This window comes from Polyergus mexicanus, unplaced genomic scaffold (genome assembly GCF_030449975.1).
Source record: "Polyergus mexicanus isolate NDT 795.1 unplaced genomic scaffold, iyPolMexi1.0 SCAF_20, whole genome shotgun sequence".
Taxonomy (NCBI): domain Eukaryota; kingdom Metazoa; phylum Arthropoda; class Insecta; order Hymenoptera; family Formicidae; genus Polyergus; species Polyergus mexicanus.
Genome location: NW_027223340.1, coordinates 1,780 through 245,741, shown reverse-complemented (window position 1 = coordinate 245,741; position 243,962 = coordinate 1,780). Strand labels below are relative to the sequence as shown.

The following is a 243,962-nucleotide window of genomic DNA, read 5'->3' as shown; positions in this document are numbered from 1 at the left end:
AGTTATATTTATATTTTTGCGTAAATACAATAAACAATTTGATATTTAGATAAAGGTAAAAATGAAAAATTTATAAGAGAAGATAAATAAAGTCAGAGGATAAAAAGAGAGAGAGAGAGAGCGCCATGGACATTTTTTATATAACAATTCTTACCTTCTTTGACGATGGCGGCCTTGATCGTGCGTTTCGTGAAGCAAATATCGACGAGAATCGCGATTTCGCTTCTTCAAACTCCTGCCCTCGCTGCCATAGATCGGTCCGCCTCGCGTTAAGGTCCCAAGGTCGCCCGATATGGATTTCTCGCGATAGTTCATGCTATTCGATCGTGGTCGATTGTAACCCTGAGACTTCGTGAAATTACCATGGTTGATCTTTCGGCCGCTATTGTGTATATAGCGGCCGTGCTCTCTCGGTAGACTACAATATAGATTCTGCGATGTATAAATAGTCTTGCCCAAGGATTTATCGCTTCCGCCGTTAGTGTTTGCATTTTCCTTTGAGACAAACGTAGTGTTAATGTCGTGACTTCCTTTGGAACCGCCACCTAAATGTTCCCGCAACCACTTTCCTATGCCACCTCCACCGCTTCCAGTATGATTGTCTTGAATACCGTAGGAGTCGCCAGTCTTGTTTCTACGACAGAAAAGACAAGAATAATGTATATATTGATTTAAATTATGCTCGATTAGTTCCTTTAGCGAACACTCTACTCTCTCTCTCTCTCTCCATCTGCTCGCAAGTAAAACGCGAGATGGAAGAATGCAGCACGTGATGAGAAAAAAGACAGAACGGAATATAATATCTCAAAGGAGAAAAAGAAAGATGAAATCAAGAAATGAAGCGATTGCGTTCACGGTGTTCGAAGAGAGCGCGATACAATAGACCATAACATAAACTCGGTTGAGCAGTTTCGATTTCAGTATCCAGACAGATCGATAAAGAAAGACCATGCATGTAACGAGGCAAAAACTAAAAAGGTACGTAGCTGAGAAAGAAAGGACCTTGCGGGGGAAGAGAAAGATGAGGAGGGAGAAACACGGGACCAGAAGACGAACGAGTGAAGGCGAATGAATGGCACCCCGCCTTCGAGAAATCAGGGCGAATGCTTTATAATAATAATGTGGAACATGTGGAACAAAATACAGAGACGCGATTGGCGGACGGGTGGAAGGGCCGGTAGTAGTTAGGACGCAATGACCTTGACAAGGTCATCGATACTTCTGGTCATCGCCACGAGGAACCGCCACCACATGGTAGCATTTCGTCTCGTATACATATAGTTCACAAACTAAGAGTTCCTCTTTATCGATCATTCCGCCCTTTTCGACCGGCGCTTTCCCTATGCTAATTAATCCCTATTTCACGTACTAAACTTGTTACGAGTCGCGACAGATCGTTTATATTGACGTAATAAACTAAAGAATTTTACATCGCGATATACGATATATTTTCAAATAGGTACCCGGTTTGACCCTATCGGTAGGACAAAATCGGGTACTTTGACTTTTCCAAAATCTTGTTATTCTTGATATCCAAAATTTTTTTTTTCAGCAATTAGCTTTATTTTTTTCATATTTTAAGGTTCACTAAAGACTACTGACTTGCCTCGGCAAATTCTTTTTAACTCTCAGATTTTTAGCAAGACCAATCCAAGCTAAGGTACCCGATTTTATCTTATTCTCCCCTATATTACGGGTAGCATGGCGAATGGTGTGTGAGAAGAATTAATGATCGATATTTAAATCAACAATTTATATTTATTGGTGGCAGATCAAAGAAGATGTTTAAAGATTCAATATACGAGCGAGCGTACTTTGTGATTTGCTTAGATGCGCTTAATTAATTGCAGCAAAATTAATTAACCGCGTAACGCAGGTTACTTAATTGATCGAGCAAAGAACGAGTCTTAGGTTTCTCGATAAGAGGACAGTCTACCTCGTCGAAAGTCTAATCGCGGATACTTGAGATCTCAAAATCAACATTAAGGAGAAGGTAGACGCTGGTACGGGAAGCCAAGTAGCAATCTCGATTCGGTTTCGTGATTCTCAGCACATTATCCGGCGTGTTACGCCACTGTATGAAATTCCGGTTTTACCGCTCCCTCCGGCTGTTTGGGTACCCGCTCGGGTACCCCCCTCCCCTTCTGTTATCTTTTCGGCTTTTTTTTCCCAATGTTCGTTTTTGCCTGCCGCTTCATGAACCGCGCCCGAACCAAAAGCAAACGCATTATCACGGAGCAATCGTGGAACTTCTTCTCGGTCAATCAACGACTTCTTTAGAAATTGCACTTTTGATGGTAACTGGTTGTGCACTCCCGAATCCAATAAAAATACCTCGCATTTTTTCGCTTAAATGGAAAATAGTATTAGAAAGAATATATTATGTGTTGTTTTAAACTGAGTTTATAAATATTACATAATTTTAATCAAAACAGATATACGTATACATATAAATAATTAAGAAAAATCATTGATATTTCAGTTTAGAATAAAGATATTGATCTTCTTATTGTAGAATTATAAAATCTGATTTTGCAAAAATTTACCGTAGATATAAGATACAACAACCGAGGTAATAAGGTAACGAGATTAACGTAAATCGACTTAGGATAACGTCATTAAATTATAATCCATGTTAAATTAATCCCACTTGTCAACTTGTAGCAAAATCCGATCATACTTTGTATAAGCGCGATACTTTCGGCCTGATTGCTGTTAAATGTTATTTTTCTACCTTCTTTCTCCTTCTGTCCGTTTAACATAGTTAATTCGAGCTTAAGCTTCATGATTCATGGCATCGGCGTCACGCTCGTATTCGCTGAAATCTGAATCCAACGTACTAAGCAATGCATTTGTATGCATTTTGCTTGCTTCGCGGATTCAATTCTCTTATCGTCACGTTTCGCTCCACCAGTAGTCTCGTTCCATTTTATTTGACCGACCTTGTCGATTTTGACGCAAATATGAGAAGACGATAGCGCAGCCGCAATAAATTATATGCTAAATTATTTTTTGCGTATAGTTCATTGTGTATAAGTCATTATTTATTTTCATCTTTCATTGTGTAAAACACTCAAATTCAAAAACATTAGCCAATATTAAGTAAATGGCAAGTGCCATGATAAAAAACAGCATTATTTGATCTTTCATTAGTGAAGATGATAATGAAATTATTTCAAAGTTATTTACGATTATTAAAAAAAAAAAAAAAAAAAAAAAAAAAAAAAAAAAAAAAAAAAAACCTATTCAATATAAGAAAATTTAACGTAACATTTATAAATACATTTGTTATTAATTACATAGATTTGTGACCCAGTTAATTAATTGAAAAAATATATATTTCGCGCATAATTGAAAAAAGTATATTTTGCAGAAAAATCAGAAATAACGATACGCGTGTCGATTGTAAAACGATTGATTACACGAAATATCCTTCAAAGATTACCCTGCACCCTTTGGTACTCGGATGATTCGAACTTGGGCTCCTCTTTTTCCTTTTATTCGCCAGCTCTTCGGCTTTTGTACGGCTCGTTTCGCGAGTCTTTTGCGTTTTCTTCTTATTTTCCCAGCCTGCCTGCTCGCCCTTTCCGACCGCCTCGCCGCTATTTCGTTTCTTCTTCTCCTACGCCTTCCTCCTTCCACTAGCTTTTCATCCTCGCTCGATGTTAGTCAATACAAACTTTTATCTTTTTTTTTAACCGTATTTCTATTCTAACTATTGCTCCACGTCCTTCTTGGCGAAGGATTCACCTTCTATTCATTGAGACTCGATAGTATTGGTGTCTTCTCTAAGATAGCGAATGAATAATTTATCATGCGATAATTAGCAAACCCACGCACAGCGTAGACGCTGTATATATTGCATACTATTATTGTACTTTCTTGTAACTAAGAATATTTTAACTGTAAAATTTTTTTGTAACGGCAAGAAAAATGACATCCGTCAAATTTTTTGACTTAATAATACAAAATATAAAAATGTATGTAAAAATGTTTATTAAAATTTTTATTTTCATAAAATTATTTCTCACCCATATCGTTATTGAATGTGTGAGAAAATACTGATATCTTAAGTTACTTACCATCTTAGAGATTTGCAGATGCGTATAATCTCAAGTCGAATTTACGCAGGAACGCTACGTAATGGGAAAAAAAAATGGCATATTTCTGAAGATTGCTCATTAAAATATGTACGACTTGTTGTTTTTATCTTATATACATATAACAGAAAAGATACATATTGATTACCACTAGATGATGCTGCGGTACTTGCGATATAGATAGGAATGAGCGTTGCAGTACATGGGATTAACATTTAGATGAGAGGCATGCGTCGAGACTTACGTCGCATCGCTGCTCTTTGAAGTACAAAGGATTAACATCCTTACAACCGTCCACATGTATTTTTACGTCGCGTATCCAACTGAATCATTCTTATATCCATAAACGTCATCCCGACATTTTTGCTAATGAGAGATCGACGGAAGTCGGCTCTTCTTTACCGAATCCCGAAACGCATCGACCGACTCGTTTCGGCGAAGCGATAGCAAAAAAGTTCCCGTTTCTTGTCAATATTGATCCTTGTCTCAAAGAGTCAAAGGTTCTCCGAGACAAAACGAGCCCTGGAAACGACGCGCGTCGCTTCTCACCAATCTTTTGCGCGCGTCACGAATAAGCAAACGCGCCGGCATCGTGAGGGTGCTCAAGTATAAGCCGTTCTGAACATAATACGATGGTATATTATGTAGCAACATATATTTTGACGTTGGGTTACGGTTTCCAAAAATCGACGTCGGCATCTTTGAGCCTCCCGCGGAAGGGGAGATCTCTGCTTGTGTATGTGCGTAGGATACGTACATTATACTGAGAATTTCGAGTTTCGAGCTTAAATGTCAATTATCATATTATATTTCTCATAGAATATCATTTGTTATATAAAATAGATAGCTTTGACAAAAATACAGCTTGCTGTTTTGCTTTACAACGCGTTGAAACAATTTAATGTGCCATTCACTCTACAGTCCCGATTTAACATCGTGTGACTTCTTTTTGTTCCCGGTAATCAAAGATAAAATGCATAGATTGACTTTTGACATAGCAGATGCTGCATTTAAACAACTGATACAAACAACTGATGTCAGAGGTATCCTCAAAGTAATGAATTCGATGCTTCCAAAATTATTGAATGCAAAAGTGTATAGATTGTAAAGGAGAATATTTTGAAAAATGATAAATAAGAATTTACAAAAAAAAAAAACTCTCTTTTTCTTCATGTTGGAGTTGAAATTTTTAATATAATCTACGTATTCCGTTACAAAGCTATATTCTTTTTCCGCGTACGAGATACTAGACCTAGTCGATCGATCGATCGTGATTTGACGGCGTATACCTTTATGACTTGGGCTTTCATACGTAGCTATATATATATGCAATGGTTATGTCAAAAGTAGAAGCGATAGAAAGAATAAGAAATTCCCTCTATCTTCTCTAAGGTGGGGTCGAGGTCGTATCGGCGTTACTAATGTCGTGCCCGTTGTGACAGTCACCGTACGATGAAACGACAATTTCAAGCACGCCGGAATGCCGCACGATAATAAAGTACTCTCCAGATTCGTAATTACTGTGGGACGGGTCACGAGCTGTCGCTGGTCGGGAACGATTCCGATGTCTCTCCGCTGATTATCTCCGACGGTTTCGCCAAGCCGTCTCTCTCTCTCTCTCTCGCGATAGCTTAGTTTATTGTATGTACAGGAGCGTTTATTCAATATCGCCGAACGGTACATTACGATGTCTTTGAGTCGATTGCGTGTGTAGCCGATCCGGGATTGCAAAGAATTGACATTATTAACCCATTACCGTCCGGACGATTACCGTGGTTGCGGTATATAATTCACTCGACGAATCGTATTCGACATATTTAATTTATTAATTACTAATATATTTATGACGTATAAAGTTATGCGATGCGCAACATTTAGCAACATTTATATAAATATTAAATATATATTTAAATATTTCTATAAAGTTATAAATTGATATTTAAGGCTTTGCGAATTATATAAAATATTGTATGATCATAAAATATTAAAGAACCAGACGTGTCCTTCAAATTTAAAACGTTCGAGTCATTCCGTCGCTCCAGCGACTATGTCTCAACCAGTAATGTCCATTCTCTCATCGTAAGAGCGTTCTAAAGAACGACGCAGGATTACGATGATTGCGTTCAGTACCTACCTTGCCGGCGTACCTACATTTCTTGCGCTCGCCAAGTCAAAGGTCATCAGACTGGCTCCATAAGCGACCCGTTGTTCTCTGGTCCGTGCTTGCCTACCTTCTAGACGAGGTCTAGATAGAAGAACGTATCGCGCGCGACGACGTCGCAAAAAACACGTACGATCCGGATGGAAGACGGTTGTGTGACTCGACGAGATCATCCTCGTCATGAACCGAGTCTCCTGCGCGATTCTTTCGGGCAAAGATCACGAGGCAAGGTTTTGTTTAACGGTATCATCACCGTCGGTCCACGATGCTAATACCTTTCGCTACACGATCATTACTCTGGTGGAACACTGATTGGCTCGTTACGTCACACGATCTCACGCTAATGATCCCAACAAGGCACCGGATATCTTCGATCGACCAGATCGTTTCGGTGGAATGTGAACGGACTGTGGCTGCCGATCGCGCTCTCGGCCGTGGATCATACGAGAATATCGTTTCGTTTCTTCGATAGATCATCTCTCGATGCACTTGGCACGAAAAACGAGGCCGCGTCACGTTAAGGCGTCGTCTTAAGGTCGCCGTATTATTTATGACTAGGAGAGCGGAGGATGATCGGTGGAGATATAATTTCGCCTCGAGTGAATCTAATATAAATCTCGAAATTGATTATAAGGCAGGTTTGCGTAGTGAGTAACTAGTGGCGTCGATATATCGGCCGTCTAGTCTTTCGCTTTGTACGCGCAGGATTTGCGAGCATCTTAAGAACGTTAAATAAGTTGCTCCCATTTGTCGATCGTAATGCACTTACGAAGGGCTGCTTATTTCCCTTTGGAAAAATCAAGTGGCGTGGGTCTACATTACGAGGGCAGCGCTTTAAGCGAAATATTTACATGTATCGCTTGCGGTGTAAGCGAGGCGAGGAATTCTACAGACCGGTTTGATTGAAAACGAAGACTTTCAAGAAAGATAAACTCTTATTGCTTGTATAATTACAATAAAGTCTGATTTGTTCCGTAATCGAGAGAAGTGACGATTTAAAGAGGCTAATAATTATTTTCCGGCAATATCCTATTAGTTAATCAAGCATCCATTTCTTTTCCTTTTTTCGTTTGATCATTAATCATAAAGATTCCTGAATTTCATGATGGATAAGCGCGAATCGCTAGAAGAGATTTTTATGTGTCAACGATAAAGCATCTCTTTAAAAGGCTGCAAAACATTTAAAATAATCTTCCAGGCTGTCGTTGCGGTTTTGTACTCGCGGTATAAGTGCGACCCGCGAATCTCATTTAAGAATCGAGCGAGGAGTCCGTCACGAGAATTCGCCCGCATGTCACTGTGCTACTATATTTTATAACAATGAGTAATAAACCTCGGTATGATATACGGCCACAAAGCGACCCTTTTTACGCGCAAAAGTCGGTCCGCGCAAGGAGGACAACGGTGTCGGCAACGAAACGAGAACGAAGGAGGCGGTGGTGCAAGAAAGAGGAGGGCTAATGCGGAGAAAGGGATGGGGTACTTGCGCGCCTACGAAGATGGAAAAAAATTACGGTTGTCCCGCAGCCATGGTAGTCTGCAAAAATGTTTCACCCGTGCAGGCAGAGCAGCGGCAGCGGCGACGATCGCATTTGAATACCGCCTGTCCTTGGCGAGTATTGTCCGCCTTCCTTCTTCTTCTCCACTTCTTCCATCGTCTCCTCGTTTTCTAGCTGCGCCCTTCGCGCACTTCCTTACCCTTCACTCTCCTTTTTCTTACCTCATTATACATATTCATCGGATAATACGTGCACCGATAGCGCTCCGTGTCACCTTTACCACGTGCTCGCGATCCCCTAAATTGCCAGTTAAGTTACCTTTGTTTTTCGCACATTAGATCGCATATATCAGCCGCGTAATAAAAAATCGGACAACGAAATTTAATACAGGAAGAATGAAACTCGTCGAGACTTATTAGATCGATTGGTCTGGATTACTTTTCAACGCAACGTATTAATATGTAAAGATTGTGAGATTGTACGATGTGTTGCAAAGAGATAATAAAATATCTTAGAATTAGACATATATTTTTCTCATGAGAATCGACGTCAAAAACATTAATGTAATGTACAAGTTATACTTCATATTAAAAAGAAAAAAGTAATACAAAAGAATATTAAAAATTAATTAAAATTTGACTGAGAAAAATTCACTTCATACATATATTATAAAAAAAATTTATTATCGAAAAAAAAGGAAAACTATATTCCGATATATTCTATTAAAAATAGAAGAATAATGCCTAACGTTTATAAGTTCAGATTTCTTGCACGCTCGACACTTTGTCGTGATGGGGGTTAGTCGTGGGACCCGCCAAGAGAGACCGCATGATAATTTATGGACGTGTCCGCGATGACAAAAGCCGCGGCGAGAGAGCGTCACCGCGAGACGGCAACGTGCAATTAGCGCAAATGTAAATAAGAGAACCACAATTTAGCACACGCCCGGCGCGGATCATCGCGAGCATGTGCGTTCGGACTATGGTGCTCCTCCTCCTCCTTAACAACTTGGCGCTCGCGAACTTTATGCGGCATCGCAAACGCGAGTTTTTACGTCCCTTGGTAGAGTAGGAGGGACACGCGAGATGTGACAAGGGATGGGCGTACATATATTTACTGTCAAACTATGAATCCGCGAGGGACCGCTCTTCTCTTCTCCCTTATCGCCGCGTCCTGTAATTACACAGGCGAGGTCGCACTACTATAAAGCACGAACTTAACGCTTCCGATCTTTCGCGCGTGAACGCCGAGTACTTTTTCAACGATACGACGGGCGTACAAAGCTAGTGAGATTATAGGTACGTGACGTTTCGAGAACCGGCTCTCGCGAGCCTTCCAAGATTACGGTCCCTTCTTATGTATGCGCCAGAGGTTGCGACAATCTCGCACATAGAAAGAGGTCCATCGGAGGGAAACGAACAATGTTCGCTCGCGGCGGCGGTGTGAGATTACGCCGACAGGCAAAAATCGTATATTAAATGGACCATCGTAACAATATACGTACGTTCTTACGTTTACGATTCGTGCAATCAGATTTCGCAAAATCGAATCGTCTCGCTAATTTTACATGGGACATGAACTGTATTATTTAATGAACTAGCATGCAGCGCGCGCTACACGAGTCATTCGTGTATTTTAAGCAAAAGCAAAGAAATACATCTACGAATATAAAACATTCTTTTTTTTTTTTTTTTTTTTTTTTTTTTTTTTTTTTTTGTTGTTGTCCCTTTCCCACAAGAAATAAATATATTTCCGAGATAAAATATATATATACGCTTATATACACGGACCAGATAAGTAAATACTTACAACGACAGTCTAGGTGCAACTATGCGTATGCGAAGTACTCTTTTAAGAGAGGTCTAGCCATAACGCGACATTGGATTATAAACATAAGTATTTTATAGCGCTGTGTAATTTATCGACAGTGCGTAAGTATACATACATACACGCACGCGCATAACGTAACCATGTATAAATGTTTATATTTACAATATATGTACGCAGCACGTATACGTGTGCATGTATACATATATTGTATATGCGTATTATATATATACGATCGCGAATCCACGCACATAGCTTGGCTATTGCTGATTGCTAGCCATGTTGCTCCAGGGTAACCGTAGGCAACTCTATGGGCTCGTTATGGTTTCTCCGGCTCGATAATGTTCGATTGAAATGATCCCGCCGTAAACCGTGAAATACGTACCAATCATACTCGTCGGGCACATACAGCGGCGTATATATGGCGTGGAAGGCCCTAGGAACGCGCGTACGATCACATCGATGGGTCGTCTTACGACGAGGAATTGAGACTTCGGGCAGTCTACGACGAGGTGGAGATATCTTCGCGATGATCGCTCCACCGGGCATACAATTTGACGTTTCAGCCACGCTTACTGGGGATATAACGCGGCCCTTTCGATCGAGCTTCACGGAAAGATAAGCCCTTCGTACAGCTGCTACGAGGGAGTAAAGTCTCCCCTCTCTCCGTCTTTGGCCAATCGTCTTCGTGACTCGATATACGATGCTTATCTCTCCCTTATGCGATATGCGCGATAGTAATGTTTAATAACTCACGTTTGCAATTGTAAAAATGCGCTCCTCTAGGCGCGAATGAAACTTGCTATCTTGGCTTATCAACTAGCAAACGTAATTGCACCAGCAATAATGACCGCTGGTTACAATACTTCTCGCAAATTTGCGAAATAATAAACATAATAAAATAAATAGAAATGGAAAGAATTTATTGAAATTATTTACTCATTGTTACTCTTTATTAGATATCTCTCTTTCTTTTCTTTCTCTTTCTCACTTTCATTGCAACGTTATATTTTACTCTAATAAATTTATAAATAACATATATTTCAATTTTCATTGTCACTTGAAAAAATGTTATTCACATTTTTTATGACATTAAATATATCTTTATTACATATCAAGTTTTTCTTGTTTTCCGTAATTTAAATTTAAAAAATCCAAGAATAACAGTTTAAATTCAGATGTAAATTATTGAAGGGAGAACAGGGAGAAACGGCTGTTATATTTTAATCCACCCTAGCGGAGCGGGCAAATTGAAATCGCAAATAAAGGAGCTTCGCGTTGCAAGTCGAGCAATTCCCGTTCAACAGAGGGACCAGTTCTTGTTGCTTATAAAATATTCATTACGTAGCTTCGCTTCCAGGTCACTAGCGTTTAGAATCTAAGATGTGAGTTACGTCGCGCTTCGCGGTTCTCTCGCGGATTTCGACCTGGCAGTGGCAGGTTGATTAAGTATACGACAAGCAAGACGTAAAGAAACACGAAGACTCACGCCCGGCGCTATCTTGCTCGGGCCTAGTCGTGATTTCGCATAGATTCCGCAAACACGATTCAGGAAGTGTCAGATTTGGTGTCGGCAAAAACGTTGGAAGGCACGACACGAGCGCAGAAGTGAAATTGCGGTTTACGTATAGAAGCACAAGAGACTCTGCGCCCGACAAATCAATCGCTATACAACTCCTTCGCTGATTCTTCACGATTCTAAACTGTCACGTGATGCGCATCTCGCGTAACTAAAAATACGTGTGAAAGTAAAACGATGGAACGCGACCGCGAGATTTCAGCGATTCGGAATACATCGTGACTGCGCATCTGCTTGAAAAGTGACAGGAAGTAACCGATTTAACAGCAACGAGAGAGATATTAAAGGAGACAAGACCGTGACCAGGAAGTAAAACTCTGCGATCAAATAAACACAATGTATGGAATAATAATCCATATACTTTGTTGAGGCATTAAACCAGAGATGAACTTTGCATGCAAGTGTGTCAGAAGTGCGCGAGGACGCGTATACATTAAAAATATAAAGATACAAAAGAAAATGTATAATAGATAAAAGGAAGATGAAAGAAAAAAAGAATATAAAACGATCTGAGATTACGAAGCGATCATTTATTTAGATGAAATTGCACTTCAGACGCAAATTATACATATATAATGTTCATTGCAGGTTTGATTAGTTTCGCTCATCTGCGCATTTTTAATATTAAACGAGCCGCAAAAGGCATTTCATGATGCGAACCGTATCGATAATCGCGCTTGTGTGAAGAGACCAACAGCGTTACGGAAAATTTAGGCTGGACGGAAAGGTTGGGGGAGGGGAGGGGAGGGGAATGTCATCGAATATCTCTTCCAAGAACAGGAGCGAGCGAGTTTTTTGCGAGAAAAAAATCGTGCGCCAAAAAACCTTCGCGATACGAACAAGGATAAGATAACGAAGCTCGAGCGATACTTTTGCAATCTCGCGATTATTTTCTGGCGAAATTATACATATAATTGAAAAAGAATCATATATTTTAAAAGAATATTAAAGTATATTGAAATACGAAACGTGTGAAAAACGCGACGCGAAGCTTCACCAATTGTAAAATTTCTCATTTAGCTGTTGGTACTCGTGGTTTCTCGCGGCATTTCAGAGACATTGATTAACGTTGACACGTCACCCTTAATTGGATTTCAGTAACATCCATAGTTTTAAAACTAACCAATCACCAATCAAGAATCGAATGACCGTGATTGGTCAATTTTACAACCATGAACTGTCGACTAACCGAACACATTTTTTTTTCTCTTAAATAAGAATATTTTATTAGGAATGTTCATATGTGGTGTGTAAGCTGCTTTTCAGATATATTCCTCCTTGAATCTTACGCATTCTATTCAACGATTATTCTCGTATGTATTATCGTTTCGCCATGAAAATTGATCGAGATTTTGTAATATAAGCTCTCTCTCTCTCTCTTTCTCTCGAGCCGCGCTTCTTTGTTTATATCTGAATGTTTACATCCAACTTTTTTGAACGCTTCTGTACCGAGACGTTCGGCGACGCGGTCCTCCCCTCTCCTCACGTACCACCCGTCCAGCCTAAATTTTCCGTAATCGTGTCAGTCCCTTCCCACAAGCGCGAGTCTCAAGACGAATTACGGTCGCGCTCCGTGTTTCTCGCGTCTTTTTATCCGTCGAAAGTGAGATTCGCGTACGAACGAGTGTCGGGGGGGGTCTTGTATCGAATAACAGGCGATTATCCGAGTGTAATATATTAACCCGTGTAATCGTGATTAAGGCATCTTTCGATATATATATATATATACTCGCAAACGACAAGATTTTTCCCACGCATCTTTTATCTATCGAAAATGAATTTCGCATCCGAACGAATATTCGAAATATCCGAATCGAGAGTAATTTGTAGTTTTGATATATCGACTTTATAATACGATACAACGATCGATGAATACATTATTTAACAAACAATTTTTAGGCGCTAAAATAATTTACTCGCTGTCGTATATAATAATATTGCGTTGAAAATATAAGCGCGTCGCGTTCCACACGTTTCTGCTTTAATATTCTTTAATATTGTTTTCCAATGTAATCCTTTTTTCAGAGTTATATTCACAATTTCATAAATCGAGATAGCAAAAGAGCGTCGCTCGAGCTAGTTTGATTTATCTCGCGCAGGATTTTTCGCGTACGGTTTATTTCTCGGAAGAGACGCGCTCGCTCCTTTTCCTGGAACGGATATTCGACGACGCGTTCCCCCCTCCCCATCTACTACTACTCAACCTGCCTAAATTTTCCGTAACCGTTACAGTAACCGTCGTATTGCATTAGCGTGCGAGATTGAAATATTCTTTCCGTATTTCTCGCCTTTTTTTATCCATCACAAGTTTATCCCGTGTATAAAGTGGATGTCGTGAGTATCGGGAATGTCGATTAGAATCACGGAAAATCGTCTCCGTCCATTTATTAATACGCGATTATATGTTCTTTCGTGTTTATAATCGGCATGGAAATAATTTTACCGCCTCATTGCATATGGCGGATTTTGGACTACGAGTGAAATAGTGATTATGAGAATAGTGATTGTGCACGAGTGGACAAATTGATAGACTGTCTCGTCTCAATTTGAAGCGAAGGGAAGCAACCGGAAACGGAAGGCGTCTCGCGATGACCAGATGCAGAAAGAAGTGAGACATGCAAGGGCGGTGCATCGGTGAGTAGAATTTATTATTAAACATTTAAAATTGTCAATATAATTTTTAGTTTATGGAAACAATAGTATTGAAAAATCGGGGTTTCTTTTTTTTATTAATGATTTATAGCTCATGTATAAATATTTAGAATTATAACTGACCATATTATCTTTGCTTTGATTATTTCTGTTATTCGTCATTAATGATTATTGATGATTTCATAATTATAATCGTTGAGCGCATTAATTTTACTATTTTATTAGCATTCGAACTCGATCATTGATACGATTACATTTTATTTAACTCTGATCACTCTGTAATCTTAATATCCTTAACGCGTCATTTTTAGAGAATGAAAATTATCCAACATGTGCATTAACGAAATTAACAATATGCATGTCAATTTATTTTTTAATTTACGGAAACGATGGTATTGAAAAATCGAGTTGTTTTTGATTAATTATATATAATCTGATAATCATATAAATATTTAGAATTAAAACTGACCATATTATCTTTGCCTTGATTATTTCTATTATTCATCATTGATGATTATTAATGATTTCATAATTATAATCGTTGAGCGCATTAATTTTACTATTTTATTAGCATTCGAAATCATCATTAATACGATTACATTTTATTTAACTCTGATCACTCTGTAATCTTAACATCTTTAACGCGTCATTTTTAGAGAATGAAAATTATCAAACATGTGCATTAACAAAATTAATCATATAAATATTTAGAATTAAAACTGACCATATTATTTTTGCCTTGATTATTTCTATTATTCGTCATTGATGATTACTGATGATTTCATAATTATAATCGTTGAGCGCATTAATTTTACTATTTTATCAGCATTCGAACTCGATCATTAATACGATTACATTTTATTTAACTCTGATCACTCTGTAATCTTAATATCCTTAACGCGTCATTTTTAGAGAATGAAAATTATCAAACATGTGCATTAACAAAATTAACAATATGCATGTCAATTTATTTTTTAATTTATGGAAACGATGATATTGAAAAATCGAGTTGTTTTTGATTAATTATTTCTAATCTGATAATCATATAAATATTTAGAATTAAAATTGACCATATTATTTTTGCCTTGATTATTTCTGTTATTCGTCATTAATGATTACTGATGATTTCATAATTATAATCGTTGAGCGCATTAATTTTACTATTTTATTAGCATTCGAACTCGATCATTAATACGATTACATTTTATTTAACTCTGATCACTCTGTAATCTTAATATCCAACATGTGCATTAACGAAATTAACAATATGCGTGTCAATTTATTTTTTAATTTACGGAAACGATGATATTGAAAAATCGAGTTGTTTTTTGATTAATTATTTATGATCTGATAATCATATAAATATTTAGAATTTAAACTGACCATATTATTTTTGCCTTGATTATTACTGTTATTCGTCATTAATGATTACTGATGATTTCATAATTATAATCGTTGAGCGCATTAATTTTACTATTTTATTAGCATTCGAACTCGATCATTAATACGATTACATTTTATTTAACTCTGATCACTCTGTAATCTTAATATCCAACATGTGCATTAACGAAATTAACAATATGCGTGTCAATTTATTTTTTAATTTACGGAAACGATGATATTGAAAAATCGAGTTGTTTTTTGATTAATTATTTATGATCTGATAATCATATAAATATTTAGAATTTAAACTGACCATATTATTTTTGCCTTGATTATTACTGTTATTCGTCATTAATGATTACTCATGATTTCATAATTATAATCGTTGAGCGCATTAATTTTACTATTTTATTAGCATTCGAAATCATCATTAATACGATTACATTTTATTTAACTCTGATCACTCTGTAATCTTAACATCCTTAACGCGTCATTTTTAGAGAATGAAAATTATCAAACATGTGCATTAACAAAATTAACAATATGCGTGTCAATTTATTTTTTAATTTATGGAAACGATGGTATTGAAAAATCGAGTGGTTTTTTAATTAATTATTTATGATCTGATAATCATATAAATATTTAGAATTTAAACTGACCATATTATTTTTGCCTTGATTATTACTGTTATTCGTCATTAATGATTACTCATGATTTCATAATTATAATCGTTGAGCGCATTAATTTTACTATTTTATTAGCATTCGAAATCATCATTAATACGATTACATTTTATTTAACTCTGATCACTCTGTAATCTTAATATCCAACATGTGCATTAACGAAATTAACAATATGCATGTCAATTTATTTTTTAATTTACGGAAACGATGGTATTGAAAAATCGAGTTGTTTTTGATTAATTATTTATAATCTAATAATCATATAAATATTTAGAATTCAAACTGACCATATTATTTTTGCCTTGATTATTTCTGTTATTCGTCATTAATGATTACTGATGATTTCATAATTATAATCGTTGAGCGCATTAATTTTACTATTTTATTAGCATTCGAACTCGATCATTAATACGAATAAATTAGTGCTAATTATGTGCTAATTAGTTGCCGTAGTCCGAATTTTGTTGCTCAAACCGTTTAGCAGGAATTTACATTCAAAGTGGGGGGTGCTAGCTTGACATTAAGCCAGCCCCCCCCCCCCCATAGTGAAAAAAATATATATAAAGCTCGAATCAAAAAATAAAATACACTAGAATTTGTTGCTATTTTGTTGCTCTAAAATAACATAAAAATATTTTTAAAAAAGTATATTTTTATGTTATTTTAGAGCAACAAAATAACAACAAATTCTAGTGTATTTTATTTTTTGATTCGAGCTTTATATATATTTTTTTCACTATGGGGGGGGGGGGGGCTGGCTTAATGTCAAGCTAGCACCCCCCACTTTGAATGTAAATTCCTGCTAAACGGTTTGAGCAACAAAATTCGGACTACGGCAACTAATTAGCACATAATTAGCACTAAATTATTTGATGTATTTGATTTAAATATGGGTTTCGTCAAGACCTGTCGCGCTATAAAACTGCGTGGGACCGATAGCGGTGACTTCGCGATAAACCGCTCCTCCGATGATTAGGAGGCAGGGGAATGTATCTAAAGCGAGGTGTCTCGCAGATCGCAAATGTCTTTAAAGCTGTTGCAGTTCTTTGTTAGCTAATCTCATATACAATTTCACTTTCGCATTCTGTATATCGCCACACGGGCTCGACACGGTAGCACGATCGTGTGTGACGGCCTGGTCTTTGCAACGTCCGGTATCCCGCTGGAAGAAAAGACGGGGAGAAATGCGCGCGCGACTCTTTATGGGGCACGACGTTGCACTTGCATGCCGCGATCTATGGACATGCGGCGTGGATACGGATGAGACTACAAAGACGATGTTTCGGTGTAGGCGGGCGTTAGAAAGTTTCTGAACATGTCTGCAATTTATTTTTCGCGTAATACTCGAGTTCGAGCGCGTCCCGTCTTGTTCGCGTTAGACAATTTAACGAATGTCTTTACACGAGTGTAGCTGGTAACACCTGCAGATTCGGTTCAAAAAATACTGCTACCCGCAATCAATTATACTATGCGCTGTATAGTAGCTTCTTCCTTACTTCATTCTCAAATATATCTTCAGATACGCATTCAGTTTAATCGAGCATCGAAAGTTGCGTTTCTCTTAATATCATTAGGCAAGCACGATTTAGTATAAGCCAGTACTCTGAAGAACATTTATATCGATAGCTGTAATAAAAGAAGAAAATCAAGAAATGTTTTCTCTTTTGAAATTCAAATTATTATTTCAAAATTCCTATATTAAGCTGTAACTGTACATGTAAGAAAACAAATAATTTTTTAAAATAACATATAAAAGAATTAATCGGATAAAAAATCAGCTGGAATAAATTGAGAAAGAAGAAGTACATAAAAAAATTAAAAAAGTTTCCCATAAAGGAAGATCATTCAGACGAGAAAATAAGCGCAGTTAAAAGATCCAGCTCGAGAGTTAATTCTGACTTATTTCATCTCCGACAAATTTGAATGCTTCAAAACCCCTTTATGTAATTCTCGCAAGACTCGCAAAATCCTCCAATCAATCCCACGCTACAATAATCGAGGACGTCAGAAACTGTCCTGTCGAGGGGCCTCAAGACTGTAGCGGGATTCGCCACATCAATCCAAGGATTGGTGTTACGTCAACGACTTGCACGCTCCTTCGTGCAATTTATAACTCCCACTTGTGTTTTCCGAGAGTACGAGATCAAGACGAATCGCGCTTCATGCTCTCCTCCGCTTGACCTCCAACCGTGGCTCCGCGGTTGACCATGCTTAATAGAAAGAGGAAGAAGGAAAGAGAGAGAGAGAATTTCTGTCCCGAGGCTGGTCTATAAATCGTATCGCGGAGCTTATCAGAGTGGAGTATTCGTCCAAGTACTGAAACCCTTCCTTTCTCTCTCTCTCTCTCTCTCTCTCTCTCTCTCTCTCTTTCTTTGGAAATAAAAGAAATATGGTAGAGGTGAAAAAAGGAACAGCAGGAAAGAGAAGAAAACGATCGAGAATTCAGACCCGGGTTTGCCGACCGTAGCGCTCACTGACCCCTGACGGCTCAAGCCGAAGCGGACGTCACGAGAGAAACCTTTACCTTCGTTACCTTGGTAGTATTTAGGGATCTTCTTCAGCGCGCTGTATATACAGCTATGCAAGTACTTAGATCTTTATCCGACATTGCCCGTCATGAGAGGATATTCCACTGAACCTGAAACCTCCTTGAGAGTCATTATCGGTTTGCGAGATACTACCTCCTCCGTGGCGAATTGTCTGTGAAATTATACCTCTATAAGTATGGCGTAATAGGAGACGAGCTGGCAGATTAGAATATTCGAATCGCCCATGTGTTTGGCGCGCGTCATCGAAAATTCGATTGTCCGACGCGGACAATAATAGTTGGCCGAGCGCGATCAGATCGTTGAATTTCACGCCTACTTATTTCCAATTCGTTTGTGATCGTTAAGTGCTGTTTTGCGTAATAAATGTGCGAGTAGATAAAACCGAACCAACCGGTCGCTTAAAATCGGCGTCTCGTAATGCTCGAGTGACATTCAAAAGGTTCCGAATGCGGTCGCAATGTGCCGGATTTAATCGAGATTTCAATACCGAGAGCTCGTTTACTCGCTATTCTCTCTCAATATCGTCGCTTTCCTTTAAAAGACCACTGAAATATAGTTGAGGGCGCGATCAGGATGAGGGTCCTCCTGCGATGCTATTTATCACGCTGTTCTTTTCTTTGACGTCTCTCGTGATCCGATCGGTACCGATAACGGTATACGACGACAGAATACGTACACACACACACACACACACACACACACACACACACACACACATAAAAGTACCTGTGCACATTAATCAAACGCGCATCATCGACTCATTCGAGGTAGCGAAGATAATTGCGTTTACCAGCACTTTACACACGTGAACCAATTAATTTCTAGAATTGGCAGAAAGTTAATTACGTTATTGGTCGTTACAAGACCAATTTTTTGTTACGAAACGTGCTCGAAGCGAGGGTCTCCCGCTTCAAGATAAGAGACCGTTTATACAACGGCTCGACCAATGGCAGCTGAGAATGATAATTGTAATTGCATAATACTTAGGACCATACAAGTTACAAATATTGTTGTATACTTAATGTCTATTCGCGTTGCACGAGCTTGCGAAGCAGTATTTCCTCGATATTCTCACTGACTTGAAAGAGAGAAATGTTGTCGGTACTGGTTCTCACTGTATTACTTAATATCATCGGTCGTTCCATTGTAAGTATTTCGCACACAAATATAAAATATTTAATTGTTGAAGAAAATTTTTAACGAAAGGAACATGTCTGAGAAAATTTCTTAAAGACACAAAGAAGACGTTACGTCACGTTACAGGCTCTCATTGAATATACCAGCACAATCGTAGGCGAATCATTGACGGTTTTTTACAATCCTATTTTCTTTCTCGAAATCTCAGAATCAGATAATAATAGTGCGGTGTATTTAAAAATTGCCAAACAAATTCTGAAAGCTGACGAATTACGCGTGAGTAATAGAAAATATCTTTAATTGTAAAGATAAAAATATAAACAATATAATAATAAATAACTATACATTATATATTTATATTTATATTTTATAAAAATTAAAATATTATTTTCCAATAACAATAATAATTTTTCACAATCTGACTCGAAAAAGATAAAGACAAATCTAAAATTTGATGTCTTTAAATTCAAGATTCATTTGAGTATTGCAAAATTTTTTCTACTCAAAATTTATCCTCAATTTTGTATTTCATATTATTAGAGACTATATATATATATTTCTTATTAATTTTATAAAATATAAAAAAATTCTTATGCTTTCTATTATATCGATGATATAAACTATTTTTTTTTCCCTGCGTTAGTTTGATATTATAGTGGAAAGATTTGATGACGTAAAATTTCTTATTCCGAACGATCCTATACTATTGTGTGAACTTTTAGAAGAGGAAGAAGTTACAAATCAAAATAACATTTTGTCTAAATTACGATTTTCACGCGTTTTTAATATGGAAGAAATGCATTGTCCTATATCTGCTGTAAGTTGAAGCTTTAGATTACTGAAATAATTTAAGATAATATTATATAATATTTGAATTATTCATTAATGCAGGGAAAGAGGAAGCTCGTGCCATATATGCCCCCATCGCATATTATATTGGATAACGATATTGGCTGTGGAGAATTTAATTTCAAAATAACTATAAAATCATGTAACGAAGAAAAATTGCAAAACTGCGCGCCAATGATCTCCGCGGAAACAATCGTAAATCTACAAGCGGAACGTTGCTCCAATATCTTAATATAAATATTATTAAAAAATTAGTTTCTTTTATAGCGTTAGTAAATAAGACAAATATAATTGATGGATTATAATGTAATATATTGTTCAATATCTTTAAAGTAACAACCTTTCCCCGCATATCGGGATATTGTTTATTATCGTCTAATATCGTAACTTAACATAAAATCGAATAACTCGCGAGAAATTGTCTAAACGTCTTATCAACCTTCGTCGGATAATATCGGTGCCTGAACCTGAACGTAATGTTTATGAGTAATGGTTTGAGATCGTGGCGGTATAAGATCGGCTCCGATGAACCGTACACGGAATTTGAGATTTAGGTACAGGTATCGAACTTATACGCTGGACAAGCCGCATTGTCTCGTTACGTATTATTAATCCTAGCCCATTTAAATTCGTCTGCCGTTGTTCGGCCTGATATCGACTATTGTATTACAACTGTCACGTTATGAAAATTCTATTTTTATACATCGAAGAATATCTCTAACTTCTCTAAGTCATGTATATTTTTTTATTTAGCGAATTCATAAAGTCTCTCTCACGTTAAATGTTTAATAGATATTTCCGCATTAGGCGAAAAATTTTATACTTGTGTCATTGAATGCAATACTATGCGTATTATTTTCATAACATAATTATTATATCTTGTATTTTATAAAGATGTTGATCGCAGCTGTAGAAAATATTGTATCATGATATCGTGATGCATAAGAATAAAAAAAATGCAGCGATGATTTGCAATGGATGTGTGTGTGTAGATAAACATGGTATTCTCTAATGAAAACATTATATTATAAGCTCATATGTCGTATAATTATCAAGATTAAATATATAACGGTTCGCGCATCTGATAATTAATAACATTGTAAGCGCTAATTAATTGTACATATATATTATACGCACAACTGCAAAATTGATTATGCGAACGTTAGCATAAGAGTACGACGACTTCTTTTTACAGCACAAATATGTATGACGGTACAGGTTATCGTGACAATATGTGTGTGATATACTGTGCGATAAATAAAATCAATGAAAAAAAAGAAACGGAAAGGGAAAAATTAAATTTATCGACGGTATCGTTGGAGAAATGCAAATATGTTTTCCATTTAAATCTAGCAAACGCTGCTTGCCGTGCGTAAAGTTTTCTCGCTAACGTTATCATACGTATATCCGTAGGCAGGATTCGCATTTCCATTCGCGAAGGGATGGGGAGTCTTGCAAATGACGTCGGTCAAATGATCGGTTTTATCGAAAGAACAAATAATAAGCGCGCAAATGACGATGCCTGGCATTGTCGAAAGCCAATGTCGGGAGGTGTCGATGAGGTCAGACCTTATCGCGAATTCCAATACATCCGATAAACGAATGTTTCGGTACGAGAAGCCTGATCGCAAGAAGAAACCTACGCGAATCGAAAAGCTCACGCGGAGGAGGGGGGACGGTGGGCAAGAGTGTCGGGGAGGAGGGTGAAAGGGCTCGGCCAGCGAAGGTGATTCATTAGTCGTACAACACGGAAGTGTTTGGATTCTCAACATGTCATGTATATATGTATGCGTGTACGCGTCTTTGTGTGCGTGCATGTACGCGCGCGCCGTCTCAGGACGACCGCGGTCAAAGCCGGAGTTGGTCGTGAGTCTTCGCACCTTATTATGCGCGATCGAAGGCCTCTCGAATAAGCAGGGCGTTTCGGGTCGGTCCATCATTCTCAGAGTTTAAAAGATCGAATATATCGCGAATAATTCTTCCCGTTCTCGATCGCGCGCGGACCACGTCCTCCCTTATAAGCGCGACGTCGTCATTCCTCCTCGTTCCGCGAGGCCGGAGTCATCCACCTCGCTCCGACAAGTAGTACGTATCCCGCAGGTGAAACGGATGCGAGGGTCGAGCCCGAGGAATAGAATGGTGGTAAAGATTTCTTAAATACCGCGCACCGCGGAGCGCCGCGGCTCATTCTACCCCCTGTAGCTAATCTAGAATTTATGTCGCCTGTAACTTACCGAGGCGCACTTTATTACGTCCGGAATATGAGAATTTCATCTACCGCGTGACTCTGCGACGGATGTCGAATGGGTAACTTGATACGTAATCTCGTGACGTAACGTCACGGTCACGTTAGAATTCCATCCGGTTCTATTAGGTCGTGCGCGATATCGAGTTTTACCTCGCGTTTGGCACCGGATAAAATCGTTATAAATTCCGTAGATTTTATAGAAGATTATAATATATTATAGATGCGTCTTCTCAGTGAAAGAGTATTTTACATATAAATGTGTATACGCAAATAAATTTGAATTTATAATTTTCATAATACAATTACGAACTTGATCGCGTTAAATATCATTCAATTTTCTTGTAGCCATCCAGCTGTCACTATCAGTCGTAATCTTTGGATACTTATACACTAGATTATAAACTAGAATAATTTTCGAGATATATCGAAAAAAAAAAGCCGCTCTATATATAAGGAATGGCTTCACCCCTTAAAATCGTTTTTAAGCTGCAACTTAAAAATTTCTAAATTCATCTATTTACATGTGTGTCAAAGTTTCATGAAAATCAGAATTATCGGGTTCGTGAGATTTGCGTATCAATATACCAAACATCGCGCGTAGTTGTTTCTCGTAATCGATCGTCAATTATATCTCAACCTATCTCAAACCTTACGCTGCCAATTACGTTGAGAAAACACTCGTGGTTTCCACTGCGCATCGATTAATTATAATCCAAAGTGGCCGAGCAAACGAATGAAATATCGGCGATATTAGCGCATTCGTATGCTACGTATACAGTCGGACAAAGTCGCCGAGAGAGATTATATATACGCGAACCTTGGCGCGCCGGCGAACTTGCTGGCAGCGTGACGAGTCGCGCGAGTCATTCAGCATTCCTGTTGAGTCCGTGCGCTGTGCTCGGTTCGCTCTCCGCGGTCCTTTTAGCCGGCAGCCAACGTCGGTCCCAAAAGGACCGAAACGCGAAGCCGGTCTCAAACAACCTTACTCGTACACGCGCTCACGTACGCGCGCGAGAAGTCAACTACGAAGGGTAACGCGATACGAGATGTGGAGAAACGCTTTCGCTTGAGTCACGAAACTAGCGACAATTATTGCCTGCTTGAAACAATACGCGCTTGAAAACCGATACGAGACATATTTTCTATTAAGCACCCTACCCCTAGTTCATTATTTTTCCAACTATTTAATTATATATATATACACGAGTTTCGTTAAATATTGGATGAAAAGTGAATTAGTTTTATCGTAATACATTTCAATATCTCGGTAGTAATTGTTTTGGATATATATAGTAATCTATTATATACGTAATGACTCGATTAATTTTTTAATTATAGTTTATACCTATTATAAAAATATATTACATGATACATATATCATCCCTACCTCATACACTTACAATTTCATCATTAATATTCGAATAATTTTAATCGCTTACCGATGGCACTGTCGCTTGAGCTCTCGCCGAATGCTGCTACGCGTACGAATAAAACGCAACGCTCCGCTGCCAAGGGAGCTCGTTCTTCGTTTCTCTCCTTTATCCAAGATTGGCAACCACTGGTCCGGCCGCAGCCCGTTCCGCACGCCGTCGTCCATATCTGTCGCACCGCGTCGAAAGCTTACGACGAGATGATTGTCCTACCGCGATCTACGTTCTTCACGGTCTCTCGGAACTCGCGGAATTGTGCGAAGAAACATTCGCGCAATTTGCCGATCGTCGCGTAGCGCGTACAACACGGTGTGTAACAGCCTTTAATCTCTAACGGATCGATCAAAATTCCCACGAAGCCGCCGATCGTCCCTTGAACACCGATCGCACCGCAAAAAATAAAGCGCCGATCAATTATGTCCTCTGGCCGTTTTACTCCGTTAATCAGTTTATCTTTCCCCTCGAAAAAGCGCCGTATCAAATTGCCTATATCATCGATAATTAATACATATCTAATAAAAAAGAGCCGTGTATCGATTCGTTCGTCGTCTCTCAATTGGCTTTCTCTATCGCTGAGAATACTGCGTCGTACAGGAAAATGTTATCCGCACGTTCGAGGCATTATCATAAATACGGAAAATAAGTATCCGTTAATCGACCGGTCTTTATATTGTTTATGAGCGCGATGAACGCCGCGGTCGATTACATAACGGCCGTCGTCGTTATACACGCACGCACGCACGCACGCACGCACGAAGCTCCGCCATACGAATGTATAGTCGAACTGGTCCTCTGGTTCCACCGGTTAATTCCGGTCAAACGGCAATCGACCGATGTTATCTTGCATCTTGTTGCCTGCGGCGTGTCGCTTCGCTTCTCATTTCCGTGAACCGTAGATCGAGATCACATTTTTCATAATACGAATCGAATTATTTTTACATTATTTCATTTTAAATATCGTTGTATTGAATGTTGAATTATAATCGATTATTCTCAATTAATTATACTTGTCTATAACGCAATTGTTGTATGTCGCTGCATGCAGTTTTATCACTACTATTCTCCCGAATTTCACGCAACTGCTCGATGAAGCCATTTACGAGAACCGGCAATCGACATGACAATACGTACATAAATTTCTTTCAGCCTTGACGAGCGGTCACAATCGCGCTTCGCAATGTGCTTTAAATGAACAGGTATATCGTGGAAGAAGCTCGCGCACCATTTTTCAACCGATGCCTCCTTAATCGAGCAACCGGTCCATCACTCGCGATCAGACTCAACAGCGACAACTTGGCGCTGAATCTTCACATTCTTCGTAGTCGTCTTTCTCTTCGTATGAAATGCATACGCGACACCGCGATATACCGTCATAAAATCAAATCGAAGATTCCGCTAGAGGATGTTTAAAATGAATCGCGACTGGCTGGCCAAAGTCGAATACCGGCATCCAAGTGCCAGGTTTACCGTTCGCGTACGCGGTACCAGAAGCAAATGTGGCCTCCAGTGGTAGCGCTCTGAAGCGACACCTGTGAAGAGACGCTACCCTCTTCCTCTTCTTCTTCTTCTTGAGCCTTCGTTCGCGGGCGCCCTCCGGAGCCGAGTCGCTTTCCTCTCTTCCTCGTTTTCTTTTTCTCTCTCTCTCTTTCTTTCTCTTTCCCCGCGTGTTCCTTTTCCACTTCTCGTGATAACAATGGGATTACACCGATATAATGGCGGCGATAGAGAGAAGCACACGGCGTGATTAATAATATCCGCAAAGGAGAGATCGCGCGGTTAAAACGTGACGTCGAAAGAGATCGGAAAATTAATAGCGCGACTTGTCGATTTCTTCCCAAGTCTTAAATTCGCGTCGCACGATAAGGGCGTACGTGTTAATAATAACATACGCTATGACAATTAGCACTGCTTTGTCTCGGGACGCTCACCGAAATGTACGTTTCGTTAGTAATTGCATCTTACGTATTTGGAGAGACGTCGTTAAGACGTCGTGAAGTATTATGAAAAAAAAGCAAGACGAGAAAAGAAACGTAATGGCTACGAGCCCGTTCGAGACATCGAGTCACGGCCACGTAATAAAAGCATATAGAGGCTGTGCGGCCAGCCAAGAGAAATTGCTCGGTATTCTCTCTCCTCTCCGGATCCTCTCGACCGATCCCAGGTTAGTCTTCGCGAGTTGGCTTTCTTACTCTCCGATCCTCTTGCCCATCCCGCTGGAGTCGCCAGCGAGATACCACCGCGAATATTCTTCTACTCTCTTCTCATCTACGTACCCGATCATCACGTCATCGGCATGACAATAACAACAGCGCGGATAACAAGCCCTACTCAGATCACAATCATGCTTCGGTATATTCTAGATTTCATCATTTTGAAACTAGGAAATTTCAATGATACAATGATGCAATCATTGAAAAATTATCGCAACATGTCATATATAAAATCTTTTAATTCCACAGACGTATTTTAAATTTAGACGTTTGTTAATTTTTTTTTTTTTTTTTTTTTTTTTTGTAATGAACATATTAAAAAAACTTGATTATAATTTTCGAAATATATCGATGCAATCTGCGTTCTTTAGACAACCATAGAGAGCGACGCCTTATTAATTGCTTCGATTATTCATTGGTTTCGAAAGGATGGAATTTATTATTTATTATTGTTATTTGTTGTATTCAATTGGGAAAGAGCGCAGTATTCATCGTCGTATATTTTATTTGATTTTTGCGCTTTTGTATTATGACGTGAAAGAGAGTTACGACTGATTTATATACAATTTGCATCGCGATAATATCAACCGAGGGTCCGGAAACGATAATTCGTCGGGCGGATGAGCTACGTCGGCTCGTATCTCTTCGCTCTCGCGCTCGTCCGCGTTTTACTTTTCGACGTGATTCAGCCGAAGTAATTGCTAGCTCTATGATAATAATTTAATGGGAACAACGCGGTACCAAATAGTAGCGAATCGCGAATTACACGCGCGACTGAAGCGACTTGCGTTATGGCACCTTTGCGCGACATAAAATACGGATGAAAATATCTTGCTGGCGTGCGTTTACGATCAGAAAGAAGAAAAGTTTCTAATAATAATATACATAGTAACCGAGTAATTTTATCTGATGGGAATAATTATCAATTTCTAGTAATCGATCTTAAACTAACATTTTCTATATCAACCTCATGGCAACCTTTAGCTTCCATTTTCATTTATGTTTGTTGTCATTATCTCAGCGTGTTTTATTGCGCATTGAAAATGATTGAAGCTGTCCGAAGACGGGAGCAATCTTGGAAATGATAATCATCTAGTCTGGCTAATCATTCATAAAGCTGCAAGTGCATTTCCGCATAGAGCAGAATATAAATTAGAACACAAAGAATTATTATATATATACTCTTAAGAATATAATTACGCGTTTAAAAGAAATTTAAAAAGATGCATCTCTATTAAATTTTCCTGATCTCTCCGTTCGTTGAAATCTTTCTCCACTTTACCGAGACTATTTATTTTTCAATATTATAATTAAATCATTTACAAAATTAGTAAAATATTGTTTACACATAGGAGCGTAAAGTTTAGCTTAATATTTTATGGAAGGCTTAATATCTTATAAAAGGATTCTTCTAAAATATAGTATAGATAAAATTATCTTTTCCCGTATTATAACGAGAACTACTCTCAAGAATCATCTCAGTCTGTAGATAAATAATTTTAAACGCACATGTAGACATGAAAATTTCTTCACTTCTATTTTTTTATATTGCCTTTGACAACTTTTAATTTAATGAATATCTAAAGCCAAGAAGCAGCGACCGAAGGGAGAGCGGACGCGTTCGACGATGAAAACGAATGAGTAACGGCCGACAGCCCCCGAGATTGCAAGCACGTTGCAAGTCGATTTCGTGGGGTCAGCGAATCGTGTGGCGAATCGCGGATGGATCCCGCGTACGGGTCATGGTCACTAGCAAGGCCGTGATCGCGATTGTGCGCACAGTGCCTTAATGCGTAGTGCTCGTTAACGAGGATAATAGGATCTACGAATTTCTCGGTACTGTTTTACCGCCCCCTGAGCACCCCTTCTCCTTTTGCGTCTCCCTGTCTGTATCTATGTACTTACACTCGCGGGGATGCAATTACGCCCCGACTACACGCCGCGATCGACGCGAACAAATTGAAAGAAAACATCGTTTATCCGATGTTATTTTCATCATACAGGGAGCACGAGATATCGAATATCGCCGCGAAAAATCATCATCGTGATTGCATATGTATTTAGAAGCGGCGAGGATCGGTGCGCGCCGCCACTTTCTTCGTCTATATAAGGTTCGTCGTCGTGAAATTACCTATTTGATGATAATATCAACTAAATAGCGATCGGGGCCTTGGCGGCTCTCCATATGTAGGACGGTCGGGCTTAATGGTCCCCTTTTCGCACGAAGTAACATCACCGTAGAAAGAAACGATCATTTGTTAAACGGCGATGTACCGTGCTATTAAGTAAGAGCGCACTCTATTATTATCCAGAGAACCCCCTCTGTATATCTCTCTAACTAGTTATCTCGAGAAATAACTATATATTAATAATATAATGACGAAAGTGCGTAATAGCGCGTGGTGACCAGCGAATTTCCTAGTCACACTTGGCTTATAGTCTTACAGAGCAATCAACAATAAATATATCTGATTATAAATTTTCACGAGGGTATAAAATATTATACTTATGAATTTTTTCATATTTATGTAAGATGTATAATTTAAAACTCAATATACGTATAATCTCGAATTCTTTTTCATAATCGGTTAAAAAACTCGGTCTTGAAATAAATTTGTCATGTCAAAACTTATAAAATTCATCAAATTACCTTGGATAAGTAAAGTCAATATAAATTTTTAAATATTTTAAATATGAAAGTAAAAATAGAAAATTATCCGGTTACTTCATAATGTCAATGCTATCAAGATTACGCAAAGTTCTTAATAGTATGGCTATAATATTTTATTATTGACGCGCTTCAACGTCATAATGATTACGTCGTCACTCCATACGTCATTATTTCCATGCGTATCATATATATAATAGAGAACTTTGTTTATGCCTTTTGTTGTAAAACGAGGAGAACGCGAGAACGCGAGGAGGTAAAGCCACGTGCATCTCGCGCGCGCGCGCTTTCTTAAGAAATGACCCGAGTTAAAAAGGGTCGCGCGGTGCTTTTGTCCGAGAATGAATCGTCCGTATACGAAGCGAGCTCGTCTCTAGCTCTACTCCGTTCAATCGGCCGGGTGTAATTATGCGGGGAGTCGTGAAGAGCGCATATCGATCACTTCGTGGGGCATGCCCGACAATGGAAGAGCGAGCGACGACGGTTCATTAACTGTTCGATTAAAGCGGCGTGGCACGCCGTCTGCATCCAGGTATATATATATCTATCGTATGAGAGCGGCTGTCATCGAGAATCACTCCCGGTCTACATACGACGAGGCTTAAAGTCAATGATCATTACGAGCACATCACTCGCACTTTTACGCTCGCGATACCTGCCGTGAGAAACGGCCGTGAAAATATATATCAGTCAATAGTACAATGACGGTGCGAAAGCTTTCTCCGGCTGACGCTTCGATTTTCAGAACTATCGCGGTTCATTATCTCTGTCCCTTTCGCTCGTATAGAAGAATCGATTCGAGTGAATTCGAAAGTCTCACAGTCTTCTAATCTAAAGCAAAGAAGATGAAACATTGTAAGATACGTCGTCCGAGATTAGTCGCAATCGGCAATGCGTAATATCAGGAATATGACTGCAATTATTGTGTATTACAATATAAATATAGCTGGAAAGTCGTAACCCAATTTTCATCTAGACACGTAAACGTACGAAGAGTATGGTCAGCTAATTAGTTGCACAAATTCCACCCCGTTCCGGCCACTGGAGAGAGTCAATCTACTTGCGAGCGTATTAATCCAGTAGATAGTACGCGCCTCGCTTTCCAAGCAAACTTCTATCGAACGGAGAGCTGGCATGAAAGTGTCGATGAGGAAAAAAAAAAGATAAAAGAGATGAGAGAGCTACCGCGTTTACACTGTCCATATATCGTAACTGGGCGTTCGTAATCGTAGTCTTTCAAATTGCCTTAGCGAGAGGAAACTTTGCCTCGTACGTCATCTCATCGCACTACTTCGTTCGATTCGAACGGATGTAGAAACGAATAATTTATACTCTCTTCACATTGTGGATATCGTAGGATGATAATTTTCCTCGACCAGCTACTAATTCGTTGTGTTCCGCGTTTTCTTGAAAAACGAATTATAAAATATAATATATTGAATTTATAAAATACTAGAACAATATAAAAGCGCTCGCTACGTGCGCATCATTAATTTTGTGTGTGTATAATTTATTAGCGCAGCGTCGAGATAACCAATGGCGGAAAAGAGGTAACGATACTTGCGAGCATCGATTTAACATGCCTTTTTAAGAGTGGATATCTTGATGAGAGCATTACGGCATTAGAAAATTACAAAATGTATGTATGTGTGTTATGTAAAATATTATAAAATGCGCTAATTAATTTTTATAAATGATAATAGATAAAAATGATAAAAAATCGCGCTTTCTTTTACAATATTGGTTGGAGCGTAAAAATGTTGAGAGTTTCTTTTATATCTCGTGGGGTGCAGCCCAGAACTCTAAATGACAAGCCGGAATTGCGAAAATTTATCTTTAAAATATTTAAAATTAATTTAAAATATATACTTGTATATAAAATTTAATATTTTTATATATCATATATATATATATATATGTATATATGTATGTTTTTTTCTATATCATAATACATAAAATATTTCGGCATAAAATTATCAATAATATGATATTCGGCCTTGGTGGCGCGGCACGCTATTATTTACGTACCTCGATTTTATAGGACATAAAATATTTCGCCAGCAAATTAGGATAATACCTAACATAGTATTTGGCCTTAGCGGCGTAAACATTGGCGCGCGTAAACATTGTTTATGTATCACGGCTTTGTTATTATTTTATACATACTTGAATAGAACTGTAGTGGGGCGAGACCTTTCAAATTCCTTTCTTACGTTTTATTATCATTCGTGCGGCGATACTCGAGCAATAAAGTAGCAGCGCGTCGTCGGCGCCGTCATCGTGCCGCGGTGATTCTCTCACGTGAAGAATTCGATCGTACCGAAATTCGAAAGTGCGGGAGTGCCGTTATTTAAGTATCGCGTGTGTAAATCAATCTGAGAGGAGGAGGAGGCCTAGGACAGGCATCGGGCATCGACGGAACAACCCTGTCGTGTGTAATTTTTTATTTGTATATTAATTATTTATTCATTGCGTACGTGCAATTTAAATTAAGCAATTAAATCGCGTGATATATTAATTTGATTTTTCATCGATGACTTATTTATGATTTAAACAAGAGAGAATTAGAGAAAAAGATTTTATATGAAAGTTATAATCTTGTTTCTATTTTTAAATTATAATTTTTATATGAGAGTTATTATTAGAGTTATTAGTAGTCGTTTTCAAAATTTATAAATTTATTTTATCGATCTGCTTATTATTACATGTATCGAATATAAAATTCAATGCGTATAATAAATTTTTTAAATATTAATTATTTTGAGTACAGCTACAATTTGGATCTTCTATTTGCATGTTACAGATCAACGTAGCGAGCTTGACATTTCGAGAGGAGGAGGAGGAGGAGGAGGCCTAGGAGAGGTATCCTGCATCAGCGGAGCAACCCTAGGGTGAATATTTATTATTTGTATATCAGTTGTTAAAAATCGCGTTCGTGCATTAATTCGGTCTCATTATTTGAATGAAGTAAACGTGAGAAAATTAGAAAGAGAGATTTTTATATAAATTCTATAAAAGTTTCAAAAGATTTGAAAAAAAAATGTTTTTTTCATAATTTATAAAATTGTTTCACATTTATATAGAGCTTTTTAATATTGTACGCATCGGATATAAAATATTCCGCACGAAAAATATTAATAAATATTTTGAACGCTGATATAATTTGGACTTTATATTTGTATGTTACAGACAACGTAGCCTCAAGACCAACGACTCCGCTGTTGCGCATCAGTGCCGGTGAGTGATAAACTTTTATTTAATTTTAAAGTAACGGATTTGTAAAAATTGTAGATATGGTTTGTAGATTAGAGATTGTAGATTGTAGATAAATCCGTTACTTTTAAATGGATGAGCTAAAACACATTAAGTTGAACTTTTACTAAATTCTTTTAATGTGTGCATTGCATTTATTGCAACAATTAATTAATCTAAATTTAAAGAGGAAGATTATAGAAACATTTCTTTCCAATTTGTAGATTTTACCTAATTTTTTGCATAAAGAACGCTAGTAATTTTTTATTAATTATATACGTGTAATGATAACTCGTTCTAGTAGCGATAACGCCCATCGATCTTATCCTAATTTTTTACAGTACTGATGCTCATCCATCGTAGAAATTGTTTGTAGACATTGTTCTTTTTGTTTTAACTGATATAAGAGAAACCAAACCAAGATCAATCAATTAAATTATCTGTAATGTGAAATGGCATAAATGTTGTGTAAATTAATTTTATTTTATTATAAATTATATATTATTATATATTATTAAATAAATTAAGATTATATATACTGTATTATTATATTATCAAATAAATTAAATATTAATATATAAATTTTAATGAAATTTATATATTTACTATAATTTATCATAACTTTTTAATTAAAATTTTGATTGATAACTTGGCTTTTTGTCTCATGTCAGTTAAAATAAAATTATATTAAAATAAACGTGTAACAAACGATCGTTATCAAACGTGAAACGCTCATCTGCCGATGATATAATATGTACGAATACGCATTAAAAAGATAGTTGCAAGCGTGTGTTGCAACAGGTATTTGCTTTGTCCGTGTATGCAAAAGCTATCGTTTACGATGCGCGATATAGGTACAGGTAATCGCGAAAGGTTCCATGCAGTTTCTCCCCTCTCGCCCCCCCCCCGCCCCCTCTATGTACATACAATATATGTATGTGTATGTGCCTGAGACATAGGTAAGGTAATGTAACGCCAACAGAATGCAACGTTGCCGGTGCAACCAACCCCGATACCCCCGATATTGCTTCGAGTTCAAACAGTGAGGGCGGGGAACATATACATGGTGTCTTGGAAAAATTTCAATTGTATTCATAATTGTGATGCAATATGTTTTGTGTATTAATCGATTCTCTTCTTCTCAATGTAGCAATTTTTTTTTAACATAAACGCGAATACTAATCTAATGTTGTATCTATAGCTGTGTGATTGTATCAGTCGATTATTGTGTATCATTGTATTTAGACATCATTATACATATATTTCATTATCCAAGCTCTACGCATAGGATGTGTGTGACAATTCTATAGAACCGGTGACGAATATTTAAGTTCTGCTGCAATAGCAACATAGCGGCATCTCAGATTTCTGAGATGTATCTAAAGTTATTATTTATCAGATTACATCGAGTCTAATGCAAAAAATACAGATATAAAAAGTTTAATTTATTCCGGCATGATTACAAGAGACTCCCAATATAGTAATGGCTATTTTCTATAAGCGAATTGACAAAATTTTATCGTTTCATCATTTTATCATGCGCCACTATAAAGTCATTAAAAATCTCAGCATAGATATTTCTACGCACATGCGCATGAATAAGAATTTAATCGCATATATCTGTCACTAACAATAAGACAATTAATTCAATTTAATACGGATGGAAATTAAGAGAAAAAAGGGCGCACGCGTAAATCGCAATGAGAGATCGCTGCTGTTGCTTCGTCACGATGACTGCATTCAAATGCAATAACATCCACGATGTCTTTTCCGCGTATCCGATAGTGGTGTAAAATACGGAAAGATCCTTCCTGCTTCGACTGCCTTCGCGCACTATGAAAAATTTGGCACACCTCAGTTGCATAATGCAAGGCGGGTCTTAGTGGCTTCGTCAGCTAGTTTATCGATCTGTCAAGTATACAGCCTGTTGACAGATGTTGCGTGATGTGATCCTTTCGTGGCCTGATACATAAGATGTATATGTTCTGATCCGTTCCTCGTGCCTGTCGTTATTGTTATCGTTGCTGAGGCGGATCTTTACATTTATGCATGAGAATCGCTTACACGCGAATATAATAGTATTCGAACGACGAGGAGGTTTCTTGCATGCGCGCAAACGCACGTCATTATCGCAATTTTGTTAGCGGAAACGAAGAGAAGTGGCTCGTTAAGTGTCTAACTGCAACTTTGATTGACCATCGTTTGTTTCCTCTTTGCCTTAAATACTCTCTGGTTCGCGCTCCTCACTGGAAGTCGGATGCGAAGCATTACTATTGTAAATTTACTATTGTAAATAACACCTAGGTCCTTATTCATTGTTTTCTTGAACGACACAGGAGTTGCGAGAAAACTGCTTCCAGCGTCCACTTTTTCTTGCGTGCTGTAATATTTGCTGTCAAAGCCACGGTTCACGGTCAAAGTACACATTTTACAAGCATTTTAAATAACGCGGAGAGAAATGCATTTCCATTATTGTAATTTAAAAGTGGCATGACGTCTCTCACGTCACAATGTCTATCATCACGTGGTGAAGATTTTCACCGCGCGTGGTCGTGACGACGGTCGCAGACTTATGTAGATACGTCGTGCTCTATCTCAGGTATCTCTGAAAAAAGGAGGATCGAATGTAGTGAATTTCGTTCTCATAAATGTATGCGATGGAATGGAAACGGAATAAACGAAAGAGAGTTGGACGTGCCGCTAATAAAGAAACGAGATCCGGCGGTCTCTATAATCCTCTATAACGTTCGCGCAAAGATCGCGAGGGAAGCGTATAATACTCGAATACGGGTGAACAATCGCTTTGTTGGCAGTGATTTATAAGTCCTTATGGGGGCCACGGCGACGCCGACTGTCTAACGTCATGGCATTTCGTATCGTAGCCACCTCGCTTCCGGGGTGTCGTGAATCAAACGAATATGTCGCGACCGGTGCGATTGTACGGGCTAGCACACCGAACATGTAAGATTGTAGCTCCCGTAAACTTTATAAAATGCTCCTCGCAAACTTTACGATAAACATATTCGTAGAATCAGCGCCACATCAATCGCGGTTATATTATTACGCTACTGATATTCTGAAATAATTTCTTTCATTTTAATCATAATAGAAAAATATACGATATAATCGAATATTTTACAAGTACTTAGTAATTTAGAATTATAGCATTTAAAGCTTTTATTCGATAACTATATTGTTGATATCTGATTAAATATTCTTATTCAAAAATTTGTTTAAATATTTAATTATTTTTTATTCAATTTTAAAACTATTTTTTTGTGTTATACATTTAATTAATAAGTATAAAATATACGCATACATATATTTTATTATTCAGATAATTATATTTTGCGATTGAGATGAAATGAGGCACAAGATTATGAAATAATATTAATAATTTTAAAATAAAAAAAACACACACACACACATATATATATATACAATATATATTTTTTTTATTAATTGGCGCGCTTCTAAATGTAAAAAATTATAAAATCAAATGTCGATTAAAAATACTGATATATAAAAACAGAACTCTCAAGTATTTTCTTAGTTTATTTAATCGATAACTAATCAATCAGTCAATAAATAATGAGAGAAATTTTATTAAATGTAACCGGCTGTATATTGTATAGCTACCACGGTAAAAACCGGTTTAAAATCTTTATATATGAGCATCAAATATTGGAGAGAATGCTTCGTTCATACAGACGACGGTCTTATGCGAATGTACGTTTTGTTTTGTCACGTTTGTACGAGGAAGTCGAATATATATAGAAAGTTTCAGGTTGGGCATCGGGACAATTTATGGTCCATCATAATGCGGCTTAAAAGCCTAAACGCGTTTATTTTTCGCCGTTTTATTCCGGCTACCTGCCGCCGAACGACGACGACGACCGATTACTTCCATCGTCACATTTCGTCACACGATAATAGTCCTCGGAATCCCAGCCTCGATCCTTTCACGTGCGTTTCAAAAACTATAAAATTTTAGTGGCATTGCCGTCGATCAGTCTCATATATTCGCGTTACATTCGTATAACGTGACCACGCCGAGATAAATAAAACCAATTATTCACGCACTGGCGATCGGCACGCGTGGGAGGTCGGAGTTGCACGATCGCTCAAACGTCGATAGCCGGAAATACCACGGTCTTGTTAGTCGTTGATCTAAGCGATTGTAAGCGTGGGCGCCGATCGTAGACTAACCGATCGTCCGTATCGAAGCAAGCAATCCGGTATAGAGGAGAAAAAGATCCGCGGTATGATCGAGGGAGAGACGATTAGCGATCCTCGTTGATACATATTTCACTTTGCCCGGTGTGCTTCCTTATATCGAGATGTGTACTACTTGACCAATTTCCACGCTAGCACGTTGCGCACAAACGAGACATTCCAGATATCACGAGAACGTTCCTTGAAGAGCGCAAAAAATTCAAACCGCATTTAACGAGAATATATCGTGGATGTCGATCGTGCCGCGAGCGATCGCATGGCAAGCGATCTTCTAAATCACGCTCCAGGCCAGAGCTCGGAATGGATCTATCGTTGTCAGATGAGGCACGAGAGATGGGATACATATAGGGAAGCGTGCACTCGCAGTTTCCACAATTCCCACGCCCACCGTCACACGAGAGCGCCGAGCAGGTCCTAACCGCGGTAGTCGTCGCTAACCATTGACATTACGCCTGAAAGAGCCGACCATGAGCCGATTCCGTTGCCTTTTGCCGCGAGAATCACCGGAATCGCTCCGGCGGCACTAAAGTCCTTCCTTCTACGGTGACCTTATGCCAATACGATGATCTTTGCGCTAATAGCCATCGAATTCGGAAAGCCGCGTTTTCTCGTTTCTTGCGCGAGACTCTCCCAATATTGTAATTGAAATCGTGTATCGATAATCTTGTAGAAAATGTCAGATTATCGATTGTTTATGTCAAAAGGAAATGATTTTATTCGATTACACACGATACGAGCTTACACGCACACATAAACTCGCAGATATCCGTAGGAAGTATCCGCGTGAGAAACCGGCGGCTCATTAACTTTTGCTCTACGAGATTAAGTCACACGTGGCACGTGCGCGCACGCAATAAAACGATTATATATTGTACATATATCCGGTTGGAGTATATAAAAGTCTATGTCATAATGATAAGATTATCTTTATTGTTTTGTTTACTTTGACACACCGTTGACGAGAAACTATCGACGAGACAGTTCGCTCGTGCAAGAGGATGAATTAAGAGGGAAATGAACGGAGCTACGTCAAAAGTTAATAAATCTAATATAGTTTGCGATTCATGAATTTGACATTGCGCAAAAAGTACATACTTTTAGCCTTTTAAAATATAAAGTTAATAATTAATTTAATAATTAGAGTAAAAATTTGCTCCGTAGAATATAATTTAATCTGAAAATTTTAAATATTATCTTATACCGAACTAACTTTTATAGTAATTGTACGTGAAAATAAAAATTTTGATTTCTCTAGGACGTATCTTTACTTTAACTCATAAATTAATTGTTAATTTTATATTTTAATTGTGCGTGAACATACTCAAAAATATATACGTACGATGTCGAATTGTGAGAACCTCCTCCTTTTTTGAAGTCGGTTAAAAAGCTAAAAGTGCTTTATATGCGTACGCAATGTCACGTTTACGAGAATCTTTAAATGTATTAGATTTATTAACTTTTGACGTAGCTGATCCGTCCAGTTCCTCCTGTCGCGGGACCAATGACTGCAACTGTCATCCCACGCACCGAAGACACGACGACACAAACCTGTTATACAGCCTCGAAATTAGCGAATCTTTCGACGTTTACCTGGTCAGATTATTTTTTACATCGCAAATATTCGCGACAAAATTAACAATCAAGCAACATTATGCTACTTTGCACAATTATAGTTTATAAGTTTAGGTTGCATTAATTTATAACGCTGCATTTTACGATGCAGTAGCAATTTTCGTTAACGATTGCCACGGAGTACGGTTTCGATTGACAATTGAAATGTTCGCCTTTGCCACGAAGCGCATACGGTACTTTGACTTGTTGCCGCCATTTATAAGTACTGTTGCTCCTAGCTAAATGTTATTTACTCCATCTCTTTTGATTGCAAGATTTCATTAACAAGTATTCAGGCTTTATGACGTGGCTGTATGACCGCGTCCGTTACGTTTGCACGCGATACCGATCCGTATCGACGCATCTCCGACGCCGCGCACCTGTATACCGACGTTGTTATTATCTATATATCATTATCTTTATGAAAACGGTCAATCTTCATGAAAATTCTGTACAATGTTACTCAAACCATTGGTGAGAGCCAACCGGATCTCGAATCCAGTTCGTCGACTATCCTGTAACAGGATATTTTTGCGCTTTTCGCGAAATATTAAGTGTACTAGATCGTTTAGAAAATGATGAAAAATAAAGACAGAAAAAATTGCGTATAAAAATAAGAATACAAGAAAAGGATGGAGTATACGACAGCGTTAGAGAACAGCGAGAAAGGTAGATGGAGATTGCTGCTCCTTATTGCTAAGTGCAAAGGCATGCTGTCGCTGATAAGAAACTCTCACTTGTCTCGCACTCGTCACACAAACAATCGCGATTTGCTTGATAATTCATAAAATGCGTAATGATTTATCGTCGCATCGCACGACAAGACATGTAAATGCAATATCTAGCTTCGTGACTTTGAAAGTAAATTGGCACGATAACGGCCGCTGGTTCTCTTGTTTTGTCAGAAAAATAAATAAATTCTCTCAAGTTCCGATTTTCCTATCGGACTGCGAGAATAGAACGATTATGATTATTGATCATTAATCAATATCTCCGCGTGAATTAATTATAATGTATATAGGAAGTCTTTTATTATGCTACTCGCTCAAGCCTACGATTCCATCATTTTACTGCATATTTTTAATCCAAATTATATTTAGATTGCCGAAAAATCGAATGCTAAAGCACCGAACGAGACATATCTAATCTCTGATTGTAAGAGAAATCATTAAAGAAATAATTACTGCTCGTATAAAAATCACTATAAAATGCTAATATATAATTTTGATTCCTGTTATTTCGATCCTTACGTGATTAAATGAATAAATCGCTCAACATACGCGTTTCGAGACTTATCATCGCGATATAGTTACTATGAGATGCGTTGATGTACACAGTTTAAGTTCAATAATTAACTATTTTTACCGCGGGATAATTTAAACATAATGCAATTTTTGAAAAGAATTTAACAAATTCCGAAAACTAAATTACACTTGCTATAATTTTTCTAAAGTATTTATTTTAACATAGATAATAGATAATGAAAGATAATGAAACACATCTATAATATATATATATATAGCTAAGTATATGTACGTAAATAAGCACCGCTAATTTGAAAGCAATTAGTTATATTTATATATCTAATTGTTCACGATAATAATTAGGCATTTGCAATAGATATAACAAGGAATGTATTTATATACAAGTACAGTAAATTAAATATCTACAAAATTGGATCCTTTTTCCTTACATTATGTGTCATTGAACGAAGGAAATTAGAACAGTCATTGTATATATAGACATTGCTCCAATCGTTCGATTAATCGTCAATTAAGACATTTAATAATGTTATAAATAAGTATCAGTATTGGACACGCAATATTTTCTATTTTTTTTTTCTGCTCATCACAGACCGATATGTATGCAAAAATTGGCTATACGTTATACAATACAGTTTTATTACTGTGAAACTATTAAAAAAATTTTATATATATATATATATAATTATTTTGTTTTAATTTATCTCATCGTAATAGTTTTTATAGTGGAAGCCCAAACCTACGATATATATGATATGGAACTGCTTGATCTACATACATCTAATTGATGAAAATTTGGAGTCATTTAAATTGATTTATAAAGCAAAATAAAAATTTTACTTTCTCTTATAATTCAAACGTATAACTTAATTAAAAAAAATATATATATATATTCGCCAAACATTTTGATATATTTAATATTCTCTATTTTTATAAAAATTGTACGTTTTGCCACTGTTTATAATTACAAACAAGTTCTAACATTTCTGATAGATTAATTAGTTCCATAAAAATTATACTGCATTAATTTCACTAACTTATTGCGAACAAAATTGCATTGTTAGTGATAAAATTATTACTGCTTCCATCGCAATCAAAAAACAGCGCTTACATGTACTAACATTCGTGCGCGATGAAATAATAATGATATTTAATAATATATAATAGTTCACGATATAGCACTTTGACACTTATGATTTAGACTTATACGCACATTGGCATTGAGCATATTAATTAATTCGATAGAAATATTAAGTTAATATAATAATTGTGAGATATATACATACGCTCTCGTCACTTTCGACAAGTTATGACGCTTTTGTTGTTTCAACGATGCATATACTAATATGCTCGCAATAACAATAAGCAATAATTGACTTTGTTATTACAAATATTTTAAGCTAACGTATGCGCATATCAATCATCGATATCTATAAACAAAAGAAGCACTTTATCCTAAAATATTTTCTATCAATTGTATTATATATAAAGATATTTTACAATTTCTTAAAAAATTATTATAATACATATTCCATCAATTACATCATCCCGGTCCATCATTCACATTTTATGCGACACTCGTTATTCATAGTTTAACTTTTCGAATATTATCGAAAAAGATTGAACAAAATGGAATATATACATATGGAATAATGATTTTATGTAATTTATTTAAACTTTGATAAATATTCTAACAGTATGATATCAATTTGATATCATAAGTATACTAAAAATTTGCTATAAATGACAAATAAAATATATTTTATTTTATTTACGCAAATATATATTTATTAATGCACAATTATCTTGGGTAATATTTCACGTACGAGATGAACAATATGTCACATTAATAAACTATGGAAAAACAAATATATAAGAAATTTTTAGCAATATAATAAGTGGAAAGAAAGAGACAAAGTCAAAAGTTAGCTACGTACAAAAAAACATATAAATATATTATATGATCAATGCGAATTTGATTTTTCTCGATCTTATAAATCCACGATTGTCGTGGGTTAATAAGCGCTAGAAAAAATTTTATAAAACATCATATTAGATTATCTATAAAAAGTTATATCACATCTCTTATGACGAGTACATACGAGTAAACAAATTTGTAATAAAATTATGATATATGATCAAGTATTGCCAACTATGTATAATAACAGTGTGCATATTATAATATCAATCTACGCTTTTTCACATTATTGCACAAGATGATATAAACATATCTTTAATATTTTACTTTTATACAATATTTTTCATTAAATCGTCAAAGCATTTTAAAGATATTACATTATATCTGTTTATCATGCGAATATAATTAAATAATCGCTAATCGACATTCTGATAAACTATTCGATTTCTTACACGAAACATTTACGGAAATCGATCATCTTGCACTCGCGTCGAAAAAATTTCATCATGATGATTATAACAAACATTTTAAATGTTGTTGTGTTCTTATAAGATTGATCATTACGAGTCATATATATATATGAAGTCTTTAATATATAAATTACTATTTACAACGTAGCAATCTCCAAATTATTCCCCTTTGTTAATCGTTAAAGATATAATATCGTAAAAATATTGCCGATACTATTTGCAGTAGATCGTCTGAAACATCCTCTTATCTTAAGCATAGAACATTTCAAAAGAGAGAGATATATATATATATATATATATAAAAGTTTTTTTTTAAAGCAACAAAGTAAACAATGCATATAAGACGCAAAACTGTAGAAGACAGAATGGCGTGAGCTATTCCTTGTCAAGAATACTCATGTTATCTCTCGCATTTGTTACAAATAATGATCTCTACAGATAAATAAAAAATAAAAAGAAAATAAACAAGATTTCTAATTATAAAATCATAAGATCTTACAACATTTTCTATAAACGAAAACACGAGATATATACTCTTTTAGGCAAAAATTGATACATAAGCAATCTCGTCGATACTAGATCAAGAGAGAATATTTTTCATATGAGATACTATATGCAACGCAACATACAATATATTGTACATCATACAACGCACGAAGATGAATCTCAAGAAATGCCAATAGGCATTCTCTGTATTCTCTACTTAATAAAACGAGTTAAAATCCGTGTTGCTTTCCTTCATCAAACATAAACTTCGCCTCTTTTGCTGCCGGCGACAGTCGATGCGGGAGGCACACTCGTGGACAATGTCGAGGACGTAGAACCCAAACCGCTCGAAAGCGACGCGTTGGTACACGAGACACTACTAATCTTTCTCGACGTATCCTGGACCCGTTGATTAGACCTGGAAAGATCGTGACCGAAGCTGTTAGTCCTCGGTCGAATGCCCTGATTGCCAGACGTAAGTCTGTCCATTATGGTGAGGCCATCCCTGCCGTTCGACACCATTGAAGTCGTGCGAATTTCTCTGGAATGCAATCCCGGAGATTGCGGCAGCGACATGCTTCTGTCGTCGCGACCAGATGGAACGATCGGCGGAGGACCGGGCAGCGACGCCGATCGTCTACCTCGAGCGTCCGTCACCGCGATATTTTGTGCACCGGGTAAAGCGGCGGTAACGACGTAACTCAGATTCTCAGGTTTCATCAAGATCGGCGAGCGATCGTTGTAACCGTCGAAAGTGGGCGAGCTACCGTTGCTACCCATCGGGCTGTTAGTGTTGTCGATTAACGGCGTCGAGCGATCCTCGTGGCCGGTGATACTTCCGCTCCTACTACTGCCACTTCCGCTACCCTCCTCCTCACTGCTATTGACTTCCGTCAATGTCGCCTGGACACTGTTGCCCTGATTAATGTGCGGCATCGTCGTCGTTGCCGTTGTCATTAAACCTAGCTGCGTGAGGTGGCTCATGGTGACCGGCGTCAAAGTCACCGGCGTCATCAAACCGGCGCCTGTTAACGTTGGCGAGAGTACGGCCTGCGCCAAGGCCGCCGCGCCAGATTTTCCCGAAGCAGGTGTGCTTTCCGTTTCCTGTATCGGTGACAGCACCACCACTGACAGATCGGTCGGATAATGACCGTTCGCTGGTATCACGCCTACCACGCCGGCGCCGATATTCGCCGCATTGGTGGCAGACAGTGCCAACCTGTGTTCGCGATCGACCACTTCCTTTGTCACATCCGGAGTCGGTATGCGCGGCCTGTTCTTCAGGGATACCGGCACTGAGTTCAACTTTGTCATAGTACCTGTAATTAGAAGCAAATCGTTATGATTGTTAGAGCGACACTTGATTCCGGATTCGGGAAGATCTCGAGGACGTATGTAGAAAATACGTAATAACATTGTGTCGATTAAATTAACGACACCGCAATACGTTTCCTATCTAGAGACGACGCTACGAATAAGCGTGGAAATGAGTTAGATCATTGCTTTGGCGCCAGACGGGAGGCGACATCGAGTTATCATTGTCATCGTTGACGAGAATATAATTACGCGGATATGATATTTTAACGGTGCTGTCTTTCTCCTATCGAGATGTGCCAGGGAAGAAAAGAATAGAAACAAGTACAAGGATTCTTTAGAGAGTTTTCTTATTATAGAACGCGAGAGAAATAATTGCAGAAATTGCGGAAATCCCGGAGGCCACACACGATCAAACATTGCGTAATCTCGGGCATACGTGGAAGTAATAAAGGAAAAGCTTGCGATTCCTCGAGACTTTCTTTTAAAACGAGTCATGACTCACTGTCAGGGGAGAAAAAATCTTCCATTAGAAACGCCCGCGTAGTCGGATAGTCTTTGAAAACATGTTAACGAAATGAGCAACATTCCATCATTGTGAAAATAAAAATATAAAATTCACGAAAAAAGGAATTTTTACATTTCATTCTTTTGCATAAAGAAAAAAAAAAAAAAATTGCTATGTACTTTAATTTAATAATTTAAAAATTTAATTTAATAATTTATCTTACTAAAAATATTTTGCAATAATATGTCTTTCTTTTTTGCATAAATTTTTCTGTAAAATTATTTAAACAAGATGGAATGCTTCTTTTATCGTAAATATTTTTATATCGTTTTAAATTTCATAAAAATTTAAAATAATAAATTTATATATAATATTACGGCACAAAATTCTTGTATTGTATATAAAAGTATTATGTAATTCATATACATAACGAATCGTCGTCGTTAACATAAAAGCTTCATATGACAGTTCGCCGCACAATGTCACTTTGCTTCTTATTAAATCTTTATTTGTCATACTGTTAAACTCCCGTCATCCTCTTTTTATTCGATATACACACCTTGACGACCCATTCGTTGACTACGAATGCTCTTGCGTCCCACGAGACGATCGTAGAAAGACATTTTGAGATTGGGATTGTTGGTTTGCGGGAGACCACCGGTCTCAGGACTGCTGTATACGCTGTTATGTCTGTTTCGTGCAAAGAAACCACCGCCACTGCTATACGTGGTCGAGGAACTGCGTACCGAGCCCATTCGAGTAATCTGTCGTTGGAACCATCCGTTTTTCTTTCGTTCCACCAACGGGGTGTCCACACTTTCCTGATAAACGCACGAGATTTAATATTAGAATTATTATAAAATTATTGGGTGGATATACTAATTGAACATAATATCTGTTTAGTATTTTAAATAATAATTGCGTTTAGACTGAATGTTTTTTTATCGCTTATATAAAATCATTTCACAATATCGCGCCTGAATAATTCACTTACGTAATCGGCGTACATATCATCCTGATGAGTCTTACGATGGTGAACGTGACTATGAATCTGTGTGCCCAGCATAACATTTGCATAAAGAGCATCGCTATCTTTTACTTTATAATGTTCCGCGGAGCCTTTGGGTTCCTCTTTTCGATATTGCTCGCTGGCGACTGTATACGGCAAATCTTTGGGTATGACTTCGTCCCAATATTGATCTTTCAGAAGTTCCGGATGTTCCTCGTGCATCTCATCAACGATCATATAACCCGCCTATTACACGATAAACACGATGGCAAGATAAGAAAAAACTGCATTAACATAAAACGTTGAAGAGCGAATATAAAAGCTAAGATACGAGTAGCGAAAAATATGTTCTCGTATGTGCAAATATTTTATTTTAATATTTATTTTCACATAATACTACATGTAAGAAGAAATATATTCAGTAAATAACAATGTAACGTATATAACATAAAACGGTTTGTAGATTATTCGAATGTAAAATTATAATTTTTTCAATTATCTCACGTACCTTAATATGCCTATCTATCAGCCAGTTCAATTCGATATCATCATCATCTTCGCCGAAAGGATTAATTAATACCTCGGCGACTTTCAGCCATCCGACGTAAAAACAGAACTGCGACAACAAATATTGAGTGTTTATAAAAATTCTCAAACATTATAGAAATACTCCAATATAACATTCTATACGATCAATAAAGATCGTATCAATTATTACTAATTACCTGCAACGTCGTAAAAAACGGGAAATACATGTCCGGCTCCTCGTACTTTCCAGCGCCTCCAGAATTTGCAACAAATTGTCTACCGAGTAAAGCTGAGAAAAAGTAGGCGTACAGCGATAGTGTTACCACCTGAAAATACAATGTATTAAATCTCCCTGTATCAAGAAATTCCTCTTATATCATTATGATAAAAAAACGCAATTATGAGAGAAACTTTCATTTGCTGCAATCACCATTTTGAGGGAAAAAAAAAAATTACTAATGATGTTAATTAAAAATAAGAAAGATTAGCAGATAATATAGTTTACTTCACTTAAAGCTCACCGGCTTTCTTAAACGGAAAGAAAAATTGTGACTGAAAACGATTTAGACTTCCCACCCAAGTCCCGAGGACTTCATTAGAGATTATCGCTTCTTGTCGCTTCTCTTTCTATCGCGCAAGTGCAAGCAAACAGGTTTAATGAATGAATATCAAGGTCGTCACGGGCGCCGCCTTTCTCATCGAAGGTTACCAGGAAACAGTAGTTTATGCAAAAGTATAACACGACTCGTGTCCATAACGAAAAACGTCGCGCGTATGGACTTTGATCATTCTGGAATCATCGGGTCCAAAGGATTCTCTTCTCGAATATAACGCGAAATTATTCTCGAAGGCATGACGTATCGAGATAAAATTACTGTTCAACTCTCCCGTTCACGGCCTTGACCATGCAACACGTATTGGCTTCGTGTTTTATGCGCGATTCATTATCCGCGCTGCATCCGTTGATTGAAAGGCATGTTTTTAATTAAACTTATTACGTTACATGTATATATTATAATAAATATACTGTCAACCATAATTATCCAATATGCCATTAAACTTAATTATTAACAGATTGTTTTTTATTGACATGCTGTAAATATATATTTTTTCAAAGTATTGTATATCATTAAATATACATTAAATATTTCGCATTGTAAATTCTTCTTTAATAATATGATTATTTAAATACGTCTTTCTTTCAAATACAATAAATATATATATATATATATATATATATCCAAATATAAAAAATATGAATATAATAAAAGAATCGCTTATGTTATATACGAAAAATATTATGTCAGATTTGGATTAAATATTCTTTCTAATAATGCGATCCATATTATTATTAGCAAGGCAGCCTCTTAAAATTTGTTTGTTACACGAATAAGCAAAAACATTTGCAATGTAAACGCAGACGTATATGCAATAACAGCGAGCGAAACGGGTATAATAATTCAACGAATGTATCATTATTCGGTGAATACTCTACGGTAATTACGCGTAATCATTTTGCGATTTCACGGAGTATTTCAAATCGTATTATCGTCTTGAGAAAGATTCATATCATGATTTATACATAAGAAAAAAGACTATCCGCACATACCCATACACACAAATTTAAATGCAGTATTATTGGATTTTCCTAATTAATAACAATTTGTTCGAGATAAAATAATTATTATATAGTAATTTTACATACAGAATATTGTAATTTCTCTCTACATTTTATAAATATATATTGATTATTTTATAAATATTATTTTAATCGCAAAAATTTCAATTTTTATTTATTTAATATTTTATATTCAAGTACTGCAATATATTAATAAGCATAATAATAAGATCTAGTAATGATTAAATTAATAAATTAAGGAAAATGTTCAGAAATAATAGAGATAGAAACAGAAAAGTATGAAACACACGCATACACCACATTCGACAATAGAGATCGAGCAGAGCTTCCCGGACACACCACGCTCATCTAGATTTACGAAATAACGCAGTTTTTAGTTCCTTGAAGATAGCATTTGTACACCCGACAATTTATGAAAGTTAGTTAATGAATAATTACAATTGCACAATACATGTCGGCTAATTGCAAACGTGAAACATGTCTTTCCAGAGAATGGATCCACTTTACGATCTTAACTTAAATATATTATCCTAAATCCTTAGAGCAGATAGAAAGAGAAGTAAAATTATCGCATAATAAAACTAAGATAAACAAGATTGCGTGCGTCGTGCAATTGTCTAATAATTATATTAATTGTTTTAAAAAATTGCGCGCTACAGAGACATATTTCTGCATAATTTTGATCAATAACAAACATATATGTATATATATATATATATATATATATATATATATATATATATATATGTGTGTGTGTGTGTGTGTGTGTGTGTGTCATTTATTTTTTAATCAAACAAAACGACATAATATATATTTAACTAATTAATTTACTTCAAAAAATGACTAAATAATTTACTTGTAAGATAATAAAATTTTGACTTTAATGTTTTTTTTTTTTTAAATATAAATGACGGTGGATTTTCCAATCCATGACTCAATTTAATATTTAAAATTGCAAATAAAATGTAAACAATGCATTGGACACAGTTTATCGAAGAATTACATAATAATGCGTCATAATCGTGGTGGCACTTAAAGTGTAATAATGACACGATCAATGGAAATGATGAAGACATTCACGTAACATATTCGACATCTGCCAATAACAAATAGCATTATCATATAATTGTTCTTTTCACAGCGTTAGCATGAGAAGGAATGTCCAGAAAGGGCCGTAGAAGCAATATTTTTTTCTGCTCTTTCTTGTATAAAAAGAATACGATAAATAAAATTAAAGAGAATTTTATTATTCTCGGAAGTATGAAGTGAATTTATAAGCAATATTTAACGAACCGTTGTCTTTTAAATTTATATTTATATCATTTATCATGTTATTTCCTTGCATTTTATCAATTTAATTAATGCAATATTTAATACTTATCCATGAATTTCGGATCTGTTAGACAGATATTTATATATACATATGTAATATAAAGCAAAGATATTTCACTGAACCACTAAAACTATATAAAAATAATGGAAATTCTAAACAAATCATTGGCGCATTCAATTATAATGTAATTTGATTTTATTCAGCGACATATTTACCTGAGTGTAGACTAGAGGAACGCAAACAGTATCGTAACCAATCAGCGCGCCAAGCCTCTTCCGGATATCGCTGAGCTCGACAAGAAGAGTTTGCACTACTTGATCGCTAGTAATCAGGGCCTCCTTTCGCGCCCTATTGATAATGTTGGTCGCCCAGACGAGCGGCATCCAATACTTAGACATAGCCGCCTTCTTGTTCATCAGCTCAAAGATTTTCTTCTCCGATTCCATCATCAGACCTAAGAAAAAAAAGCATGAGCTGCTGCGTTATTCGTCTGACTTGAGCGAAAAAACATTTCCGGACGTTCCAGCAAGCTGTGTAATTACACGAACTTTCTCTGTTTGAGACGTTTGAAAAATTTCCTCGGCGAAATATGAACGTCTTGTATATTGTAAATCGCGATCGATATCACGGGGCAGTAAGTCAGCAAAGCCCGCGCGCCTCGACGATCTCGCGTTAATTAACGAATTCACTAGTACGGTTCGTTAATTAACGAATTATCAAATAATCAGTATCTTTCGCCGACTTTCGCGTGTGTATATACCTTATGCGTATATACAATAGTTGCGCACGTTTTAGTTAAGATAGACTCGTATATAAAACTGAATAAACCTCCAACGCAAAACACGGATATATTCCCACTGTCTCCATAATAATTTCTTTGAAATTGGAGTAAAATCAGATAAGTTTTGCTTTATTTCCTAATTAATATAATGTATTGCATGCAAACAATATTCTACAATTTCTAAACTTTGCCGCATTTTATACAAATAGACTTTCTTAGAGAGATAAATATTATAATTTTACATTAGATATATCACTTTTTTACATAAATAAATTATTTTTTATTTCATTTACTGAAACTAATATATTTATTAAAATTCTAATACATTGTATATATATATAAAATTTAAGTGTCAAAAACTTGCGACATAATAAATGAATTTATGGAAAAAATTTAGAATGTTTAGAAGATTTACAAACATAGAAAGTTTTCGATAATCATTATTTGTCAAAATTTCCATTTGTTTTTGCTTATCCCTTTCAACATAAATGGATATACTGAATAAATTAGTGACATAATGCTAAAGAGAAAAGCGCATCCGTATCATGAGAGGGATTCAATGCCCTCAGTAGAAGATGCTTTATTATGAAGTGATTAATAGGAATTGCATAGAAAAGATCAATTATTTATATTATCTGAGAAAATAACAATTGCATAATTGCTAGTAACAAGTAACATGAGTTTGTCATAATATCGTATACGCGCAATAGCGCGATAAAGTCAGGAATGCAAGAAGAGATGAGCGTTTGATTAATCAATGGATTGTCTTCAACTATGCCAGATAAAAAAAAAAGTAGTAATGTATTAGTAATTTTTTTTTCATAGGATTGAATATGGACTTGAATGCGAAAGAAAATCGAAGAATCCTGATGAATTAATACACAAATCTAATTTCTTCTACATTAAATTTGAACAAGGGATCTTTGACGAATTGACAGTCGACATGTCTCTAGATAAAGATCAGTGAAATAAATTATTTATATTCCAGTTTCTGCCAGTGTTAAGCATTAATATTATTCTTCAATGTGTGTGTGTGTACAAAACTTGAGATAACTAAAAAAATAGTGTGGGTGCTACATTTGCTATATTCTTAGTATTGATATACACATAAATTAACTTTCTTTATTGAATATATTTAAATATTTTGCGTTTTCTTTTTCTCGAACTTTGCCTTTCAGACTGATTTATAACTTGTTTTTTTTTTCAATAAATATAAGCATAATATATTAATTATTGTATTTTGATTACATCAAAATACAGAAGTTTTTTTGTATGCTTATTAAAAAAGATATAAACTTAAATTTATAAAATAAATATTATCCTCTAAAAGCGTACATAATTTATTTTAAACTCTATGCATCTTGAAAAGGGACAAGCGTATTTGCTCAATGAGAAAAATTTGTTATCATGATTAAAGTCTTTTATAAATGCAGCAGAACAAAATCAATAAGATAGATTAGACTCTCTATCGGGTGCAATTATGGTCGAAATAAAAATTATTTTAAAGTAGTAATCGCGGAAAGTATCGTATCTATTAACTCGATCGGTGTTCAATCGAGCAACGTCGAGGAAACATTGTCATTTCTTTCGAAGGCATGTTTTTATTTTATTGTTAGAGCAGAAAGGATCGCGTTTGCACAAACGTATATCCGTAACTTAGCTGGGGCGATGACCGAAAAAATAAAAGCAACCTTGCTGCGGATATCTATCAAAATAACTTGCGGCGTCACTCAAACAAGTCGTTGATCGAAGAAACTGTCTGCGAGATGAAAGAAACTCCGATGGACACACGTGTAGATTACTAATGACGGAACACGTACTCCTTTATTCAGCTAGCGTACAATAGTTGGATTCAGATATACACGTTAATAATAAAAACTGACATAGACAGTCCCCATGCATTTAATTTATAGCGTTTTATATGTTTCATATGTTTTAAACACATAGCATTAAAATTTTCTATCCACGATGGATTATAATTTTATTCATTTTTTCCCGCGATATGCGCTTGTGTAAGCTAAACTCGTACACGTTTAGCACACCTCTTATTATTATCATTCCTTTTCATGTACTATTTTAAGAATTGAATATTGTTAAAATTTTGCCGTTTAGATGTGCATTTATACATATATAAATAAATCAATATATATTTAAATAATATAATTATTATAATTTTGACAAAATTAAAAAATTAATAATTTCATAAAATAAGATTATTCGTGTAATGTAGAAAACACGTATAAAAAATATTGTAGATACAATAAAATGTTTCATTATTGCGATAGCTTTTTAAGCGCAAAATATATATCTTGCTGTGTACATTTGAAAAACACTTGCAAACATCGCAGAATATTCAAACTGAAATCCTTACCGAGTGATCGATCGATTCGATATGTGATCAGCTCGCCCCATTCGTCACACGACCTTGAGTCACATGTGGCATCGTGCACAATGAGCCTGAGAATTTGCAGGCAGCTACTGAACGTAACGGCTGATAATTCATCGAATGACTCATTCGAGTTTCGCGATATATTATTGGCAAGGACCAGCTATTGTATATCGAACGTTTAAAAATCCTTCCTCAACGTAAAATCATATTATAAATATATTGAAATGATGACGCGAAGCGTGAGAATATGGTTTAATTAAAAAAAAAAAAAAAAAAACTATAGATTTTAACAGACGGCATGAATTCGTGGAACGATGTCCGCTTAATTTTCGCGTCGCCATTAAATTTACCAATCGAAGCAAAACGTTGGACAAAATCAACGACATAGCGCCACTACACTCTTACCTAGAGTATCTACCTACTTCTCTAGAGATAAGAATTACCTAATGCCGTTAGTATCTGTTGATAGAAGCAAATCGACGCTAATTAAGAAAGCGCCTGATCGCATGTATGGAGTTCCCCGATCCCCATAGTTGTTTACATTAAATTATAGCTCGTAAATTATAATGACCGTGTATCAGCGGAGATCGTGGCTCCGATATAATTTGTGACTTGTTTAATATAAAACTTGATGCGCGTGTAATGAGTTTGGATCCGCGATCGTTAAATCTGGATTAGCCGAACCAGCTTTCTTCGTAGCACTTATGCTTCGACCGATATAAATAAATAGTTAATATAATTATAGAACATGGAATTAAAGTACGCACGAATGCACAAGGAAAATATACTTCAAAGTCTAAATATAGATGAATATTTATGTAATTAGTCGGAATATTTAGAATAAATAAAAATAGATAAAAAGAAGAAGAAGCAGTTCTTGTTTGAATATCTAAGGTGCAATCAATGTAAATAATATAACAAATAATTTATAATATTTATTAAACAGTCAATAATTCAACTTTTTTTTTTTATTTCAAAAATTATTTTTAACCTAGAAATATATGTATCTATAATTAATAATAGCAAATAAAAGCGGCGCTGAGGCGAAAATTGTAATATGCAATTGTGCCCCTATAAAATGAAACAAATGATTACACGACGCTATAGGCAAGATTCTAAAAAATTGCATCCAAGCGCGTTCAAATAAAACGACTATAACGAAGAAGAAGCGGGCTCGTCCGTTTCTAGCAGACTGTTTACCTCCCGGGACCATCCCGGGTTGCAAACGAGGATGAGCAAGATAGTGAACACCAAGGTAGAACACCTCGATGCACAACGGATCCGGGTAGAAGGATGCTCGGTAGAGGTCAACAAACGCGGGGATCCTTGCTCTCTCGGCAGGCAAGGTTGTCGTGAAAGTAAAAAAATATACCGAGCTCTTTTAGTTTTCTCCTCTTTCGCTCTTCGCACCCTTGCTAGCGCCGTGACGATGCTGAAAAGCATCCTTCGGAGAAAACCAGTCCCCCATCCGGTCCGCACTTCTTAAGCACAGTTTATAACGTAGAAACCCGCGAATGCGGATGTTCCGTGTAAAAGTGTCTCGAAAGGAATCTCGATGTTGGGGCATTCGAATAGATACGATGGTATCTGGATGTTATATATCGTTTATTCAAAGTAATAATAAAATGTGACTCGTAAGATAATAATAAAAAGTCTATGCTTTCTTCAAAATAAATATATATATTTCTGCCATTTATTTTATCAATACGAAAAATTATCATAGTATTTAACTAATATTTTAATATATTATTAAAATATATATATATATATATATATATGTGTTTGTGTGTGTGTGTGTGTGAAAGAGTAACAACATCGTTTAACAGAATATTTTAAATAATAATTTGTTTAAAAAAAATATGAAACAAATAAAAAAAATTGTGATCAGCTAAAGTAGGGTATTTCCTACGATTTTCTGAAAAATTTTCTTTCCTAATTATAATTTTATTTTATTCAAATTTAATTTAGTTTATGTATGACGCAATAGAAATATTTAATAAAATTATAAAACTAAAAAAGAATGAAAATATATTAAATTATTAAAATAAAATATAATATTCCTATATATAGCAATCAATATATTTCTATAGAACCCTCGTTAAGTTAGCATCTCCACTACAACAAATGAAAATAAAACTAAAATTTAAATGTAAAGTTTTGGCATATGTTTTATTATAATTTGTCGTGTTAAGGGTGCTAGCTTAACGAGGATCTCTATAGATTGAATTAGAAAAGAATAAAGAATAGAAATAAAGAAAACCGTAAGAATAAAGTAAAAAACTTGACCGATACAAATCTTATTTTGCTATGAGAGATACTTCAATTTCGTTGAAATGCCTCGCGCGTAATAATAAACCTCTCGCATATGAATAATGGTACTTTCTGTTGCGTTGACGGTACCGTGTATTTGTAGCCGAGCTCGATCGCGAACTTGGCACCTTTGGTGAAAATGCACCGATTAGGGAATATTCTCGCGCGTAATTAGAGGCGAGCAACTTTGAACTTACTCGAGGCGCGTGTTGCGGCGGATGTGAGGTGGATGTCAATAGACCGTGTCTGCCAAAGAGAAAATCGACGCCCGAGTCAAGACGCGCCTGCATTATTCGCTCACGTGCATGATCGATCCCCGCAATCGTACAACACATGGCGAGCCGTTAACGATTTCACTATCATCCGTGCGACAAAAGCATACTCGTAAACTTCTCCGTCCGTAAGAGAAACTTATTGAAATATTTCACGGTCAAGTAGATCGCAAAACTCGATCTGGGATTAATTTCTAAGATAAAATAACGATCTATATATATGAATTCTTGAACAAAGTAGTGATACAAGTCAATAATAATAAAATATTTGATTGGAAAACTATATATTGTTCTTAATCATCTTATTGTTAATATGATAGTTTACCAATTTGATTTTTTTGACTTTCTTTTCTCTTTTTTTATAAGAAGAATCTTTTCGCGAGTTCTGTCACAAATTATGAATTGTTTAAAATAAACTTTAATAACTGTAGACGTAAATAATTATTAATTCGGACAATTGTATAAATGTCATATACATATGTAAATTTCGCAATGTAGCACACCTAACACACATATTTCGATTTAATATTTCCGTAATATTTTTATATTTTATAGGAAACCAAATATTAAAAATTTTAATAAATTTTAAGAATAATAACATATATTTGCATTATTTATACTATATTTAAAATATTTACTTTATTTATATATTATATAATAAATGTAATTATCTCCGATAAATAATGTCTATAAATTTCTCAATTTTTCTCACTTTCAGAATGGAAAGAGTTTATATATTTAAATCAGTTTACATTCCGTAAACTAATCAGTAAAAGAAGTGACTGGCATTCCTAATTAATCTGTAGCGTGGAAACGAAACTTATGTGTTAATCAAATCACGTTAATCGAATCACGTTAATTTGCCAATGTCTAGTCTAACTAACTGATTCGAGGAGAATGTTTAATTAATTGTAAAACGCGATTAATTTTGAACGCGATAAAATGTTGCCATCTATCAATAAAATGACACTGAGCGATCATGTCTAGCGTTTGAATGAAGAAATAAAAATTATTTCTCGTTTTAAATAATAATAATCAGAAATTTCGTAATTTTATTCTCTCATAATTTTTTGCATTGCGAATAAATTAGTCGAAGGAGGAAATGGGAATGCATCGTATTCTCACATATGCTATGTGGCAAGTTCAACGGCCGTCAAACGATTAAGAAATCTTATATTCCAGGAGTCCACCGCGTTTCTCCTCGTTCTCTCTCGTTTCCCTCATTTAGATGAGCACGGTCAAGATCCGACCTTCCCCAAGGCCGATCTCTACGGAACGTTATGTTCAAACAAAGTTTGTAGGTTTTCCGCTCTTTTGAGATTGGCATCCAGTTGAGGATATAACTGAGTTCGCGTAAATCAAGCCAAGTCGTACGATATAACTGTTCCTCGAAGAACTCAATTATTAACGAAAAATTAACGCGAATAAACCGCGGAGGTTTATCCATTATCTACGAAATATCAATTACGAGACTTTGATAATATCCTTTCTAATAAGATAAAATGCGTCGCTCATGTGACATCCGCTGTGAGAAAATGTCTATTTTATTGCGTATAATTGCGCGTAAAGAGTCGCCTCTCTGTAGCCTTTATATTATACTTTGTGATTAATTAATATAGATTTTTTTCTCTTTCTCTCTATTTTGTCTCGGTTACCGTGAAATTCTTTGGAAAACCCGTCGTTACCGCGGGCAGTTTTTTCTGCCTTATCCGATGGAAGTACGTGCTCTCAAAGCTACTATATCCGGACGTAATTATTTTCTTGCCGATTGAGCCCGCGCCACCGATCGTTCGGTATAATCGCGGAGAAATTCTGCTTGGGACAATAATTTGTTCTAAATATAGGTAACGCGTGCTGCGCGCACATCAGCGTATTACGATCGTCCGTCAAACTTGTATAGAGAAAGGAAAAAGAGGAAAGGAAGAGGAAAAGAAAAAGAAGGGAAGAAAGGAATTCTTGAGTTTCTTGCTCTGCTCTCGCCAACATGGCTCGCCAGCTTGAGAACGCCACCGATGATGATGATAGTTATGAGGATCTTGATGATAATGATGATTATGATCACTAGCAGCTCGATCCCTAGAGCCTCCGTGACTGGCAGAGATAGCGAAGGAAGCGAAATAGTTGCGTACGTATCGTCAGCGTGATACCGATGAGTCTCTCTCTCTCTCTCTCTAGTCGATTACCACCTGCAGTTGCGGCCAGATTATGGCTCCCATTACGCTGGCTATATTTAACATCTAGTCTCGCGCGATCTAACTGCAACGATTCTTACACAGATCCCAAGATCTAACTTCCACAATCGCTCGCGGCCGAGTTTCATCTTGCATCCGACAAAGCGATACGATTATTGCTCCGAGCAAATCTAACAGATCCGCCTCGAACGGATTGATGGACACAGGCTTTGCGTAGAAAAATTATAATTCTATCTAGGCACCATTAACCTGCTAGCACAGGTAGTGCATTTATTACCTATGCACGGCGTATTATTAATGAACAAGTTTCGCGTGCTCTTGAAATGGCAAAGTGATATCTGTGACGGAGCCTGAGGGAAGAGCGCGTTAACGGTGAAAATCAATGGATGGTGATGCGGAGAAAGAAAAGAGAGAAGTAAGGCCTGCGGCAAGACCGAGGAAGACTTATCGAGGAAATCGAAGACGCGACCGGTGATTATCTTATCGGACGGCACGCACGGCGGCGGCTCACCGGATCGTTCATAATCGCGCGCCGGGTTATTTCTGTACGCAAAAGGAGGAAAGAGCGGCGTGTAACGACGCGCAGCACGAGGACGAAGAGTGTGAGGCAAGCGGAATGAATCCCGCAACGTCTGCTTGCCCCGACACCAGAAATAGAAACGGCGAGATGTTGCGCGCGAAGCAGGGTCCGGCCGTGTTGAAAAATGAGAAGATCACGCCGGGAAGGGAAGGAAAGGGAAAAGGAAAAGGAGGAAGAATCTCTTTGGCGCCGGCGCTCCGGCGTTTCTAAACGATCTCTCGTCGGCTCGACCGTTGAAAATTATCCGGACGCGCGTGAAAATTGCCTGCCGGCGTTGCGAGCGACGATTTTCAGACTGTAATTCCCCGGGGAATTGGTGCACGCGGATAATTTTGTCTACTTTCAAGATTTGACGTTTCGAGATTTCTTCTCGTCTTTATAATCTCGCGATCGTTCTCGATTGCATGTAAACGACAAGGTGATTTTCTGTTCTCTTCGGTGCTGAATTTCAAATGCAAATTGCAAAATGTTCGTTTTAACATGTTCAGTATAAATATTTTAAATTCGTGGATAAAATATCTGTAGTTACCGCGTTTTTTTTTCACAATTATTTAATTTGTTTAGCAAAAATTATTAAAAATGTGAGAGAGATAAAAATTATATGTTTATATATATATATATTTTTTTTTTTGTTTAAATTATGGACTCCTTTAGTTCATATATGCTTCTTGAACAAACATGTACTGAGTCATAGCGACTGGTATTTATTTCGTGTCTTTTACAAATATTTCATTGATGTTACCGAGCATCGACACGCGCATGCATGAAATCATTTTAAATGACATCCGTTGCAATATTTTGCGTCAGCATATTTTCTTTTGAAAGATATCTGTTGAGCGCGGTCAGTTTTGCGAAATTTATTATTCGCGTTCTTGTCATATTAAAAATGCTCTACATTATTCATTACACAACTTTATATATTATATCTTGATTAAAGATGTAGAGAAGTAAAAAAAAAAAAAAAAAAATGATAAAAAAATTTATTTCTTGTTTTTTATACACTATATTTTCATACGCGTTTCATTCTGATTTAAGCTTAAATGCGACATTTACTTTCACGATGTAACATTTTCTCTATCGGAAATATGTTGTTTGCTCGATTTAATATGTATATAACTTTTTGCATCATCTTTACGCATGTTTCTGGTTTATAATTTCTTCGTTTATATTGTTAGAAATATCGTAAAATTGCATTTTAAAGAGGAAGATATTCTTATAATGTCGCATTTTTCTTTTCTACATAAATATATTTGACAGATTTATTGCTTTTGCGTATTTATTATGAAAAATTCTAATCTTTTAATTATCTATTTATTAAATATATTTTACATATATTAGAATATATATTGGAAAATGTGAAGAAGTGTAAAATTGCATTTATTATTTTCTTATATTTTAATTACTTTTATTAATTTAATATGTTAAAGTTAAATCACGAAAATAATATACACATATTTATTTTATATTTAATAACTTCAGTATCAATTTAATGTTAAAATTCAGAAAATGTGTTTTTTCATATTTTTTGCTGATATCAAAACTGATATAAAATTTATAATATCCCTCACGCTTAGCATATACTTCCTCATTCCTTCCTCGGACGCATACAAATAATGTTTTGCTTGCACAACGTGTGAATTGTTATATCTGTAATGCACGTGCCGTAAGAATTCTTGGCATTCTTTTTATAACTTTAGTTTCATTGTTTATATTATAACCAATATTTCTTTATATATATATTAACGATTATTTCCAATAAAATTAAATAAAATGGCATTAATCTATTTATGGAAAAATACAATGCATTTTTCACGCATGCGGTAATGGAAACTATCACAGAGCATAACTGTCGGAACGATCTTGTTTTCTAATTAGATCCTGTTCGCCTCCTGAGAGCGAGCTTCTTTGCTCCGTAAACGCGTCGTACATTTCTTTAGCGGCATCGCCATAAAGTCAGTTATTTCTACGAAAGAATAGGGGTTCTTATCGTAGATTCCACTATTCATTCCCTGCTCGAGAGATGGACGGTATTCTCATGTTCATGGAACATTTACAGGATTTTTCATGGGAAAAACGCGAGCTATTTCTGGAACGGAGCAACATCCGCTGTCGCAACCAGATGATAAAAAAAAAACTAAACATCTCGACATGCATTTTTTAAAGAAGACGATAGATATCACGGAAACGTAACACAATCCAGATAATATGACAATCCGGAAAATAAATCTCCGGGTAATAAAAATTGATAACCTGAAAGAATCGCGTGATAAATCGTGCGCCTTTTATTCAACGTCTGTCATTGAGTAGCGTTTAATGATTAATTAATGAATAATTTAATAGAATAATTTAACTGCTAAAACACATAATTTTGCTCGGCTGCAAATTAATATTTTGCAGTTAAACGTTAAAATTATGCGCGTACTCGCGATTCGTGAAGAGTACAAAAAAAAATCTGATTAAGATCGAGCTTGACGTATCTTTCACCTACGCTATTCACGAATTATAAAGACGAATCGCAAAGACGCTCGTAGTCTGGCGCAAGCGTAAAACAACAGAAGCACAGTCACATTTATTGGACTTTTAATGACCGTGATATCGCTTGCTATTGCCAGCGATTGCATTCGAAGAACGGCGAAAAAGACAGAACTACCAGGCTGTCCTTGCGCCGTCATGGCGCGCGCGGCGAAGCAACATTATATTATATGTTTATGGATGACGCGAATGGCTTTGTCTGCCGATATACGTCGACTAATGGAACGGCGACGTGTAATGTGATAAGAAAGCCGCGAGCTTCGGCACAAAGAAGAAAGCGATCTCTGCTCGATGCAGGTGCGACATTATCTTCATCCGTTGCATCGATCAGTGGGAAGAATAGCTGGACAACTAACGAATTATAAAAATTCAAACGACTGCACATTATTGTCAGCATTGTAATTATTGATTATATATTACTGACTTCTGAATGATAGTGAAGAATCGTAATTATCGTGTAATGAGAAATTCCTCAATTTGATCCATGTTTTTAATAGATCATGATTATGATAATAAAAGGTAGTGACTCTCGAAAATATTTTGCGAAATATACATGTCTTCTCTATGCTTTCATAAATATTACACTATGATTAATATTAGAAAGCGAGATTTTTTAAAGAGTATCCGTATCGCGTAATTTGCATGCTAATATTGCTCTTAAACATATATTCCGAAAATATAATTTACTGACCTACATCCACCATATGCTGAAGCGTCGGGAAACGCCTCTTAACTCGAAGCGAAATTCTTTGCAGTGTAATGACGTATGCTAGCACAGCATACCTTACGATGTTGCGTCTCATTAGCCGCCCCCGCTCATCCTAAAAACAGACGAATAAATAACCGTTAATTATACTTTACTTACTCTCGTCGATGAACATGAGATAAGTCTTTAATATATTTATTTTCTTATCAAATTTAATTTGCGTAATAATGTTTTCGCTTATAATATAGATTTTTAATTGATTATAAATATTGTATTTGTATATCTTGTAACATTATATTTATATGTATATGTAATTAAAGCAATGAAAAATGCTTTTAGCTTTTAACAAATTGTTTAATACCATAGATATTCCATAGATTACAAGTTTGTATCTTTTTCAAAAAATTTAAGATACGATATATTGCATCTCTTTACGTTTACATTAGTTTAATTGAAAAGTAAAGCTTCTAAAAATAATTTTTAAGTTGATCTCGTGTTCTCTTTTAAATTCGTAAAATTAAATTATACAAGAAAGAAGTTGCAGTGCGTCAGACATAAAAAATTACTCGTATAAAAACGTGGTGAATTTGCAACAAATCGGTATCAGTGAGAATGGGGCGTTTGACTTGAAAATTTATTTCCGAACGAATGCCAGACACGTTTCCATGTCTCGTACATACTTTCCCCTTGTTTTCTTGGCCCGACATTACGAGCGCACCCGCCCCCGCAGCCATGCTCGCTGCATGCGCCGCCGTTTTAAACTGTTCTAGTATTAATCACAGAAAATCTGGTGGCGCCTGCCGGCTATTTTTTTCTTCCGTTCTTGGACATTGTTGTGCACTTTTGTAACCAAGCTCGCGTTTTATAATCCACCGTCGCAATCGCTTGGCAGAATGTCAAATTGATCGGGAATCAACGACGATTATCGACATAAAGACATCTTCCGTATGTTCAAACTGTAATTGCAAAATAATAGAAAAAAGAATAAAAAGCTGCTTTCTCGTATCCGATTCGTTTAATTGGGTAGTTGCATAATCGAAATATTCTGTAGATATTCTACAAAACTTTATATACATAAAATATAAAATTATTGTTAAGAAATCATAATTGTACGCGTATAAAATCAATTATATGTTTAATATGCGTTAAAAAATAAATGTAAATCGTAACGCTATGGCTAATTTTTTTATATCGTTCGTTACATTGATATTACTTGGAAAGTTAGAGTTGACGCTGAGATATAAATTAATTATAAACAACATCGGGCTGTCTTTACGTGCTGTCTATAAAGTGTCTTTTTCTTTCCGATAAACGAGATACGCGTGCCGAGTCTATACTTCGTAATAACAAATTAATTGACCATCTTAGACGTTCCTCACATTCTTTATTTATGGCGATGATTAGCTATAAACCTTCTCAGGCACGTAGAGCTCTTATAAAAGATTGCGCCAAGCATTATTAATTACAATCGCGTTGAAAAATATTTCGGAATGGTAACAACGATCTTTAACTCTAAAGATCAAATTCTTTTCTCTCTTTTCACATTTCTGGCCTTTCTGAGTTGGATCGTCATCCGACTTTCGGATACAATGTTATCTCCTCAATAGCCTTTTCGTCATCTTTCATTCGCATGTACGGGAGATGAGCGCGTAGCTCCCTATCTCAGAATTCTGCGATTTACCGCGCACGTGTAAAAATGTCTGACTCGACAGCTTGGAAATGATCCGAACATCGACTCGTCTCGTCTCGTCTCGGGGTTTGCATCCCAATTAGATTTCAATGAAAGGCACAGCCCGTGTTGACCGTTGCGGTACCGCTCATTCACAAATCTAACACTGTATTACGCGATTACATGACCACGGGTATACGTATAACTGTGAGTTTGTTCCGTGGCTGAAGGACCTTGTCCCCTACCTACGTGCAAAAATTCCATCGGAGCTTCTTGTTCCTAGAGATGCACCGCGCATATGCAATAGTACGTACCTTACGCTGCATTTCGAATCCAAGATTCGTAAGATCGTCTAATTAATTACGGTAACTTGACATATCACGCAGTTTTAGTCTTTCAGTTTTTATCAGAAATCGTTTTAAATCATAATGTGAGAGATTGTTCTTTCATTTTAACTTTATGTTAGTGATGTAACATAAATGTATGTTTTTTTTTCTAATAGTCATATATATATATATATTAAGCGTTCTATTTATAAATAATATAAATTAAATATTCTTATCAATCTCTATACAAATTTATTGACCGAGTCAAGGCCATTACCACGTCGCAAATCGAGAGATCGCGAATAATCCGTAAAATATTTTAACATTTCATCGTGTTTTGCAATGTAATGCTACAGCTTCCCTGGCTAGCTTATAAAGATCTATAAGAATATCTCAATAAAAATAGCTTACGTGGCAGAACATCGTGCAATCAAACCGCTTTTTCTCGATACTTTCTCGAAAATCGTTGCATTCTATAAACGCGTACACCGTTCAGTTTAATATCTGAAATTAATATTGATCTGAACGAGGAAAGTGAAGAGAGTAAGTTACATAATGGAAGGATTAAATAGTTGGCGGCGATTGATCGGCTCTCGCTCTATTAATGTAATAGCGGTAGTAATTGAGAGTTACACGATTAGCTATGTAAAGTGTAAGTTTAACACTCAATGCTTAATCAATGGACGCGCTACATATATTTTACTAGATTCCGAATGAAATCGATGAAATATATAATAAGTCAATAAAGAAGAATGTTCGTATGCATGTATGTACAATGTGTGCGAAATGTGCTCGACGCGTAGGTTCATCGTAGGTTCTTTTTCGCCATGATACGTTGCACTTTCACTCTAATACTGAGTCATTGACCAGAGCTGAAAGCTTGCATCGAACGCGCTCCGCTGTCCAAATTGAAGCTCTTTCACTCTCCATGGAATTCATGATCGAAAAATTTGAAAAAATAATTAAGCAATATTTTCTCGAAAGATTTATTAAATATAAGTGATTACATATCGCGCCTTTGTACAAGAAAAACGATTTGAAAAATTAAAAACTTTAAAAAAAGATATATTTTTTAACTTATATACATCGTAGCTTGAATTATATTAAAATTGTGCGAGTGATTGCATTTTGCTTTAAAAATAACTAAGTTTTATCACTAAATGACTTTAGTTATCGCAATCAGATTAATTATGCATACAAATGGAGCAAAATTTATGTCAAGGTTCTGACAAATAATATACATCGCGTATTAGGAGCTTTTCGTTTCTTATATTCGTATATTAGTTACGCAGTAAAAGAATGTAAAGACGAATCCGCCATCAGCCGTTAATTATATAGGATCATCGTCCCGCACATTTTTTCGCTTTTAGGTTAGCACTTACTTAGGTTAACGACACCAAAACGTGTCACGGCAATTCATTAGCTTAATAAGACCGAGCGCAACGCGAGCGACTATCAAGGCTATATCTATTAACGCTACTGTGAGTCTTCCCATTCAAAGGAAGTAAGCATTATTTCGTTAGACAGGCTTAAAATTTCTTTAGATTTTTATCTAATGGGATCCCGTTTTATATCGCAACAGTTCGCGAATGAGAATAACGTTCTCCCAAGACTGGAACGCCCCATTGCCACGGTATTTTTAATCATAATAGAAAGCAACAAAAGAAATCTCTTCTCGATGGGCCGATTCTACTTACATTTCCAGGAATAGCCGCGCTGATGAAGAGGGCCAGATTGTCTGGCCAGGGCAAGAGCTTGTATTGCTCCCACCATCTTTTTACAACAAGGCTCACGTAAAATCCCAAGACGAATGACATGGGTATGGATTCGCTGGAGTTGCCGAAATAATAGCGGATCTTTTCGAAAATTCTGCAAGGAAAGAAACAGAATAAATTTTTTTTGCATTTTTAATTATATTACTTAAAAGCCTTAAGTTTATACATGGCTATTATATGTATAATTAAAAAATATGATGTAGATTAAAGAAGAAAATAATTCAAAAATTATAAATTACAGAATGTTCTGCGAGAGAGATAGCAGAAAATTAAATTATCTCTAAAGTCTATTACATATAAGATCTCTACGTGAACTTGCACAAGTAGAGCAAGGTTAAGGTGATACTGTCATTTACCGTGATATTACTATCGCGCTTACACTTTGATTAGTATTAGTATTAAATGCAAATCAATATTAAATAAATTTTTTTTTTTTTTATCTTTGTAAATGATTCCAAGCGAAACCGCATACATGCTTCATCGAAAGCATTCGAGTCTGATTCACCGCTCTTTCATGCTTTGTTCATCAATGTCGGTTATTGCCTTGCAATGGATCGTTTTAAAGAAAAGTAATCACCACGTATAAGTATAGTCATACTCATCTTTACGACTTCACGCGTCAATTCTGACCGATTAACGCACGATTCCAGGATCTTCCGGTAAGTAGGTTTATGTTGGAATTTCCGCGAGTATAACTGGTACCGCATTCGCACTCTTGAGGCAATATTGACTTACCGTTACCTGAACGTACAATATCATGGCCACGAGAAACTGATATTGCGATAACTATAGCTAGCTTATTTGAAACGCAACGGTATCAATACTTTCCCCAGAATACAAGACGTCCAAAAATAATATAATAGCGAAAATATTTTAACGATGCTAAAAATATTTTTTAAGATAACATTACAAGTGCAGTGTGAAACAGCAAGGACATTTAACATTTATCTGAAAAGGAAGATAATAACAGAAAGTGATAAAAGTTTTTTACAACTATGCGAGAGTGGTAGTAACTCTTGATAAATCCGAGTGTGAAAAGAATTTCAGGGTCTTAACAAAGGACGATTAATCTCGCAAACTACCGTGTGCAATCCTATTCAATAATCCTGGATCGCTCATCCTTTTAGGCATGTTGGACCATCCCTGCAGGTCTAAATTTAGCGTGGACTCGAAATGATTTAAAGGAGAAATCTTTTTACATTCTTAAGTTCTTTGTCTCTCTTTTTTTAGCTTCACATAAATAACAGGTTACGTTTTTATGCTTTTTTTAATACCGGGCACGAACGCTTCTCGAACACGTTCCATGATATATCATGATGTCTCTCATACAGGGGCGCATCAAAAAAGCCCTTTCAAAAATTGATAATAAATAATACAGGATATTCGGAAAGTAACTCTACATCTATTTTAAATATTAAAAAAAAAAAAAAAAAAAAAAAACATTTATCTTTACAAAAGATGTTGAAAGTTTCTTCACAAAAACTAGCCTAATCTTGTTATCCAAAACTTTTTCAACTCTTCTGATGCTATGCCTTTGATAAAATCTTTAATGGCAGCTTCAAGATTTTACGTTCTTATGTTATTAATTAAATACAGCTAGTGATAAAAGTGTATAACCACTTTCCGAATACTTTGTATAATAAAAATTAATTTATCATATATAAGAATGATATTATTTATACACAAATGTCGAAATTCCATAAGTATAAAAAAAAAAAGATATCATATTAATTATATGTTTATGTATATTATTCAAATATACATTTTAATTGCATATTTTTAATATCGTCAGAATATATCGGGTAATAATTTTTTTTTATAATTATAGCTTATATTTTATTTATTTAAATGTACAATGAATCTTCGTTGCTTAATTCTTCGCTTCTACAATCGATAAGAAATTGACTGAGCATCATATGAAGGTAAACGAAAGAAAGGTTACTGCATGGTAAAAAATACAATAATGAATACTAAATAAAAAAAAAGAGGATATTGTAAATTCTTGAACGTTAGTCGATGAAACGCGACCGTGATCAAAGTGCCGGAACCTTCAGATTTGCCGACGGGCCAAGGTTATTATTGTACAAGTTTATCTACGTCCATAAAATTCGGTTATAGCAGATACAACTACGCAACCAACGCTACTGAATTTAGCGTTATCCATGATAAAAATCCGCGACCAACGAATTGATAAATAACGGAAAATGCAAAATTATTGCTGTTTACCTTGCACGATCGAGAGATAAAGATTACCAGTGTTCCAATTTTATATATGTATGCGTGTTTGTGTATATATATATATATATATATATATTTGTTTTCGGTCGCGCATCGCCTTGAATGAATTAAGTCTGGTATTATCTTTTGAAACGATTGTACGTTTGCGAAATTAAAATTATATAATAATTATGGTGGACAAAATGAGAAAATTTATTTTAGTTACCCTAGAAATATACCTTTCTCTACTTGAAATTCCAACTCTTTTTGCGCCTTCGCGAAGAATGAAATTTACGAGAATTATTTAATTCTTTATTAAATTTAAATTATTAATTATTTAATTCCAGAGATATGCAAATTTACTCACACCCGCTGGTGGTCATTGAGCACATATCGATATGTAAAATTGATGAGGTAGTAGAAGAACAGATACGCCAGTAGTTCCCGCCAGATTAGCTTGTAAACGGAGCCACGCCATCTGTAAAAAAAAGAATCAAAAAGTTAATTTAAATAAGTATTGATTGCGTGAACAAATATATATATATATATATATACTTTTCCATGTGCTAGATTGTTAGAAGCTCATTTTTCAGTTTGTGTAAATGCGGACACACACATACATCGATTTTTTTAAATATAAAAGTTAATTTTATGTGTGTTATCTATATAAACACTAATTTGCAGAGATAAAGTTGTATAATGTAGAGGATAATGATTCATTATATTTTATAAAGAAAATTATATTTCTTAGTATACTTTTTAAATTATAATAAATATTCCGTATTACGCGAATGCTTTCAAAGAAAAAATAGTATAGGACAATTGTTGTGCTGACTAAGAATTATGTATTCATCCAAGCGCTTCATATTATAAGCCAAGAAGGAATTATTAGCGGTAAATATCCGTAATACACTTTGCCTATAAATCACGGTATGGTGACTATATAAAAATTCATTATTCTCTTCGTGTCGTAAAAACAGACAAAACTAGTCGTTCGTTCTCGAGCATCGGTTCAGACTTCCTCATTGTGCGAACGAACTTGGAAGTATCGCCCACCAGATGTTCTCTTTTCTCTTTTCGAGCATCCTCACTTTTACTTGTTAAACGTGGCAAGTATCGGCACTTGCTTGACTCCAACATAAGTATTAGTCATGATCATGAAGCACATTTTTGCACATCGCACGCACCATTCCTCGCACGCTTGAAAAGTACTCTGTTGATTTATTGGCTAATTTCAGTAGTAATTTTCAAGTATCACGGATATTAATAAAACGGTCGTTATATCATTTCGCGTGACAGGTACATGCAAAATAGGTTTTATTTGAAAAAGGAAAAGAGAAGAAGTACACGGAGACGAATTATTTTGCATTTCCCTTTCAACGAAGTTGCGAGTTGTCACTTGGCAATAACATAATCAATATGAACGTGTATCAATCAATAATAGAGTTAGATCATTCTATAAAATCGTAAACGGCATGTGCGCTTCGGAACCGGCTGGAGAATTAGCGACAAGTATGTCATGGCTAAATCGATTTTACGAGTTTCGAAGATACGCTGTTTGCAATGTTTCCCGAACATAAATTTACCGTAAATTTTTTATGATAAAATCAAATATCGATCAGCCGGTTATAATAATGCAAGGGTTAAGATCGCAAGAAATTTTTATTTAATAAGCTTGCTCTCCTTTTTCTAAATATATTACATTATAATACTACTCAAATATAAAATTCCAAATATATAAAATAATATTCACAAATTAAATTAAAAAGAAATATTTCAACAAGATAAAAACACTGACACTCACAGAGAGAGAATGACTTTAAATACAAAACGAATTTCTACGCATTCGACGGACGCAATGCGAACGAGGTCAACGTGAAAAGTAGCTTATAAAAGTTCTAAAGTAGATATGTCAACCATTGTTCGGTAATAGAGCTATGAACTGTGCCATTGCTTTATGCTACTATAAATGAACATTCATTTATTGGAATTTATTAACATTCTGATTTACGATTAGACTTAGTGTCACATGGATTATACGCGTGCGTGTGTGTATGTAATAAGTTTTAATATTATAAAAAAACTATACTTTTTGCATAGGTATTTATCCTGGAAAAATAAGATATTCAGTCTTTCATTGCGCAACGTACGACACGTATTATATATACACGCTACGCTTCACATATGTCAATTTGTTAATTTACAAAATATGTATCTCGGTATTCACTTGAAAGATAAAACAAAAAAAGCGCTAATCAATATCGCGCCTCTCTAAAGAAAGAAAGATATGAAAAGCTGTACCGGACATCCGTCACATTCACAGAGCAACTAATTTCGTGCGTTCACAAGACCGTAACGACGGTACCGAGTGATTATTGTGCGCGATAAATTTATTCGCAGCCGATACAACAAGGATCAAAAAGGAAGAATGCGAAAATGTCGAGAGAGTAAATGATAAATTGCGTTAACGGCTTAGATCAAAATCATTTTTCCGATGCGATCTTAGTAATTATAATGGCGTAAACAAGATTATTTCCTTTCGATAGAGACTCTCCCGCTCATCAATAATTGCGGGAATCTGCGGCACCGTCTATTAAACATATTCTTTTTGTCGCGCAATACATACTAATCAACATGTATGATCGCACTATTGGAGATTGCAATTTTGCAGATGTAACCATAAAATTCACGTACACATACTTACATAAAACACAATTGTACGCTTTTAGTCGCCGATTAAACTGTTTGTTTAGCATACAACAGACGCTTGTTACGTTGATATTCGTTGAACAACTTAACTGGTCTATTACGTGAAGATAACTAATGCGTTTCTTATTAAATACCAACAATAAACGTTTTAAATACGTTTTTAAAAACGTTTTCGCAGAATAAAAATACATAGAATGTAGTTAAAATTAAGAAATTAAAATATCTTTCTTTTGATAAACTTAATTTAAATTCTCTCTCTCTCTCTCTCTCTATATATATATATATATGTAGTATGTATAAGGACATTTTCATTATTTATTTAAGGATATTTAAACCTCAATAAGTAAGTTTCATAAGTTCCAAGAAATATAATTTTTTTTCTAAAAAATGTAGTTAAATTGCAATTTATAATTAATTGTTATTTCGTTTTTGTCAAAAAATATCTATTTAGAATATTTCTTACGTTGTTGCAATATTTTAAATAACTATATACATATATATATACATATATAAATAATTACAATATATTGCGATCATTTTACAGTTCTTTTTACAAAATTGCTTGATTAATGAAGAGATATACTTCAAGAGAAACGTGTCTTATCAGAAATCTAACAAATATTCCAAAGGAAGTTGAAAAATAAAAATTTAGAATTCTTTTTAGAAATTTTTAAAAACTTTATTATTAAATTAATATTACAATTATTTAGAAAAAATTTCTAAATCTCACATGAAATGAAAGTTCGATCGAATTTCAACATTCTTGAAACACGTTTTGAAACTTCGTTGTAAACAGAATCAATGTAAATACTTGATATTGCATCGAATCTTGATTTGCATTTTCTCGATAATATTTATTAGTTATTATATAATATCATAGATGCATGCAAAGTGTCAGCAGGGAAAATATGAAAGCTGCAACTATTACTTTCAGTTTCGTAGCTAGATGTATGATGAGACATCAATTAAATGAGGATGTTCGATAACGACGAGTAAGATTATCAACGTTTGATTATTTCATTATTTGTATGTCAGTAGGTCATGGTAGGAGGCGATGTTCCGTGATTTTCATACATTGTCGTATAGGACGACACGCCCGCAAATCTCTCCACGCATAAACGCACGATCATATATGTACGTACATGGGTAACATAAAGCCATTACATCGGCGTAGATGTGCGATCGGCAGAAGCCCATTGTCATATCATTAATCAATTCATGAAGCTTGTTTACTGACCTTTGCCGATTTTTTTCCAAGAATAAGGAATACTCTGTACGGTATCAAAGACCGATCGCTACAATACGAAAAAATTTCTAATCGCATGTAAAATCACTTGCGAATTATCACAATATTGCTAATCTATGATTGAGTAGCATTAAAATTTTTAGGTGGAGCGAACTCAGGCATTCAAAACCTATATTTATTAAATTTTCATGGTTGGAGGACGGTGTCTAAAATGCTGAATTTGATGAGACAGATATTTGCATATCAGATATTTCATTCTCATTTAGGTGGAAGCTGAATGAATCATCTTTGTAGGCAACATTATACGTCACTCTGCTTCTTTTTTCATTAAAATTAATTCTCGGATAAGTTTGACGATGCATAAAAAATATTCGGTGACTATTTTGCACAATCCATGACTGCTTATTCAATGTATACAAAAAGAATGTGTTCCATTGTTAATATCTGTTTTGTTCAGGTTGAAAGAGAACAAAATCAGTCTAATAATCTGAGATTAGCAATAATTTTTTATAATCATATCAATAATCTTGAATAGGAGAGAAAAAAAGAGACTTATATTATATGAATAATCTGGGTCAACGGATATCCTTTAAATCTCGTCAAACTAGTAATCATATAATTATGGATTAAGAGAAACAATACAGTTGACTAATATAATATTCTCTCTGTATATGTATATAAATCTTTTAAATCTTTTAAAATTCCATCAGCAAAGAGTTCACAATACGAACCTCGCGACCTCTGTCTATAATTTATATTTCATATTTCTTGAACGCGCTCGATAAAGCTTATTGTTTATTCTGCTGGAAATTCTTCATTTTGTCAAGCAATATAAAAGGACACGTTGTAAAAGGAACACGTACTAGAAAGCGTTCCACCGCGATGAATAACGCGGTTTCCCGCTCATAAAGTATCGTGTTTAAGGGTCGTAAATTAACGCATCGCCACGAGACACAACATTTTTTTAATTATAGACGAAACGATGTCGACTTCGCGATAACAGGTCGAGGAAGACGTTGACGCGGGTCGTAAAGGTTGATGTGCGAGTGAACGTCAATGACGGTTCTCTCGAGTGAATGGGCGAACGTTGCGCTGAACGATGACTGTGTACGCTAGTCAGCCATATGTCGAGCGTTTATGCAAGATAGTTATAGCGTAACGCCCGGTAATTTAAAAGCGTTTCCTTTTTGATCCTTTCTCCGCGCGTCTCGTGATTTCAGCGCAGAATCGTTCAAGGATTCGTTGGATGTGTCTTGATACAACAGCGCGCCCAGTTTCTAACTATATATATATTACCAGGGAGCGCTTGGGCCATGCCAGAAATGATTTGCATAGTTATATCAAGCGTACTTTCGGAGCAATGCTGAAAGACGCACTGACGCTAAACACAGTCCATTTTGTAATCATTAATTAATAACATCGCAGTACAATTATATAACATGTCATCGTAAAGATGTTCGTAAGACATGTTAATTCTTCCAAATGTCTTTTAAATGCCTTTTAATCACTTGTCATTTAATCATTCATCATCTTGCCTTTAATCATATTGTAAAACAACATATGCTACGCATTTACAGATGGTCTTTCCGCGTCGAACTTGTTAGCAAGAATATAATATGTCGTATGTCATCTTTTGCATCAATATTTGTTGGTAAAACTGTAAAATTTCGTAGATTAACTTTTACTTTTATAAAGATTTTAAAAATCAAGAAAAAAAGAGAGAGAAATCATTATCGAAACTTCGAATTTTGTTACATCAAATGCTTAAAATAATTATATATATCAGGCAAATATCGTAGAAGAAATATTCTCAAATTACTCGCGTATCCCAATATATAATATATGTACAATATAATCATGGAAAGCACTTGCGAGATAAAAATAAAAATGCTGACAAAAAAAAAAAAAAAAAAAACACAATGAAGAATCATATAATGCATGAATAAATTTTATTTAAGGTCTTGAACGTAACGTAAGTTTGCCTGGCGCAATATAGAGCGATCAAGGAGTTATGTAGGAAGTGATTGAGTTCGCTGTAAACGCTTTGATATCACAAACGGAATGCTAAATATTACAGAAACGTGAGTCACTGCCGCGCTGCCTTGCAAACCGGGCAACAATAATCTTTGTACAATCTATTATATTGGGTATCGTAGCTCTCTACCGCGCCGATTTTAATTCAATTCTCTTCGCAAAAATATCTATTTACACGCGAGCAAAACTTTATCTCGTTACATGAGATAAAATAAAATAAAAGAATTTATTAATGCAAAAAATTTATCAATATTGCAAATAGAAAATTTGATTTTATAAACAACATTTAATCATCCCCCCCCCCTCCCCCCCCCAAAAAAAATATGTAATAAATATGTGTGAATAGTAAATATAAAGTTCGTATATTATATTAAAGGAAATATTAAAAATTTTAATTGCTATAATTATATTTAAAAATCATTAATATTAAAATTAATTAAAACATGTAATATTAATTGAATCATCGCCTCTTATTCTAAAATTGTAGTCGCAAGTAGGAATAAAGCAGCGTGATTTTACACGAATGAAGACCATTACACAATATAGCTCGTAATTTATGGTACATCGATATATATATATCATACTCAGATCTGCGGAAATAACGGCTCCCTATCTTGTTAATCATTAAGGAAATAGAATCTGTGTAGAATATTTGTCTTTCCTTCGTAACACATGACATCTTAATCGTTACGCATTTAATCCAGCGTGTGTGCGATTGCCATATATTTTTTATATATAATCAATACATTATTAAGACAAAATGGAAAATAAATAAATGATGATTTGACTAAGAGAATAGAATGAACGAGCGGACCTTATATTGGACTGTACTGGTAAGAGGAAAATAGGGAGTCCAAGCTGCTGTGGATGGCGTAAAGTAACGGTCCACCGGTCAAGGCTCGCCAAGGCCTTTTATCGCTCTTGTCGACTAGACAAGCACGCTATGCTTCGGTGTGTTGCACAATTTTGTTTCTTCAATTCCTACTATACTTCTATCCTTCTCCATTTCTCCGCGCTGCATGGACCGATAGTCACGCTTGGCGCAGCCCTACAGAATCTTTTGACGCTGAATAAACGTTAAAAGTACGAATTCTGTCTTATTCGTTTCAAGATAATATAATGTTACATTGGCGCGTAATATATTGAATAAAATTTGACGAGTATATAAATATGCGCCATCCAGATAATATTGTATAATTTTTTTGTGCTCCAAGATAACTTGCGTTTATTACATGCATGCTTTGAAATATAAGATGAGTCCGAGTACAAGGTTTCAGGTGGGCTGATGACTATGAGAACAATGAGACGGATCAGGTGAAAGCGATTGTAAAAAAATACTTTCGAAAATCTCTCGATATAATATATGCGTGACAGAGTCACGCATTGTGAGATGAGAAGATGGAAAAATAATGTAACGCATCAATAATTATAAATCACTAAATAAACTTTTATCGCGTACTGCATTTTTATTTATTTTTTAACGCTCTCTTCGATACATGTATATCATTCGTTGGTATAATTATAAATAATTTGGTTATTAATTATGTATGTAGAGAGATATCAATTTAAAAAAATATTCTTGTATTTTATTTAATGATATTATATTTCAGAGAAATAATCAAGTGTATAAATTGTCCGTATTGTTTGAATCGACATTGAGATTTCTTAGCTAATTAAGTGAGTAATTAAGATGTTCGCACATATCAACTGTCCTTGTTGTAAATCACGATGGATGTGTTCATTAACTGAAAATGATCGTACTGACCGCTAACTCTTTATTAACCATGTGAGATTTGCATCTTTATATATTTCTAATTTTCTACTGGAAAATAAAAAGAAAAGATATTGAATGCATGTAATAATCCATAATCTGCATATATTAATATCGGATTGGGGATAAAAAAATTTTAGAATAAAAGCAATAGTCGTGCATTTGATAAAATTACATATCTCTTTTTATATATAATTTTATATATAATTTTACACATATATAAACCAGAGCTTAGCTTTTTGTATATATGACTTCTAATCTCCAGATAAATTTACCCTCATATTATTTTGATAGTAAACATTATCTTCAATATCCGCGCAGTATCGTTCTACATATAATCGCTAATTTTTAATGTTCCACGAGCTCTATAGATCTACATAAGCATCAATTGAATCAGAAAGGCATTGACGGATCATCATTCGTAAGCAGAATAACTGATATACCTTACGTTGCGTTTATCCCGTGCCTTTAGACACGCCATCTTCAACGGTGCAGTTTCTCTGCTTCTGTTCATTGAACTCGGTTTATTTATTGCCAGTCAATTTTGTCGATTAAACTGTATTTGGAGATCGACGTAACAACTTCACGATCGGTCAAGTCACTGCCAAGGTATATGTGCTTTCTCGTGCGTTACACGTGATCGTGGTCATTGAGCCCAGATGCATTCGGTACAGCTTCCGTGAGTTGAATATACAAATACTACAGATAGAATAGAAGAATAGTTTGTCGATGATTTAATTTATATTACATTGTGTGTGTGTGTGTGTTTGTGACTTATAATAAATTCATTTGATTGAAAAGTCATTTCTTTTTATAGTCAAAACTAAAGAGTATAATTTAAAATTATATATATAAAATATTTCCACTTCTTATGCATTTGTATAATACGACAGTTTTTAATTATAATGATATCCAAAAAAAAAAAAAAAAAAGAGAGAGAGAGAGAGAGAGAAGTTTCTATAAAATTTTGTATACTATCGCAGTAATAGCGATACAAGTGTAACGTAAAATTATTGAAATTGTTAAATCATTTTTATTATCATAGTTTTGGCAATAAATTTTAAAAGATATTTGCCTTTTAATAATTATATTTCTCGTACAATATATCGAGAGAATTTAGCTCATTAAAAATTCTGCCTAATATAAGCCTAATGACTAGAAACAAAGATTATAATTTCCATGACAATATTTTACGCTGTTTATGATATTTCTGCGCTCGCTTATATCTCTTTACAATTTAACATTCAAACATTTTTCGTGGATGAACTGTGTTAATTGTGTTCATTTCGAATGATAATAAAACAAGTTCTTATGTTAATCCTCCTCTTCTTTTCATTCATCTTTTCTGTCAAGCAAAGCAGTGACGGCTTATAGATACGTTCCAGCAAAATACCGTCCTTCGTAAGAAGCGCGGAGCTTCGACAAAAAAGAAACGAAAGAAAATAACACGATCCTCTTGGGATGAATAAGACTGGCTGGTGTATATTCTTTTTTGTCCGTCCTTGGTATCGCGATCAAAACGATACGACATAGTCTCGGAAATTTCTTTGACTAAAGTTATGTATAATAGCGAAGACAGCGAGTATCGATGCTTTTACCGCGACATCAATACCTTATTTATAGTATGCTCGTCTCATACGGTAATCGAATTGAATTCCTCGACGATCGAAGAGAAGATTCATATACGAGCACAAGAAAGATTCCCTTTTACAGCTGTCTCTCTTCTCTCTTTCTTTCTGTCTTACAATACTTTCGTAATATATTATGTGTACTCTACGAAAATTTGCTAATTGACGTTAGAGAAATTTAAATTCTTGTGTTAAAAATTATAGCGTTAGAAGAAGGCGAAGGGAAAGGGAGACGACGACCAATATTATCCGCCCACGCATATGCGAAAACGTATGCAAGAACCTATGAATCGCAATAAGTATCGTTACGGAGGCCAAGTTAAGAAACAGGTGTTCGAAAAGTTCAAGTCAGAGTGAAAATATTCGTGATGATTGAATCCGCTTCTTTTGATGGCATTTGCTGTCAAACTTTTATATTCGAGAATTCTCTTTAAAAAATACCAATACAATTACGTATAATATTTTATATTTTGAAACTCTCTTCAATAACTTCTGAAAAAAAACACAATATTGTAAATTTTATAAATATGCAATTTTTATCATACTTTTTATCATAATTTAACTAACAAAATATCGTAACATTTTGCTAAAGTTCATGGAATAACCACGTCATACCATCGAATAAATAAATTATTCACAGCTGTATTATTACGCAATCACGACTTAAAAATCTGATTGTATAGAAAACATAAATTTTAATGAAAGAATATGCATTGTTTTTACGCATTTACTAAGAAACGCTGAATATAACGTAGTAATTAGTACAGATGTTAGAAGAATAGTCGTAGATTTCGATGATTCGTTCCGTGTTGTTGTTAAGGGATAGCATCACTCGAGTCATTCAATAATTGCCGTGTTAATGAATACGAATTATATAAGCTTCCAGCTTATATGTTACGAATTCATTGATTCACGACTCCTGCAAATCACTTAAAAACAATAATGTCTAATATTTACATGTTAGGTTTGCGTCATATAAGACGCAAATATGCCATGCATCTTAACACGCATTACATACATTACATGTCACATTACACATATTACATATGACACCCCATACATACTTTACATATTATATCAGATAACATAATACAATACATATACATAATAACTTTTATGAGATTCGTAATGCAATTAAGGCTACTTCTATACTTCGTGTAGCTTTCAAATTATTAATAAGAACACTTAAACAAAATATAGTTTGTTATTTAATGCTCTTAGATTTTTTCATCTCATACGTAATCTTTCATGTATAAATTGGAACGTACAGTACACGTGGAAATTATGACTGTTATTAACAGATTTAAAAAAAAAAATAAAATAAAATAAAATAAAAAAAATAAAAAAAATAAGCACAATTTTCGAGTTAAAAGGTGTGCTGATTAGTTACACGAAAGTCGTCGAAACGCGATTTGTACGCAAGTACACGAAACGCCCGAGTGCTATGAGCGAGAGAGTCAACTTCCTCCGCGTTTACATAATGCCAGTAGATGATCAACATCAATCGTGACTGCTAACGAATTAATCACGCTGCGTGTGATACAGGCATCCATCTCGGTGCTGAAAATTATACTCGAACATATAGTAAGGTCGAGTCTTATTGAGTTGGCACGAAAAATGACGAACGCGTTGGTTCGTTTGATTTACTAATGATTAAACTAATGAGTCAATGCTATATCTGTGATGATTTTATATGAATTAATTACGAGAATTGGCCAAAGTTAATAACGAAGCAAAATATTTAATCTATAAGTTTACATGTATTGTATCATTATGTATGGGGTATATGAAATAAGTCTGTGATTTAATTAATGAATATTAAAGCTTAATTTTATGATTTTATTAATTTCTCTTAATCAAATAACACATACACACGTGTGTTTATATAACACGTGTGATTATGAAAATTGTTATTATTAAAATACACAATACACTATCATTAGGAAAAAAGAAATCATTATTTAAATTTTCTGCGATTGCCAAAAACGATTTTATCGGAGAACATTAATTCAATGTTAAATCAATATAGATCTATATTATTTTAGATTATATTTTCATTTATTACATATTATTATAATATGATGTACCATATTTCGTCATGATCAAAGATTGACGATCCTTCGCGAACAAATAAAATAATCTTAAAGTGCAACAAAGTATAGTAATAGTCTTTATTACTTAAAAGCATAATGTAAGCGGGAAGTAATAAATCTCGGTTTACTAAAAGACATCGCACAAGCAAATTTAAAGTAAATTTTTTTGCGGCTTTATCGGTATATAAATATTTATTGATGGCTAAATGATAAATTAATTGGCAATCGATTCCGGTATAACGATATACGCATAGTAAGGTCTTTTTCCCCGATCTCGTGTGTCTTGGACCATGAAAATAATTAAGTATCCTGGCATAACACACGACTGCGTTTGGTTAAGCGTTATACATACCGATGAGTCTGATTGACAGTGACATAGTTACAAGCAGCCTTGTATCTCAAGTCTCGCGAGAAGCGCGACGGGACGTTACGCGTAGACGGTAAGCACGCCGTTGCGTGTCCTCCTGCGTTGCGTTATCAGCTCAAGCCGCGCCAAACACCTGTCTCGCCTTTTTACGATCGTTAAACGACACGGAGGCGCGTTTAAAGAGATATAACTCGATCGTGTAATTAAACATCGATTTCTATTCAAAAGTGTCATATTCTAATTTATTAATAGCTATTCGAAGAACGTCGAAGTTATTAAAAAAGAGCGGAAACAAATTTTCTTGGAGGAAAATTAATTTTAAGATACTGGCGTAATATGACCGGTAAATGAAATTTTTCAAGGGGAAATGATCCTTGATATATAAAATTTTTAAATTATGATTGAAAGATATTAACATTAAAAATTGTTTATGACGATTAAAATTCATCGAGGAAAATATATCCAGAAATTTTGATGTTGCACTGTAATTATAGTGATAAGGAGCGAATTCTCTCGCGAACATTTATGGAGTGTTAATTATAGATTAATTTACTCGGTCTAGTGCTGTAATCTTGCATAACGTTTAAAACTAAGATTTCAATAGCCATTATAGAATATATCTCTGAAAATGTCGCGAATGATAAACGCGTCTGTGGTTAAACTGTGTGTCAACAAGTAAATTATACTGATAATTTTTCACGACTTCGTCTTGTTTCTTCCGAATCGAATGAAAATTTCGCGGCTCTTTTCAAAAACGACGATGGCATACTGATTGATTGAGATTGCCAAGGGTCTCCCACTCTCTCTCTCTCTCTCTCTCTCTCTTTCTCTTCTTCACCTTTCGGAAAGATACCCATCATCGAGGCAACAAATTGTAATTGATTCCTCTAAGCAAGATAATACCAATGCTGGAGCAACAAGGACACAAAGCAGTAAAACGTTGCATAACTAACGCCGGTCACGCTTCACGGCGTGATGCTCCTCGTTCGTCCTCTCTTCGCCAGATTTCTAGGACTTTTCCTCGAGAGTAATACTTCCGCAGAAATACGATTAATGTACTCGATCGAAAGATTAATAACATACTGTGAGTTGAAATTCGAAATATTATGTGCGCACCTCGATCAATATTTAACATATCGAAGAGAAACGTTTCTCGATATTGCCTGGAAAAAAAAAAAACTGTCGGAAAGTCATGCGCGCAAAATTGTTTTACATCTTACAATTAGAAATTGAGCGAAATCGAATGCTTCATCATTGTTTCTTGTTTGAGGAAATGATAAGTGTCCCTGTGTCATGCCGTTTAACTCACGTACGGATATTCACCGGATCGATCAAGGATCAAAATGGAAATTTTCGACGATACCCAACGAAAGAAAAAAATAAGTTTCTTTACCCTCGAATGCAAGCGACGAAGGTATTTTATGAGGAAATAATTCTTGCCAATGTCAAATTTTAAAGCGCGAGTCAAAATATTTATATGCTCGTGCGAGAGTATACGATTCATCTCATATATCGAAACATTCAAATTTTTAATGAAAAGATAAAGAATAATGAATCTCGTTCAATATTCGAAGATATACAAAATTGTTATATACATAATTTGCATTCTAGAAAAAAAATAATTGCATTGAGAAGAATAATTCTTCTAATATTGTACCATATCAATTCTAACATGTAGTCTTATAGATTGTAAACTGGAAATCAAACGCGATGATTAATATCACTATTTAAAATGAATTCATAACCATGTACAAATTTCTGCACGTATATTATATAGTGACAATTGTATGCGATATACTTAAAGTTATCGCATTCGCGGTAGCAAGCGACGCGCGATGTTTCGAATCCTTTCAACGCGGCTGTCAAGTGGATAAAGTCGCCGTGTGTCAGCCATGACATGCGTGTTTGAAGTACATCCAAACGAGAATCTTGCTTCGAGAGAAGCGCTCTTATTAGTCGCGCATATTTCTACGAAATCCTTTATACCGTTTACCGAGCGATGTCCTATCTTAGCGTACATATTTCCATTAAAATATCTATGCAAATAATAAAACTGTACTTGTATATTTTTAATAGAAATCATAAGTTTCTTAAATTTTTATTCCTTTACATATTGTATAACTGCACAGTTTTACTGCTCTACAATGTAATTCTTTTTTCTAAATTATATTGTACTTTCATCTGTATTACAAGGAGATTTAATTAATTCTTGAATTCGCGCGCACGCGTTTTGCAAACTTGTGTAACCACCGGTCCGAGACGACTTGCACATGCTGGAGATGGTGCCGATGGCGGAGGCACTGGGTCAGCTCGGGTTTCTAGGCGATTCGATGCATCGTGTAGCGGCATTCGTGTCCCCGGCTCGGTCTCGTCGTCTCGTCACCGCTGCTGTGAAAAGCGCGCGCACTCTTATGCGCGACGAGAGGTCGACGAAAAACGAGCGAGGAAGGCGAAATGTATGTCATGCGATCCAAGTGCAGCGCACAGCGAATCGCGTATCGCCGGCGCCGTTCACCACTCGCCCGTCCTCTCATTGTCATTCGGCGTGTCGCAAAAAAGTGATCGGCAACAACGAGAACGATGCGAGGCATCGCGAAAATAAGCGCGGTATGACTTATCTATCGCGACGAGCTCGAATGTGACTAATCGATGTGGCCTCTCCACGTGGATAAACCACAGAAAGCTCTCGAAAAGAGTCGATAAGACGTCGGACGAAATAAAATTCTACTGGTCTAATTGTCCGAGGAAGGAGAAAAACAGCGAGTACAAAACAAATGATGAAAATGTAGATAATCGCGAAAAAATTGCTCCAACATATAAAAAAAAAAAAAAAATAAAAGAATAAAACAATGCTAAGAAAAAAAGTGGAGGCTCTTACATAGACGAAAAAGGATAATGATTAGAATAGAGCTAATGCGAAAAATGGCCCCTGCAGAGAGAGGAGCACAAAGTAAAAGGCAATCGCTGTGGAGTATTTGAAAAAAAGAAAAAAAAAAAAACGAACGAACGATACAACAAGCAACAGCTATACTGTGACGTAGAAATTTATACAATTATTTTTAATTTTAGGTAACATGGCCGCATTACTTTAATATGACGCGAACACAAGCGACTTTAAATGATTATAATACATGAGTCATGATTCAGACTCCTGAAAAATTTCATCCATCATATATTAAAAGGACGTAACGCGATTTCGATGTTCCTTTCACTGAGGCAAAGGATACTTCCGTCCCTGAAATCGTCTAAGATAAATTCTACATGCTTATATTATATCTTTCCGCATCAAATTCACTATCCTCAAGATATAACTTATCTCTAATCTCTTTTTTTTTTTTTTTATATTAAGACTATGTTGTTTCAATTTTTATTCTTGTTTATAAATTGTTTTGTAGGAAAAACAAATTTTAATTGTAAAAATAATTTCTCGATAGATTTTATAACTTAAGTACGATCAAATAATATATGATATTTGATTAATAATGTAGTAATGAACAATTCTATAAATGTGAATTTTTTAATGACGTATGTACTAAAAATATATTTTGTATGAAATTGTAAGATGTAAGAGAAAAACACTTGTTATATTAATAACAATAATATTATATTATAAAATACATATTTCATGTATTTTATCAAAATTTCAATCATATTATCAACTCAATATATCCACAACATATTAAATAGGTCTTTTGTATAATTAATTTTTTCTCTATACATATAATAAAAAAGTATTATATGCGTTAGTTTATATTAGAAATATCGAGTGCTATGCTTATAATATAGATTTAATCTTTACGATTATACTCTCTCGTATAAATGCTCGATAACTCTGAATAATTATGCGCTCTCTTTCTATCTTTCGCGATTGCTTCGATAAGCCGTTAATCTCATACGTTTTCCTCGTTCCAAAGAACATTTTCGACATACGCGTGTCTTATTTCGCGTCCTACATAAAGTGCGTGACATTCTTCGTGATTGGTCTATCGTTTAGCGACACGCGCTTGTTCATTTCACAACAAGCTGTTTGTAATTCTGCAAACGTCTGCACAAATTTTGCCCGCGTAAACTGGCCTTGTGTGTATCTGGCCGTCCGCATATGCCGATTTGAAGGCGACCGAATTTGTGTTACCGATATATCGATTCAAGTTGTTTGATCTTGTCGTCCCTCTTCGATAAATCCATAAAAATAAGCATCGCGCGCGAACATTCTCTACGTTAAATGTTCAGCTTCGCGCGACGTGAAACCGTTCTTGCTTTCACGCGTGCGATTCGCCTGCCAGGATTGTTCCGTTCATGCTCTACGAGTACTTCGCGCGCGTGATCGAGCCAGCTGTAACATTGTACAATACATGCAGGCACTTGTTGCAACAAACGTCATGCCTCGGACGATAATCATGAGCCATAAAAATACTTTAGGCTATCGTTTCGCTTTCGTGCTGCATCGCTAATGTCACGACACGTTTCTTACATTCCGGATGCTCAATTCTTAGTAAATGACAGACAGAACTATTAGCAAAAAATATTTTTTCCTTGCGCTATACACAAAGATTTCAAGTGACAGTTAAATATGACAAATAATCGTAACACTGTATATATAACAGGAAAAAAAAAAAATATGATTAAATATTATCGCTTTACTATTTCTTATTTATTTATTCTCTACTACGCGACATAATTAATGATGAAAAATTCGATTCGAGAATTTAACCTCCGGAGGAAGTCGAGGGAATTGGCCCTTAGCCATGCACGTACAACGAAGAGCACCTCTTCTTCGCGCAGCAGAAATCGTTCTAACAATCGTATCGTCAACCTCGTAACAGATCTACTCTACGTGCGAGAATTCGCCCGCGTGATAACTATATCATAGTGGAAAAGCGGGTAAGAGCATTTTCTATTCCTGGATATTGGTTATGTATTTATAGTACGTTCCGGAGACTCTCTTAGATATTTATAGATCGGCGATCGTGTTATTTGCTTTTGCGAGTAGCGCTGATACACGGTGGATAAGAAAGCTGGTATGGGTCACCGCGGAAGACGCGAATAAGAAAAAGAAGCGCTTCGCGTGCTCGCTGCATCTAAAGGAGCGAAACGCGAGCAATGAAATGTTACAGAAGTAGAATTGCTCGCTTCTTCGGTATAAGCATTTCTATACATCTATAAATAGCATAGCTACGAATTATTTTTTCCTCTTGGATAGTATCTTTCGATAAACGATCATCATTCAACCAGAATTGAAATAATCCAATATATTAAAAAATCGTCGAAAAGATAAAGATCCCTTTCTCCACCAATTATATAGCTAATCACAATTTCTGTCAAGAAATCCGTCTGACAGAGTATTCGCGCGCGTTCTCGTTCGCACGCTATCGCGAAAGATTTTCTATTCCTGGACATTCTGGTGTATTTATAGACCAACCGCTGTCGTCTTTCCTTTAACTACTGTGTAGTGTTGTGGTATAACGCGCATAGGAAAGCGAGATCTTACGTGAAAGCCGTTAAGGCCGTTTCCATCGAGGCGCTTGGGGAGAAACCGAGACCATCTATCCATGAACGCAATGGATAAAGGTCGTAGAAATGTCAACAAACGGGCTTTGACAAGGACACCGTGAATTGCATTAGGATCTAAGATCATAGCATCAGAATGCATTTTTGCGAACAACTGCAAAGTGCATAGTATTGAATCGATATCAAAAAACAACTATATATTTAAAATGACTTTATATATAATATGAGCTTCGTACAATGTAACATGCGGAGACAAAAAAGGTATCTAATGTTCATAAACAACTTTTTTCCCCGATTGATTTATTCTTGCTCGTCGTATCCCTAGACTTATATACAAACAAGTTTCTCACAAGAAAATTTTCTTTGACATCTGTTACTCTCTCTCCCTGTCTTTCAATAAAAATAATTTTGCATATATTTATATTCTATATTCTCGACAATATAGAGAGAAGAATATTTTAATTAAGCTATTAATATATTTACGTTTTTCTGCAAGTCATTCATAACATCGGTAGCAGTTAATGTCATGCGAACGACTTCAAAGACAATTAACACACATCCGTTTTATGGTTTCTTCGGTTGTTATCAAGACAAAGATGAACAAAGAAGGAGAATTGTATGTACAATATTACGAAAAGAGAGGTGTGTAATGTTTGTTTTATTTAAAAAAAAACGATGCAACTTTTGTTCACAGTTTCCTTCTTTTTTTTTTTTTTTTTTGTTTATTATTTCGGCAAGCACGTAAGTTCGTAATTTCGCGATTACATTTGTAAAATAGCTGTATACGTGACGAGCAATTATTATCACCGCGCGTGTCGAACGAATTCTATTTAATCAAGTGATTCTGCTTGTCGCTCTCGGAAATTGTGCAGCGATCAAATTTTTTTCAGCACTCTTTGTATTCAAATATTGTATCTCGGATCGTTACAAGCACATTACTCTCGTATCTACATCATATTTCACAAAAATTTCAGATTGTATAACATTTAATTTGACATATAATCGCGCTGGCACTGACAATGAGTCGAGAGTTGAAATGTTCTCGACAAGCATTGATGTCACCGATTGACGAGAAGGATTATATAACGATTTAATGACGAACAACTTTTTAATAATAAAATTTTGAGCTACGAAATAATGGCCTAATGGCATTATGCGTAATTAAGATGAAGATAATGTGTTTTAAACGACTAAAATTCACATTTATGTTAAGCACATTTCTGGAATTTTATCAAGACAGATTACTGATGCATTCTTTGTCATTTTACAGACAAGATATAGCTTTTTTCAAAACATCCAATATTATCAATAATAAGACATATGTATTAGAGAAACATCATATAATTAAAATAGTTAATTATAATTAAATTAATTAGCAAAATGATATTTTTAATATCTGTTGTTGTCATCTTTGTGTGACTTCTTAAAGGATGTACATATTATATTAACGAAATAACGGGGGGAAATATTTTTGGTATGTCATTAATAAATTTTACTCATTATGTTCTTCTGGAATTAAATAAAATTAACGGTAAGAGAGATGCTACGTATATTTCACTCATGGCTAATCATAGAGAAAAAAACGACCTTAATGACATCGCGGTATCGCTGTATTTTAAATATACGATGCATTTACATATGCATATGAGTTCTATCAAACGCGTGTCCAGCATATGTTGTTAAGCCAATCTCTTTATCATAAACATTATCAATTTTATCCATCGCGTAGCAAATGAGCGATACACGCAGATCGTCGTGTACCAGTGCAATAATTTTTAACAGCGATATTCCGAGCACACAGCGCGCCGTTACGTTTAAAATCGACGTATCGACGACCTTATTTCTTTAAAACGCGTGCGAGCAAGCATCGACCGAATACCATTTCTGTGCTAGCGGGTTTTACGTGCTCGGCTACTGTGATTTGTGCGAGTCGCGTTTTCCGTACGGTTGAAAAAATTTAGGACGCTTCAGCTCAGTTTTGCTAACTGACGATGCTAATTTATCGATTAAATTTCGAAACACGCTAGTTAATTTGCCCGAGCCTACTCGACAATTTTCGTTAATACCCGAATGATATTATAATTAATTTATGGCCAGTCTTCCTATTTTTCAGCACGATTGTTTACCTAATTTTTCTTCAAGAATTTGTTGTTTTCTCTTTCTATATAACTAAGCTATAATATATCGAAAGCGCAGCACACATGAGTCGAAAGTTAAAAGTTGCACAACGATCAGCCGGCCGCAATAGCGCAATTTCTTACATAGCATACTGACAATACTGACGTTTAGAAGCGCGATCCAATTTCGCGAACCGTTCTGTATCAAAAATACATGACGAAATAATTCTTAATTCTACGATACATTCTGATGTTCTTCGACAAATTCGTATCACGAAACTGTTACGTTTCGCAATGATCGCGTAATCGCGACGCCGACAGCCGGTCACATGTTTGTGTTTCAGTTAAAAATACTATCACTATAATTTATGCAACTTGTTGGCGAAAGTAAAAGTAGGTCTCTCTTCTTAAAACTTTTCCATATATAATCAATTATAATTAATAAAAATGGAAAAATAAATATATACAATAATTTGTAGCGAATAAAATATCAAAATTCTTGTGTAAAAATTTAAGTAATCGTAACTTATAAATAGCATATACTATTGAAAAACAAAATGTACGATATCCGCTTTTGATAAACGACGAGGACTGACAAATAAGCGAAAAAATGCCAGAAAAACTCTTGCCAGAACTCCACGCGCCTATTACCAGTTCTACTTGTCGGCCGTCAGCAACTTGACAGCTCCAGTGTCTACGTTTGACGTAGAGACCGCAAGAAATCATATCTATATGTACGCAGCATAATTTATATGCAACATACTCGGCATATTAAAGCGAGCCAACGTTAAAAATCGTAACGAGAAAACAGCGGATTCGGAGAGACTCACTTGATCAGAATCCTCCAAAAGCAGCCAAAGCTGGAGCCGTTCGGCACTTCGCTCGCGTACGATATAGTCATTTCCTGTCTGACAGCGCGCGCGCACCTCTCCTTCCTGAATCGCTACCCTCTTCTTCCTCCCCCGTTGCCGTCTCTTCCTCTTTTACGGACGACTTGGTTCCTCGCACCGTGTTGTTGGTGTTTCCGGTGGAGATGCCGCACACTCGCGCACATGCGACCGGGCCGCCGGATATTATCCGATCTCCGATCGATCTGATCTATTCAAGGGTCTCTTTGAAGGTACACCGGGAGATCGGCACCGGGATCTATCTGGTCGCTCGTGATGGGCTTACCATCGGGAAGCTCTTGTATCGCGCGAATGAACGAAACCAGCTGACCGGACAGATCGACTGTCTACTGACTGAGCTCCACTGGATGGGCGACGAGACCAACGGAGAATGGGGCCCGGCTGTGTGCCACCTCCACCTGGGAGCCAGGGATGTGAACGTCACCTGCGGAACCCATCTCGAGTCGAATCTCGTTGAAACAAGTGTTTAAATTAGAGTTGAGTTTAAATTAGATGACGAGAAACAAGCAACGAAACGTACGGTCAAACGTACTTTTGCGTCTTTGCGAAATACTTTCTTAAAAAATATATTTGTCGATAAGATAATTCTGGAATAGCAAACTTGCACGAATCTCGAATTTACATTAAATATAGGAAAATTAAGTGTAAAGTATGAATATAAATAATTATTAAGAATTTACAAACTCTTCGAGGTCGCGCGAATGTGTTACTCTTTCAAATATTTATCTTTTTAATGTTTTATTCTTAGAGATGAATACACGCGTGCATAAAATTAAATGCAGCGTCAAAAAAGTCACTAAGAGGTAATCAAATAAAACTAAACACGTAACATCGATACATTCTCTATTACGAGGATCTCGCGATTGAGAAATGAAGGTATTATGAAGATTAATGTCGTATTGAATATCAATGATGGATGTGTTTTAAATTATATTAATCATAATTTAATGGATAGACAACAAATGTTGAATGACAATTTCTAGGCACATACATATTATACTTCAAAAATATTAACTAAACGATACGTCATTTCGTCGAATCGGATATTAATTTCAAAATCATATCAGATTAACCCCCGGTCACGTAGTTGCCTGGAGTCGACTAAGAATTTATGTAACTCCATCGCAAGCACTTGTGACATGTAAGGTTTATGCAGAATTGCTCTTTCAAAATCGATGACATGTCTTTCAAGTGGATTTAGCGGGTAAAAGGAGAACAGTTCGCTGCTTGAGTCTCGAGACGACCATATTACGTATATATTATATATATCGCAATGATTTTCTACCTACGTTTCATTACTCTTTAGGCGCTAACGATGATTCATTCCTCATTTTTCTTTATGTCATCATCGTTATAACCGTTTGTATTATTAGAATACCTAATTATAGAATGCATAATTTTTATGATAAATCTAAATGTCTCGTAACACGATACTTTATTACTCCAAGGATATACCGGATTCTTTTACGGTCCTGTGTCGGGCTTGTTCAGGTGCAGGTGAATATTACACAGGTCGAGAACTTCAAAACGCCATCTTGCACACGATTTTCACACTCTTCTCTCACCTTGCCGTGGCCTAGCCTACGGCGTAATCGCGGCCTTCTGATACCATCCACCGGTCACCTTTCGCTCGTTCACGCGTCGTGGGAATACGAAATGATGACGTGTATTCTTACTGCCTCTCAGAAGTGTCAAATAATTTTCGTAACAGGAAAATCCCAAAAATATGCAACTTGACTTCACCGAAACGCTTTACGCAAAAAAAAAAAAAAAAAAAAAAAAAAAAAAAAAAAAAAAAAACACGAAATTCGAGTTGCGCAAATGAAACGTCATGCCAGATGATATCATTAAGTGCCGCAAAATAGGTCATTTATGTCATTAATTCCTCGGTTTTGATTTTAATTCCTCGAGATTGTTAGCGAGATACCTTCTCGTCCTATCAAAAATCCATTTTATGAACTCCAATTGTTAGAGGAATTTGAAGAAACTTTATTCGAAAAATCCATCGCGGTAGTCTCCTTCCTGATTTGCATAAATTAACAACCGGAGCATCTCCGCGGTTACCGCGGACGTTCCTGCACGAGTTGGAAAAGATTGTGCGGCGAACAGTTTTGCGGTGACTGAGCGTAACAGAACAAAGGACAAGCTACGTAATAATTTATTATACTCGACAAAAACTTCTTACACAGGAAATTAAACGCATTTGCATGACCTCATTGAATGTACCATCGTTCAAGATTTAATATTGATTTTTTTCTGTATGTTGTACACGATGTTCGCCGAAGACTGGAACAGCTTTTTCTCGTATTCGGTTATGTGCATTCGAATGATATTCGTGATGCCATTTTCGCCAATCGCGCAAGGTAGCGACAGGAACATATCGTGACATACATCATGATGACCCTATAAAAATAATTATGCCTCGTGTAGAGAATATTGCAATCTCCTATAAATTTATACAATATTTAGTCGATATAACAGTAATGCGTTTTAAAAGATGTGATCCATTTATATTTTATTCGAATATATCTAGATTTATTTATGTAAAACGTATGAAAAAAATCTATTACTTCTATCCGATTAGCTTAATGTGATTTCTCCATCAATGAATAAAGTATTTTTGGAATGAGAGCAATATGGCACACATGCATATTAATATATATATACCTGTATTTGAGTTGAAACTGGTATAATCGCTTGAGTATTGCGTAATATTGCGATTATGATATCTACTGCGGAAATTCCAATGGCCGTATTCGAGTATCCTTTTAAACACCGCACCGTTGGGCCTCTGAAGAAATTAAAAATATTCTAAGTCTAATCTGTTTTAACATGCTATGAAAATATTTTTTTGTTAAAATTATATTATTGTAAACTCTACGATTATTTTTTAATATTGATAGAACGAGATTGATAATATAGCAATATATCTCCAATAAGAATAAAATTATTGAAAACTTACAACTTTACGACTTCTCTCGATATTTCGTACCATCTCTCGTCGTCAGTTTCCAAACCGATATTCGGGATAATATCGCGAAATTGCACCCCTGCGACGCTCACTCCGGACCAGAGCGGAACTAACGGAACGTCATATATTACATAACATCTCGCCTTGTTTATCCTGTGTCAAATGATAGGTATATTCGAGAGAGCTTACCCATACTATCCCCATGTTCACCGATTATAAATGCTTGAACCGAACTTGGCGCTATTCCTAATCGATCACCGATCAAATAGCGAAATCTTCCGCTGTCCAAATGAGTTCCGCTGCCAATTATTTGATGGGCCGGAAGTCCGCTCAGTTTCCAGGTAACCCAGGCCAAGATATCCACTGTACAAGAAAGTCATTTACGTCAATAAAAATGGAATATATAAAAATTAAAAAATTAAATTAATTATATTTAAAAATTGATTTTAACCAGGATTGCTGATAATGATGAATACAGCATTGGGGCTATAATTTACTAGAGGTGGTATTATATTTTTCAATATCTCTGTATTTCTTTGCACCAAATTAAGTCGGCTTTCGCTCTTCTGTGGTCGTACACCCGCGCAAATCACTACGACTTTTGAATTATGTGTCACACAAAAATCTACAAAAGAAATTTCTATATTATTATAATATAAATAAAGAGAAAAATAATTATAAGTGAGACATAAGCTGAGACTAGGTGGATTTATTTTAAATATAAAATATAAAATTATTATTAATCAAAACATACAGTTAATTCATATTATACGTATACAAATAAATTTACAATTTTTACAATTAATATATATTCAATAAATCCATTACCTGTGTCGTACTCGATCTTTGGATCTCCTATGAATGAAGAACTATGACAAAAATCCATTCCTTCGCCTTCCAACTTTTTAGGAAAAGCGTCTACTATTGCAATGTGCGAAGTAATTCGCTAATATTAAATAAAAACACAATATTATAAAACAATTTATAAAAAAACAATTTATAAAACATATTGCTAAAAAAAAAAATTTTTTTTTTTATATTCTCATTCTTTATTTAAACCATACGATAGGTTCTATAATATATCATATTTCTCTCTTCAATTGCAATTCGTCTCTGCAACTGCATTTGTTCAATGTACAAACTTTTAATACAAAATAAATAATTCAGCAAATAAACATAATATAAACGGCCAAGAGACAAAATTCCAATAGATAGAAAAAGGATTGCAGTACTTGAAAGAGGAGCGAATTGGCAACAGCAACGCCAACCATACCAGCACCGACAATAGCGACTTTATGACAGCAGTCTCTAACTGGTTCCGAGGTCTTGCATAAGAGTTCTTCTCGTAAGCATGGCGAACTAATATTCGAATAATTCACTTTTCTTTAATATTCCAACGAAATGTTCGTCATCACAATATCATTTATAGATTTCTTTAAATTATGCGTCAAACACTATCAAACACATTTCAAAACTGATCACATTAGATTTTCTAAAAAAATATTCTATTAATCAAAGATTTATGTTGGAGAAATATAGATTTAATACAAATAACAATTTTACGTTATATGACACACACACACACACACATTATAACGCATTTATAAAATTTTTATATTATATACTTTTAAAATGGAAATTTATTTTACAAAGAAGAGAGAAATGTATCATGAAATTGCTTCAGAATAAAGAATAAATAATTATATTATAAGATAAGATAAATTTCAGAAGATTGTGCAATAATAATTGGGTAACATCTTTAAATTAAATGTAATCAAAAATAATTTATTGCTAAATTAAACTTAGAATAAGTCCAGCCAAACAATATTTTGTTTAAAATAATAATTATCATTTGTATAAGCATAACAACGAACGATGCTTACATAAAATTAACTGTTCTCTGTAAATCTGAACCAGCAGTCGCATCTTTCCCGAAAAGTTTCCCTTTATTACTTCCGAAGATTTTCGTTAAAACTGTCGGCGGTAAAGAACGGGTACATCGACTCCTAACGGAGCCTATTGCCGTCGTTGATGTCACGCGGATAAGATTTCTCAAACATATCGATAGCGATGATTTCAACGGTATTGGTGATAGAACCATTGTTTCTGTCATTCGCCGATTTTATAAACGTCTCACGATCGTTCTCACCCGCGCCCGTCACATCGCATGAAACCGTTTTTTTCTCGAGAGGAGAGAGTACACTGATAATCGAACGACATAACATCCTTGGCATTCCGCCATCATGTCGATTCGCCAATTGTTAAACGCATCCATGGTTACTTAAATTTTATACAGCAGGTGTGTTCAAGAAAAAAATATGTATAAAAATATACTATCCATTGACAAATTATTTGAAAATATTTTATTGCTTATATAATATATTAAAAATGGCTCATTATACAATAATTGTCACATTAGATTAATAATCGAATTCGTCACAAAAGTTATATATTTCTACACACATATAAACACGCATAAACATTCAGAATAGGAGCATTCTTTATCCTATTAAAATAAATAGCACAATTTAAATAAAGCATACATAAAAATAAAACATGTAATTTGTATGTGTGTATGTGTGGATAAAATTTAAAATGTAAGATATTTCTTAAAAATTTGTAAACGATTTACTTTCACATTATAACGTAAAAAATTATCATTATCCAATATTTGATATTAAAAATTTGAATCATACATAATTAAATTTGCGTTGTTTATCTGCGTGTGTGTGTGTGTGTGTGTGTGTGTGTGTGTGTGTGTGTATTGTGCGCTTTATTATAATATTATATTATCAGTATATTTAATAAGAAAATATTGTATAAATAATTGAGTTATTAGATAAAAAATGATTTATTAGAGAGATAAAATGGTTTAAATAATATATATATGAGAATATTAAAATATAAATCATAATGGCAAATAAACCTGTTGCTGGCCAAGACAATATAAGATTGAAATAAATTATAATGAGATCTTTGTTATAAGAATATTATTGTATATAAATAGAAATTATAATAAGAAATAAATATAGCCAAATATTTCATATTTTTAACTTTCTCACACATACACGTTTCACAAGTAGTATATGAATATAGATATTATGTAGTTAAAAACATTTATATCTAAAAATTATGTATATATGCATGATAGTGTGTGTGTTGACATCCGAAACATGTAAGTATACATAAATTGGATATAAATTGATACACAAAAAAAAACATAAAAATAAAATAAAATAGATACGTAGATAAAGATAATATATAAAGATAATTCTTTTAAAATTTGAGACCTTGTTGCACTTCGTTCATCATCACTGCAGATTTATGTAACAGTGCAAGTTCATCGTCCGTTAACTTCTGCTGGACGATGTGCGTGACGCCATCTTCACCCAGCGTGCAAGGTAAGGATAAAAACACTTCTTCCTTAATTCCATGATAACCCTAAAATTATTAAAGCTGTTAGTTTTAAATAACTGATCTTTATATATAAAAATTATTAATATTGCATTTAATAAAAAAATTAATAAATAATTAACGTATTAATAAAAATGCACATACATAATAAAAAATTGGTAAATAATTTAATACAATTTAATTAAATACAATAACAAAAATATATTGTCATCCATTGCTAAAATTTTTAAAAATATAAAAGAATTTACAGTTATAGTTATTAAAACGAAAAGAGATGAGAGATGTGCAATAATTAATAATATATTCCGATTATACAATTAAATATGTCTAATGAAATATAAGTTTTAATGAGAGATTATTTATATATTATTATTAAATAAATATAAGTTAATATAATAAATTAATGTAGTGGAAATCTATGTTGTCGACTTACAGTAACCAACGTGGATACAGCATGCACTTGATTGGAATTTCTTAATATTGCTGATGCAAGATGCGAGACGCTGAGACCAATAGCCCAAGAAGTATAGCCCTTCAGCTTGATCACCTCGTACGCGCTTTGTACTACCTGTTTATGTAGCTCATTCCAATGTTCTTTGTCTTTGTCAGTACCCACATTTTCGTTGAGATCACGCAAACGCACTCCAGCAACATTAACTCCGGACCATACAGGCACTGATAAATAGAAAAATTAATATTTCTTATAGTATCTTATTTATCATAGAAATAAGTATTTTTGCAAGTATATGTATTATAAATTTGGCTACTATAATTAAATTTTTATTTTATAAATATGAAAAAAAATTAATTTTTTATACTACAATATTTTAAAATGTCATTTAACTTAGCCAGCGATTTGATTAGTCACAATATTTTTTATTCATTAGTTGCAAAAGATTTGCTTTTTAAAATAGTATTTTATGCACCGCTGGTGTCACCATGTTCTCCGATAATCCAACCATGGCAGGATGTAGGTGCGACGTTAAGTTTTTGAGATAACAGGAAGCGGAAGCGAGCAGAATCCAGATTTGTACCGCTACCAATGACTTTATTCTTCGGCAAGCCGGACAGCTTCCATGCCACATATGTTAAAATATCCACAGGGTTAGAAACGATCAGGAGAATCGTGTTCGGGCTATATTTGACTAACTGTGGAATGATGCCTTTGAAGATGTCAGTGTTACGTTGAACCAGATCCAGTCTGCTTTCGCCTTCACGCTGACGGGCACCCGCCGTAACAATGCAGAGACTCGAATTGGCAGTAGCAGCGTAATCTGTACTAGCATTGACTTTTGCATTTTTCATAAATGCACTGCCATGTTGCAAGTCCAACATTTCCCCTTTTAACTTGTCTATCATTACATCAATTAATACCACGTCACTCGAAACGTGCTGCAAAAATAATAATTTATTGAGTGATTTAATTTTATATATATACATATTGATTGCGATTAAAAGTAAACTATCGTGAAAAATAAAAATAATAACATATTTAAATTATCATGTGATAAAATTAATTACTGATTATTAATATCGATTTACGTTTGTCAAGATGCTGAAAGCACAGGCCATTCCAACTTGACCCACACCGACTACTGTGATTTTGTTTCTACCACTTGACACATGTTCCGTCACAGTAGTTAAAAGTTGATCCTTCAACGTTGCCATTTTCTGTAAAGTTATAAAAATAATTTAATGATACATTAATATATTAATATACAAAATATTATTATGCATGTTTTAATTTACATGCATGTAACATTATTTTTTATATTTTTTGTTTATTAAAGGTCACTGACAAGACCATTGTGAAGGTCACACAAAAGGTCGTATAATGTTGACAACGCGCATGTCCATGAAGCGATGATCTCTATTACTTAAAAGAATTTCGTTTTAATAGCAATTGTTCTTCTTCATCTTTACGTTCGATTAAAATCAAGCAGAGGCCATTAACCCCGATAATAATATCGATTCTAACACATGTCTGCTTCTTTTTTTAGAAGGAATAGTGTCGCGTTGGCAAGTGCCATTTCAAGTCATACGGTTGTAAAATGCATCACGCAATTTTTTTTTGCCGCTTTCTACACGTTACAACGAATGCAGGTGCATTCAATTGTCAGATGACAGTAGCAGTATAATCAACATCAGTATATACATGTTTATTTGAACTTTTTTACCGATATTTCCTTTTAAATTACGTACAAACATGTAAATTGTGAAACGAAAAAGTACGAAGAGAATGAGCATGTAGGAATTTAATTATAATTCGTTGATATCGTATAGACTATTCATTAATCATAAATTATCAACGCACTTAACCGGCGAGATATAATCGATAAATAACGTCCGGTATTATGAAACTCGTTACACTTTGTACAGAAAGGTAGAGAATAATAAATGTAACACACTGTTATTACACACACACACACACACACACACACATAGTATAACGAATGTCGATAATATATACATATTATCAATATACTTTTTATCGCAGGTAATGAACATGGGCTGATAGCGAGCAGCTAATCAAATAACAAACATAACAAAAGAAATTTCACGCCCGCATTATAAGTATTTTGAAATATGAGTAAACTGACAGAGAGAAAGAGAAAGAGAGAGATTTTAAATGTAATAAGATAAATTTGTTAAAATCAATTTTAAATTCATAAATCACAAAAAAATTAATATTTAAAATAAATTTTTGAGATATTATTATTTATTGTTACAAGTAGTTTAGATATTGTGATTGATTGAGCAAAAATAATTATAAATAATATGTTTAATGAAAACTTTACCAACCTCGATAAGTATTCTTTCGGCAGCTCTATTCTTCGACTCTGTCGAACACAGACTGACCACGTTGCAGCCGGCTCACCGCTATACTACTGACTGGAGTAACAGTTCAGGGATGTAGGTTCGCTAAAGGTGACCTTACCCCCACTTTATATACCATCTTCGAACGACAAGTATGATGAAATATATGAAATCTTTGACATTTTATTGCAATTAATAAAAATGTCAAAATTAAAAAATAACAATCGCAAAATCTATACAATTCTTTACATGAGACTTTAACAATATGCCACGTGAATTCTGATACAAGTATTATAATGAGCGAAGACGCAGAGGTGCTTCGGAGCACGTAGCACTTTACAATTTCGGAGAAGGAAACGTGACATTGCGCACGCGTAAAATGACGCAATCACGCACATGACATGATATTCACCATCGATCCAATTCAGAAAGAATTTCTTCTCTTGAATCTTCTGACAATCCACCAATCGTGAGATGCTATGAGGACGTTAGAGAGTGGGATGAATGTATTTCTGGAATTAACATCCGAGCAGTAACTTCGCGTTTTATAGTGTAAACGACAAAGTTAAATCTATCTGAGTTCTTTAAATAAAAATATTTAAATTGATCTATATGTCTGAGAAGGTTTTCATAAAAAAACATTATTTTTAATATAATTTTTGAAACATTTTTATATGATAAAAATAAAAACATTATTTTTAAGAAAGCTAATGATAATATATAGAAAGAAGATGTGTAAAAGTTATTTAAAATTACATTAAAATGAATTTACAAACTAAAACATTTCTTGCAATTTTATTTTAATCTATTTAAATAATTTTAACTTTTAATAAACTTTTGTAGATATTTGCTATAAGATATTATTTTATCAAAATGTTAAAAAGAAAAAAAGGCTGTAAAATATTTTTTTGAAAAATTACAATTTTTATCGAATTTCTATTACAGGAAAATCAATTTAAGAAACATTTAGAAACCTTAAGAAACATTGTCTATAAACATTTTGTAGGAACATGTAACATTAACGATATTTAAGATGATCAATAAAGTGAAATTAATAAATTATTTACAAAATAAATAATATGCAAGTACAATTTAAGGCAGATTACATTGACGATAAGCAATGCACGCATTTGTCAGTTTAATGCATCGCGATAATTTTCCCGATCACAGTCAGCGAAGATGAGTCAGATGACGGGACCGATTGTATGTGCTCTGATGCAACTTTCTCCACGTGGTTGCAACGCGTTACCTCGTTATTTATATAGTGCTGCTCATATCTGAGCAGCTCATATTTGAGCGGTTTTGGCACATCTTCTTTCCTCTTATGCCCTATTTGTGTTTTCCCTTGTTTTTGTTGATAGATATATTTGTCTTCCACCTCGAAATGGCAATAATTGTACCAAAAAGAAAACGTAAAATATAGTATTGAATGGCATGACAAACCGAATCTACTGTCAAGCACAATAGACATGCACCGATTTATATAATATACTAACAATAAGTTATTACTGAATTTTATAACTTATTTAGAAAATTATTTTTATCGCAGCTGAGACGCGTTGAGAGTACAACGAAAAATTTATGATAGAAAATATTTTTAAAATCGAGTTATAGTAACAATATTAATTAATGTTGTAAGATAGGCATCAATAAATTATATATTAGAAAAATAATATATGTTAAATTAAATAACGTATATTTAATTAATGGTACATATAACACACGTGCATCCATTTTTATTTACATTTCTGCTCAATGTTATGAGTAAAATATTACTAACTAATAAGTTTCCATTAAAAATAGATTCAAAAGTTTTATTTAATTATGTACCTGTGTGTGTGTATGTGTATGTGATCGATTTTTCAATCTCCATCCGAGTTGAGTATAGAAGTCCCTAACTATTCTTGCATAAAACAATTTATCATATTTTCTGTAGTAGAGTTTTCTGATACATAAGTAAATTTCTTTAACTATTGTATAATGTTAATTATACGTTGACTCCAGAAAAATGTTTAAATATAATTTTAATCAAAAGCAATATCTTTCATTTTGTGCTTTTCCTTCAGAAATCATGTTCTCAACCGAGGTCCTTTCTTCGCCAATCCGCATTTAATTACTAAATATTTCAACGCAGACACTTCAATATACAGTAGACGTCGAGCATACGAAAACTTGACGAATCGAATGTCTCATCTATCTACGGCTGCTGCTGAAGGCCAAAATGGCCAGAGAAGCTCCTTCGTGTCGTTGAACGATTGCGGCATCTATATGAAGATGACACATATAATTACAAACTTGAAAGCCCAAAGAATTGACGTCGCGAAATTAGCATAGCCGTATAAATATAAACGTACCAGAGGCAATTGGGAGAGACAACATGCATACAGCGGCCCTTTTTACCCTGCGCATGAATACGTTATGTTTATCACTTCTGCGAAGCAAATAACTTGCTCGTCGTCGGCTACTACCTCGGGGTCCGCTGTCTCCGATAAAGAGAAAGAGATCACGCGGGACCTTTCAGAAAGTCGGACATTAGCGTTGACTGATGTAAACGGCATTGTCGTTATCGTAATGCAGCTCCTGCATCATTTTGACACACGCGCGAACATCTGTCGTGTGTTTGCACATATGACGAATTTAGTATAGCGATAAATATCTTCTAGCTATGGTTTACGCATGTCTAAGAATGAATTATTGCTCGTCAATGAAGCTGATTTATAGTTAAGATCACTCCTAATTACGTAATAGTAATAGTAATGACGAATAGTACAATAATTTTACTTTACTATCGCTTCTTTAAAAGATATCTAGAGATAAAATAATCGTACGATTTATAATCAACATACGTGATAATAATGAATAATCTTACATTAATAAATTTATTAACGTTAATAAAATCAAATTTAGTAAATTAAGTTGGTATGATTTAGATATATTAATATAAATGTAAACTAAGTCAGATATAGATTAGATACGCACAAATCTAATTTTAATCTCGAAGTATCAAAGTTTATCAAGATTATATTATGTTTAGTTCATTTTTGATATCTTAATACATTAATTTTATATTTGCAATTTCGGTAATATCAAAAAGATTAAATTTTAAAAGATCAAAATTTTTATACCGAGTACAAGATAATCTTTTTTTAATTTTGTAATTGCATGATTACTATCACACACGCTGGGAAAATTATCCTCGTAATGAAATTTCTCACATGAAGTGGCCATTATTCATTTGTTAGTTATTACCGTTTCCTGTTGGCGCAGTATTATATAAAGTTTTTTATGCAATTATTTCGGTATAGTAATCGTCTTAAAAAGCAGTCTATGTAAAATATGCGAAAAAAGGTACATTGCAATATCCTATTGCAATTTCCATAACCAATATGTACAAAGTATTTACACGATACGCCCAACAGTCCGCGTGAAATTATGTTAAGCAAAGCGGATGCGGGTATATAAAGTTTCGAACAAAGTGAATGAAAAAGAAAAAAAATGGAAAGAATAGGCTTCCTCATAATAGAGCAATTTAGTAAATTGATGAATGTGGTAATTAGGACAGTGTTAGAAATTAACAACGAGATCTTGATATGAGATCAATTACTGCCGGATAACGCATATATATTCGTTAGCAGCTGTCACGTGTGCGCGCGTGTTTGTTTGTATGTGTACGCATCCGGTGCTGGCCCGCTATATTTGCATAGGGTCACGAAATTTCGGCTTGTTCTCTCGCGATGTAATTGTAAAATGTAAATAATAGCTCGTAAGAAAATGCGCTCGCGAAAGAAACCGCTCGCAGATACGAGCGTACGTTCGTAGATATCTCACGTAAATCATCTCGCTTGTTTGCGATTTCAAACAAATTAAAAAGTGCGTAATACTACGGCACTGCGCGTAATCGTCGCGTAATATTGCGAAAGTCCGACATTTCTGAAAATAATACAGTCAGCATTTATAGCGCAAAAAAATTACTCATGCAATAAAAACTTGATTGCGAAAAGGTACAAGTCCATTCATAGACTGAAAATAATGATTCTTCATATTTCATATTTAGAAAATTATTGTAGAATCGTTGAAACATAAAATTGTCATACTGGCTTTAATTTTATTTATTAGGAACTAATTAAAATTTAAACATAGCGTATAGCGTGTAGTATTATTTGAGAGAGAAAAAGGAGAATCTCTCTTAAATGTATAATATATAAAATATATTTTAATCACGCAGTTATCAATATCATTGTCTTTGATTACGAAAAAACTAAAGTCATTACTGCATACAATAATTTTGACCGCGAGAAACTTACGATATGCATTACGAGCATGTAGATCCGCTTTCGTGCCGGTTCTTCGAAGCTACGTTTCTGTCGATGCACGAAATTGCATCTGATGTTTGTCCGCAGCCGCATTCCCGTACCACTTCTTCAATACCGCGGGTGGTCGTCTTCGACATCGGGCGTTAAAAGCGCTCACGCGTGCGGGCGATGAAGAAGGCCAGGGAGAAAGAACCCGACGAAGAAAGAAGGAGAAAAAAGAAAGTGAACGAACGGGTTTGCAATAAGTGATTCTCCGTAACTATAAATAAATGGCGGTACGTCTCGAAAGGCTTCGCTCGCCCGTAAATCTCGAATCGAGGCATAATCGCCGAAACGATCTGGAATCTACCGCGGATCGAGCCATATCTCTTCGCGCATTTGGGCCCCCGATCATGCCCGCCGTTGCCTTACCGTCGACGGTAAAATAGAATCTAACCGCTCTCATCGGTAATCCAGCATCCTTTTATAAATCAAGCTCCGATATATCGACGTAGGCCGGTTTCATAGCGGCGAAATTATTCTAGTCCGCTTGCGTGTAGGATTATTATCCCTACTCTTCTTATCCTTGACATATATCGTGACCCGCAACCGGAACTAGAATGAAGTGAGCCAAGACAAATTCTCCCCTTTTCCCTTAATTTTGTAATAAATTTTTTAGAAAAATATATAATTTGAATATTAGCGCTTTTTTCAGAAGAATATTGAATAATATTGAAATATATATCATTTTTGTCTTGTTAATTTCATGCTATATTCTAATAGCATCAATATTCTAATATACACACACGCATCTATTAGTAATCATTGATTATCTTATCATCTGGAAAATGCGTTAAAAAATCCTCCGCAGCAATCTTCCATTGATTGCCGGATAAATGGAATCGGAATGAAATAGAATTTCGTTGCGTAGTCACGTATCATATTAAGAAATTGCAATTACGTTCAAATCGCGTACATATTTTCGCGATCCATTGCAGCCAAACTAAATTGCGTCTACAAGAATGTATGTACACATATATGTCTGGATTCGATTAACTTCCGTATCTTTCGCGAATAAAAAGAAAAACAGACATATACGTTATATACATATCATTTTACTAATTGCGTTAAATAAATATAAATGTCGTATAAATATCATTAAATATTTCTATGGCGAATAATTGATTTTATGCGTATTTTATTCAACAATAAGTTTATCGTATTTATTTTCTATACACAGTATACGTATCACAATTTTTTACATTTAATTTTCTGCATCTGTAATAAATTTTGTTCCTTGAAACATTTTATATTGCTCGGGCAGATGTGTATTTTCTATTGTCGCCTAAAAATTTTATTCTGTAAAAATCTGTAAAGATGTGTGTTAATATAAAAAATTGATTTCGAACAATCGTAGTGGCTTGATTTCACGCCGTTAATCTTTCCCGACAATTAACTGACTGTAAGGCCAACGCAGTGGCTATTAATTACAATCAACGTTATCTTACACAGACAACCGATACAGAGAAGATTTAATCATACACATTCAAAGGAAGCATTTACCATTTAAAATCGTATCGGTACTGTTATGAATATACATATATATATACATGCATCAATATTGTTTTAGTGTAAGAAAAAAAAAATTATTAGCATACATAAAACTTGTGAAATTTCTCGCTTGGATCGAAAAGACTATGCATGGTAAACAAGTTTATAAAAAGATGTGCTCGGATCTATACCTTTGATCGTATATATGTTCCTTCTTCTTCCAACAGATGCCGGGAATGTTCAGTATTTTTCTCTTCGAAATGGATGAAACTAATGAATTATAGAATATATATATATGACTCTAAGAGAATAATAAGCAATAATATACTGTATAAATAAATTAAACGTAAATGAGATGCAATGTAAAATTAATTATCTAGTTTATATATAATGTCATATATATATATAAAATATATTTAAAGTAAAACCAAATATTCATATTTTTCATTTCAGTTTTATTATTGAATAAAATTTCAAGATATATCAATATATAATAAATTGTTCAAATTTAATAGTGAATTATAGTGAAAAGTAGATTTGATAGAATATAGGAATAATGCAAAAAGAATATAAACAGTTTTTTACGAAAGAAGAGAAAATGAAAAAAAAAAAAGAGAGAAAGTGGCGAAAGTTCTCCAACGACGAGCCCGAGAAGAAAGAGAGATCGAAGAGAGGCTGTGCCCATTGATTAACGGATATCTTAATTACTGATTGGCCGCACGGACTAATTAAATCGTAACTCAATCAGGACTCCGACCTACCTTGTGCGCCACGGCGATTTTACGAGCGTATGCGCGCAGTTTGATATTCCCATATACATATGTCCTGGATTGCTGATGGCATATGGGTGGCTTCGAGTAATGCTGCAACCCCTACCCTATCCTTTTTTTACATACTTCCTTCATCGATCTTCCGACCTTCTTGTCTCCTTTCTTACTTCATCTTTTATTTCTCTTTGTACATCTTTTTTTTTCATCGACAGTCTCCTCTCTTCGAGAACGCTTTGGCATTATATTTACTTGGAATAAAAAAATATATGTGCCCCGGTTCCTCCTACTTTTCATTCGTATAAATTACTGAAGATATAAATTTTCAATAGCAAATCGAGTAGATACATTTTTAAACTTTTGTCCGAGTTCATCTTTTTGCATAATGCGGGCTCGTTAATTAGAACATGAGATATAACCAAATTTAAATGCCCCTATTTTATGTCTGCATTTGTAAAAATGCTATCTTCTTATTTCAAAGAAATAAAACTCACATCAGACAATGTTGATCTAAATGTTAAACATGCGGGTAAAGATAATCAATCCGTTAAATATGAGGACAATAATTCATACTTTCTTTTTCATACCGCGATACTCAAATAAGATAGCAATTAATTTGTAAACCCCAATTGTAGCTATATTATATATGTACAATATAATTATAGTAGAATCCAAGAATTGCATTTGGATCTCTCAGTATTCTGACAAGTTGTTAGCGATAAAATGATAGCCAACATGATTACACACAATATTCCCACAAAATATTTCATTTTAATATATTTAATTATAGTAAATAATAATCAGTGATAGCAAATTTGATTAATTATAAATAATCAAAAATCAGAAGAATCGTCGTAAAATTTTCAATGTTTTATTCGATCTTGTTATATTCTACCAGATTCCTCCGCTCGATCAGTTATTTATATTCATCTCTAGAGACGATTACGCAAACTACGTTTTTACCAACACTTCAAACAACTTGCTAATATATGTAGATGTAGAAAGAACGGCCATTAAATAAGAAAGGTTACATCATGAATATTCATTATGAATTTTACATTTTATGTTACTTTCTGGAGATGAAAATATTTGTGTGCTTAAGACTTTATTAATAATTACATAGTAATCACTTTAATAATTTCTTCTTAATTTATAGCATAAATTTATTTCGACACGTAATATTATCATTCATACATAAAATGTTAATGCAGCCTGAAATCGAAGCTATTGCGCAAAGTATTCTGCCACTAAATGATACAATACATTCGATCTCTTGTGGTGATATTGGAGATAATTTATTATCGATATTCAAACAGCAGTAATACTGGCAAACAAACGTCTTAACTAATGTAAAGGATGACAGAGACAAAAAACGTGATATCAACATGAATTTTATAATAAATTAGTATATCGTTGACCACTAGAGGATCGCGAAACTACCTTCCTTTATATTTATAATAGCAATCGTTTTATCATGTCAATCGCCTTTAGCAGAACGGTTAACTGCTCCCATACACAGAGCAATTAATTACAAGTAGTATGCATTTATCTTTGCAAATTGGAGCCAAAATCCTCGGAGTACGCCCTGCAATTTATAAGAAGACTCCTTATTCATCAGATTGCGCAACAAAACCAAATCGTCCTATAAAACAAATGCAGATTTCTCTTTTTAACTCTTCGACTTGATTGGATAAGCAGGATGGCAAAAAGTAAGATCCTTTGTCACAAGAGCATAGTACACTGCTTGGTGTTTCAACGAAACGCCTCAACTGATGCAAATTAGCATATCAAAAAATTCGCGATATAATCCGTAACTTTCTTTTATTTACACGATGTACATAATTAATAAATAAAATAAATATATATATATATATATATATATATATATATTGTATATATGTATTTAAAAATTTCTCTGATTTCTCTAATTTCTTTCCCTATTTTTGGGGACATAAAATTAAAACGATCTACTCGTTAATTGTGGAGAATATTTAATATTATCTTATAAGAGTTGCGCACAATCGAATGTGTTGTAATTGTAAAATTATGCGAAAGATACTTTATTTACGTCTCTTATTCATTCAATCTTGTCAAGAATCGATTTCTGCGCTTCATAAATTCTTCGACAAGATATCGTCATCAGTTCTTGCTCCTTGGCTGTATATAACAAACGAATAAATGATTGCACGCCGTTTCTTCCGACTACACACGGTAGTGACATAAAGATATCTTTTTCTAATCCATGTCGACAACCCTAAAATATATTTTTTTTTTATTTTTAACAAAGAAATATTGTAATATATTTTTAATTCAAATTTGCAAAAAAGAGAAATTGAGATATAATTTAAACAAATTCTATCGATAAACCTTCAGAAACGTTGAAACAGTAAAACAGGCGCAAGTGTTGCGCACGATAGCATCGACGATTTCACTTGCGCAGATACCGACTCCCCAACAATGATAACCTTTCTTTGTGATCAATTCGTTATCGCAATTAATGATTTTTGTGTGCAAATCTCCCCAGGATTCCGGATCTGTTCTCGTGCCAATCTCTTTATTTATGTCTTTTAAAGGCATACCCATTACCGCAACGGCGGACCAAACCGGCACTAAATTATTAAAATAAAGAAGTAGAAGTTAATGGAAATATCTATAATAATAAAGAAATCGACTGACTAAAAGTGTGTGACGTGTTTTACTATAGATTTTATTGTATATAAATTATACCAGAAGCCGGTCCGCTCTCGCCAATAATTAATGCTTGAATTGCGCTCGCCGAAATTCCGAGTTTCTGAGCGACAAAATATTGGAATCTACAACTATCCAGAAATGTTCCTAGTCCTATAACACGGTTGGGTGGAAATCCCGATAACTTCATAGCAACGTACGACAAGATGTCGACTAAATAAGAAAATCGAGACAATATTTTTCAATTATTATATTATTTATAATATGTCTTTGCGGTTATAAAGTATTATGCCAATTTATCAATTATAATGCATTTAAATGTAAAATATTTTGATGAAAAGCAAATTAATTTATTATCAATTGTTGCAATTTTTGTTATCAAATGTGTTAAATATAGTAAGTAATGTATAGTATGTATGTATGTATGTACCTGGCTTTGAAAGAATAAGTAGAACGCTGTTGGGCGCGTACTTGGATACGTTCGGAATGATATCCTTGAAGATTTTCAGATTATGCTCTAGATAATCGGCCGGTTGCTGATCTTCACGAGATTGGCTTCCAACTGTGATCACACATACCGCGGCGTCTCTGGCACAAGCGTAATCTATCGAAGTGTAATAAATGCTGAATGATTCATCATTTAATGCAAAACAATTAGTCTTATATTATACAATAGATAGAAAAGACTTAATATTTTTTTTTCACAGCTTTTATATAGAACACTAAAGCGCACTCGAGATAATTGCTCGTTACTGTCGTTTTTCTCCCTCTCCCCTTTTCATCCCATCAAATTTTACCTTTGGTACCGATAATCTTGGGATTGCCGAGATATGCCGCCGCGTGGCTGATGTCTTCTGCTTCTGCCTTGGCAAGATCTTCGTTCACGTCTATGAGGACGAGTTCCGAGGCGAGGCGCTGCAAAAAATCACAAGAAATGAAAAATAGAATACAGAATAAGTAGACACAGAAGCTGTAAATTAATTAAATATTATCATTGCCCATTGTAGTAGTAAGCATCAAAATTGTCTCTCGGAAAGTGCGAACATATTTATTAAAGTACGTCATCGAGATACGCGCTGTTTTCGGGAATGAGATTTACTTTGTCGGTTTCTCTTTGTCTCGTCGTTGTCGTAGCTGTACCTGGTGACACAAACGATGTCTTACGCAGGGCGATAATTCATTCATGAATAATTACGGTGCGGCTTCTTCTCTCGTCGTAGATTTTTTTCCGGGGACTACCATTTTCAAGCCGGCAGGAGATTCGAATGCGTGGTTCCTTGCGATCGCATTCGTTACGGAATGTCAAACGAGCGTGAAGAATGAGATTCCCTGTCCGCGTGTATTTCATTTCTTTTTTGCAATCATGGTTTTCACATAAATATTTTCTATTTGTATCTCTGCAGATTTTTTGCTTTCACATCATATACAGCCTCGAGAATATCGTATTATGATGTACGGTATATATCCAGAAAATATTATAATATTATATTCGTAAAGTGACGCGGCAAACGAGAGCGAAGATAAAGAGAATCATCATCAGCAATCCATATATTCGTTTTTGAGCGACGGATCATTAAGCTTGGAGTGGTTCCATCGAGGATTAGTTCTAATTTGTGCAGACTAATTTCTAGTATAATGAGATATTCGGACAATCGTGTAAATCACCTCGTAAAAGTTAATGGGCATTATTCTCCTAGGATCGGTACCGTATACAAATGTCTTTTTGTGGTAATAGCAGCGGACGGCGCGTATATTAAGTATGTTTTATCGACGCTTATGCATCGAACAGACGGACGCATTTCTTCCTGATGGATGGTGCTTTCACAGATAGTTAAGACAAACGCCCGACTGACTACAAAATGACTTCTCGATATATTACCCTCGTGCCCTCCTGCCTGCTTCCGATCTGTTATTTATGCGCCACTTAATTATCATACTTCGTTAAGCGTGACTTCCGCATGAAATACAATATTATAATCTGCTGAATTTTTTCTTTGTACATATAACAACAGTTTTTCCGATAACTCTGGGAATATTCAATATACAAATCCGTAATAACGTGTGACGAAATAGATAATTGAAAAATTTAAATATCTCTCTATTATGTCTCTCGATGAAATCACTTGAGATCTCTCGCGATCTTACGCGTAAGAGACGGACATAATTGCCCTACGTATTAAATATCAACGTAGATTTTGGCTCGGATATATGGACGACGTCTTTTGTCGACGGTTTTATCTGGCATAATTCGCACAGCTTGATACGGACCGTCCAACATGACATGTCACAGCGGGAACGAAGCGAGAAGAATCGGAGAAAGAAGCATATCTCGCGTGTATAGTTGCAAGAAACCACTTACGGCGGATAGATCCGCAAGGTGGATGGGTAAGTCATGGTAGTCGTACACGTTCGTACTTCGCGATGATCTCGTTGATGCGATCTGCCAAGCTACGATGCGAGGTGCAACGGCACGGCTCAACCGTGTATCTTTCATTTCTTGCTCTTCTTCTTCTCTTCTCGTTCCTCCGGAATATCCTCGGTCGCCGGACGATCCGGCAATCGGAACATCTTTGTGATCATGTCCGGACGAGCGCCACCGAAATTTCGACTCCCACAGTTAATCCAAATGATCGACATTAAGTAGGAATGCGTATTTTCAGTTCTGATGAAGGCTGCTGACTGAATGCCGGCAATGATGCGGTTTTAAGGAGATCCACGGCATTCATTTCATATGACAAGCGAGCAATTTTCCTTAAAAGCTATTATCGTCGTCGGTATAACGAGATCTCTAATATTTCAGCTATTCCCGGCACCATCGTGACCTCTTTACACACGACCAACTCCGTTACATGTTATTCAGTCACTCGATATACACCGTAACATTATCTAACGAGAAGTCTGTTACGCCCTCCGTATTTCATCGCATGCGAGCACCATTGTTTGCTCTCGTAAATTTACGGAAACCGAAACCTGAAATTATAGTCGCCCACGCTTATTATTATCCTCTACCGGAATGTACAGCATATGGGTAGTAGTACATTGCTGCATCTTTACGACAAAGCAATTCGCATGTTCCATTTAACTTTTCTCTTTGATATAAAACGAACACAAAATTATCTAAACAATACAATGGTAATATACGATTTCGTTTAGAATATTACGGTCAATTTTATATCTCTCTTTCCATTATTATATTCAATTCGTTAAAAATCAGATGAAAAATAATGTTACGTATAACTATCCCATGAAATTTTTAGAAAATTTCTAAATATAACTTTCGTAAAATCTTGAGAATCGATTACTATTATAAGGTTTTATAAAATATTTATTTCGGGCAAATCGTGTTATAATAAGATCGCAATCTCTCTCTACGGTCGCTAAAAAAAAAAAAGGACATAAATCAGTCGGTTACTTATTCTGCATATAGGTCGTATAGTCGACGTGTAAACGTTTGCGTTACGAGCCGATAACGAGCAAAAGAATGCACGCTTCTTTACAACTTTCTATCATCTTCTTCCTGCTCCTCCCTTGGTTTTGCTCCGCTCCTTCCTACAGCCAAATTCCTTCTTTTGGTCTTCCATGGATCATTTGCATAATAGCTTTTTTGAAATGGCACACTAACGAGCCTACATTCAGGAATCGTCCAAGACCCGCTCGTATGACCCGTACGTATACACATACACGTGGACCTACATACGTCGGGCGGGTCATTCCTTCGTTCCGTCATCCTTTCTTACATTAGATGCAATACACGAAGACGTTGCTGAGATCCGCTGACATAAAGCATTATATTTTTGATTCTCCGAAACACAAATACGAATTATGTGCTTAAGCCAAGCTTAGATACGGCGCTCTATGTCTTATTCACACGAAATTAGTGTGGACATGTTCATATAAATTGATATATCAAATATATACGTAAATAAATTTTGTATAATATATCTATGAATTGTATTAATATTGATATTCACTCTTGTGATGTAAATTTGTACGAGGTTAACAGTAATTCAGAAATATTATATGCCATTATATATGCTATCATATATTACGCATTTAAAATTAAATATGGAAATATAGAAATATGTGATATGTATAAGTGTGTAGAAATTTACAGAATTACATTTTTATACGTACGATATGCTTGTAATAATAATAGACAGAATATCATGTAATTTGTAATTAGAATAAGTATGTATTCATGTTGAAATTATTGCGTGTTGTATTATGTAAGTTAATTTGCGATTAAATTATATATATCCCAGCATAACTTTTATCACACGTTATAAAGTATAGCAATTTGATGATTATTTATGTACATCCTATTTTCAATTAATAATACGAAATGTATGTTGATTTTATAGTAACATGATTATTGTGTAACATATAAGAAAATATAAAGATAGAATCGCAGAAGAAATTGAAAATGCATTATACTAACCTTGAATAGAATCGCTATAGCGACGGCAACGCCTTTAGGTGCGCTGCCTACGACAACGACCTTGACACGATGGCCATCCACAAGATGTTCTGCCTGTTTAGTCAGTAAAAAGGTCACCGTATTGCCGGCGACGTCGGGTGATTTCCTTCTAGATTCCGTCATATTCGATGCACCGACGTTTTCACTCGCTTTTCGATATAACTAGATAATTTAGATAAACCACGTTTGGAAAAGCAGACAGTCGAGAAGATACTTTTGACAGGAGGACAATGAAGTCGACGGCAAATATGTAACAAGTAGCTTTACTATCGATTTAATATATATATATATATATATATATATATATATATATATATATATATTGACAAAAAATAAGATATTGCAACTTAAGATAATCAAATTAGATTTTGTATAATAAAACGTGGGAAAATTTTCTTTGCCTTTCGTATCTCGTACGCTTACAATGTACAATATATGTACAAAATGTAAACCTCGAGTTATATTGTATCTTGTAGCGGGAGATATACGATCCGATTAACATGTTTAATCGCACACGAAAGATGCAATCGATAAATTCAATCGCCCCGTACAAAATCAATTATAATCTGTGAAAAAATGTTGGTTATATAAAAAGATAAAAGCTCGGAGCGGATGTAGAGACGAATCGGCAATTGCGATGAACGCTTCTCGGCCCCGCTATATAGTTTTCGTTTTTCAGGGGATAGAAGGTTGTGAAATTGATCGACAGCTGTTCGATTCGCACAGGTGGGATGCGCTGTGCTGCTTAAAGAGATACATTCAATTTCCATTTTACAAGATATTCAAGAAGGGTCTTAGGAATTATTGTTCTCCATCCATTATAGAGTTTACTAATTCATTTCACCATTACAGAAATTTTATTTCCTTGCTTCAATAATCATACAATTTTCACAATTATTATTTTTCCAAGGAGCTAAAATGTTTAAATAAATTTCATAACAACAAATTTAATGTCAGAGACGTCCGTATGAAACGTATATGTGTAAGACGCAGCGATCTTACAACGAAGAAACATAAGCAACATCTCTTTCTCTCTAATACGGAAAAAGATTATAGTTTAAATTATCCAATCTTCTTTAGAGCCGCGGCTCAACCATATGCTCGCTTCGCGTGCAACGGAGAATGCATTTTCATCCGCCCTTTCACCTTCCCGCCGTACATCGTTCGGCTTCGTAAATCAAAATTCGATCGAGCAAAAAGGAAACGATAATAACCTTCGCACGAAACATTGTAGCGGGAGCTGTGCATGTACCGGCACGCGGAGTAATCTTAGAAGAACGCGACTGGTTTAATTTTCCAGGAAGTCGAATTTATATATCGTTTATTACTGCGATCGAATGTACGTATGCGGAAACCGGTCGCCCAGGTGCAGCATCGTCTTTATCGATGAAGATGCATTCTAAGACGCGCGCTCTCTTTCTCTTCCTTCCTCTTCCATTGCGCAGTTTCCGTCACACGCGTATCCGTTCCTCATTCTTCTCTCCTCCTCGGACGGTCGTCACTCTTCAACGTCGTTGGTCGATTCGCGAAGGATGCCGCATTCGCGCAGTACATTGCGGATGCCATCGGCGCATCGTTGAACCGCTGCCTTTTCTTGATCGTTCAGCTTCTGTCGTACCGTGGCGCGTACACCCTCTCGGCCGAGAACACAGGGAACCGACATATATACGTCTTTGTCGGTCCCGTGGGAGCAACTCTGCGAACAGAGATTCCTTGAGCTTGTTTCCCACCTCGCGTTGGGGGATTGACATGCGAATAAGTGCGTTCGTTTAACGTGCGAAGATTCGCATTTGCTTGTCTCGCAGTATCGGAGGGGAGAATCGACGCGAGTCACGAAGTGATGAGTTAAAGATTTAATAATTCTAATATTTGTATATATCAAAATATTGTATATAATTCATATCTTACAATTATTATTAGTAATAAATGTAATATCTTAATATAATTTCTACATATGATTAATATATGATTAATATTGTATATATAATATACGATTTTATTTAATTTACTTTCCTTCGTATGAAATTTCTAGCTAAATATTTTACTATATAATTCATATTGCAATTAAAGTAGCGAACAAATTGTATTAAATTTTTATGCAATTCTACAACTCTGATTTATTTTCTGAATTAGATCGTTAATATTATCTCGGACTTTTAAAAATTTCAAAATAATGCGTCGAGATATCAAATTCTATTTTAATATAGTCAATATAATCAATATAAAATGTTAACTCTTATGTGTGTCTTACGTGTATATATGTCGATGCTGGCAATACTACTTTAGTATTTCTGATGATGGCGTCGACGATCTCAGCGGTACAGAAGCCGAGGGCCCAGCAACTCGGCCCTTTCTCGCCCTTCTTCCGATTAAGTTCGGCATCGCTATAAATACAGTCAACGTTTTATTACTTCCCTAAATTCTCTCGAAAATGTTCCGTGATCTCACTGACGTTTTATTTACAGCTTCGGATATATCGCGCCACTTCTCGGGATCATCCGCTTCGCCCATTCTTGGATTTATGTCGCGTATCTTCGTACCCGCCACGTGAATGCTCGACCATATGGAAACTGTGATGAAACGGCAGATGTTGGAGAATCGCCGTTATAACTGTTGGCTTATTTATAACACGACTAAACTATACATGATTTTTCAACACAATTAATATTTACCATGTGAAAATAAAATATACGTGTATGTGAACATGAAAATAGTAAAATGATATCGTTTTCGAAAGTGCAAACGCGTCGATAAAAATAACTTTTGACGATTTATTAAAAATTTTTTACAAAATTAATCGAGATGTCAAATATACCGGACGTATCACCCTGTGCGCCGATATTCATGCAACTAATCGACGAGCGCGCTAGTCCCAACTTTTGACTTAATAAATCCTGAAACCTAGAGCTGTCGAGCAAAGTTCCCGTGCCAAGTACTCTGCTTGAAGGAAATTTGGATAACTTCCAAGTGACGTATGACATCACGTCGATCGGTTGAGTTACGACGAGTAACACCGCCTTACAGGCCAACTTTGCAATAGTAGGAACGATCTTCTTAAACACTTCGACGTTGCGCTTTACATTCAGCTCCTCGCCAGGCTTTCTTTCGCAAACCGCGATTACCACTACAGTTGAGTCCTTTACTTTGTAGACATCTAGAATATAATTTTATCGCTTGTAAATCTTAACGTACGGAATGTAAATCTTATCAGATTATCAAATGGAATTTTTAAATGCAAATACATTTTATTTTCAAGTATCTTTCCTCCCCTGAGAGAATTAAGGCATAAATCGCTCCGAAACCTTTGTAGAAGACTCTTGGATATTCATACAAAAGAAGTCGTAACGGGAAATGTCTTTGTTCAGAATCAGATACACGTTTCCGAAGAAACTCTTTTCGAAACTTCTCTTCTTTCATTCAATCACGCAATTATCAGCTCCTCGAAAACGCGTGGAATACAAAACGACTAGAAAGAGTAAGAAATTTTCTCTCCTTTCGAGAGAGATTTACCATTGAAAGAGATGCGACGATAAAGATGCGCGAAGAAGACAATCCGGCATCGTGGTCGGAAAAAATAAAGACTCTCCGTGGCAACACTTTCACAAAGTGCTTGTAGTAACACGCAGCGGTATACCGCGACTATACGGAAGATACATTTACAAAGATGTTGTTACAGATAAACTTGGCAAGCCCGTAAAAAAGTCGTCCCACTTGTTTCAGTAATTGCTACCTCGCACGAGACAAGATCCAGGAAAGAGCCATTCCGCTATCCGATAGGTATAAATACCGGCAAAGCCGGACGCTGCGTTGTACGCAACGCTGAGAAAATTCGAATGAACCGAAAACACATTTTTCAAGTGAATTGTGCGACAATTTGACGAAACTATTCACGAGATTAAACTTTATCGTTCCAGTTACCGAGATCGTCCTTCTGAATTCCCACGAAAAATACTGCGTTTTGAAAAACTGACTGCTTGTCGGACGAGGTATATAACCGCGTGTTATATACACGTCGGAAACAGAAACGAAATACCGCATCGTGAAGTTTCTCGATCATAGCAGAGATAAATAAGAGTGGACGAAATTTACGAGGATGTCCGTGAAAAACTCGGGGGAAACGCTTGTCCGGTGTGCGAGTAACGCGGCGATGTAGATGAGAATCGAGATTAAAGGATAAGTCCGGAGGGAATCCTGGTCCCCGAAATTCTGCCGCTCAACCCTGCGGCATCCATTCCCCTCCCCCGTGCAAGAGCATCGCGACCCGTTGTTTCTGACCCGCTGCACGTTGACAGGGGTCCGTTGACATGTACGACGACCTGACGGGTCGTCGCTTAAAATGGGTGTCGATCGGAGCAGGCGATCGTGACGCGCAATGGGTGACGCTCGGCAGGCTCATCAGTCTGAACGTATCAATCTAAAATTTCTGGAATTCGTGCTGTCGTGAATAAGGCTGCCTTGCGTTTAACGCGCGGAAGGCCTACATCCCACGAGCGCTTACGATTCGTTGATCCATGATTGTGAATAGAGCACGACGACGGGATCATCTAGAGTGTGAATCATGGTGACAACCTTAATACTGGTTTTACTTTGACATGGATAACGCGGCAGATAAAGCATTTTTTTTTTTTTTTTTTTTTTTTTTTTTTTTACAGCTGAATAGATTTATTGGGCAATTATAATAATTTTTATTTTTATTAAAATTAAATTTTCAATTTTTATAACGAAAAGAATACCTGATGTGCCAATCACCAATGGACATCCTAGAAAAACACCAGCGTGCTGAATGTCTTCAGCTTCGGCAGAAGCCTTGTCCTGATTTTGATCAATCAGACAGACCTCACTCGCTATACGCTAAAAATCACGCGAAATAAAATAATCAATCAAATATTGCAAACTAGATGTATCGTTTCGCATGCACTTACTCTCATCAAGATTGCGATGGCACAGGCCATTCCAACTTTTCTTGTACCTACAATCGAAACTTTGACGCGATGCGGATATGCATCACATGGTCCCAGGTGCCTCGTTATTAAAGCGTTCTTCGTGGTCGTTATGATCGGAATTTTATCAACCTATTAAAAATAGATTATTTTAGATCGCAAGCGTTATTTCTTAAATTTTTTTTTCACTTGTCGAGATATAAAAGAGCGTTAGTCTTAACTTACGTCATTGTATTCAGTTTCATCTTGTGTTTTGTAATCGACATTGCTCTCCCCTACGATATCATCCCTTTTAGAAACGTCAAATCCTGATCCTTCGTCAGCCATGCTCCAATTGTTCACGTTAGTTTATCGAACAGCTGCTTGAGCTGTATATTTAATGAAAACATATGAATCCACCCATCTGTGTACTTTACTAATTGTGCATCTGTACTCGCATCTTTCTCACTCGAAACGCTCTTAACGCTTTAGATATGTCAGTCGCGGCACTTCACCACTACTCTCGTTACCCAATCGCGTAATTCCCTTTTCATACGTTATTAACTCCGCGAACGCTCGTCAAGGTGGTCGCTGCTTCTCAGGAAGGGGGGCTTAAATGAGCGGTGCTGCGAGTCTCGCTGCTTATGCAGATCCGGATCGACCTACGCAGAAACGAGGCATTGGTTTTTAAGGTGAATCCAGGTACCTCCGTTATGAGGAAGAGGTAATGTCCGCGAAGAGGAGATAACCCCCGCGAGAGAGAAGAAACTCTAGCTGGAAGAATAACGGCGAAACTTATCCGCTCTCCTCGCTGTAAATTAGCCGCAGGTAGTCTCGTCGTAGAAGCGCAGGTACCTCTTCCGACCCCCCCCCTTCTCCCCCTATGCCCTCTATAGCTTCACGAGTCGCCCGTACGTTCCCGCAACATACTCTCGCGAACATATCTACGCACATGAGATTGTGAACGTGTGCGCGTGTGCTTGCGTAAAATACGTACCGAGACTTATTAGATAATCGCAACGAGTGAATATGATTTTAACGACTGTTCCGAATGAAATAATTAACCTCCTGTCGCATACTAAATCATACGTGATTTTCTTAAATGTTGGCCTTTCCGCCAACATAACTAAGAATTTTTATTAAAGTTTTGAGTAACATTTTCTTTAAAAAGAAATATATTATCACCGATAAGAGGAAAGATACATCTTTAATATTTTATAATGATATAAAAGTCATTAATAAAATATAGCTTTTATTATGATATATTACGCCTTTGAAGCATTATCGTGAAAATGAATAAATAATTATATTTATCGTAATAGTTTTAATTTGTTAACATTTAATAACTTTTTAATCATATTTCTTCTTAATGTTGAAAGTTACGTGAAGAAACAATCCTGAAATATTGAAAAAAATCTTATTAAAATCTTAAAAGAAAATATCGTCAAATGTATCATTTATTTTCTCAAATGAGTGTGGACGAGAAGATTATTAACATCAACTTGCTATATTATCTTCGAGACAGGTTCAAAGACTCCAGGCAAGCCGTAGCGAAAAAAAAACACACACACAACGTCATATATTCTTCCCTATGTACGCGTTGAAAGTAACTCTTTGCGCCCTCGATATAATGGTGTCAAGCGACAATCTTAACCATCTGCAAAGAGACCAGTTGAAAAAGTAAAACTTTTCCATTTACCTTTGGTGTTCGATCGATAAATCATGCTCGCTGCATTTAGGAGTAGCAAGCGAGGCGTTCCCGGTAGAAACGGGCATCGAATGGTTTTAACACATATTCGAAGATGGATCTGCCTCTCGAGAGGTCTCGTTTCTCGCGCGTTGGTCCACGCGGTCCTGGCCGATTCGCGCTCACGGACACACATTCAATTTTAACGTTAATAATCGCCGGAAAAAATGACGACCTTAAACACGGCCATTCGTCAGAGCCGATCGATATTGCGAATGCGCCTTAACGACGGAGAGATACCATCGACCGTCCCGCTGCAGAGTTATTGAATCGCGTCAAATAATATACGAGCCAATAATGTATGAATAGTCGTGCAATTATGGCCCGCCGATCGTATCTAAGGGCGCGTTGCGATTTAGTAATCGTTCATTCTCACCGCATCGAACGAAGAAATCGACGAATATCGGTGGATATCGATCGAACGTTGTACCTGCGTGATTTTTCACGTAATGTCCGAAGAGTTTTAGGGAATACTACAATTTGCACGACTCCGAATCGATAAAGCGATCTCTGTGATCTCGGCGATTATTCCGCTACCTTATTCGATTCTCTCGGCAGCAGTTGCCTCTCTAGATTGCTTCGTAGGATTGTAATAGGATAATACGTTTTATATCTTTTTAATGACCCCGTGATGCTTGTAGCCATTCATAATGCCATTTAAAATCAGTATCTAATAGCAATTAAACGATTTCCTAATAACATTCAAGCCGGATAGAGAAGATGGTAGGATCGGAGGTGAGAAAGTAATTTCGAATCTGACACTTGTATAGTTAAGCGCGGTGAGTGAAAAGCGCACCCTCCTTCAAGATAATTAATTCTCTATTCTTAATTAATCATGCGAATTTTATGCGAATGTCAGGATAGAGAAACGATACAAATTAATACGTCGCGTTATCTCAGAAACTTTTCCGTCTGTGATAAAATCTGTCACGATCAATGCCAATATCTTGCCGATTCTTACAATCTAGCTCATATGTTCGAGACGCTATTGTAATCGCGATACTCAAACGTAAGCATGCGAGAGCAGGAGGAGGCCTTTGCACGAGGACGCGAATCAACCGCGATAAAAGCGTGATTCGACGATAACGATGTCTCGTGAGGCAAGATTTAGTCGAGTGGACGGTGCAAACGAGAGTCTCTCCTCTTACCGCGGAGATAGTCTTTGGATTGTTGGTCGTAAGCGACCGATCTTCTCTCTGGTACCCAGACCGAGTCAACCGATCCAGACACTGGCTCGCGCATGCCTTTGGTGCACAATGGTTGGTACTGCAGCTGATACAAGTATGTTCGCCGTGCAACCGGAATTTTAATTGGCTATTTGTTTGTCCGCTACACTTGGCGGAGCTGCTATTGTCCGCCCTGCCGCAGGAGAACGACCATCACCTCTCCCTCCCCTCCTTCGCCTCTCGCTTCGTTCCTTCCTCTACATCTACACTCTTCCCTTTACCGGCGGTCGCTTTTCATCGGCGCGGTATTAATCTACTTTTAAGAAAGAAAGCGTTTCACCGAATCACTTCGTAGAATTGTGTTATTTAATCCTTGAAATTGGGAATCTTGGGGATCTTTTTTCAGAACAGTGTGGTTGTGGTTGTGGTGGAAAAAAAAGTTTCAGAGCTTAATTAAATTTTTAAAATCAGCGTATAATTATTATGAAACACATGTACTACATTTTGATATATCTGATATTAATTCGACCAATATTAATATTATTATATTACATAATATAAATTACATTATTTCTTTTTTCTTTTCGGCAGTATGGGTTTGCCATTTAGCTTAATCAACGGAACAGAAATCGACAAGGTTCAATTTTGTTCAAAATTGTGCGGACTGCCTTGAAACGAAATAAGAAACCTCGCTCATTGAAATTCAGATCAGCTCGCGTGCGAATCGTGATTCTTCTTTTATATTTTCCGTGATATTTATTCCAATTAAAATAATATATATTTACTTTAAGCAATATTCGAGCTTTCAAATGATTCGAATGTTTAAAAAAGATGCGTATTGCATAAGAGAATGTGCCATTGGTACCCGTAGAAACAAAGATCACAAACGCAAAATTGATAGTCCAAAAAACATATTGGTGTATCTGTTGCATTGATTAATCGCTCGTTATTTACAAGGGCTTCGAGATTCATTTCCGCCGCGGTAATTACGGACTATTCGAATGGACTGTGCGAGAGAAGTTTTTCTTTTTGTAGGTGCGCGTATGTGCCCCGAAATAATCTTGCCAATGTGTGTGTGTTCGGTGTGCGATCTCACGTACAATATTAAAAAAAATTTGCCAACTCTCGTCTTTCAATCGAACGTCGGAGATCTCGGAACGCGGTCGTAGGAGGTCGAGACTTACGGTACGCAAGTTCTCCACAGCCACGTACGCATACGACCCCCGTTGGCTCGCTGAAATATCGCGCGGACGCCGCTTCATTTCGATATTCCTGGCCCTGAGGCCCCGACGAAGGCGAACTTCTCTCTCTCTCTCTCGGGATCGGGAAGGCAGACGAGGGCCAGCGAGAGTCCTCTCGTTTTATTACATCGCATCGGGAAGGGGCGAGGCCGATGTACAATTGTTTATGCCCGTGTCCCGCCCTATCGAACGCATCGGACACATTCGTATACATATCTGCACCAGATGCACATATACGTGGTAGATATGTACGCGTCGTACGTATTACGTGGTGATGCTGATGTCGGTGAACGGACGTCGCGCGCGCGCGTTCGCGTTTGCGTACCGTATCCTCTTCCTCCCGCAACCTCCTCTTCTTTGTTTCTTCGTTCGGGCTAAGATTATTAATGGCCAGACCGAGGCCCGATACCCCCAAGTGTCAGCCTCGTGACAATGACGAAGCTCGCACTTCGAGTCCACCCTTCCGTCCCTCTTCCTCCTTCTACGCTTCTCTCATCATCTAATCTAAAGACGTTGTACCATTATCATCACCGTTATCGCGTGCGACTTCGATTGACGCCGTAGGTTATTACAATGGAAGCGGTATAACGCGATACGATTCGCAATGCGAAATCGCACAATCGACTTTTGTCATATGTTATTCTTACTATCTTAACTTTTGCGTTTAGTCGTACGACTATAACAATGATAACTATTTTAGATGACAAAGGGTATTTTCGATTATTTTATATAATTTAATTCGAATGATTTTACTTCTAATAAACAGAAATATGTAAATTTGCCAAGTATTGCAAAGAATACGTTTGTGTGTGAAGATACTTGAATTCAAGTTTTTCATTTCATTCAAATAGAAGCGTGAAAAGGAAAAATAAAATATCATTACCTCTTCCTCTCTCTCTCTCTCTCTCTCTCTCTCTCTTTTTTAAAATTACAGCTTAAACAAACATTCAGGAAAAAGGATACTTGAGAGAAATAGACGTTAGCAAGAATCAGCTAACAGATATTCCTAAATGATATTTATATATGTATCAGCAGATGAGAGAGATATTTAGAACAACATGAATGAGAGAGATAGCAGGTGTTCTATATCAGATTGTCAGACGAACTGGATTTAGTAAGCCGATATGTAAATCACTATAATACTGCTCTATTTTCTCTTCGGATAGGACTTAATCTCGCATCGATTTACATTTTCGAGATCTTTCAAGATACACGTCAAATAAAAACAAAAAATACTGTCAAAATGACAAAATTATTAATCATTTCGCTTAGTTATAAAGTAATATCAGATATAGTGCAAAGAATGTTCAAAAACGCGAGGAATTAACTCAATTCGTGCAAGGAAAAAGATGTAATCGTTAAAATCGTTAAATTTGCGGCCAACAATAATTAATATCGAGAATGTATTGTACGTGGAAGGAAGCGCGAAGGTTGAGAAGCTGAGGAGAGAAAATGAAAAGGTAGTTTGGAAGTGATGCTGAGACGAACGAGTAGCGAAAGCGACGAATGGGCGCGGACGGGAACATAAGAGGATGATGAGCCCATGTGGGAAGAAAAAAAATCGCACGAGCGAGAACGCGCATCACGCGCTGCACTATCGCAATATTTCGGGTCGCGATGCAATTCTGCACACAACCTATCTCTTTTCCTCCGAATCTGATATCGTTTGCTTCCTCTGCCGATCTCTCCCTCCCTCTTTCTCTCTCTCTCTCTCTTTCTCATTTCTTCGTATCGTTTTCTGTCTCCAGTTATTGCATGTTCTAAAGAGAGAAAGAGAAAATTAATACTCGCCACAAACAAGTGCGCGTAGTCATAAAGCTTCCCTGCGACGCGGTAATTACGTAGGACCGCGTGTGCATTATACATGCTCGTCGATCGGCGCGCCGTATGACGTTTCGCTGTGGTAAAGTCGCCGTCGTTGCTTTACGAGCTTCTGCTTATAATAACAAAGCACCGCTGCACGATGACACGTTAAAAACCGCGTTTGCGCTATCGTAAGTCAAGGCCACTGGCTTGAACGAACACGCGCCGCCTCTCTTTGCGCGCGGTAGCGTGGGTTTAGTCCATTGATCGCGATCTCGTATCGTGTCTCTCTGGTTCAACGTCTTTGAGATGTTTTTTGAGTCTTTGCGAGCCTTTCGAGTCGATGTAGAAAAAATGATACCTCATACATATAATATCAATACTTGAAAATATGGTATCCGATTAAATTTTTTTTTAATGTCCGAATATATATAAAATAACAATTACAAAATCAATTATTATAGTTTATCTTCTATGCTTGGTGTCAATTATCCATTGCAATCATTAGTTTATAACATTAAACACATTTCAAAATCTTATGTAATATAATTGGAATATTTTTTCGCGTATTTCCTATAATCGTGTTTTTTTTTTTTTTATTTGTCAAGCATATTCGTAAAATGTGAAAAATCAATATGATGTGTAATTCTAAATAACCCACACACAACACAGAATTGAGCATTGTGCATTTAATAGTGTAGATAATAATTTTATTATCTACGTGACTTAGAGAAAAATTTTTTATTATGAACATAAATATGTATTGTGCCCTATCGTATTTTATACTCAATGTTATTGTTTGATATTACTAAAATAACACTAAAGATCTGTTTTATATTAAATCTTAAGATAATATTCAGATAAAGTTATATGTATATAAAATCGTAATAAACTTTAAAACTTTTCCGATTAGTGTTTATGATATTTTGATCACGATTTTTGTAATATAAATTGAAATATCACATAAAGATATAATATGCAAAATTTAAATTTTATAAACCTTATAGTAATCTAAAATATATCAATCACAGTTGTAAAAAAAAAGCTATTATTTATCGCACTACTACTTTTTTCAATAAAAATTATGATAATTATATTAAATTAAAAATCTCTTCATTATAGATATGAATAATTATTAGTTTGTATAAAATGTTGTTATGAGATTTAGAAATATTATATGCAATATATAACTTGTATAGCACTGATATTTATTAGTACAAGATATTCCGTTTTACGGTTATAAAATGATAATTATTAATTATACACATATCATTTTACATAATTCCGACAGACCAGATATTACATTATATTGTTTGTGTAATTCTTCATGATATTACACGCATAAATGATATATTAAATTATACAGAATATATAATACTTGCATTAGTTGGAAAATCTGCTCATTATCTTGTATCATAATATGGAATATTTATAATTATATTGTATCATATTATATTATGGTATTGGGAAATATGGGATTGGCTGCATTCCGTAATTTCCAAATAGATAGTCATATGTCTCTTCCCAACCAACATTGAAGACTATATTTAACCAAGCTATAATTATCTAAAATGCAACAAAATAATTAATTCCTAGTTTCCAGCTTTGTGATATAGCTTGTGTATAATTTTATATCTTACAAGGTAAAAAAAGATATTATATTACACATGTTACATTTGTGTATACAAAACAGTCTCTCATTCTTTCCCAAGATTTTTCTCTCTTCAGATACAATATAAATAAATAATTTTCCTTCAATTCCACTTTACATATCACTTATGAATTACTATGCGGAGAGACACATATATATTGTATGTACAAATTTTATAAATACATTATAAATTATATAATTATTTCCTCTCAAATAATTATTCTAATGCGCAAAAAATTTATATTAAAAAAACTATCCAATTTAGAATTTACAATTTTTGAAATGTAAGAATATGAAATGATGCAAGAATCCTACATACGCATAAATAAATTTTCATACCTCGTCTAAGATGTGCCGCATAAGATTCTTCAATCTACGTAGAGTTGAGGACCTAAGTCCAAGCGGATTTGTTTTGCTAGCAGCCTCTTTACTAGAAGTTTCTTCAGCCATGCTATCAGAGATCATGATAATTGCAATAGCAATTAACAAAATTACACGTAATATCTTCATTGCTGAAAAACTTGTAAGCATTCAAAAAAAAAAAAAAAGTATCAAAAATTTAAATTTTACCTAACAAGTCTTCGTGATGTTTTTCAACTTATACTACAAAAGTCGTGATCAAAATGCGATAAATATTATCTAATCCGAAAAATGTTCAAGTTTATTAACATTTTAAAATAATGTTTCAGTATTACTTTAGAAATAGCAACCAGTATCGTTGAATATAAAGTTGCTTGAAGGTAATAAACATGATATTTTATGTATCCATGTATATCTACAATGCAAAACACGTTCTTACACTTATTGCATTAGTTTAATAACATATTAAATATATCTAAAAAATTATTCTCCTTCATCTAGAAAATGAAATGTGAGTCAATATTATATTATTTCTTTAAATCTCATAAAAAAATGAATCTCTTTCTCTCTCTTTTACTAAACGTGTATAAAAAAGCTTTTTCTACTTACATGGCACGAGTCGCATGTAATACAATATTATTAGTAAATTATTAATAATCGTGACAATAATGAAAGATGTTATCACGTAAACATTCGCGAGACTTTATTTAATGAGTAAAATTTTGTTGAAACACATAACCTGATTATTACATGAAATGCCTCTATTCAAAATTTAATTGTTCATTTTCGTATAATTGTAATATCAGCTTACAAAAATTATGTAATTTGATGTGATACAATTAAAGGATATTTTAATATTTTTCTGCGTATTTTCTATATGTTATTCAAATGTTATCCAAGCAACTGAGATGTATATTTATAAATTTTCGAAATGTGAAATGTGTGTGTGTGTGTGCGTGTGTGTACGTTCAATTTTAAAGACACAACGCAACTCTGATATCTTTTATCGGAAAATATTTAATAAATACGATTGTCTACAGCAATGATATATTAGGTATAAGAATTTTGAAATTGGGCTCTCTCTCTCTCTCTCTCTATCTCTCTCTCTGTCTATCTATCTATCTATCTATCTATCTCTCTTGGCCATCAAAGCATTGGGTGTTAATATATTCTACGAAGGTGATCTATCGCTTCGTGTTGGCGTGTCCGAAGAGTTTAAATCGTGATTAGGATATGGATGTGGTGAGAGTTGTAACAGTGTGTGACTTCCTGGCCACTGTTAGCAGTCACGTTGAATCACTGTGGAAATGTTTCTTTGTAGACATAGACGAATCGCTTCAGCTCTTCGATAACGAGGCAACGGCGCGCCAACCGTTTTGTAATATTCGTATGTTAATGACTAAGTATGAATGTCGTTATCGAGTATGCTTATGCTGATATAAACCATAATGTATCAGAAAACCGATACTTCACAGTTCGTTTAAGAATACCTTACGAAGACGTTAACGTGGCTAAAATTTGACACGTCCTTCCACGTATCTGAATAGATTCAAGTTACTTTTGTATCGAACAGTTATCGTTTTGTTAAGTATTTTCACAGGCAGAGTGTATATATATTGGTGTAAATATATTTTATCATCTATAAAAGTTGAAATGTCATTATGTACTCGCGTTTTAATATTTTGTTAGAATCGTTTATACATAACAAAATAACATAATCTGTTAATCGTCGTCGCTTCGTCCGCTCTCGTAGACAATTTGCCCATCCCGTACGAATGAATCCGCGGACACTTTTATTCTCCTTTATAAGAAGGAGACAGCATTTCGCTCTGCAATATGTGCCTACGCCAAGTAGACATGAGACGAAGATGCGAGTCGGATGCTGGATGCAGTATAATCGTGGAAAGTTCTAAGTCCGCGCGAGAGAAAGAAGCAACGGAGACGGAAGAATTGAGAGAACCAAGAGAAGAAAGGGATGGCAGTGCGCCGACAGGAAAGCGCGACCGCGAGAAAAAGAGAGAGGGGACTCGGAGTAGATGAATTATGTTAAACGCCTATTTAAGTACATGTACGCCTTAGGGATACACACATCGGCGCGCGCCCCATTTATCTTTTCGATTTATATTAAATCGCCTCTCGAATGACCCGACAACACTCTGGTCGAAGCGCGCCAGTTCAGTGCTCGTCCTTTGCTTTTCGGGATTTAGCGATCGCAATAATATTTAAATATCGATAAATATTTAAATTTAATTTTATTATTAAATTTTATTTTATAAAGCTAACTATTGATCCGCATCAAACACATTTTTATTTACTCTTCGCTCATGAATGATTGTCTATCATCTATCGATAGATCGTTACTCTTAGATGATGCAGTATTTTCCTAGCACATTCCAGTGTATTGAGAGCCGTGTATTCCTCCATGCAACTCTCCAAATGTGCCTCATATCGAATTGTTCACTCCGAACTAGCTCGCTCAAGCTATGCTACTATGACTATCATATCTGTCCGATCGTAGCTGATTTATTTTATATGTATTGAATAGCAACGGTATATAAGCTCCGTTCTCATAAGCGATCATCGTTGTACGTGGCACGACGATATTTAGTATAGTCAGGTGTAAACGCGCTTTCGCACTCTCTTCAGGCAATCGCGGAAGAGAAAATCTGAAATGCGATCCCTGAACGGTTTTGCTTGTATATTGTCGGTTTGGTGCGCACGTACATCGCCGTGATAATACATATTAAAACGACGCTTCCGTGTGCAAATTATTACTTTGCACGGAAATCCTTAATCTAGTTTCATTATAGAGACACTGCACCGGACGCTTGAACCGCTAGCGAATTTACGCTAGTAAGCCGGAGCGCGACCGTATATTGCGTTACACCGAATCGAGTTCACTTGCTGAAACAGGCGCGATAAATCAAGATTAAAATCGTGGGTTTGTTTTATATTTTTTGGTCGAACCTATATACGATATATTGAACGTGATATCAGACTGCCATTACCAGTTCTATTAAACGGTATCTCTCTCCGAGCTTTATCTAGATATATGTACAGACGTAGCTTCTAGAAGATACTAATCAACAGCATTCAGCAATCCGTCGATTCACGCAATCCGTCTCCGACAAATCAAATATCGCGGATACCGATGAGAGGAATCAACCGTGCAGGACCGAAACGCAAGAAGATAATAAGTAGGCCTTAGTGGTATAAGATTTGCCGGAGCACGTATGTAAAGGGGTGGCCCATTATCTTCCAGATATCGTCGGTCAGGCACAAATAGACGATAAACATTAATTGGAATCGGCGAGATAAAACAAATGAATCCCTTTGCCATCGGTGCAAGTGCCGGTCACGCGCCTCACGAAGGAGCAACGGAGTGCGCGAGAAGAGAGCACGAGAAGAGAGTGAATCGCAAAGATGAGAACGAAGAAAGAAGACGGCGCGAGGAGAGACACACGCGCGCGGATCCGATGAAGAGAAAGGAAAGAAAGGGAGAGAAGGAGAGCAAGGGATAGATAGAAAAGTGGTCAGGCAGTGAACGGCCCTGGTGGCTTGGTGATTTATATAGAATCATATCATCTCCATCCGAATGTCTTCATTTTTAACGCACGGCCGCGCAATGGTCTCTCCGCTCTCAGCGGCTTCGTTTCGGCTTCTCATCTTTGCACTCCCTCTCGTATACTTCCAGAGGAGGCATTGCCTCTTCCCCTCCTTTGAAGATCTCTTCCTTTACTCGCTCTTTAAGAACGACGAAAGAACGAAAGCACGCGAATGTACCTCGGAGTACGACGCAATTTCATTGACGCTTTCCTGGTGGTCCATACAATTTAATTTCTTCATGCATACCGCCCACTTTTATCCATTCTTTGACCCAAAAGATATGCATTGAATTCTCAGGTTGTCGTCCTTTAGATGCGACCCCGCATTTGGGATGCTCGAACACGGATGAGGAAACGGCTGCAAGAGGTGGAACGCAGCCACGCAGATAATCTGATAATTTTGTACGGAGTCGTCGATCGGACCGGCAACCGATCGATTTCGTTCCGTTCGCGCGTGCATAATCGAAGAAGCCCGGTTTTCGGCGTGCTCAGAAAGTGTCTAAAAAGAATGCCGGGCATTTGCCGATTGTTGCGGTCGAACAAATTTCACAATTGAAAAAATAATGTTAATATTAAAGAAATTAATATAAATGTTGTGAACAATTTAAAATATTTCAATAATTTTATTTTTACGCTCTAATATTTTAAGAATTCAATATGATTAATAATTCTGGAAAATTTTTTTACAATTATCTTTTCTCTTTAAAGAAATTGAGAGTGAGTTGAGTTTTATGGTTCTATCTATATAGGTAAAAGCTATTACACGCATCCTATCGATCAAAGAAGAAAAGTTTATCAATATGGCATGGCTTTGTAAAAATATAAAACAGTAAAATATGCGAGATATTACATTCTGTAATAAAACAGTTAACAAACAGTTGAATAATCGTGGAATAAAAATGAATTATAGCACAATGCGACGGTAAAATGTATGAGTGTGTTTCTTAATATGTCGGATACATCAAAGAAACTTTACTTTAATCTTTCTTTGCGCAGATATTCGTATATTATGCGCATAAATAATGAGAAGATAAAGCTACTTGATTTTTGCTCAATTCGTCGTTTGCGATTTAGATGTATATCTTCCCGATGAAAGAATATCCAGCCGGTTTGTAATTATTCATAGATCTCTCTCTCTCTCTCTCTCTCGCTCTCTCTTTCTCTGCATAAGTGCTCGGCGCGTGAAGTATGATTATGAAAGCTCGATTACGATGAGACGCGTATACGACGTTTCCAGGGAAAATCGCGCTATTAGACGCGGCGCGATAACGTAATAGCGCTCGTACAAAGAAGACGAAGGAGGAGGGTGTACTTAGAATGCGATTTGTACGCGCCTTGTAAGCGATGATCATTACGAATCGGTAATCGTTACGGGGATTCATGATCCGGCCGATAGCCGCGCCAGCATAAATATCCGATGCTGTCTATTCGTACGCGTTATTCGTTACTACACGTCCTCCGCCATCCTGGACGCCTCGTCGAAGAATTAAAAAGAAAAATTAAAAGCGGCCGGGGCGAGACAATGCATTAAATAGTCGCGAGGTAGTCCGCCTCTCCGAGTCCTCGAGTACGACGATGACGAGGATAAAGAAATACCTGGTGCCTCAAGAATTCACGACATCCGCGCATCTCCTCGTACCTATATTACAATATATCCTCGAGGATACTTGTAACGGGGACCTGGAAACACGTCGACGCGCCGCGCCCTGTGACGACTTCTTTCGAACGATGACCGAGCAATTCACTAAGAGTACGCGTGCTGACGATCACCTGACCTCCCGCATTCATTACGGAACAATATGCTCTTCGATTCGATTAAAAGATGCGCATCTCGAGGCTGCCGAAGATCGAACGTGCATGGGGGCGCATAGAGCTGATCGAGAGAAAAATGTTAGAAGGCATTCGATTACGGGGATCGATTTGTACGTTACTTATGTGGAACGTCACGAATTCTCTAATAACGGTGTCGATAAAATCAACTAAGGAATCGGCAAAATAAAATACATATATTTATTAAATAAGTAATAAAAAAAATACTATTGGATATAATCTGTTTTGAAATAAATGTAACTATATATAAGAAAAATGTTTCTTCAAAGAGATAAAAAAAACATATTTACAGATATAATATTAATAATGTATTAATAAAACATTATGCCAATTATATTGAAAAATACATTCAGATTAATTAGAAACATACAAATATATTTTTGTATGATTTTTTAAAATATTTTTGATGTAATTACCCATTGATTTTTCTACAAGTTTTTCTCGAGACATCGTACACTGGATAAAGAATAAATTTTTCTATTCAAAGATATGAAGAATATGCGATATATCATCCTAACGAATTTTAACTGACAATAAGAGAATAAAAAGCCTCGTTCAATATGGGCGCATGAGTCGCGGCGGCGTTCGATAATCGATTCGGCCTTTTTCACCGGGGTACAAAAACAGGTGCAATTAAACTTTGCACCCGAGAAAGCCGAAGGGGAATTTTCTCGAGTCACACATGCGAACCAAGGACCCTCTCCTCGTTTCTCGTCTTGCGCGTCTCTTCGCGCCGTCCTCCTCTAACTCTTAACTCTCCCGCGTCGTCGCGATATCATGCGGCCGGCAATAATGCATCTCGGAACGACGACGGTAAGGTGCAGACTCGGGGCCGTTGACTGGACGAGCTGCAGTTTTGCTTTACGACGCGGTTGAGTGACATTTAATACCAAACGGCGCCCTTTAGCGCCTTTACCGCCAATGAGTGCTTTGCCCCGAGCCCTGAGTCGTATCGGGGACCATCGAGTAATTCTTTGTGAGTTTCGCCCATAAGTTTTTAGCGCACAATAATTTGTCGTTTTCGCGCCGTGATTATCTTAAATGAAAACTCGACAAATAAATGAAATGATATGAGAAAAACATTCCAACTATTTTTTTTTTTTTTTTTTTTGTATATTGAAATACATTAACAATGTTGATGCGAGACGAATATCTCGTATAAAATTATCGTTCATGTAACAGAATTCTCAAAGTTTAAATAATCATAATACAAGAGGTATAAATCGAAATTGCACATAGAGAAGGACGCTAAATCATATCTAACGCATCGTACCGGGAAAAGTTTCATCTTCGTAACAGAATGATTTCGCTCCTGACATAAAATATAACCCCGCCCTTACGGGATTATTTTCCACGTACGATCGCGCCTATAAGGCCCGTCGCTATTACCGGTCGCCAATTTTTACGCGAAAACGAACAAGTATCGGCGCGATAGCTAAACGCGCAATAAAGCAGCCCCGTGGTGCCCGATTAACGCGCGCGGGATCGAACATCAAGAAGAAACAATAAACGATATTGCGCGAGCCGGAGCACCCGTTTGATCGACCTTCGAAGAGACTTCACGAGACTCGTCCGACCGGACATTTACGACGTAGTCAACATCGATGGGACCGATAAACGCGACTAACGCTGCGAAAACTGACATATTTTCGCGAGATATCGGAGTTCCGGTCGCGTTTTACGTCTTGTCGAGATGTAAGCATCGGGGACAGTGAATCGTCGCGGAGGATATATCTTATGCATCAGATGTCTTCCCGTATAAAGATCCCCCGACGTGATCGATACGGAAGGTTCACTAAGGTCATTCGAGAACTATTTATTTGACCGTTAGACATATAATTTAAAATGTATTAAAAAAGTGAAAAATATTTTATATTATATATTAATCCAGGAATATATTGTTATTGTGTCTAAAAAGGCACCCAGATATTTATACAAAAGCCCTCTTTTAGTTTCAATTTTCTTCGTAATTTAAAATAAAAAGGAACTTAATTGCTCATTGTATTTACAAAACGATGCTCGGAATGTCTCGGAGAGAATCGCTCGCAGCATCGAATCGAGGAATCATAAAGGCGATTTACTAGTAGGATCGGCGGAGATGTCTTGCCTGTTAAAAGTTAAACGCCCGTCTCTCGCACAGGAGGTTGTCGAGAGAAGAATCAGCCGACTATAGAACGCGTTGGACCATCTTGGACCGACCACTTCCGGACAATTTATATCTAGTCAACTCGATTTCACGGTGCGCGCCGCGTGCAACCGGCCGGCGCGGTGCAGCTTTTTCCGCTCTAAGTACGCGCCAGTACGTAAGAAGGTATACGGACAAATGCGTCATGGGGTCTCCTCAACCAATGAATATATTGACCTACGCGAGAGAGAGAGAGCCGATCTCCCTTCGAGACGACGAGGAGTCGGTCCCCGGTCTGGAGCTTTCATTTTGTCACGTTTTAAACGACCTCTCGACGCGCACACTCGGGTTTTCGCACTCGCCCGAAGCAAATGCCATTCCCGTTCTTTTACCTCACTCCGCTTTGAAAATGTAATGGAAATCGCTCATGCGTTAACATTTTCGCGCTCTTGCCAGGAAAGACACGGACAAAACGTGATTTTATAATATTTCCGATGAATTATATCCCCTATTATTCTTGGATGTCAGAGTTATTTGACACGATAGCAGCTATGACATCTTTGTACGTGACGTTGTACGTTTTATCAAAACTACGATCCAACGTCATAAAGTAATGAAAATCGATTTTAATTACGGTGACATCTATGACGTTTTAGCACCGCGTTCCCACGATACCGCACGTTGAATTATCGGACATTTATGAACGTATCCGTTATTCGGTTTCACGCTGGCAAATCATGGGTGGTAATCGCATGTACGACGCTGAAATTTGTTGCCCTTCGTCGCTATCAACCGCCCCGTGTGTAACGTCTTCGTCGATAATATTTAAATACGTTCTTCAATGCAAAGACAAATATATGATTTTGTGCCCGCGCTTTGTGCGGTGTCACAACTATTCGCATTATCAAGACGAGTGATAACGTAATGAAATCACTGCCTATAAACAGATTTTCTACGCCCTATAAACATATTGAATGAGCTAAAATTTTTAATGTAAGTTGGAATTTATATGATGAAAAAATTAATCAGCATGTAGAAATAATACACGCATAAATCAATATTAAAAAAAAAAATGCATGTTACATTTTGCAAAAACATTTTATAAAAAAAGAAAAAGATCTCAAGTACTTTATTCTAAGGCAGTTTTGCATACTTGGCGTTATTTGTTGTCGCATTGAGATTATTTTATGCTCGATACTCATTAAATCACGATACATTTCTCGGCAAGTCTCTCGAGCAAATGTCACACCGCGTTGCAGGTGACAACATAATCGTTTTCGCGAAAGCGCGATTAAACTCCAGATGTAACGGCTCATCCACGTAAACTAATTAATGATCCGCGTCGCTCAACGAGACACAAGTTAAAGATTAGACAGCTAGAACGAGCTACTCAAATCGCGATTCCGCATCTTGCAGATCTTTCTCTTTTTGTCATTCGCTTTCGTCCAGCGACATAAAAGTCTCGCCCCGCGGATAACTTATAAAGTAGACTTGTTTATTTTATCGAAGCCCTTTTGTCGAGGCCGCGACTCTTCGAGTTGCCTTCTCTTAAGCTAAGCCTCTCCATTTACGTTCGCCGAGTAACGACATTTTCGAAATATGTACGTCTTCGTCGTTTTTCTCGTCTCATCGGGACGACAGATTTCGAGGCACGCCAGACTCTTCGAGAGCAAAGACGACGGCAGGCAATGGATCGCGAGGAACCTGAGGATAAGAGTAGAGCAGCGTGCACCTGCGGTCTAACAAAAGAATCCGTGGAATTCCTCGACTGAGAACCGATGTACATACGTCGGGACATACGATGGATGCAAAGCGAGAATCTTTTACGCGGCCTTTTATTTAACGATACCGCCCAAGACCCGCGTTCGCTCAAGTCGTTTACAGCGCGACTGATATCTCTCGAATGAGCGTGTCTAGGCATGCATTTAGATTACAATTTGCATAAAGCGGTAAAAATTGAGAAAGTATGTATGTACTGTAATAAAACTTTTTCTTGGCTAAAGTAAGATGACGAAGTAAGATCACACTAGCGTATCTTAAAAAATAATTTTTCGATTAGAACATCCTTCCTCTTGTATGTCGGTAGTTGCAAGCTTTGAAAAGGAAAAAAATTATTACACTATTCATTTTGTCGATCAATTAGAGAAATGTTTGAAATTTTATATATATTTCGCGATACAATATTATATATATTTTACAAATAAAATTATAAAAGGCAAAACACTCGATGAAACATGAGCAAAATATTGTTCCCAAATGAAAATTGACATTCAAGAATTAAGAAAACAATATTCTCTCTCTCTCTAATGATAAAAAAATAGAGCGACTTTTCAAAATGTTTGCTCATTTATCTCCACGTAACAAATAATCCTAAAGATTTAAATAAACGTTAAATAGCACGGACTCTGTTTAATACGAATGATGAAATGCCGTTTTTCGAAGAGTCGACCACCGTGCGGAACAAGCAGAGCCGTTCTGTATAGTCATGGAAATAGTGTCCATTGGAAAGACAAGTTGAATCTCCGAGATAAGATAAAATATAGACCCGGATAATCTAACATGGGCCCTCCTTCTCGGATTCCGATGGTTTAATTTCAATCGTACGTTGTAATAGCTAGCTTATAGCTCGAGTAACACTCGAACTAACATATAGTTTTACCGCAAGAGATAGTATCCGATAACCGTACTCATAAGCACGGTACTTAATTATCAATTAAGCAATATTAGTAACCTGTTTTTTTGTCCGAGAAATAAATAATTTTATAATTCATGTAAGAGAGAATACAATTTTGACGGCAAAGAGAGTTGTGCGGACAAGAGTAATATATCGAATAAGATATTTCTTTTTGAACGATTAATATACATTCAACATATGCGTTGTATGGTTGTATGCGTCTAATATTGTTTTTTAGGAAAAGATATATATACACCAAAATTATCATGATTACAACAGTTTATGGGTATAAGATATCCATTATAAAATAACAGCAATTAAGGAATATGAGACTCTTGTGATATTAAAATTACTTGTAAAATATTTTACATACGAGAATATTATAAAAAATTATATAACAATCAATTTCAAACAGTATTGAAACTTTTTTAAATATAAAGCCGCTCTTCTCGCGTGTAAGAATATTGATAATATTATGGTTATAAATATTTTAGAATTATATTTATAATTATAAATATTTCTTCAATATATAATTCAGTATATAATTAAATATATAATTAATTATATAATTAAATAACAAACAAAAAAAAAATTGTTCATATACAAACGAAAATGCAAGCTATCGTGGAGATTTATGGAATTATATGTGGGTGATGTCACGAAATATTTACCAATAACATGCAATCGAAATAGAATAGCTCACTATGCCACTACGGTCCATAATGGATGGCCCTGATATATGGAGTGAATAGATCTCATCGCTTACGTAACCATCCTGGGCCTTTTCTCCTCTGCACTATTATATATCGAGCTTTGGTGTTCTTCCTCTCATCGTGTATACTCAATTCTCGAATTGGCTGAGCCACCCAACGCTTCGTCTCGATCTTCTCTTTCTCCTCGTTGCCCGCATTTTTCTTTCTCTCGCCGCTTACTCTCCGTCTCTTCCTCATGGTCTCTCGTACATTTTCCCGTTGCACTCCGGCAACACATAACCGCGTTATTCGCCGCGGGATAGAGAGCGAGAGAAGACGTATATATGTATATATAGTTAGGTCGATTGTTGGACGCGGCCAAGGATCGCACCATTGTCGGGCTGCGTATTTTTGTTTCTCGTAATGAACTATTGATCGCGAACTGGCGATCCTTTCACGCCACAGCGCGGCGGAGGGATGCGGGAGAGGTGACCACCGCGCGATGGTTGCCAGACCATCGACAACCTCCGTGGAGCCCTTCAATGGTAATGGCAGGAAGAGCGGGAAGAAAGCATATAAGAGTGGGCGCGCACACTCACGGATCATTACGCGACAGTGACGAATTATAACGATACGGCCAGTAATGCGTCTCCGTGTGCTCGCGTTTTTGCCGCCGAAAGGTAGCGGAGATCAATAGGAGATCGAGCGAAGAAAGAAGGACACGGCGAAGAAGGAAAGATGTGACGAGAGTGAAAAAGAAAGGGGAGGAAAGAGAGAGAGAGAGAGAGAGAGGAGGCCGCCACGGTAGTGCATTCTGCCTCGTAAACCTGTTCCTCTTTTCGCCGCCCGAGAACACCGCTCTTATTTACGAGGGCCTCGCGTGCCGCCGAATTTCGGATTCACCCGCGGCGTCGCGAGACGAAAAATTTGGACGGCCGCGAAGGTACATCCTCGACGCTCTCGTTTGAAGAGCCCCACCTAGAAAGTTTCCGCATTACGAGTCGATCTCTCGATAATTTGCTGCCTGAGAACGGCACGATGAGGCGATAAATATCGGCGGTGCGATATTTACGTAACTCGCGTGTTATCGCTTGAAAGCGCAAACTTACGCGATAATTTACGTAGAACATTATCGTAATACGATTCGGAGTACAATATTATCTTGTTGCATATAGTAGCCAGATCATTCCGAGAAATTTGCCATTATCTCCGATGTTCAGGTTCGACGATCTCTCGCCACATTCAACATCCGATGTATAAGAGTCTATAAAATCTTTAACATATTTCCTCCTAGTTTCATCCGTCGACTTCTCTTTCTACTTCACTCTCCGAATTGATTTTCTTCAACGTAATGTAACCGCGGCAATACGTGATCGATCGCACCCGGGGTCATAGACGGTCATAAATTATCATTGCTTACCCGTTGTGTTCGGCCTTAAGGTTCCCACGTCATAATGAGAACCTTCCACCCTTCAACCGAGCCCTCTCCTCTCTCTCTCTCTCTCTCTCTCTGCTCATCCGCCCTCGTTCTCGTGCGCTCTATCACTTTTTCTCCAAGCCCGTGTTACGAGCACGACGATTCCGTCCTAGACTCGGGCAGCGGTTGTTGAAACGAGCATTAATATATTACCCAATGATCGAGATCGTTCCTGTCATTTGCGCCAGACGGCTCCGGGATTAATTAGCCTGGCCGATACTTGGAGATCTCGTTTGAACGACTTGCATCGCTCGATACTTTCTTCTTTTTGCACGATCCGTTCCGTTGTCACTCCCATATTTTGCCTCTCCTTCTCCTTCTTCTTCTTCTTCTTCTTCTTCATTTCCGTGCCTCTGCACCTTACCTTCTCGCTTCTCCGATGTTTGCGCCGTCGTTTCTTCCATGCACGACGGGCTGCTCCGATCTCGTTCAGACATATCGAAACGTCGACGCGGTAGAATGCGCGTGCCTGATCGTCGTTTAGATCTGCCGTCGATCCCCTTCGTCGGTACGGCGCTATTTCTGCACCGATGACAAAGAGAGGATGGAGAAACCGAGACGCTCGTAATTCAGTTTACTCGCGATCGTGGCGGCGTGATTTGCGATGCCGGCTGCCAGACCCCAAAAAAAACGTATATATCGGAGGATCTACGTAGAGAATGATATGCTGTCGATTTCAAAAGTACCGAACAACTCCGATATTCTTCCATGTACCAAATTTTTTAAGTTTTTTCGTAATCCACTTGAAATTTGAGGACAAAATGAAATTTTGTATAAGTGCAAAGATTTTTGTAAATTTAATAGCTTTATGTACTGAAAAATAAAAATTTTCATATTTTTTTATTATCTAACAACGCCCAGTTGTTATCAGTGAATTTATCTTCACATATATTTTCATAAATTTTACATAAACTCTTGTTTTGACGCCGCACCATCTCATCGTAACATCGATTCTCATCCAGTTCCTGAATAATCGCGATCTCGCTCGTCCCTTGGATTTTCAATCCGAAGAAAAGCGCACGTGGTAGAGTTCTGGTATAACGATCGCGCGTCCTGCTCATTCCTTTCGGCTGCCAGAATTCTCGACGGGGGCACTCGACGACAAACGCACCACCGGCTTAAGTTACCGGCTCCCGAGCCGTTAATTCGTCTCGATCGAGTGCCTAGATAAATCGACACGTCCTCTTTCTCGAACGCGTTCGAGCGTAGCGTCGGCCAAGAAGATCGGCCTCTTCCTCGCATCCCTGCGACAGTCCGCGTCCACCGCCGCCACTTGGCACCTACCAGCAACAGCCTGTCTGGCGACCGGCGAATGCGAGCCGTTCAGATGGCGGATAAGCCATCCGATATCCAGCTAATGTCGAAGATAAATAACAATTATTTTATAATTAAGCGAACGAGCGTGGGCAGTAAATACACGTCGCCGGAACAGAAACACTCCTTGATGTAGCAACGGCTACCCGCAATCCGACACCGCCTGCTGCCTCTCATTCATAAGACGCGGGCCGGCATCAATCAACTTTGCCTTGACCGACTCAGAAATGAGATGCGCATCAGCGGAATCAATTCGAATGAAATGTCGCCAGTATCTGTGCTTATTGTTTAATTGATCTAGTTATTTAAATGTTTAAATTGTATGAAAAATTAAATAATATTTTCGATATATAAATTAAATAATAAAAAGTTAGAAATCATATGTAGACCTTACATATGATTAAGTCCTATTTCTACGATACAATCATCATCACTTACGATGCATCTTTTATATGTCTTCAGAATTTTGATAAAAAATTATAAAAGCGTATCTTAACGACTACACATTGAAAATCATGCACTGAGATTCTCGATACTTGGAGATATTTGAAAAATGTAACAAATAGAAAGCTACTTGCATTCGTAAACAAATTTTTAGTCCAGATCACAATAAGATTTATCAATAGACTCGATTAAGAAATGATTTAATGTGACAAAAGACAATTTCGAATTTTTCAACATTCTTGACTCGGTGAGTCTCTCTTTCTTTCACCCTTCGAGAGCGTCCACGATGCGCATCCACGGAAAATAAGATTCAACGAGATCGTAAAGCGACTTCCTACCTTATATACCATATGCCGTTTTGTAATACGCCATAAAATTCCGCGTTATATATCTACGCGCGATATCATCTGGGTTAGAAGCACCCGTAGAGCGTGCTCAGACTTATTGTTAGTCGATCCCCCTGTACCTTCACCTCGACAGTCTCAGTATCGCAACGGCAGTGGAATGACCTTTTTTTTCTCGCACGTCGTACAAGTACGTTCTTACCACGGCTGTCTCTTTTAACTCCATCAAACTGGCTATTAATTTTCACCCTCCGCGGTGATATGCCCTCATGACAGATGCATTCCTCTCGGCTTGTTTGTCTAATTATTACGACGCGAAAAGATACCGCTGTTCTTTTAACGACATTAACATAACGTTAATATCAAACAGATTTCTAGTTTGAAATCTATTATAAAATTCTTTAAAGACTTTTTGCCGTGAAAAATCATTCTTAATTATTAAATTAAGAAAGCTTTAAAATTATACAAATTCTAGACAAAAAATCCAAGAGAAAATACATGTAGGGATAAATTATTATAAGATCGTAAAATTCGTTGTTAGTGATATGTATATATATATACAATATATATATTTAATGTTTCCTCGCACACTTTAGCTTTCATCATTATTATCATTTATGCAAATATATATAAGTAAGCTGATTCACATATAGCTTCATTCGCCTAATATAAATTACACATGAATAACGGCCGTTGAAAAGGATATGGCGACTCGGCAGATTACAAATGACTCCTCCATATTTTTCGTTCATGAACTTCTCCGCTGTGGATTCAGTTACCTGCCGGACATTCGCACAGAGTACGGCACAGAGAGTCGTTTCCGAATGATACGGCATATGCATCAGCGCTTCTCCGCCACGATGAAGCACGACAGAACGCGAAGATGGGGGAGAAGGTGTAACATTACACAACTCCCGTATGCCATTGACTTTACGGGATACGGAAGCCACATAGTCGTTGGCTACTGAAACCTCTCCGCATATTTTCCTCATCGCGCATACGATGCGTATCGTAATACTTCTCATATCGCATATTAAAAAGTCGGCAAGCCAATATATCGGACTTTGAGTATATTTTTTTTTAAGTTTTCTTTTATATACATAAGTGAAAGAATCATAATATATCGGAACGAATAATAATTTTAAAGTCGGAAAACACACTATATAAATATAAATGTACTAAAAAATATATTGAATTAATAGTTTTGCATATCGTGAACGGTTTCATGTCAATCGTTTTAAGTCTTTAATAAAACGCGATTTACATTAAGAAATATTTATGATATATAATATAAAAAAAAAACAATATTTATATTATAACATAAAACATTGAGCATTAAGATGCAAAAAAAAAAAAAAAACTATATTTTGATAACCGATTTTTTTGACAACGCTGATGCAACGCACTGTACAAACACGTGTGTGTGTGTGTGTGTGTGTGTGTGTGCTGCTTGTGTGGAGTGAGGTGTACGATTACACGGTATAACATGACTCGATGAGCCTCCCAGAGAGAACGCGGTATCGTCACGACGTGCAATGCGGAGCATCGCGCCTCGATTGTGTTTACACGCGCGAATCGCGGGCTTTGAATAAGGGTGGATGGTTGATCGCCAACGAGCCAGAGAATACATACATTCTGGTGTACGTGTGTGTTCCTGGGAGACGTACAGTAATCACTCGTCGGCAGAATAGACCACCGTGAGTCGCGCGATGTACATAGTAAATATATCCTGGAGGAGATCCCGCGAGAGCCTAGAGGCGACGCGAACCTTATCAGGGACGAGTACATATGCTGTACATAATGCTGTCGGGATATAAGTGGATACTATATTAATTTATAGAATTATTGCAATTGAATCTGTGATTCCTGAGTCCTCCTATGTTAGACTCTATTAATGAAATTAATGGTCGTTACGTCATTCTCTCTCTGCATTATGTCTGGAATTCTCATTATTTGTTGTGTATTTAATCGAAAAATTGCATATTAAATTATTGGCATTTTTGCTTGACAATTGCTTTTACAAACATGTGATAATGCCACGAATAATTTCTATACCATAGACGCGATTTTAATGGATTTGTATGTATTAATCAAAATTATTATATATTTAAATTCCTGAAACAAGTTTCCATCAAAGTCTGCATTAAAAATGAATTCCTTTTTGCGTTTCGTGATAAACTTTCCTCGAAAGTGTCCAGTTTCACGCTGTGGCCAGCAATTGCAAATGTTGGCACGAGAATATCGCCGCATCGTTTAATTTGTAATAATGTTGCTATGCGTTAACTTAAATCCTCCGGCGCGAAGGATGTAAATCTGCGTGTACATGCATGAAGATCCGAATAATTACGGATGACAGTTGTTCGTTAACTACTCATTAACAGGCTTCGAGGTGCGCGCACTTTGAAAATATGCAATTATTGCCTTTTCCACGGTTATTACGATCCCGTACGGACATCAAAGATGTGCAATGCCATACGCAGTGATGTATGTTTTCAAGGATATTACTGTAGACGCTAATGTACGATAGTGACCCGTTAGTACGACTTATAATAACTCGTTAGGGTAAGCTTTACCGCATCGCTTGCGTACGTTCGAAAGTAATGTAGTTTCACAAATAGCGTCCATAATTTTCTAATGATTCAACGTTCACATTATTTCTCATGAAATATAAATATAAATATTAATAGCAGGATTATACCTTGCAATTTGTATTTATACGGCTAATATTTTCCACTATATAAGAGAAGTAATATAAGATTTTTCCGTCATACGTCTCATATTGAATCTTGATGTCAATGCGTTAATAGAATCAACTGTCAATTATTATCACAACGTATATGAAAATCGCGCGTACAAAAATGTATATAAGAGTCATATTATTACATTATACGTATAAATTCGATAGTCGTTATATCGTGTTTGTTAATGTTCCTGTATTCTCAACAACAGACAGTTGTGATGCCTGGCATCGTGACACACGCCACCGTTTCATTCGCGCTACCTTGCTCACGCCAAGCAGTAACAATGCGCGTGACGTTCCACCGCCGCCGGATTTACATTCGCGCCCCGGCAAATGGAGGAGGGTCAGGGATAGAGACGCGTATGGTTGATTGCCAACAATCGGAGAATGTATAGTTACATCGCGAATAGTATACGTAGCGGCAGCGTGTAACGATCGCTCACCGGTGGCCGCCGCGGGGACCATCGCGCGTACGACGACGCCGGTCACGATCGTCCGGAATTTCTCCGCGTCGATGCGTCGCGACGTTTCGCGCGCGGACAAATTGCTCCATCTATCATGCGCCCGGGTTACAAGGCTAATCCAATTTGTACACGGCGCGATAGCTCAGCGGGGGACACACGGTCCATTGACGTGACATTCGTATCGCTGGTGCGCGACGTCTTCGTTGACGGATGGAGAAGCATGACCGACTGTGGAAGCGCGTAGAGTGGAATGAAAGAAGAAATACACCTTGTGTCGAACCGTCATTTTCCTCAACATACTATACAAGTTTAGAGAAAGTTATACACGAGCGGTTCGTGTACAAATACACGAATAAACTTATTTTAAAATTGACCATGTCAAAAGTTTTTAAAAGTTTGAAATTGAGAAAATTTTAGAGAGCGAACAAAATTGTGGCAGCGATTAATAAAATCATCATTTTCAATGAAAATCTTTCAATTACGTTATAAAGTAAATTATAAAAATTTTTTCATCGATAATATTCGAAAAAGATATGCGTTTGAAATACACAAATATAGAATTTTATTTTTCTTTTTTTTTTTTTTAATTTAAAATATAGAGGAGCCTGATGACAATACAATAAAAGTAATTTTGCATATTGTGAAAACTTAACGACATTTTTATTCTTCCTTCGCACATCTGGAAGTTCATCTGTCAAATACGTGTTTTGATAATATTATGATCATGAGAAAAGATATTTCGAGAGTGATGGAAACGCGTCGATAGAAGAATAGATTGACTTATATGTTTATCTACGATGCGCCGATACTAGGTATAATAGAAATTTTCAACGAGCCAGAATCATTAATATTCAAATTTGAAAGTCTTCCCTAAGTGAAAACAATTTGACCGATGACGAGATCCAACAATCTCCAGACCGTTAATCCGAAGAATACGAAAATCTTTAACCGTATATCGCGCTTTTAATGTCAAATCTCATAGCTCTTTTCGTCAGCTATTTATTAGAGATAAACTAACGTATGATTGTAAATTTTCTAATTGAACTTACCGTCTATCGTGATTTTATAAACGTGAACCGAATGTAGGTGTTGACCGTTATGTATCCGCGATGAAGAATTCCAAATATATATTTATCCTGGTATGTGTGTGTTTACACATACATACGATATATATTATAAATATAACTCGACGATGTGTAATACAATGAAGTCACCGTGCGTTGCAACCATCGCGAAACAGAGAAGCCATGTATGGTAAACGATGGTACGGCAGCCAGGTATTTTGCCTCTGCAAATCCCCCATAGAGAGAAAGAAAGAGAAGGAAAGTGCAAATTAAAGAGAGAGAGACAAAGAGAGAGAGAGAGAGAGAGAGAGAGAGAGAGAGAAAAAGTTACGATGCTGCAATGAACAAAGCACAATCGATCCTATCTGACGAAAAACACCCGAGTCATCCTCGACTTAATAACTAATTATCGATTAATAAGAGAGTCCCCCCCCTCTCCCTCTACCCCGATTTCGGCGCAACATTTAATCACACCGCGCAACGCGCATTGCGGATTTCTTTTATAGAAAATTTGCATCTCATCAACATTATCAAATCGTTATAAGATGGGACGTACGCAATAATATATTACATCAGGAGCGGCCGCTCGTGTACCGTAATGAGTTTTTCGATGCATCCTACGCAATAAAGGAAGATGAATGATACGATTTCCGATCACGAGACTTTGACATAGGAACTTAATCGCTGCGCAAATGGAATCGTTAAGTTGATTCTTCGGATGTGTTAAATTGCTATCAAAATTTTGTTTGCTCTCTAAAATTTCCTTAATTTTAAGCTTTAAGGAACTTTTTACACAATCAATTTCAAAATGAGTTTATTTATATGACATTTTTCTTATCTATGTAATATTTCAAATTAAAAAGTTAAAATATGATAAATCAATAGAGATATACGTTTATACGCTGTTAATAATAATAAATATGAATTTAACGAGTGCTTCGAAAGTTAGTCTCTTTTTTATATTAGATCGTACATCGCATTACTTTGTCAATCGAGCAATACTATGGAAACAAATCTGAATCTAGTTCAACGATTTGAACTAACGTACTAACGCTAACAACGTTACAAAAGAAAGCATCGAGAGGTGATCATTAAAGATGTCAATATTTTCACTCGCGGCACAATGTTGATTCTATCCCGAGCGGAATAAGACACCGAAGCAACAATTTGTAACGAAATCTGCGAAACGAGAGACACGCCTTTAATGCGAAGATATCCGCGTTAAGATCCGAGAGGCGCCATGTACCGTCCCGTGCTGAATATAATATCAAATATATTGGATAATGATAAAGCCGCGCGAGCACCAAGCTGTATTGGTGATTGCTTATTAGTTTTGGCCGTACGATACGATCTTAATGGGAATACTTAGGTGGGAGGCTCCGAGACATTGAGGATGATCTATACTACGGATCCGTGTACGCACATCAGGACCGGGCTGATAGATCGACCGGGCCTATGATACCCTAACGCCTTCCCCCGATCTCCCTCTCTCTCTATATCGCTTACATGTAATCTATATGTGTGTATGCGAATGCACACACACCATCATAAGATTCCACGTACTGGTACTGCGGCAAAGAGCAACCCGACGACAATACAATACAGCCAACACGAAAGCCGATAAGATCGAGACCCGAACTGCTGTGTCGAGAATGCCTGCTGAGATCCGCGTTTTTTTTTTTTTTTGCACACATTCATTCAGCCCACCATGTATATGGATCTGCTTCTTTCCCCTCTGCCGCTCATTGTTATTATTAGGACAGACGAGGGCCCCCTCTTCTCTTCTCTTCTCTTCTCTTCTCTTCTCTTTTGCTCCGGAAGAGCGATTCGTGATACGAGTCTTGGCAAGAGTCACTTCCTACCGGACAGCTGTCCTCAATGTTTCCTGGTGTTTCCTCCCCATGAAATTCGCCGTAACCCCTTTTTCGTACGCCTCAAAGCACACGGTACAGTCCCGACTATGAAAATTAGCCGAATACGACATCAACGAAATTGATATTATTTAAAGAAGACATTTTTTTTGTTATATATGTGATACATATATTAATATTTAAGAGTAATATAATTATTTTTTTTACTTTTGATATTAATCCTTGAATAGCGGACGGTATGATAGCTGCTAAAAATATTTTTCTAAATAAAATAAATAAAAAAAATTAATTGAAATAAATAATACTTATCCCAATTCATCGGTGTATCGTGACACATATATAAAATATTTAATTTATTGTACAAATTTTATACAACGGTTTTCAAATATATTGTACAATATATCATGAATTAATGCTTTCATTTATTATATTGTATAATATTTATGTTATTTCTGTACATATTCTGTACATGAGATTATACTACGTTCGAATACATAACTCTATTTTTAATAAAAATTTGAAAAAATTATAAACATATATATTCAAATATTAGATACTTTTCAAGCATTTTCAAAATAAATCGATTAGTGCCTCTAAATTAAACTATATAATATATTACACGCGTATGAAAGCGAAAGCACTAAAATCGCATTCCAGGCGCGCGCTCGAAATTCTCGTATCGTTGCTTGGGGGTACTTTGCTCTCCCATAAACGATGGCCGACAAACCACTTACTACTCTTGCTTCACAGTGGTACATTAACTGACGCGACAAAAGTGACATAGCTATATTTTTCGTCGATCAATGAAGGAACGCTTGGCAGTAAACGAAACGCAATGAGTTATCGATACGCCGCGCGCATCTTCCAAGTTTAATATTCTTCTAAATTTTTCATTTAAACGAATCTCAATTATCTCTCGCAGATAGAATAAGAAATCATCGTCCATTGACGCGACGGTACCGGTGCGCGTTCGGTTTACGATTATGATATTTGCATTCGTATATAAATAAAATTGTTTGTATCGTCGTGACGCGAGGTACTGTAATGCCAGACTATGCAGATTAACGATTATCATATTTATTTTTCATCGCTGACATTTATAGTTTGTGAGCGCTTCAATGGTATCATACGTTTGTGCGGATTATCTCCGTCGTCTGACGGGAATTTCTCCGCTTTAGAGAGACGCTTTCGAAAAAAAAAAAAAAACACCCTGTTTTGGAATCTATAGAGTAGAATGAGAGTGAAATTTTAAAACACAGAACTGACTCATCACAAGGAGATTGGAAAAGCAGGCAAGATTCGATGCTGCGGGTAGATTCGCAAAATGGAATAGGTGGACGAGAGGAGGAGGAGGACGACGAAACGAACGGGCGAGAGGAGGTGATGAATCCTCGCGATTAACACGTCACCGTGGAAGAGCGTGTTTAATCAGTGTGCGGAGAAGACGCTGCGGGGCGTCCGTATTCGGACCATCGGCCCCATCGTCGTTGCACCCCTTTTTAAAGCGGCCGGAACACCCCGTCATAAATAACGGGGCGTTCTGGAGCCTTCGAGTCACAGGAAGGATGACCACGATGGTAATTGTGAGTTACGCCGGGCCTCGGGGCCCCCGTGTAGGGAAGCGTAGGCCCGCGAGACATGTTCCAAAATTAACGATGATAACGACGATCAAAAGTAGCTGCTTACCCGGCAACGAATTTCTCGCTGCCATCTTTGAGTTTCAAACCCTGCAGGATATAAACGCACACACGCACACTTTTCACCTTTTTATCATAATAATCACTGGTGGTTGATTGCAATTATAAAATATAATATTTGAAAATGGATTTATACATAATATCATCAACATTATTATTAATAAATGTTAAGTATATCAAATGTTTAAAAAACTCTACAGCTTCATTACTGATATCTGATATGATTATATAAATTAGTTGACAAGGTAATTGAAAACGTAAAATCAAACTTGTTATCTATAATAATCTATATAACTGTGCAAATATAATTTATTTTTCATGTAATTCCTCTTATCCATCTTCAAAAATTAAAAGACTGAAACGTATAAAAAAATTATGTAAAAAATAAATTACCGTTAAATAATATTTAAAATTGCTTAAATACAAGTTATTACAATGTATATATTATTATCTTGCAAAGATTCAATGAGCATTGCTTTGAGTCGTTCTCCGGTGCTCTGAACAAGTGAAAAACGGGAAAACAACTACCTGGAACGAAAGAAGAGAAGCGCGAAACACGGAACGACGGGCGGCGAATCAATCCGTGTAATGCGGTTCTTTCGAAAAGAAGAAAAAAAAAATATACCGAAAGGGGGACAGAGAACGATACATACAAGAGTCGCGCTTGTAAAAAAAAGCTTCGACGTCGGACCCGGCTGCTGAATCACGAAATAATACCATGAATGAATTTCCAATCACCGTAACGTTACACCAAGTAGCAATTACATATCTCTCATCATCTTACTGAATCGTTTTCGTCTCGTATTTTCTGCCGTTATCTACAAATACAGCTTATATGTATTATTTTACGTTTCTATATTTTTGCAATATAATTGCAAAATGCAATAATATACCATATATGTATTATATATACTGATTTCATATTAATTAGCTAGTCAATTAATTCATCTTATGAAAAGAAATAGGATCTCGAAATGGGTTTCATCTCCATTCGCGATAACTTACTGTTATCTTAATATCTGTTAATATTATATTTGATCGTACAATCAAAAGGTTTTTTCCTATTAAGGCATCGGTATATTTACCAATACTATATGCCTCAAACTGATTCATTAATTTCGCGGGATTCCCAATTGCGAATAAAAAGCAAAATCTACGAACGATGGAAGACCCGGAAGACTAACGGAACGATATCTCGGTTCGAATCTCACGCCGCTTCCCCATAGGGAGGACGAGCTCTCTTGCAAAATGAAAATGGCACCGACCAATTATTAATTAATCGCGCGTCGCCCGCTTTCGTTTCCTCTCTCTTGCTCCCCCGTTTGGGCTACCATCCGGTCGACCGACCGGACAATACCTCTTCGATTAAACTTGGTGGCCCTTCGGGACCACCGATCGTCTCGGGCCCGCTTCCCCTCCAGCTCAAACTTCTCGCGGCAAAAACCGGATGCTGTACAACATCGGACCCATAAACAGCTTTTTAACTGATGCGTGCACTTGAATATTCAATAGCGTAAGCCGCGCGATTCGGTGCGACATCAAAGCTTCTCTTTGTCTCTCTTTCTCCCTTTTTTTTCTTCCGCGCGCGACCCACCATAAACGCAGCAATTAATATTGATTTTATTAAATTCGATTTCTTATATAGCATCAGGCTCCTCCTCCCCGCCAACTGTCACGATGCATCGCGTTTTAGCTACGAACGCGTCGCGGTCCAGCACGCTGGCATCCAGCACGCATGCCGACGGGCTTAAAGTATTGTTTTTAGCAATTATGCAAAATATGGCTCGCATTCGACCTGATGAAGACCATAAGCATTGATTTGGAATAATTTTGAGAAATAACTCGATATTAACGTCAAAAATGCGATAGATCGAGTACAGAATTTTATAGAAGTTTTATTTAAAATTTTCATTTATTTTTATTTTATGATATTCTTTTTTATACACATACCCATAAATGTCAACATCGTTTTTAGAAGATCAGTCGTCGATCTTCCATCCGGTTTAAACAAGATGTTATTCATTGTCTAACCATGGCTTTATTACCATGGTTGTTAATGTGCCTATATTTCCATGATAAAGAACACAACGTGGTGTTTAGAGCGCTATAAATCAACTTAGTTTGTCCGACAGTAGGCGAGGGGCGCGGACTATTTTACAGACTGACCTGATTATGTTACAAAAAGAGGGAAACTGAGCAGGTAAGAATGATGGAAAGATCTAAACGACATAATAAATCTTCAGTTCGCGCTTATAACCACATTTCGCAATGTAAATCCAACATTATTCCTTCTTCTTACTTTCTATAATAAAATAATACTTTCATGTGTGAAACGGAATGTAAGGATATTAAAATCTGTGCAGACATTCTCAATGCATATTTATCGCTAATTTTATGTAACATATATGCTTGTTTCTTCTTTTCCTATATTGACATCGATCGCAATCATTATGTCAAGTAATCAAGATGGAGAATCAAATGACAAGTAGCGTTCGTTAAATGAATAGAAAAAAATATATATTGTGTTAAATCTCTAAAATTTCGTTTGTATGACGATAAACAAATATTTATGTAGAGTTAACGTACAAAGTGCATACAGAGAGATTTAATGTCTTCTTATCACGTCAACGCTCGCGCGATGCGAAAATTATTCCGCGATTAAGCCAGAGCTTCTTCATGCAAAGTAGAAGAGGAATCGGGGGGGGGGGGGCTGAATTTAACGCGGAGAGTAGGTAGATCGGTACCTGGGGTGCCGCGCTCCCAGTGGGACGCCAGGCACCCCAGGAGTGAAGACGTTCGAGTAATTGGCCCTCCGCTTCGATTCCGCCGACTGCTTGCGGCCGCGGGGCACCCGCCGATTCGGCGGCGGCGGCCTAACCGGATCAGCGTCCGTCCTCTCGTTACAGTGGAAGCGTCCGACCTGGTGTCGGCGGGGAGCTACCGATTACAGACTCACCTGCAGAAGCCCCGCTCCACCCTTTCCCCCTTTCCCCCCGTCCGCCGCGCAAGCGCAAACGTCTCTTCTCCTTCATCGTTGTTCCTCTCGTGGTCCAGCCATCACCTACTCGGTACACGTGTCGCCGCGCATAATAGGGCCATCTTTTCCTCTCGAACATCCCCAGCTCCGTCATCGTCGTCGTCGCCGTTGAGACAGCGATTCATCGAGTTCTCAGAAGCTACCGATCGAAGCTATCCCTTCTCCAAACTTGACAAGTCGTTATTGTGAAACGACATGGAAAAAAGTGGTCATAATGTTCGCGACACAGACACAAGATAGTCCCGTATGATTGATGCGATCTCTTAAAATGCGAATAAAATGGATCAACGGCACGCAATGTCGAACTTTTGTATGTTGTATCGACACGTTTCTGTATGGAAACTTCTTTATTAGCTTTTTCCGGTATTTACATTATTGTGTCGCTGATAATAATAACGCCAGCGTAATAAAAGAGAAGCATTTCGGTATTTGTCAATTCACTACTACTGCGTAAAAGACTCGGCGATCATTATGCTAGGCTGCGAAGCGGGTAATGACAAACTCAAAAAAGTAGAAGTTTGAGATCTTATCGGCGGCTATAATATCTTTTGATGAAAGAGAAATTGAGAAGACCCGCTAAAATATAAAAATCCATGTTGCTATAATTTTACTTTAACATTGCTCCGTTTAGCGCGTATATCTCGAACAATAAAGATCGTTCAGCCTTTGTAGCATCATTTGTTACCGTGCGGATTCTTTAAACAATACTAAAGATTTATTTTGTGACAAACATTGAAGCGGCTGCAAGATCTTTGTAAATAACAGCGTAGCGCGCGTTATTAATACGCTCATACTCTCAGATATGTTGTATCACGTTTATACACTTATATAATGTGCATCTTTCACATCACCTGAATCGAACATCGAAGGATACGTAGCGTAGGTGGATGCGGCACTTGGCGCCTTTGTGCCGCTCGTTAGTGTACAATGCAAGGAGATTAGGTGCGTAGGTGGGATGACATACTTAAATGTTTTTAGAATAAGCATTTAGTTAATTATCCGGTTACATTTGTCCCCGTTTCGTCGAACTGATTACCTCTTCTCCCTCGAGAGATGTATAGAGTCGATGATTATTCAATAACATACGCCGACTTGTGAACTTTGATCGCCGATGGTGAGACAGCACGAGAGAGTCTCGCGAGAGAATCTCGCCTGTATGTACGATGTCTAATATATCTTTCTTAAATGATGACACATCAAACAATATTCGACTTGACCCTAACGTGGCGAAGGAAGGTAGAGTCTTATACAATAAAATGTTTCGTGACTGTGGACCCCATTGTCGTGTCATTTTTATTCTACTCATTTAATTTTATATCATATCGATACTTGACATTTATTTTATTTTCAATTCTATCATCGAATCTGTTTAGTACTATTATATCAATCATCAATTGTCTCTCTCTCTCTTATCATTTTTAGTTACTCCGATATATCTTTTATCCAATATTTACAAGATTAAAGGAATAAAAGAGATGCAAGTACATCTATTTTTGTAAAAAAGGCATCACATCTGATACCTGATAAATGAGTAAAAGTTCATAAGAAAGAATATTATTTTAAAGAAAAAAAATATTGGATAAATTATATAAAATTTTTACTTCCTTACTCTATAATGCATCTTGTAAAAATATGCTAAGAATGTAAGATACGAGAATTATATATACAATCGTTGAGAAATTGTTAAAATTGTATATTAAAATCTACAGATATGATAACAGATCTGTCAACAATACTTTTTCCAGCACTTTTTTTCAATCTTAAAGAAAAAGGACTTTCTTCTTCAAGCCGGATAACTTCATTTCTTTCACGTACGCTTCCAATCATTTTCTCAGGAGTTCGCTTGCTTCGCCATGCTTCGTTTCGGCCTATCGCAAAAAAGAGTCTGCCCTTACCGAGATGCTAATTGCCCCGCGTGATTAGTCGGGCACCGATCGCATCATCCGGTCGCTCGAGCCGTCCACTGCCGTCGAGGCTGGATCGCGCGAGAGAGACGACCAGAAGAAAATAGCGTAAATCAATCAACGAGTCTACCGCGACTCGACGACGATGGTCGGGGATAATTGGAGCAGCGACAAGTTGATCAGCAGAGTTGAGAGAGAGAGGCGCGGCTTCTTTCACGGCGCGACGCGAAATGGAGAACGGACCCCCGACTTCCACTCATCTACTCGACTATCCAGCTCCGACTACTCCTGGTCGGAGTCCTTAGTCATCGGGGGTCCGCATCGCAGGCATGCCTGACGGATGCGACAAGAAGAAGGCACGACCAAGTTCCCCGGCGCAATGACCTGATTGTCGGCAGCATTAATAATCGTGCGTCACTCAATTCCAGTGAATCTTCGACGCATCATGCGCGTCCTTGATCTCGTTGAATCTCTTATGAAGAATGCTAGGAAAATGTCATACGTGTATGACTGAATCTCAAGTTGCGCACTATCGGATCCCCATTAGTATGTTTGTCCGAATTACGTGTGTACAATAAATTGTAAAGATTCTAGATTACATTGTGCGATAGCTACATCTATAATTTTTTATATCTTATTATTATTAATTTACGAAGACTAAAAATTCTCTAATACATTCTCTCTCGTAAACTTTTTTTCATATCGATTATTAACATAATAAGCGTATTTCATACATCGAGGAGAATCTATCATTAGAATACAATATCCGCTATTATGATAATTTACTGACATTGATCTGTAAGAGATAGATAATTACATGTATGTGTATAAACGCTAGCTAGAATTATGCAAAATTAATCATGCGCGTTTTTTTTTTTTTTTTTTTTTTTTTTTTTTTTTTTTTTTTACTCGAAAAGAATGCCGTAAGAAGAGACTTAAGCAAGGATAAGATGGAAAGCGGCAAAGAATTTCTCTCGATACGCCGACGTTATGGAGATAACGTTGATTGCGAGGAATTCCGTATTCGTCTCTCTACTCTCTACGGATTCCTTAGTCACGCGTTTCTTATTGTCGCGCGACATCCCTACGATTTGAGTCCTTTTGAAAAGATGCCTATCTATCTTCCGCTCTATCTACGCATGTTACAAATTCAATGGAATCTTCTATTGTCATTTCTCACATCGATCTCAATTTTGCCTCCATATGTTGCATAGAAAATATATGTATATCTAGGTATTTGTAGAAACAAAAATTTTGGAGAAAAAGTATAAGATAATCCTCTAAAATAAAATTAAAAAACAATTATAAATTATAAAATTATTAATAAGAAATGTTAATTTTTCGAAATTTTCTCACATAAATAAAATTTAGTTCTGCATATATTGTCACAATTTTCGTAGAAGGATTTTTAATCTTCTTCACATCATTCTACACAGCATCCATTTTTGTCCATTTATATTTTCATAATAAAGATGCTCTATAGTATAGTTAACATCATTTTTGAGAAATCTTTTACAATGCTTCTAAATTAATTATTAAAATGCCGAGTTCTCCTAAAACGTTCTGTAAAAACGTCTTTAAACTATATTACGCAAAATTATTGCGAGCGATCATTTCCAACATCACATCTGAATGTTTCCTGTCCGATACCTTCAGTGATACCAACATATACTTCTGCCATTTGTCGCACGATAGCTCGAGAACCGCTCGCTATCTTGATGCAGATAACTCTTTCTCCGTTCTCTTCTGCTACGTCCCGTATGCACTGTTACTTCCCTTGTCTTCTGCTCTTTCGCATATTTCTTTTTTTCCCTTCTTCCACAGAGCGGCGACCGTTTTGCGCACAGCTTTGCCGCCTGCACGATTTCGGCACGAAATGTGAGTCGCGCACTTGTGCGTGTGCGTACACACGTCTGCGTACGCCATGTATTTTATTGCCGTAAACCACTGGCTCATTCTTTTTTCTTGTTTTTTTTTTCCCCGCGGTATCATGGCTGACCACACTCGGCCGACACGCGCGTGATCTTCTTCTTCCATTATTCACGGTCTCTTTCTTCCTTGCGTTATTGCGATATTTTTACAGTTCTATTTTCAACCCCACATAAGATGTAAATGTATAATAATTAATATATGAGAAAGCAACAGAATCGTAATCAACATTCATTAATGTTTATAAGAACAATTCTTGCTTATTTAATTCATAACATATAATAAATGACACGAAAAATTTGCCCCAATTTTTAATACCAATTTAAAAATTATTGTCGCGATTATTAGAAAGCTGTGATAAATCACTTATTTAATAGCCGACAGTAATCCAGCGCTTTCAAGAGATCTCTCCTGTAGATACTTCGAATCTTCCGCGATATATTCTAGTCAATGATGCCAGCGTGAATCACTAGAAGGCATCAAGTGTTTAATGTAACGTCCACTATCGATCGTGACGATAATGCGAGAATCGACCGGAGGTGCGATATCGGGATTTAACGAAGGAATAGGAAAGCAGCCTCGGAGATGCGGTGTCACGTCGGAGCATCGCCTCTTTGAAACCGCGGTATTTCAGGAAGAGGCGTGCGAGATAACAGAACCGAGGAGAGAACGGAGCGTTTGACGGTTCTCGTTACGTGGACTGATTGCCGGCTCTCAAGCAACGAGTCGAGAGATATCCACGGGGATTCGTATCTCGAATTACAGATCTTACCGAAGACGGCTCAAGACTTGGCTCTGCCGGAAAAGAGACTCTTTCGCGAGGAAGCGGGGCGTGGAGCGAACAGCGTCTTTAAGACGAAGAGAAGTTACCCCACAGTCCGCGGGTGAGCGCGAATCGAGACAACAAGAAAAGGAGCGTAGTTCTCTTTTCGCGAAATACAACGTGCGCTCGCACGAGCATGAACGCGAATCTAATTGTAAGTAACGTGCTTAGACGTGCGCGCATGAATATCTAATACGTCAACCATAGCACGAAGCTGAAAGATTCGATAGACCGACATCTCTTTCTCTCTCTCTCTCTCTCTCTCTTTTGAAGTCTTTCGTCTCAGTTGCTTATGCGCCTGGTGGACCCTTTGAACAACGGCAGAGCAGCCAGTCGAGACTCGATTTTCTTTCCTTCGCTCTTCGTATTCTTTTCTCTCCACTCTTATGCAAACCGGCTCTTCATCCTCGTGAAAACAAAATGAGATGACGATGAGAGAAAAGGGAAGAGAAAAGAACGGGGAGAAAGAGAGAGGAAGGCAAGAGATGGGCCTCCGAGCCGCCAAGAAACAATTCTCTTCTTTCCTCTTTCTTCTCCATTGTCGATTATCCTCAACTTTTTCTTTCTCCTCAGCTCTTATTTTCTTTTTCTTCTCTTTTCTATGCAACACCCGCGATTCCGTGCAACTTCGATCGAGGTTGTCGATCTCCCCATGACAAATGAGCCTTAAACTTTTCGATCTAATAATTCGAAAATTCAAAGTGTCAACTTAAAAAAAAAATATATATATATTTAACTTTGATCAAATTGTTGTTCATAAAATCTTTAAATATCCCGAATAATATTTTTTAACTATATTAATCTACTCTCTCATTTAAATTATGATAAACATCTATTCTTATTAATCCATGTTATATATCTTGCGAATCATCAATCATGTAATTTCCGTTACGGAATTGAAAATTTATTTAAAAATATTCCATTAACATGTAATTGCGTTCAAACTTTTTCTTCCTTCATAATGCATAAGGGATAACGAAGCAGTTTTCCGCATCAATGTAGAATAAGTGGCCTATTGTGCATTGTATCAAGTCATTAGCTACACGTAGCCTCAACATGATTATCCTCTCTTTCCGTCGTTTACATTTTTCAGCCTCCTATTATCCGAGAAGATAAAAAATCGACGACTAATCTACGAGCTGCGCGTAACGACTCTCGGCGAGTCTGACAATTTAATTCCTCGGTCTCGTGCTCGATATATCCGGTATCGTGGGCCGCGAGGTAGTTTATTTAATTAGTCTCGTCAATTAACTATTACAGATATGCACGCTATACGTGTGTGCGCGCGCGCGCGCGCGCGGCAACGTGTGTAAGTCTCTCCTACCGTGTTGGCCGTAATATCGTCGCGAGTCTCGCTTCATCTCAACTGACAGTGATGATTAACGACGCGCGAGAGCGACTCTGTCCGGCTCTCACCTCCGTCTTCTATATTCGTAAGGTTAAGTGGAAAAGCCGCGGCGAGGAATGTTGCAATCCCGACAGACCCTGGAGAAACGCCCGAAGATAAATAGACCTAAGACAATGGGAACCCTCCCCCCCACCCCCTCCCTTTCTCCCTTCCGACGAGTGTAGAGGCCTAGGTGGAACAGCAAGTTCACGTGGCTTGAAATTTGCATTCGTCCCAACCCCCTTTCCCCCGAAACCATTTATAAATCACTCGACCGGACTCTCTCGGGGCGTCTCTGCTGTCCGCGAACCGCGACGCTCTGAGAGGGCCAGATATTGTCACGGCTACAAGATATATGTGTACTACTGTAGGTGCGCTATTATCCCGCGGTCCGTCCGCTCCTTCCGAGGAAGGGACGATGTCGGATGTTGCAATAAGATGCATCCAAGACTAATGTCTCTTGCAAATTTGCATAACTCGCACACGCGAATCCTTTGAAGCTTCGCGAATTGCGCCTCGCGATAATTTACTTTTCAATCGACACAATTCGCATTAATTTGTGTACGCTCGTGTTTACGCATGAATCTTATCATCATTCTTGTTATGAATCGCTTGTTATCTGTATTTTTCAAAAGATGCAACTTTTTGTAGAATTATGTTCATTTAGATAAATTTATTATTCAAGATTCCTGCGTGTACGTGACTTTCACTTAAAGGCATCTTTCTCGCTTATTCACGGTAACATTCCACGACGCCACGAACGTTAATTATATCAAGGAGAATCGTATAAGCACCGATGTCATCAACACTCGACTTACATCGTTAAAAATATTGCTAAAGTTATAAATATATTTCTGTCTATGCGTATGATCGTGTTGAATATATAGCATTTATATGAAAGAATCTCAGCGAACCTTTACGATCGTAATTCTGATGCGGAGAACATCGTTATCATTATATCGTGCAGCCTACGTCGTTAGCGTATCTATTGCTCAGAGGAAATAGGCGAAATTAAAGCGTTTACGATCAATCACGCGCATTATTAAGAGCATCCACCTTTTCGCGTTCCTTAGAATCTTTCTTTTACACTTTCTTCCCATGAGAATATCTTGAAACGGTCGAAGATTAGAAACATCGAAGAGACGCACGCCTCAGGTGTGTTCAGCGTGTTAACGCAAAATGTTAATGCGGAACACGTGCCTGCGATATAAGGTGTACTGCTGGTTGTATTAAGACTCCAAGTTTCTTCCTGCATTCGTATTGAATTGTGTGTGACCTCGGAAGCGACAAATCATAAATTTTTGTTTCTTGCAAAATACATTAGAAATAAATTAATTTTTTTCACGATTTGCGTTCAATTATATAGACTAATATGCAACAAGCTTCTTTTTTGATACGTGAATTAATAAATAGTTTGAAAATTGTAAGAATTGTTATAAAATCTTTTTCTAGAAAATGACACGCAAATGGGATTTTATATATATACATACATTTATTAATATAAGATAATAAAAAAAAAGAAAGTTTTTTTCATATTGTATTGAACGCTAGAGATGGCATACATGACAAAAATTTATTTATTTAAACTTATTTTGCAAAAAAAAAAAAAAAAAAAAAAAATGATATCGATTGCATCGAGATGCAAAGAGACAAATTTTATTGTACAATTTTATAATGCCCACCTTTATCTGATCTCTAATTAAGCTCATAAATTGCGACGAGTTGTTAATAATGCAAGCGCGTGAGTGCGTATGATCCTGTCTGCACCGCAGTTTAGAGTCCTTTTTTTGTACGCAACATGTTCAGGATTCGCACATTAATGCATTTCCATTGGATTTATATAAATCTATAAATAATTTTGTAATCCATTTGTTTCTCTAAAGTTTTTTAGTCGTAAAAAGATTTTTCTCCATCTCGGCTATAATTTACCAGAGTATGCCTCTAAAACAATTCATAAATAGATTTAGTTTCTGTGTGGAGTTGCGTGTGTAACGATACATGCTTTTATAGACCGTCTGAAATTCACCATTGACAATGTGATCGGCGTTATCATAAATCGCGTTTCTAAAAAGATCACGACAAAATTAGCGCAAGATCCAAGCGGAAAATCTGAAACCTGAAACTTGGTCTTATCCGAATGTATTTCAGTACGTACAACGTATACGTAAAATACTCTTTTACATAGAAAGAGAGAGAGAGAGAGAGAGAGAGAGAGAGAGAGAGAGAGAGAGAAAGGGAGGCTCATTGCCCAAGCACGCAGCCTTGTCTTGTACAATTTGCTTGAACATGTCCGTCGCGGTCGGAGCGCTTGTTTCAACCGGTCGCAGCATCCTCTCTTCGCCAAGGAAATGAAGAGGATACACGATGCCATTCCTCAGCCCCGTGGGATCGAGAAGCGACGAAATTCACGGTGTAAATTCCCCGAATCACTCTCTCTCTCTCTTTCTCTCTTTCTCCATTTTTTCCTTTTATTCCTTCCCCTTTCTCTTGCTCTTTAATAGCACCCTCGCTTCTCTTCGCAAGACGCTACCTCTTTCTACCTCTGAAAAGTTGCTGGCAAGTGTGTGTGTGTGTGTGTGTGTACGGTATATGTGTACAACGGGCCTACCGTGATAAATCTAAAGGGTCTTCCGCCACAGAACTCGATCGGGACAAGTCTACCAAGCGTAATCCGGTGTCGACGACGCGGATCAATGCCAGATCCCGTCGTCGAGCTTTCCGATACCGCAGATTAGATCCCGCTTCTCCTTTAAATCCCCAAGGGCATAACACTCAGCGCGTTTGTTCACGTTTCTATTTCCTTCTTTTATATTCCATTAAGTAACACATACATAATAAATAAATATATATAAGAAAATATCTTGTATTAATAAGAGATATTATATAAACGTGAGAATATATATAGCCAAGGCGTCGTTTTTCTCATTGTTGCCAAAAAAAAAAAAAGATACAAAAAGGATCGATTCGATAATTATATTCGGGATAAACGCGATTGGCCCGCATTAAAAAAAAAACCTCTCTCTCTCTCTCTCCTTTGGTTCTAGCTATATTTCCCTCTAACTTTCTCCAGGCTCTTATCCAGGCGCGTTTTCGTGTTACTATTCACTGTGCATGACGTGCGCGTGAAGACGGATGCCCGCGGCAAGGTTCACCGGATTGATTACCGCGGTCAATAATACGGGTGTGTATATCGATGAGAGCGCGGAATGAGAGAACGTTAACAGGTCAATGAAATTATACTGTTACAAAGATTGATGCCGTTGTGATTGATGATTGATGATACGCACGGCACCGAGGTGGCGGTTTAAGTGGTTTTCACCTGATCACTGATCATTGCGTCGAATTTGTTCGACTATCGTTACAATTTGTATTCCATGTTATATAAGCGTCGATATACACTGCGCATTGCATTTTATAATGTCGGTTTCGTTAAGCGAAATGTTATGGATTCCGTATGTCCGATCAAATAGAAATTCCTGCCTTGTTTAGGAAAATAATTATTCTAACGTAGTCCTTGTGTGGACTTAGAAATTTTTTCACATAAATTCTTAATAATTTTGGAATAAAACAAATAAGATCTCGTCATTTTATATTATTTTACAAACACGCACTCATACACATATATAAAATATTACATGTGTAATATTTCACTATCATATTTAACTATCATATAGCCTCATAGAGCGTTTTCTCAATTGATTATATTAACACGTTTTCAAAAATATATATGGCTATAATTTATGCAATCGATAGGAAAAAAAAAAAAGCTAAAACATTATCGGGAAAATTAGAATCTGAGCTACTATAAAAGCATAAGGCTTTAATGTTCTCAGCAAGCGGTCTCAAAATGGATTTTAAATTAAAATTTCACTTCTGTGTTTGTTAATTAAATCTAATAAAACGTAAATCAATACTTGGAAAAATCTATGATGCAAGCAACTGGTTGTTAAATCGTTGGAAGCTCGATAAATCGTTACCCCTGAAGGTTTGCTAAGATTACATCGGCCATTACAGACTCCCGTGGTTTTCCTAAAGATGTTCAACGCTTATCTCGCTAAACATTTAATTACGGTATGCAAATTAACTCTGTAAATAGCTGTCATTGGATAAAGTAAAATGGTTTATAGTCGACGAGAATTTCGCCATATGGTACCAATTTAGTGATCGAACGTAATTGAAAAACATGAAATTTTTAATAAAGTTCATACTCGGCGTTCCAACAAGCTTACAATAATAAGTCTTTCGTGATTACAATATTTATCTCCCATCTAATCATCAATCACAAAAAAAAAAAAAAAAAAAAAAAAAAAAAATCAGGACAAATCCTTTCCAAGAGAATTATACGGCACGAGATTCGCGCGAAAAATCTTCGGAAAAAATATTCACACTGAGATGAATGAAAATCATATCTATAACGAGAAAACAAGACTGACAACTTCGAACTTCCATCGTTATGGAGAGAAGACGGTTCGCGCGGTATTACATAAAAATAATTACGGTATCCGTCGTTATTGGTCGGCGTCGAAATCGAAATCTGATAAGGATCCTAATAAATGTCGCGGACCGATCGCCTTAACGGTGGAGACAAGCTATTTCGAGAGCCACTGGGATGACCCTGCCCTCGACGAACGCCGCTGCGGAATGCGTCGTCCTCGAGTCCTAATGATCCCCGAAGCCGGACCCACCGGGCACCCTGATGATATCTAGGTCGGACAAACGTCGTCCAGAGCTGCAGCCGTGAACGCTGTCTCGTCCTTGCTACTGTCGCTGCTAAGTAAAATAGATTGTTGCCTATTCCACGATGACTATCCGCAGGAAATTGTGTCGCATTCTTCGATAGTTAAATATTAGTAATTATCGCGATGAGTAAAAGAGTACTAATTTCAGATAGCGTATCCGGGAAAAAATAACGCAACCGGAAACAAAATCAATGGTACATTTAAAATATGAAGAATTTCGAGATGGATATATCAGAAGCTCACTGGCACTGTCTTATAAAACTGACTAATAGATATACACGAATTGTCCTGGAATCCAACATTTGTCCAATCGCTCGAGCAAGGACATGATAAAGAATAATACGAAGATATTGTATTTAAGAATACTTATGCCTATGTTGTTAATTGGCTGATTTATTTATATTTGGAAGAGAATAGCGGCAAAAGGGGCGTAATCGCACAATGGCAGCAAGAAATGGCATCCTTTCCGTTCGAACACCACAGCGAGGGGAGATGTTTGATGTCGCGCATCCGACCTTTCGCTCTCTTATGTCCCTCTGCAAAATTCTGTACGTCACTTCCTTTTTCGAGCGCGTGTGAATGCGTTCTAAGCGCGAGCGCGACTCGATCTAACCAGACGGTGTCACGAATGGTCTTTGCCTCCACGATGACGTCGTCCTTCTTCTCGTCGCTCTCTCGTGTCTAAAGGGATAAATGTTCGAATATACCCGTCGTATGAATAGCAGAGTGATGTTTGTTTTGAGTGCAGGTTCTCGCGCTTTGTCTCAGCGGGAGCCGCAGTCGTTTTCCTTCGATGCGTCAGCCTCTTTCTTTTCTTTCTATCGCACCTTTGTTTTTTTTTCCTCGCATTTGTTTTGATTACGGAGATTCGCACACAAATGATCAATTCAGAAATAAATTTACATCTAGATTTTAGTAGAATGATAATATTTTAAAAATAACAAAATATTTTTTTATACATAAAAAATACGTTGCTACGGAAAAAAAATGTTATCAACGATACGAAAAACGGAGAAGAGCAAGCGACAAGACTCAACGTTACATTAAAAGGACGAAAGCCTTTTTCGTTCGACTCCTTCCTTCAAAGTCCCGAACGATATTGACGCATGAACTTGACGGATTTCGGCTCCGATAAAGACATTAGACGCGCTCCTTGTTCTTGTACAACGGCTTTCGTGCTTTTCTCGGACAAAAAGAAAAGTATCGAGATGCGGTAGGTGAGAGAGTGGCGTAAAGGTAAAATAAAAATTACAGGCATGACGGCGGTTCTGTCACGGTGTAACCGACTACTACAGTACAGTTTCGGAATATGAGTTGAGGGGAAGCTAAATGTAGAAAAAATACGATGGATAGAAAGAATGTATATAACAGGAAAGCTTATTTTGTAACGCTTACATTGTTGATCATTGATTAATCATCAATTATGAACAAAATTCATTATCTTTATATTAGAACTTTGTCTGATTTTTAATTATTTAAAGGGTAATACGCGTATAATAAATGTTGAGAAAATTATTTGTCTTCCCAGCATACATTTTCAATACACATACATACACGCAACGTGACATCGGTTATAATTTAATTCACGAGATAAGCAAATTTATGCATTCCTACTGACGAATTGCATTATAAATTTCTGAGACTTTTGTATGTCCACCCATTCACACATTTATCACACGTTTCGTTCATTCACACCATGCCTCTAATTCGCTCCCGTAAGCAACGCACCGCCTTTCATCTGCTTTTTGTACACGATCCCAAATTTTCGAAGATGTATGTTGGCACAAATGTTTATCTTTAATTATATTTTTTTCTTATTAAAAAAAAAAAAAAAAAAAAAAAATCCCGCTACTTTTCCGCATTTACAAATTTAAAGATATTGCGGTAGCACAGTAATCTTCATAATGTATTTAACTAATAATTAAAATCATACATTTTATTAGAAAAAGTACCGATTCAAGTTTGAGAAATATGTACATTATTTTTATATTGTGTAAATTAAATTAATATAATATTATAATACTTGTACAATATAATATACTGTACACATAGAATATAATTCTATTATATAACTCTCTTCTATTTGTCTAGAACGTAAAGAGAATTCACCGTATTTTTATCCTTTTTTCTTCTACTTGTGTATTATTATTACTTTTCTTTATTAAAATCGTGAATATTTTATCGAAGCGTTATATAGCTAATAGCATCATATTAAACGACTTTCGATCACGTACAATCGGTTTTTTTCTCGACAAATGTTTAGAGAAAACGAGAACGACTTGCTAAGAAATTTGCACATTGACGAGATTTAATCATCAAACTGTTCGGATGATGTTTCGATAAAGCGCTTAATAAGGTGCGCAATGTTAACCGAATTCCTACTGTCACACATGGATAGTGATTACTTCCGTTTTAAAAATACCTTCGTGAATCACGATTTGTGTTTCTCCCCAAGGATATAGCGTCGTGTGATTGCGTCATGCGATGGAAAGCCTTTTAAAGGATCAGAGGATTCAGGTTAATACCTGAAATTGTATTGATACATTTCTATGCAAAGCGCTTTAAGCAGGCCGAGTTTGTCCGAGCGATTAAGATTTCCGTCTGTCCTTAAGGATTATGTTCGATGCGAGTATCCGTCGTGTTAACCGTGTTTTACGGCGAGCCATAAAGGAACCTGCCTGTGCAGGTGCAAGAACTTGCGCGCATCTTTTTTGCTTATCTTGTTAAAATTCTTACGAATGCGGTAGCGATAACACAAAAAGAGAGTAAGTTAGCTGCCACCGAGATTGAAAGCAATTCAAAATGTACAAAGTGTTTCAAAAATAACATACATTAAAACCATAAGTATAATATTGTGTGAAAAATTATTAAAAATATTTCATATATTTAAATTTGCAGATATAAATAGCTCCTAACTTTAAACAAACATAAGAATTAGTCTTGTGCAAAAATTGTATACAAATTAATTTTTTTAATTCAATTTTATTTTTCAATAAATGCCAAGAGAATTTTATTAAAAAAGGAAGAGTGAGAATTGTGAATCAATTATGTGTGGGAGAGGATAGAATTATTAATCAAATTTTTTTCACTATAAAATATAATTAGATTCAAAATAAACAAGGTGAGGCATCTAAAACAGGCCACCTGAATAACTCGGCTGCTTTTGACCTACGAAAAAAAACAACTATTGATCAGATTATGTCCTCCTAGAAACCAAACAAGATGGTTAATTAGATGCCTTAACCCTGTATTATCTAAAATTATAAATAATTTATAATCGCGAAGAAAGCATGCATCTTTTGCAACAACCTATGCATCCTAGAAATGTAACCAAATTATACGATCATACACTATCAAAAGATATTCCCAGAATATTTCGATCATATTAATAATCGCACCTATCGCAACAAGTTAAAAAGTTATTTAAACTATCTACAATTAAAAAGCAAAACTAAATGTATGTGAAAATATATGTTTGAAAAAGAAAGCAATTTTACATGAGACAGCAATTTTGTTTTGCCATGGTAGATCAGCCCTTTCGCGAATATTATGGTATATTCATTTCAGAGCAGTATTAGGTCGCCTTATGGCAAAAACTCATTCTCACCGAAAGCTAATGACATATCCATCGTCATAAACCCAGCAATCTTTGTCACAATTATGCTAATAGCGTCACCATAATACACACCAGCTTACGAAACACCTGTCAATTTTACATTTCGGCAAAAAATATTTCCTCACGGCGCAGCGCATCCACCTATTCCTAAACTGAACTAAACATTATTTCGAGTTGTCGTTGCTTACGAGGAAAATGGAAATTAACGCGGTTGTCGGGAAATGTGGGTCGGGAAAAATAAACGAGGGATGAGAAGAGAGGGTTGGGAAGAGGGGGAACAAGCAAAGGATGAGAGGACGGAGAAGAGGGACCGAGTGGCGACGTTCTTGGCGGCGGGACATGACGCCGACCTCTCCGCGCGGTAAATTACTGACGTACGCTGAAGAATTCGAGCGCGCCGAGGGTAATCCCCTCGGGCGGGCGAGGCGGTATCGGCGGGTCGCATCTCCATGACAAATACTGGCAGGACCTCGCGCGGACGCGGTAGATCCTATCTGGGTTTTATCCCCGCGGAGATAAATGGACCCGCGTATAAAATGCCGCACTCACAGTGGTTACGCATACACGTGTACGCGTGGATATAAGGCCACCGCGCACTGATACCGGTATCTTGTGCAGCGGAAACCGCGCGCTCGCCGATGCGGAAGGAGACCGCCGCCCCCGATATTCTTCATATTTGCCGCGATCCTAGAACGCGGGCAGCGAGAAAAAGCACGATCAAGATGTATGTTAAAGGCAAATTTGCACATCTTACACACACTCTTTCTTACTTTGTATACTCTCTTACTAATTCAGCTTGAAATATTATATTTAAGATAAAAAAATCACACACACACACACACACACACACAAGTGTTACTGTATTTCTTCTCCATTAATATTCATCGCGAATAATTTGCGGATATCTTTGCAGTTTTTTTTTTTTTTTTTTTTTAAATATATAATATGGCATTTTTTCCTCTAATTTTGATTATTTGTTTAAAATAATCATCAATGCAATTGTACGCATAATTAAAATTTGTATATAAAAAAATTATTAGACGATTGCTCTATTTCTAAAATTTAAAAAATATAAATCGCACTTATTGCCAAAATAAAAATAATTACAAATATCCTAATACAATATAAACCTAAGCAAGTAATAAAAAAGACAATAAAAATTATCTAATCATAATTATTTAAAAAAATATTTAAAATTTTGCAGCTTTTTCGCACACATTGAATACTCTTATTTTAAAAATTTGTCTGTATCTATACTAAAATATAAAATACACGAAACGATATTGTCACACTAACGCATTCTACAAATGTCAACATCGTCAATCTTTATAATCGTGCTTCGAATACTGTCGTATAATTAAGATATTTATATCGTGGCTTCGTATAAGAGACTCTCTTTCCCTCGACAATTTAAACTCACTTTCCGTGAACTAGGTTGCGACAGTTAAAACGAGATACGATCGAGACGGCACCGCTCTCCCTCCAATTGGATCGGCAACCAATCCGTTGCCGTGAAACTTAATTAATTCCGCCTCTTGTCGGAGTCACGGTAGGTCCTCATCTTGGACTACCGATTATATATATATATATATATATATAATACGAAATGCGACCTTATCGTAAAGAATTAGCTTGTTTGGCGAGAATCGAATAGTTGGAGCATCGTGTGTGCATAAGGTCACCCTATCGACACGTTCGTATCACGCGAGTCATCGCCAAAAAGAATCTCATTCGTCAGGAATTTCGCGTTATAATTGAAGATGAGTTATGCGTGTCGATTATATCACAGCGAAGGGAGGTTGTTTTCCTAAGAAAATTTCACGGAAACTTTCTTTTTCTCTTCTTTTTTTTTTATCTCTTGTCCCTTTCTTTTTCTTTCCTAAAATTACAAGACGATTACTCGGTGACAGTAAGAACGTTGTAAGAAAATACAACAAATTAAAATGTATAAAAAAAGAATAAAATGTCAGAAAATATCAAAAGAAAAATTATGTCGCAGTTTGAGTTTTCTCAATTTTGAGAAAACGTCAAATGTCATTGCGAGATGATCCGCGAAGAAGAGCCGGGACAGCAATCGAATTTTCACGCGCGTGATTCGAAATCTGGTTTATAATATACTCGCGAACACGTATTAGGACGCATTTTTGCGCCTATATAAAATCTGTAGAATAACGCAATTAGCCGTTTCTGAATCGGGCTCGTGATTATCGTTATTCTCGTAATTCCTTTTATACGTTTTATACTCCTCGATCCTCTTTTTCTGCCGTTAACGCTGTGACCTTCTCCCATTAAGAACGATTATATCGTTACGCCGATATCCACGCTCCCGGCATGATATTACAAAATCGAAATACAGATCGCTTTCGATCGCTGACACTGCCGCTTTGAAATCTTCGATATTGAAAATTATATCTATAAAAATTACAACACGTTCTGTATTTAATATTAGGAGATATAGCATTGGTCACAGCCATTAATTACATTCGCGGTACGTCAAAGTTATAAATTATCTTCTCAGATCACACACATTGCACAGATTATACAGAGAGAATCTCAGGTTTCTTATTTCTCTTCATCTATAGATTCCTCGATCAATTTATCGCTGACATTTCCAGCCAGTCCCACTACGAAGTGTTGAAAAACATGTACGGAATTTTTATATCGTTGTCACATGTATGAGTGAAACTTTGTTTTCGTCAAATTCTCTTGAAACAAATGCACGCCGAATCCTATCGATCGTGCGTAATCGATCGATGATCTTCGTGATTATGCTTGTAAATTCGGCATTCCTAACGGACCAAATCCTTGAATCATCGTCGCGTTGGAAAGACAAATCGTTACCGCTGTAATTTCCGATCAAGGCCACACGGATGTAATATACGATCGGGGGGGGATCGGCGATCTTACCGGGAATTAATTTGAATTGAACATCCGTTTAATATCCTAAAAGTAGTTGGCTCGCGACGAGCGAGGTCCAATTAGGTTTTATAAGCGGTGCAATATAGCGAGGATTTTCAGCCGCATCCGAGAGAAACAGTTCGACAGAAGAAGCAAAAGACGCGAATGCCCCTTAATAAAGCGGACCGACGGAGTCTCTGCTCGCCGACTTCACACCTTATTTATCTACATCTCTTTCGCGGCGTGCATCCGTGTTGCATCTACCAATGTACAATATATGGTGCATGGTCATGAGAGTTAAATCGCGGCAAGCGCGATCCTCGCGTCCCGAACACATTCCTCTATTCGTTGAGAGATTTAGCGCGAGCGAAACTCGGCAAAGTTTCATCAACCACAAATACGAAAGAGACGAATTACAAGTATAAACCATCTGAGAATTGGCCAGACGCGAACGTATTTGTATGATCGAATGCTATCGTGAGATCATACACAAGATATTGAATGATGGAGGAATCTGGCGGATTCTCGATGATTGTCTCATATTTTCGAAAAGACGATAAAATCCAATGCGTTAGCGATACATAGTAGCTATATTGCGCTGTTATGAAAGAACATTGAGAGAGAACTGAGGAAAATATGGATCGTCGTATTAATTATAATTAGCTCTCGGTCGATCTGATTGAGAAATATATAATGTCGTTGCAAAACACGATTGATTTCAACATTCAATATCTCACAGAGATTGCCACAATGAAAATCGCGTTATAACGGCAATCAGCGATTCCAACATGCGATTGAGAAAGCGGACATTCCGAGATGACAGCCTCCTACTCTACATTGAATGAGCGCTCGTCAAATTTCGAGGGGTGAGAAGCTTCGACTCGCATCGATACGAAAAATTGAAACAATTTTTTTATCGTAACAAATATATAGCATACGTTATACGCTAAGCGAATTGGAAGCTGCGGTGAGAGACGGAATAAATATGCGCATCGCGGACATTTCACTCGACTGTGGGATAAATTTACACGCAATCGACGCACCTATATGCACTATTTTCATTCTTTTCCTATTTCCTTTTCCTTACAAGTACGCAACGTACCTTTCACGCAACTCGCAGGATACCAAGGACACGAACAGGATGCTTCGGAGAGCTCTCGGCTTCTCGAGAGGCGTAAGCTCATACTTTAAAAAGATTAGATGTGTGTGTGTGTGTGTGTGTGTGTGTGTGTGTGTGTGTGCGCACTCGAAACGAGAAATCTAACATGGAAATGTGCGCGTATATGCGAAATTTAGCGGTGCTAGAAATGCACGGGCGCATATGGTCGCGATCGTAAATATTGCAGCCAACGGTACGCACATTTTATGTAAATTGTTCGAATAATCGTGAGAAATGTGAGGAAGATAAGAGCATAAAAGAGATAGATAGAATAAAAATTTCACGCATCGAAATATACGACTCCGATTTTGATGATTAAAAAAAATAAAATAAAATTTTGAATATGCGTAAGGAGCTATATAATTTGTATCTACGTCATTTGGGGAACGCACATAAAAATAAAATTGTAGACACGATAGATTTAATCTCATAAAATTAAATGTCAAATTTTATGATTCAAAAAACTACCTACTATAGTAACTACCTCGTAATATTATCTTGTTTGCCGTATTTGATGACTGAGATGTTATCGTTATCCCGAAGAAAATTTTTTTCTATATACAGCTGAGAGATCGATCTTTACTATGAGAAAGACAATTGATTGTAATTGAAAAGAATATAATGGCTCTCGTAATATTTTAAGATAACTATTTTTCTTTTTTTCAGTCTTTGCTAATAATCATGCCATTATAATAATCGATCCTATAATTTTCCAAGCCCTCGATCCGTTGTCAGTTCATAGAGATATCTGCGAATGTCATCTCGTGACTATGCCGTCACATTTCGCATTTCTCGGCTCGCAATCAGCGGAGCCGAGATTCTTCAAAGCGCCGTGAGAACAGTATGGGAGAAGAGGTTCCGGTGGCAATCAAATTTATGAAATGCGCCTAAAAAACCTCGAAAGATGTTTATCAAACTTCCCACTTCTTCGCAATGAGACGAGGACCAGGGAGCGTGTAAGTTCCCAACAACCATATGTATCTTGAAAGTACTCGGCTCGGCGCAACTCGACGCCGGTGAACGTCAGGGACGAGATTTAGAGGCCGCAACGGCGGACAATGCACGACACCTGCGGCACCTCGAGAGAAACGAAGAGAGGAAAATAGAACGAGAGGAAAAGGGACAAGCAGACGGTCAGCAAAATAAGGAGAAAAGGAAGCGGAGGTGGATTCATCTCGGTGTGTATACGCCACCATAAGAAATAGCGTGGCTCGCTTATGTACGTTACATTACAAAGAACGGAAAGTGGTACCGGTAGCGCGGCGAAATAAAGTAAAAGGACACGATCTTAAAGATTCTCTGTATATCAGTAACGTAGTAAAGAGAAACTAACATTCGGCAGATATTTAGCGGTTTTTTTTTTTTTTAAATTTGTGTAGTTGTTTCGCGTAACTAAACATTTCTCTCTCTGATTTACATTTATAACATTTCCAGAAATAGAACTAGACATCATAGTAAATCAACAAACTATCTTTGACATTTTGATGTTAGCCACCGTGGGACATGGGGTCGCTGGAATATTAATTATCCTGTTGGTGGTCGATCTCGCGATCTTTTTCTTCTCGGGATGGTGCGGGGCTGAAAGGATTTTCGGTAGTTCGGGGACCCCCGCTGACGATGCACGCGGTGAACGAGAGGGACAGTAGGAGAGAAGGGCCGTGTAGCGTAGCCGAGAGTTTTTTATTGGTATATTAATTGGATAACCAATTATATCTTACGCGGCGAGGCATAAATTCATAACTTTTAAACTCGCAATTAAAACGAACCAATCATCGAAGCGGGGGACGCCGCGAGGCCTCTCCGCGATCGAAAAACCAACGCTGAAACAATATTCATCTCGAGTATCCTCTCGAGAGGAATAAGCTAGCCGTCGTTAAGCCATCGACATCGTTCACTCGCTGACGCGAGAAAGATCCTTTTAGCCGGCAAATTCATTTCGCTTCTTCGACACGGATGAGATACTCGTGCAGCACTACTACTATCCAGGCTCAGCACAAGCTAAGATAAAAAGATTGGAAAGAGAAGATTGGAAATATCGATTCTTCCGAAAGAAAACTTGATATTTCGAATCAGATGTAATACCAATTAAAATAATCAATACAACGAGACTAATTGCTGCCTAATTTTTCAATATTCGAAACATCTTCTTCTGCCTTTAAATTATAATTAAAGTTTGTTTTAAAATAATATAACAAATTGTTATATATTTAATATAATATTGATGAAAGATTGTATCGATGAAGAAAGATTGTACATGGTATAATATGATATATTATCAATATATTGTGTAACATTGCGCGTTACGTGATTATTAACGTTGATTAGCATCATAAATGATGTTGGACACTCTAATATTGTTAAAATATAAAATATAAAAATTATATAATAAATATAAAAATTATATAAAAGACAATGCCCTTATTAATGCAATGATTTAAATTATTATTGATGATTACTCCGAGAACGAGCTGCAGCTGCTGTTATCGCGAAACTTGGGCTCCGTGATCCTGGGGACGATCGCGGTCTTGGAGGACGCGAGTACGTAAGTAGAGTGCGAAGTCCTTTTGATTCTACCTAGAGCAATCCCGGCCTTAAGAACCTCGACGATCAGGTATCGCGCGCGCGCATCCGTGAGCCTCGTGTGTCTCAACACATAGTCGACGATGTTCTCCAGACTGGCACCTTCTACAAGAGGATCCATACGTCTTCCACGATAACGTTGTCGAGAACCTACGCGCGAAACACGATGGTTCGATTTTTATATATTTACGTATAACGTAACGCATACTACAAATTTACTTATTACATTTTTCTCTCCTCCACATGTTTGCGCCTTCATCACATTCTTTTCAGTAATTGAGCTATAAAAATACATATTTTCTTCGATTACCCCAGAAAATATTGTTATCGCGCGTTTTATGCGTGGAGCAACGAACGTCGGTCGTTTCTATTTAAACGAAAGATTTATCGGCAAGCAACTGCAGCAGTATACCGAACACATATCTAATTGGATTATATACTCCCGTCAACGGAATGCATGTAATGGGAAGAGAATACGAGCGGCGCGAGGAAACGGCGTAAGGAAATAAGAAGAGAACGAGGACGAAAAAAGAGATATAGTGGAATCGTTTTTATCAGTCACATATTAATCCTATTGTATAATTGAGATATGATTTTCATCCTATAGCCATACATGCCATGATTATTGTTTAAAATAGATTTAATAACAACGAGATAAAGAAATAGTTGTCAAAAATGCTATGTAAAATGATTCTAGGAAAATAGATAAAAAGGGTAAAAGCAAAAAAAGAATAGAGCAAATTTTAAACGCGGAAAAGCGAAAACTTTTCGAAAAGAGCATGAATCACGTTTTAAAAAAAATCATAAACGAAGACATTGAAAACATTCGATCAATCACCGTTGTCAAAAATTCTATGTAATAAATCTGGAATAATTCTCTACAATAATTTACGTTCTCTACAATAATTTACGTTAAAAATTATTTATATACGTTAATATAAAGTGATATTTAAATAAGATAAAATGATTATTACGTTTGATTCGCATTATTAATTTTTTGTATAAAATATTTAATCAGAATAAATAATATTATTCTTTCTTCTTCGATTTTCACGCCTATTACCGTTTCAATATGACTGTTAAAAGAAAACAGAAAAACAACTCAATGGCAACGAGTCTGAGCGCATGGAAAATGGCGTAGTCCCTCATGTGAGAAATCGAATATCGTTAATTCACGGTTGTGGAACGTCTTCGAATACGTATATGTGGACGGGGAAGAATTTTTCATCGATCGACGTGAAAGCGGGTGATTCCGCGGCCTAATGAAAGGGCTCGGTACGCATCCGTAACGTATAATTATTATCGGGTGGAACGAGCTCAAGAATGTGGCCGGCTCGAGTGAGAATAGAGACATTATTCCACTGTTATTTTTTTCTTTTCTTCTCCTGACTCTTTGACGGTAATAGGAAAATGGAGACACGATGCGCGATTTGCCCTATTTTAATGGTACAACCTTTCATAAAACTTGACTTTTTATCAAGCCTCGCGTTTTCTTGAAGACTGATCGTGACGAGCATATTTTCCAATGCATCATCAATGCGCTGATATACAATATATTTTTCGAAACTAACAACATTGTCCTTGAAGAGAATTGTATTCGTAGATGGGAGCAGATTATGTAGCCGAGAGGCGCGATTAATTATTTTTTTCACGATGGAATCGCAAATAATCCTATTAATTAGAGTATACGTCTGAAATCTTTATTATCAATTAAGCGAGTAATCTGTATATTTGTATAAGATATTAATTAATTGTAAATTATTGGAATAAAGTTTGCGATACATTGTACAAGCGCATGAAACTGCTGCAAGCCCATGTAATTGATTCATGGACTCTGAATTTCTTTGTAACTGTACTTGTGTCACAATCATCCCCATTCAAAAAGCGTTGAAAGAGATACTTTCCGGTCTATTCTTAGCAAACTACGCATCCGCGATCATCTCTTCGAGACACTCAAGAATGTCCTTCACAAGCGCGAGCGACGATTGCTACAGTTCGTCCGATTTTCTCGTCCTTTTTCTTTTCTATAATATGTCTCATTTATAAATATATATAATGTCGGTCAATCTAATACCAACAATCTACGTAACAAGTTATAGTTAAAAAAATTTTCTACAATATTTTACAAGTCCAACCAGACGGAAATAAATAAGATACATTTTTCAAAAACTTTTAAATAAAATTTTTTTTTTTTTTTGCAATATTTACTTTGTATCAATAATCGATCATTGGATATATAGCTCTCTTTGTCTCATCTAGTGATAAAAATATTTTGAAGTGTAAAGATTCTAAATAAAAATCATTATATATTATCATCGAGATGAAGTCAAAGATAAGAGCGTCGATCGTAGGCGGATGCAGTCAGTCGATGAGAGACGAAGAAAACACACGAAATGTGCATCTATTTTCTCTTTTACACTTGTCCTTTTCTCCTCGCTTTGTATCAAGCGAGAAACGTACCGTGCATGTCTCTCCTTTCGAGAAGAGAAAAGAGAGAACTCGTCGTATCGATCGTGCATTTTATTGGCTGTCGGGGGTCTGTACTTTGGAAGCAGCGTAATTCTCCGCATCCTACATCGCACGCGCACATTCACGCTTTTATATAATGCGTTAAAAAAAAAAAAAAAAAAAAAAAAAGACGCGATCGATAAAACGTATGCAATATAATTTTATTATTGTAAATACAAGCGCATTCAATGGTTTCTTCGTTACAAATCATATATTGTATTATGATATTCCTTGCACATCGCGCGTTCCGCATCTTTAATAATCCTTGTAAACACTTGTACGCACAACTGACAGCAGCATCCTGATATCATTCAGTGTGCAGCGAACTCAAGAAGACTTTTTAAATACTCGCGTTAGCGTGTTTAATGATCTTTTTTTCCTTGCAGACAGCATAGTTTGCAGGAATCTCTTCTCCTCCGAGACTCGTCACGCGACGAAAACGAGTCCAATTAACTCGTCACCGCCACTAATTACCGCAATGCGAGGGAAACGCACTGTGTGCCACGGTAACTAGATTATCACGATTAACACGACGCGACAGTACAATTTTTTTACTGCTCAATCTAAAATATTCACGTATGTGAAAAAATACAATAATATCGTAGTTATTATTATTATTTATTAAATATTATTTATAAAAAATAATAAAATATTATTAATTAAATATTGTTAATAAAAAAAATGTTAATATTATTTGTTTAAACACGATAAATATAAGTAATGAGTTTTGCTATGGTTAACAAAATTTTTGTTAATAAAAATTTGAGTGTTTTATAAAGCAAAACCTAGTATGACATATTATTTTGCTATAAGCGGACATTAAACGACACCGCAAAGATAACGTAGTAAATGCTAAGAAATAGTTACTTCTGGTAAATCGGAAGGCGCACGGGGCAATTCACTGAAAGCCGCAACGTATGAGAAAGCCGTATATATCGTCTTAACATTGGCCGTACGTGCGAAATAATACATGGCAGAGAAGGGTCTCGGGTCTCTTGATCCTTCCTGAGCACATGATAGTCGCGGTCAACCATATAGTCACGGGCTATTACCGTAGCACCATCGGTTCTTTGTGGCGAGATCGTCAAGAAGAACGTTCAGCTCGAGATAGAGTCATTACATCGGATGTATAAGTTACCACCTGTACTGTTCAACCTGTCCAGATAAATACCCCCCTATATAAGCCGCTACAAATATACTATTGCGTCGGGCATCACATATTACAAGGATCGAAATAAAACAAAAATAGAGCGAAGGAAATGAGAAGATTTAACTTTTTTTTTTTTTAAGGGAATAAGTTAAAAATAGAGAAACCTGTATTTGTGCGGTAAAACTTGATTGGAAAAGACGTGAATTTATATACTGTTCTATTACTCTTCAAGAAACACAGTCAAGATAATTCGAAAAAAATCTTTGCTTGGCATAATTAATTTTAAAACGTTAAGATTCACTTCTCCCATATTAATTTATTTAGCTCCGAATTAATCAATTAGTAAGTATAAACAAAGACTAATCTCACATACGATAATATTTAGATACCTTCTCTCTCTTTTACTAGATAAGAAATTCTGATTATCGCATCCATGGAACACACGAGGAGATGTGCACAATCACGAGTTCTGTAAATGCGTCTTTATTGTGCATTGCTACGTCAATTTTATGCCGTGTCTATAAAATTATTAATTATAATATATCGAGCCATTTTTGATTTATGAATGAGTGCGCAAAGGCGTAGGGGAAGCGGGATAAGTCGTGACTACTACATGCGTAGTAACGCGTACGTATATTGCCGATCCGCTGTCACGTGCGGCACGTGATCAACATGAATGATCGTCGCGTCGCACGTCTCGCGTGCACGTACGATGCGACCGCGCGTATCTGCTCGTAAATAGACACCACTCTGGTCAAAAGAATCACAGCGAGTTAAGACGAATCGCAAATATGGTAAAAGCCGAAAGTGAAGCCTAATTTGACATTATTGTAGCATATACAATATCTAAGCTTTACTTTGAAAAATTTCAAATATATACATATTTTTAGAATAACACAAAATGTGTGTCAATTAATGCTATTATTTTATATTACTAGTCTATTCACTAGACTAGATATCTCTATAACTTGTTGATTGATACGATCAATTATTATTTATTAAACATACTTCTTATTATATTACATAAAAAAAAAAAAAAAAAAGATACGCAAAGAAAATGGAAAGTAGCTAAGACAAGACTAATCAAGACGCCCGCGTTCAGTGATATCGTTGCGATATGTTTTATTTAGAGTTTGTAATGACTGAGTAATTAACTGAGAATTGGGCCGCATTGCGATGCATACGACTAATCTCATTACGCGGCACTGGCCATTACATCGCTTCTCTCTTCTATCAGCGTACTCGCGCCAAGGTACTCGGTGATAATTATACTAGAAGCCGGAATCTTTTTTTTTTTTTTTTGCATAGAACCGGTCCACGCATATTTTAATCGACCATGTGTGTAAAATATAGAGGAAGACGCGTAGTGGATACGCAACGCGATAAGTCGAGATTCGCGAATAATGTTATCATTTTATGCAATACGAGAAAACGGACAGACGCGAGTTGAAGGATGGGCGACACGTGTATTCGACATACCCGCAATTATTTTGCAAGGTCGCGTACAGCCATCGCAATTACGCATCGCGATACTTGCAGCCAATAATTAGCGGCTTTTCACTCGCAAAGGAGAGTGCGACACGAGTTATTATTAACGACGCGATTAAATCGTAAAGATATTCGCTACCGTGTAAGATAATCACACGATAAAGTCTTTTTTTGTATATTGAGTAGGCTCAATGTCTTCTTTAAGCCGTATGTGATTACGTCTTCCCCGAAGAGAGACAGGGACAACATAAAATTTATATTGTATGTACATATAAGAGATCATCACCGTACACATCTGCAAGCTTACATTATGGTAATTATGAGTATAATAAGTAAGAATTTCAACTTGATTAGAAAAGCAATATATTATTTTGCAGCTTCTGGGATCATCTTATGGGAAATGACGTATAAGAAGTATTATAACCAATGGAAAATGCAATCATTTTTAACACGTTTGCTACCAAGAAGTAAGAAAGTTACTCCATCTTGTTGGAATTATCTTCCCCCCCCCCCAAAAAAAAAAAAAAAAAAAATCCCGCGTTCTACGCCTTGCTATTGTCATATTAAAAATACCATTCAAAGCGGGACCGCTATCTTTCACGTTTGCGCATTCTTCTCGCTCTCGTCAACGATAAACAGATCATCTGAAACTACGACTGCTGGCGCGAGTAATGCTATCGCCGATGTCGCAAAAGTGCTGAAAGGGAGAATATGAGAACATCACGATCGGGGAAAGCGGACTACGGAAAGCGTATAAAAAAAAATAAAAAAAAAAAAACCGATGTCAGGAGACGTAGCTCCGTAACCGAGAACAGCATAAGAAAGGAATGAAAGAGGCCACCCTGTTCGCGGATTACCATAAGGTACTCCACGTCGTGCATGCACGTTAGTACGCCACTAGCAAATACACGTGTAAATTTAGTGTTTCGGATCTTATTCCGCCACTCTCCCGTCGTCTCTCTCCTTCTCTCTCGCGTTGCTTCTTCCACCCGACCTCTCACCTGATATCCCCCTGTCTGCCCACCCCTTCGTTCCTACAAACATACGTACGATCGAGTAAACCTCTTCGCGGCGTTCTCGTGCCGGCAGAATCGGCAAAAAGAGGCCCCGGCGCCGCGGTCGCGTGACTTTTATGCTCGCCGAGCGTCCCCCTCTCGTTCCCTCTTTATCACTCCAAGGTTTTTCGTTGTGTTCGGCCCAAACACAGCGCCGTACATCGGTTCGAGGCATGCTCGGCGAAAGTGTTAAGCGATTATCCGTTTGCCTCGTTGCTTTAAGTAAGTCCAGTCGAAGTAAACGCGTGTCTTATGTCAGAAGGTTTGATAGTGTCTTGCAATGTTGCTTAATAAATACAAGAACACGTGCGCGATAAGAACAAGAAGTAAAAATTTTTAATAAAAGAAATAAATTCCATTATTAATTTCCATTAATGTCAAACATAACGGTAGTAATTCTTAGACATTTTCTTTCACATTTGCTTCGTTTGTTCAACAATTGTTCGCTATTAAAAACAATCTACAATTGATATTGCACGTAAAACTTTAATTTTCATGATGAAATATTAGGAAGAAAATGCGAACGATTAAAAATATGAAAAATTTTATCTTATATCTTGTAAGTTATATAACACACATACGCAATACTGAAAAAGTCTAATGATCTCAAATATTATTAAAACAAAATAACCCATCATTCAAATTCTTTCATATTTCATTACACTATAGATACGTCACTGTATTATATTCTTCTCCGCGGTAGGTTTCCTAGATCTAGAGCAAATCATTAGCAAGAATAACGCCGTTCGATCCAATGACATTCAATCACGTTTACTTCGCGGAATTATGCAGAATTATCGATAAGACGACGAAAGTGAAATAAGATACGATATAGTCGACGGATCGATTAATGTCGATTAACGAATCGTCCCGATTTCGATCTCGTAAGATTTATCATTTATCATATTCGGCCGCTAATTATTAACACCTCCGTTATTTCGAGATAACATCATATTGCTGATAATATGATGAGTCATTTGTTTAGTCTATAAATCGATGCGTTTAATCCTTGTTATCAGATGCATCGTACGTGCAAAATCTATATACAACGTTATCAAATTATAATCAGAGAAAAGAAACACGCGTGTGTTGCTGCCCGCGACTCTCATCTCTCATCTTGGCTTCTCCGAACAGTACGTTTAGCAAACGTATCATAGTTTACGATTGAAATGTACGGTGCTTTCATCGTTATATTGCCGCTATATAATTTCGTTTACGATCATTTGCAATTATGAAATGATAATTAGAAACTATTGTAGATGTAGCATATGTTGCAGTTAACTACAGGGCTAGCGAGAGAAGCTTATTGCTTCGTTATTACTTATTTGCAAACAGTTACATTTTCTATCATTTTGTATTTAAAAAAAAAAAAAAAAAAAAAAAAAAAATCTCTGCAAAAAAATTAAGTTTCTATTTATATTATGCTATTTAAAATTAAATGCTTATAATTACAATAAAGTTATCATTTTCGATATAAAAAAGATTATATTAATATGTTAAATTTATGTGCAGTATGTGTGTGAGATCTCGACATCATTTTTTTTTTCAAGCAGGATATTTAAATATTCAAAGCAAGCTGACAATTAAAACTTAAATTAGTATAGTCGCGACTTGAGTTATTTTCCACGGCAGGTGCGCACAATTTTAATCGGACGTGACAAGAAACGCGATATAGGGAGATGTGCTAAAAACTAATCCAGTAACCTAGTATACATCTAAGGAGAGCCCCAATCCAAGTCGATACGCTTCTTCTTCTCCGCTTCTCTGCCTCCTCTTTCCTCCCTTTCTCCATCGTTCTCGTTCGTGCCTACCATCGACCGTACAAAAACCGTAACTTGTATCCGTAGACAATAATCATTTATTAGCAACATCCCGCCGCGTTTTTTCGTTGATTATTCTCTCGTTTATAGCCGCAATATATCTCGTAATTAAACACTTGGCGGGCATAAACGTCCCCCGATGAATACTAGTGGCGTTAACGTAACCAAAGAGCCGCATCGACGCTTTTCCAAGTGAACGGTAGACTAATTAAAGCAAGTGGTCTCGGTATCGAACCCGAAGTCGGGACCTTCGACCAGCGTCTTTTCGAAGAGGGAATATAACGTCGACGATAAAGTATCGCGACCAGCATTACCGGCCAGCAATGACTTATTGCAGGATAAGGAGTAATATATGGTTACTTAAGGTAGTAATCATTCGTACATATGTTATAATTATCGTCGCAAGCGTGATTAATCATCGCGGGACGATGGATCCGCTCGATGGTGTGTGGTACTTTGTTGCGGTATCGCCCAATCGTGAGTTTTCTCATGAATTTACATGATTCGTGCGGTGCTCGAATCCCTAGGGATTACGAATCAGTAACATCTCACCGTCGACGATCGGTTACGATTGCCTGTTGCTTTTGTCATTATTAATTTCGCACGACGTCTCAATTGCCGGTTATGATCGGGCTTTAATCGGACTTTTAATGCGTTTACGAATACGAGGTCGGCATCGGAAAAACAACGCGCGTCCGATAACGAGTGCAAACATCGACATAAATAAACGTTGCGACACGCGACACGAGATCTACCAGATTGCGTGTTTAATATCAAGCTCCCATTACGCCGCGTATGTGTCGATAAATCCATAATAACTACGTTCGCGCTTTGCTCGCTCGACCGATCAACACCTACGACACATTCCGGACACGTTTAATAGCGTATATATTATAAAATCGGTTCATCATTCGAGTCCATAAGAATGAAGAAAAATAAGTATCTCAATTTGTGAAACATTAAAATATTAACCAATTAATTATTATTCTTATGTTAGGGCAAGCGTTATATGTTGTGTATATGTCGAGATGCCTTTAAATTATCTTATATCATAATATAACGTATTATATATTTCTATAATCAATACTTTCAAAGTTGTTTGTTTTGTTTTATTTTATCTGTATTAAAGCTGTCTGTGCATCAGAGATTCATTTCACGCTTAGGAAATATAAGAAGGCGCGAGGTAAATTTCTCCATGTGGCAACTGTGACAGATATTCTGTCGTAGGCGTTTAATGATGGTGCCACGTTGAGGTGTCAGTTGATGCATGACGTTTGGTTTTCGTGTGGTGCGTACTAACGATTCGTTGTGACAACAAAGATATAATGTTTTTCACGCTTATTAAACATGTCCGGCGACTTCGCACCGCAGGCACGCCCATTATGTAGTAACGGTACGAGTGTATAACGCCTTAGGATATATTTTATAGAGTCGATGTTAGAGAGGCACCGATATGGCTAACTAGCAGCCATTCTCTTCCGCATCCTAATTTTTTACATAGCCACTGAAATTACATGAAACGAGGTATTGGCAAAAATTATTCCAATTATCTATAAGCCGATAATTTAAAATTACTTTCGTCAAACGTGTTCACACTCTTTTCTATTGTACTTGTATTCCAAAATATCGTATCTAATTATCATCAATCGTATAAATATAAAAGATAAAATCAGAGACGGTTTACTTACTTATTTACTATTACATTGTTAATAAATTGTTGTTTTAAACAAGATTAAAAAAGAATATATTTAATAAATATTTAAAAAATATTTTATTGAAAATATAATATTTAAAAAATATTTTTTATTCAAAATTCCATATTTATTTATATGAGAATTAAATATACAATATATTTTAATATCTTCAATAAAATATAAAAAGAAGTTTTCTTTCTTAGATGTTAACGCGTAAGCTTAGTTTATTTTTTTAGCTGAATAATTGCAAAATATATACAATAGGCATTTAAAATATGCAATCTATGTCACAATGCGCGCATCCTTTCTTCGTCTCGATTCTAGTAAAGCATCTTTTGATTTATACAAAATGTTGCAACTCATCTTTCGCAATAAACGAATCATGCTGCTCGAATTATTCTATATTCAACTGAGAGAGTTATTTCCAGCTACGAGAAAAGAAATAAGATCATTGCGAAATGAAGAGATCTCGAACAATAGGCGATGGTGTAATTGATTATAGTTCATCACATTGGTACCGAACTCTATCGCCGTATGACCGTAACTTAAAACTCTATGCCAAGGTATTCATTCAAGTAATTGAATGCGAATCGATGAAACGCCATGTGTTGGGATTCGCGTGTTAATTAATAAGTGATCTTAACCGATAATTTCGATCGTTAATTTATGCGCTCAATGAGTTATAAGCGCGCCGCACATGAATCATATAATCGTGCTCCGTGTTGGTCGGAAAATTTGTAATATTGAGGATTAATCTTAGAGAAAAAATAAAGAATGAAGATAATGAAGCTTAAAGCGACAAAATCAAAAAGAAATATAAAATGAAGCGATATTAAAATTAACGAAACATAAAAATAACTTAATTATGACAAACAAATTATAACATGCTTTTTTATATATTAATTTATATTTTTAAAATATTAAATATTTCTTTTATATAATTAAACATATATTTTGGCTATCTATAGTGACTATACCGATTTGTATTATAACCTAACCTGAACTATACAACTCGATGATTATGAACGAGCTTTAGCAGTGTCCGTATTAAACAATAAAATTATTATTACAAGGAATATAATTACAAGGAAATTCGAAACAATAAAGCGTACTAATCTCATGTTACATGCAGAATTGTCGCACCTGCTCAATGATATTCGCGAGGAAGATACAAAGCGAGCGAAATGGTCATTGGTTTTTCTCACGAATCATCACAAACCTCCCTATATTTTCGAGCAACGGTGCAAATATATACACGCGCGCATAAACATCCCTCTTTCTCTCTTTCTCGCACTCTCTCATTTCTTTCTCGTATCCATCGCGCCGCATAATGCACGCGGTTATGAGAGCGCATAGTCCATAGACGCATGTATACGCGATAAACTTAACGCAACGTAGATTAAATGCCACCCTCGCATCACGCCGGCACAACCTGCGAAACTCGAACATTACCAAGCTATGCGGTTGTAGTAGGTTGCGTGCGTCAAGTATGAGTACGTCGTATTGTGTGTGTGTGTGTGTGTGGATGTACGTATGTATGTGTATACCGTTTTACGTATGTATCGGACACGTAAATGCACGCACTACACATATACGCGATGCGCTCCGGACATCGCCAGAGCGTTGCATCTCCGCAACATTCTCTCGCGATTCAGCGTGTTGGAGCCGCCTCGCTCTCGCTCGCCCTTCCTCTCACTCTCGAGAGGAGCTCGTACGTGCGTATACGAGCAAACCTGTTGTTACAACTCCTCCCTCGGTGTTATCTCTCTCACGCATCGGGCGCCAATTTTTATAAGCGAAGTGATTCACGAGGCAAGTTCATCAAGTCTTCTCCCCTACCTCTTCCGTAGGTACATCATACACTTTCGCGAAGATTAGAGAGGACGTAAGAGAAAGAGAAAGAAAGTCTTCTTTTATTTTTATCTATACTACCTACACTTGGATTATCAATGGCGTAAGCGAAGGGTGCTTGCACGATTTCTCTCATCGAATCTCCTCTCTACGCCAAGCACAAATTGCATCTCGTGAAACCAAGCGAGAGAGCTGATGGCCTCGGCTACAAGAAGGACATACTACTTTAGGTGCATTACACTCTATTCATGCGCGCACTGAACGTTATAACTGTATATTTGAATTCAACTCGAAGGATCCAACAGCTTTACATTACTCTGGTACTCTTGTACTTTCTTGCTCGATAAAGAGAAGAAAAGAGGGGGGAAAAAAAAAGAAACTTAATGTTCGAGGCTCTATACTACTATAACTAACAGGAATACTTGAGGGAAGATTGAAACTACAGTACAATTGAATACTAACTTTAATATCTATTATCTAAGATTATTGCCAAATATTACGACTGTTTTAAAGTTTGTCAAAGTGCAATATTATGTAAACACTACTATACGAAACGCATGATCGTCGCGCAAGAATGTGGATAAATACGCGTGATTAACAACCGCTACTTTCGCTCTCACGCGGTACAATCGAAATTTATGGACTGTATCTTCCTAAAACATGTCTTATAATCTTCACGCTCGAGCTTGTTCTCTCCGATCATACTGTTGCCTGATGTGCATCTTATGTTGAGTTTTCTATCAGCTTTGCCGTAAGCGCGTGTATATGTTTCATGAATTTGAACACTTTGCTACGCGAATATACGTTAGGACGGAAAGTCGAAAAGAGAGAGAGAGAGAGAGAGAGAGAGAGAGAAGAGGGAGAGAAAGAGAAAAAGAAAAAGACAGAGAAGTCGCTTCGTTATCTTTGCGCTTAAATCGAATACGGATGAAATTCCGAGACTCATACAAATGGACGACACCGCAGCTTCCTGCACTGCCGTTGTTAGTGTTCCGATCAGCGAGGACGATCAGCTGTTACGCGATCGTCCCTCCTACACATTCGTGCGCGGAACAACGGCAAGATTCTGTCGCTAACATGATCCAACTACCGCCACGCAAATAGCCGTGTAAAAGGTAATCGGGACAGTTCTCCTTTAAAAGATTAGTGCCGACGAGCATTACGCTTCTTGCGATCTTGATACGTTATTTCAGCTGCAGTGGCAATACTGATGATATCATTTGTCCTCGTGTCGTCGGAGCGCGAAATGTAATTTTACAAGCAACTTGCGAAAAAATCAATGTGCAAAGATTATATTAAGAATACAAAATGACAAGTTAAGTGGCGAAAACAGTCGGGTAAAAAAAAGATATGACGTATATTAACGACATAATACTAATTTTCATTCTTATACGCGCTTTTGTATTTTTATATACGATGAGTTATTTTATTAAATTATATTTCTATATAATATGTGTGCGTTTTATTCATAAAATAACATTTATATTTAATTAATCTTTAAGCTACTATAGTAGTTATAACCAGAAAAGAAAAATTTGATAAAGAAAAAAGAGATTACTAGAAGACCTAGATATTTAAAATTATTAAGCATATTAAATTGTAAAATTACCAGTATTCTTTAATTCAAAATCTATTTTTTTAATAAATATCTCATTACATCTCTCAACATAGCAATTGTGTTAATAATAAAACCTAAAAATTTTTCCGCGTATCTATATTATGAAAGGATCAATTTTCAAATTTATAAATATATTATATTTCGCGTGCAGAAATAAAAAAAAATAAAAAAAATAAAAAAAAACAATAAGCAAATGTTCTTTTTCTTTCCTCTGCGATCTTTCATGCGAGATAACTATAAGCAAAAATCATAATAAAATTAATGTATTATTCTCGTATCCGTCCTTAAGTTACCTGTATCCCGATCGAGATCACTAGTCGAATTTATGAAGCACCCTACCCATCTTAATATGTATTTCTCCAACAGCGGAACAACAGAAGCATCGGCAGCAACGGAGAGCCCACGATTGCCGCGTAATTCACGCGGGGGAAAACGTGCAGCGATTCGATCGCATTCGGCGGACATTAAAGCGAAAGGCGAACGAAAAAAAAAAAAAAAAGTCTCCAAGTCGAGAGAACGCACGAGTGGAAAGAATAAGGGCGCCGTAAGCCCTCCGGTAGCGTATAAACATAGCCGAGCGGGGGTCCGTGGCTGGGCGTTCTTCGAGATGCTCGATCGCTTCGCGGTGTGCGGAATCAATATTGTTGGATTGCTTCGATAACGCCTCGTAAATATAATAAAGCCCTCCAATCCCTCCCCGATGCCATTGCTATTTCCCTCGCGTAAGGTAGAACTGCCTAAGAGAGATAATGGTCGAAGCCCTGGGCACCCGGTGGGCCGATTGGAGGGGGCCACGATGGTAGGGCCCCAACCCCGCTTCGCCCTCGTCTCGCTCTACCACATCGTTTTCGCTTTCTCTCTCCTTCCCACCATGTTTTCCTCCCTCTCCGTCTGGCCTCATGATCCCTCACCACGATGCGGCGCGGGCAGATCCGCCGGGCACCAGAAGAGTCGACTCAGTGAGTTTCAGGCCGAGCTGGTGAGCGTGTTTGGCTCTCTGTCTCTTTCAGCGCGGTCGCCCATATCATCGGTTCTCCGACGGTATCCGTGACGGTCCCCGAACACCTCCCGTGGCTGTGTGTGGTCCCCATCTTTTTTCTTAGATGGTCGATTCCGTGCAATCCGCGATAACGAAGACGACGCCGAATCATCACCAAGGTGATTTTTCGAGTGACTTTTCGCAGAGTCAATTCCGAAACAATTCGCGATCGTAAACGTCTCGTAATAGATTTTCAAAGTGCGACCTAACTCGAGGGGGCAAGTGATATTTCGATCGGTGAGACTCTGTCATTTTCCGTTCCGAAGGCGCTCGGAGACTTGGACGACCGATACGGAGGATGTCACGCTTCGTGGACCACCCTGGCTGCCGCGGCCGTCGCCGTGTCGCGGTGGCTACGACCCTGCTGGCGATCTTGCGTTGAACGTCGCGCATGCACGTGCCTTCTTATGCTGTATATATACCGACGTAACGTGCAACGTAGTGTGACTTTCGACGAGTGTCATCGGTGTGAGTCGATAAAGAGAAACGACGCGGGTCGTAGCACAAAGTTTAACCGATGTGGTCTGCAGCGAGATTGACCGGTTTCTTCGAGTGATGATTTCTCCGTGGAAGAAAGAAGCCGGTGTTGTTGTTGCTGAATCGATAGGCGGACGTGTGATTTCCCCGAAGAAGAATAAAAGTGCGTTAAGGACGAGCGCAGAGCGCGAGTGACAGTACGCGTTTAGTGTGCGTTTCTTCTTTGTCTTCTTTGTTTTCGTCCATGGAAAATTGTACCAATCAGGAATTAATGCACGCCGGAAATTACAGCATGGAGGACATAAGCGTAAGTATTACATGTTACCACATAAAAGCGGAAACTCCAAATTGGCGGAAATGTTCGAGTATCGCCAGAGTCATCCACCGTAAAAATTAATTGCATCATTCCTACGGATATTATTCGCGGCAACATACCGACGATATGTGGCAAACGAGTATGGGATCTTGTGCATAATCCTATTACATTTTGTAATAGGATTAATATAACTGAATTTAAACTGAAATTATTTATTCATGTTTAATATATTACAAATATAAGTTCAAGTATATTTTTCATTCTTTACTACCTTTTATTTTGGAATATCACCGTTTTCACTTTCCTTCTTATATGATTACGGATCGGTTTCAATTCGACACATAAATATTAATTAAATCTTATTTTAATCATTCTATACAGAAAATAATTCACATAGAAAAAAGATTAATGCGCGCGTGTCTGTAATTACCCTAAATATTCAAATACCGAAAGCGCCGTAACAAATATCATGCGGACGAGTTGTGATCCGAGAAACACAAGTTGGTCTACTTGAAAAGTAGCCCGGGATGGATCACACCGTCGACGCGCGTGACAGCCGTTGTATCGAGGCAGCGACAGACAAATTTCCGCCGACGAAACGCAAAAAAACGGCCTCCTCCCGGAGGGACCGGGGAGTGCCGTGAATGTAACGCGCTCGTTCGTTACATCCAGGTCGATTAGTCTCGGAGGACGCGGTAGTTGGCGGAGTCAGGGTCGCGTCGCCGAGATGCCGCGTGCACCACCCGGCACACGCGTGTACGTACGTAAATACGCCCAAACCCACAAACGTGAGACGACAGCGGGCTTATTAGTTCGCATTGGTCGACTCTCACGCGTCCACCACGCGGGACAATGCGCCGGGGATTGCATATTGTTGTTTATATTTACGCGTCGCGGCATAAATCTTCGTTTAAGTCGCATTCAGCCGCCATACGCTGAGAGCGTACGCGCGCGCGAGCGAGCACCATAGACACACGCGCGCGCACATAAATTATTTGCACACTGGTTTACTCGCTTGCGCGCATGGTTCGTCACGGATAACGCGCGGTCTTCATTAAACTTAACTTCTTTGCGTGCCGACCGGCCATTAAGGATGGAGAGGACCGGCCTACGACTAATTTGTACTGTAAATGAGATCTCGAGGATCGTTACTCGCGTGAAACAACGTCATTCTAACGGTCGGAAACGGCCGCTGCTACGTGATTATCGCTTTCGGCTGACGAATGGAAAAATAGCTAATGCTACTTGACATTTATTTCTATTGTTGATTCTTTTACAACGTATTTGTTTTCGTAATATATTGTATGTCCGGATATCATTTTTATATGTATTTAAAAGATTTTATATGTATTTAGACGGCAATTTAATAGACAGAACAGCTCGATAATAATTCAAAGGAATGGTGAATAATAGAACTATTGGTTTAACTCACACATCAAGCCCATCGAGACAACCCGACGGCCCCCGCATATCTTCGTACAGCGAATAATGTTTTCAAAGATGAAGACATTATTCGTAAGATATACTTATACATTTCGAGGCATTCTATGTATGATAATGCGGCATACACTGATTTTGGAATTGTCTATGCGTGCGCGAAAGTGAGATTGACCGTGTGCGATGACTACCTTTAGATCCGCACCGGAGCAATTTTCACCGGCTAACTCACCATCTACCTGCTTATACAAGCCGCAATCGAGACCGTCCATCCGCAAGCATTTATATCGCTGCAATGCAGCGGCCAACAAGTACGGGGCGTACGTAATATTTTGCCTAGGCACGAGCATCGCTCGCGGAATATACAGCTGTTGGTAAATTACGGCCATTAAATTATGGAATATAGCGGCGAGCGCGTTTCGCGAGAATTATTTTGCCATGTAAAGGGAAATTTATTCCCTCTTCCTCTCCCGCGCAAATATTAATTCTTCATACATGGTTAATGACACGGTGAAAAGTGCGCCTATACGATTCGAAATCATGCCGGTCATCAACGGGAATATATGTGTCGATTTTCAACGCGTATGACAGTTGCGATTAATCCATGCTTTGATATTCTACAGTTATTATTTTTAATTAAAAAATTCGCGCTGCTCAGAGGAACGTATGCGCGATCACGATCGCATCGTTAAAAGTTTGTAAAATATTGAAAAATTATATTGAGAAATATTGAAAATGAACATAAATGTTCAATGATACATACCGATTATAAACTGTTTTAATACCAATGCGATCTAGGCATGCATAGATAGCATGATTCGCTCATATATATGTATAATCGTATAAAAGATATAGAGACATAAAGATTGCGTAGAGCCAGCGTTTTCTTTAAAGTGACGTAATTTATAATCGCGTAAAATACTAATACTAATTACCAATTAGTGGAATTTCACTAATACTATGAAATGTAAAGTTGGAGGATATAGCTGTTAATTCAATTTATAGCTAAATGAATTAAACGACAGATGCGTTGTCAGAGGCCAGCACAGATTTTGACCAGATCCATCAAACGCCCCGTGCCTCAAACAGTTAGACGATTGCTTCAAACCAGTTACCCGCCACATAATCTATCCGTTCTTCCTCAAGAAAATTGTGGCGTATCGTATGGCTTCGATTACCTGCCGCCTGCACAAACACTTGAGAACATGTACATATATGAATCTCTATGACGATACCCGAGGATGTAAAGTGTGGAAAATCTGATGCAAATACTGAGCTTAAATTTCCCCTTGTTATTCTGGATTAATAAAATTTTATATTTTTTTTTTTCCCCTTCTAAAATTACACGTGTGCGCAAACAAACAAACAATCTTCGTTATAATATTTAAGAAGCGTTGATAAAAATCAAGAAGAAGATACAAAAATGTTTGCGTTTTTAATATCTTTCGTCCCCTTCTCTTCCACGATTATATTTTAGCTCTTCTTCTGTCCCTCTCTCCCTTGTTCTTCTTACCTCCGTGTCTCGCCACATTCGGAATTCAGACACGGAGGGAGAGAAAGAGGCCTCCTTTCACGATTATCAAAGGGGAGGAGCTGGTGGCGCGAGGGAACAGCGTCAGCGGCCTCCGCGTCAGATAAATCTACGTCGCGATCTGCGTTCAAGAACGTCGTTATCTGCCTATGTATACGCGCGTGCACCTGCAGGCCTCGCATGTGCGTCGTGCGTGCCGGCCGTACAGGAGCGGGGCGGGCTATCGTCCATCGCGACCAAGGTTTCCGAGGGCGCGTCGGACTTAACGATGAGAAGAGGCTCATGGGGATCAGCTGTTACCGATATTACCCCGACTTTGTTTTTAATGTCGGCATGGAGAGTTGATAAATTATGGCGACATAATTCGATCCAATTTCGCGTTGATGGTTAGCGATAAAGAAAAAATAATATCCCACAAAAATTCTGTGGTCGAAATTAATTGGCTCGCGTTCAAACGTCAAATATATTTATGACAAACGCAAAAATAACAATGTGCGACTTTTAAGCGTAGATTATAATTAAGTAATCGTCACGCGTAGAAAATGCGAGGAGAGAGAGAGAGAGAGAGAGAGAGAGAGAGAGAGAGAGAGAATTGGTATATACGTGTATAAAAAGATTATTGTATTGATATGAATTATATATTATGTATAAAAGTGAAAGTAGAAATACCATAAAACTTGCCGCTTTTGTCGTGAGAATAACTTTCATAAATTATTTATTAGTGCACACGTAACCGATGCACTTGTGCGCCCGCAAAACTCGTCGCTATCGGTTTACTTACTCCCGTCACATCCGATTCGATTACCGTAAGAACCGGATTTCTGCATGATTATCGTGAAATATGTACATATGTATGCCAACGGGGTGACTCTTGCATCGAACTGATATACGAGAAATCGGCGAGTCCGGGAACCCAAGCGTATCAACCGTTTCTCGCAGTCGCGACTACAAGGGACGAATACACGAATCACCTGCTTATCTAATTGCAATCACGGCTACGCGAGTACGCGTTCAATTATGCGTATCGCATCTCATTAAAATCGTCGCGGTAAATTGCAAAATCGTTCCTTGCATTAAATTAACCATTTTCCGCAGATTTTATGCCTGAAAAACGGAAAAGGTTGAAAGCTTAAAAAACTTACTGTATATTACTTGGTCTAAAAATAAAATCAACTTCCTGTTAAAATTATTTTCAATAAAAACAAAAAACAAAACCGTAAGAGACACGCTTTTATTTGTTTCGTTTGCGACCAGTTTCAAAATCCGCCCACGATTCGAAACTTTTCACGCATCTGTCGTTTTTCTTGCGCCGAAGAACCCACGGCATGTTCTCGAAAACGGAAGCCTCGAGGACGCAGTCGTAATTCATACTCCGCGCAATGTTTTCACATCGTCAGCTGTTACGTTTCCCTATTAACAGACGGAGGAAAATCTAGCTTCAAAAATTATCGATTGCAGAAGGGACGCAAAAAGTGAGTCCAACGCCAGAGTACTGTGGGCGCGCATACATATGCATACATCACCACGACGTAGCTTCCTAGAAATTCTTGGTGCGCGGATTTACGCGATAGGATGCCCCCGCGACCCTGGGATAGAGAATGAGAGAGCCAAAGCCGTGACGCGAAAGACATTATTTTAAGTTGTCTCGCCCCCCCCCCCCCCCCCCCCCCCCCCCCCCCCCCCCCCCCCCCCCCCCCCCCCCCCCCCCCACCCCCCCCCCCCCCCCCCCCCCCCCCCCCCCCCCCCCCCCCCCCCCCCCCCCCCCCCCCCGATAGGATTCTATTCGATAGAGAATAAAAGCGGTAAAATTATTTACAATTTATACTCTATTCGTTGCGTAAATGATAGCACGCGCTTAGATTTTACCAGAGATGAAAATTATTCGCGTGTTCTCTTCGGGCGTAAATTACGTTACGTACGGATATAACAAAGAGGCATGCGCTGCTTTTGAAATTATATGTAACGATCAGTATAATAATAGTAATTGAAACATTACAATTAAAATTCGATCTTGAAAATTCGATCTATAAAAAGACAAAATAAAAATTGTAAATTCAAATTTTCACATATTATCCAAATTGCTATTTTATCGTTACTATTAATATCGTTAATCGAATCGTAAATAATCGATCGCCGAAACTCGTAAAACTGATGAGTATCGTAAACGTTAGCGAGACGCAAGCGATAAATTTTACATAAATACACGCCGCATATTCATCATATCCATCGCTAGGTACCGTTCGAAATATGATGGCTACACGACTGCTGATCATCGCGAGAAGAATATCCCTATAAGACGAATCTGGAGGCAAGAAGTCTCGTTACCTTCTTCTCGAAATTTATCTTCTTCGTATACGAGACAGCGCGGCCGACGCGCTTGAGAATAACCCGGCGTATTACGCGAATACTTATTCGCGTCATTATCGATACTTAATCATCGACGAAAAATGGCTACGGGTACGATTGCGCTGCGGCCTTCTGGCCACGGCGATCGAAAGACTGCCGTATTTCGCCGGTTGGAAAATATTTACACAGTTTATCACGGTCTCTTCCTTCTCGGGAATTCGACATCGGATATCTCTCGCTCCTTAATTAGCGAGATCCGTAACGGCGACGAAGGGAAACGAAGAAGAAGAGCCAGTGCGCGGAAGGTCCAGGGTAAGACTCTCTTCTTCTCTCGTATATTATGCATATTTGTATCGCGATACAAGGAATATCCTGAATTCCGGAGCGTCCGAAGCGCTTTCCAACTGCCGCCGATGAAGGTGCGTTTCCCTTCTTCGTAAGTGCGTCGTAGACGAGAGAGATACGTAGCTCGCGGCATCAATCAAAGGAGAAAGAGGGAAACAAGATATTCCACGGTCATATCTCGCGAGCAGTCGCGGCCGCGGGGTAACTGGCGTTCTCTTCACTCTTCCTCGCTCGGACTAGCTCTTGGTTCTGCTTAACTAACGCCTAACGCGACTTAAGTACGAGCCAGTTCGCGTAACTGCAAGCGGGCAGTTGTCGCAGCCTCGCCCCTGACATAAGGAGGAAGTCTCTCGACGCCATTGGTGTGGCTGCTATACTAATCGCTTGCACGAAGAAATCAAGCAACTGCCCGGTGCAGTCGTGGATGCGCCATAGCCATCGTTATTCGCCAGTGCTGTTAATTTTCCCCTCATTACGGTTCAATGCGTTCAATGGGCTCTTGCCGCCGTTGTAAGACTCGTTAGTGCAATCGCCAGCCGGGTAAATCGCGGCTCGCGTGCGCCCTAGGCAGGACGCCCACGTGTGCAATAACCGATAGAGTCAAGGCTGTGTCAAGCGCGACTTTAAAAATCGGAGAAGAATTTCGAAACGGCGAGAGTCGAACTTATCGTCCAAGATCGATACATTATATTATCGGAGATATATGTATAAACGGAAATTGCCAACGTGGCTTTATAGCGGCGTTAAATTACGGAGTTCAATAAGCGAGAGAAATTGTGCGGAACAATTTTAATTAATTTAAACTAGTGAGAATTGCAAGCCCTCGACAGAATTTCGATTAGCTAGATTATACAATAATATATATTTACCATATATATCCCGATTAATATAATTTATATTTTTAGAGCCATATATATATATATTATTTTTTATTAATATATCGTATATTATACATACACGATAAATTATCTTATTTCATAAAATTAGACCGAATCCAATTTCTGACATAGAAATCCCATTAATTAAAAGATACGATCGCGTTAAAATGATTCAGCTCGCAAGTATCTTCTCGTTAAAATCATATTTTTACTCATCAAAATGAAAATTCAGATTATGAATATCCTGAGAGATTGTTTTTACGGACGTCGCGATATATGATTCGCTCTCAGAGACGCGGGCGGTATGGATCGTCTTTCGCAAAGTATTATTAAGCCATGCTAACGATTATTTAATAATTACGGCGGATGATTACAGAGCTTTCGGCGACGGCGACCGTGAACCGCGCGAGAACGGGAGAACGAGTTTATCGCCGAGCTGGCATCTTGATAAGTAGGGCATTATCTTCGCGCAGAAGACTCGCAAAGATTGATGATTGGCCGCTTCGCTTCTTCTTTTTTACCGCGCACCTCGGTAAACGTAATAAGTCTCTCGCACCGACCGCGTTTTAGCGTAGATGACACGCGCGCTTTAATTACATCCATTCTCTATTGCGCGCATAACGCGCACGTCCGGGTGTGATTTATGCTGCGGGAATTCTCCCTCTCTCTCTCTCCCCGTCCCAAGGGATAACTTGAGATGTAATCTAACTCAAGTCTGGTAATGCGCGCAACCATACGAGCGCTCTCCGTACGCAGGAAGTGATGGACGATGTTAATATCATCATTTGTTGCAAATTACAAGATTTATTCCGGGAATCGACCGGCGTACCCGTGGTACGTGGAATTGACGGATGCGGGATATTTATCAAATTGTACGGAAGAAAACCGGGGGACGCGCAAACTGTAAGAGACGTCGCCGCAGCGCGCACGCCCGCCCCGATACGTGAACTATGATTACCGATTTTCATGCGCGTTTATCCGCGAATATCCCCGAGGAAAGGTGAAATCGTGTATCGTCGTCCGGCGATACGGTCGTACAGCTTGAAACAAATATCACGCTTGCCGGGAAACGCGCGCGAATACATTCCGAAAGTTCACGTAGTTTTCGATAAATGCACGTCTTCGCATTTGCCCCGAAGACTAGAGAGAGCTTGTACTTGCGGAAAAATCGCATAGTATTAAGCGTGGAAATTGGCGGTAACGGAGATGGGTAACGGCGTTCCGTGAATTTGCCTAAGATCTGGATAGTCGATTTAAACCAGAGTTCGATGCTCCATTGAGCAATGAACATTATTGAGATTTTCTAAACATTATCACTAGCTCACCTTAAAATATTATTGACGAAGCCGAGAAAAACCAGAAGATAGAGTAAAAAAAAATTCAAAGTTGTCAATAAAGTGGTACGAGATAAACTTGCTGACTTACTAAAGGTAGAGTATTCCGTAACGACTTATCATGCATCAACCGAGAATTAAGATGAAAGCAACCCGGAGGGATGTGAGCAAAATAAAATACCGGTCCGCGACGTGCAAGTCGTGAGAATCGGAATGATTAAGGGGAAGGAAAGCCCCGGCGATCGGCAGATGCGTTATTAAGACGTCGCGGTATCCATTGGCTCCCGATGAAGATGTTGGACGACTAACGAGAACGATGAATACCAGGTTCACCTCGGGCGAGAAGATTGCGGTCGGTGGTGGATGGTGCGCGAAGGAAGTGGGAGAGGGGGGAAGGGGGGAAGGGGGGGGGAAGGGACCAGGAGGACCACGAAAGCAGAGGGAGGAACGGCCAACAAAGAGCGCCTGCGATCTACGAGTACCAAATGCTCAAAAAATAAATTGCTTCGTGCTTCGTGTCTCGCATGCTCGATCTTCGGCGCAGGAACCATGATACCCGGAGCGAAATCGTGCGGATCGATAGGCAAATTAGGAGACCCCCGAAAACGCGACGACTTCTAATGGAGACGTTCGAGAAGGGAGGGAGGGGGACACAGATGGACAGAGAGGGAAGGGCACGAGAAAAGAGAAAGAGAATAGTCTCTCCGGGCGAGAAGCTTGGGCTTTTCCCAAGCGCGGTGGAAGAAGAGGATGAAAGGGGCCGCTTCGCCGAAGACCGATAGGAAGGGGGAGGTGAGAGAGTCGATTCCTAGGTAATTCGTTTCTCCTTTTCGAACCTGTATTTAGGCTCTCCCGTCTCATCTCTCTTGCTTGCTCGCGGGTTTTCGTCGCGTGTCTCTACGGATGCGCCCGAGCAAACACTTCTTCTCTTTCTTCCTCTTCTTTCGGATAAAGTATATCCTTCTCGAGTCCGGTCCGATAATCGATCCAGAAAAGGTGCAGGGGGACCTTTTTACGATTTATCGAACGTCGTTAAGGTTCCGATAGAGTAACGGCTCACTCGACGCGGCAACCGGGATGCGGGACCGAAGTAAAGGAACGCGAAAAATATCATCGCGGATATATATATTTCCCGAATTAATATCATCGTAGTCAGTAATCTCTTGATCTCCTCTTGTATTGTGCGTTCGTATAAATAATATACGTATTTACTTTTATCCATTAAAATCTTACATTCAGAATGGCCATTTCCGCCTTTCTCTCTGGATGACGAGCGGATGTTCCCGTACATACATAATGTTTCTAGTTTGTTGCAGTCAAGACCTAATGCTACGAGGTATCGAAAAATTCTCAATCCAATTTTGCATACAATGTAGGCACTATCAAAGCAGTTCAATTTTCTCGCGCACAAGGATCAGCAACTCGATCGTGATCGTTCGGTCAATCGAATCTCGTACTCTTGGCCGATCCCATATTTTATGAAATAAAAAAAATAAGCCTATGATATTCATTTCTCACACAAACTACTCATTTTAAACAAACACGTATATAAGCGAATTGATTATCACATAAAAAATGTTGAAAAATTATTTATTTTTTATTCGCAAATTTTCTCTTTTGGAAATATTCTCTTTAAATTATATATTTCTATGTTATATTCAAGAATATTGCAAGCGTGAATTAAATTATTACAATATTATATTAGAATAATAAAAATATTTAGAATATTAAAATTTCTCTACCGTAATATACTATACGGTAAATTGTCTTTGTATCTTTATCATGATGAACATCATGTTTCAATGCTCGAATCCTTTTTTAGCCAGTGTACGTCACCCGACAAACATGTACGATGAAAGTCAGTTATTAAAATATCGAAGACAGCTGCCTTAACATAAGCAAACGTCCATCATATCCAGCGACCGTACAATCTAAAGTAATTTAATCATGCGCCGATTTTATTTTTCGTACATGTCCTGACTTAGGGGTCTCTTAATAAGAAACATGAAAAAATTCGTCAAAATATACGCGTGATAAAAAGCATATTGTTGTTTTCTGGAAATAACGCAGTATCTATGCCGCCGTGAAACTACTTTTAAATCAAGAATGCACTCGTAAACTTTAATCACGATGAAAAATGTTTCCGTGCCTAATTAGCGTTATCAGCGATGAAGATTCGTTCCACTTGTAAAGAACAGACAACGAGGGCAATGTGGCTCCGAGTGGTCGAGAGAGAGGGTCTCGAGCGTTCCTCCAAAAGCACCCAACTCTCCCTTTCTCCTCTTCGCGATCCTGGTTAACAAGGTCCTCTCCTCATGTCGCGTCTCGCTTTCATTTCTAGTTTCGTTGATCCGCTGTGCAGGATAACGGCTGCCATAAAACGGCAGTAAAATGTCAATTCTCGCGGCCGCGCCGCCTTCTTATAAACACTTATGAGCGCTATAAACACGGGAAATTATCGTTGGCCCCCGGCGGTATACCGCGCCAGCGAACTTCCCCCGCGGCATCAACCGGAAGCGGCCGCGGTTGCGGGACTATGCGGTCGTTTAGTTGCGCGGATAACGGTGAGCTCTCGTGCCAGAATGCAACGGCGGGCGCGCCGCCACAACGCGGCGCAGAGATGCATCCTTCTCTCCATCTTGCATCTCTCTGTCTGCGTCGTGGGACGCGTCAACAGGGATGTGGAAAGTAAAAATCGACGATGATCGACATGAGAAGAAAGTTGCGAGGAGACGGGCAAAATGAAATCTGTTTGCACGATCTGAACGGAACGTCGCGCAGCGATCAGTCTGCCATAAATATCCTCGTAAGAACGCTGCATTATATAGATAATATTATGTTAATTACCTATCTACGGATCCGACCGCTGTCAGATGAAAATATATGTGTATGTATGTATGTATGTATGTATGCGTATTGCGAGTTATACCGCTGATATGGCCACTATCTTTTAATGATACCGGAAACTTGAACGGTAGGAGCTTCATTAGCGTCTCACGATCTCATCATTATTTTTAGATGTCTTTATTTACGAATAATTTTGCCATTAATCGCGATACTATATCGATAAAATTTCTCATTATAGTTTAAATCAAAATGTTAAGCATATTTTACAATCTTATTAAGCAATCAATAAGCATTATCTTACAACTTTATAATGTTAAATATACATTGGAGTTTCTTCCGCTTAAAAAAGATTATATAAAAATCCGGCTCTATCATCATATAAATAAACAATATTATGAGACACTACAATATATAATAATAATTATATTAAAAACTAACTGAAATGTTGCCGCAATCTTTAAATACCCTTTAAATTAAAACCAGAGACCACACAGTATATATTGTATTAAAGTAACCCGCGATCTACTTAACACACCGACTTGATCATATTTTATCGGATTATTCCACCGCGAGTTTCTCGCAGGCGTAGTAATATTGTATATTCATAATTATAAAGATATTCTTATGCGAATTCCTCGCATAACGAGATTTTGTGGCCGAATACGAAGAGCCTAATTTAAGAAGTGATTTTAAAAATGTGTATGTACGCGATGCCTCGATCGCAATCTCAACGATCCTGCGGTGCGAAAGTAGGCGAAAAAAGAGAGGAGTTCTCGTTGGGAAAAAAAAGGATGCGTCACATGCGTTTACAGAGAATTCCATTATCGGTGATGGCGGAAACGATCTACGCGGAATCCCATCGAGGTCCGTGGGGGACCTGCAATTCCCATGCAAATAAACCAATTTATCTGGCAGGTCGTGTAGCTTCGAACTATTAAATTAATACCGCTTCATAATCGCCGTCGATCCGCCGTCGTTCAGGGAAACGTCCGTACGTTCGTAGAGTCGTGTTCGCGATTTTTAATTCACGACTCCCATTCCGACACCGTGCAGGCGTCGGTGGTCTCGTTCCGATTAACAGTCATTTCGATCGTAAATCGCAGGAAATCCACACGCTTGCCGCCTGCCTAATCACAGGCCGCAAATGTTTTTCACCTCCGGGAGATACAATTACTCAAGGAGCAAAGAGCGGATCTTAAGAACTCGATTTTCTCGCGTCTCTCGTACGTAGTAAGCTCGTATGAAGTCATTTCGGCGGGCGTATCTACAATATAATCGCGTCCTAATCTAGTTTCACGAATGTTGGTCGCCATGCCACCGGCGGTCGCGACAAAGTCCAAAATCATTATGTCCGGCCCACGCATTCTTTCCGTGGCCGGGTCCAGGCCCCCGGTCTCAGCTTCTCTTTTCGATGGTGGAGTCGGTCCAAGGCGGGAGATCCCGTAAGAGGAAGGGAGGATACCCAGCGAGAAGAGATGGCAGAGACAGAAAGAAAGAGAGAGAGAGAGAGAGAGAGAGAGAGAGAAGAGAAAGAGAAGAGAGAGAGAGAGAGAGAGAGAGAGAGAGAGAGAGAGAGAGAGAGAGAGAGAGAGAGAGAGAGAGAGAGAGAGAGAGAGAGAGAGAGAGAGAGAGAGAGAGAGAGAGAGAGAGAGCGAAAGAGAGAAAACGATTATATCCCGACTGCACCGACGGTCGAGGTGGTCCAAGCTTTGCTGGTGGCCTGCCTGCTCTCGCACTTATACAGTCGATCGCACATTCGATCTCAAGCCAGTGCGAACGCGACCTGAGATCTCTCGTCACCAGCTACGTAGAAATGATTTGAGATCCTTGCAATGTGAAAATTGAAAATTGGAACAATGATTCTCTAAAACCTACTTTTTAAATTCTGTTGTAGATAAAAGTGAAAATTACGATTAAATTTAGAAATAGAAATTTGCTGTGTGTCCAATAGCTTATTCTTTTCAATTATATTATAAATATAAATGTTTTTTTCTGATAAATATTTTTTTGATAAATACAATCGACAATTAGTTTCTTTTACTTCGTTATGAAAAGTCTATCTTCCCCCTTCTTTTCTCTTCATTATGACAAGTGTAGTAAATTATCCGAAGAAATATTATCCGTTTGTATAAAAATAGATACCGGAGGCACACGGTAAAAGAAAATCCCGAGGCAGCATTGCCAGAATTGCCCAGGATAGCCGGATGATTCCTAGGTATCTGTTTATCTCTCGACGATATCGAAGCAAGAGAGAACGATTAAAACGGTGATATATCGCAACGATCTGACAGGTACGGCATCTCGTTACGCAAGAGTCGAACGCTCCCGACAAGATCGTAATTACTAAGCTTAATGAGACCGAAGTCTAATCGATAATACCTTGTGATTTGGGGAGGAAAGTTTGACCCGGTCGTGGAGGATGCGATGAGAAAGATCGTAACACCACGCGGTTATCCGTTAATCTCTCCTCTATAAAATCGGGAAAGGCGAAAAAGTCAGTGTCGATCGAAGAAACTATTGTGGTATTCGCCAGCACCTATCGCGGCTTGCGTAATTTACCCGATGATTTCACCTACCATAGCCGCGCGCTGGCCTCTCGACCGTGGTACAGCTTAATAGAGAAACGTTTCCATGCGTGGAAACGAGATCGAGATAACGATGATTGCTATACGATCGTAAGGGAGAATCTTCGTAGTGAAGCGGAGAGATGAATTCCTCGTAAAAAAAAAAAGGCGCTCGATCGTGATAACACCTATGGTTAACGCTATAAGCTACTGATTTTTAGTTCTGTATTTCAGTCCACTGACTTGTACGCATCGAGGAATTAACATGTCTCCCATTGACATTCGGTCGATTAATTAAATAACAGAATCGCGACGGTTACTCGCGAAGGAGCGTGTCCCGATGCCACTACCGCTATTGTCTGTTACACTCTCCCGAATACGCAATGTACAATAGTAAGCATCGAATTCGTCGCGACGATAAGAAGAGATGCTCATCCGCGAGATTACGTGCGCACTCACAATGATTTACATACGCTTGAATCTCTCGTACGAGAGAGGAGGAGGCCCAGGGGGATACATCGCCACAGACCGCAGGTTCGACGACCGCTTTCGGTGCGCTCGTCTGTAATTAAATCGCGGCTGCCTGCTATTCCTGACGACTAATTAGGATTCCCATCCTCGTAGCCTTTCGAATGACACAACAAATGCACGAACTCGTACGCAATTCATATATTGAATCATCAAGAACGAACGAAATAGAGCATATACGTGTGTTAATTTAATCTTTGATTGTAATTATATGAAATGAAAAGTTTTGCGTGCCGATAAAATTAATATTTGAGAGCCGAGAAAAAAACTTAATCTTGTATTTAAGAAAAAATAATTATATATTTTGCTATAATATCGCATTAATTAAAAGCACCTATCCAACATACACGAAATAATCTAATATTATAAACATATATACACATATTTCACTTAAATTTCACTGAAATTTTATAAGCGAAGATTGTATATATCGCAGTATAGGTATATTAGCGACCTTCGACACCGTCGAAAATCGTCTCCGTCATAGGACCACAGGACATGGAAGCGCTTTCGCGTAGTCCATGGTCAGTGGGTTCGCTTCGAGTATTAACGACAGATGCGTACCCCGAAGAACCAATTTAACGGTTGCCACAAAAGCGAATCGGAGCGAGAGAGAGAGAGAGAGAGAGAGAGAGAGAGAGAGAGAGAGAGAGAGAGAGAGGCAGAGACAGAAAGAAGCAGAGAGAAAGAGCAGCATGTGATATAGCGATGTAGCGAGCGGTGAGATGCGCAGCAAAGAGAGCAAAAGAAGAGAAGAGAAGAGCGATAGGTAGAGAACGCGCGTTATGAGCAAAGGGCGAGAGAGGGGAGAGCGGCATTAAATCTCACCCTCTTCCGACACCGCTCGCCCTCCCGACGACGCACGTCGTGGTGTGACGTATATCGGACTCACAAAGGGCCCCGACCCGATCTGCGACCTACGGAACGGAGAGAGAGAGAGAGAGAGAGAGAGAGAGAGAGAGAAGAAAAAAAAAGAGACGCTGCACGCGGCTCGTGTGCGTGTATGTGCACAACGCAGGGTGAAAGACGAGAATCCGCTCTCGCGGTTGACCTACCCCGGCCCAATCTTTTATAACGTCGACGAGCCATCGTCGTCCACGCTTGTCGCCCATGTCTTGGTTCATGAGTAACATAATAGCACGCGAGACGACAATGCGAATGCATTTCGGAGATGTTAAACACGTGTATTTTAATGTTAAAACATTGACCTACATGATAAACGAGAAATATAATATTAATTTTAATCATAAATTTACACAATATTCACATTTCTATAATCGCAGATGCCATCGAATGATCGATTAACTTATTGTTAGCCAAGCGCATTAATATCTTTTTGTTCAATCTTGAAAGAAAAGAAAAAATCTTGCATGAAAAGCTTAATATACACACACACAATACCAGTTTCGCGTTAATAAACTGTGCGTGTTATAGAATGTTGGAAGATCATGTGCAGGTAATCAATGTCATGAAAAAGCATGTTATCGAGAATGCAATTGCTTTCGATGCTTATGCAAAATATGAAACAATATAGTAAATGCACATAAGTATACATGCGAATAACCAGAAAATATGCATTATTAAATAATTTAATAATATTCTCTGTACAGTCTGTACTATAGGAGCGAGAATATTATTCGTGTTTTATTTTTATTTTTTCTATATATAAATTAATACTTTTATTATGTATCGTTAAAAATTTGAACGCGCATAGATATTTTAGATTTGTTATTAACGGAAAAGTTATTAAACATATATATAAAATCAGCAGTAAGTACTCATCATTTGCTAATGCGTTTAAGGAATAAAAGGAGAAAAATCATGTTGGTTAAAAATATTTCTCGGAGAAATGAGTGTTGGCGTTAAAATTTACGTGAGAACCTTACAAGATCGTGCGAGTAAGCACACCGAGAGGGAATTTGATTTCTCGAATTTCTTGGCGATGCCGCCGGCAGTCGGCGAAGCCGGCGTCCTTCGAACACAGCGGGCCCGCGTTACGTACGAATTTTAAAGGATTTCGCGAAACCCCCGTCCGTGCCGCGCACGCAGTCGAACGCGCACCTCTCGCAGACTTCTCTCTTCGAGCACGGTTTAAGGCAGGATGAAGACGTCCAGAACTTTGTGGCAGCTCAAGGTCTGCCACTTCTCCCTTCTCTTGAGAACCTTTCCGTTCTTGCCCTCTCTCCCCCTCGAGCGATGTCCTTTCTCACACTACCTGCAGTTCGCGCTCTTTCCATCCTCTTCACGCGATCTCTCTTCCCTGCTTTCTTCATCTTTTTCCCTCCTCGTGCCGTTGGCGGTCCGATTTTGGCGAGAGGGAGATCGGCAATCAGTATCCAGAGAATGAACAAGGACGAAGCGAAGATTCGCAGTCAGGAGGGAAAAGGAAGATTGTTAACGCGCAAGTGAGAGGGGAGTAGAAATCCAACAGGCTGAAATAATAGGTTGCGCCTGTGCGCTCATTAACCTTTATACCCCGCCAGGCTGCGAGTACCACCAATCTTCTTCCTTTCTTCCTGCGATACGCCGGTACACCTTGGTAGACGATACGCGTGTTTGCTTTACCGTGGATCGGGCACACACGAGCCGACCCGCTGATAGAATCGATGGTGGGTGAGTTTTTGCGCGAGTCGTTTTCTTTTATGCGAGTTTTATCTGAAATCGAACTTAGTATAAACAAAGCCGCGCGCTTTTTTTTTTCTCCCCCTAAGAGATCACTGGTAATTGTTGCTCGAATACCTAGTTGTCGACTACCTAGATCTCCTTAATCCGCTTCAATCTCGCAACTTCGAGTATTATTGCATCTCGACACGCGGACGAGGTATGATCGCGCGACACAGATGTTATAACGTAATCGGGCGATTGTATTCGAGTTGCACAACAGCTGCATTCGCGCGGAAACGCATTCGGATATTTCATCCGATGGTAATTGTTACCAGACTTAATTTATGATTAATTAAAATGGATTTATATCGGCAAACATATGCGGATCTCGGTCGCTTTGCTGCCGTCGTCCATTTGCCGGGCACCGATTCTCTACCACGAAAAGCGCGCCTCTTAATCCTCCCATTAATTTCGGAAGCTCGTTTGACGCGCTTCTCTCTCTCTCTCTCTTTCTTTCTTTCTTTCTTTCTTTCTTTCTTTCTCTTTTAACTTTGGTGAATCCGGGTTAAATCTCTCCGGGTTTCAAAATTTCGATGGCGGCCGCGACGAATAAGATCACCCCGCTGTACGCGTTACGGAATATCTACGGCGTTTCGATGGGGTTGTTGGCAGCCGACCGAGTGTGCGTAAAGCCGAAGGCGAGAGATTACCATTGGTTAAAATGCCAACGAGAACGACGTGTCTACGGATTAAAACATCGTGTCTTTCCTCGCGCAGGACCGGCCTTCTCTTTGGGGGATTATGAGAATCTCGATGTTACAGCGGGACTTTTTATATTGTCCGTTCTTTTCTTGACAAATGTCCGATCCTTTTGGATCAGCCGTCGAATCACGTTTTCCAAACACTTTCGCCGCATAGAGCAATGATATAAAGAAAAGGAAAGAAAAACAGGGCGTCCTTCCAAAGAAGAAGTTGAGCCCGAAATCAAATAATTGCGAAGCATTTTCAAGAAACAAAGTGACAAAATGTTGAGAACGAAGATACCGAAAGAAAAGCGAAGAAATGGAATAGGAGGAAAAGTCATTAAGTAATAAATAAGTCGTAAATGGTTATTGATTGTTGGATTATGTCAACAGCAGTCACTGCTGCAATCAGAAATTAATTTATTTCAGCTATCTCACATTCATTTGTTATTTAATTAATGACTTTCCTTTGTATATATATATATATATATATATATATATATATATATATATATATATATATATATTTTTTTTCAATAACTATTTGTGGCATGTTTAACGATTTTATCTCGTAGAATAGATGAATTAACACATACACACATAAGATATTTGAAATCTAAAATATCTAAAACAGAACGAAAACATATCTTTTTTAAAAGGTACATACAAATAGAATTTTGCAAAAATTATAGAAAATTAAAATGTAAAATTATGTAGAGAAAAAAGAGGGAGAACATGATCCCTCCCATACATTCCCCCCCTGTACATGATTTATATAATTTAAATAAAAAATAATGAATTAACGTGGAATGAATATTACAATACAACATAATAATCTAAGTAATATTTTCTTTTGTTTCGTTTTACTCTGAATATGTAATTTATCGCGTTTTGATTTACTGTGAAACAAATGAAAAATTTATCTAAAATCTACAATTTAAATGGACAGCATTATACGTATAAAAGTACGTTATATAAAAATAAACTACAATAAACTGAAAAAAAAATATATTTAGAATAACGATATGTATATATAGTTAGATATGTATACATTATAAAAATTTTGTATTATAAATTTTCAATTTATTTTTTAATTACTTGATAATTAATAATTTTTTTCATAACATCACTCTCGTTTAAAAACTTGACATCGTTATTAAAAATTTCTCCTTCATTGTTTTCACTACGTCTCGTTAAACTGCTCCATCATCATGAGAAGAAAAATGCAAATGCATTAAGGGACAGACAAATGCACTTTAATATAGAACCATTTAAATATAGAGTTTAAATATAAATTATGCAAAATACCTGACATAATAAAAAGCTTTACGATATGTTAAAAAACAAATACTTAAAGTCTAAATATAATTTTCAATCACGAGCTATTTTAAACTCTATATATATTCGCTATATGTATTTTAAATTTATTATTGCATATTGGAGATGTGGAAAAGAGAGAGAAATATCTCTCGTTCGTATTTTAAAACTGACAAGTTTAAATCTGTGCTGCTCTTATATATACGAGTCGTATACGCAAACAGACGAACATTAAAGTGATTCGAAGGAGGCACACAATTACGTGTGTTATTCCTTTTACAATAATCGCGCGTACGTGGACATGCGCTCAAGTGCGTCTTCGCGAACGCAGACTTTTCGATGAAACATTGCATAATTTTTTGCCGTTGCGTAAGAGCACCGAAAAACGCCGGCTGTTATGCAATCATTAACGTATACGTCTTCCCTGAAAGCACTTATGATCGCCGTCACGGCATCCGATCTTTATATTCCGGCTTTTTTTAATTCCGCTCTGTATCTACATACGCGACATCGATAGCAACATTATCGCGGCTTGCGAATACCGGGTGCGATAACTGAATCTATCACACACGCGCGCGCGCACGCGAATGTAAATATATCGTAAATATGCAAATGTATTTATGCACGCGCCATGCAAATACACTTAATGCCTTTTGTTCGCGCGTCGATGTAATTTAAGCTTTAAAAGCGCATTAATTTCACCGTTTCTTTCTCCCGTCTTTTTTAGACAAAATGCGTATTCTTAATTTTGTTAATGTACATGTTGGATAATTTTCATTTTTTAAGAATGACGCGTTAAAGATATATGTTAAGATTACAGAGTGATCAGAGTTAAATAAAATGTAATCGTATTAATGATGATTTCGAATGCTAATAAATTAGTAAAATTAATGCGCTCAATGATTATAATTATGAAATCATTAAAAATCATCAATGATGAATAATAGAAATAATCAAGGCAAAGATAATATGGTCAGTTTTAATTCTAAATATTTATATGATTATCAGATTATAAATAATTAATCAAAAAACAACTCGATTTTTCAATACCATCGTTTCCATAAATTAAAAAATAAATTGACATGCATATTGTTAATTTCGTTAATGCACATGTTTGATAATTTTCAAACTCTAAAAATGACGCGTTAAGGATGTTAAGATTACAGAGTGATCAGAGTTAAATAAAATATAATCGTATTAATGATGATTTCGAATGCTAATAAAATAGTAAAATTAATGCGCTCAACGATTATAATTATAAATCATCAGTAATCATTAATGACGAATAACAGAAATAATCAAGGCAAAAATAATATGGTCAGTTTTAATTCTAAATATTTATATGATTAATTTTGTTAAAGCACATGTTTGATAATTTTCATTCTCTAAAAATAACGCGTTAAGGATGTTACGATTACAGAGTGATCAGAGTTAAATAAAATGTAATCGTATTAATGATCGAGTTCGAATGCTAATAAAATAGTAAAATTAATGCGCTCAACGATTATAATTATGAAATCATCAGTAATCATTAATGACGAATAACAGAAATAATCAAGGCAAAAATAATATGGTCAGTTTTAATTCTAAATATTTATATGATTATCAGATCATAGATAATTAATCAAAAAACAACTCTATTTTTCAATACCATCGTTTCCATAAATTAAAAAATAAATTGACATGCATATTGTTAATTTCGTTAATGCACATGTTTGATAATTTTCATTCTCTAAAAATGACGCGTTAAGGATGTTAAGATTACAGAGTGATCAGAGTTATATAAAATGTAATCGTATTAATGATGATTTCGAATGCTAATCGGGAATAGTAAAATTAGTAAAATTAAAAATAGTAAAATTAATGCGCTCAACGATTATAATTATGAAATCATCCGTAATCATTAACGACGAATAACAGAAATAATCAAGGCAAAAATAATATGGTCAGTTTTAATTCTAAATATTTATACATCAGCTATAAATCATTAATAAAAAAAAAAAAACCCCCCCGATTTTTCAATACTATTGTTTCCATAAACTAAAAATTATATTGACAATTTTAAATATTTAATAATAAATTCTACTCACCGACCGATGCACCGCCCTTGCATGTCTCACTTCTTTCCGCATCTGGTCATCGCGAGATCCCTTCCGTTTCCGGTTGCTCCTATCGCTTCAAATTGAGACGAGACAGTCTATCAATTTGTCCACTCGTGCATAATCACTATTCTCATAATCACTATTTCACTCGTAGTCCAAAATCCGCCATATGCAATGACGCGGTAAAATTATTTCCATGCCGATTATAAACATGAAAGAACATATAATCGCGTATTAATAAATGGACGGAGACGATTTTCCGTGATTCTAATCGACATTCCCGATACTCACGATATCCACTTTATACACGGGATAAACTTGTGATGGATAAAAAAAGGCGAGAAATACGGAAAGAATATTTCAATCTCGCACGCTAATGCAATACGACGGTTACTGTAACGGTTACGGAAAATTTAGGCAGGTTGAGTAGTAGTAGATGGGGAGGGGGGAACGCGTCGTCGAATATCCGTTCCAGGAAAAGGAGCGAGCGCGTCTCTTCCAAGAAATAAACCGTACGCGAAAAATCCTGCGCGAGATAAATCAAACTAGCTCGAGCGACGCTCTTTTGCGATCTCGATTTATGAAATTGTGAATATAACTCTGAAAAAAGGATTACATTGGAAAACAATATTAAAGAATATTAAAGCAGAAACGTGTGGAACGCGACGCGCTTATATTTTCAACGCAATATTATTATATACGACAGCGAGTAAATTATTTCAGCGCCTAAAAATTGTTTGTTAAATACTGTATTCATCGATCGTTGTATCGTATTATAAAGTCGATATATCAAAACTACAAATTACTCTCGATTCGGATATTTCGAATATTCGTTCGGATGCGAAATTCATTTTCGATAGATAAAAGATGCGTGGGAAAAATCTTGTCGTTTGCGAATATATATATATATATATATATATCGAAAGATGCCTTAATCACGATTACACGGGTTAATATATTACACTCGGATAATCGCCTGTTATTCGATACAAGATTCCCCCGACACTCGTTCGTACGCGGATCTCACTTTCGACGGATAAAAAGACGCGAGAAACACGGAGCGCGACCGTAATTCGTCTTGAGACTCGCGCTTGTGGGAAGGGACTGACACGATTACGGAAAATTTAGGCTGGACGGGTGGTACGTGAGGAGAGGGGAGGACCGCGTCGCCGAACGTCTCGGTACAGAAGCGTTCAAAAAAGTTGGTCGTAAACATTCAGATATAAACAAAGAAGCGCGGCTCGAGAGAAAGAGAGAGAGAGAGCTTATATTACAAAATCTCGATCAATTTTCATGGCGAAACGATAATACAACGAGAATAATCGTTGAATAGAATGTGTAAGATTCGAGGATGAATATATCTGAAAAGCAGCTCACACACCACATATGAACATTCCTAATAAAATATTCTTATTTAAGAGAAAAAAAAAATGTGTTCGGTTAGTCGACAGTTAGTTGACTAATTTTACACGTCAGGTTTAATAATATTCATGGTTGTAAAATTGACCAATCACGGTCATTCGATTCTTGATTGGTGATTGGTTAGTTTTAAAACTATGGATGTTACTGAAATCCAATTAAGGGTGACATGTCAACGTTAATCAATGTCTCTGAAATGCCGCGAGAAACCACGAGTACCAACAGCTAAATGACCCATATTAAGTTAGCCCCCCCACCAACGCCAAATTAAGTCAAATACATAAAATAATTTAGTGCTAATTATGTGCTAATTAGTTGCCGTAGTCCGAATTTTGTTGCTCAAACCGTTTAGCAGGAATTTACATTCAAAGTGGGGGGTTCTAGCTTGACATTAAGCCAGCCCCCCCCCCCCATAGTGAAAAAAATATATAGAATGCTCGAATAAAAAAATAAAATACACTAGAATTTGTTGCTATTTTGTTGCTCTAAAATAACATAAAAATATATAAAAAAAAGTATATTATTTAATTAATACCACTATATACTCAGTCTCGCCGCGCCGTACCATTCACTTGCGCGAAGTAAAAGTAAATAAAAAAATGTATTGCTCGCATGTATTTGGTACTAAAATAATCTGTGGACGATATACTGTCGAAATATATGAGAAACTGAATTTGTTGCTCGTCTTAAAGTATTAAAAATCGATACTTTGTCGGCGCAGACCCCATACGACGCGCTATTATATTATATAAACTAACTAAAAGAATTTGTTGCTCGCATGTTTTTGGTATTAAAATAATCTGTGGACAATATACTATCGAAATATATAAGAAACTGAATTTGTTGCTCCTCTTGCTTTTTTAAGAATGACGCGTTAAAGATATATGTTAAGATTACAGAGTGATCAGAGTTAAATAAAATGTAATCGCATTAATGATGATTTCGAATGCTAATAAAATAGTAAAATTAATGCGCTCAACGATTATAATTATGAAATCATTAATAATCATCAATGATGAATAATAGAAATAATCAAGGCAAAAATAATATGGTCAGTTTTAATTCTAAATATTTATATGATTATCAGATTATAAATAATTAATCAAAAACAAATCGATTTTTCAATATCATCGTTTCCGTAAATTAAAAAATAAATTGACACGCATATTGTTAATTTCGTTAATGCACATGTTTGATAATTTTCATTCTCTAAAAATGACGTGTAAGGATGTTAAGATTACAGAGTGATCAGAGTTAAATAAAATGTAATCGTATTAATAATGATTTCGAATGCTAATAAAATAGTAAAATTAATGCGCTCAACGATTATAATTATGAAATCATCAGTAATCATCAATGACGAATAATAGAAATAATCAAGGCAAAAATAATATGGTCAGTTTTAATTCTAAATATTTATATGATTAATTTTGTTAATGCACATGTTTGATAATTTTCATTCTCTAAAAATGACGCGTTAAGGATGTTAAGATTATAGAGTGATCAGAGTTAAATAAAATGTAATCGTATTAATGATGATTTCGAATGCTAATAAAATAGTAAAGGTAATGCGCTCAACGATTATAATTATGAAATCATCAGTAATCATCAATGACGAATAATAGAAATAATCAAAGGCAAAGATAATATGGTCAGTTATAATTCTAAATATTTATACATGAGCTATAAATCATTAATAATAATAAAAAAAAAAAAACCCCCCGATTTTTCAATACTATTGTTTCCATAAACTAAAAATTTTATTGACAATTTTAAATGTTTAATAATAAATTCTACTGACCGACCGATGCACCGCCCTTGCATGTCTCGCTTCTTTCCGCATCTGGTCATCGCGAGATCCCTTCCGTTTCCGGTTGCTCCCTTCGCTTCAAATTGAGACGAGACAGTCTATCAATTTGTCCACTCGTGCATAATCACTATTCTCATAATCACTATTTCACTCGTAGTCCAAAATCCGCCATATGCAATGACGCGGTAAAATTATTTCCATGCCGATTATAAACATGAAAGAACATATAATCGCGTATTAATAAATAGACGGAGACGATTTTCCGTGATTCTAATCGACATTCCCGATACTCACGACATCCACTTTATACACGGGATAAACTTGTGATGGATAAAAAAAGGCGAGAAATACGGAAAGAATATTTCAATCTCGCACGCTAATGCAATACGACGGTTACTGTAATGGTTACGGAAAATTTAGGCAGGTTGAGTAGTAGTAGATGGGGAGGGGGGAACGCGTCGTCGAATATCCGTTCCAGGAAAAGGAGCGAGCGCGTCTCTTCCAAGAAATAAACCGTACGCGAAAAATCCTGCGCGAGATAAATCAAACTAGCTCGAGCGACGCTCTTTTGCGATCTCGATATATGAAATTGTGAATATAACTCTGAAAAAAGAATTACATTGGAAAACAATATTAAAGAATATTAAAGCAGAAACGTGTGGAACGCGACGCGCTTATATTTTCAACGCAATATTATTATATACGACAACGAGTAAATTATTTCAGCGCCTAAAAATATGTTAAATAATGTATTCATCGATCGTTGTATCGTATTATAAAGTCGATATATCAAAACTACAAATTACTCTCGATTCGGATATTTCGAATATTCGTTCGGATGCGAAATTCATTTTCGATAGATAAAAGATGCGTGGGAAAAATCTTGTCGTTTGCGAGTATATATATATCGAAAGATGCCTTAATCACGATTACACGGGTTAATATATTACACTCGGATAATCGCCTGTTATTCGATACAAGAATTGTATCCCCCCGACACTCGTTCGTACGCGGATCTCACTTTCGACGGATAAAAAGACGCGAGAAACACGGAGCGTGACCGTAATTCGTCTTGACACTCGCGCTTGTGCGAAGGGACTGACACGATTACGGAAAATTTAGGCTGGACGGGTGGTACGTGAGGGGAGGGGAGGACCGCGTCGCCGAACGTCTCGGTACAGAAGCGTTCAAAAAAGATGGATGTAAACATTCAGATATAAACAAAGAAGCGCGGCTCGAGAGAAAGAGAGAGAGAGAGAGAGCTTATATTACAAAATCTCGATTAATTTTCATGGCGAAACGATAATACATACGAGAATAATCGTTGAATAGAATGCGTAAGATTCAAGGAGGAATATATCTGAAAAGCAGCTCACACACCACATATGAACATTCCTAATAAAATATTCTTATTTAAGAGAAAAAAAAATGTGTTCGGTTAGTCGACAGTTCATGGTTGTAAAATTGACCAATCACGGTCATTCGATTCTTGATTGGTGATTGGTTAGTTTTAAAACTATGGATGTTACTGAAATCCAATTAAGGGTGACATGTCAACGTTAATCAATGTCTCTGAAATGCCGCGAGAAACCACGAGTACCAACAGCTAAATGAGAAATTTTACAATTGGTGAAGCTTCGCGTCGCGTTTTTCACACGTTTCGTATTTCAATATACTTTAATATTCCTTTAAAATGTATGATTCTTTTTCAATTATATGTATAATTTCGCCAGAAAATAATCGCGAGATTGCAAAAGTATCGCTCGAGCTTCGTTATCTTATCCTTGTTCGTATCGCGAAGATTTTTTGGCGCACGATTTTTTTCTCGCAAAAAACTCGCTCGCTCCTGTTCTTGGAAGAGATATTCGACGACATTCCCCTCCCCTCCCCTCCCCCCCACCTATCCGTCCAGCCTAAATTTTCCGTAACGCGTAACGTATTACGGTCGCGTTCCGTATCTCTCGCATCTTTTCATCCATCGAAAGTGAATTTTGCGTGCGAATAAGCGTCGGGAGTGGTGAATGGAACAATGGACGATTATTTAAGTGCGTCGTCCGTTAATCCGGTCTTAATCAGAACTTTGTACAAATGCGAGAGCAAAGGGACGAGGAGCAAAGAGGAGCGAAATGGAGTGGTATCCGTTCAAATTCTCTTTTTGCGATATTTAGAAAATATTGTATTGCTGATGCAAATACGCATGTCGAATAATTGCGCTATATATTTAAGTTTTGATTGTCGGCATTCAAGCCTCTGATATAAAATGACTCTTAAGTGAATAGAGCGCGCGCACGCACAGAACTTTATATTATAAAAATATATAAATAAAATTCTCTTAGCTATTATAACTGAAAATCGAAAACTATTTAGGTCTGAAACTAGTACATGATTTATGTTTCAACAATTGATATAAATATATAGTGCAGAAATACCTTAATATTGATTAGAAGCGAGTGTTTATGTGTTTATGAAAATAAAATCGTTTCATTGACGATAGTACTTGAGAAGTAAATGTCCGGAGAAATGTGTCCCTGTTAATGTAATAATTTTTCAGACAGGTTCATAGAGAGAGAGAGAGAGAGAGCCTTATTAAGAGGAGGAAAAATTCTATGGAGCGTAGGGGTTCGATGACCATTCTAATCTTGATCAAACACGAAAGTACTTATATGAAAGAGAAAATAATACGAGACATTCGAAACCGGATAAGTTTAGTTTGTCTATTCAGTCACTTTTATTCATTTATTCGAATATGAAATACCGTGATAGCCGCCAATACGTTCATGAAAATAATGACTATTGTAATGTTCCGGAAACGAGTAACACAATACGCTCATAATATAAAATAATATGCCATTATATAAAGCGGAAAAATATGACGGATAAGAATTAAATCATTCTAAAATAACTGTATAATTAAGAAATGATTATCAACGAAAATTGAGATTCTTGTAAAACACACTGGACGCAATTTCCATAATAACAATGCAAGTAGCATATCTTTACGCAAATTGACTCAACACCTCTCTATCCGTCCACTGGATATTTCAATGAATACCGATCATGAATAACGAGCCGTGATTACCGATCGTAAGATTTGAAATACATAAATGAATGGTAAAGTATTAGAGGAGAGAGCCGTATCCTCGGCGAAGTGAGACGGGAAGCGGCAAAGGCACGATTTATATATATAATTATAAAATGATATACAAATGTTCAAGTTATTTTCTGTATAGCTCTCTCTAATCATGAAAATACGGCTTTCTTGATTTCACGTCATTTTCACTTCGTGTTAATCGATCAGCGGATCTGTCGATGGTCATCTAAGTCGCGAACTCTCCTTGCACCATCTTCCGCATTCAATTCCTTAGGTATTGCCTGTCTATCAGGTTTCAGGATGTGAATCGCTAGCCGGCAGAGAGATACTCTCGCATGATGCGCGATCATCAAACGCCAACCGATCAGCGATGATAATCACGCGGATTAAACGTAGCGGATAAGGCGCCAGGTGTTCGCGTCCAGATATTCAGATGCATCGGAAAGAAAATAATAACTTGCAACAATTATTGCTCATCTGATGTAATTAAAAATTATATAATTAAATTAATAAAGCATGCTATAGAATTACGCGCAACGGCCAAGTGTTAATTAATCAAATCGAGAGAGAGAGAGAGAGAGAGAGAGAGAGAGAGAGAGAGAGAGAGAGAGAGAGAAAGATTGCTTAGAAGAAATTCATGTATCCATTGAATAACAATTTTTCACAGACAGCACATAAGTTATAAATATAAAAAAATAGTATCTTTTGCAACGTGTCAATCTTCGAAACAGATGCAAGATAAATAGATGCAATACAATTCCTTGCGTATAAATTCAAAAGTTTATCCTAATCATACAATTATCCATCCTGCGAAAATTATATTATTTTCAGTTTGAAGTTCTGGAAAAGTTGAAGCCCGTAATTTTTTAAAATATGTAGCATTACACCGGGCATTTAAGTTAACGCGCGTATTACCCTCGGACTTTCCATGATTGTTCCAGATGCGAAAGTTCCGCGCCATTTAACCGTCAGTAGCAAACCAAGCGACGAGCCGAGTAGAAACGCAAATCAACGGACAATAATAATCGCGCGAATAAGACGTCTGTAGAGATGCTTGGGTGTTCGTTTCCACGCGCGTTCCCTTCTCGCTTGGCCCTTCTTAAAACAGGGGGCCTGAGGCCGACTCGGCCTCCGGTCGGCGATGATCCGCGCGAGTCCGAAAAGAGCCGCGCGACGAACGGTATGTGACAGCGTGTAATCTCCGCCTCGGCTTCGTGCCCGCCGAAATAACAGGTTCCTCTCTATCCCTCGTTTCGCGGCTCCGATCTTCCCGCTGCTCCTTTTCCTTGCGCTCGGCGGCCGTATGCATACCGAGAGACCCGATACCGCAGCCCTTATCTCAGTACCCGTCGTACAAAGTTACGGTTTCGCGTCGGAGACATTATTAAGGCCGGCACCGACGTCGTCGCACGAAACAGGCTACGCGAGAAGGTGGTGGTTCGGTTCGCCGGAGCCGAGCGCCGGGAAACCGGATCCTGAAAGCTCTCATATGCGCATGTATGCGCAAGAGCGGCGCTCGAGGGGACTCTAACGACGATCGCGTGGAGATATGGCCGATGCGAGTGAGTTTGTAAAAATTCGTCTCGAAGTTCATATAACGTTCGCGTTCGCTAGTCGGTCCTCGTGGTAGAATAAACGGCTTGCGAACGATTTATTCACATTCAGGTGAGAGAAACGAATGTACGCTTATTAAGTGCGGTATTAAGGTCGTTATCCGATTAATAATATATAGGGCAATAGCGCTTGTTTGATTCGATCAACTAACAATTTTTAATTTACATATAATATTGTATTAAACATTTTCAGCATTTACTAACCAATTTTTCTCTTCTGTTGTATTTAATACAAGTTCTTCGCCATAAAAAAATAAGATAAAAGCTTTTTAATTAAATATCTTATTTACAATTATTAGAAAAATATATAAAATAAGCATTTTTGATAGGAGAAAAAAAAATCTTTTCTATATGGAATACATTTGTAAATAATTATCAATTAAATGAATTATTTAAGAATAAAAAAATAACCACGATGTATTTTCTCTAGCAGCCTTATAAAAGAATACTCGTTAAAAATCAATTGATAAAATAATAGCAGTCACGAACAAAGTTATTATTTATCGTTCGCGAACCTGCCCGGGCCACAAGCGGCGGCTTGCGCGCAACTTTTGATTAAGATCGCAAACGCGATGCTAAATGTTCCTCCGCGCGCATTGATCCCATATTTCATAAATCAATTTCTCCGTTTAGCCGGCGCGATGCGAGAGCAGAAAACAAGCAGCCGGCCGGCGATCCTCAAGAGAAACTCGCCGGCCGGCGAGTTGAAAAATGACGTTTCGCTCGGCTAGCTTTAGCTCGTCGAGAGGGACGGACTTTGAAACTATCGGCCAACTGTGACCGGTAGTAACATCGGTAGCTTTGAACCGGTCGTGGCCGCGCCGATCACGTCCCGCCGGAAACTGGCGGCGAACGACGCAACGCCCGTCGTATATACGAGGACAAGGGCATATTTCTCTTGAAAGCGCATGTGTCATTGCTCTCTCTCTCTCTCTCTCTCTCTCTCTTTATCAGAACGACAGCAGTTTCATGATGACGACGATGATATCGCGCGCCATGCCGCCGCCACGTCGATCCGCATGAATACCGAAGAATCAATCACCGTGTTGATCGGCGGTGCCGATAGGCGCGAGAGAGCGCGAGTTGCACGATCTCGATTTGCATCGGTAGTCCGCGCATTGAAATCATAATAATAACCCGGACCATTCTTATCGCGCACTGAACGGGATAAAGATGTCTTTAAACGCTCTTTTGCATCGGCTCGCACTCGAGCCGGCACTACAACTTTGAATCGTTGCAACGCGAGCGTACAATATGAAACGTGACATTCGTAACATTTTTATAATTTTTAATAATATAATAAATAAATATATATATAATAAAAATTCTTATGTACAATATAATAATTAAATATATATCTTTATGTGATATATAAATATTTTCCATATTTGATATATACATATTCTTGCGCACACGTAGCAAACAAGATTGATTATGGGTAGATAGAGATATGAATAGATGCGAAATTACATGACAAATCCCCCCTAAAGCATATAAAGAATTCTACTATTAAACTCCATAGGACACCTGTGATGCGGAGCATATCGCTGTTTCTGCACGCAACCCTTAAAACCCTTGGCGTTTGATTCATTTCATTGAACCGCATTCTTTAATGCAAGAGTGGGGAAAAAAAAACACAAAAAGTCATCTCTCTCACTGGATCAATTCACTGTCGAAACACCACAATTTCCGACAATGATGAGAGAACCAACCACCTGCGAGAAACGATGTTTGTCCGCAGCGGTTCAATACTTAATTAAATGACCATTGTTGTGTCATTCACGCCAATGCATTTTTACGCGATAAATATTAAATTATTTGAAAGGTAAGAAACTTCTAAAAAAAACGGATGCATATATTATGTACAATCTTCAAAAAATTATAAAACTTGTCACTCGGGGAGGGAATTACTTGGCATCATATTCGTCTACTCGAGATGATGCAACGGATATATCAATTAGTTATTTCTAATATATTTTGGCAATTATATATCTTACGTTTTTAAACTTTACAGAAATTATATTTTTGTTAAATATGGATATCTAAACGGTGATTCTTCTTTTATTTTGAGTTGCAATTATTCGCAACTCGGTAGCAATCTCGCGCGCATCTCGCACGAGTACGATTGCGACTCCGTATGATAATCGTTACTCGAATGTCTCGACGCAGATCGTTAGATTGCAGCTGCTAAGGATGCACCGTCGACCTTAACCTCCGCATGATATATACAACATGTCTCTCGGTACGCATGCACGCGTATACTGTTTCCTATCTTCCTCAATCGCGGTAGATACCGTAAAGAAAATTAAATTTTCGCGATGAATACGATACATCCTACATTCCAATAAAAGCGTCTGTACGTCAATCAAATCAATTTGTCACGAAGTACCACAGAATTCTATCGCTTTTAGCGAAATTCTAAAATATCTCAGAGTTCATTTTTTCATGATAATCTTGCTTCGATAAATTAGATCTCTAACCGTGGCACCTTGGCACAAAATAATTGCTATAACTGCGAAACATTCCATCGTTGAACATGTTTCAACCGCATCTTAATTCGAGCAACCGGTAATTTTTAGCGTTTAACTCGCTTGTCGAAGATAACAGCCGGTGGCCAATCAGCTACTGATCTTACGCATCTGCTCAACCTAATCATTCGACATTTTACATTTGCACCCTGTCGTCCCAGCTTTTATCGTCATAGCAAATTTCAGGATCATAAGATATAATCATAGAAGGATTCATACAATATTACAAACAGCACGGCGTCACGCGAGCGCATAAGTTAGCGCCGCTCGAGTCGACTTCTCTTTGCACACAACTCTTCGCAAGACTCGGTTACACAAAGAAGAATAAGAACAAGAAGACAAAGATAAAAAGGAGTTGGAAGGAGGTTAAAGAATAAAGCGGTAAAGAAAACTGTGCAAAGCAGACACGGTCACGAGAAAAACCACATATCTCTCGTCTTCGGGGGTCGAGCGGACGTATAATCTCCGTAAGATGAAGAGAGAAAGGTAGGCATACGGAAGGAGGAGAAATCGGGGAAAAGAGAAAGAGAGAAAGAGGGAGATATCTTTCCTCGTGGTCGACAAGAGGGTGGGGGCAAGGTGGATCGTGGATTGAGTCATTATGCTTGCTCGGAGGAGAAGACCACAGGCCTTGTGATGCGGGAACGGCTGCCATCGACTCGTGAAAGGAAACCAACCGACCGGATGATTCAACGCGTACAGAGACGGACAAAGTAGTCGCCGGTGTCTACTCTCTATATCGTGTGTATATATATATATATATATATATATTCCCTCTTTATCCCTCTTGGTTTAGTTCAGCGTCACTGTTTTCTTTTCTCGCTACTTTTTTCTTCTTCTACAATCGGCCTCGTCAGATGGACAAAAATAATAGAGCGTTCGTCAAAAGCTCAATCGGTGCACGTGAGAGTTTGACGCGAGGACAAAAATAAATGATATCTCCATTTCATGTCAATTCATTATCGGCAAATGTGTGCGTGCTCTACAAAAAAAATTTAATTGGAGATGACAGGAGGAATAATGCTCTTCCTAATTCAGAAGATGACAAGCGGCATCGTTTCTTCTGCATTTGAGACTATTGTTCTTATGTAATGTGAAATTTACTGATATTTTTTACCATTTTTTTTACCAATAATGATCTTCTGCGAGTATTGCTAGTATTCTGCGAATATCGCAAGTATTTTCAAGTACTGTTTCAACCTCGATCTTCAAAAATCATTCCATCTCAACCGACGAAGGTAAAAGTGAGTGGAAGTCGTTCGAGATTTGCTATTGGACATGTCGGTTTTTAGCTACACTAACATTGTTCACCCGATGAAAAGAAAGTCCCAGCGTCACATGACACATCGCTAACATCAGCGCGTATCATAATATTATGACATCGGCCCGGTCCACTGACTGCTTCTGCATCGATGCTATTACCGGGGCTAATCCGCCACCGGATTTTATCTCACCACGGCAACATAAGCCGAATGGGACAACAAGGTTTCAACGCGAGTTGTTGCGATGAGAAGAGGAAAGGTGATGAGAAGCACAATCAAGAAGAAACAGGTTCGGAAAAGCTCAGGTACGCAGGGGGGGGGGATGGTAATTTGCGGCGTAATTTAAAGGAGACTTCATACTTTCACGGGCATTACACGAATGCTCCACTTGCGACTCGCGTAACTGTATTCGTTTTCGAATTACGACGCTCGCGCGTGCAAGACTGCGTATACGCAACTGCGGACCTTTATAATATCTCGTTGAATCGTGTTGTGTGTCCGTTCGTTTAAATTATCCTTTCAGTTATATCGAGTGTATCGTTTTGTAGGCAATCTTTTATAGTTCGTGTTGCAAACCACAAATAATATAGCAACAACTATTTATGAATAAAGATAGTTCGCGAGATTGTCGTATATTATGTAGAAATCAATTTCACATGGGTCTATTACTCTTACTCTATATTTTTATCTACAATATGTCTTTATGCACGATTTAGAAAGAATTCAATTAAACTGGTAATTTTATCTTTCAGTTACCTGCTATTATTAGAGCGTCCCAATGACTTATTAATAAATTAGCAAATATCATGATATTTAAGATAGAAATCTTATATATACAAATTAACATAATTGAATAAAAAAAATTGTATTAGATATATCGATGCATACAAACTGCAACTACATTGCTTAGCAAAACAATAATGCATAAAACAGAAAATAGAAAATCATTATGTTTTTCATACTAGAATGGCTTATAATTAAAAAGTCATTAACAAATTTTTCATGTGAATTTAAATGAGATATACAATGAATACCAATTATATTAATTATCGCTGCGCCCCTACACATATTTAAAATTTTTATATTTCTTGAAAAAAATCAAAAATCATATTTTATTGTCTTAAATTTCATAAAGTTAAAGTTGTTGTCTTGTTTCGATAAGATGTAGCGAGATGAGCAAAGTACCGTTGCAATCGAGTCGCAATTAAGCCGAAATGAGATTGCCAATCTTGCGAGAGAACAACACCGTGTCGCATTCGTACGTGTCCGCTTTTTCCAAACATCAGAGATTGAAGAATTTACGAGTCCGTCGAGCGCGAGCGTACATTTGCTTCTCCATTCTCCATCCTGGCCGCATGTCAACGTCTCCGTGCTCTTTCGCGGTTTTCGTTCGGCTGGTCGAATCGGTCGAATTTCGTGGCCTGACGTCGCGCCGCCGCCTCTCATCTTCCTTTCGGCCGTATATCCCGTCGTCCATCCGTTACCGCGCGGATTCAATGTCCATGCAAAGCAAACGGCGGCCCCGGCACGGCTGTCAATTATCCGTTATATACGGCTCTGGCCCTCGAACTCATCCTTAACGACCCTTCAAACTTGGCGGGAGAAAGAGAGGGGGAGTTGAAGAAGAAAGATAAGAGAGATGCGTCTTTCCCGGCCTTGTGCCAAGGAGCGCCGAAAATTCACGGGACCACGAAGATCGCGAGACCGCGCTGTCAGCGACGACGACGAAGACGACGGGATTGTGAAGACGAAGAGGCGACGCGAGATGGAAACCACGAGAATCTTTCCGGGAATCGTATTTGGTATTCCAACATTCCCCCCGCCACACATCGCTCGCGGAAGACTCTCTCCTCCCTTTGTGTTACTCCGTATCTCGAAGAGGGCAAGTTTGACTGCGAATAGCGTGTGTGTTATATCCTCGCCGCCAAATGTGTCAGAATTGCAAATGCGTGCGGACCGACGAAACATATCGAGAGGCGGCGGCAGCTCGATAGAAACAGGACGCGAAAATTCCGTAGTGCGAGTTCTAGAATATATTCGAAAACAGCGGGTTGCGGAGAGACGGAGAATGTCGGCATCGGGGTCCGTGAAAGAAACCGTAGGGACAATGGTGTGAATCTCGCAACCGTAAAAAGAATCTTAGACCTACTTTACTATGGAAATTTCAAAGAAAGCCCTATAATTTTAGTCGCATTCTGGACTGTCGCGGCCCTTTGACTCTGGGCAATAAATGACGTTTCTTATGTTCCTATCGTGCAAAAGTTACGTCTCAAACATCGTAACTAATATTTTTAAATATTTAAACACTAGCCACTAGTTTAAATTAATTACATTAATAATATGAACGACTCTCTATTCATTAAAATTTTCGAATATTTTTTTTCATATAAATTTTTGTATTATCATAATATTAAGCGATATTTTAATCAAATAGTTTATCAGTCAGTCACAAAGAAATATTTAAGTAATTCAAGCATATTAATTTCGACGATTAATATATTGTATAATATTAAAAGAGAAGATTTTTATTTCTAAAACATACATAAATTCGCGATTAGAATGCAGAATTCATACGGAAACGCTTTCCGCGTTTCTTTTAACGATTGAATGTGTATATCAGCCTGTCTAGAAACGACAGGAACCTTTGAAGAGAATGTTAGAGTTAACAAATATAAGCCATCATCTCTTTCGCTCGTAAACGTAGCTCGTAATTATAACGAGACGCGTTAGACTTCGAATATAACGAGTACAGATGATTGAAATAAAAAAGCAAACGCCCGAAGTTTGCTAACCGAAGTTTGGATTGGTTTTTGTTAGGCACATACTGATAATCCACGAATCAATCGAACAATCCTATATTTTAAATATTAAACTGACTACGAACGTGGATTTTGGTTTATTATGTGAGATTACATAATTATCACGTATAAGAAGTATTATTATGTTGCGATAATGAATCGATCCGACTACGACAAACGTAAATATTGTTATATCATGCGGACAGATCTAAACTATTTTCGCTGTCACTTACTTGATCCGAAGTGGTTATAAGCTTTGAGATTAGATAATTCTTTCTGGTTATAAGATCCACGTCTTTGCAATGTATCTTGGAAAAACACAATACGTTGATTTCAGCCTTGGATCCAAATATTGTGGACGCGCGCGGATAATTTTGTATCGCACAAAAATTTATTTCGTCACGGAAGCGTCGAAAACAGGAAAAAGTTATTCGCGTATGACAATTTGGCGATCCTCGATTGTTTTTATTTTATGATGTCATCGTTTAATGTTCCGGGTGATTAAAAATATCATATACATTATATTCAATAACTAAATGCATTTTTTTATAGAAAAAAATTATATAATAAAACTTACTTAGATAGAGACTTCTCAAAAAAACTTGTTTAGTCAAGCGGAATCGGAAGAGAAAAAGCAAACACGGAGAAAAAACAGCAAAGTTGTTTTCGTTTATCTTGACGCAAGCATAATCTCCTGTTTATTCTCATCGATATTAAATCGCATTATAACGAATGTGTATTTAATCGATAAAAAGGCCGATTCCTCCTGGATGATCTTGCACATGCCGGATGAGATCGCGTTCGTAATTTTTCCACAGCTGGATACAGCGAGTCGCATTTCTTAAAAGCTTCGCGTAATTGAACCTCGTGTGCACCTCGTCGATGGTATGTCGCCGACCGGATAATGGCTTATTAAGAAATCCTCGGCGTTGCCGAGGAACGCGGAGAAGTGACAGAAGGGTTTTGACGAGAGAATGGTACGATGCAATCGGGAGGAGAGACGCGTAGGAAATCGCGCGAATCCCGACGCCGCCGGGAATTACGTCATCGATTTCTTCGACGTCTTCGTAGAAAGGGGCTTCTAACACAACGGGGCTTTAATTACACCGATATCACGGTAATTAAGCCGATCAATGCGTGCCATTGTGTGCCGTGCGGAGGGCCCGAGCGCTTCTCCCGGGGGCCTATCCATAATCCCGACCACGTGAACCTTCTTCGCACAGCACAAAAGTACCCCGCCCCTCTTTATAAAGGATACATGGATGCATCGTACCTGCAGAGTCGAATCTTCACCGCGACCAACCTCACGCTGTGGAAAAGCCACGACAAAGAACCGAGAGGAGAATATAAATACAGTGACTCTCGATCTCGTCGATGATATGCAATCCGATCTGAGAGAACCGTTCTACCGGAGAACGCGAGTGTCTCAAACACGAAGAACCACCGCGGGCGCGCTCGAATGAATCTCTCGTAGAACGGTTATTTCATTCCATCGTTCGACCAGATCCGAAACTGATGGAATTCGATAGAGAGGAACTCTTTCGCGCAGCATTATTTCTGTGCCCCTCAATCTTCTTAACCCTTTAAGACACGATGACCGAACACGAATATTGAGCCATATTCGGCACTTTCAGTGTCGTCTAATAACAATATTGTATTTTATACAAAAATTTAATATTTATCAATATTTTGAGGTACATTTAATTTTCATTTAATTTTGGCGATATTATGATAGCAATATATAATAGTCAATTAAAAGGCAGCCTATTTCCGTTTCTTCATTAATGAACTACTTTATTTATCTCGAACTTATTACAATCGCTAATATATTGTATCATTTGGCTTAAATATACGATCTTATACATTCTAAATTAATATGCAGTTTACATGAAAAACGTCAGAATATCTCATAACAACGAATAAATGAAGTCATTTAGTTAGATGTTGCATGCAAATCTCTCGATTTGCACACATCAACAACCATATTCGGTACAACATTAATATCTCAATCGAGCAAGAAGAGAAAAAAACGATATGTGTTCATATTTCTTTACGAATACTTGTTTACTTCAATAATTAACTATTGCGCGCATGTACACCGAGGAACATCGACACGGAGGGATGCGTTTCTTTCGCGTGAATAGTTTCATAATCATCAGCGATACGAATAATCATCTGCTGTCGATTCTTCGCTAAACTCCGCCTTACGACACGGAACTTCGCATCAGAGAATCATCGTTCCTCGAAGTAATCACCATTTGACGAGCTATGCGGACTTTAAAGTGCCTATGTATATGTGCTTCAAGTTGTGTTGATTGGAAAAAATATACAGCGTTATATACAGCGGTCAATGCTCCTCGATTTTCTTGCTTACGCTGATCATAGCGTGCAATCACGTTATGATCTCGTTACGATACACGTTTTTTTTTTTTTTTTTTTTTTTTGCGAAATATTCCATCGGATATCCGAATCAATAAATTTATTACATAGCGTAAGATTTTCGTACTTATTGCGTATATTATTGTATATTGAAGTTATCTTATCCTTGTACATAGCAGATTATATATATTTATTACTTTATTTATATTAAAATTTAACAAACGAATAAATTGTTGTATTAATGCAAAATTATTGTTATCTCCTACGCGATATTTTACGGCAAATATTTGTAAGAATATATTTTGACGATCCATTCGTGAATTTATTGTTTATCAAATCTCCTATTAGGTTCGAGTGCAAAATACAAATAGCAATCCAATAAAATGAGAAAGAAGAAAGACGCGTTTGTTTGCTACCGTCTATACAAAACTCAATGTTTGTCGTAAGAGTTAGGACCGCGGATGTCTCTTTGTGAAGACCAGATTCATCCGGTGTTCCCCACTGTTTCATGGAGGAAAAATGCTCAGAGATGCGCCGACTGTGTTCCTCACTCTTTTGATTTTAACGTCTGTTTGCCTCGCCATTTCCTGAAACATGTACCAGTGGAGACAGACTGGATGCGTTCAATTTTTTCTTCCATAACCCCGTGCAGGGGGATACGATGAGAGTTCCATTAGCTATGTTTACTCGGGACTCGGGAAGGTATACTACGTGTAAAAATTTATATCGTGCCTTACTAAATAAATTTGCATTTACCGTAGTAATAAAAGTTTTAGCGAAACTATGTTTGATAGATTGAATCTAAAATTTAATTAAATTAAACTTTCAAGATATATGCAGAATAAACGATATGGAAGACATATAATATCTACAATAGGTGTAGTAAGCTTTTAGCCTTTAGGATTATATCGGTCAAAAGTTTTACGTCGTAAGCTTTAAGAGCTGGGATCTGGCCAGCTCGCTTAAAGCTTGCACATTAGAGTGTTAGACAGTACGGGAAACATTTCTGATCGGAAATTATGTTATATTTTATATATAGGGCTTATAGAACAGAAGGCTAAAAACTTACTATTGTAGATCCAGATCTACTCTATTATAATAAATATTTATTTATCTAAAATATATTGCAAAATTAAAATTATTAAATAATTTTATATAATTTTACATTGTAAAATTAAAATTTATATTAAAAGAAATTTTTATAATTAGAGTTTATATTGTTTAAATTTGAGTTAACTTATTTTCAGGTCACGGTCACCAGCACAACTACGACAAGTACGAACACAGTCTATCCTAATATAAACGACATAGATTGGTTCGCCGGTGTCGCCGAGGAAGAATTGCTATATTATACCGGTGCCAGCAACGATGTCGATTCTTTATGGGCTGTTATTGGCAACTTTGTACCGCCACCACCTAGACCACCTTTTTTACCCGAAGAGAGCATCGCCACCGATGGACTCACCACCTGCGACTTGTGTTCCTGGGCATGGAGAAACGATAGGCATTCTTTCTCCCGGAAAACGGTGGATGGTACCCTTGGTAAGTCTTACATTTCTCACAGTACTAGAATTACATTACTTTAATCTCCATTCCACAAACGATCTACTAGTTACTTTAGCCATATACTATACATACAATTAGAAGCTAGAAATTTCTCATATATAAACTACGCTTTTATAAAAACTAAAATATAAATATTGTAGATTAATGATTATATATGGTAAAACACCATAAAAAGTAATACAACCCCGATTTAATTGGCACTTAAATATGTTGCAGGGGAGGTTTCTCTGAGTAATTCCCCGCAAGAAATAAGTGAAGTTTATGTGCGTTGTATTTATTGTAGAGCAGACGAAAAAGTGTTTATTTACATTTACAGAATAGGTACATGATCACGGACAATTTGTCAATAATGTACAATATTTCACCTATTTCTCGCAGTTCGTTAACTGCTTTTATTGACAAAATATCCATGAGTATATACATATCCCGTAAATGTAAACAAATACTTTTTCCATATCTGCTCTACACAAATGCAACATAAACAAACTTCATTTTTCTTTATTTTATAATATAATAGAAAAAGCATTAAAACTATGAAACTTTAATTTGTTATATCTGCTAAATAGCTAAATTAATGCTGTCCCCCACAAATTTCTTGGCGGGTATTACTCAGAAGAATCTTCCCTACACATATTTAAACGGCAATAAAATCGGAGGGATTACCTTTTATGCAGTTTTACCGATTATATAAAATAAAATTATATTTTTTGAAAGCAGAGACCATGTAATATATATATATATATATATATATATATATATATATATATATATATATATATATATATATAACCATGAACATTAGATTAAAATTTAAAAATTCATAAAGATACCGATAAACCAACGAGAATCTCTTTTAGTGACAAACTCACTGATATCTAAATAACATTAGCCAAAATCGATATTAGAGAAATAATAACGTTTAATTTCTCGTCATTTTATTTTATATATCGTTAACTTTTAAATATGTAAGAATATTTTTTATTAAAATATATTAATTGATCCGTATTAAATTGTTTGAGTGAGCGCGGTTGAAGAAATTTTCATTGCATACGAATGGAAGCACTATTAAAATATTTTTGCTTCATTAGTCAAGTAATACGACGTTCGTCATTTACTATAGTCTGTCGGTTTTTCTTGTCATCACTTCAACTAAAAGTTCTCGAAAGATGACGAGTGGTCGTTTCGAGCGAGCTATGCATCTGTCCACACCGAGATCAGGTTATTCTTCGTATACACACTCGACTCTTGTTTGCAACGTGTTTATTCGTTAAACAGCTTTTCCCGTCTAGTGCGTGCTTTAGGATTCGGATAGATCCCTCTTGAACAAACGTTAACGAAATTCATCGTAACGATGCTGTGAAATTCCTATACCTTCTTTACAAGAACTCTTCTAAACCAAACGTTTATCCAGATTCTGTCTCAATTAAAACGTATACGGTAATTTACTTTTTCATATATTACTGCAATATAATTTCACAAAAAAAATATAAAGACGAGAGACTCGAAGATGGCATTAGTCTTTTACCGAGGCAATAAATGATCACCTGGCAATGACAGTGGTAGAATTCGTAGGAAGACACATACAACAACTTGGCTTGTTACGATATTACTCTGTGTAGAGATCTTTATTTCTTACTCTACTGTATGCAAAAAGTATTACGCGAGAATTTTCATTAATCCGAATTGCTCCAAATCAAGGGTTGGACACAGGATAAACGACGACGCGATCACGAAAGAAATCGCTATTAAGAGCACACGATGTGATCGTCTTAAGCACGTCCATTATACGTAATGATAAATAATACGGACATGTGCGACGCACATATACACGCCGCACTTTTTGCCATATTTTTCGTTCGTGATATTCTTAATTACGGGCATAAATTATATTTAATACGAATATCTATATAACGGTAATATTACTTTTCTCGTAATTAAATGTTGAGAATAACGGTACATAATAATACTATCATATTGTATTAAATATAGAGATAATCGTGTTGAGAGAAGAATATTAAAATACGAATCATTATAAGATTGCTATGGAAGATTGCACGCTTCGTGCTTTTCTATTGCTCTTATCTCTTTTCACTCATTTCTCATCTCTATCATATCATATATGCATTAATACTTGAGATAGGTAAACTAAGAGAAATATAATATAAAAGAATTAGTCGATTTTTGCAATTTATAGAAAGTCCATTTTCTTGAAAAAATTTCTATTATGTTTTATGAAAATATAAATGCCAAACGCACATATTCAACGCTCTAATTTTTTGATAATTTTTGTTAAATTTGGCCTCAAAATGAAGAAAATCACGAAATGTATAGATATTGATGCGAATACATTGCAACGACAATTTTTTTTTTTTTTTTTTTCCCCCCTTAGATTTTTCTCCCATTGGGAGATAAAGCATCAAAATTGCTACAATTGTCATTTTTAAAAAAATTTATCGGATCTCCTTATTTTCCTCTATCAGTACCGTGCCAACTGTAAGGGATAATTCGAATACTTTCCCCCAACGTAGAACCGACCTCCAACATCCGGTGGACGTGCTTCAACCAATCAGAAACAGGCCGGTCCCGCTCCCATGGTTCTTCCCCTTCAAGATCGGTGTTGGCACGTACGCACGAAACATACGCGAAGGCGTACGTAAGTTTCTGCATCGTGACACGCGGAGTCTCCCCACTTCTCTCCGATGGGCCTCTTCAGGGGCCTCGTCCCTTTCGCCCTTCAGCCCCGCGGGCCCCGTCGTTCGGGCACGCATTATCGCCATTACCATGAATTCCTGCAGTTATTACCCCTCTGTTGCACCGCCACCAAAATGGCGGCTTGACGCATCCTACCGTGCAAGGAGGACGCACTCCGCCGTCTGCTCCTCTTTTTATCGTGGCGTCTCTGTGCTGCTGGCATGTCGTGCCACGTTATAACGCTCGACGATTAACGTCGAGAATGGCGACGGTCGATGGTAGGGATAATTGACCCTGTCAGGACTATGACAGCACTTTTACATGATTCGCTAGGCTGATCTCATCTTATGTTATCTTATTTTACATTTTGTGTTAGAGATAAAGATAATATATTTCCGATTAATGAAAGCCAAAGTTATATTAGATTTGAATCTAATCTTCCTATTCTATCCTCTTTGATCATTTCAGTCTTTGTTCCCGGTGATGATAAGACAGTTTAATGTGTTGCAAGTTCAATCGGAATATCGTAGATATTCCTTATGATTAGCAGATATATAGCCATTAATTAATGTCGAATGAAACTTTTAGTTATTAATTAAACCTTCATTATAAGTCGTTTTACTCTCGACGAAAATTTCTCTATTATATTATCTTCGCAAGTATACATGTCATATATGTATATTTCACATTTATGAAAAACGAGTCATGACGAAATGCAACGAAATGTCATTGTCATCAAATCGCAAAATATGACGCACGAGTGGAACCTGGCAGTAAATAAAGAAAATAAAGCTGCGAGGCGAGAGAATGACGCGTTGGGGGTTTCAAGGAGGTTGGCAACGGCGGTAATCATCGCGTCACTTCCCATCCTTCACGACGTGATAATTACGAGATCGCGCCTCTTATTCTCCACGTGATGCAGACTTGTGCTTGTCGAGGAAAGACAACGAGGGAGGCGGGAAGACTCGGGCCAAAGAAAACAATGAAGAAAGAGCGGGCTTAATGCGAGCTTGCGAGTATCTTTCGCTCTCTTCTGCCTCATGTCTCGACGTAGGCCGCACGATTCGGCGTGACTTCAACGGCGAGCAACAATTTGTACATTTCGCACTCGGAGATTTGCGCGAAGATTCGTTAATGCTCGACGAGGATGGTAAAATATTTCACGCGAAGGATCAGTAAGAGAGAGATTGAAGCATATTTTCAGTGAAGTATGCCGACTTAATAAAAATAAAAAAAATAAAAAAAAAACAGTTTAAATATCTATGAAATTTTCGAGTGCATAATCATCAATGTAAAAATTGAAAAACGTTAACATTGCTTATAAGTCTGATAAAGAAATGAAAAAATTTCCAAGGCACTTTAAATTTTCATAAATAATTTCGTGTTTCATAAAAGAATTCAGTACTCTGTCTTTACATCCACACACACACATAATACATTTATATTTTAATTATCATAAATTATTAATTAGTATAATATATGTGTTTATAGAGAAAGAAAAAATATTATTTGTGATCTTGAAGATTTTTTTCTAATAAATAATTGAATAATTAAAAAATATATAAAAAAATATTTATTTTAAATCTTTAACCATATCTAACAGATTCTACCTTTTACAATATTATATAATTACAAGTAATTCGATAAATATAATTTTCAATAAAAATAATTTATATTATACATTTATGGATACTTATATATCCAGTTTAAAAATTTTCTTTCTATTGTGCGAAGAATCTCGTGCTCCAGAGCGGTTAATCTTAACGCTTTACGTCGGAATATGAATCGATTTAATAAAGCGCGCGATGTGTGCGTGCGGCGCACGTATAAATCGCCAGACATTAATTGCATCATGGCATCTTGCAAAGCCAACTACACTATACAAAAGGGACTAAGCTTTATTTAAAAAAAAAAAAAAAAAAAAACAAAAAAAAACACGAGAAATAACATACACGAAGCTGCAACACGCAAATCGACTATACTCAAATACTTATCAATTAATACATTCAAGTATTAATAATTACATTAATTGTAGGAACAGTTATTCGATTTAAAATATGTACATTGAGATATAATTCTTATATACAATATATCGTCGTGGAAGAAAAATTCTTTGCCATAAGTAGAGTTCTATAAATAATCAGAAATCGCGATTGTAATTCACGTCATTTGTCTTTAAGTATATTTTATTAATTTAATGATACGCGCTAACCAGTAGATAACCATATTTTCTCGTATATATCCGTACTGGACTGATATTATCTCGTTGCGTATATCGCCTGGACCAAGGGAACGTAACGAGGCATCCCTTAGTCCAACGTAAACATCTCCTCCATCTCCTCTTTCTCTTTTTCTACATCGTTCACACGTCGTTGTTCCCTTCGCTCCTCTCGACGCCTTCCTTTTTCGACAAGCCGCAATGTCCGGCATTCGACGAAGGAGAAGTACTTTCGAAAGAAGGAGCACTTTCGTGCCTGTATATCGTACGGCGCCAACGAATGCAAACGAGAACGAATAGCAAAAGTGCGTATGCGAAGATCTCTTATGTACCTTCAAGCCGCGCGCTTTTAATTTGAGCTTCCTTCGATTTCGAGCATGCAATGGTACGAGTTTAATGTCTGTCCCCGCTAGTCTGCCCCCGCGCGAAGAATAAAACATTATTATTTTTTTTTTTTTTTAATCCGAAGAGAACCCATTTAAAGAACCCAACACGATAGAAAAGAAAACTATACATCAAGTAGATTCAATCGATATGCTGCATCTTGAGGAAGAAGTCTGTTATAGATGTAGATTATTATTTTAATATATTAGTTATTTAGATTGCATGATTTTTTGGGCTAAACACATTAATGTCAAAAATTTATTTAAAACAAATACTATTGCACGAAAGAAAGAGAGAAATAAATAAGACTCGCGAAATGATTTCAAATTCAGTTTTTTAAATAAGACGAGATAACGATGTTTTCATAATGTAAGCACATATAAACCTCCGTAATGTTCGTCGCCGGTATGAATGCACAAGTAGATTCCATTTGGCCGATGACGGAGATGAAAAATGATTTGCGGAGAGGCACGTATGAATTATCGCGGGTTCGCTAATGCCATCAGATAGCTGTCACAAAAGCGAAGAAATTATACAGGAAGAGAGGCTAAGACTGGTGAGCGTATTAATCGTGCATTTTAGTGGATAATTAATTCGGTTTCAAAGAGAGGCACGAGTTAATTATATGTAAATAAAGATCGCCGGTGTAGATAGGCAAATCATCAATCTTAACATGAAGCGGACGCGGCGCGCACTGCTTATGCTCGTCGGCGCACGTGAATTATAGAAAACGGTAAATTGGATAATGGTACGTTTATTACCAGAGATAGTGCATTGCATCTCTCGATGCCCACGCGCGCGTTCTTAGCACAGGATTTCGCCGCAATAGCGATCGAATGCGCCGCTAACGATAATTGGTACCCAAGTTAATTATCGTGTCCCCTGTGTGTTATCTCTTTGGCAGCCTCCCCGTACAAATTATCCGAAGGTTACGCGCCAAAGTTTATTTTATAATGACGCGTATTAATCACGACTAGAAAGCTATCGTAATCTACGTGCCGCTTAATCCCGGCGATCGCCAGGACACAGTAATTAAGTGAGTCCTCGTGGTTAGGTTGGCGCGCCAACGTTTTCATTAAAGCCGCGAGTCGAGTTTATGACATTTCATGTAGTCTGAGATACTATATTTCACGGACCACTATACAATATGTATGTGTATGTATATGTATATATTATATTATATTAATTTATTATTTTAATTATACAATATTTAGCTAATTGTATTTATTATATTAATTCTGGTATGAATTGTACAAAAGGCACTAGAATTAATCTTCCGTTCAAATTTTTCAAATTTATTGAAATAACAAAGAGACGCGCAGAAAAATGCTTTTATTTTTATCCAAAAGAGCTGTTAAAAGCCGTTCCTTCGTAAGGCCTTGATATCTCACGTCTAAATTTCTTTCGAAAACCTTTTTCTAAAGTCTGAGCTGCAAGCTCTCGGCTATTGATACGCTTGTACCACGCAGTTTCCAACGACATTTCGACGTAATTAAGATTACAACTTGGGCCGATTACATGAAGACGATGTGACGCACCGAAGCCGTTCCGACGAGACTTCCTTATCTACGGCACTTACTAAACTATGCCGAACATAGTCATCTTATCTCGGCGACACGAAATGCGACGCGGTACCGGAAATATCCGCGTTTCACCTACCGATGGCACCGCGTTCGTTTAGGAATGCTTGTAGAAGGCGCGATCGGACTCGCCAGAAGCAAACGTTATTTATCGTCCTTTTCCTCGTTCATTTTGTTTCACGTAGGAGTAGGGTTGAGAGGGAACGAAAGAAGATGTTAACCGCCGTCACGTATCTCTAAGACGCGCCGTAGGTACCATCGCCGTATCCGCGGCGATCGAAGGTGAGTCAAGAAGAGATTCGACGAACCCAGTGGTAAACCCGCAGAGACCAACTTTTCCCATCCCGATTGCGGCGAAAGCCGTCGACCTCCTGCGCGTTCGAGGAATGTCTTCGAGAAATTTTATGCGAACCACCCAGAAGTAGAAATCAAAAGAGAGAAATAGAATGAGATCTTACGCATTTTCTTTCTCTCCTCAATTTAATAATTAAGTTCTTACATCCCAATTTTATTCAAATTGGATTCGGCGCTGATATAATTTCTTTTCGAACATGTCAAGATATATTTTGAGAGTAACTTGTTTACGAAATATGCAATATTTAGCAGATATTATAAAAATATTCGTATATATTGTACTTTGTAAAATATCTCATTCTTATTTATCGATAATAATTTTTATTAATTTGTTTCTCTTATATCTCAAATATGCGTATAACGATTACTCTACAGATAAAGTCGAGAGATGATGCTTATGGCTTGGACTATTGACTTTAAGAAATAGAGTCATCAAATTACGACTCATCGATTATACCGCGAACTATAACGTCAAGTTCCGTAAACGCGACAATAGCGTCTTTGTTTCCTTCATAGGCCTCTTCTCGTACGCTATTAACGACAACGCGCGTGCCTCTTAAAGATTTTTAAAGACCCACCATATACAATTGAATATACAATACAACTCGCGAAGAGAAGTACTCTTCTCTCCTTCTCGACAACGTTGCGCACAACGAGCCGCGGAAGAACCTATCCATTCGATTCTATTCTTACACTTTTACCCGACATAGGTACAAACTTGACGTTGACGTGTACCAAGTGCCTTCGAGCGGATTTCTCGAGTTCAGGGTTGATGTTGGAATGAACGAGCGAACGATTCCGTTAACTAAGCTCTGTGTCTGTATAAGCATAGAGTATTTCTCACGAACAGCCACTGGGAATAGCTCTGACTGGTTATCCAAAGGAAATTTCTTGCTCATTAATGCACGCGGATGCCATTAATATGCCAAAAATTCCGCTCACGGGATTAGATATTACATGACACGCGATAACAAATTATCAGTTACATAATTTATACACATTTACATATTAATATTTTTTGTGCATAAATAGATTGAAGAAATATTGAATTAAATATTGAAGTAATCCCTTCCATATAGATCTTATTTAATCCGGCACGATATTTATAATATATTATATTTGTATATTACTTTTTCTTGAAGAATTATATACTGTATTATTGAAATCATGGAAAATTTTATTGCTTAATATTGTTATAAAAATGAAAAATAATGGATCCCTCTACTGTTTTGTAAACAAGATAACGTATAGAAGATATTTTTTATGGAAATGTCTTAAATACATATAATACAATTTCTTATTAAAAATATTTTTATAGTGCAATTATACCAATGTTCTATTTCTGATTTGAAATTGTTATAAAATATTTTAAACAATACGGGACTTGAACAATAATAACAAAGAATTAGTACATTTGCGTATAATTGCGTTTCGAATAATATTGCACATCTGACACTTGTCGAAAGTAAGTAGATATTTATCTCGATTTTATTGAGATGTCATATATAATTACGTAATTGTCGATGTGGTGGTACTTTTGCTTCTATCGCGATTACTATCATTGTTTCTAATATTATATAATCATCATGACTATGGATTGCATCGTGCGGCGTTTTTGGTACCGTTTTGCGCCTCCGGCAAAATACTTCGGCTCGTCCATTGCAGCGGCACCGATGTCTTCGGAAAGCTGCCAATCGAGGCGCGATCACACTCACCTCGAAAGGCAGATTTCAGATCTGACAATGCAATCGACCGATGCAATCTCTGAATGCGGCGTTCGATAACCCCGCGGTTAATATACGACGACGTTACGCACGCTACGCACAAAGGACAATGTCAAACTGACGAGATTGTCCGGATAAACGCGTCAATATCGATCCTTGCAAAGTCTAACGTGGGGCAATCTTTTACGCGTGTCTATCTCGTTTATCTATCTGTATCATTCCTATCGTTGCATCTCCATGTAATTATCAGGCAACCTTTTATTTCAACTTGAATAGATAATTGTATACATGAGGCATAATTTCTCATGAATTAAATTTACTAGAATTAAATTTAATAGAATTTTGTCTTTTCAGAATAATCTTTCACCGTATTTTAGCGTAAAAAAAGTTTCTAAGAGATTAAGTAAATCCAAATTTTTCGAATGTCCATAAGAAACTCGTCGCGTAATAATTATTTTCTTCAAGGCTAGATAATTGTAAAACTATTTAACTATTATTTAAGATGACGCGTTTTATTTGACGGCATCCCATTGGATTAAGCGAACAATACTATCTGAAAGCGAGCCATTAAGAAAAATGCACAACTATTGATTCGAAAATGAGAGAACATTGATGATCAATCAATTCGGCCGTTTCGCTTAAATAAGAACGATTTAATCCGCACGGTCCGATGACGAAGTTGAACTTAAGGACTCTCCGCGACGAGCGGCTCCGTAAAGTGTTGATAATTGATATTTGATCGCGTGCCAGACGGGCAATTAAATGCTTTCGGGAAGCCGCTGCGGCGTCCATGTGGTCTTTTTATCGTGCATCGTCGAACGAGATAGAAAAAAAAAAAAAAGAGAAAAAGAATATTCGAGATGAAGCGCGCACGTAGACACGTGGAAAGACAACCGACTGTCTGACTGTCAGCCCGTCTGTCTCGCCGGCCACACCTTTACCGGACAGACGAACGGAGAGAGAGAGAGAGAGAGAGAGAGACGGATGTGGAGGAGTATCGGCGGCTGGTGAACCTAGATGGGATGACGGATAACTCGGCCGGTCGATCGTTCACCTGGTGATGGATCTGTTCTCGACTATTCTTTATTCTCGTCGCTCTCTCCCTCGCGCCCGTCTTTCTTTCCCTCGCTATCTCTCGGAATACCGATCCGAGACACGCTACATACACCTTGCACGCATTTTCGATCGCGATTCATGGATCTGAACTTGTACAGCTTTATCTCGATTATAGGTCGTAGATAACGATTAAGAAGAGTCGAATGGCGTAAGAAAGGACTTGGCATATTGAATTCTATCGAGCTCTCTAAATCGTTCGTCGCATTCGGCTAAGTAAGTGAATGACGATGTAATAACAGCGTGTCTCTCTCTCTCTCTCTCTCTCTCTCTCTCTCTCTCTCTCTCCTCTTTCGTTACCTTCGGTAGACATTGACCATGGATTAGAGTGACGTAACACACACAGATCCAGAACTGTTTATATTTTGCACGTCGTTAGGCCGTGGCCGAATGAATAATTCAGCGGTTCTCTTAATCCGAAATGTCATCACATGACCACGTGCGAATCTTCTTGACCGCGAGCGTTCATGCGAATATAATATAGAGCTAAACAACATTTTTAAAACATGCGACATAATTTGCTGACTTATTTTGTTATGCGTATTCAGCTGGATGTCGATTAGTTAACGCGACATCATATTAGGATGTGAATAAATATGAACGCGCGTGTGATTTTTCTCATTGTCTCATGTATCATGAAGCTCTTTTTTTTTATCTCGCATTAGTTTGTCGCTATCGTTAACTAAATTAAATCGGAAACGTCTATATATGTGCGTTGTTAAAAATAACCGGGGAACGTGTATGTAAGTCGCGCATCCCGGGAAGAAAGACGAAATGATTTACGCGCTACTATCAAGGCCTGATACGTCATGTATCTTTTACACAAGAGTTTGAAAGTCGACGAACGATTAACGGTGAAACGGTCTTGCGGTGTGAATTACGACGTGTCCGCTCGCGGAAGAGGCGCGTGCATCTAACACGCACGGTATGTTTAAAGCTATAATCGATTTTTCGTTCCTACCGTCGTCGTAAGAGATTATAAGTCTATATCTATGGCAATAATAAAGTTATCGAGCAATATAAAATATTCTTAAAAAGTCGAAAGAAGTAGAATTATTTTCTTAACATTAATATGATCCTATTCTAGAAAAAATTGCATAATCAAAGACTGGTATTAAAAATAGATTATTTATCAAAACTTTAGCATTATTCCAGCAAAAAGTATAGAAATTAAATTAATGAGCAAAATAATTAATTTAAAATTTGCATATTAATTTTAATATCCAAAAATTTACTTAGTAATTTCCCATGTAAATTGCGTACATTAACGAATGAGTAATATTTGTGTTAATTTATAGAGCGGGCTTTGCGCTTATGCGACAAGTACACAAAAGATACAAAATTTGGTGATGATGGAGATACAAGAATAAATATTGACGACACATTTGTTAATTTGAAATACGATCTGTTTACAGCGGTGCTTATGATGTAAGATCTAAGCACTGGAATAAAATATCTTCTCACATCCGAATAATAATACACGCGTGCCAGTCAGAGTCTGCGCGAAGAAGCGTCTGGCTCTTAACCCTTCCAACCTCCTCTTCACCTACCCGGATTCTCAAAAGCTCGTAAAGATCAAATAAAAATGATTTGCGATTGGATTAAATTCATCGGCGTCTAAAACCATCCATATTAAGTTAGCCCCTCCACCAACGCCAAATTAAATCAAATACATCAAATAATTTAGTGCTAATTAGTTGCCGTAGTCCGAATTTTGTTGCTCAAACCGTTTAGCAGGAATTTACATTCAAAGTGGGGGGTTCTAGCTTGACATTAAGCCAGCCCCCCCCCCCCCCATAGTGAAAAAAATATATAGAATGCTCGAATCAAAAAATAAAATACACTAGAATTTGTTGCGATTTTGTTGCTCTAAAATAACATAAAAATATTTTAAAAAAAGTATATTATTTAATTAATACCACTATATACTCAGTCTCGCCGCGCCGTTCCATTCACTTGCGCAAAGTTTAAAAGTAAATAAAAAAATGTATCGCTCGCATGTATTTGGTACTAAAATAATCTGTGGACAATATACTATCGAAATATATGAGAAACTGAATTTGTTGCTCGTCTTAAAGTATTAAAAATCATGCGAGCAACAAATTCTTTTAGTTAATTTATATATTCGGAAAGCGCGTCATATAGGGTCCGCGGCGACAAAGTATCGATTTTTAATACTTTAAGACAAGCAACAAATTCAGTTTCTTATATATTTCGATAGTACATCGTCCACAGATTATTTTAATACCAAAAACATGCGAGCAACAAATTTTTTTAGTTAATTTATATATTAGGAAAGAGCGTCATATAGGGTCCGCGGCGACAAAGTATCGATTTTTAGTAAAATTAATGCGCTCAACGATTATAATTATGAAATCATTAATAATCATCAATGATGAATAATAGAAATAATCAAGGCAAAGATAATATGGTCAGTTTTAATTCTAAATATTTATATGATTATCAGATTATAAATAATTAATCAAAAACAACTCGATTTTTCAATACCATCGTTTCCGTAAATTGAAAAATAAATTGACATGCATATTGTTAATTTCGTTAATGCACATGTTGAATACTTTTCATTCTCTAAAAATGACGCGTTAAGGATATTAAGATTACAGAGTGATCAGAGTTAAATAAAATGTAATCGTATTAATGATCGAGTTCGAATGCTAATAAAATAGTAAAATTAATGCGCTCAACGATTATAAATTATGAAATCATCAGTAATCATTAATGACGAATAACAGAAATAATCAAGGCAAAGATAATATGGTCAGTTTTAATTCTAAATATTTATATGATTATCAGATTATAAATAATTAATCAAAAAACAACTCGATTTTTCAATACCATCGTTTCCGTAAATTAAAAAATAAATTGACATGCATATTGTTAATTTCGTTAATGCACATGTTTGATAATTTTCATTCTCTAAAAATGACGCGTTAAGGATGTTAAGATTACAGAGTGATCAGAGTTAAATAAAATGTAATCGTATTAATGATGATTTCGAATGCTAATCGGGAATAGTAAAATTAGTTAAATTAAAAATAGTAAAATTAATGCGCTCAATGATTATAATTATGAAATCATTAATAATCATCAATGATGAATAATAGAAATAATCAAGGCAAAGATAATATGGTCAGTTATAATTCTAAATATTTATACATGACCTATAAATCATTAATAAAAAAAAAAAAAAAACCCCGATTTTTCAATACTATTGTTTCCATAAACTAAAAATTATATTGACAATTTTAAATGTTTAATAATAAATTCTACTCACCGACCGATGCACCGCCCTTGCATGTCTCACTTCTTTCCGCATCTGGTCATCGCGAGATCCCTTCCGTTTCCGGTTGCTCCCTTCGCTTCAAATTGAGACGAGACAGTCTATCAATTTGTCCACTCGTGCATAATCACTATTCTCATAATCACTATTTCACTCGTAGTCCAAAATCCGCCATATGCAATGACGCGGTAAAATTATTTCCATGCCGATTATAAACATGAAAGAGCATATAATCGCGTATTAATAAATGGACGGAGACGATTTTCCGTGATTCTAATCGACATTCCCGATACTCACGACATCCACTTTATACACGGGATAAACTTGTGATGGATAAAAAAAGGCGAGAAATACGGAAAGAATATTTCAATCTCGCACGCTAATGCAATACGACGGTTACTGTAACGGTTACGGAAAATTTAGGCAGGTTGAGTAGTAGTAGATGGGGAGGGGGGAACGCGTCGTCGAATATCCGTTCCAGGAAAAGGAGCGAGCGCGTCTCTTCCAAGAAATAAACCGTACGCGAAAAATCCTGCGCGAGATAAATCAAACTAGCTCGAGCGACGCTCTTTTGCGATCTCGATTTATGAAATTGTGAATATAACTCTGAAAAAAGGATTACATTCGAAAACAATATTAAAGAATATTAAAGCAGAAACGTGTGGAACGCGACGCGCTTATATTTTCAACGCAATATTATTATATACGACAGCGAGTAAATTATTTCAGCGCCTAAAAATATGTTAAATAATGTATTCATCGATCGTTGTATCGTATTATAAAGTCGATATAGCAAAACTACAAATTAATCTCGATTCGGATATTTCGAATATTCGTTCGGATGCGAAATTCATTTTCGATAGATAAAAGATGCGTGGGAAAAATCTTGTCGTTTGCGAGTATATATATATCGAACGATGCCTTAATCACGATTACACGGGTTAATATATTACACTCGGATAATCGCCTGTTATTCGATACAAGACCCCCCCGACACTCGTTCGTACGCGGATCTCACTTTCGACGGATAAAAAGATGCGAGAAACACTGAGCGTGACCGTAATTCGTCTTGACACTCGCGCTTGTGCGAAGGGACTGACACGATTACGGAAAATTTAGGCTGGACGGGTGGTACGTGAGGGGAGGGGAGGACCGCGTCGCCGAACGTCTCGGTACAGAAGCGTTCAAAAAAGTTGGATATAAACATTCAGATATAAACAAAGAAGCGCGGCTCGAGAGAAAGAGAGAGAGAGAGAGCTTATATTACAAAATCTCGATCAATTTTCATGGCGAAACGATAATACATACGAGAATAATCGTTGAATAGAATGCGTAAGATTCAAGGAGGAATATATCTGAAAAGCAGCTCACACACCACATATGAACATTCCTAATAAAATATTCTTATTTAAGAGAAAAAAAAATGTGTTCGGTTAGTCGACAGTTCATGGTTGTAAAATTGACCAATCACGGTCATTCGATTCTTGATTGGTGATTGGTTAGTTTTAAAACTATGGATGTTACTGAAATCCAATTAAGGGTGACGTGTCAACCGTTAATCAATGTCTCTGAAATGCCGCGAGAAACCACGAGTACCAACAGCTAAGTGAGAAATTTTACAATTGGTGAAGCTTCGCGTCGCGTTTTTCACACGTTTCGTATTTCAATATACTTTAATATTCTTTTAAAATATATGATTCTTTTTCAATTATATGTATAATTTCGCCAGAAAATAATCGCGAGATTGCAAAAGTATCGCTCGAGCTTCGTTATCTTATCCTTGTTCGTATCGCGAAGGTTTTTTGGCGCACGATTTTTTTCTCGCAAAAAACTCGCTCGCTCCTGTTCTTGGAAGAGATATTCGACGACATTCCCCTCCCCTCCCCTCCCCCCACCTATCCGTCCAGCCTAAATTTTCCGTAACGCTCTTCGCACAAGCGCGATTATCGAGACGTATTATTTGTTGCTATTTTGTTGCTCTAAAATAACATAAAAATATTTTTAAAAAAGTATATAATTTAATTAATACCACTATATACTCAGTCTCGCCGCGTCGTACCATTCACTTGCGCGAAGTAAAAGTAAATAAAAAAATGTATCGCTCGCATGTATTTGGTACTAAAATAATCTGTGGACGATGTACTATCGAAATATATAAGAAACTAAGAGCCCCGCTGTATTTACGTACATTTATAGAAGAAAGTATCTCTTATCAGCTTTACTTTATATGTCTATTTTAGAGCCGGTAGCGAGCGAATGTGGAAAGAGACGTGAATATATAATGTATCCTACGAAACCACAGGTATATTGAGCCATCAGGTTAGACGAGACAATCTTCCAAACGACGCTTTTAAAATCTTTAGTCACGCGGGTTTTATTTACGAGCATCCAACCGACTAATTTCTCGAATAACCACGCGAGATTTAGTATCACCGTATACGAGTATACGGCATGCGCGAACGCTATAACGATGAAAAAGTATTGCCGCTGGTGCACTGCAGAGGATCATGGCAGATACCATTATAATGTTTCGCGATGTATCTATCTAATTTATTTTCCAGTATATATTCCACATTTATTAAAATCTTTTGAGCAATTAATAGTTTAGCATTATTAATTTCTAGTCTGTGAGTAACGCTAATTTTAATATATCCAAGAAAACGATAATCTGACTGAATGGTCTTAAAGAAATAAAAATGCGCCTTCTCTCTTTAATTAATTTTTAAAAAATCTGTACATGTTTTATATTTATTTTTTATTTAATTACAACAGAAATTATCTGCGAAATATACGATATAAAAAACCATTTCCTTAATGGCTTGATTCTTTTCTATTCAAATTATTTTTAACTTATTAATACTGTGTTTATGCATGATAATTTTCATGAATCAGTTGTGCTATATTTAAAATAAATTTTTCTATTGAAATAAATAATATCTTTCATTGGTATAATTTTTGTGGACACAATCTTACGCGCCTTTTTTTCGCGGCTAATTTATGGCGATCATTCTTTCAAACCGTTCCCAGACAGATATAAAGAGAGCGCGATTAAGAGCTAAAATGAGTGCGCAGCGCGGTGAAGCATTAAGGAGTAACGAATAGCGAATATAAGATATGGCAAAAGTAGAAATCGGCAGAAAATATCGCGAGGTAGCAAAATCGGTAGATAAAAGACCCGCATATATGAAATCAAACCAGGACTGGCCAAGTATTTTGCCCACGAAGAAGCCCAAAGCGAGGGACCGATTAAAATTGCGATGACGACGACGACGACGACAACGATGGAGGACGACGGCTCAATTATTACCATGATGTAGCCATTTGATATATACAAAGTTTCGAGTTTTAATTAATTCGTTCTGTTGCATCTACGAATTCAACGACCAGAGTTGTCTCCTCTGTCAGAGATATTAAGACATAAATTTTTAAATAATAAGTAATTAAAAAGACTCGAGATAATTTGCATGTAAATTAAGATTTAAGAACAAGGACGGAAATACGTTATTATTCGTCTGATTTTCGAATTATTTCTACTTAAAATGAAATTATAATTAACACATTATAAGAGTATACTCTTAAAGTTGAATGTTTATTGAATGTTTAGGAAAAAAAGGAACAAGGAAGATCCGATTAAATCTTCACTCAAATCGGCTCTAAAATCGATTAAAGAATTTATGAAAGATGTATGAAAGAGGATTATGGAACATTTTGTATATATACGGCACGATGCCATTCAAGTAAAAAAGCGATTATTGGAGATTTTATAAAATCCATAACAAAAATTTTGCAGCTGTAAATTTTCTATATTATGCACACGCGCGAAAGTGTGTGTGTACGCGTGCGCTCATGAATGGATGTGGGTGTACATGTAATATATACTGGATAGATGATTAATATGACTTATATATTGTATAATATTGTCTGACTTATTATAAATACACATAAATAACATTTTGGAATCACTTGTTCAATGTCAACGAATGGATTAGCGATTATACCTTACCATCTGCGGTAATTTTTACACGACAGAGAGAGAGAGAGAGAGAGAGAGAGAGAGAGAGAGAGAGAGAGAGAGTTGTTCGAAACAAGTTCATTGAATACATTAATAAAATGAAAAATGTCATTCGAAATTCGTCGAATATGTCTTCATTTATTTACACACGAATTTCTCGTATAATGAAAAAATATGATTCATATTTATCGTGGATCTTTCGATGGTAAAAAAGATGAGGTTTAATGATAGCCGTTAGCAGCTTAAACATTCGATGCATTCTCGAGTAGTGATGTGAAAGTTAAATTGTAATGAATGACGACTATTTTTGAGAAAAAGTTCAATGAATTGCCATCGCGAGCATTGGACTACAGTTTTTAGTGAGTTTCTTCATTATATAAGAAGGATAAGAAAAAGGAGAGATATAGCTCATCACAATCATATTTTCACACGCGTGTCTGCCTTTCAAGACGTGAAATCTCGCGCGAGTCCCGTTGCCGCGCCGAATCGTTCTTTGATGATGATTAATGAACAACGTATGTATGTGTTTGCGTCACATAAAATCCACTTTTCGTAATTAGCTAAATCGGCCAAAATCCGGTGACTCGTGGGCGCAAAACATACTGTAACATTACAATCATGCGAACGCTTAATTATTTCACCAATCTTTCAATAAAAACCGTCGAACCGAGCTTTTGCGAGACAAAAAACGTAAAAAATAAAATTTTTGCATATCGGGAAAGTTATCTAATAAATTGGACGTATTCTTTGTAATTGTAGGATAAGTAAGATATAAAACGATAAATTTAAATAAGCAATATGAAATTCGTGCTTTAATTAGTAAAAGCAATATCGGGAGGAATGTCAAAGATTTTTCTAGCTTTTATTTTATCTGTGATCAAGAAATCTAACTCATTCAGATAATCACATGCTATCGAGAATTAGCCAAGCAGTCGAATCTAGCCGAGAATATTGGCCAAACGTCGAATCTAATTTATCCAGATAATCTTCTAGCCATTATTTCAATAGCTAGGTAGCTGGTTTCTTAATTATTTCGAGTTTCCCATCGCTCAACCGAGAATTACCATAATTGAAAATTATTGACAGTATTAGTCGCTATTGACGATTGCGAATCCGAGAAATAATTTTCTAACAGATATCCGTCACCAAAATACAAAAAAGTAAATTGCATTTATTGCAGCAGATTCTCATATGGTTTTTTTCTTGTATTTTACTACTTGCTTGCAATTTACGTGCGATGTTCATTATAGAATGCCGAAGACAGTACACGCAATAATTCACAAACAAAAATAACGTCGCCGGAAGACGTTAATAGCATCCGAAACAATAATATTATTTAGTATATTAAAAGATGCTGCAATTTTTCGTTTGACGGTCGAGAGATGCGTATTTATCGTGAAAAGAATGTAATTAAGGTAAATTTCTAATTACCTTGACGCGGTCGAAAAGCGTTTAAGTTGGAAAGCGCACAAGGACAGAGGAAATCCTCGAGCAAAAGTAATAACAAGTCGCTATATAATTATACATATTTGAGCCGCGGCATAATTTCACGACGCAGAAAGACCAAAAGGGCATTTTCGCTTGCCATTCAAATTGACCGTGTCAAATATTCGTTGTCTGTCGGGCTTTTATTCTTCGTATGCTATATTTTATAAATACCAATGCAGATTTTGCGATGTCGTTTCGTCGTCAATTGCCAGCTGATTGATAGTTGAATGGAAATTTAGATTATCGATTAATCGTTTGATTTAAAAAATTGTGGCAATTTTCACACACACACACACACACACATCAGATTGATTAGTCAATTAATGTTACGCTGTTTTCATATAAATATCTTATATATTTTTATTTTAATATTTTATTGTTTATGTTAAAAGTCGCGTTAATTATCTTGCTTATGCGTGAAGACTTGATATATCAAGAATTTTATGCATTGTCACATCGCGATCACAACTCTTACGAGATATAATAAATTGGGAACATGCTATATAATTAGGGTAAAATATGTCGTACTCATACATGTCATTGAACACGCTCGGCTTATCGATCGAGAGCCTCTTAAACGAGCTACATCGTTTAAAGCCGGCAATCTTTGTGCGAATGTCTATACGAACAAGTAATTGCTAATTTGCATAATAACCACACGAAGTGCCATCTTACTTGATTGAACACATAAGTTCTTTAACCAAAGTCCAAACTGGAAATGAGCTACACGTACCTGTATCCGAATCTTTGCTCTCGATAAACTGGAACCAGAAATCACAGAATATCGTAATAACAAGCATTAAACGGATACGAACCAGAATGTCCACAGGCGTGCAAATCAAGCGATGTAATGAGCCACGACGATCAAATGAACACGAATGTCCATACATAAATCATGTAATCAATTTTTAATAATCGCCATTTAATGTCACCGTACAAACCATACTCCAATTTTGTCAAATATAAAAACCATGTAAAACGAGATTGTAAGACGTGCCATTTATTTATGCCCGAACCGTAGGGACAAGCCATCGCGTGATCGCGCGAACTTTGTCGGTGGCAGCGAACACGAGTGTAAAAACGAGTGTGCATAATATTCGACATGCCGCGGTTTGGCATCCCACGTATTGACCCCCCACGGATCGAAAATTAGATCCTGGACTTGATCGCGAGAAAGCTAAAGGGAGAGCAAGAGAGAAAGAGTGCCCGGTTATTCGCGCGCGGGCCCGTAATTGGAGTCCCCGGAATCCTGAAATACGAGGCGGGCTCTGGACCATCTGTCGAAATGGATCGCGAAACGATCTCTCGACGGCGAGACCAAGTAAAAAGAGAATTCGCGCGAGACGAATATAAAATGCGAGAATATAAAATACATACGACGTGATCGCCAAATCAATGTAACGAATGTAGGCGGTACGACTATCGAAGTCTAGAGAAATATCCAATGAAGGAGAAAGCAGTTATCAACAAAATCTCGTCGAGAGACTTCGAAACGGAATTACGGGATCCGTATGTATATAGAAATTGTTTGAAATTCGAATAATCGTCTCTCAAAGACTTCTAAAACTGTATTTTGACTTTTAAGATGTTAGTTACAACATTATAAAACTATTTTCTTATAAATAAACGCGTTTGACGAAATGTTAGTAGCTTAAATCAAAAAAAGTAAGAACATAGCATACAATATGTTTAGTATGTAAATGTAATTTCTCTACGTAGCTAAATTTTAGTTGCTAATGAGACAGAGAAGACTTGCGAAAGGTTATTAACTCTGACATACAGGTTGAAGAGAGACTACCTAACTAGCTCGGCTTGTACAAAGATCGAAACAATTTACCGAGATAACTGTAACAGGGAACTCGCGCACGCTGACCGACACGTTAACACGCATTGGTCTAGGGTCTAGGGTCTAGGTGGTCAATCTCAGCGTGAGATGATTGATAACTCTCTTGTAAGCGTTATCAACCACAGCGTGCACGCTGTTATGTTCATGTCAGGAACGTGACGCTGATAGACGGGCGTCTTGCCTTTTCTTCTCTCTCTTCTCTCTTTCTTTGCTTCGGCTTTCCGATTCATATCCATGCAACTTGT

General features: G+C 37.0%; 7 protein-coding genes across 14 annotated transcripts; 2 read left to right on the top strand and 5 right to left on the bottom strand.

Moving 5' to 3' along the window:
- Positions 1 to 19,493: 19,493 nt before the first annotated feature.
- LOC138941846 (uncharacterized) lies at positions 19,494 to 20,750 on the top strand. Its single transcript, XM_070311740.1, has 4 exons — positions 19,494 to 19,579; positions 19,697 to 19,846; positions 20,214 to 20,387; positions 20,462 to 20,750. The coding sequence occupies exons 1-4, from the start codon at positions 19,526 to 19,528 to the stop codon at positions 20,654 to 20,656; spliced, it is 573 nt and encodes a 190-aa protein (XP_070167841.1). The 5' UTR covers positions 19,494 to 19,525; the 3' UTR covers positions 20,657 to 20,750.
- An 18,986-nt stretch (positions 20,751 to 39,736) lies between these two features.
- On the bottom strand, positions 39,737 to 86,993 carry Best2 (bestrophin 2). 2 transcript variants are annotated; one of them, XM_070311647.1, is made up of 10 exons: positions 86,594 to 86,993; positions 66,658 to 66,768; positions 63,996 to 64,167; positions 60,289 to 60,418; positions 48,757 to 48,995; positions 45,767 to 45,895; positions 45,550 to 45,657; positions 45,027 to 45,287; positions 44,592 to 44,853; positions 39,738 to 43,529 (listed from the first exon to the last, which is right to left on the bottom strand). In XM_070311647.1, the coding sequence occupies exons 1-10, from the start codon at positions 86,662 to 86,664 to the stop codon at positions 42,466 to 42,468; spliced, it is 2,547 nt and encodes an 848-aa protein (XP_070167748.1). In that variant the 5' UTR covers positions 86,665 to 86,993; the 3' UTR covers positions 39,738 to 42,465. The 2 variants fall into 2 exon arrangements, with proteins under 2 accessions (XP_070167749.1, XP_070167748.1); XM_070311648.1 differs by lacking the exon at positions 86,594 to 86,993 and having other exon boundaries at positions 39,737 to 43,529; positions 66,660 to 66,708.
- A 1,906-nt stretch (positions 86,994 to 88,899) lies between these two features.
- Positions 88,900 to 91,813, bottom strand: LOC138941856 (L-lactate dehydrogenase). The gene is made up of 8 exons (XM_070311763.1): positions 91,526 to 91,813; positions 90,875 to 91,001; positions 90,471 to 90,588; positions 90,094 to 90,267; positions 89,832 to 90,005; positions 89,634 to 89,751; positions 89,339 to 89,462; positions 88,900 to 89,074 (listed from the first exon to the last, which is right to left on the bottom strand). Exons 1-8 carry the CDS (start codon positions 91,753 to 91,755, stop codon positions 88,904 to 88,906), a joined length of 1,236 nt encoding a protein of 411 aa, XP_070167864.1. The 5' UTR covers positions 91,756 to 91,813; the 3' UTR covers positions 88,900 to 88,903.
- Positions 91,814 to 92,059: 246 nt separating this feature from the next.
- LOC138941674 (L-lactate dehydrogenase) lies at positions 92,060 to 95,955 on the bottom strand. The gene is made up of 5 exons (XM_070311519.1): positions 95,859 to 95,955; positions 94,599 to 94,727; positions 93,983 to 94,448; positions 93,490 to 93,731; positions 92,060 to 93,083 (listed from the first exon to the last, which is right to left on the bottom strand). Exons 2-5 carry the CDS (start codon positions 94,722 to 94,724, stop codon positions 92,919 to 92,921), a joined length of 999 nt encoding a protein of 332 aa, XP_070167620.1. The 5' UTR covers positions 94,725 to 94,727; positions 95,859 to 95,955; the 3' UTR covers positions 92,060 to 92,918.
- An 8,605-nt stretch (positions 95,956 to 104,560) lies between these two features.
- On the bottom strand, positions 104,561 to 109,771 carry LOC138941867 (L-lactate dehydrogenase A-like 6A). The gene is made up of 6 exons (XM_070311781.1): positions 109,610 to 109,771; positions 105,969 to 106,086; positions 105,602 to 105,775; positions 105,211 to 105,384; positions 104,851 to 105,092; positions 104,561 to 104,737 (listed from the first exon to the last, which is right to left on the bottom strand). Exons 1-6 carry the CDS (start codon positions 109,769 to 109,771, stop codon positions 104,561 to 104,563), a joined length of 1,047 nt encoding a protein of 348 aa, XP_070167882.1.
- Positions 109,772 to 110,502: 731 nt separating this feature from the next.
- On the bottom strand, positions 110,503 to 208,376 carry LOC138941883 (L-lactate dehydrogenase). 6 transcript variants are annotated; one of them, XM_070311838.1, is made up of 10 exons: positions 204,529 to 204,803; positions 142,872 to 143,266; positions 141,294 to 141,532; positions 114,814 to 115,229; positions 114,571 to 114,720; positions 114,382 to 114,499; positions 112,464 to 112,802; positions 112,101 to 112,218; positions 111,900 to 112,032; positions 110,506 to 111,344 (listed from the first exon to the last, which is right to left on the bottom strand). In XM_070311838.1, exons 4-10 carry the CDS (start codon positions 114,913 to 114,915, stop codon positions 111,147 to 111,149), a joined length of 1,158 nt encoding a protein of 385 aa, XP_070167939.1. In that variant the 5' UTR covers positions 114,916 to 115,229; positions 141,294 to 141,532; positions 142,872 to 143,266; positions 204,529 to 204,803; the 3' UTR covers positions 110,506 to 111,146. The 6 variants fall into 6 exon arrangements, with proteins under 6 accessions (XP_070167944.1, XP_070167942.1, XP_070167939.1 ...); XM_070311837.1 differs by lacking the exons at positions 141,294 to 141,532; positions 142,872 to 143,266 and adding an exon at positions 207,761 to 208,376 and having other exon boundaries at positions 204,529 to 204,613; XM_070311840.1 differs by lacking the exons at positions 141,294 to 141,532; positions 142,872 to 143,266 and having other exon boundaries at positions 114,814 to 114,956; positions 115,037 to 115,229; positions 204,529 to 204,804.
- LOC138941885 (uncharacterized) lies at positions 183,299 to 223,057 on the top strand. 2 transcript variants are annotated; one of them, XM_070311845.1, is made up of 2 exons: positions 183,299 to 183,955; positions 222,688 to 223,057. In XM_070311845.1, exons 1-2 carry the CDS (start codon positions 183,893 to 183,895, stop codon positions 223,024 to 223,026), a joined length of 402 nt encoding a protein of 133 aa, XP_070167946.1. In that variant the 5' UTR covers positions 183,299 to 183,892; the 3' UTR covers positions 223,027 to 223,057. The 2 variants fall into 2 exon arrangements, with proteins under 2 accessions (XP_070167946.1, XP_070167945.1); XM_070311844.1 differs by lacking the exon at positions 183,299 to 183,955 and adding an exon at positions 194,509 to 194,641.
- The last annotated feature ends 20,905 nt before the right edge of the window (positions 223,058 to 243,962 follow it).

Bases quoted from the DNA above. Each gene is read 5' to 3' on its own strand.
- LOC138941846 (XM_070311740.1), top strand. From the start codon at position 19,526: ATGTTGTCGGTACTGGTTCTCACTGTATTACTTAATATCATCGGTCGT. The intron at 19,580-19,696 runs GTAAGTATTTCG...GTCACGTTACAG, and splicing joins ATATCATCGGTCGTTCCATT to GCTCTCATTGAATATACCAG. The intron at 19,847-20,213 runs GTGAGTAATAGA...TCCCTGCGTTAG, and splicing joins TGAAAGCTGACGAATTACGC to TTTGATATTATAGTGGAAAG.
- Best2 (XM_070311647.1), bottom strand. From the start codon at position 86,664: ATGACTATATCGTACGCGAGCGAAGTGCCGAACGGCTCCAGCTTTGGC. The intron at 45,658-45,766 runs GTAATTAGTAAT...TTGTTGTCGCAG, and splicing joins CGTTTTTTACGACGTTGCAG to TTCTGTTTTTACGTCGGATG. The intron at 43,530-44,591 runs GTGTGTATATCG...TTCTAATTACAG, and splicing joins TCAACGAATGGGTCGTCAAG to GTACTATGACAAAGTTGAAC.
- LOC138941856 (XM_070311763.1), bottom strand. From the start codon at position 91,755: ATGACAGAAACAATGGTTCTATCACCAATACCGTTGAAATCATCGCTA. The intron at 91,002-91,525 runs GTAAGCATCGTT...TTCGAATATTAG, and splicing joins CAGAGAACAGTTAATTTTAT to TTCGCCATGCTTACGAGAAG. The intron at 90,589-90,874 runs GTACTGCAATCC...ATTTAATATTAG, and splicing joins CCAATTCGCTCCTCTTTCAA to CGAATTACTTCGCACATTGC.
- LOC138941674 (XM_070311519.1), bottom strand. From the start codon at position 94,724: ATGGCAACGTTGAAGGATCAACTTTTAACTACTGTGACGGAACATGTG. The intron at 94,449-94,598 runs GTAAATCGATAT...TTATTTTTGCAG, and splicing joins CTTTCAGCATCTTGACAAAC to CACGTTTCGAGTGACGTGGT. The intron at 93,732-93,982 runs GTGCATAAAATA...TCTATTTATCAG, and splicing joins AGAACATGGTGACACCAGCG to TGCCTGTATGGTCCGGAGTT.
- LOC138941867 (XM_070311781.1), bottom strand. From the start codon at position 109,771: ATGACGGAATCTAGAAGGAAATCACCCGACGTCGCCGGCAATACGGTG. The intron at 105,776-105,968 runs GTAAAATTTGAT...ACACTTCGATAG, and splicing joins CAAGATTATCGGTACCAAAG to ATTACGCTTGTGCCAGAGAC. The intron at 105,093-105,210 runs GTATAATTTATA...TTAATAATTTAG, and splicing joins CGAGAGCGGACCGGCTTCTG to TGCCGGTTTGGTCCGCCGTT.
- LOC138941883 (XM_070311837.1), bottom strand. From the start codon at position 114,915: ATGGCTGACGAAGGATCAGGATTTGACGTTTCTAAAAGGGATGATATC. The intron at 114,721-114,813 runs GTAAGTTAAGAC...TATTTTTAATAG, and splicing joins ATGAAACTGAATACAATGAC to GTTGATAAAATTCCGATCAT. The intron at 111,345-111,899 runs GTAAGACACACA...CTCTGTTCGCAG, and splicing joins CAGCATCGACATATATACAC to AGTTGCTCCCACGGGACCGA.
- LOC138941885 (XM_070311844.1), top strand. From the start codon at position 194,537: ATGATCGACATGAGAAGAAAGTTGCGAGGAGACGGGCAAAATGAAATC. The intron at 194,642-222,687 runs GTAAGAACGCTG...ACTTATTTTCAG, and splicing joins AGTCTGCCATAAATATCCTC to GTCACGGTCACCAGCACAAC.